This window comes from Aethalodelphis obliquidens, unplaced genomic scaffold (genome assembly GCF_003676395.1).
Source record: "Aethalodelphis obliquidens isolate GAN/ISIS:26980383/991018 unplaced genomic scaffold, ASM367639v1 scaffold65, whole genome shotgun sequence".
Taxonomy (NCBI): domain Eukaryota; kingdom Metazoa; phylum Chordata; class Mammalia; order Artiodactyla; family Delphinidae; genus Aethalodelphis; species Aethalodelphis obliquidens.
The window spans coordinates 8,020,224-8,308,581 of NW_020838009.1; the positions used below are offsets into that span (position 1 = coordinate 8,020,224).

The window sequence follows — 288,358 nt, forward strand, 5'->3', positions numbered from 1 at the left end:
GCCCTGCCCCACACCACCCAGTATAGTCATGTCTGCAAACCCACACAGAGAAGAGCAACCTTGGCAGAAAGAGGTCAGGCAAATGGTGACACACACTGTGTATATCAAGATGCGGTCTCCACAAGTGAGGCAGTGGAGACAAAAGGATCCGGGTAGCAGTGCATGCTGGGAATTGTAGTTTTTATGCTTTACAGTACTTCAGAGCCCAAGAACAGGGAAGTTATCATGAGCCCTAAAACCAACTAAAACGAGAAATTTCTAAATAAAGTAAGAGTGAATACAAATGTGAACATCTTTTTCTTGAAGAGAATTAACATTTTGAAAAATAATAATAATAATCTGGATCTAAAACCCCGACTGAGTTTATAAATGAAAGAAACAGAAGAGAGGAAGACGGAAATACCAGTTAACTATTGACTCTAACAATGAAAGAAGCATAAGTAAAACTTTAGGAAGACTTGAACAACTTACAAAAATTAAAAACTGAGTACGTGTTCCAAAACACTAGACTTCCGCCAGCGGAATTAATATACCTAGAAAAACCAAGAAAATGTTAAAGAAGAGTAATAAGGTATAGCAGTGATTCTCAAACAAGTATGCATCAGAATCACCTGGAAAGCTTGCTAAAACATGGAGGGCTAAACCCCACCTCAGGGGTTGTAATTCAGTAGATCTGGGTGAGAGCTGAAAATTGGCATTCCGAACAAGTTCCCAGGTGACACTGAAGGTTGACCACACTTTAAGAACCACTGAAAATGTATCATAAAATTACAACAATTCATGAATGGATAAACAAAATGTATATCCATACAATGGAAACTATAAAAAGGATCAAAATATTGATTTGTCCTACAACACTGATGAACCTTGAAAAAATTATGCTAAGTGAAAGAAGCCAGACACAAAAGGCCATGTAGTGTATGATTTCATTTATATGAAACATCTAGAACATGCAAATCCATAGAGACAGAAAGCAGATTAGTGGTTTTCAGGGACTGGAATAAGGGGGGAAATGAGGAGTGATGCTAATGGGTATGGGATTTCTTTGGGGGGGTGATGAAATTGTTTAGGAATTAGATAGTGGTGATAGTTGTACAACCTTAAGAATATACTGAAAACTACTGCATTTTACATTTTAAAATGGTGAATTCTTGCCATCTGTGATGTGAATGGACCTAGAGGGTATTATGCTAAGAGAAACAAGTCAGAGAAAGATAAATGCCACTGATTTCACTTATATATCGAATCTAAAAAACAAAAGAACAAACATACAAAACAGAAACGGACTTACAGATACAGGAGACAAACTAGTAGTTACTAGAGGGGAGGGGGGAGGGGGATAGGCAAAATAGGTGAAGGGGATTAAGAGGTACTAACTTCCAGTTATAAAATTAAAAAGTTGTGAAGATGTAATGTACAGCACAGGAAATATAATCAATAATATTGTAATAACTCTTTACAGTGACGATGGTAACTAAATTCAAAGTGGTGATCATTTTGTAAGATATAAAAATATCAGATCACTATGTTGTACACCTGAAACTAATATAATACTGTAAGTAAACTATACTTTATATATGTGCGTGTGTGTGTGTTAAACTAAGATATATTTTGCCTGCTAAACTGGCAAAGAATAAAAAAATAATTTTTCATAGGTTAGAGTCCAGACTTCTGGGAGGGGGGACGATCTGACAATGTACATCTCAGCCCTTTAAAGTTTGAGACTCTGCAATATCACTTACATGAATTTATACTAAAGAAATAGTTAAGAGTGTGTCCAAACAACTATCCACCAGGTGGTTGATCGGCAACCTTGTTTAAGATTTTGGAAATCAGAAAGGAGCTATGTGTTAAATAATAAAGGTTATGTTGAAATATGGTCCATCTAGCAAATGAAATACTATTCAGCCATTAAAAATGATGTTGTAGGGAATTCCCTGGTGGCGCAGTGGTTAAGAATCCACCTGCCAATGCAGGGGACACAGGTTTGAGCCCTGTGGTCCGGGAAGATCCCACATGCCGTGGAGCAACTAAGCCCATGCGCCACAATTACTGAGCCTGTGATCTAGAGCCCACGAGCCACAGCTACTGAAGCCCTCGCGCCCAGAGCCTGTGCTCCACAACAAGAGAAGCCACCGCAATGAGAAGCCCACGCACCACAACGAAGAGTAGTCCCTGCTCGCTGCAACTAGAGAAAGCCCGCGCGCAGCAACGAAGACCAAACACAGCCCAAAAAATAAATAAATAAATTTATTTTTTTAAATATAATGTTGTAGAATTAATATTTATTGCCATGGAAAGATGTTCATAATAAACTGTCAAGTGGAAAATACATGTTACCAAATAGTATATACAGCAAAAACCAACTTTTGTTTTAAAAGCTGTGCATGTGATATAAAAGATCCAGAAAGCTGTATACCCAGCGTTACAGAGGGTGTCTCTGGGTGAGGAGAATACCATGGATTCTTCTTCTTTTAAGCTATTTTTCCTGCAAGTACTATATAGTGCTTTTGTAATAAGGAAACAATTACTTTTCACTTTTTAAAGGAATGTAATGTAAAACCGAGGGGGACACTCCGTTGTCTGAGATGACACTCTCAGATGCATAGGAAATGGAAACCAGGAGCAATGCGTAAACTGCAGAGTAAAATATGGATGGCCTTGGAGGCCTGACTCTTTCAGCTGTATTCCCACCATAGTATTCTTTGCATTGTATTTCTACAATATTCTTTCCCCTGTATTCCTACAATAATATTCTTTATGCTGTTTTCCTACCATAACAGCACATGATTCTGCTAACCAAAGGGGTCTGCTCTTGGGGACTTCCCTGGTGGTCCAGTGGTAAAGAATCCACCTTCCAATGCAGGGGACACAGGTTCGATCCCTGGTCGGGAAACTATGATCCCACTTTCCATAGGGCAACTAAGCCCGTGCACCACGACTCCTCAGCCCACTGCCACAACTAGAGAGCCAGCATGCCACAAGGAAGATCCCATGTGCTGCAACTAAGACCCAACGCAGCCAAAAATAAAATAAAATAAGTAATAAAAAGGGCTCTGCTCTTGAAAAAATTTGGCAACTTCAAGGAAAAGATGCTTCTTGAAGAGTATCGTGTGTTCTTAGAGGAATTTTTATTTCCCTAAATATCTTATCTTGGAATTCAGAGACCCCCCAAATCACTGAGCAAAGGAGGATGTAATGACATCAAATTAGAGCAGCTTAATGGACTCGTCTCCACTAACGATAATAACTAACATTTATTCAACACTTACTACTTGCCAGGCTCCATTCCAAGCATTTCCCACGCACTAACTCATTTAATTCTCACCGCAACGCTATACACTAGGTACTACTATTAACCCCACCTTAGAATGGGAAACCGAGGCACGGAGAGGTTAGGTAACTCGCCTAAGCTCACAAGATTCAAATCTAAGCATTCTGGCTGTAGTCTTGTCAGACTTTTTAGGGTCTCTTTAACAACAAATCTATACTTCTGGGTCCAAAAAACATCTTGCCATCGTCATTTGGGAAAGCTTTCTTACCCTGTCACTGGGCTAGCATTACTCTTTCTGAGAGAGTCAGGGTGGTCCTAGAGAAATGTCCTGTATCATCTATATCCATTTGCTCCTTCCTGATTCTAAAGATGTGGGGTTCCTTGGATCCCCTGGATCTCCTTTCCTGTTCCCCAACCCCACTGTCCCATGGGTTCACATCCGGAGAGCAAGACAGGGGTGAGCCACCACTGGGGCTTTTGGCATGATGGAGCCTCATGGCACTGTATCCTCGGGGGATTCAGAGTTTGCAGATCAAGTCCCAGTCTCTCCCACCAGATGCTACGCACTGGGCACATCCAGAGCCAGAACCTGTTGGAAACCCCAAGGTGTGGGCAAGAGTCTGAATTTTCAGGAAATTATTTTATTGAGTGACAAATGGGGCAGGGAGCACAGGAGGAGTCCACCTTCGGTGCAGGGATAAGGGGTGCCTTGTCCATAGAGAATTTAAAAACAATAACAGAACTAATTAAAAGTCGATCTGCTTTCTATTATCTCCATTGCCAACAATTCTAAACCATGTCAGTGATAAAAGACTCCAACCTGGTGGATGGGACCACTCCCCCTGACCCCACCCACAAGCCCTGGTACACCATGGCTTTGGTTCCTAGCTTTTCTGATGTTCTACCATTTTATTTGTGAGGCTGACCATCAACCTCCCATATCCTCTCTCTTCACTGGGGTTCTTGGTACCCCAAGTAATGGGTGAGGAGGATGAGAGGCTTTATGTGGGAGGGAGGGAACAAGATGGCCTTTAAAGGCTGTGTCTGTCCGCTTCTTCTCCCCATGAAGGTGTCTGGGAAAGAGGAGTTGCGAAACCAGGCATGGGACCCAACTCTGGCTTTTCCCCTGAGGGCAGACGTTGTCCCCAAACTTAGAGTCAGGCTCATGCTGGGAAAGGGAGTGTCTTTGAGACCCAGCCCTGATGTCCCAGCTTCTCTTAGACGTTCCCTGTGCCCCAAGGCAGAGTTAGTCACTTCCTTCTTGTGCTCCCACAGCACGTCGTACACCCCTTTGTTGGAGCGCTGGGGCACACTGGAGCACTCATAGATCACTCCACTCTCCAGGCAGCTCCCTGAGGGCAGGAACTTACTTGTTCATCTTTGTTCCCCAGTTCTGACGTAGCGACTGACACAGAGCAGATGCTCAAAAATGTCCAGTGGAACTGAAAATGGAATCACACCCTGTCCTCATTTTGCCCCATGAAACTTGTGTGCTATGGGTCCATGAGAAATATGGTCTGGGGTGAGGCATCATTCATTCATTCATTCATTCATTCCACATACACTTGTGTATTCTTTTTTTTTTGCTTGTTTATTCTTATGTCATCATCATTATGCTTAGGTGTTGTTTGTTTTTCTTTACTGTCATTGATCTGAGTAATTTCATTTGTTAAAGACATTAATTTCCTAAGCTGATAGAGGAACAGCAATTCAATACAAAGCGGGGACGTTTCTGGAACGAAATTCGAACATTGCAGATGGGAAGCTGATGCTGTTCATTCACCCTGTGGTGACAATGGGGACCTGTAGAAGGCGTGGAAGAGGGAGTGGAGGTTGGGTTATCCTCCCCGGGGGGCAAATCTGATGAGAATTGCAGTGCCCTAGCCATCCCACCCAAGGCCTACCTGGGGAGAAGGACTGTGAGGCCTCAGTGCAGTAAGGGAATTACTTACTAATAACGGGTGGGGATGAGCTGGGAGGAAAACGTGACAGGACTCGTTCAGTCTTGTATAGGCCACACCCAGTTTAGTCACAACTTCTGAACCCGAAGAATGTTAAAGGGACACAGCGGAGGTTGTACCTGGGGTTTAAAATTTTTTAATGTCCACCTGCTCAATCCTCTACCAGCAAACGCCCCACACTGCAAGGATGGTCTTGAGAGAAGGATCTGTCCTGAAGAACATCCAATCTTTTGACTGAAAAAAATGAGTGGCTGATCTGATCTACTTCCTCCCCTTTAAGCAGAAGAATGAGAGCCATGTCAGCAGCAATCACTGTGAAAAAAACCTTCTGCCAAGATGAAATTCAACCTTCGTGGGCATATGCTGAGGTGGCACTTTTAAAATATATTTTCTAAGCACCTGAAATGTAAAAGCATGTAAAATAAATAAAAGCCAATTAACACTAGCATCTGGGGAGATGCTGCTTGGGGAAAAGAGAATGGAATGTAGGGGAAATCCTTGGGAAGCACGCAGCTGATAGCTTCAGCAGCACTTCCTGAGGCCTGGCTTTGACCTATTCTGAGAACCTTCCGTGGCCTCGCAGGCAATATTAGCACAGGCAGGGTTTGCAAACCAAAGTCCCATGGGTCAAATCCAGCTCACAGATGTGTTTCATTTGGCTTGAACAGTGTATGCATTTTTTAAAAGTTGAAATCTGTAAATAGGACGTGTGCTTTCTAGTTTACCACAGTCCTCACCACTCCCAATTGTCTTACATTGTCTTGTCCATAGCCAAGCCTCTGCGGGCACCTAGATCTGTGACCCCTATGCCCTAGACTCTGGTTCTCAAACTTGGCTACCCACTGGAATAATCCAAGGGAGCTTTATAAAATACCCATGTCTGGGTCCTACCCTCAAAGATTCTGATTTAATTCACTTGGGGTACAGCCTGGGCAGTAGCTTTAAAAGCTCCCCAGGTGATTCTAATGTGCAGCAAAATTTGAGAACAAATGCCCTTAAGAAAGCAAACTGGCTGGAGAGCTCTCACCCCAGGATGTTTCCCACCAGGCACTGCTTGTCTCCCAATTAACTGGTTCCTTTTACCTAAGGCTGGGCCACCTGGTCAGTAGAAGCACTGCCTCACCTAGGCCCTTGCATTTAACCTTCTCTGAAGGGGCTCCAGGCCAAACTCCTCAAAAGATCCCTGATGATCTGGGAGATAATGATCCCTGTTGGAGTCAGGAGTTAGGGCCATTTTTCTAGAGCTTTTAATAGCTGGTGATTTAGCCACAGGCACACTCAGAATCAGCCAACTTCTGTTTTTATTTTTTTTATTTTGGCCGCTCCAGGCAGCTTGTGGAATCTCAGTTTCCTGACCAGGGACTGAACCTGGGCCACGGCAGTATAGAATCAGCCAGCTTCTATTAGGCATGAGGGACTTTCTCACTTGATTCCTCATCTTAGATTTATAACAACATCGCAAAGAAGGTATTACTCTCCCATTTTATAGGTGGGCAAACTGTGATACCTAGCTCTAGGGCCATAAAAGCCCCATTCTGTAATTCAGGCCACAGTTGAATTTATGTCCACAAACATTCAGTGCCTGTTATGCCGCCTGCAGAGGGCTATCTTCCAGAACAGCCCTAAGGACTGTTAACAGCCAGCATTTGCTCTGATTGGGCAGTGTCTGTGCCACATTGGTTGGTAAACATTTGAACTTAGAGTCAATGGACTTGTATTAGGCACCAAGCACTTTGTCAAAGCACACCTGTTGCTGGATCCACAACAAAGATGATTAAAATATGGTCCCAGTGCTTAAAGGCTCAAGCCTCAAGGGAGAAGTAGACACTGTGAAATACTTATAATAGGATCTACTGCACGATAGAAGAAGGTGTAAACTGAGTGCTGTGAAAGCACCAAGAGGGAAGCAACTATCTCTATTTGGAAACACCAAGGAAGGCTCCACGGAGCAAAAGATAGTTAGACCTGCATGTTGAAGGATGAGTAGGAGTTTCCCAGGCAGAGAGGGGATTAAGGGTGGAGGTACTTGCCGAGCAAAGGCATGGAGGTGCCCCACGCACACCATGTTTGGAAAACTTGGCTTTGAATCAGGAAAAGAATTTCAGGTTCCCCTGCAAGTTAGTTTATCCTGCTTATCTATAAACCTAATGGTTCTGGATGTCCTTAATTATTTTTTCAGTATTTTGGCCCATCAGGGTGAGTTGCAGATGAGTTTCCCAGCTGCAAAGACAGAGCTCACTGGTGTAACATCCTTCATCTGTTACCTAGCACCTTTCCCTTTTCAAATAGCATTCCAGAAATCTGAACGTGACCCTTAGCTCCAGCAGAAAATAATCTCTTTTTCTCTCTTACAGTCACGGGCACACAAGCATTGCTAAGTACCTTATGTTAGCTAATTCCAACAGCAGCGTTATTTTAAAAATCACAGGAAAAGAGAGAAATCAGAGAAAAGGAGCACACAATGTAAACACATACTTTGGAATATTTGCTTAAAATCATCTTGGGACAGTTAGAACCTAAATCATCCCACTAATTACTACACATTAGTGTCTATAATTCCTCTTAGCCATGTCTTTTATTTTTTTTTTATTTTTTAATTTTTTTTAATTTTTGGCTGCGTTGGGTCCTCGTTGCTGCGTGCGGGCCTTTCTCCCGCCGCGGCGAGCGGGAGCCCCTCCTCACCGCGGCGCGCGGGCCTCCCGTTGCGGAGCACGGGCTCCAGGCGCACGGGCATCAGTAGCCGCGGCGCACAGGCTCAGCAGTTGTGGCACACGGGCCCAGTCGCTCCGCGGCATGTGGGATCCCCCCAGAGCAGGGCTTGAACCCGTGTCCCCTGCATTGGCAGACGGACTCGCAACCACTGCACCACCAGGGAAGCCCTAGCCATGTCTTTTAAAATCCACACTTCGTCCCTTAACTCTGGATGACTCTCGATGCTGTTCAATTCAGAAATTATGGATTTTTAATATTCAAACGTGAGTTATCTAGAGGTTTATTTGATCTAATTATGGTTCCACCTTCCAAAGTGAACGTATCATCAGGAGTACTGTCCAAGACCAGCCAAAATGTCTGTGCATGAGCCGCAATTCTCCTTTTCATGTGCATGTGTTTTAGCCCAGAGCAACGTACAGGACTTTGATATCTTCAATATTTTCAAGCTGGAAGATCTGTGCAAGATTAATTACAAACTTAGGGGCCTAATGCAGCTCAGCCCTTCATTATCATTAATGAAGCTTTTTCGTCTGTACCAAGAAGAGAGCTCTAATTGGGTTTATTTCTTACAGGAGAAATACAAGTATCCCTCAGAAGTTTACTTTGCCAACCTATTTTGTCAAGTAAACCTGCTAATTCATGCAAACTGGAGGATCCACTGAGAATAAATAAATTTCATGACAGTAGCTGGTTGGGGGAAGCCCCAATGAAAATCCACTACATCACAACATGCATTTCGTTCATTAATCTGTAAGTAGAACCTGGCCTTAATTATTCATGATAATAGCCCTTAATATGCTAGTTCGCTGCAGTGTATTTGGTATCAGTAATGGAGGTCTCTATCCTTTAAGAACTTATTACAACTCTCTGCTATTAAATCTTCACTGAGAGGTAGGGTAAGAGCCTGACCAGGGTTTTCATGGGAATGTCATGTTCGAAGCATAATAATCAGGCTTTGCTGTTCTGAAAAGTCTTTCATCCTAAGGATCTCAAAGTGCTTTATGAGCCTTCATTAGTGCCAGGAATACCCCGAAGGCACCAGGGTTTTACTATCTTTGTTTTTTATAGGTGAAGAAACAAGACGCAGGCTGGTGAAGTGACTTGCCCAAGGTCACAAAACAAATCAGCAGGACATCTTGGAGGGCACAGGCAGGTTTAGGCAGTGACTGTTTTTCTTCAGCCTTGCAAGAAACCAGTTGTGCGACTTTTGAGCTAGAGGGTCATGGCCATGACTTTAAATGTTTGGGTGGCCCCCATCCACTCCAGCACATACAAGGCACAGAAGAGGACCTCAGTGCCTGCTGAAGGGAGGAATGAATGATAGTCTTACTGGTGCTTTCAATTCAAAAATTCCTTATTAGCTACTCAAACTCTTTTATATACAATTTCTCTCCCACTTTGTACAGCATGTGGAAGAGTCCTGTGAAGTATGCTAAATTATGCTGCTATCTCCTTTACAGTTGCGCTATGAAAAATTAAGTGTTTGTAGGTTTTTGTTCTTAGGAAGAGAGATTTCCATCTCCCATATTACAGGATTTTAATAAAGGTCTTTTGCTCAAGTTAGCTTCTGCTGTTATATTGGAGAGTTCTAGATAATTAAGTGGTAGGTTCTCCTCATAAATCCAGCTATTTTTTTCTAAACCCTCAAGCTTCAAGAAAACCAAGAGAGAGCTTTTAAAAAATTATTTTTTATTGCAAGTGACATCTATAATATGGGTCCCACTTTGAGGTTGGTGGGGGAGATCTTTTTTGTTTGTTTTGCTTTAAATGTGTGTATTTGATCCCAGCTCAGATTTACATTTAAAACATTTTAAAAGTGTACGCACTCCCAATTGTGTGGAATGTCAGGAAACGAGTTCATTCAGCGAGGAATGAGCTTTCAGCTCTGTCCTTTGTGACAGATTCCAGAGCGTCTCTACCTTAAGGCAGGCGGGTCACCAGGCCGCTTCTGTGACCCCCCCTAACCTGTACCAGGCTGCCGGCAAGCACTCCTGTCAGCTCTGTTTACTCTGGCAAGACTGATGGCATCCAGGTGGATTTCCCAACCCCCACGCCTCCTCACTCTATGCCCCCACTTCCCCCGCTCAGGCCCACGAAGATGGTTGCATTTGCCAGTTGAATAGCTAGGCAGTGAGTTGCTGTGCAAAACTACAGTCTGTGAAAGCGGCTTTTCTCCTGAGTTAAACCAGGGCCTCCACCTGATTCCTCCGCCCTCCCCACCACCAGCCCCGGCCCCAAACTCTGTCCTCTGGGTTTTAGGAAAATGTGCCTTTTGCTTGTTACTGCCCCTGCCTCTCCCTGGATAAAGTCACTTGCCTGGGAGGGCTGCACTGTTAGGTAGATAATCCTGTTAAGCATCTGGAGGGCCTGGTCAGGGGATGTTCAGCTCAAGAATGTCAGGAGTAGATGGAATGGTGCTGGAGGTGGGCTCCCGGCTCAGGGCTGAGCGTAAACAGGCTGCTTCCCTGCTGGACATCAGCCTCCAGTCTGCCAGCTCCCACTGGCTGGTGATAAGCCGCTGACCCTAAGGACTAACTGCTATGATGGCTATTACGTACCAACAAGTGTTGTTTGGGCCCCTTGGATGTGGCGCTAAACACTAGGGACTTACTGCGAGTAAGACTCCATTCCCAGGTACTGTGTGCAGAGGTGGGGGAGAGGAGGGGTGAAGTTAAAGGACAAGAAAGCAAACGCTAAATAACATGTTACAGAATCCAGAAAGAGAATGATCCCTGGGGAGTGGAAGGATTCGAGATGGTGCTTGAAGGAACAAAATGCACCAGGACATGGAGGAGAAAAGGGAGGGTGTTCCTGACAGGAGAAATGTCCTAAGCAAAGGTGCTCAGGCAGGAACTAATAAGCTGCATTCGGGGAACAATAACAGAGGAACATGGCTGGTGCCAGAGTTCACACTGGAAAGTAATGGAAAAGCAAGGCTGCAGAGCCAGGGTGAGGCCGCGTGAAGAGGGCCTTGAGTGCCAGGCAAAAGGGTTATTCAGCAGGCAAAAAGGAAAAAGTTCTGGAAGGATTACCCAGGAAGGTAGGAGGTGACATGATCCAGGTGGTGTTCTAGAAAAATTAATCTGGCATCAGTGTGCAGGTGGAAAGAGACTGAAAGCAGGGAGCCAGTTGACTGTAGTAACCCACACCCCATTTGATAAGGGCTGGGAGGTGGCTGCTTAACCTATTCACAGTCTAGAGCCTTCTTCAACCCCCACCCTCCACACCTTTCCACGGTTAACTTCATTCATCCCTTAGGTCTTGGCTTAAAGGCCACTTCCTCCAGGGAGACTTCCCTGACCAACTTCCGATTAGGCAGAGTACCCCTGCTATATGTTCCCATAGAAGCCCGCTTGCTTTGTTATAATTACCTCACTGTGTTGTGTGTGTGTGTTAGAAAAAATATATATAACATAAAATTTGCCATCTTAACCATTTCTAAGTATACAGTACAGTAGTGTTAAGTATGTTCACATTTTCATGCAACTATCACCACCATTCATCTCCAGAACTCTTTTATCTTGCAAAACTGGAACTCTGTACCCATGAAACAACGCCCCATTTCCTTCTCCCCTATCCCCTAGCAACCATCATCCTACTTTCTGTCTCTATGAATTGAACCCTCTTAGGTACCTCATATAACAAGTGGAATCATACAGTATTTGTCTTTTTGTGACTGGCTATTTCACTTAGCATAACGTCCTCAAGGTTCATGCACGTGGTAGCACATGACAGAATTTCCATCCTTTTTAAGGTGAAATATATTCCATGGTATACATATCATATTTTGTTTACCTATTCATCTGTTGATGTACATCTGCAGACTTTTTAAAAAATACAATGAACTCTGAACAGAACAGAACAGAATAAAAATAGCAGAGTGTACTCTGGTAACAGGGGTAAGTATTGAGAAGGAGAGTCGTTTATCAGAACTCCAATATAATGAGATGAGCAATACAGGAAATAAAATTTATATAATGTGCCCAGAATTTAGTAATATGAAACAAATCCCTTCTTTTTTTTTTTTTTTTTTTTTTTGTGGTATGTGGGCCTCTCACTGTTGTGGCCTCTCCCGCTGCGGAGCACAGGCTCTGGACGTGCAGGCCCAGAGGCCACGGCTCACGGGCCCAGCCGCTCCGCGGCATGTGGGATCCTCCCGGACCGGGTCACGAACCCGTGTCCCCTGCATCAGTAGGTGGATTCTCAACCACTGCGCCACCAGGGAAGCCCCCCCTTCTTGATCTTGTGCATAGTACAAGTGTTAAGGTGGGTGTTGCTGACTTTACGTACTGACTCTTCTCACCTTAAACCACCACCGTGAGTGAATGAGGAGTGATAAACTGCTAGTTCTCCAGGCCACATTTCCCCAGGCATTCTTCACTCTGTGGCAGTATCTGTCTCAGAATACACACAGGCTGGCTGAGTAGGACCAGTCCTCTTGGCTGCATGATCCTAGAGGCTCTCATACAACCAGACTGTAATCCTCTGTCCACTGGCCACCGGAGTCTGGATTTATCTCCTAGTATGAGCCTTAGAGCCCTTTCCCTCCCAATACCCTTCAGTTCTTTGCTCCCAGAAACTCATGTTAAACCCTAGACAGTTATTCCTTTAGAGCAGGTCAATAGGGGTTTAAGGCAGCTGTCTGAAAAGTTTATATCTTGTAGCTACAGGTACACAAGTGTGGGGGAGGACACATGTCGCACACACACACACTCACCCTGGGGCCGAGAAAGCAGAAAAGAGAGGCTGCAAGTATTCCTTGGTGACTATGGGATAGAAAGAAGACAATATGGGTAAGCAACACCTCAAATCCTTTCCCCAGTCATTGGCAGGGACACCACCCCCTGCCCTCCATGTTATCACTTCGTTCTGGCCATTACACAGACGTTTGGTGGACACAGCATGATGTAAGTCTGCACTGCAGTGCAGAGCCTCTGTGGGGAGGGCCTCTGCTGACCTATGTCTAGTGCATTTGATTGCCCCCAGGCCCCGGGACTGCACTGGGCCAGGAGTAAAGTCATCAATAAACATCTCTGCCTGAGAGAACCAACCAAATCTGTATAAACAAGAACTGTGAGCTGGAGATAACTTTGTGCATACCGCCTGATTTTCAATACAGGTAATTTTCAATACAGGTAATAAAATAGAAATTCAAAATTAAAGAATCATATCTAACGCTTGCTTGCTGTAAGTGAACTATAAAATTGTTCTTGGAAATCAGAACACCTATTGAAATGTAGAGACACTGAAGACATGAAACCGATACTGAACTTCTAATATAGATTATACATTTGGAAGCAGGACAGTCAAAATTGAGTTAAGTTTACACTTTAAGCCCCTCTCCAACTCTAACCACATGACAATGATAGATAAAATGTAAAAACAGAATACTAAAAATGTATAATCATGCTCAAAAAGAAAATAAGCACTTCCACGGATTATATACTTATCAGAAATACAAGCTTACAAGTAGTAAGCGGTGGTACTTTTGATGGGTTCACGAGTACCCCGTAAGAGATGGGCAACCAAAGCCAGGATCACTGCAGAACCACACAGATCCAAACACTGAGCAATGACATGGCTTTTCTCAGGTCCTGGATGCTAAGTGGAGCTTCTCTCACCTCCATAAGTATGTGGCTTTTTTAAGAGGTAGCAAGCAGTCTTAGTCTACTTTTTTTTTCAGTCTTCTTTAATGGGTAAGGGAGTCCCACCTTAATCTCAGTTTTATACAGTGATAACTGTATCTGGTCCCCACTCTTTTTAAATGAACAGTGAGTAGATGAATTCAATCCAGATGAAATGACAATAAAATAGCTACCTGAAAATGATTTTAAGATGACTGTTTCAGGGTCTTCATAGAGCTAAATGAATGAGTAACAACCATAAAAGAATAAAAGAAAAGAACAAAAAAGTTATGAAACAAAATAGGCAGAAATGAAACACGAACAGGGGAATATGATAAAGAACTTATAATAAATCTTAGAATTGAAAAATATATTTATTAATGTAAAATATATTCTTCTATATTGAACACAAAAAGAAAAGTAGAATGTTGAGAGATAATACCAGGAAATTTACCCAAATTGAGCATAGAAAGATAAAGATAAATAACAAAGAGCAGTTCAGAAGAGAGGTTCCAGCATACGTTTAACAGGAGTCTGGAGTAAGAGAATAGAAAAAATGAGGAGAGCAATAGTTGAAGAAATGCTGGCTGAGAATTTTTCCTTAAATTGAAATGCACATCAAATTGAGCAGGATAACTTAAAATAAATCATTCCTAGGCACATCTTTATGAAACTGAAAAAAAATCAGGGATAAAAAGAAAAAAATTATAGCTGTGTAAGAGGCAAGACAGATTTCCTGCAACAGAATTATGTTAGATCAACAGTGAACCACTCATCAACAGTATCAGAAGCCAGAAGACTTCTAATGGAATAAACAACCATCCGTTCAGAATTCTTCGCACAGCTAAACTACCATTTATGAGTCAGAGCAAAATAAAGGCTTTTTCAGATTTACAAAGTCTAAGGGCATGTGCCATTCACAATCCTCACTGGAAAGACTACCAAAGGGCTTACTTCAGCAAGAAGAAGAGTGAACCCAAAGGGAGGCAAGGCGGTATGAACAAAGAAACAGAGCCCAAAATAGGGGAAAATGTATTGGTAGATTAACTGTTGACTGTAAGTTTGGGCCAGAAGTTACCTGAAGATGCATAAGATAAAGAGGAAGTGTTGAAACATGAGCCAAAACAAAGAAATAATTCACCAGCATTAATAAGAAAGCAATTGGTCTGCCCTAGATTCTCTTTGTTCAGCCATTCAGCAGAGGAGGAATGAGTAACCTGCATCTATTGATTGCCTTATACTCCAGTCTTATTCCAAGAAAGGTTTAGGTTAGCTAACCTTCAGCTATTCCTGGTCTATCCTTCATTTTCAGATCCAGGAACTTCCTAAGGGAGTCATTGGCAGCCTTTTGATTGAACCTTTGGCACTAGTCCCAGGGAGGGCTCTCCATGTTAAAATGAATCATGGGATGTGGGTTTTTAAGCAATCCAGTCCCTCAAGTCTTCCAAACATAGTAAAGACTTTAAGAAAAACTCAAACTCAAAGGAAGAAGAAACATGGGACCTATGAAAAAATTCTGCAGCACTAAAGAATATGTAAGACCCCAAGGGAAACCCTTCCTCCTCAAGTAGGTAAACTTGAAGATAAAGCTGCTTTATATTTCCAATGATGTAAAAGAATTCATTACATCAGTCAATGAACAGGTCAGCATAAAAAGAATGCAACAAAATTATACCCATAACAGCTGAAATTCGGTCTTCATTAAAAGTAATAAAAGCAGAATGAAAACTAGAGAGAATCTATTCATTCAAATAGATGATAATGTCAAGAATGATATACCAAATACAGAATAAATCAATATAAAATATTTTAAATGAAACAAAAGAAGACAAGAGATATTAAAAACAGAACACAGATCTGATAGCCAAACTATGAAAAAAACGTTCCTGATAAAGAATGAACAGCTGGTTAAGAATTGATTATCAAAGCTCAATTTGGATATATCAAAGCAGAATCTGGAGGGAAAAAAACCTGACATTGGAAATCAAGAGGACTCCCTGGATTATCCCAGATAAGATCAATAAAAAGGAAACAATATTAACACACATCCTCATGTATTCTTAAACCTCAAAGGAAAGAATACACTATTATCTGATAATCAGTAATCAGGTCTTTGTGAAATCTCCTACCCTGCAATGTGAGCTGGACCTAGGGACACTCTTCTAACAAAGCAGAGAGGAAGTAACGGGATGTCACTTCCATGATTAGGTTACAAAAAGATTCTGCCTTCCACCTTGCTCACCATTTCTTGTTCTCTCTTGCTTGCTCTACCATGTTGTTGTAAGCGGCCCTATAGAAAGACCCATGTAGCGAGAAACTGATAACTCTGGCAAACAGCCAGCCAGGATCTGGCGCCTGCCAAAAGTCACATGAGTGAGCTTGGAAGTTGATCTTTTGAGGCCTGCCAACAGCCACATGGGTGAGTGAGAAGCAAATGCTCTCCCAGCTAAGCCTTGGGATGACTGCAGCCGCAGCCAACACCTTGACTGCAGTCTTATTAGAGACCTTGTGCCAGAGGTCCTAGCTAAGCCGTGTCCTATGTCCTATGAGACAATAAATGTCTGTTATTTTAAGCCACTAAATTTTAGGATAATTTGTTACACGGCAATATATAACTATCATACCTATTGTCTGATTATATTTTATTATTTTTTTAATTTATTTATTTATTTTTGGCTACGCTGGGTCTTTGTTGCTGCACGTGAACTTTCTCTAGTTGCGGCGAGCAGGGGATATTCTTCATTGCGGTGCGCGGGCTTCTCATTGCGGCAGCTTCTCTTGTTGTGGAGCACGGACTCTAAGCACGTGGGCTTCAGTAGTTGTAGCACACGGGCTCAGTAGTTGTGGCACACGGGCTTAGTTGCTCCACGGCATGTGGGATCTTCCCAGACCAGGGATCGAACCTGTGTCCCCTGTATTGGCAGGCAGATTCTTAACCACTGCGCCACCAGGGAAGTCCTGTATTGTCTGATTATATTTTAGATTTTAGAAGAATGGGAAGAGGAAGAGAAAGAAGAGGGAAGTCCAGGAGGGCATAATATTTCTTTTTTCCATCAAAGGGAGTCAAAAGATACCAGCTTTGATTAAGTACAGAACAAAAAATTTATAAAATGTTTCAAGAAAATTATTACTAGGATTAACAATATGGTGATTGGCTTCCAAATAGCCAAAAGTAAACAGAACATATTTTGTGTGTTGAAATAGCATGAAAATAGCAAAGAAACACTGAGAAAGCGTGAAATGAAATCTCTTAAGTCAGAGCAAGTATAGCAATTAGACCAGGTACCATTTTGGAGAACAAGGAATCTCAGGCTGGTTTAAAAAAGAGAATCTAACAATATTTACTTATTTGGTAAACAAATATATCTATTGAGCCCCTACTGGGATACCTGATGAACAAGCCTGATTCAATCTGACATTAAATACAAACAAGCAATTATAACACAGGATAGTAAATGCAACAATGAGGGAAGTACAGGACATAAGAAAAGTTGACTGATGTAACCTTTTCTACCTTAGTATTTTTAACCCCTTTTATTTTAGACAATCCACGTGTCAGCACCACTCTCCAAACAGCCTTTCAAGATTCCCAAGCCCTAACCCTAAAGCACACACAGACAAATAGAAATTACATTAGCTATAATCTCTGATCATAGTGTAGTAAAGTGATAAAGCGTAAAGTTTAAGACCAAAAAAGAAGGCATTAATAAACTGGAAAGCCTTACCTAACATCTGGCTCAAAGAAAAATACGAATAGTACAATAAGAGATGATCCCGAAAAAAATAATTATGGATATATTACATAAGAAAATACAGCAAATGTGGTTAATGATATATTCAGAGTTGAATTTGTAGCATGAAATTTTTTTTTTAAAGAATTTAGCATTCAACTTAAAGTTCTAGATATAGAACACTAAAGGAATCCTAAGAAAAATTAGATCAAGAAAATAATAAAAATAAAACAAGGTGACTTGTTGAAGGAACTAATAAAATAGACAATATAGTGACAAGTCTGATTAAGAGAGAAAAGGAAACAAAATTAGAATTGAGAAAATTGACATAACAATAGCTATATTTTTAATTATTATATCATTGCACACAATTATGTTATTTAATTTTAAAATAGCAACTAGATGGATAGTTCTCCCTAAAAATAAATAAAATAATTGAAAGCAGAAGAAACAGAAAACTTGAAAAGAGTAATAAAAGAAAATAAATATTAAAAAAAAACTATTAAAAATACCTCTCTACCCCTACCAGCAGATTTCAGGAATAAGGGAATACACAGGTGAATGCTGTCAAATCTTAGAGGAACATAATTTCCATGTTATGTAGCACTGGGAAAAATGGGAAGCTACCAACTGATGTTACAAAATAAACATGTCCATGGACTCCAAACTTCTTTGACTTACATACACACAATTACAGGCCAATTTCCCTTACAAATAGAGATATGAAAACCTAAAATGGAATGGAACTCCAAAGGACATTAACTCTACCATTCAGTCCCTCTACAATCATTCACTGAACACCTATTACTGGGCAAAGATGATACACCAAGCATTATGCTAAACCCTGGGAGATACTAAATCAGTAAGATATGGTCCTTGTCATCGAGGAGCAAAGAGTCTAATTGTGTGTGTGGTGGGGGGGGATATAAAAACAATTAAAATGTGTTAAATGCAAAGGAAATCTATTCTCAGAGTAGAGTACAGCATGGAATAGGGACATCTAGCCCAGCATGGAAAAGGAAAACAGAGGGCTCTCAGTAAAGACTTCTTGGAGGACAGTGAGCTTAAACCAAGCCTAAAGGAAGAGTAGGAATTAGCCAACAGGGAGGTGGGGGGAGCAGTGTTCCACCTCAGCCGGTGGGGTTATTCCAGGCAAAAGAGATAGGAGTGGAGGCAATGGAGACAAGCTTGCTTATGAAAAACGACCATGCACCACAATGGTCTACAGGCCTAAGACAGTGCAGATGGTTTTTCATACTGTATGTGTAGGGTCTAAACCAAAGGAGGCAGAGTGTGAAGTATAAACAACAGGAGGCTGAGGACAGAGACTGAGGAACATGAAAAATGCAGGTGGAGAAAAAGGAGCCCATGAAGGACACAGAAAATATCTGGTGAGAGAGGAATGAGGAGAACCAGGAGCATGAGATGCCATGGAACTCAGGGAAACTGTGGTCCACAGAGACTAATACAGCAGAGAGTGGTGTGGACAGCTGAAGAATGCCCATCAGATGAGAAATCGAGGAAGCGAGCAGCAAGTGTAGCCTACTTTGAAAAGCTTGGACAAGAAGAAGAGAAAGAGTGGAGAAGGTGTGAGATCAAGGGAATGTTCTTTTTTTTTGTTTCTCAGGGTTGTTTCAGATATCTACTGCTGCACACCAAACCACTCTAAAGGTTATGACTTAAAACAAGGATTTGTTATTTCTCAGGATTCTATCAATTGATGCAGTAGCTCTTCTGCTGGTCTCTCCTTCGGTCACTCTTGGGCTATATTCAATGGGTGGGTCATGTGCTTGGGCTAGTTGGGACACTAGGCTTCTCTCTCCACATGGTCTCAGATCCTCTCTCCCAAACTGGTCAGTCACTCTACAGGGCCTCTTCCATGTGGCCATTCTCTCCAGCAAGACAGTCTGGACTTCCTTACAACATGGTGGCTGGGCTCCAAAAGGGAATACAGTAAGTCCCCTACATACAAGCCTCTAAGTTGTGAACTTTCAAAGATGGGAACGTGCGTTCGCAGGTCCAATCACGTAAGTTAGTTCACGTGTCTGTCATACATTGTCACGTGCATGCATCCTCTACAAGTGGTGGCGCATTTGTGTACTTTACAGTACTCTATAGAATGCAGTAGTACAGTATCTTTGTTTCAAGCCCAGGATGTCTGGAAGCAAGCGTAAAAGCAGCGGTGATGGAGCTGGTACTGCTAAGAAGGGCCATCTGTTGTACTGTACTTTTCAACGTGCTGTACTGTAAGATTAAAAATGTTTTCGTTATTTTTTGTTTGTTTTTTATGTATTATTTGTGTGAAAGGTATTCTAAACCTATGACAGTACAGTACTACATAGCCGATTGTGTTAGTTGGGTACCTAGGCTAACTTTGTTGGACTTAATGAACAAATTGGGCTTACAAACGCGCTCTCAGAACAGAACTCGATCGTATGTAGGGAACTTATTGTAATCTAAGAGAGATAAGCTCAGTGTTGCCAAACCTCTACTTGCATCACACCTGCTAATGACCTTTTAGCCAAAGCAAACTACATGGTCAAGCCTAGAGTCCACGTGGGAGGGGACTACAAGAGGGTGTGAATAGTGGGAGACTTGGAAGGACGAATCTATCGATATAACAGTTCACTGTAATCGTGTTTCTTTTCCCCTTAAAGTGGGAGAGAGTTTAAAATGTTTATAGGCTAGGCCCAAAAGAACTAACTGAAAGGGAGACATTGAAGATACAATAGAGAGAGATTATCACTAATAGAACCCCAGAGGGTGCACTTGGTGGGGGAAGGAAGAGGAACAGCATCCTCTGAGACTGGAGGAGGTGAGATTTAAAACAGGTGTTTAGGACTTCCCTGGCAGTCCAGTGGTTAGGATGCCACACTTCCACTGCAGGGAGCATGGGTTCCATCCCTGGTTGGAGAACTAAGATCTCGCATGCTGCATGGTGCAGCCAAAAAAAGAGAGAGAAAGAGAAGAAAGAATTAAAAATTAAAAAGTAAAATAAAACAGGTGTTTAAATATATTTTGGTTAAATCACTGAGGGGGAAAAAAGGGGAGTTGTCCATGGAAATGGGGCACTGGGGTAGAGACTTGGTATCGATGGTAACACCAACCCCACCATCATTTTGCTTCTCCATCAATGCTCAGTCTGCATGTTGAAGCTGAGGAGGCTGATTATAGTATTGATCCGGGGGGGGGTAGGTTTTAAAGAGGAATTTTATTTTATTTTATTTTTTGGCCGCGCCGTGCGGCATGTGGGATCTTAGTTCCCTGACCAGGGATGGAACCCATGCACCCTGCAGTGGAAGCTCCGAGTCTTAACCACTGGACCACCAGAGAAGTCCCCTGACCCAGGTTTAGAATTTGGTTGTTGGATGCTGCAAAAGGATAGTGGTGCCGTGGAGTTATGGATTACCGGAGACGGTAATTTGAATAATAGAAATGGGGTTTTTACTCCACAGGTAAGAGACAGAGGCCAGGAAGAGACTGATAGAGGAAATAGAAGAGTCAGGAAACTAGAGGTCTTTATAAGTTCAAAATACACTGAAGTGTGAACAAAGTTGTGAGAAAGGGAAGAGAAGTTGAAGGCCGAGGAGGTCCAAGAATCGTAGGGTCAGATTACTGGGTAGGCAGACCACATGAACACTGAAATCCAGGAATGAATGAAGGTCCAGTTGGGGTGGAAAGTTCTAAGCCAATCCCCAGGGTCAGCGGTGAACGATGGGAAGTGACCAGGAGGTGACAGTTCTGCTGAGGGGCTGCTCACAAGGACAGAGACTGGGTCTGTTGTGTCCTCAGGCACCAGTACAGTGTCTGACACATAGAAGGCACTCAGTATCAATAATTACTGTGCAATAAACAAACGACTTTAATCTACGTTCTTCACTTAACAGCTGAGAAAACTGAGGCTCCCAAAGCTATACAGCTAGTGTTCAGCTAGCCAATGCTTCCCACCTCCTTACAAAACCACACTGAATATGGATTTCCTTCTCAACCTTCCCAGAGGCAGCTCATGATTTTATTACTTTATTATCCCAAAACTACTGAAGTGGCATTTGTCATCCCTTGGGTGCTGGGATGGAATATCTTAAAGTTGAATGACTAAAGGGAGTGGCTAAAAACCTTCCCTGAGGCCTAGAGGGACTCACTTGTTAGAAATACAACACATGCATTTTCAAGGCACATTCCAGGAAGCTGGTCCTGTAACCATATCCTCGCCAGTTTGCCAACATTTCATTGTTCTCTCTTCTTCAGGTGCTGTGGTCCCATCTTCTTTGCTAAGATTCAGAAAATCAGGAAGTGACACACACGCACCATAGCTGTCCACCCACAGTCACCATAGATTTTTCCATAGACTCTACAGGCTTAAAGAAATTAATTAGCCTTCAGCTGAGTAGGTCTGGGCTGTTAAAGCCTTCCCAACTCTTATCTTTAAAGAAAAATGAAAACATCTCCCCCAAAGGCTATTGTCCATTATGGAATCCAACTGAAGAAGAAGGAGGGTGGTGACATGCTTCTCTTTCCCACTGGACCAAAATTTCAAAGCTTCAAATGTGTGGTAAATCTAACCAAAGATAAAGATTTGCAGGTGTTTTTTGCATAAAAGCAAGAAGGGCAGATGTATCTGAAACGTGTTTCTAACCAAATGGGACATCTGCAATCCATTAGGGGTGTCCTGAAGAGAGAAAGTGAGAGGGGAGGTTCAGGCAGAAAGCCTGCTTTGCAGAAACACAAGCATGAGGACGTGTGTGGACCCTTCTGTCAGGATCTGAGGACGCCGAGGTTCTAAAACAGGTTACCTTTACAGGGGTAAATTTACACCTCTACCCAGTAAACCAGTTCCTCTTTTTCCTTTCCTTCCATCACGTTATCTCTGAAATGTCCGTGCCTTCTCTTTACTCAAGTACACCTACATGTTTTAGTATTTAAGATTTGGCAGCCACCTCAGATAAAGAGAACATTCCCCTCTTGGAGCGTGTGGACCTTCCTTTCCCAGCACTCACGAGGGCAATCGGTGTCTTGACTCGGCTTCTTACACTCCCACAGAACAAAGCAAAATTGTCACCACGGCATTACTTGCAGGTTACTCACTGGCTGTTGTGTCCTCTGTTTCAGACTTCCAAGAAAACCACTAACTTTTATTAGAAGGTGTGTAACAAAGGCTGTTGCAAAATACCCACAGCTGTGAAAATGATTCTGAGGTGTGTGAATCCCAGAATGGACGTTATGAAGGTCAGTAGATTTTAATATATAGGATCTATGCCCAGAGCTTGATTTTGGTCTCCCTTTGAAGTCTTAGATTGAGCTTCAGTGACTGGGTCCAAATTGAGCATAACATGTAACTGGCATGCTCCTTACACGAGTTCCTTCATAAGCATACAGGTCTATTTTCCTGTATAATGTCTCTTACTTACTGACTCACCTTTTGATAAACCATTAGTACCGGGGCATTTTGTTAATTACTAAACTCCTGGTAACAGACAAAACTGGCCTGTTAAAACTTGTGTTGTAACTTGAGGATTTAAAACCACACCTCTGGGAAACGTCGGTATCAAAACTGATTTGGTGTCAGACACAAGGTGTTAGAAGCCACAGTTTGACAAAGTGGATTCCCAAGTGCAGTTGGCAATTACATTTTTAGAAGACTTCAATTATGCCATTTACAAGAAGGTACTTTTAAGAAGCTACAAGTCAGGAGTACGTTTTTAAATCTCTTCATATATACTTTTATAGGTAAGCCCATATTTAAGAAGCACCGACTGCATACAGAAGAGCACTGTTCTAGAACAGTAAAAGTCAACAGTCCCTACCCTCTGAATCTCAAAAGCCAAGAAGAAAAGTCTCTTCAAAAATTAAAGTATGTGGGGACTTCCCTGGTGGTCCAGTGGCTAAGACTCTGTGCTCCCAATGCAGGGGGCCGGGGTTCGATCCCTGGTCAGGGAACTAGATCCCACATGCATGTCTCAACTAACAGTTCGCATGTCACAACTAAAGATTCTTCATGCTGTAACAAAGATCCTGCGTGCCACAACTAAGACCTGGCACAGCCAAAATAAATAAATAAATAAATAAAATTTTAAATTAAAAAACTAACTAAAGTATGTGGTCAGTGCATTTCTGGAAAATATTTTACTTAAGATCAAGGAGATAATCATGACTACAGCATCAATGTGCTTTAATTAGAAGGATCTCCTCACTTGCCCAGGGTCTGTGGATTGAGGGCCTGTGTTCAGAAATTCTCTCCTAATCGTCTATCACCAAGGTCATCTAAGAGTGAAAGAATGAACAAAGACTGTTATCCACATAGGGCACTTGGTATTTCATTTATCCTTTATCCCAGAATAATCTTCCAGTAAAACTGAATGTAACACCACAGAGCAACTGGGTCCGTGTGCCACAACTACTGAAGCCCACGTGCCTAGAGCCTGTCCTCCGCAACAAGAGAAGCCACTGCAATGAGAAGCCCTCGCACCGCCACGAAGAGTAGCCCCCGTTCGCCACAACTAGAGAAAGTCCGCGCACAGCAACAAAGACCCAACACAGCCAAAAATAAATAAATTAAATAAATTTATAAAAAAAATCTATATCAGCTGAGAAGCTTTCCATTGAAAATAAGGGGGGAAAAATCTCAAATTGGCTTAAATTATAAAAGTGATTTAATTGTTCACAAATCTAAGAAGGCTGAAGCCTTCACGCATGGTTTGATCAAAGCTTCAGCTGAATTTCCCTACAATTCTCTCAACTCTACTCAAGCTGCAGGTAACATCGGGGATTACATGTCTCCTTCTTCATGCCTATGGGGAAAGAAGAACTTGGCCTCCCATGACCATCAAACAAAAGTCCTGAGCTTTGAGCTCATTGGACTACCCTGGAACCAATCCCTGGGACCAGGAAAAACTCTGTGATTGGGTCACCTGAACCAATTACCTGTGGGATTGGGGCTGGGTACCCACCCAGAAGAAATGGCTGCGACATGCTTTAGAAGGAATGAAATGGAGGTTGAGGAGGCAATCACAGCATAGTATCTGCTGCAATCCTTTTTCATGCCTAGATTCTGGATTACTAATTAATTTTTATTCAGTATCAGAAATGAGGGCTGCAAAGAGGAATCTATTTCCTCTAAATTTAATAAATCAAATTTAAAGATGGTTTTACTTTTTCAAAATCATAAAATGCATAACTCTAAGTTTGTTTTTTCATAGCTCTCTTTTCCCTTAAGAATACACTGAAACTCCCAAAGAAATATTTTAGAAGTTTGCTATCAGTTAGTAATTGAGAATGATTTAAAGTCCATCCTATAGTCCATCTTCCCTAACCCTTTCTTCCCAATTTCCAAAAGCAATATGACCTAGCTTGGAATTCTCAGTTATAGTAACCCAAATATTTTCTCCTTCAACTTGAATAATAGGTTGTTAAATTTGCAGAAGATGCCATGTTCCAAGGTATAATGAACCTTAAAAGTTTTCTTCTGACACATGTTCACCCGCCTCCCAAAACTGTCCTGTCCTGATAAAATCCACTCCAAATTCATCGACTCAATATGCAAAGTGCCAGTCTAAGGGATTTTCAACAACTAAGTATCTCTTCTACACTTTACATAGAAATAGAGCTCCTTGAGTTCAGACTTGCTATTGTAGTACTAAATAAAGTGTCCAGGGAGGAGTCCACCTGTGATATTTTCTTTCCACTGCCTTGGTGAAGAGAGGATGAGCTGTTTGGAAGGCAGGCCACAGCCTTCTTATGACTGTCATTGATTGTTTAAAGGCCATGGAGGACAGAATAAATGAGAAGCTAACTTCACGCATCCCAGACATATCAAAACAATGGTGGCCAAACTTGCAATGTTTTCTCCAAGCATTACACTTGAAAGAACCATCATAAGCCTTCAATCTGTCCGCGTCAGAAATGAATATTCTTTCCTGATTGCAGAGGGTGCCACGGATGCTCACAAACTGCATCACTGTCAGACGCACTCAGGGAAGCCGTTTAGAATCAGGCCTGGGTTTGTTTGCAGGTTGGAATTTACAACAGTATTTATCACTCTTCCTTACTGACATCCCCCTCCTTGAGATTTGGCAGTCTTGGCTACCAAAACCCCAAATGCAAGACACAGTGCATTCCCCTTGGTGTAGCAGGACCTTCAGGGCATTTTGGTCCCCTCAATCCCTGACCTTGTGTGAGAGGTGGAGAAACAGTAACAGTTTTCTGCCACCAAAACCCTGTGCCACCTCTGGAATGGCCTCATCTCCTTCCTCGCAATAGGGAGCAGCCCAGGGGCTAGAGGGAAGAAGTTGCGACACCTGGGCCAGGCCTGTGGCAAGCCAGCCTGTCCCCCAGCAGGCAGCTGGGGAAGGGGGGGGGCGCGCAGCTTGGCCTCAACGCGGCTTAGTCAGGCTCCAATGCTGAGCTGAGCAGCAGATGTGCCCAGACCTGCCAGGTGTCTGTGTCTGGGCTGGGAGGGGACGGAGCAAATGTGACTCTTGTCTTCCAGTGTTTCCCGGCACCGTCCTCAGAGGAATGTGGAAGACTCCAAGTGAGGCCACCTCAGAAGACTTTCGACAGAGCCACAGCTCTCTGCCCACGCTGCCATGTCAAAAGTCTTTCCCTGTCCTGCCCCTTTGGCCCTCAACATAGTCCTCCTGCCAACTGCCCCAGGGCTAGCTCCTCCTCCAGGCCACTGGTAAGCTCAGGAGGGAGACAGCTACCCACCTGCCCTGCTGTAATACGCTGTTCCCATCAGTGGTGCCCAAACCTCCATAGGTAAAGGTGGGGGTTTTTTTTCCCTTTTTAACACGATGATCCCATGATTAAAAATACCCTTTTTTAATTAAAAAAAAATTTTTTTCAAGTTCATTTGTCCCCACTGGGGAAATTTTTTCTTGTGAGAATTAGTTTCCCAACGAGAGGCTATTCTGAATTTCACAGAACTATTAACAACTAGATGGACACTTATCAGGGTATAAATATTATAGATGTTTACCAGCCCATTAGTGGGCTCTGAATCCAACACACAAAGGTTGTTACTTGTCTCTGTGTGGCTTCTGAGAATTCCATTTAACGGTTAGGCGGGCTGTGAGCCATTCGCCACCAGGAGTCATATTCACTCTACAAATGTTTACTGCACACCTACTATATACTACAAGCCCAGGCCTCAAGAAGACATCCCTGTATACAGCAGAGGGTGCAAATGAACAGCACATAGGCCAGATTCAGCCCCAAAACATATTTTGTTTGACTCACACCATATTTATCAAAAATTTGAATTAGTTGCCAACTTTTAAATATCAGAATATTTCCAGCTTCTCTTGCAAACTCGGGAAATCTGGCAAAAGTGAGCCCACATTCCCAGCTGATGACAAGCAGAACAACAACTGATCACCTCACACATGCACTGGCTCTCGGTTCACACAACCCCCACCTGCCCTGCTTCCCCTGACGCAACCTGTCCCACCCCTCAGTATACACCAGTGGTTCTCAGGATGGGCAATCTCAGCACACCCACCTCAGGAAAGGTCTCACTCAGGAAGACAGCAACCCAACCAAGTCTCTCATTTAAGAAGAGCTGCTTCATGCCTCCATAAGAACAGGTCACAGGGATTTTCTTATTTTGTGCCTTCTCGACTTTTACCCTTTTTAATAAAGGTCTTTTAAATCCCTGGTATCAGTGAAGACATTCCGTTTCTCGTGCTTGCTACAACAAAAAATTGGACACAAAAGAAAAATGGCAAGGTGGAAGCACAGAAGCACATAGAAGCAAAAAGGGAGGACTGTGAGAACAGGGTAGGTCCTCAGGATGCCCCACTTGCCAGGTGAAGAAGCTGAGGCCTAGAGACAGGAAAGTCATGCCCAGGTCCCATTACTGACCAGTTGGAGAACAGAAGCGTGATCTGGACGATCTTTACCCAGCCGGTGCCACATTCTTTTCTATATTCAAGGATGGTTTCTCCGTCCCAGGTTCTGCTTACATGTTTCCAAGGAGTGGCAGAGAAGCCCATCAAATCTGGGAATAAATATGAGGACTGATTTCAGGAGTCACATTTATCAGGTATAGGATTCTAAATGAACCTGCAGAAGATTAATTCGCAATTTTCATCTAGTCCTACTGATTCCATATATGGGGGTCCAAACTGTCATATTTGAAGAAATGTGTATGTGGATCCCAGTGGTGCATCTTGGGAGAGGTGGCCTATTTTCACCTTTTCAAATCGTGTATTGCCAAAAATCCTCCTTGTCCGTAACCAGAAAGAGTTAAACAGGTTGATCGTGATATTTGTTGCTAGTGAAAAGTTTTACTAAAATATAATTCAGTTGCCACACACACAAAGATACTGACAAAAGCCATCAATCAGACAGATTAAAGGTATTTAAGTGGGCCATTGTCTGGGTCTTAGACATTTCAGTGTATTTATAATAAGCATATACGGCCATTCAATAACACTGCAACCAAGGACTCCTCTGGTAACAAATTTAAATTAATTACAAAATCAGTTTTATGTGCAGGAGAAAGGAAGGAGAACAGCGTTTGCAGAACAGAAACTATCTATTTAGCTCTACCAATCCAGCCAGAAACAGGGCTTCATACCTACTTTTAAAGATGAGGACAGTATGAGGCCTAGAAAGCTGACTTTCTCAGTTTCCAGTTGCGCGAACCAGCTACACCCAAGCCATTCTAACTTCAAAACCTGAACTTTGTCTGCTGCAGCAACTCATAACACAGAAGCCACTAAGATGAGTAATGACCAAAGAAGTTAAGACAAGGACACATCACAACCAGGCTAGAGAATGTAATAAGCACAATTAGAGAGGCAGATACAAGTGCTTGGGGGTCAGAAGAGGACAAAAGCACACAGAGTGGAGGGTTGGTGGATCAGGGAGGGCTTCTGAGAAGCAGTGACATTTGAGAAACGTCTTGAAGGATGCACTGTGTTATAACAAGCAGAGAAGAGCAGCAAGGAGAAAGGTCGAAATGCTGGGCGTGGGAAGGAGGAGGACACAAACGGAAGGTAAGCAGTTTAGGTTTGGAATTCACAAAGCAAAGCTTCATAATAAAGTCAGCCATGTGAGAAAATGAATCTTGCCACCACCTGTAAGGCAGGGAGGGCAGAGTCCATCACATGAGGCCAGGCAACCTCATACCTGCAAGGAAGGGCACCACACTGCAGACCCAGGACATGGCCAGAACGCCAGCTATGTGTGTCCAGCCTGCAGGGCACAGGCAGCTCTCACAGGGGCTCTCTGGACCCCATGAAGCCCAGATACTTTCTTCCACAAGCACCACGGTCGCTCCTTTCCCTCCTCTTCTATTCAGAGGCCTGCGCCATTCAGAGCTAGGACCAGTACCCTCCGTCTGAATGAGTGCAACTCGCTTCTTTTCCCCTTTCATCTCACATCTTTTTCCACAATGTGCAAGGGTTTTGTTTCCCTCCAAGGACCTCCACTAGCAGCAAGGTAGGTGGGTTAACTTGGGGGAGAAGGAAGTAGGATTCCCCCAAATCCAGCCTTCAGAGAATCCTTTTAGGGACCTGAAAAGGGAGAGGCCTGACTCTCCTCAGGTTCTGTGTCTGCCCCAGGGCGGGGCAGAAGAAAAGCTGGGTCCTGCTTCAGCAGCTGTGGGCCATCTCTGTCAGCTCCTAGGGGTGAAGCATCCCCTGTCCCCAGGACAGGAAACCGGTTCTCCCGGCAGACCCCCTCCCCATCTGCTCATGGCGGCCAAGCTCCTGTTTGGTTTTCCAAGACATTTAATTTCATTTCGTCCTTACTACCCAGTAAGAGAGGTGAAAACTTAATCCCATTTTACAACGGAAGCAATTGAGGCTCAGGGAGCAAAGACTTGTCCCAGGAAAGTGGTAAAGCTGAGACTATAACTCCTTAGACCACAGAAGGGAAGCGGGGATGCCTGTTGGAGTTCGTAATAAAACTTCCTGGCGCCCCCCTTTCTCCACATCCTGGGACACGTCCCCAAACTTCCTCTGGAAATAAAGTTTCTGGTGACGAGGGTGGCACAGCCCTCTTCTTGGCCGCGGTGGGACCCGAGGGCGCCCCGGAGCAAGCAGGGCGGCAGAATCATCCCCCGACATGGGAGCCAGAGAACTTCAGAGCATTTCGCCCTTCCCCGGGACAGGCAAACACCGACACGTCTGTGTCTTTACCGACAAGTGCCTTCAAGCCCGGCGGGGGCAGACACCTCCTCTCCGGCCGCCGGCTAGGTCTCCGCTGTCTGCGGGGGCCACGGCCTCGCATCAGCTGCATCGATTTAGCGCGTTAGTGGGCCGCGGGAGCAGGAGGCGGCTTCCCGTGCTGCGCAGCAGCGCCCGAGCCTCGGGCGACTCGGCAGCCCAGGAGGAGGGGAAGGGGAGAGGAGGAGGGGCGCCCCCCCCGGGGCTCAGGGGGCGGGCGTGCGGGCACACGCGGTGCGCGGCGCTCCGGAGGGCGGGGGCGGCCACCGCGCCGCGCGGCCTGGGAGCACTGGGAGCCGCCCACTTCGCCGCGGCGGGCCCCGACGGCCGGAGCTTGGATGCGGCGGCGCCCGCCGAGCCGAGGCGGACGCGGGGCGGCCCGAGCCGGGGACACGCGCCGGTAGCCCCGGCACTGCAGCGGCCGCAGGATGGCCGAGGTAAGCGTGGCGCCCTCCTCGGGCGCGGGGCCCCCTCAGCGCCCAGGGCGGGGCGGCCGGGGACGCCGCTCGGACCCCGGGCAGGTCGGTACTCGGGGGTGCGCCAGGGGCCATCTCCCCGAGGGCCACCTGCGCGGCGGCGGCGCGGTCCTTACCCGAGGCAGGGTGTGAGGGAGCGTCTCTGCGGCGGGGAGGGCCCGTGGAGGCGCCCGGACCCGTCGCCGCCCGACGTCCCGGAGCCGCCCGACGCGCTCTGGGTGAGCGACCGGGGTTGGCGGGCGGGGGCGGGACCCCGGCGTCCCCGAGGCAGCCCCGGCGCGTCGAAAGTGCGGGGTCGGGAGAGACTGGGCTGCCGCCTTCCGCACTTCTTCCCGCCCCCTCAGCACCTCGGCTTTCGGTCCAAGGACATTGGGACTGTTTCAACCGCTTTTACCTCAGAATTAATTAAACAGCTGATTTTTAAAGTGGCCTTTTTTTTTTACCTGGATTTTGTTTCCGGAGAATTAAGCGTGCGGTAGCCTTCGGTCACTCGGAGAACTGCGGAGCCGGGTGAGGGACAGTGACGGGGCCTCCTGTCCGGGGCGGGGGGGAAGGGTTGTCTACAAATCTTTTGTACAAAACTGCAAATGAAGACGCAGACAGGTCGGCTCAGGAAGCTTCCGGGACAGGATAGATTCGAGGGTGCAAGGTCAGGTTTTTATAAAGGTTACAGCTGACCTGCCGGGTGCGCGGAACAGTTCAGCGCTAGGTGTTTCCCCCCTGGTTCAGGCAGCCCCAGAAATTGGGGTCAGGCTCGAGGGTTTCCACGTCCAAGCCAGACACAGTGGGCTCTGGCTACTTGGGGACGGGCAGCCTGCAGGTGACAGGGCTGGACCGGGCTTCGGAGCCGGCGGCGGTACCTCCGCCGCACTCAGCATCGCCTGCAAGCGCCGGGGCGGCCGGTCCCGCGTCGCGGGTGTTGAACCTCGGCCGCACTCGGCTTCCCGGCCCCGGGGGCGCCGCGCTCGCTCGCCACCCGAACGCCCAGGCGGGTCCCCGCTGCCGACCGGGCGGCGGGGCAGGGGACCGGGGGTGGGGGGTGCCCGAGGGCGGAGGAGGAGGCCGCGGCGTGGTCCCCGCTGCCCCTCGGGCGCTGCTGGCCAGACCCCGAGCCCCACTGGCCGCCTGGTTTTGCATAACCTCCTAAGGATTTGTCAGCCAGATGTGACAAGATTGTCGAGCAGAGAATGAAGGAGGAGATCTGATATTAATCAGTGCATAGCTTAGAGCCAAACTTTCTCAAATGCGGTGTAGAAACATGTTCTTCTCATTTAAGGCATCTCTGTGGCTGCGGGGCTGCCACCGGTCTGACTTTGACAGTTAAATGGAATGCCAACTAGCAGCCTTAATTGTATGAATAAAGTTGTGTGTATTGTTGGGGGGAGGATCAGACACTGTAAGGTTCAGTAATGTCCCCTAGTTTTATGGCCATGCTCACCGCAGTCCTCTGAAGACAGGGCATTTAAATCGGGCCAGACGCGCCTGGTCGCAGCCAGGCCTCTGCTGTTAACACTTAAGGGGCCTAAAAGAGGCCCCACTGGTGTCCTGGGAATCCCTGTCAGTGTGAGTGTGTGTGTGTGTGTGTGTGTGTGTGTGTGTGTGTGTGTGTGTGTGTCCCATAGAGCAGATCTAGCAAGAATTTTTTAAAAATATATTCTTCTCATCAAAGCAACAAAGATTTTGGTTGGACAGTAAGTGAATTGAAAAACAGCATTTAACAGATTTTTTTTTTTCTGGTGTCCTTTTATTCCTTGCTGTTTTAATTTGATATTGCATTTCATGGGATCTTTTCATAAGATTTCTTAGATTGCTTTTTGCAAATACGTGCTTACGTGTTAAAACTTTTGTTCAGTGATAAATATACTGGCTCCTCAGCTGTCCCCAAATCTGTTGATATATGTTACTAAAATTTCATTAAAATTGAATACGTCAAAATAAAAATTTTGTGCATGATGTAAAAGAGCATTACTCCAGATGTTACAGATTGTCCAGGATTTGATTTTTGCTTTACATAGATGTGAAAAGATAGCCACAACTTCTGCTAAAATAAATTTTGATAAATAGCTTTATCTTTTTTGTCATAGTTAAAAGAATAAGATGTGAGTCATTATTTGATTTCTCATCTAATAAGTTGGCTAACTTTAATTTCCCCAAGAAAGTGTTACTATTTCAACTCAACTGTTGGTTGAACATGTTCTGTTATAGAAGAGGTGGTGAGATCTTAGAACAAGTACTGCTCATACTGTGGGAACTCAAATATGTTCAGACATCTGCATAATTTAATTTGGAATATCACCTGTACCCAGAGTTCCTGTTCCCTTCAGAATAGTAAGGATTTAGCAATGTGACCCTTCTTCAGTCAGACAGAGAGAGTGGTTAGTTTGAAGTGGTTATTTGGCTGTTGACATCTACTGGGATGTGGAACGATGATCTGTTTGCTCTGGTTATAATTCACACTAGAAATGTTAACGAAAATGGACTAATTGCAGTGGAAGCATAAAGTTTACATAGAGGGTTATCTTTATTTTATTTTAATTTTTATGCCTCTCCCATGTATCAGTTAGGCCTGCGTCCCAAGCCCATGCCCATATTCTGTACCTCAGAAGCATCAGCTTGGAAAGAAGGACGAACCAACCCATTGGGTGAGAAAAGCCATATCGGTTTCCCTGTGGAACAAGTAATAATTGTCCTTTAAGCATACACTTATTATTTCTGAATGCCTGTGGACAAATATAAATGGGAAAACATTTTAAAAGTTTAGTTTGTCAGTAAAATTAAACCACAGCATATGGGGTGAGGGGCATAAGTGTCTTCTAGCTTTTGTGTATGGCTTTAGAAGTTGTTTTGACAGTAGCCATTAAAGAGTTGCCCTGAAGGTTCCACAAGGTAAATTACTTGCAGGAGGAGCATGCTTTACCCCAGGGTGAATTTTCACCTCTACAGACATCATTTAGAATGAGTTACTTTTGTCAGAAACAGTTTTGTTTAAAAAGAACTAGAAATATCTTAGCTAAGGTGAAATCTCAGTGCTAGAGTCAATAAATTTTCTAAATTACTTTATTCTGAGTATTCTGTAGATTTTTAAATTTTATTTATTTAGATATTTTATTTTTGATGACTTATCTGAGAGATATTAAAACTAACTGATTCTGCACAGAAGGGGCATCTGGAAAGGGTTGTTTTTTTGGTCTTTTTTCCCCTTTTAAATCGGTTTCCACCTGAAAACCTTATTTCCTCTTATCTTGTCATTCTTTGAAGCCCTTTTTCCTAATTCTGGAAATTCCACGATTCGGGTGCAGCCCCATTTCTCTACTCAGACACACGCCTATTTTATCCAAAAAGGGTGGGTCTAAACAGTGCAGACCTGCTTCACCAGGGTCCAACTTGGGGCCTTCTCAAACTTCGCACAAATAAGCAAACCAGCTATCGCTGTTCCCGTCCACACATGGACTCATTATTATAAACCAGCCTAACATATCACAGGAGGACGCTGCCTTGGGGGTTGATAATTTCACTTAGCTAATGTGAGAGAAAAGAAAGATGGACAAATAAAATGTTGTGAAGGCCAGGTCCAAACAACCTATGTGGAGGGAAATGGTTGTCTCAGGTAAAGTTAATTCAGGCTGCTAACTTCTTTCATAGAGTTATATTAGTTTGTCTCCTCTTACACATTATTTGTGTGAGCCTTCAGTACATGCTAGCAAACATCAAAATTATTTTCCAGGTCTACATCAGCTTCCAGAAGCATTGTCCTTGCTCTGTAGCCCTCTGATTATTTCTTTCGTTATTCATTATGAGGATAAAATTTTTATACAGACAGCTCTGTTTCACGATACACCATGCTGAATGTTAAGACAGTGATCAGGATGTCATAAGTAAGTCTGATCTTTTCTTTTCAAAAATTTCAATTGGAAAATCTAGGGGTTTTTTTACACTTCATTTTTAAAATCTAGTTCTCACTAAGTCCCTAAAAGAAATATTTGCAAAATTTTACTTAGCGATGTTCATAATGTCATCGTTATTTTACATCAGCAGCAACGGTGAAGTTACATTGTTTGTATAGTTGAAATTATCCTGAAGTGTAAATGTCTTTTTTTGTTTTGGTTTTTATTTTTTTCCTTAGGCTGACTGTTGTATCCAGAAGTTCCCTACATGTACAGTTAATGTGCTTTTGTTTTTCGTTGTCAAAGTTTTCTGAAGATTACAACTGAGGTCTCTGAAACTTAGCTTATAAAGGAAAAAAAATGTCTCCGTATCATTTATATACCTGTATAGTTTTTTGTTGTTGTTGTTAGTTTTTTTAAGAAGAAATATTTGGTTTGGTTTCTAAGGTAGGATTTGCAGATTTTTCTACTTTTTATATTTTCTGTTTTTAGAACTAATAATTTTAAGGAAAAAGGCACAGCTGTTAAATTATTTTGGCACAGAGTTTATACTTTGATTTATAGAGATCAAAAGAACAAGTATTTTCCCCATCTCCCTCTTTGAACTAAGCAGCAAGAGAAAACACTACAAGTGCCTCGTGCATACTTTCTACTAACAGGTAGACTTGGCCCAACATCTGTTCCCTGAGTTCTACCTCCCACCTGCCATTTCTCTGCCAGACCCTTCTCCACCCTCTCAGTCTTCTTTGACCGGCCTCTTTTCATCCCCATCCTTGCAGCGAGAAACCAGATTCTGTCAGTTCTCCTTTAGTGTCATTTCTATGTTGCAAATGCTACCTGCCTGGTTTCTGAGCCTTCCCAGGGTCCCCTCTTTCAACCATGCTCATGATAAATGGTGTCTTCCCATTGTTCAGAACGCTGATGGTTCCATGAACCCAAGAGAGAGACTCATGGCTGCCCATCTGGACAGCACCCCCCGCTTTTTGCCTTTCTCGGTCGGCTCTTGTTGCCCATGACAGAAATCTGTGCTCTGTGGCCCAGCCTCCTGGGCTTGACAGACATGTACAGGGTGAGCCTTCTTTACGCCTAGGACTGTGGCATTTACTGCATGCACTGCTGAGAGCATGCCTGCTGCCTCCTGCAGAAAGCCTCCTCTGGGCTCTCTGCATAACACTGCTCTCTCCCTCTACGCCGTCTTACTCAAAACTAAAATTTGGGGGAGAGGTGGAGTCCTGTTTTTTTTTTTGTTTTTTTTTTTTTGCGGTACGCGGGCCTCTCACTGTTGTGGCCTCTCCCATTGCGGAGCACAGGCTCCAGACGCGCAGGCTCAGCGGCCATGGCTCACGGGCCCAGCCGCTCCACGGCATGTGGGATCTTCCCGGACCGGGGCACAAATCCGTGTCCCACTGCGCCACCAGGGAAGCCCCTTTTTTTTCACTTTTTATTATAGAGTATTTCAAGCAAAATTGGACTAGTTTAATGAAGCTTGGTGATACATGCTTGGGCATTCAGCAGTGATCAACTTTGGGCCAATCCTGTTTCGTCTGTTTTCCCTACCCATTCTCCTCACCGTCACCAACACTAAATTCCTTTGAAGCAAATCCTGAGCATTCATTCATAAATACTTTAATATGTAGCTCTAAAATAAAAGGCTCCTTTGTTAAGAAAAGCAGTATACCATATAGCATCTAAAAATTAACAATAACTATGTAATGTCATTAAATTTCTAAAGTGTTCAAATTCCCTTGATAGTCTCTTTAAGTTTATATTATCATTGGTTTGTTCAAATCAGTATTCAAATAGGGTCCATAAATTGTGTCTATTAATCTATAGGTTTACATTTTACTTTTTTCCTTGCAATTTATCTGTTGAAAAATCTGGGTCATTTGTCTTGTGGAGTACTCCCCAGCCTGGATTTTGGTGATGGTTTCCTCGTGGTATCATTTAAGCATTCCTCTATCCCCTATACCAAAAGGCTTGATCTAATTCAGATTTGAACTTTTTGGGCAAGAACACCCCATATGTAGTAGTGTGTATCCTCCAATGCAGACGCAGGTGACCTAGTTGTTGTCTTTTTCATTAAGAGTTGCAGAATGCTGATATTCTAATTCTTCATTTATTTATTTACTGGAATACTATAAAGAGAATCTTTGCCTCATCAGTGATTTGGTTGCCCTGAACTACAATTTGTATGAAAAAGGATACATGCTTAATTCTTTCCCTTTGTTTAACATCTTTTGGTTCCATAGCATCCTCTAAAGGGGGCCAGTGAGTTTTGCATTTGTTTTTAACTGCCTTATGAATTGCTAGATTTTAATATAGTAAATGACTCGCACTGATTTTTAGCAAATCATATTTTCTGTTCAGCAATTCTTTTTTTAATGAAATTTTTAAAGTGTGTATTTTGTTGTGTGACTATGATACAATAAAGCAATTTTTTAAAATGTATTTATATATTTATTTTTGGCTGTGTTAGGTCTTCGTTGCAGTGCGTAGGCTTCTCATTGCAGTGGCTTCTCTTATTGCGGAGCACGGGCTCTAGGCGCGTGGGCTTCAGTAGTTGTGGCACGCAGGCTCAGTAATTGTGGCACATGGGCTTAGTTGCCCCGTGTCATGTGAGATCTTCCCAGACCAAGGCTGGAACCTGTGTCCCCTGCACTGGCAGGCAGATTCTTTTTTTCTTTATTTTTTTAATTTATTTTTTTATACAGCAGGTTCTTATTAGTCATCCATTTTATACACATCAGTGTATATATGTCAATCCCAAACTCTCAATTCACCCCACCACCACCACGACCCCCCGCCGCTGTCCCCCCTTGGTGTCCATACGTTTGTTCTCTACATCTGTGTCTCAACTTCTTCCCTGCAAACCAGTTCATCTGTACCATTTTTCTAGGTTCCACATATATGCGTTAATATACGATATTTGTTTTACTCTTTCTGACTTACTTCACTCTGTATGACAGACTCTAGATCCATCCATGTCTCTACAAATGACCCAATTTCATTCCTTTTTATGGCTGAGTAATATTCCATTGTGTGTGTGTGTGTGTATATATATATATATATATATAAATAATATGTATGTTATATAATATACATAATATATATTTTTTATATATATATATAATATATATATACCACATTTTCTTTATCCATTCATCTGTTGATGGGCATTTAGGTTGTTTCCATGACCTGCCTATTGTAAACAATGTTGCAATGAACATTGGGGTGCATGTGTCTTTTTGAATTATGGTTTTCTCTAGGTATATGCCCAGTAGTGGGATTGCTGGGTCATATGGTAATTCTATTTTTAGTTTTTTAAGGACCCTCCAAACTGTTCTCCATAGTGGCTGTATCAATTTACATTCCCACCAACAGTGCAAGAGGGTTCCCTTTTCTTCACACCCTCTCCAGCATTTGTTGTTTGTAGATTTTCTGATGATGCCCATTCTAACTGGTGTGAGGTGATACCTCATTGGAGTTTTGATTTGCATTTCTCTAATAATTAGTGATGTTGAGCAGATTTTCATGTGCTTCTTGGCCATCTGTATGTCTTCTTTGGAGAAATGTCTATTTAGGTCTTCTACCTATCTTTGGATTGGGTTGTTTGTTTTTTTAATATTGAGCTACATGAGCTGTTTATATATTATGGAGGTTAATCCTTTGTCCACTGATTCGTTTGCAAATATTTTCTCCCATTCTGAGGGTTGTCTTTTCATCTTGTTTATGGTTTCCTTTGCTGTGCAAAAGCTTTGAAGTTTCATTAGACCCCATTTGTTTATTTTGGTTTTTATTTCCATTACTCTAGGAGGTGGATCAAAAAAGATCTTGCTGTGATTTATGTCAAAGAGTGTTCTTCCTATGTTTTCCTCTAAGAGTTTTATAGTGTCCAGTATTACATTTAGATCTCTAATCCATTTTGAGCTTATTTTTGTGTATGGTGTTAGGGAGTGTTCTAATTTCATTCTTTTACATGTAGCTGTCCAGTTTTCCCAGCACCACTTATTGAAGAGACTGTCTTTTCTCCATTGTATATCTTTGCCTCCTTTGTCATAGATTAGTTGACCATAGGTGCGTGGGTTTATCTCTGGGCTTTCTATCTTGTTCCATTGATCTATGTTTCTGTTTTTGTGCCAGTACCATATTGTCTTGATTACTGTAGCTTTATAGTATAGTCTGAAGTCAGGGAGTCTGATTCCTCCAGCTCCATTTTTTTCCCTCAAGACTGCTTTGGCTATTCAGGGACTTTTGTGTCTCCATACAAATTTTAAGATTTTTTGTTCTAGTTCTGTAAAAAATGCCATTGGTAATTTGTTACGGATTGCATTGAATCTGTAGATTGCTTTGGGTAGTATAGTCGTTTTCACAATATTGATTATTCCAGTCCAAGAGCATGTTATATCTCTCCATCTGTTTTTGTGTCATCTTTGATTTCTTTCATCAGTGTCTTATGGTTTTCTGAGTACAGGTCTTTTACCTCCTTAGGTAGGTTTGTTCCTAGGTATTTTATTCTTTTTGTTGCAATGGTGAATCAGATTGTTTCCTTAATTTCTCTTTCTGATCTTTCATTGTTAGTGTATAAGAACACAAGAGATTTCTGTGCATTAATTTTGTATCCTGCAACTTTACCAAATTCATTGATTAGCTCTAGTAGTATTCTGGTGGCATCTTTAGGATTCTCTATGTATAGTATCATGTCAGCTGCAGACAGTGACAGTTTTCCTTCTTCTTTTCCAATTTGTATTCCTTTTATTTATTTTTCTTCTCTGATTACCGTGGGTAGGGCTTCCAAAACTATGTTGAATAATAGTGGCGAGAGTGGACATCCTTGTCTTGTTCCTGATCTTAGAGAAAATGCTTTCAGTTTTCCGCCATTGAGAATGATGTTTGCTGTGGGTTGGGCGTATATGGCCTTTATTATGTTGAGGTAGGTTCCCTCTATGCCCACTTTCTGGAGACTTTTTATCATAAATGGGTGTTGAATTTTGTCAGAAGCTTTTTCTGCATCGATTGAGATGATCATATGGTTTTTATTCTTCACTTTGTTAATATGGTGTATCACATTGATTGATTTGCGTATATTGAAGAATCCTTGCATCCCTGGGATAAATCCCACTTGGTCATGGTGTATGATCCTTTTAATATGTTGTTGGATTCTGTTTGCTAGTATTTTGTTGAGGATTTTTGCATCTATATTAATCAGTGATATTGGTCTGTAATTTTCTTTTTTTGTAGTATCTTTGTCTTGTTTTGTTGTCAGGGTGATGGTGTCCTCATAGAATGAGTTTGGGAGTGTTCCTCTGCAATTTTTTGGAAGAGTTTGAGAAGGATGGGTGTTAACTCTTCTCTAAATGTTTGATAGAGTTCACCTGTGAAGGCATCTGGTCCTGGACTTTGGTTTGTTGGAAGATTTTTAATCACAGTTTCAATTTCATTACTTGTGATTGGTCTGTTCATATTTTCTGTTTCTTCCTGGTTCAGTCTTGGAAGGTTATACCTTTCTAAGAATTTGTCTGTTTCTTCTGGGTTGTGCATTTTATTGGCATAGAGTTGCTTGTAGTAGTCTCTTAGGATGCTTTGTATTTCTGCGGTATCTGTTGTAACTTCTCCTTTTTCATTTCTAATTTTATTGATTTGAGTCCTCTCCCTCTTTTTCTTGATGAGTCTGGCTAATGGTTTATCAATTTTGTTTATCTTCTCAAAGAACCAGCTCTTAGTTTTATTGATCTTTGCTATTGTTTTCTTTATTTATGTTTCATTTATTTCTGTTCTCATCTTTATGATTTTTTTCTTTCTGCTAACTTTGGGTTTTGTTTCTTCTTTCTCTAGTTTCTTTAGGTGTAAGGTTAGATTGTTTATTTGAGATTTTTCTTGTTTCTTAAGGTAGGCTTGTATAGCTATAAACTTCCCTCTTAGAACTGTTTTTGCTGCATCGCATAAGTTTTGGATCATTGTATTTTCATTGTCCTTTGTCTCTAGGTATTTTTTGATTTCCTCTTTGATTTCTTCAGTGACCTTTTGGTTATTTAGTAACATATTGTTTAACTTCCATGTGTTTTGTGTTTTTTACATTTTTTTCCCTGTAATTGATTTCTAATCTCATAGCGTTGTGGTCAGAAATGATGCTTGATATGATTTCAATTTTCTTAAATTTACTGAGGCTTCATTTGTGACCCAAGATGTGATCTATCCTGGAGAATGTTCCATGCGTACTTGAGAAGAAAGCGTAATCTGCTGGTTTTGGATGGAATGTCCTATAAATATCAATTAAATCTATCTGATCTATTGTGTCATTTAAAGCTTCTGTTTCCTTATTTCTTTTCTTTTTGGATGATCTGTCCATTGGTGTAAGTGAGGTGTTAAAGTCCCCCACTATTATTGTGTTGCTGTCGATTTCCTCTTTTATAGCTGTTAGCAGTTGCCTTATGTATTGAGGTGCTCCTATGTTGGATGCATATATATTTATAATTGTTATATATTCTTCTTGGATTGATCCCTTGATCATTATGTAGTCTTCTTTGTCTCTTGTAACATTCTTTATTTTAAAGTCTGTTTTATCTGATATGAGTATTGCTACTCCAGCTTTCTTTTGATTTCCATTTGCACGGAATATCTTTTTCCTTCCCCTCACTTTCAGTCTGTATGTGTCCCTAGGTCTGAAGTAGGTCTCTTGTAGCATATATATGGGTCTTGTTTTTGTATCCATTCAGCAAGGGCAGGCAGATTCTTAACCACTGCGCCACCAGGGAAGTCCTTGTTCAGCAATTCTTGACGAATCAAGGTGTCTGACTTTTTTTCCCCAATGAAGCCATGCGCTCCCCTAGAGCGGACACTGGGAGTTCCTCATCTTTGTGTCTCCCTGAGGCTCCCCACTGTTACCTGTACATGGTAGATGCTTTAAAAAAAAAACAGCGACCTCCACAAAAAAACAATTTGTTAGGGCTTCCCTGGTGGCGCAGTGGTTGAGAGTCCGCCTGCCGATGCAGGGGACACGGGTTCGTGCCCCGGTCCGGGAAGATCCCACATGCCGTGGAGCAGCTGGGCCTGTGAGCCATGGCCGCTGAGCCTGTGCGTCCGGAGCCTGTGCTCCGCAGCGGGAGAGGCCACAACAGTGAGAGGCCCGCGTACCGCAAAAAAAAAAAAAAATTGGTTAAATATATTGGTTTCATTTTTGTCAAACTACTAATGGAAGGTGAAGGCATGATGAACATCTGGTCCATGTGTAATTCTCCAGGTGGGCATCAGTCCGGTGCTGCCAGCAGCAGATAAGCTACCTCACACAAAAGGACCTCATGGGTTTTCTTCTCCCTTCATCCCAGTTGTCCTGGGACACCTGGCAAATGATGTTACTATTTTCAGAATCCTAGTTGTACCTCTGTGGTTTTGCATACGTTAGAAAAACAATGAAAAACTTAATGAAAAGTGTAAGAAGAGCAAAATGAGAGGAGGGAAAGTAGGGAGCAAAAAACAAGAAAAAAAAGCCAGTTCTAGTAAGAGAAGTTAGAAGTATAAAATGTGTGTTAAGAGGCAGAGTAGCTCCAAAGAGCAATGGGGTAGAGACCTCCCATCCTTGAATCAAGCATTTTCCCAAACCAGGAAGTCTAACTCTGCAGCCACAGAGAGAATGGGAATACAATTTCACTGGAGATGAAAAGAAAGTAAGTTCTGTCCCCACAAGCTAAGGGTGGTCCAGCCGCTTTAGAAGATGTTTTGTATTATAGATGGGCAGTTTTTGATATGCACTGTAGATTTCCAGGACTGAAACATATGAAAAGCCATTGTCTATATTCAACATTTAAAAACGCAACTTGGAAAAACCCGAATCATTTTTATTCTAAAGCTTGGTGACTTTTAAAAAGTGATTTGTGATTTAGCTGACTGGGTCCCTTGATTTCAAGTTGGGAAATTATGATTCTCAGAACTGAGAATCTGACCCAGCCTTAGAATCTCACATTTAAGAGAGGACCATAGACTGTAAACTTGGCCTCAGTGATCTCTACTAGTTAGCAGTTTTTCACATGATTTTTATGTGTCACTCTCCACAGTCGATAGGAAGATCAGTGTGTAAATTAGGAATAGCATTTGGCTGCTAGTAAAAGAGCTCCTTAATAATGGTTGCCATCCTTTCTGCTCAGCCATCCTTAGGGCTTGACTTTGAGGTTGACCTCAAGTTTGCATCCATGAGGTCCAGCCATCATGTTCTTGTTCCAAGAAGGAGGAAGGAGGAAAGGCAAAGAATTCCCCCAGCTGAGTCAGCTCTCATTTATTTTTATTTTTTTTAACATCTTTATTGGAGTATAATTTCTTTACAAATGGTGTGTTAGTTTCTGCTTTATAACAAAGTGAATCAATTATACATATACATATATTCCCATATCTCCTCCCTCTTGCGTCTCCCTCCCACCCTCCCTATCCCACCCCTTTAGGTGGTCACAAAGCACCGAGCTGATCTCCCTGTGCTATGCGGCTGCTTCCCACTAGCTATCTCTTTTACATTTGGTTGTGTGTATATGTCCATGCCACTCTCTCACTTCGTCCCAGCTCACCCTTCCCCTTCCCCATGTCCTCAAGTCCATTCTCTACGTCTGCGTCTTTATTCCTGTCCTGCCCCTGGGTTCTTCATAACCTTTTTTTTTTTTTTTTTTAGATTCCATGTATATGTGTTAGCATGTGGTATTTGTTTTTCTCTTTCTGACTTACTTCAGTCTGTATGAGAGACTCCAGGTCCATCCACCTCACTACAAATAACTCAATTTCATTTCTTTTTATGACTGAGTAATATTCCATTGTATATATGTGCCACATCTTTATCCATTCATTTGTCGATGGACACTTAGGTTGCTTCCGTGTCCTGGCTATTGTAAATAGAGCTGCAATGAACATTGTGGTACATGACTGTTTTTGAATTATGGTTTTCTCAGAGTATATGCCCAGTAGTGGGATTGGTGGGTCATATGGTAGTTCTATTTTTAGTTTTTTAAGGAACCTCCATACTGTTCTCCATAGTGTCAGCTCCCATTTGTAAGGAGCATTCTGTAAAGCTCCACCCAGCCACTTCTGCTTGCACACATTGGTCAATCCTTAGTCACCTGGCCACCAAAGGAAACGTGGAAATTAAGGTTCGTTTACTAAGGCAGATCAGGCAAAGGATATTGGATGGGTGTCTGTAATTAGTAAGCATGGTGTGGCTTTCTCATTGATTCATTCATTATTCTCTTAATACCAGTGGAAAGCTTACCAAGTATCAGCCCCAGTGCTAGCCACTAGGTATTGGTTTGGAGTTTCACTTTTGTTGCCTCTTTAAGGGAATGATTCATTATAGAACAAGTTTTTGGAGGTTTTTATCATAGGTATTTTGGTAGCTCTGTCTGTGCAGAGTCAGATCACTAGAGCCCAGAGGACCTAAGATCTTGCTTGTTGTAGACCTGGTAGCAACAACCAGGTAGCTACCTGGTAGCACAGTTTCACTGTGCTAATTGGTCTTTTCAACTCTCTATCTGTATATCCTCATTAATATGACTGATAGGCCTCTGAGATAGGCAGGAACAGATATCCAGCCCATTTTATAGTCAAAGACTCCAAGGCATGGAGCTGAAGGTTATATGGCTTAACAAAAAAGACATAGACTGAGGACAATCATAGATTGTACTACCTCTCAGTGAAAGATGCTCAGTGTGATGAGGGGGAAGGAGTTTAGGCTCCCCAGCTCTGCCTCCAGAGGTGTCATTTTAACAGGCAAATCATATTAGTTTCATACTTTTTTCAAAGGCTCACTGTTAGACTTAGGACAAAACCATACTCCTTGGCCTGCCCCACAAGATCCTATGCACAGTGGTCTCTGTCACCTTTCTGACCCTCATTTTCTACCATTAACCTTACTAACTCCACTCCAGCTACCCTGGCCCCCTTTCTGTTCCCTGAGCACTTCCAACCTCTTTTATGCCTCAGAGCCTTTGCACTTGCTGTGCCCGAAACACTCCTTCAATCTCCAGTTCTTCACTGGCTCCTTGCCATGCCTTAGGACTCAGTTCAAGTGTCACCTCCTCAAAAGCCTTTGATGATGACCCTGTCTAAAAGGCACTTACCACTACTCCTGCCTCTCCATGCCACCCAGTAAAATTGCTAGCAAAGCTTTCTGCTTATTTCTTCAATAGCACTAAAGGTATTGTTTGTTTACTTGTTTATTCTGTCTCTCTCTTGTAGAATATAAGCTCCTTGAGGGCAGGGACCTCATCATTCTCATTCAACACTTTAGCCCCCAGAGTTTAGATCATAAACACTCAGTAAATATGTATTCAGGGAATGGGGTTTCTTCACCATGTGGAACTTTAATATCCTTATAGTTTCTGTCGAGATTAAATGAAACCATAAATATAAGTGCAGTTAGTACCAGGTACTGATAATTCAAGATGTAATCTATGCTCAATATCCAGATTTGAGACCACCCTCAAGTAGCCTATGAGTTCCTAGCTTCCTCATCTATACAATGGGGTGGTGGTAAGATATGAGATAACACATAGGTTACTGCTTACTGCAGGGCCTCACACGTAATAAATAAGCAATCAGTATCATAAACTATGTAACCTTGGGCAAATTAACAATCTTCCGTAAGTTTGTTTCCTGAGAATAATTCCCTCCTCACAGTGATGTAGTGAGGATTGAATGTGATCACCTATTACATACAAATGCCACCATGTGGAAGGGCAGATGCTGGAAGAATAGCTAGTCTCGCCTTTGGACTCAGAACTACCCCGTAGAATTTTGTGTGATGATGGAAATGTTCTCCTCTCTGCTGTCCTGTGCAATAGCCACTAGCCACACGTGGCTCCCAAGCACTTGAAATATGACTAAGTGACCAAAGAACTGAATTTTTTATTTTATTTTATTTTATTTTAATTAGGTAGCCACATGTGGCTAGTGGCTACTGTTGGACAAGGCGGACTAAGTAACTTAACCCTACCAAGTTGTCTGGCTGGCATGCAGTTCAGTTTTGTTCCTGAGCCAGATCGCAAATGACTCCCCTCAAAGGGTCAATACCATGAATCTGGAAATCCCAAAAGTCCTCTATGATTTTTCTCCTCCCCACTTCCATCTGGTCCCCCAAGAGTATCCCCCTGAATTTATCTTCAGTGATATGAAAATGTTTGCATGTACTAGAGATGAAAACAGCTTTGAAGTGGACAGTTTTTACTCTCAAGCTCAATAATTCAAATCCCATCAAAGGCCTGCACTGTCTAGCAGTGGATGTCTGTGCATCTACCCCCTGTGTGCCTGCACTGGCCACTGCTAGGAGTTCAAGTCAGCATCTACTGACAAAAGGCTCATGGCAGCATCTCCCCAAGCTGAAGGTAGAGGGTATCTGGGAGAGGAAGTGGGACCCTCAAATCTACCTAAAATCTAGGTCATAACTTTCCATCCCCAAACTGAAAATAACCAAATCATCCATCCTATACTAGGTGTGTTAGTAATTTTTGGGTGAATGAATGAGCAAATGATAGTTACAGAAAAGCAAACCAGAATTTTGAATGTTGATTTGTAGCACATCAAAGTGATTAATAACAACTCGGAAATAGTCTGATTAAAATGAGTGCGTGAAAAGCAATAATCACGTCTTGATGAGTTCGGAATGTTGTAAACATCTATCTGTCTTATGTTTCTGAAGAATGGAACAAGTATCAGGATCCTGAAAGAAAGGATGTAAGTTTTAAGAGTTTTCCATTGTTGATTTACATGAGTACTTTTTGTCCTGTAATTAGAATTTTTGATTTGATTTCATCTAAGAAGTTTTAATTTGTCTGTAGATAATGGTGCTATAATTTTACTACATCGTGGGATTCTGAGATGGGTGGAAAAAACCCAAGGGCTTTAATATTGGAAGTTTTCTTAGACACTGTAATTAGCATTTTTAGTTCATAAATAATTCTTCTGAGATTTATTTCCATAGATGTTTAATGAGCTTTATTAAGCCTTATTCAAACAGGTTCATATAGAACCACATGAATGTTTCTTATAAAGCAGCATTCATACATTGGAATTACAGATAAAACTGCTTAAAATTCAGTCCCCAAACTAGAAGCTGCTATAACTGTGAATAGTCGGGTTAGATCAGGGAGTGTCAACTGGGGGCAGTTTTGCCCCTAGGGGCATTTGACAATGTCTGGAAACATTTTGGCTTTCACAGCTGGGGAAGGGAGGTGTTACTGTGGCACCTGGTGGGTAGAAGCCAGGGATGCTGCTGGACATCCTACAACGCACAGGACAGCGCCCACCACAAATAATTATCCAGCTCAAAATGTCTATAATGCTGACGTTGAGAAACCCTGAGTTGGTGTCAAGAGATGCAGAAAAAAACGAGTTTCAACCTTAGGCTATGAAATGTGCTTGGAATTGTTCCCTCTGTAGTTTCACTGTGCTGGGCCTGAGATAGTGTCACTCAGAGTTTCCTGGGGGCTTCCCATGAGTCAGCCTTCTGAGCAGACTCTTTAGGGAGTGAAGGAAGTATGTGCTCAAGGACATCTTTCTCTGATTCAGGCAGGTCCTATTTTCCAAGTAAATAAAATGTGAATTCACTTTATATAGTTCCAATACCTTGTTTTTAAAGAATGAATAGCATCTTGAGGGACATAATCCAAAATAAGAACTTTTCTTCTTTTAAAAATTTCCATTAAAACAGTCATATTTGTAGAATGTAGGTGGTGAAATATTTCAGAGGTTTAGTACTAAGTGTGCTGGTAGCTATTGAGAGTATAGATGATTGGTTTGCCTGTGAGCTGACATTCAGGGAGTCGCAGGGAAGTTTAGAAGCTGGACAACATAGGAATGCTGCAAACTGAGGTAATGACACTCTTAAATTTTGACAGTGTGTAGTAGAAACTAAACCATTACTCATTTTTATCCTTCAACTTCCAGTCAAGATAACTATATAATTATGTGTGCAGGTATATAGATGTGTGTGTTTGTATATTTATCAATAATACATTTGTATATGTGTACACAAGTAGAAACTATATAACCAAAAAGTAAAATAATTTCTGTCATTAGAGCAATATTTCTTGATCTTATTTTTCATTATTCACCCCCCCACACGCATCTAAGGAGACTTTAGAAATTTTTTTCTAATTGTGCCTACCACAATGAAATTTTAGTTTCACACCATATACTATCTATCTGTTTATGTATGTATATGTGTGCTCTATACATAAAAAGAATGGAATAGTTTTCACCCTTTGGGGATGGTATACCCCAGATGAGAATGTATGCATTATTAGAGTGAGAGACTGTTCTGATCATCTGGAGTTCTTTATGTTATATTCTATGACTTTACAAAGAGCAAAACCCTTTTACCCATATTTCCTGTTTTTTGATAGCCTGTTGAAGGGATTAGGTAACACTGTTGCTGTCTGCTGTACACCTCAGTTATAAACAGCCCTATTCCTTCACCTGAAAATCTCTGTCTAGTTGTTCTGTTCAGGCCCATTGTAATCCAAAAGAAATTGTAGATAACGGTCAAATCATGTAAAGTTTAACCTGTATTTAAGGAAGGTCACTGGTTTTTTAAAAGACTTTATTTTTTTAGAATACTTATAGATCCATAGAAAAATTGAAAGGAAAGTACAAGGATTTCCCATATATCCCCTACCTCCACGTAGTCATAGCCTCCCCTATTTTCAACGTCCCTCACCGGAGGGTACATTTGTTATAATTGATGAACCAACATTTGACACATCATAATCACCCAAAATCCATGGTTTAACCTTAGAGTTCACTCTTGGTGTTGTACACCCTATGGGTTTGGAAAAATGTACAATGACAAGTATCTATCATTATAGTATCATACAGAGTATTTTCACTGCCCTAAAAATCCTCTGTGTTCTTCCTGTTCATTCCCCAACCCTTGCCAACCCCCTGGCAACCACTGATCTTTTTACTGTCTCCATAGTTTTCCCTTTTCCAGAATGTTTTAAAGTTGGAATCATGCAGTATGTAGCCTTTTCAGATTGGCTTCTTTCACTTAATAATATGCATTTACATTTCCTCCATGTCCTTTCATGGCTTTATAGCTCATGTCTTTTTTGTGCTGAATAATATTCTGTTGTTTGGGTGTACCACAGTTTATCTATTTGCCAACTAAAGGACATCTTGTTTACTTCCAAGTCTTAGAAATTATGAATAAAGCTGCTATAAACATCCATGTGCAGGTTTTGTGTGGGCATAAGTTTTCAGCTTCTTTGGGTAAATACCAAAGAGTGCAGTTACTGGATTGTACGGTAAGAGTGTGCTTAGTTTTATAAGAAACCACCAAACTGTCTTCCAAAGTAGCTTTATTACTATTTTGCGTTCTCATCAGCAATGAATGAGATTTCTGTTGCTCCACATCCTCACAATCATTTGATGCTGTCAGTGTTCTGGATTTTGGCCATTCTAATAGGAGTATAGTGGACTGATTTTTTAAAATAATATTTTTATCAAAATATAATTCACATACCATAAAATTCACCCTTATAAAGTATACAACTGAGTGGTTTCACTGTATTCATTGAGTTGTGCAACCATCACTACTACCTGATTTTAGAACATTTTCATCACCTCAGAAAGAAACTCTGGGGCTCCCCTGGTGGCGCAGTGGTTGAGAGTCCGCCTGCCAATGCAGGGGACACAGGTTCGTGCCCCGGTCCGGGAAGATCCCACATGCCGCGGAGCGGCTGGGCCCATGAGCCATGGCCACTGAGCCTGCGCGTCCAGAGCCTGTGCTCCGCAACAGGAGAGGCCACAACAGTGAGAGGCCCGCGTACCACCAAAAAAAAAAAAAAAAAAAAATACACGTGAAGCTTTGTTCTTAATACTAGAACTTTGTTGTCACGTACATCTCTAGTTTCAGTTTCAGTTGTGTGTTTGCACACTCCACACCCCCACACCACACCCGACACTTCGACCTGCGCCTGGGCATCGATGCAGGGCTTGTCCAGCCTGTGTGCGTCTGTTAGTCACACAGTCCAGTGAGCGGGGTCGGGGAATCATCGTCAGTGTGGTCAGCCATTGCGTGTCCTCAAATCTGTCTTGATATTCAGCCTCTGCCTCATTTTGGGGGGTAACGAATTACACACGTGTGTTACTCTCAGTTCTGATCGTTCTCCTATTTACTTGCATCAGGGTAGCTGGTGTATACCTTTCAGGGTTGCTATTCTGGTCAACTTAGAGATTCAGTGAGAATGTGACTCTTCTTCACCCTTTCTGTGTCCTTAATAACAAGCAAGATGTTTCCTTCCCACCTGTAATCCTTTCTTATAAAGAGTTCTGGGATTTTAGCCCATTCTCGCATGCAGAACATCTGTGTAGCATGTTCACCGTCTCCAGGTCTGGGGCCAGCTTCCCCGCTTTCCAGGATACACTCTACAGGTCTGGGCCTGGCACAGAGTGGGCACACATCACTCAAAGAACGTTGCTCAGTGGAGGAGTGTGTTTTGTTATGTAAATGTGATGTGTGTTCCACGCCTCACTAACATGCCAGGTATCCCTGTGTTCTCTTCTGCAGGCCATCGGCTGTACTCTGAACTGTAGTTGCCAAAGCTTCAAACCAGGGAAAATACACCACCGTCAGTGTGAGCAGTGCAGACATGGATGGGTGGCCCACGGTAACTTTATTTTGCCCCCTCTCTTGGTCTTTAGTGTTCCCTTTAAATAACTTAGTTATTCAGGAACAGATTTAATATCTAAGAATGACAGCTAACATTTGTAAGTTACTGCTATGTGCCAGGTAACAGCCTAAGAGCTTTATATATGTTATCTCTTTGAATCTTAACAACTCTATATGATAAGTGTTTATCAACCCCCTTCTAAAGATGTAGAAAATGGTGCTTCAGGGCTGTCATTCTGCAACAGTAGAAATGCTCTGTGCTGTCTAATATAGTAGCCTGTAACCCAGGGCTGCTAGATGGAAAAACAGAATGCTCAGTTGAATTTGAATTTCAGTTAAACTATACATAATTTTTTAGCCTAAGTATATCCCAAAGACTATTTTTGGTTTAAGTGTATACCACTTATTCATTTTTTATCTGAAATGTATATTCAAGTTTAATTTTTATTTGTTTTTTTATTTGCTGTACCTGACAGCCCTACACTAGCCACATGTGGCTACAAGTACTTGAAATGTGACTAGCACAACTGGTGAACTGAATTTTTAGTTTTATTTTATGTTAATTTAAATCTAAATTTGAATAGCCATCTGTGACTGATGACTGTTGCATTGGACAGCATGGAGTTCAGTGGCTTAACTTGCCCAGCCCAACAACTAGATAGTGGCAGACCAGGGCTCCAACCCAGATCTGTTGGATTTCCAAGTCCAGGTTCTTCCCCAGACCCCGTGCTTCCTGGTTTTCCATCCTCTTGATTATGCACCTGCCGCCTTCGTTTTTACCTGTTTTCCGTGCACGGTCCCTACTTGCGGCTGTTTTACTCCTTAGGCATGCCACAGGAAAGGGAGAAAAGAAGCCTCTCAGGCTAGTCCATTTCATTTTAGAATTTCCTGAGAATAACTTGGAGCCAGATAGCTATTAAGATTATTAATTGTTTGCGTATTTGTGGTTTTTCTACTGGAACAAATAACTGAGAGTTAGCGCTAACCTACTTCTGTGCACTGTTTCTCTTAAAAGTAGAATCTTGAAAAACGATATTTCTTCAATTCACTTTTTCAGCTCTAAGTAAGCTAAGGATTCCCCCCGTGTATCCAACAAGCCAGGTGGAGATTGTCCAGTCCAACGTGGTGTTTGATATTAGCAGCCTCATGCTGTATGGGACCCAGGCCATCCCTGTTCGCCTGAAAATCCTACTGGACCGGCTCTTCAGTGTGTTGAAGCAAGATGAGGTCCTCCAGATCCTCCATGCCTTGGACTGGACCCTCCAGGATTACATCCGTGGATACGTGCTGCAGGTATGGGGACCATGGGCACTGTTCTCCTAGAATGTCTTCCGAAGCTCGTGTCCTTGGAACTGATGTAACCCCGTTGCCTACAGTGCTACAGCCATTGGTAGTCATCCTTCCCTTTCATAGTTATTTCTAATGTCTTAAGCGCTACCTCATGTGCTGGGTGAAATCCAGTGCCTTTCCTCAAGGTATCTATCTGTAAGACTTGAGGATGCGGGAGCATTACATATTCTCTGCTTTAGGTTTCACTCAGCCAGCTCTTCCACAGTCAGCCAATTGCCCCATCCTTGGTGATGCCTCCGTTTCTTTTATTATCCTCAAACTATTTACTGACACAAGACATCATGTTTCAGATTTTACTGAGAGTTTGGGGTTGAGGAAGGGAACTTACATTGCAGAACCGCACAGCAAACAGTTAAAATTTCATGCCACACCTTCCTGTTCTTTAAAGCCCTCTGCCATCCATCCTACTGCCAATTTTCCTTCCCAGGCTCCATCACCTTGTGATATTTCTCTTTGCATGCTCTGGCTCATTCTCTCTCTGCCTCTCCAGTTCCTTTTGGCCTCCTCGCATTTTCTCTACGTCTCTCCATCATTCCATGCCTTTCGGCCCTTCTCTCATCTCTTTCCTTTGCAGAGTGTTGTACCTCTTTTTCTGTACCATACTGTGGGGGGTAGGCCTTATGCTTCCTATCCAGAGAGGCTATCAAGGTGTTTCAACAGCAAAGAACATATTCCCTGGTGTGAATTCTATCATTTCTCTGACATATGAAACAGCTACAACATTTTATTTCTTGTCACTACACTAGAAAATGTCAGCTAACTTTGATAAAAATTTCAACGAAATGGGTGGATGAATGTTATTTCCAAGACTAACATACACTTCAGTCTAACTCAGCTGGGCCATAACCCTGAAACAAACACTAATAACAGCCATTTATTGACTTAGACCCTCTTCCAGTAATCTCACAAGGTAGGTAGATTATCCCCATTTTCCAGTTGGAAAACCAGAGACTGAGTGCTTCTAAATCTTGCTGAAGTCACTCAGCTTGTATGCAGCAGACTGAGAATTTGAACCCACTTCTTTCGAACTCTGACAATGCCTCCAGTCTTCCTCTGGAAACATGTTTGCTCACCTCGAGTGCAGGACCCCCAGCAGGCTAGAAACCACCTTTTATGTAGAGCAGCATTATGATCTTACATTATGACATAGATCAATATTTAATGATCCTAATAATCTTGCTTTCTAGTGTTAGGATTAAAAATATGGAATCAATTACCTTGAACCTCTAGTGCATGAAAAATTTATGATGTTACATTCCTCATCATCTTCAGAACTCTTACATGCACTGTGAAAAATCTCAGTAGGCCATCAAATACATGTTCTGTGATAAAATATTTATTGTAGTTTTGGGAAAAGTTAGGCCTTGCTAGAGTTTGAAAGATCTCCAACACTCCAGTGTAATTACAGCTCTGCCTTGTGAACATAGGCAATAGATCAATACAGGTTCATTTGTTTTTCAATGTTAGTTGCTTAGGAAAGATTATTAAACTTGCAGCGAATAAATACTTGAACTATATCTAGGCCTGATTGCCTCATCTATACTCTTTAGATAAAGAAGCTACTATTGTTCAAATGATACATATTTTAATTTTAGTGGAGGAAAATTATGCCTGATGCAAGACAACCAATTGGTTTGAAATAAGATGGAAAATAATCACCAAACTTCCCTTAGGCTTGAGTGATATTTTATTTCTCTCTTCTGGACCACTGCTTACCTTTGTGCAGTTTATTTTCTGCACAGAGTTTCTGTCCTAGGACAGCGGGGTGAGCGAGGGCTGAACTCATCAAGCCTTGTGCTCACAGGGGTGTCTTTTTCTAATATGTACAAAAGTGCCGTGTGGTGCTGGTGGAGGCCCTGACCACACACGTGGTTCCTTTCTTAGAGAAAAGGGTAAGGAATAGTCAATTAATTGCCCTTCTTAATTCTGGTTTGGGTTTAGGATGCATCAGGAAAGGTGTTGGATCACTGGAGCATCATGACCAGTGAGGAAGAGCTGGCCACCTTGCAGCAGTTTCTTCGTTTTGGAGAGACCAAGTCTATCGTTGAGCTCATGGTAATTCAAGAGAAGGAAGAGCAGTCCATCATCATCCCGCCCTCCACGGCGAACGTAGATATCAGGGCTTTCATCGAGAGCTGCAGCCACCGGAGTGGCAGCCTCCCCCCTCCTGTAGACAAAGGAAACCCCGGCAGTATACACCCCTTTGAGAACCTCATAAACAACATGACCTTCATGCTGCCCTTCCAGTTCTTCAACCCCGTGCCTCCGGCACTGATAGGGTCAGTGCCCGAACCATATGTGCTGGAGCAGGGTCAGGACCAAAGTCAGGACCCCAAACAGGAAATCCACGGACCCTTCCCCAACAGCAGCTTCTTAACTTCCAGTTCCACCCCATTTCAGGTTGAAAAAGAGCAGTGTCTAAACTGTCCAGGTCCTGTTACTACAAAGGAAGACAGTGCCCATTTAAGTGACTCCAGCTCATACAACATCATCACAAAGCTCGAAAGGACACAGTTGTCCCCAGAAGGCAAAGTGAAGTCCGAGAGGAACAGCCTCGGCACAAAGAAGGGCCGGGTGTTCTGTACAGCGTGTGAGAAGACCTTCTACGACAAAGGCACCCTCAAGATCCACTACAATGCCGTCCACCTGAAGATCAAGCATAAGTGCACCATCGAAGGCTGTAACATGGTGTTCAGCTCCCTGAGGAGCCGGAACCGCCACAGCGCCAACCCCAACCCCCGGCTGCACATGCCAATGAACAGAAACAACAGGGACAAAGACCTGAGGAACAGCCTGAACCTGGCTGCCTCTGAGAGCTATAAGCGCCCCGGTTTCAGGGTGACTTCTCCAGACTGTCGACCTTTCCCTGGCTACACTGGTTCAGGGGAGGATTCCCGGAGCCAGCCAGCCTTCCCAAGCATTGGCCAAAACGGAGTGCTTTTTCCCAACCTGAAGACGGTCCAGCCGGTCCTTCCTTTCTACTGCAGTCCGGCCACCCCGGCTGAGCTAGCAAACACACCTGGGATGCTACCTTCCCTCCCTCTGCTGTCCTCTTCAATCCCGGAACAACTGGTTTCCAACGAAATGCCATTCGATGCCCTGCCCAAGAAGAAATCACGGAAGTCCAGTATGCCCATCAAAATAGAGAAGGAGGCTGTGGAGATAGCGGATGAGAAGAGGCACACTCTCAGCTCAGATGAAGACATGCCCCTGCAGGTGGTCAGTGAAGACGAGCTGGAGACCTGCAGCCCCCGGTCAGACAGAGCCCCACTGGGAAGCTTAGGGAAGCCTGGTCCTGAAGGAGAGAGGCCCTGCCATCTCAAACCGGCGATCGAGTCCAGCGGAGCCCTCCGCCAAACCCCCGAGCAGGCCACATACAACTCGGAGAGGGAGACTGAGCAGAAGTCAGTGCTGACCGTGGTGCCACGGGACGGGGAGGATGGTGGCCGTGAACCTCACCTCACCCCCGGGGTGGAGCCCTGTGTCCCTTTTCCTGACTACGTCAAGCTGCAGCAGCGCCTTCTGGCTGGGGGCCTCCTCAGTGCTTTGTCCAGCCGGGGGATGGCTTTTCCTTGTTTTGAAGATTCCAAAGAGCTGGAGCACTCAGGTCAGCACACATTAGCGAGGCCGAAGGAGGAAAATCGCTTCCAGTGTGACATCTGCAAGAAGACTTTTAAAAACGCTTGCGGTGTGAAGATGCATCACAAGAACATGCATGCCAAAGAAACGCACACGTGCACGCTGGAGGGCTGTAAGGCCACATTCCCCTCCCGCAGGAGCAGAGACAGGTAAGACGTCTGGTGGCAATCATTTCTTCCAAGGCAGTGGTTCTTAAACTTTAGCATGCCTCTGAGTCACCTGGAGGGTTGTTAAAACAGACTTCTGAGCCCTCCCCCTAGAATTTCTGCTTCACTTGGTCTGGGACGAGATGTGAGAGTTTGCATTGCTAAGTTCCCAGGGGACACTGATGCTATTCCAGGGACCACAGATTGAGAAACGGTGTTCTATAGATCCAGATTCCTGGATTTTCAATTCCAGAATTTAAACTCATTTAGCCACAAAACCTGACCTGAAATGATGTGAGGCTATTTTAATCTTTTTAAATCTCCCTTTGTGTGGATTTTTTTTACTATATATTCCATACAGAAATGTTAATGGATTTATTATGGGGGCATTGCCACGATATGACAGTATATGCATCATTCTGCCTTTTTAAAGCCTGAGAAATTCTGGATTCAGAAACATCTGGCCCCAAGGGTTTGGGATAAGGCGTCATGAACTAGTTCACACAATAAAGGGGGAGGAAGCGGGGGAGCTTTTAAAGTTAGGATTGTAGCTCCCGAAAACTTCTCTGATTTTCATTTCACACTATGAAGTCCACAGAATGAAACGTTTTCTCCGATTTCTATTTAACCACTGTTTTTGAAAGGAAGAATAGCTGCCTGATTGAAGATTTTTGAAATACTAAGATATCAAAGAGTAAAGGCAATTAACAGGTTATTTCAGTGTCTGTGATGTATGGTTCAAAGATGAGAAGTCTTTCAGTGCCGGGTTTTCATGACCCCACCACACAGAGTCAGACTGTTTGTACAGAGCGCCCGGGTATAGAGTATCTCTCATCGCTCTGGGGACACAGCACTGGCGTTACTATCTTACTTGTGCTTTTCTTAATGAACTTGAGTCGCATAACCACTCTTCAGGTCGCCTTCCTCCCCAGCCTGTAAAGGGAAGAGGAAGCTTACCAAAAGATGACCCCAGGAGGCTTTAAGGAGAGAACCAGCTCACTGATGAAATGCAGCATTGTGGATGCTAAATGGTTCACAGAATATCAAAATGTTACATTCGCTCAAACAAGCTTGACTTCGAGCAGCTCAACACCACCATTGCCTCAGTCCAAGTTGTAGCACCTAATTTATTAAGAGGGTGAAAATGTATAGACTCCCACACACATTCCTGGACAGGGGCCCTAAGAACACACACAGTGTCTTGAGCAGAGAGGATGCGGCAGGGGTGATATTAGTTAAAATTCCTGTTTCTGTTGCTGGATGTTGCACCAAACCACCAAGATACCCAAATTAGTGAGCCAGTGCCCCTCCTCCACCCTCCAAGAAGGGTGTTCGATCACGAATAAGCTGTCGTTATAAAGAAGAGATAGTCATATCGGTCAGGTTATCCTTGGTATTTATGATACTGTTCTGACCTACCTTGTCTACTAAATGAGAAGACATATTGAATTTCAGATACTATTTATATTTATTTTTCATATATTTAACATTTTCTTATTTTGGAACCTCTTTGTGATGCAAACCTCCTGCCCCACCACAGGAAAACATCTTGCGTTCTAAATGTAAACCACTAATTCTAGTAGTCTAGAACTTGGACTGCATTTTCCCTAGAATCTGTGATTAAAATGATACTATTTTAAACAGGACTTTGTGAGCAGTCCCGGGCCCACCACCATTTTTCTGAGTCAGAGATGAGAATTGCATGGCTGTAATGATAACTGATGTCCTCTCTTCAAGCCACTGCTACTGCCAACAGCAGTTCCTAGGACCCATCACAAAGGGACGAGGACAGCACTGTGGATACTTAGCCAACAAATAGTTAATAACCTTCTGTGTTAGGTGCTCTAGACACAGTTCCTGCCCACGAAGGCCAGTGGGGAAGACAGAGCAGTAAGCAGGTGATTACAGCTGAAGGTGGTGGCTGCTAGAAGCGGGGGTATTCTGTTACGGGCACATGGGAGGGCGCCTAACCAAACTCTCTGAGAAGTTAGGGATGGTTTCCCAGAGGAGTTCTGTCTAATCCAGCAGCTTGCAGAAGTTTTGGTCTCACAGCCCCTTTACAAATTCTTAAAACCTCAAGACCCTCAAGAACTTTTGTCTATTTGGGTTTATATCTATCAATATTTACTGTATTAGAAATTAAAATTGAAAAAATATGTATCACATCACTTAAAAAACCTATTATACGTTACCATTACATTTTTATGAAAAATAACTACATTTTCTGGATCAAAAACTTAGTGAGAAGTGGCTTTGTTTTACATTTTGCAAATATCTTTAATGTCTGGTCTGGTAGAAGACGACTGGGTTCTCACACCAGCTTCTGCATTCAATCTGTTGCAATATCACAGGTCACGTAGCCTCTGGAAAACTCCACTCTACACGAGTGAGAGAATGAGCCTGAAAAGGGAAAACAATGTCTTAGTATCATCATGAAAGGAGTCTGACTTGAGGGACATCCTGAAAGGATCTCAGGGACCACTAGGGGTACCCAGACCGCAATTTGAAAACCACTGGTCTCAGCTTATCTAAATAGTCACAAACGGGAGGGAAGAGTTGGAGGGGGAGGTGTAGAGGTTGAAGGGAAGAAATGCAGACCTGGGCAGTAGGCACAGCATTAGTCCTGGAAACAGAAAGCCTGGCACGTGGTCACAGGGTTTTTGAAGCTGTGGTACTAACTGGTCTCAGGGGACATGGCACCTTGGGAAGTGCATCTAACCCTCTGAGGATGGTTAAGGAGGAGAGAGGGCTTCCCACATGTTAGCTCTTGGTGTTCATGGGATCCTCAGGATTGAGCAAAGGGCCCAGAGGTTTGCTTTGTTGCATCAGGGACCTTTCTGTGCAAGGTGTTCCAGTAAATGTGTTTGTCAGACGTTTTTTTTTTGACCACTTGTGTATACTGGAACCTGTATGTCAATCTAATGTCTGGTTTTCTGCCGAGACATACCTGCCCCTTCAACCCAGGGTGCTGACATAATCACAGGGCAGAGTTGCAGTTGAGAAGAGCTGCTTGCAAAGTGGGTGATCTGGGAGTATAATTCTGATTATGTCCCAAGAAAAGAATGTATAAGAGGATTAAAAAGAAGTTCAGAAGTAAATTTGATACATTTTATGAGTAACACCCCTTCCATATGTCCTTGGAGATTTAGAAGAGAAAATTTGATTCCTTGTCATTTAGGTGAGGGTGTTTTTCCCAGTTTGACCCTGGCATGCGTTCTGATCTGCATTGGGGGAGGTATCTTCCCTGTTTGGAATAATCTCCAATCACCTTTAAGATTGTACCCTCTGGTAAGGGGTGTTTTTGCTCATCAGTAGTTAGGGGATCTCTGAGCAAGGCCGACATTGATTGACAAGTTACATCCAAATGATACCTTATGAGTAAAAGGCATGTGTCATAATGGATACTTATTATCTGCCCTTTAGGAGTAGTCATTGGGTAGATGATTGGCAGTGTGCTCACAGTGCTGCATTTGCAAGATTTCTGTCTGGTATATAGTGAAATGTTGCAGATATGAACTAAATTTAGCACACACACATGTGCACACCCCACACACACACTCATGCACACACATACAATTTCTAGCCAGTCAGATTATCACACCTGTAGAACTTGCGTGGGGGTATGTATGCAAATACTCTAGACCACCATGCAAGCCACATAGGAAATTTTAAATTTTCTGGTAGCCACATTAAAAAAGTAAAAAGAAACAAGTGAAGTAAGTGTTAGTAACATATTTTATTTCACTCAGCCTATCCAAAATATTATCATTTCAGTATATGTCATAGCCACCTTTCAGGAGCTCATACACTTATGAGTAGCTGTCATACTGGACAGTGCAGCTCTAGAAGATAATATTTCCTGGTTTCATTGAAATAAAGTCCTCTGCTTAGTTCCTTATTGTCTGTGACCAGTTTTCTTCTGGGATCTCCTGGTTCCAGTGTCCCAGTTGAACTGGCCTAACTGAAGTAGTCCAGCCATTCTCTAAAGATGAGGTACCAGAACTTACGTGTCAATCAGATCGTGGAAACTGAAGAGAACTACATATTCTGTTGACCTTTCTGGTCAAATGCTAACTTGTGACAGGTGGTGAACGGCAGTGGGCAGTGTCCACCACACACACACTGTATCACTTCTCTCATGCCACAAGCTTTCCTGGTATCTGCGTAGCGTCTCTACTCAGAATGAAGGCTGTCTTTAACACACCAGAAACAACAGCCCAACCCATTGCTAACCGTCTTTTCACTCTTGTAGACACAGTTCAAACCTAAACCTCCACCAAAAAGTGTTGACTCAAGAAGTGTTGGAGAGCGGTGAAGACCATTTCCGTGCAGCTTACTTGTTGAAAGATATGGCTAAGGAGGCCTGTCAGGGTGTGGCTTTCACACAGCAAACCTCCCCGACATCTGTCATCTTCAAGGGAACGAGTCGGATGGGCAGCCTGGTTTACCCAGTAGCCCAAGTCCACAGCGCCGGCCTGGAGAGCTACACCTCCGGTCCGCCAAGCGAGGGCACCATCCTGGATTTGAGTACTACCTCGAGCATGAAATCGGAGAGTAGCAGCCATTCCTCCTGGGACTCAGACGGGGCAAGCGAGGAAGGCACCGTGCTCATGGAGGACAGCGACGGCAACTGTGAAGGGGCGAGCCTGGTCCCCGGGGAGGATGACTATCCCATCTGCGTCCTGATGGAGAAGGCCGACCAGAGCCTTGCCAGCCTGCCGTCTGGGCTGCCCATAACATGTCACCTCTGCCAAAAGACGTACAGTAATAAGGGGACCTTCAGGGCTCACTACAAAACTGTGCACCTCCGCCAGCTCCACAAGTGCAAAGTCCCGGGCTGCAACACCATGTTCTCGTCTGTTCGAAGTCGAAACAGACACAGCCAGAATCCCAACCTGCACAAAAGCCTAGCCTCCTCTCCAAGTCACCTCCAGTAACGAGGTAGTGGGCCACGTTTGCTCAGATAAGCCTTTGTCGTAATTCAGGAATCAGGTAGTCCAAAGAAAAGCTTCTAACTCTGTTTAGTTACCATTTGGGGCAAGCGAGGCGAAGAATATTTGAGTTGACTTCGTAGTCTTCGACAGCAGGATGAGCAGAAGACGAGCCTCGTGAGAAGTTGCCATTGGGGTGGCGTTTCCTATTATTTTTCTTAGCCCAGGAGGTTTACCACTGACATAACAAAAACTTGCAGAAACGTGGTTTTCCCCAGATTTGTTTACACATTCCCTGGGAGAGCTCCAGGTCTGCAAGTTGACAGCAGGGTCCCAGGACCTGGGGGCAGCTTGAAGTGAGGCTTGTAGTATTAAGAGTCAGTCGAGTGTCCTGGGACACAGACTGTCACCACGGGTGACACCAGGAGCCACTCCCAAAGATCACATTTTTGAGTTCCTGCTTTAATGAGTCTGAAATCCAAACTGGAGTTTGGGAAAATGACTGTTTGAGACTATCCCTCCATTTAGATTGGAGAATTGCCTTTTGTCCCCCTGAAGATCTCATGTGTTACTCCAGGGAGTTCTCAAAGGAAGCACGTTGGCCTCTAATACGTAGGAACACAAATGTTACCCAGGATCTTAGTTCTCGCTCTGTAACACGCGTTAAGAAGCTAGGGGGAAATACTTCATGCACTTAAAAATAGCGGTCTTCAATTTAATTTAAAATGTTTGCTAATATTTAATTTGTGTTTATGTTCTGTGAGTGTTTGTGCTGAGTGCAGACATGTCACAGTGTGACCTCTGGGTCTCTGCTCAAAAGCAGAACAAGTGACAACCTAAACTGCAAAACCACTGCCCATTTTTGTTTGGTGACCTTCAGCGTCTGTTCATTGAGATCCCCTGTGGAACAAACGCAGGCATGATTCTGGCAGGATCATTTGTATATATTCAGCCAGAGTGTTTAGAGAATGTGGTCCTGATGGTGGTTGTGCATTTTCATTATCACTGGATCCCTCAGTCTTCACCCTTTTATAAATGTGTAAGATTAGGATGAACTTTTGAATTTACATGGTAGAAAGAAAAGTAGGACATTATTGCCATACTGTATGTCTTAATATTTAACTTATTCTGAAATATATTCTGTACCATTATACACATTTGCTGTTGTAGAAAAGAAGCATAATAGGTCCTGTGAAAGGAGACCCTGTCCTGAAATTCGGCATTTACAATACCCTAAAAGTCCATGGTTGGGAAAAAGAAATTGATTTTGTATTAAAACTTCAAGTTAATCACCTTTTTAAACTCATGGTTGGTTTGAGTAATGAAAAGCATCCTTAAAGAGAATTGGGGCTTTATAAGAGATACTATTCCTCTGACCCAAAGGTGAAAAAAGCCAATAACCTGTTACTGATTATTTCAACATTTTTTTTAAATAAATGTGATGACTTAAAATTTGTCTCTGCTTAAAGTGAGATGTATCTTTCAACTGTTTTGTTACCCAGCTGTTTAATATTCCATTGTCCCCAAAGTGGAAAAATTTGTATACAAATGAGTTTTCTATGATTTAATAAAAATATATGACACACTTTTTGTTTAAAAAGGCAAACCTTTGTCAAAGCAGTTTTGTCATACATACTGCGTGTTGTATGAGCGCATGTGATCATCATACACACACACACACACACACACACTTATGAATTTTACAGATCTAACCACTCAGGGAAGGTCTGGTGGACAGGAATCAGTAACTACTGCCCCATCCTAACAGGAACTGCAGCGGTTCATGAGTTGCAAAGAAATCAAGTGGTTACTTCACTGGGAGGAGGGGCTACATATCACTTATCAAGGAAAATACAGGGATTTTTAAAAATCTGTGCTATCAAAGATAAGTCTTATGGCCAATGCTCAAAATGGAATGTAATGAAAGATTTAAGCCTCTTCTTTCTTTCTTAAATACGCAGGGTTTTTTTATTTTTTTTAATTTTTATTGGAGTATTGTTGCTCTACAATGCTGTATTAGTTTCTGCTGTACAGCAAAGTGAGTCAGCTATACGTATGCATATATCCCCTCTTTTTTGGATTTCCTTCCCATTTAGGTCACCACAGAGCATTGAGTAGAGTTGCTTGTGCTAGACAGTAGGTACTCGTTAGTTACCTATTTTATACATTAAAGTAAGTTTTTATTACTTATCTTTTAACAACTTTGCCTCTTTCTTCTACCCTTCCAACATACAGATAAAAGCACAATCCCACCTACCCATCCAGCCCCCCTCTCAGGTGATGTCAGTGTCCCTGCTTCTTATTTCACTGGGAGAATAGGAGTCATCAGAGGGGAACTTTCTTAGCTACCGGCATCTGCACTGCTCCCGCCCGGCTCTGGGCCATGTCCTCTCTTGCCTGGACGACTGCTGTAACCTCCTCACTGGTCTGCTGCATCCATTCTCATCTCCTGCAGTATCCAGAATGTCCTTCTAAGTTACAGATCCGGTCCTGTAGGGCCCCAGCTCGAAACCCTCCAAGGTTTCCCTTTAGCAGTTAGTGTAAAATCCAGAGACCCTCCCAAGGCCTACAAGGCCCTAAAACCTTTTCCTGCCCCTGCCGCTTCTCCATTCTCTTTTCATTACAGTCTTTGTCAGCCATCTCTCCCTCCCTCTCACCATAGCAGCTGTTCCAAACCTCCAGTTTGCAAGGTCCCACCCCGTGGACTGGTCATACTCACAGAGCTGACCTCACTTCCTGCTCTCTGAGAATTAGGTGGGAACCCCTTCAGCTTCTCCCCCGGTACCCACCAGCCCCCATCCATTTGTCTGTATTCATACCCATCTTCATGTGGTCACATCTGCCTGGACCTCCTGAGAATCTATCTTGTGCCTGGCAGACAGTCAACAGTGAGCTGCAGGCCTCTGTGAGAAGGTGACCAGGATCCCCCCTGCACTCCCACCGCCCATTTTGCCCTCACACGCAGACCCGTCACAGCCTCCTTAGGTTCATCACCTCCCACTGAGGGATCCGAGTCTCCCTAACTCAACCTTTCTGATTTTATCCATGTGTGCCTGGGTGGCTGTGTTAGTCTGGGTCCTCTAAGAAGCAGATGCCAGTAGGACTAAATGTACAAGGATGGTATTAAGAGACACTCTTGAGAGAAAATGGGGAGCTGGGGAAAGCGGGAGGAGCCAGCAGATGCAATGCAGGGCTGACCCCAAGTGAAGAAAGGAAGGAGGGAAGATTGGGTGAAAGTATCTTGAGACCGCCATGTACCTGAGGAAGGTTCAGCACGGCCTTTGGGGAGTCCCTGTGTCCAGATGAACCATCTGAGCAGTCGGCCCCGCTCTCCCGGGAATGGGTTCCCTGGGAATCGTTTCCCTGCCATGCTCCGTCTTGGCTGCGAGCAACCCATGGGGAGTGTGGCCACTGTGCAAACGTGGCAGTGGACGTAGAGCATGATAGCTGTAGCACTTGGCCAACTCTTACCTTTCTAAAGCCCCTGGGTCCTGTTCAAGGTGCATTCAAACCTATATTTTTCTCTAGACTCAAAAGAAGTGTTCACTTTCTTTTTGAAGACTGATGCTCTCACCTCATCCCTCCAGCTGCCTCAAGGTTGTCGTTCCATCACTTTTCTCCTCTCCCATTCATTATCAAATTCGTCTTTCTAATGGTCCCATCTCTCTAGCCTATGACATTTGCAAATCTCTCTCATCTCAACGATTAAAAGAAAGAAAAAAGAGCTCTCTGTCCCCGCTCCCCCGATCCCTTCTGGTGACTCTTCTTTCCTTCCTGTGCATCCAATTTCCTTAGAATAGTAAGACTTTGCCTCTATCCTCTGGCTGCACTAATCTTGCTCCCGGACGGCCATATCCAAAGGACACATTTGGTTCTTTGGTGAACCCTGGTCCCTCCCTGGCCTTTTTCTCTCCTCATGCTCATGCTCTTGGTTGTCTTATTCATCCCCGTGACTTGCACCCCCAGCAGGATCCCTCCAGAGCTGCCCTCTGGACTGTTGGTTATCATGGAATAACCCACAGCATCTCCAGTTCAACTTGTCCTCAGCTCAGTTTGTCGTTTCCCCACCAATCAAACATTTTTCTCCTTCTGTTTCCTCGGATTGAGGGAGTGGTGCCATCACCTGGCCAACCCAAACTAAAACCTGCAGCCGGTACTGAGCGTGGCTAGGAGCGTAGCCGGTACCGAGCGTGGTTAGGAGCATAGCCGGTACTGAGCGTGGCTAAGAGCATAGCCGGCACTGAGCGTGGCTAGGAGCATAGCCGGTACTGAGCGTGGTTAAGAGCATAGCCGGTACTGAGCGTGGCTAAGCGCATAGCCGGTACTGAGCGTGGCTAGGAGCATAGCCGGTACTGAGCGTGGCTAAGCGCATAGCCAGTACTGAGCGTGGTTAGGAGCATAGCCGGTACTGAGCGTGGTTAGGAGCATAGCCAGTACTGAGCGTGGTTAAGAGCATAGCCGGTACTGAGTATGGTTAAGAGCATAGCCAGTACTGAGCGTGGTTAGGAGCGTAGCCGGTACTGAGCGTGGCTAGGAGCATAGCCGGTACTGAGAATGGTTAAGAGCATAGCTCTTTAGGTCTGACTGTCCTTGGCTGTTCCACATACTAACCTGGTGACCTTGGCCAAGTTACAGCTTCCCTGGGTCTCAGTTTCCTCATCTGTATCATGAGTATAAAAATATACTCATGAGCTTCGATAGTTCATGATGAGACTCAGATGACGTGGTGTATATGAAACACTCAGCACAGTGCCTGGCACGTACACCCTCAACAAACATTAGCCGTAAGCATCGTCTTTGTCACCATCATCATCCCTATCCCAGACTTCTCCTTTCATCTCACTCCCAACAGCAGCACTCAGTCACCAAATCCAAACGGCTCTACCTGCGAAAACGCTCTCACATCCTTCCCCTCTTTCCTGCTCATCATCGATGTCAGTTCATCAAGGCAACCCTCCGCTCCGTTCTCTGAGAGTATTTCAGCAGCATCCTATTTTTATTTCTCTCTCAAATCCAACCTCCAGACAGCAGCCCAAGGTCTGACGGTGCCACCCCCTCCAGGGACCTACCGTCCAGCCAGGCCTCAGCCAGGCTGACCCCCTGCAGTGGCCCCACAATCCTGGGGCTAGTCAGGCCCCGAAGGCCCTGCATATGCTGCTTGCTCTGCAGGAATCGCCTTTCCAGTCTCTGACCCACTAACCCTTGGTCCTCCTTTGAGACTCAGCTCAGGTGTCATCACTTCCTGAAAGCCCCTGGTGACCTCGCTGTCTCTCCCTCTCAGTGTTGAGTGAAGTGAGCCAGTTCTTGGCACCCATGTGCTGTCAGGTTTACCCACAGACTTGCCCTCCCCCACCCCAGCCCCTCCTTTGGCAGGTCTACTGTCAGCATTCACCCCTCACCAAGGGGCTTTACTTGTGACCTCTGGCTGTCAGTCAACAGAGAACCCTCTACCGCGTGCCAAGCATGCAGAGCACACAGTGGTAAATGTAATAGACATGGTCCCTGCTCTTGTGGAGTTTAAAGCCCAGCAAGGAAGACCGATAATAAACCAAAAGATTTTAAAATGACACAAGCTGAATTTCCAGAAGAGAGGTCTCTCTATCTTCAACCTCTCTCACTAGCATCCCTTCCTGCAAGGCCCACCCAACTGAGGGCATGGGGTCATGACCTCCCCGTGACCCCCCTCCTCAAGATTGGGCACTCTGTCTCCACGCCCAGGTGCGTGGCTGCTTAAATGTAACTTAACTGTCAATTGCCTGCAGGTCCCTAAACCTTCAGCCTTGTGGGTCATCCTTCTGTTTATATTCACATTAAATAACGCCCACACTTTAAGAAGACTCATCTCAGCAATCACTTTCTCCATCAGCCTTTGAACATTAAAAACACACAAGCCTCCCAGATTCTGGGAGCAGACTTTCAAATCAATACAACTTCAACTGACAGATGAAAACTAGCTTCTTTGCCCTTAATCCTAGGGATCTGATAATATTCACTCCTCCAATCAAGCTTTCAAAAACCCTTTTCTCCCTCCTCTAGCAGAGGGTCAAAGACCATGGGGGCATAAATATGGCCTCTCTTAAGGTTTATTCTGAATGAGCTAATCCACTCACATCCAGATTTTCCCTGATCTCTTAGACTCTACCTCTATTAGGAAATTGTATAGGTCACTGTTTTTTTTTCCTTTTTTAATTGAGATAAAATTCACATAACGTAAAATTTACCATTTTAACTATTTTAAAGTATACAATTCAGCAGCATTTAGTACATGTACAGTGTTGTGCAACCACGACCTCTATCTAGTTCCCAAACATTTTCATAACCCCAAAATACAACCCTGTACCCATTAACAATCACTCTCCATTCCCCCTTCACACCGGCCCCTGGAAACCACCAATCTCCTTTCTACCTCTATGGATTTGCTTATTCTGGGTATATCATATAAATGGAATCATAAAATATATAGTCTTTTGTATCTGGCTTCTTTCAGTTAATGTAGTGTTTTCAAAGTTCCTCCATGTTGTAACATATCATTCCTTCCTATGGCTAAATACTATTCCATTGTATGGCTATACCACAACTATTTTAATTTGTTTTTCCACTTAGTGGACATTTGGATTGTTTTCGCTTTCTGGCTATTTTGAATAATGCTGCTCTGAACATTCATATACAAATTTTTGTGTAGACATACGCTTTCAGTTCACTTGGGTATGTACCTAGGAGTGGAATTGTTGGGTCATATGGTAACTATATGTTTAACTTTCTGAGGAATTGTGAGACTGTTTTCTAAGGTCACTGATTCTTAAATGTAGTTGCACGTTGGCGTCACCTGGGCATCTTTTAAAAGTACCACTTCCTAGGTCCCATCCTCCGAGGTTCTGATGTAATCAACCTGCTTTGTGGCCTTTGCAGGGAGAGTTTCAAAGCTCCCCAGATGCTTCTCCTCAGCCCTGGTTGAGAACTTCCAGTATACAGACAAAGAGGACTCAGAGATGATGTCATTAATCAATAACTCCTGAATCTGCCGTCAGAAGTCAGTGTTTTCAGACCTGCTTGATTGTGAGAATTTTCTGAGGCACTTACTAAAAATACAGATTCATAGGCCCCTCCTCTGGAGATGGCTTAGGGAGTGGGCCTCGGGGGGATCCTGGGAATCTGAAGTTTTGACGCCCATTTCAGGTCTACCTTATGATCTGGCAGGTTTTGGAAACTATCATAGATCCTTGCTTCTCAAAGCGTAGGCCTCAGCCAGCCACATCACCATCACCTGGAGCTTGTAAGAAATGCAAATTCTCATACAGCTAAATCAGAATCTGTCTTTTAGCAATTCCACAGTGATTATAAGCACATTCGTATCTTTCTTTTTTTTTTAATATTTTTTGATGTGGACCATTTTTAAAGTCTTTATTGAATTTGTTACAATATTGCTTCTGTTTTATGCTTTGGTTTCTTTGGCCATGAGGCATGTGGGATCTTAGCTCCCCAACCAAGGATCAAACCCTCACCCCCTGCATTGGAAGGTGAAGTCTCAACCACTGGACCCCCAGGGAAGTCCCAAGCACATTCGTATCTTAAAAGCACACGTAGACTCCTAAATCTCAAGCTGTATCGTCCCTGGACAAGTGGTTCTCAAAGTGGATATGCATTACATCATCTTAAAGGCTCATTGAAGCACAGGTGGCTCTCGGAGCTTCTCATTTAGTAGGTCGAGGCATGGCCGGAGAATCTACACTTGTAACAGGTGATGCTGATGCACTCGGACTGGGGACCACACTTTGAGAATCCCCGGTCTAAAGTCCAGACCAGGGTTTCTCAATCTCGGCACTGTTGACATATAGGGCCAGATAATTCTTTATTATCTGTAGGGGGCTACCCTGTGCATTGTAGGATGTTCAGCTGCTTCTCTGGCTTCTACCCATGAGATGCCACTAGCACCCCCAAAATTGTGACAGCTAAAAATATCTCCAAGCATTGCCAAATATCCCCTAGTGGGGATGGGTAACAAAATAGCCCCCAGTTGAGAACCACTGGTCAAGACTGTTCCTAAAAGGGAGGGTCTGTCACTCATCCCGTTCCTGGGAGAGGAGAGTTGTCCCCTGGCTCAGGCAACCTCTCTCAGCCTCTTCTCCCACCCCCTCAGATCCTGGGGGGCATCTACAAAGGAGCCTGAGACGCCCTGGGGCAACATCTTTCACCCAGGATTTACTCACAGGGAAATGAGACCCTGGTCCCAGCTCCCTGGCAATTGTGGAGTACAAGAGAAACGTCTGAATCTCTGAACACCAGCTTTATAGTCCTGACAGGTAGCCCAGCCCCTGTCACCCTCCCTCCTCACCCATAACTCCTTCTGTGCAAGGTCTACTTTTGGCTACTCATTAAAACCATATTTTCCAATAAACTTTTTTTTTTCATTTTTTGGCCATGCCTTGCAGCACGCTGGATCTCAGTTCCCCGACCAGGGATCAAACCCGCGCCCCCTGCATTGGAAACGCAGAGTCTTAACCACTGGACCACCAGGGAAGTCCCCCAAGAAACTTTAGAAGTGGCTTCAGACAAATTGCATAAAGAACTAAATGCCAATTGGTCACCTGATGCTTTTAAAGCTACGTCCTAGAAATCTGTGATTGATTCTTAATTCATCTGTATTGCTATATTTTCTTTATGTTCTTTGCAGAGGGCTGGGAATACTAAGAAAAAACAAACGATTTTTTAAAGGAGGTGCTTGGCTTTCCAATCTTCTTTGATGCTTGGCCACCTTTCAGATTGTTGGTGAATAGTGCCCTCTGCTGGAATATCTTGGTTATTGCAATTGGCATTGTGAGCTGCTGGAGTCCTGTCTGTCCTGGGAAATAATGTGTTTGGAAATTCCCCTCATGTCCTCCAATGCCAAGGCCAGGTGAAAAGAAGACATGTTTCCTGAATGTTCTTAAGCCCACTTCGTGGAGTTGAGTGTCTCCACCTAGGGCACTGGTTCAGGGTAAGTTCACACAGGCTCCTTCTGTCACTCCCCAGTTTGGCACTTGCCTTCCTAGAACAGAAGGTGAAACCAGAGCCCTTCCAGCTCTCCAGCCTGCCTGCATGTGGAGGAGTGATGTGGTGGGAAGGACACGTTTAGGGCCCCCAGGCTCCTGGCTTCACCTTCCACCTCTGCACATCCCTAGCTGTGGGGCCTTAAACATCTCTAACGCTTGGAGACCTCATTTCTCCATCGACCAAATGGTGGTTTCAGATTGTATTTCATAGTGTTCTAGGAACCTCACAGGGACCTCACAGGCCAAAGGGGGTATGAGGAGTTGCCAAGAGGGCAATGACCAGCACCAGAGGAGTTCATTCCCCTTCCGTCTGGTCTCATATGTTAGGTTTTAATATTTTGTGTTCTGCTAAAATATATATATATATAAGTATATTATATATATATGCCACACCTTCTTTTTTTAATACTTATTTATTTATTTGGCTGTGCCAGGTCTTAGTTGTGGCACGTGGGATCTTCATTTGTGCATGTGGGACCTAGTTCCCTGACCAGTGATTGAACCCAGGCCCCCTGCATTGGGAGCACGAAGTCTTAGCCACTGGACCACCGAGGAAGTCCCAATATGCCACGTCTTCTTTATCCATTCATCTGTCAACACTTAGGTTGTTTCCATGTCTTGGCTACTGTGCATAATTCAACAACAAACATGGGAGTGCAGATATCTCTTCGAGATAGTGACTTCATTTCTTTTGGACATACACCCAGAACAGGGATTGCTAGATCATATGGTAGTTCTATTTTTTATTTTTTGAAAAACCTTCATACTGTTTTCCATAGTGGCTGTACTAAGTTACATTTGCACCAACAGTGCACAAGGGTTCCCCTTTCTCCACATCCTCACCAACATGTTATCTTTTGGCTTTTTTTTTTTAAACTTTTTTTGTTTTACACACACACACACCCTGTATTTTATTTTTACAAGAGATAAATCAACTGACACCAAGCATTGTAGATGGATGACCACAACAAAAGCAACAATGATTGCAATTACCAAACACGAAACACACTCATACTATGTCATAATATTGACATTCAGTCCAGGAATCCTCCACGGTAACAGCTCCTTTACTTGCAGTGAAAATTGATTTGTATATTTTTTGCCTCTGAGTCCTCGTGGGATTTATTTTATTTTATTTTTTATTATTTTTTTTATTCAAACAAAGTCACAAAAATTATAATCATCCTCATCAGTTCACTCAGTCCCATGTAATTAATTTTTTTTTCATCTTGATATTTTGGTAGCACTTTTATGAATTCATCAGTTTTCCATTAGAGTTCTGAAAATGCTTATTCAGTTCAGTAGTATGGTCAGTTACCAGAAACCTGTACTTGTTGGAGTCTTTTCCATTAATTCCTTGAAGATGAAACTCTTTTATAGGAACATTTTTGCAAAAGCAGCAGAGTACACTCAGAACTGTCTGTAAATGACAAAACACTTTAAAATGACCACAGTTAAAGATTTGATGAAAGTTCATAGTAATGCAATTGACAAGGAAATTTAGTTATTTCTGAGATATACATTTTAAAGTAATAACTAGAATTATGACTTATAACATTATACCAGAACATATAAGATTTTTAGAAATTTCATGTAATGTCTGAAACATTTATATTAACATATTTCCATACAAATAACCCAAAGAAAGTTTAGTATTAGTTGGGGTTTTTTTTGTTTTATTATACTGCAGGTTCTTATTAGTCATCAATTTTATACACATCAGTGTATACATGTCAATGCCAATCGCCCAATTCAGCACACCACCATCCCCACCCCACCGCGGTTTTCCTCCGCTTGGTGTCCATACGTTTGTTCTCTACATCTGTGTCTCAACTTCTGCCCTGCAAACCAGTTCACCTGTACCATTTTTCTAGGTTCCACATACATGCGTTAATATACGATATTTGTTTTTCTCTTTCTGACTTACTTCGCTCTGTATGACAGTCTCTAGGTCCATCCACGTCTCAACAAATGACTCAGTTTCGTTCCGTTTTATGGCTGAGTAATATTCCATTTTATATATGTACCACATCTTCTGTATCCATTCATCTGTCGATGGGCATTTAGGTTGCTTCCATGACCTGGCTATTATAAATAGTGCTGCAATGAACATTGGGGTGCATGTGTCTTTTTGAATTATGGTTTTCTCTGGGTATATGCCCAGTACTGGGATTGCTGGGTCATATGGTAATTCTATTTTTAGTTTTTTAAGGAACCTCCATGCTGTTCTCCATAGTGGCTGTATCAATTTACATTCCCACCAACAGTGCAAGAGGGTTCCCTTTTCTCCACACCCTCTCCAGCATTTGTTGTTTGTAGATTTTCTGATGATGCCCATTCTAACTGGTGTGAGGTGATACCTCATTGTAGTTTTGATTTGCATTTCTCTAATAATTAGTGATGTTGAGCAGCTTTTCATGTGCTTCTTGGCCATCTGTATGTCTTCTTTGGAGAAATGTCTATTTAGGTCTTCTGCCCATTTTTGGATTGGGTTGTTTCTCTCTTCTCCTTCTGGGACCCCTATAATGTGAATGTTGTTGCGGTTAATGTTGTCCCAGAGGTCTCTTAGGCTGTCTCCATTTCTTTTCAGTCTTTTTTTTTCTGTTCTGCAGCAATGAATTCCACCATTCTGTCTTCCTGGTCACTTATCTGTTCTCCTGCCTCAGTTATTCTGCTATTGATTCCTTCTCGTGTAGTTTTCATTTCAGTTATTGTATTGTTCATCTGTCTTTGTTTGTTGTTTAATTCTTCTAGGTCTTTGTTAAACATTTCTTGCATCTTCTCGATCTTTGCCTCCATTCTTTTTCCGAGGTCCTGGATCATCTTCACTGTCATTATTCTGAATTCTTTTTCTGGAAGGTTGCCTATCTCCACTTCATTTAGTTGTTTTTCTGGGGTTTTATCTTGTTCCTTCATCTAGTACATAGCCCTCTTCCTTTTCATCTTGTCTATCTTTCTGTGAATGTGGTTTTTGTTCCACAGGCTGCAGAATTGTAGTTCTTCTTGCTTCTGCTGTCTGCCCTCTGGTGGATGAAGCTATCTAAGAGGCTTGTGTAAGTTTCCTGATGGGAGGGACTGGTGGTGGGTAGAGCTGACTGTTGCTCTGGCGAGCAGAGCTCAGTAAAACTTTAATCACTTGACTGCTGATGGGTGAGGCTGGGTTCCCTCCCTATTGGTTGTTTAGCCTGAGGCAACCCAACACTGGAGCCTACCTGGGCTCTTTGTTGGGGCTAATGACAGACTCTGGGAGGGCTCACACCAAGGAATACTTCCCAGAACTTCTGCTGCCAGTGTCCTTGTCGCCAAGGTGAGCAACAGCCCCAACCCCACCCCACCCCCCGCCTCTGCAGGAAACCCTCCAACTCAAGCAGGTAAGTCTGGTTCAGTCTCCCCTGGGGTCACTGCTCCTTCCCCTGGGTCCCGATGTGCACACTACTTTGTGTGTGCCCTCCAAGAGTGGAGTCTCTGTTTCCCCCAGTCCTGTCGAAGTCCTGCAATCAATTCCCGTTAGGCTTCAAAGTCTGATTCTCTAGGAATTCCTCCTCCCGTTGCCTGACCCCCAGGTTGGGAAGCCTGACGTGGGGCTCAGAACCTTCACTCCAGTGGGTGGAGGTCTCTGGTATAAGTGTTCTCCAGTCTGTGAGTCACCCACCCAGCAGTTACGGGATTTGATTTTACTGTGATTGAGCCCCTCCTACATTCTCATTGTGACTTCTCCTTTGTCTTTGGATGTGGGGTATCTTTTTTGGTGAGTTCCAGTGTCTTCCTGTCGATGATTGTCCAGCAGCTAGTTGTGATGCTGGTGTTCTCGCAAGAGGGAGTGAGAGCATGTCCTTCTACTCTGCCATCTTGGTTCCTCCTCCTCTTTTGGCTTTTTGATAATAGTCATCCTAACATAATCAGAACAGCATGGCTTTTGTTAAAGAAGGGAGTCTCTCTGACCTAAAATCCAAGCCACCAGAGAAGAGACTTGAAGATATAGTAAAGTGGAATCTTTTCTTAAATATCGGGATTTTTCTGAATGCAAAAGTAATACAAACTCATGGGGGGCTGAGGGGAGATGGACGAAAATACAGAAGAAGACAAAAGTTTAAAAATCCCACCCTGCCATCATCCTTCCATCTTTTTCCTTTCTTTTGTTAAAAGAAAAGTCGTGTTTGTTTAATTATTTACTCTTCTTTTTATCTAAGTAATATTTATTTTGGCTATTATATTTATATTCTCTTAGATATTATATTTATATATTTCTAAGAGCTCCATATTCCAAAGGAGTAATTCTTCTTGGGATGTATGGTTTTCAACTGCCTACGTTCCTTTCCTCCTTTGCTTTTGCTGTTTCCATGCACAGAACCTATGCAAGGTTCTTTCTGATGATTTTTCACCTTTCGGTGGGGCTGGTTACTTGCTGAAGGATAGAGTGGGTATGAGTGAGGCTGAGCAGAGGGAGGGAGGAAATGGAGAGAAATGCTCTATCATTTTAGTCTATGAGGAGATGTCTTGTAGCACTTAGGAATGCTTTGAAGCATACAACAGAAAATTCAAAAAATTAGTGTCAGACAGAATTTATTTCAAATAACAAGAAATGTAGGCATAAGTAACTGCTGGGATTTGCATAGTGGCCCAGCCTGGCCAGGGCCACCATCTCTGCAATTCTCTTGATTTTTCCCTCATTGTCAAGGAACAATGAGGCCTCTCTGACTCCAGTCACCAACCTGAATTGAAGGTAGGAGGAAGGGGTAGAGGATTGGCACTACATAGGTTTTTCTGTATTATCAAGAAAAGCAGTTTTCCCAGAAGGCCCTAGCAGATTCTACTTCTGTATCATTGACCAGAACCATGTCACATGGCCATATTTAGCAGCCAGGGAAGCAGGGAAAGCAAAGATTTAGTTTTCCTTTCCTCTGTGGTGGAGGTGGCAACAATGAAAGAGTTTGGAACTATCTACTGAGTTAGCCAAGTAACAGAAACAGACTCACAGACATAGAAAACAAACTAATGAATACCAAAGGGAAAAGGGGTGGAGGAGGGATAAATTAGGAATTTGGGATTAACAGATACACACTACTATATATAAAATAGATAAGTGAGGACCTACTGTATAGCACAGGGAACTATATTCAATATCTTGTAATAACCTATAATGGAAAATAATCTGAAAAAGAATATATATCTTATAAATAAATAGAATATATATATTCAGTTGTACATATATAACTGAATCACTTTGCTGTACACCTGAAACTAACACAACATTGTAAATCAACTATACTTCAATATAAAGAAAGCCAGTGGGGACTTCCCTGGCAGTCCAGTGGTTAAGACTCCACGCTTCCACTGCAGGGGGTGCAGGTTCAATCCCTGGTCAGGGAACTAAGATCTCATATGCTGCGTGGCACAGACAAACAAACAAACAGTGGTTTCCACATCTTTCCTTTGTCCTGGGACTAAGTCTCCTTTCATATTCCATTTTTCAACTGGGTGGTTGGCTCAGAGGTTGAGTCACTACTCCCTGTGCTACAGTCTGGAGATTACTGCCTCTTCTCAGAAGCCATACAAACTAGGTCACCAGCAACAAATTTGGCCTTCCAGTGTCACTTCTCCTTCAGCTCCATTTCCCCTGCCTTTCCAGTGTCCACCTGGCCTGTACAGGAAGTGTCCTTCTTTCATGATTGACACCTGCTTCTGGATCTCACTGCTGCCATCTAGAGTCTCCCAGGTGGACGAGTCACTCCCAAGGGGGTGCAGAAGATGATCAAATGGGCTGAAGGAAGAAAACATGGAGCTTCAGTTGATCTTATTTTTATCTTGACAAAACAAAGAAGTTCATCTTTACTGACCTTGAATATACGGCCAAACAAGGGCACCCTTGTTTGGCTCGTGTGTCAGGTGGACATGTGGTACATATTTGGAAGACTGGAAGCTAAACACGTAGAGAAGTTGACAGTGGCTCTCACACTCCTTCTTTCCCTCTCAGTGTGTTGCAGAGTAATGCAGTTTATGGGTGCCCAGTTTAGAGGATTAGCAATTATACTATCTAATTTTAAAACCTAGCTAACACAAAGTGAACAAGAAGTTTACAGAAATTCCTGCCAAAACAAAAACAAAACAAACAAACAAACAAAAACTATGGTGTTAGGGAGTGGAAAACTGCACAACCTAAAAGTTGAGAATTATGTTTTATTCAGTGGATTTGCTGAGGACTCAAGCCCGGGAGGCAGCCTTTCAGATTGCTCTGAAGAGGTAAGAGAGGAGCCCAGGATATACAGGAATTTTTACAACCAAAACCAGGTAGTCGGAACATCAAAAGATTACTGTTAATTAAAGAAAAACCGAACATCTCAAGTTACTCAATTTAGCACTTTTCTATGTATGGGAAGATGCAAGAATCTGGGCTCATTGAAATCATTCCTTTGATATGCACCTCAGCTGTCTGGGGCCAGAATCCTGTTTTTCTCCAACCTGAATCCCCTCAGGGTGCACTGTTGGGGGTGGCTGCAGTGGCTGCATCCTTTGTTTACTAATATGGCAGGAGACACTCATTGTCCACAGCATGAAGACAATACTAGAGCAAGCACAAACAAAACACTAAGATCAAAATGGCAGACATAACACCTCTTTTACTATTAGAAGTGAACTTTTCATCAGCCACATTACAGAGTAAAAACTACAACAATCTAATCAGATCTACGGGAAAAAAGCCAAATTTTATCCAAAAAAAAGTATTTGAAGCATGGATTCTCATATGAGTAAAGATGTGCAGTTAATAAATAAAATTTAAATGATCTGGTTTTGGGCTTCCCTGGTGGCGCAGTGGTTGAGAGTCTGCCTGCCGATTTAGGGGACATGGGTTCGTGCCCCGGTCCGGGAGGATCCCAGATGCCGCGGAGCGGCTGGGCCCATGAGCCATGGCCGCTGGGACTGCGCGTCCGGAGCCTGTGCTCCGCAACGAGAGAGACCACAGCAGTGAGAGGCCCGCGTACCGCAAAAAAAAAAAAAAAAAAAAAAATGATTTGGCTTTAAATATTGTTTAGTCCATTAAAATCTCATCAGTTTAAATTTTCTCCTTCAATCTGTTTTATCATTTATATAATTCATGAACATACCAATATTTGTATATAAATTACAGGGTTATGTGTTGGGGTGCATCTATTTTATTCTGATAGTGGTTTACAATCAAAACTGTTTGGAGAAGACTGCCCCTAGCAATGAACTTTCAGGTCTCTGACCTTCCTCAGATCGGGAGGGTTCTTGGTCATTAACTACACAACTCACTCAAGCTATTGTAACCAGAAAAGGAATTTATCAAAGGGCATTAAGTGGCTCACAAAACCTTTAGGGGAGCCAGACAGCAAGTCAGGTTTGGAGGCTACACAGCCAGGAGCAATGCTGGTCTAGCCACACAGTGTGATTCACCCAGCAAAGACCTTTCTTTTTTTACAGTGAAGACCCTATGCCAGCTGGGACCTCCGTCACTGGGTCTGGATGCCCTGAAACTCCACCACACTGCACCCAAGGCCAGACCCCTCCCCAGCCAACCTTCTAGAAAATGGAATCCACAAAGTTCCTGCCTCCTCCTGGCTCTCTTTCACATCAAAGAAAGTCTTATGCCCATTTCAGAGCCTCAATCACATTCTTTTTTGATGGTTGTTTTTGATGAGGTTTGAGGTGGGGAGTAGGAGGAGGAGGAAAAAAAAAATGCCTTTACTTTGCCAATTTTAATAGTAATTTTCCAATTTGGGTAATTTAAACATGTAATTTAAAAGAAACATTTTCTTTCTCCTTTCTTGATCAATCTGTCCAGAAATCTGTGTTATTTTTTTCCTTCAATTTGTTTATCAGTAACACTAGTTCATTTTTCTACTTACTAATATACTACTTTTATCCTTATTAATTCCTTACTTCTGCTTTTCTTGTGTTTATTTTCTGTTTTCATAAGTTGAATGCTCAATTCATTTATTCTCACTCTAGTGTAAGAATTTGGTGCTAAGAATTTAACTCTTATGGAGGTTTTAAAATATAATGTTATTATTTTTAAGTAGTATAATTTTAACTTTTATTTCTTCTTTGATCCAAGATATAATAAAATTGTTTTGTTTTCATTTCCAAGTTTTACAAGATTATTTCTTTGTTTAATCTTAGGTTATTACTTTCTGATTTTATTGCATCATGGTAAGATGTAGTGTGACCTGTACATTTTCAGCTTTGAGGAATTAATTGAGGTTTTCTGTGTAGCCCAGTATACAATTAATTTTTGTAGGTGTTCCATAAACATTGGAAAAATTAGACCCAATAGGAGATTCTTTAATTTCTAGGTGGACCTTTAAAAATACTTTGTTATTAATTTCTAGTTTTATTCTGTTATCAGAAAGTATTATTAGTAATTTTCTACTTTATGGAATTTAATATTTCCTTTATGACTTTATACATGATCCATTTTTGCTAATGATCTGTGTGTGCTTGAGAAGGTGTATTTCCTATAATCAGGGTGTGAAAGTTTTATATATGCGTAAAATCTACCTTATTGATTACATAGTTCGTCTTCATTATTCCTGCTTATTTTGACCATTTGACCTGTCTTGTACTTGTAGTGGTATGTTAAAGCCTCCTACCATTAGTGTTTTCCTATCTGTGTCTCCTTGCAACTACAGTGTAGTTATAGGTGGTTGCTGCATTATTTGGTGCATACCTATCTATAATTGTTGTAGCTTAATTGTGAGTCATAGGTTCTAGCATCTTTATTTGTTATACTTAACGCTTTTTGACTTAAATACTGCTTTGACTGATATCAGGATTACAACTCCAGCTTTCTTTTCCTTTCCATTTACCTGGTATATTTTGCCTATTTCTTTATTTTTAACTGTTCTGAATGACTTTCCAGTGTCTCTTGTATACCTATCAGCTTTATGAGCCAACTTAAAAATCCTTTTCTTTTATTAGGTGAGTTCAGTCCACTCACTTTTATTGATATGACATATATGTTTGGCCTCAATTCTGCCTTATTATTTTATGTTATAATTACTACACATGTATATTTATTGTATTTCTTTCTCTATTGGATGTATTTTGTTTGTTCTAATTTTTAAATTTTCTTTTGATATTTAGAGAGGTTTGCCAAGTCACAGAATATTTGGTTAGTTGTTACCCTTATATTTAGACCTTTTACAGTAACCTTACTTTTTATTTTTAATATATATTTTTACATTTTTTATTTTATAATAAATATTTTTTATTTTATATATTTTTATATATTGGGTTTGTCAGTTATGAAAAGTATCCAGTAACTCCCACCTGTTGCCCACACAACAATCCATGAACTTATTCTATCATCCCCAAGACATATTATTCTTCCACTCTTGCCACCCCCCCCCCTTTTGTTTTAGTCTTAGAGCTAAAGTTACATGTATTAAATGAATTTGAAGTGTGTAGTGTTCTCTGTCTTCTAGTATGCCAAAGGCACAGGTTAGTGGTGGTTTCACTTGTTTTTCTTGTCAATCTGTACAGTTTTTGGAGGAAGCATGGAAAGATATAAATAGGTGACCACCGTCACCCAGGGATACCTTGAAGTTCTCTTGAATTTTGAGAACCCAAAATAAAATTCCTCCTGTGAACACGTGCTCTTCTGACTCACGAGAACTTGGCAAGCTTCCTTTCAAGTCACGGAATAGTGCTTCTTTATGTGCTCATGCATTTCATCAGATTTGAATGCTAAGAGTGTCATCCATGCCTTGTGTTTGCCCCCAACATTCTCCTTAGATCACTCCATGCATGACTCAGGTGCTGATGGCATTCTGCCTTTATCTTAAGGTAAAGAACTTGTTACAGTTCAGTGATCAAGCCTCTCAAAGAGAAAAGGGAGGAAGCCAGGGCTGTGGGCCAAGGTCTCTACATAGTTTTTTCTCTATGTCTGGTAAAGATTCTGTGCCATGAGCTAGGCCCTCAAATGCCACTGATATTTATAGACAAGAAGATACTGAGTTGAGTGTTGCCTATCTGTCCTATTGCCCACTCTCAGTGTTCCCTCCCATCGTAAAAAAAAACCCAAAAAACTAGGAATTCTTAGATTTAAAAATCCACAAGTTCAACTGCCTTCTTGGGAGGGGAATTATAAATTAATACTTGGCATTCTTCTTGACCATGTTCCAGCTCACTGTGACTTCCAGAAATTAATGTTCTGTCATGCGACTGTCCTCTTCTGTAGAAAAGAAATAGAACATTTTTTAGTTTTTTTATTCCCTTGTTCATTTCCATTGGGATTGAGAGAGAAGTAGGTTGCCTTTACTCAAGTCACCATTTAACCCTAAAATTTTATATAAAGATATTACACTTTTACAGTACCATGTAAATACAATGTTAAGAAAAAGTCCATAGTGTCATTCTTAATAGATGTTATCAGCTCGTTAACTGCCCACACTGTGTGCCGGACTCCAGAAATAAGACATGGGTCCTTGAGAAATTTGCAATCTTGTGCATCAGGAAAAGGATGGATATGTAAGATAAATAATAAATAAAATGCCTAGTACAGATACCAAATGCTATAGCCTTTGAGAAGCGTCTAAATCCTAGAGGGGAGTTTTGATGCAGGATATGAACAGAACTGGGCCCCAAAGGGAGGGAGCCCTTAACCAAAGGGAAGTTGGGAAAGGGGGGAAATGAACACAGGTAGTACCTGGGGCATATGGTGTGGTCTGTGTGAGAGATAGTGATGCTTTCTTTTCATCGTTAGCTGATGCAAATTACCTGCTTTCTTTGAGAGCCTGGAAGAAATTTTGGTCTTCCCAAAGCTGGGGGTACAGTTATTCATTCATCACCTCTAATTTTCTTTGCTTTCTCCTTGAATGAATGAAATACTGCACACTGGTTTAGCCTTTATTAAAGAGGAGAGCTGTTTACCTCAGAAACTTTGGGCTTCTCTAAAGTATGGTTGGCTGATGAAATCTGTTTTACATGTCTGAAGTTAATTTCTCCATTTCTGTTTGCCCGTTTGTTTTCTTGACACCACCCATTCAGAAAATATTGGTATAGTACTGTCATGGTTAATTTTGTGTCAGCTTGGCTGGGCCACAGTGTTCAAATATTTAGTCAGACATTATTCTGGATGTTTCCATGAAGGTGTATTTTGAATGAGATTAACATTTAAACTGGTGGACTTTGAGTAAAGCAGATTACCACTCATAATGTGGATGGACCTCATTCAATCAGTTGAAAGCCTTATAGAACAAGGACTGACCTCCCCTGAGAAAGAGGAAATTCTGCCAGCAGACTGCCTTTGGACTCAAATTGTAACTCTTCCCTGAGTCTCCAGCCTGCCAGCCTACCCCATCAGATACACACACACACACACACACACACACACACACTATTGGCTCTGTTTCTTTGGAGAACCCTAACTAAATACAAGTACCTAGGTAACTTCTTCATGAGAATGAATTTAAGAACAAGTATAATCACATCTAGGGCCTTTAGAAGGGCATTCACAAAGAATAGACTGCAATACTCTGTAATGACCTATGTGGGAATAGAATCTAAAAAAGTGGATATATGTATATGTATAACTGACTCACTTTGCTGTACAGCAGAAACTAACACAGCATTGTAAATCAACTATACTCCAATAAAAAATTAATTTTAAAATAAAATATTATAAAATAAAATAGATAACCAACAAGGACCTACTGTATAGCACAGGGAACACTGCTCAATATTCTGTAGTAACCTAAATGGGAAAAGAATTTGAAAAAGAATGGATATATGTATAACTGAATCATTTTGCTGTACACCTGAAACTAACACAACATTGTCAATCAACTATGCTCCAATATAAAATAAAATAAAAAAGAACAGACTGAAGCTACCAGCTAAATGATGGCAGATCTTTTAACCAGGGAAAAGCCCATTCTGTCAGTAGGTGCACCCTAGAAAAAAGAAGGAAATACCAAGCAATAAATATTTCATGCCCTTAAATTTAGAGAACATGAAATGTATGAAAGAAAAGATTAAAAGATAATACAATAGACTAAGAAGAATAGCAGGGAGATTTCAGAGAAAAGGAAAGAAATAGAGAACAAAAAGAAAAAATGTCTCTATATAACTAGCTCATATATGAGAATAAAAATCAAAGAAGATAATGAATTACACAAAAACATGTCTCACAGAAAGGGAAAAGGCAAAGACATAAAACAATTAGAGGTAAAATGATGGATATGGAAGACATAGACAGGTAAATGATACTCCTAAATAAAGAATAAACACATGTTTAAAAAAAAATTTCCAAAATTAGAACAGATGAAAACACCCTTGAAATGAAGAAATAACTATATCTTCAAATTTAGTCAATTGAAGACAACAAAGTTGTGGAGGAAAATATGATACAGTATCATCAAAACTGAGACATAGCCTGGAGAAGTTTCTCAACTCTAAAGATAAAGAATACTATTAGCACACAGGCAAGTCACCTATATTGGGGAATAAACCCAGGCAGGGTTCTGGTCATCTCTAGAAAGACAATGCCAGAAGACAGGAATGTTAGACAAGAATAAAAACTCCATGCTTCCACCTAACAGGATGCTACCATTTTTTGTACAATAAAGCTATCACACTCTTCCCAAAAAAGCAATACAGCCATCACTCTCTTCCCAAATAAGCAATATACAAAAACCTAACAGTTGCTATTTCCATCTCTGGGTGAGGCTAGTTTCTCTTCTAATTCAGTCAGAATCCCATGTGAACCATTTGGAACACAAAGACTAATATTAAGCCTTATATGAAATTGACCAGGGGAAAATGAACCCCATTTCTGTAACTGGTACTCAAGCTGTAGTTGTTGTATCCAGCTTCTTGTCTCACTATACATTTTAGTCCCCTTTATCCTCAGCCAGTCTCTTGGCAGATCCAGATTCTTTGGGGTAACCCAAACCTTCATTCCTGAACCATCCGACCCCCAGTGGTCTTCATTTAGTTTACTATTAACTTTCTTTCTACTGGACGTGGAAGCACTAAGAGATGCCTTAAGAGAATCCACTGAGTTCCACTGTGTCTTAGCAACTCAATTCCCTAATGTGATTGAGATCACCCCAGCCAATACAATGACCCCCTTCTTTGCCTGTTAATTGAATGGCACGTTAAAGTCCAAATTGGCCAATGGTAGTCTCAACTTATAACTCAAGGATGTTAATCAATTATGATCCCTAGTGGAAATATTCTTCTATTAGAAACTAAGACCTCTAAGCTAGCAAAAACCTATCATATTTGGAAGCAAAAATTTTGTGAGTGGGTTATTAGAAACACTCCCATTTCTATCCCTTGATTTCTAAACCTGAATATCCTGGCTATGGAAAAAATAGCACATATATTGATCACTGGTACAAGAAGAAAAGAAACACATTTCTTAGGATATACCCCAACCTTTCAGAGGTATTGTCTTCCAACTTACACTGTAGCTGTCTTCAGTAGGCCATTCTACTGTTCTCTCAGGCCAGCTGTTTCTGAGTGTGGGGGTCCATGGTAAAGCCAGTGAATTACATGAGCATGAGCTTGTTGTGATTCTCCTTTCACTGTGAAATGAGTTGTTTGGTCAGAAGTGATGTATGAAATACTTTCCTGGTGAATAAAGCATTCCATAAGTCCAGGGAGGGTGGTACTATCAGAAGCGTTGCAGATAGAAAGGGTAAATCCATATCCATAAATGATTATTCCAATGAGAACCAATTACTGCCTACTTCATATTATGGTATCATCATTGGCCTGTGCTGTTGGCAGGTTAGACATTCAGCTACGTCATCCTGGTGAGGTCTACGTGTTGGGCCCATTGCTGGTCTACGTGTTGGGCCCATTGCTGCCATCACGGCCACTTTGAATACGGAGCATTCAGCAAGCAGTAAGGTGGCTGGGAAAAGAGGCTTGCTGACCTCCTCAGATCATGTCTTCTTATCTACTTAATTATTTTATGGTAGATGCCCTTTGGTGAGCACCCACATGGGACATAAATATCCTTACACTCTGTGCCCGTTCAAGGAGGTCCATCTTCATATCTCTTCCCTAGATCTCCTTTTCACTCCAATATTGTTCTTTCCAAGACCCTGGCCAACTGGCCAACTCATAAACCTCTGCCAAGAGATAAATATAGATTCTCACCTCTAGTTATTTCATGTTGAATGAATTATCAGTGAAATGGACCACTTGAAGTTGTGGGAGGTGAGGGAATTTTTCTCCAATAATGTCTTTCAGGAATATTTCTAATTAAGGTTGGGGCTCGTTCCAATATGGTAACAATCAGTTGAAGCTTAGCATGACTTTCCCTTTTATAAGGGGCTCCCCAGTTTGCCACAGTCCTCACTACTGCTTATCTTGTACATAGTTTGTTTCAACCACTTCCATTTCTTGCCTAGCCCGTAGTCATTTGAGTATAGCCAGTCTATTGAGAAATCCAACTCTTATTTTTTTTAATTGAAGTATAGTTAATTTACAATGTTGTGTTAGTTTCAAGTGTACAGCAAATTGATTCGGTTATATATATATATATTCTTTTTCAGATTCTTTTCCATTATAGTTTATTACAAGATATTGAGTACAGTTCTCTCTGCTATACAGTAGGTCCTTGTTGTTTACCTATTTTATGTATAGTAGTGTGTATATGTTAATCCCAAACTCCGAGATTTATCTCCCCTGCCCCACTATCCCCTTTGGTAGTCATACATTTGTTTTCTGAATTTGTCTGTGAGTCTTTTTCTGTTTTATTTATTTGTATCATTTTTTTTTAGATTCCACATAGAAGTGATATATTTGTCCTTCTCTGACTTACTTCACTTAATATGATTATCTCTAGGTCCATCCATGCTGCTGCAAATGGCATTGTTTCATTCTTTTTTATAGCTGACTAGTATTCCATTGTGTGTGTGTGTGTGTGTGTGTGTGTGTGTACCACGTCTTCTTTAACCATTCATCTGTTGATGGACATTTAGGTTGCTTCTGTATCTTGGCTATTGTAAATAATACTGCTATGAAGGTTGGGGTACATGTATCTTTTTGTATTAAGAGTTTTCTCCAGATATATGCCCAGGAGTGGGATTGCAGGATCATATGGTAACTCTATTTTTAGTTTTTTAAGGAACCTCCATACTGTTCTCCATAGTGGCTGCACCAATTTACATTCCCACCAACAGTGTAGGAGGGTTCCTTTTTCTCCACACCCTCTCCAGCATTTATTATATGTAGAAGTTTTAATGGCCATTCTGACTGGTGTGAGGTGATATCTCACTATAGCTTTGATTTGCATTTCTTTAATAATTAGTGATATTGAGCATCTTTTCATGTGCCTGTTGGCTGCTGTATGTCTTCTTTGGAGACATGTTTATTTAGGTCTTCTGCCCATTTTTTGATTGGGTTGTTTGTTTTTTTAATATTAAGCTGTATGAGCTATTTGTATATTTTAGAAATTAATCCCTAGTCAGTAGCGTCATTTGCAAATATTTTCTCCCAGTCTGTAGGTCGTCTTTTCATTTTGTTTATGGTTTCCTTTGCTATGCAAAAGCTTTTAAGTTTAATTAGGCCCCATTTGTTTATTTTTGTGTTTATTTCCATTACTCTAAGAGATGGATCCAAAAAAATATTGCTGTGATTTATGGCAAAGAGTGTTCTGCCTATGTTTTCCTCTAGGAGTTTTATAGTAGCCAGTCTTACCTTTAGATCTTTAATCCATTTTGAGTTTATTTTTGTGTATGGTGTTAGAGAACGTTCTAATTTCATTCTTTTACACGTGGCTGTCCGGTTTTCCCAACATCACTTATTGAAGAGACTGTCTCTTCTCCATTGTATATTCTTGCCTCCTTTGTTGTAGATTAATTGATCATAAATGCGAGGGTTTATTTCTGGGCTTTCTATTCTGTTCCATTGATCTATATGTCAGTTTTTGTGCCAGTACTATACTGTTGTGATTACTGTCACTTTGTAGTATAGTCTGAAGTCAGAGAGCATGATTCCTCCAGCTCCATTCTTCTTTCTCAAGATTGTTGTGGCAATTCAGGGTCTTTCGTGTTTCCATACAAATTTTAAAATTTTTTGTTCTTGTTCTGTGAAAAATGCTATTGGTAACTTGATAGGGATTGCATTGAATCTGTGGATTGCCTTGGGTAGTATGGTCATTTTTAACAATATTGATTCTTCCAATCCAAGAACATGGTACATCTTTCCATCCATGTCTTCTTCAATTTCTTTCATCAGCATCTTATAGTTTTCAGAGTACAGGTCTTTTGCCTCCTTAGGTGGGTTTCTTCCTAGGTATTTAATTCTTTTTGATGTGATGGTAAATGGCGTTGTTTCCTTAATTTCTCTTTCTGATATTTCATTGTTAGTGTACAAGTGCAACAGATTCCTGTATATTAATTTTGTATCCAGCAACTTTACCGATGAGCTCTAGTAGTTGTCTGGTAGTGTCTTTAGGCTTTTTCTATGTATAGCATCGTGTCATCTGCAAACAGTGACAGTTTTACCTCTTTTCCAATTTGGATTCCTTTTATTTCTTTTTCTTCTCTTGTCGCTGTGGCTAGGACTTCCGAAACTATGTTGAATAAAAGTGGCAAGAGTGGGCATCCTTGTCTTGTTCCTAATCTTAGAGAAAATGCTTTCAGCCTTTCACCATTGAGTATGATGGAAATCCAACTTATTTATTCTTAACAACCATTTATAAAAAGTTTACTCTGTGCCATGTATGTTCCTAAGTGCTCTACAAATAGCAAGTTGTTTAATCCTCAGAATAACCTTGTGAAATACATACTCTCATCATCCCCATTTTACAGATGAGGTAACTGAGTCCCAGAGAAATTAAGTAACATGTCAAAGGTCACTCAGCATTACCTGAACCAACAAGTCAGTGCAGGTAGTAGTCTGGCTCCAAAACTTGTTTTTAACCACCACTATGAAATAGTTTTATTTATTATTTTCTTCTCTGGAGAAATCTTTTTCCTACTGCGGAGAGGGCTCTCTTAACCTCTCATACTAATTCCCTAAATTCAGTTACCTTTTCATTTTTTTTTTTAAGATTCAGTCCAGTTGACTTTAATGTATCAATTGCAAATGTGGTTTAAAGCTCCCTCTCCACTTCACCATCCTGACTAAAGTATAGAGTCATGTTGTAAAGTGTTGGTAGCAGGATAGACCTGTTCAACCCCCACCTCTTCCTGGTGACTTCTTCTCTCTCCAGGGCAGGAGAAGGATAGAAACCTGGGGTTCTCCACGTTACAAGCCTCTCTTAGCTCATTGTCTGTTGGTGTGGTGTGAACAATGATGAGGGGTTAGCACTGGTGCCATTAGGAGACTTGGCCACATCTTCGCCATGATTCCCCAGCTGGTGGTATGGTGTTGCATTCCTAGGATACCTGTACAATGTCATTCCCCCTTGTGGTGGCCCCTGAAAGACTAAGGATCCCTATATCATCTGCTCTCCATGGCAACCTGTGTGACTATAAACAAAGAATATCATCTGCCATATCAGAAAACAAAGAATGTTGTGGCCATCAAGCCAGCAGCCACTGCAGCCACCCACAACGGTGCACCCTGAGGGGATTCAAGATGGAGAAAAACAGGATCCTGGCCCTAGATAGTTAAGGTGCATATCAAAGGAATGATTTCATTAAGCCCAGTCTCTTGCATCTTCCTGTACATAGAAAAGTGTTAAATTCATTAACCTGAGGTATCTGGTTTTTCTTTAATTAGCAATCATCTTTTGATGCTCGATTACCTGATTTGTTTTGTTTTGTTTTGTTTCGTTTTTGCAAAACTTCCTATAGATCCTGGCTCCTCCCTTACCTCTTTGGAATAGTCCCTCAGAGCTGAGAGGCTGCATCCTGGTCTTAAATCCTCAGCAATGCCCCAAATAAAACATAATTCTCAACTTTTAGGTTGTGCTTTTTTTCAGTTGACAGGCCCTTGGAGTTCTGTGGGATCTCTCTTCCATATGTTTGGCTTCTGCGAAGTACAGGACGTGGTCCTGGCCCCTCGTCTGTCTTCTGCAGTGCTCTTTTCCCTTGCTCTGGTATCCCAGGGAAAGGTCAGCAAGTCAAGTGACTAAGCAAGAGCACAATCACAAATGGAAACCTCAGCCTCCCCATCTCACAGACTTTCCCAAATTCTACGAGTGATTCCCTTGGGGAATCCCTGACTTGGATTTGAAGAGGTAAGTGGAGGAAAGAGTCTCTTCTCAAACACTGCACTGCCCTGCGGGGTGTCTTCCTCCCCTTCCCACCACTTTGTGGAGAGGAAATCTTGTGCACTGAGGTACAACAGCATCTCCCAACCTCTGTTCCCTGGAGCACCCATCCTATAAGATGTTCCAAGAATAAAGGATCCTGAGGGTGAATTCATTTGACATGAGCTACATACTTTGTCCCATTTTGAAGATTAAAAATTTTGTTAGATTTCTCCCCATTTATTAGATTCTCTAACATATTAGAGGCTCTAAGAATCCCCACAGTAAAGATGGCTTAACTGTGCTTTAACTTAGCATTTGCCAAACTTAGGTGACTATGTAATTCTTTTTGCCCTACACTTATTACTGTACCAGTCACAGATCCAGACGAGAGGAATCCTTGCCCTGGGCCCTGCATATCACAAACGTTGTTCAGGACCCAGAGAAAGGCTTCTCTGCATCACTTTCCCTGCATCCTCAAAACCAAAGGTGACTGTGTCAAAACACAATGAAGGTTTGTGGGTGGCTCTGCTGCCAGTGTGAATGATCAACACCGGCTGGAGTCTGGAGAAGTTCTGAGTGGGAGAAGTGCTTAAGTAAGAGAAAGGAAAAATTAACATGTCAAATCCTTCTCTGATAGCTTGAATACATTTTTGCATAACAAAATATCTTCTCCAGTAGGACTGAGTTTACTTGTTTTCCTTTCTTTGTATTCCAATTCATCGTTCTGGTGTGAATTAGTAAGGTTTCAGCCAACAATTGCACAGGGTGGAGAAGAATATGTTGCAATACTAAACAATTAAAACTAATTTTAGGGGACTTCCCTGGTGGTCCAGTGGTTAACACTCCAAGCTTCCACTGTGGGTGGTGCAGGTTCAGTCCCTGGTTAGGGAACAAAGATCCCACATGCCACACAGCCAAAAAAAAGCTAATTTTAAATGTGTATACATATATATATTCATATAGGTATATCATATATATCATATACTATACAATACTGATTCTTTACCTTGGCATAAAATGGACATTTTATGCTCGAATGGTAAATGCTTTTATTTCCATGAAAATATTTTATGAAGTTTAATTGAAGTTAAAATTAAAACATTTTGGGGCTTCCCTGGTGGCGCAGTGGTTGAGAGTCCGCCTGCCGATGCAGGGGACACGGGTTCATGCCCCGGTTGGGGAGGATCCCACATGCTGCGGAGCGGCTAGGCCTGTGAGCCATGGCCGCTGAGCCTGCACGTCCGGAGCCTGTGCTCCGCAACGGGAGAGGTCACAACAGTGAGAGGCCCGCGTACCACCAAAAAAAAAAAAAAAAAAAATTAAAACATTTTGGTTTGGGGACTTCCCTGGTGGTACAGGGGTTAAGAATCCACCTGCCAATGCAGGGGACATGGGTTGGATCCCTGGTCTGGGAAGATCCCACATGCTGTGGAGCAGCTAAGCCCTTGAGCCACAACTACTGAGCCCACGTGCCACAACTACTGAAGGCCCAGTGTGCCTAGAGCCCATGCTCCACAACAAGAGAAGCCACCGCAATGAGAAGCCCGCGCACCACAATGAAGAGTAGCCCCCCACTCGCCACAGCTAGAGAAATCCTGTGCGCAGCAACAAAGACCCAACGCAACCAAAAATAAATAAATAAAATAAAATAACATTTTGGTTTTATATAAATTATGTAAGTAATGTCAAAAATTGTTGAGGGCTGTTTTTCCAAAGAAGATATACAAATGGCCAACAGGGAGAAGAAAAGGTGCTCAGTATCACTAATTATCAGGGAAATGTAAATCAAAATCACAGTGAGATATCACCTCACACCTGTGAGAATGGCTATTCTCAAAAAGACAAGAGACAACAAGTGTTGGCAAGAATGTGGGGAAAAGGGAAGCCTGTGCACTGTTGGTGGGAATGTAAAGTGGTGCAGCCACTATGAAGAACAGTATGGAGGTTCCTCAAAAAATTCAAAATAGAGTTACCATGTGATCAGCAGTCCCATTTCTGGGTATTATATCTAAAGGAAATAAAGTCACTCTCTCATATGTGAACTCATGTGTTCATTGCAGCATTATTCACTGTAGCCAAGATATGGAACAACCTAAGTTCCCATCCATCAATGGATGAATGGATAAAGAAAATGTGGGGTGTGTGTGTGTGTGCGTGTGGTATGTTGTCAACTGAAAGAAAAATGCACAATGCAAGAGTTGTGAGTTAAACTTGCTGAGGACTAACTACAGCCTGGGAGATCTGAAGAGGGTTCTGAGAAACTGCTCTGCAGAGGTGGTAGAAGCCTCGTTTATATATGACTCTTTTTTTTTGCCGGGGAATACACTCAGCCAAGCATACATCTTTGTAAAAGCTTGCCACTAGTCACAAAGAGAAGATATCACAAGGTAATGATTTTAGTGCTTTTCTATGTATGGGAAGATGCAAGAAGCTGGGTTCATTAAAATTCTTCCTGAGGTACATCTAACTATCTAAGGGGTCTGCTTGTCCAAAGCACAGAGCATCCTCTTATCGCCTTTAATTTCCTCTGTCTGAAGCACAGATTGCTTCATCCTGTCATCACCTTAATTTCTCTGTCTGAAGCACAGGGTGCACTGTCAGTCAGCGACTACAGTGGGTTAATCTTTGTAAAACTGGATGGTGGGCAAAACACTCAGCTCTTCTTTTTTGGGATCTTAGTTCCCCAACCAGGGATCAAACCCGTGGCCCCTGCAGTGGAAGCACAGTGTCCTAACCATTGGGCCGCCAGGGAATTCCCTGTTCTTCTTTTGTTTTATATATATATATATATATATATATATATATATATATATATATATATATATAAATGGAATATAATTCAGCCATAAAAAAGAAGGAAATTCTGCCATTTGTAACAACATGGATAAAACTTGAGGGTATTATGCTAAGTGAAATGTCAGACAGAGAAAAAAAAATACAGTTGACCCTTGAACAACGTGGGTTTGAACGGCATGGGTCCATTTATAATCAGATTTTTTCCAATAGTAAATACTATGGTACTACACAATCGGAGGTTGGTTGAATCTGCAGATTTGGAACTGTGAATATGGAGGAACCACATATGCAGAGGGCCAGCTATGAGTTATATGCAGGTTTTCAACTGTGAGGAGAGTCAGCACCCCTAACTCCTACACTGTTCAAGCGTCAATTGTGCTGTCTGATCTCATATATGGAAACTAGAAACACTAAACTTATGGAACAGAGAGTAGATTGGTGGTCGCCAGGGTACCAGGAATGGATGATGGTGGTCAACAGGTACAAACTTCCAGTTATAAGATGGGTAAGTTCTGGGGAATCTAATGCACAGCATGGCGACTATAATTAACAGTACTGAATTATATACTTGAAAGTTGCCAAGAGAGCAAATCTTTTTTTGTTGTTACATTGGAGTATAGTTGCTTTACAATGTTGTGTTAGTTTCTGCTGTACAGCAAAGTCAATCAGTTATACATATACATATATTCCCTCTTTTTTGGATTTCCTTCCCATTTAGGTCACTACAGAGCATTGAGTAGAGTCCCCTGTGCTATATAGTCGGTTCTCATTAGTTATCTATTTTATACATAGTAGTGTATATATGTCAGTCCCAATCTCCCAATCCATCCCTCCCCCCTTGGTAACCATTCGTTTGTTCTCTATATGTGTCTCTATTTCTGCTTTGCAAATAAGTTCATCTATACCGTTTTTCTAGATTCCACATATATGCGTTAATAGAAATGGTAACTACATGAGGTGACGGTTGTGTTAACCAACATTATTGTGGTAATCATTTCACTATACACATGTATATTAAACCATCACATTATGAACCTAAACGTATACAATGTTATATCTCAATAAAGCTGGCAAAAAACTGTCAAGGGTACTAACAGTTAAGAAAAGGGTGGATAAGCCAGAATTTTGGCCCTGGATATAGACGTATTTTTTGTGCCATATATGGCATATTTTTCGAATTTAATATTAAAAGATGGGGCCTCATCTGTTCTGGTAAGAGACATACTTGGAAACAGTTCAAAGGTTATGTATAATATTGTAGGAGATCAGAAGATGCCACCTCAAAATATGCCTCTTTGGCATAAGGATTATTTTGAGCTGAAGGCAATTAAGAAGGTGCAAATGAAAAAAGAAAAGCTTTTTCCCTAAAAGCAGGTCATAAGTTTCCCTTTGTGAAGGTGTTCCCCTTCCCCTCTCCTATACCAGGAGGAAAACGATTGTTATCACTGGAGACAGAAAGTCAGCACCAAGATGGGTGCTGACAAACAAATCTTACTGAAATCATCATTATCTTCCATTAGTTTCCTCCCTTCCCATAATTTACCACCCGTAGAAGCCCAAACCCCTTTTCCTTTGACTTGTCACTTCTCTGCATTGATTGTTCTTTGTTAACATGGTATACAAGCTCCTGGGTCTAACTGCTTGTTTGGGGTCCTAATTGCTTTTCTATGAAGGCCTCCATGCATGTAAAGATTAAGATGCTAACATCACACAAAATCTGTGTGCCTTTCCTTTCGTTAATCTGTCCTTGTCAGTTTAACTCTCAGGCCCCAGTCACAGAACTGAAAAAGACAGAGGAATAGTTTTTTTCCTCCCTTACAATTTTTCTAGGTCTGCCCAAAGATAGAACAATATTGATGAAAATGTATATAAACTGTGACCTTACAACCATTCTAGGACACTAATTATATCCAGCTGAATGTTGTTAAGTCTATTAGACTTAATTTAGACAAGATATGAAATGCCCAAAAAGAGTTCAGTGAAATCACAGAAAATCCTCAGATGAAAAACAAATCATGGTATTTGTTGGAAAATTAAAATAATTTTGAATTTGCATTATCCAGTTATCTGGTATAAACTGTTGCTTGCTACTAAAAGTATTAGCAGAAGTTTATTTTTTAAAACTATTTCACTTTTAAAAGGATTAATGCTTTTAATTTTTTGAGAACATATTTTTCTACATCAAAAGAAGCTACCTGTGAAATATGCAAAAAAAGTGATAGTCCAGGGGCTTCCCTGGTGGCGCAGTGGTTGAGAGTCCGCCTGCCGATGCAGGGGACGCGGGTTCGTGCCCCGGTCCGGGAAGATCCCACGTGCCGCGGAGCGGCTGGGCCCGTGAGCCATGTCCGCTGAGCCTGCGCGTCCGGAGCCTGTGCTCCGCGACGGGAGAGGCCACAGCAGTGAGAGGCCCGCGTACCGCAAAAAAAAAAAAAAAAAAGTGATAGTCCAATAAAATAGTAGGATATCAGAACATGGAAACAGACAATCTGCTTGATTCTGAAGGAGAGGATTTACTCACAAATGATTCTAAAACTAATTCTGTGGAGACCCCTTTCTGGTCAAATTAAATCAAGAAGTAGTCTTCTTTTAAAGAGAAATTTGCACCAATGAAGCAAGATACTGCTATTCTGGTTTTCTATAGAATATTTCAACATTGAAAAATATTTGAAAGTAACTGAATAAATACTGTATGTATACAGATAGTCCTTTAGAAGATGATAAAAATCATAATAAATATTAACAGTATATGATGAAATTAAAATATTTTTATAATATATTCTATAATAATCATTTTATATATGCAACCCCATTGTTGCATGATATACATGATATATAAAATATGTAAAATTCTTGGTTTCTTTCCAAATGTAGGTATTGCTTTGAGAATATTGGCAATTATAGTTGTTACTGCCCCAGCAGAGCAACATTTCTCCAAATTGAAATAATTAAAAAAAATTTTTAAATCATCCAAGAACTACAGTGTTATATTACAGACATTAGTAATGTCAAATTGACATCATTATCAATAAAATGCATGTTATGGAAATCTTGATTTTGCTGAAATGAAGGCAGGAAAATAAATGTTATGGAGTAAATATATAAACAATTGATTAACCATGTATACCTTTAATTTATTACTCACCCAAACATCACTGGACCATCAACAGAACAGGAAGACCTGCACGATAATAATTATATCCATCATCTTTGATTTTTGCCATGTTTCAATCACATAAAGATTATAGCTGCTTACACATTTTTCAGTTTTATCATTTTGAAAGTACGCTTGCCAAAGTTAAGTAGGCAGAACATATTTTATCTAACAGTATGTTAGCTTGACTTATAACTTCTAAATATTTTTGTATGATACCTGGCTTCAATTTACACTATCGGCCTGGGTCTCACAAATGTTAGGAAACCTGCTTGTGAATATCCTAAAAAAGCAGTATTTGTTTGGGAAAAGTTGATGTGTAGACACTGGAGGTCATAAGTACTATTTCTGATTCCCTTTCCATTTCACTTTGACTTACTGCCAACATCCTTTACTATTATTTTTCTTCCGATCAAAACTTAACTTCCTCCACAGTAATTATTTCTACAGATTGATTCACTGACTTTTCTCTAATATCATCCATTATTAGCTTAAAAGCCTTTGGTCCTATGGTGAGTTCCTGGGCAAACAATTCTCTTAATTGAGTGCTCTGCATCATCAACCAAGATCCCATGGTTGTGGCCTCTTTAAACCACAAATGACAGGTACGTGTTGTGTGTGCCATCATTTTTTATCTGGTACCTATGGCAGACGCTAACTGAACACAGAATCTTTCCCACTGATCCTGGATGCAGTTTCAATATACATTCTCCTACATGGTGTTCCAGGTAGCCATTATTAATAATTTGGAGTTGGCACAGTTAGTGAAATCTATTTGCCATCCCTGGCCTAAAGCTAGGTCAGACCTTGTGATAGATGCTGGGCATACAGAAGTAAATGAAATAGTCTCTCTTCTTGAGAAGTTCAAACTTTATTGGTAAGTGGTCCTTGATGATCTGGAAAGGATTCTGTATACTTTCTAAGAATTATCTCCCTTTCCTGAAGTCACTTTGGAAGTCAGAAATCCCCTTTATCCTTTAGGGATTTGTCAAGGAAAGCAAACATTAGACATAAAAGCATGTACATGGAGTTGATTTCAGAATTTTTAAGCCATAGTCCACCAATTTTTAATTTGAAGTAAACTTTATTCAAGTATAACAATTATAAAGATGTGAAAAAACATGCCTACCATGTGCACAGCGTGATTATCATAAAGTGAACACACCTGTGTAAACACCCCCCAGGTGGAAAAACAGAACATTACCAGCACCCAAAAGTCCCCTGTGCCCATTCCCAATTATTATCTCCATCTTCCTTCCTAAAGATAACCACTATCCTGACTTCTAATACCATGGATAACTTTTGAACTTTTTGTGAATGGAATCTCATAGTACTTATTCTTTCATGTGCCTGGCTACTTTTGTTCAACATTATGTTTATAAGATTAATCCATATTATTACATGTGGTAGTATTTATGGTATTTATGGGTATTGCATCCCATAAATTATTCTATTATGTGACTGTTCCATTATTTATCCATTCTAGTGTTGATGAACATCTGGACTTATTCCATGTTTTAACTATTATGAATAACACTTCTAAGAAAACCCTTGTACATGACTTTTGTTGTACTTATGTTCACATTTATAGGCCTACGGAGTGAATTGCTTTATATTAAACTTTAGTAAATATATTCAACTTCAGTAAAATAATGATAAATTATTTTCCAAATTGGTTATACCAACTTATACTTCTGCCAGCAGTGTTTGAGAGTTTCAATTACTCCACATTCTTGCCGACACATGGAACTGTTTGTGCTTTTAATTTTAGCCATTCTCTTAGGAAGATAGTGCTATTTCATTATTATTCTAATTTGCATTTCTCTGATACCTAATGATTTGAGAAGCTTTTCCTTTTTTTTCTTCCACAGGCCTAACATCTTTTGTGAAGTGCTTGTTCAAGATTTTTAACCATCTTTCTTTTGGATTGTTGCTTTTTCTTATTGATCTGTAGGAGTTTTTTGTATTTTCTGAATACAAGCCCCTCGTTGATTACATGTCTTGCAAATATTTTCTCACACTCTGTGTGGTTTGTCTTTTTACTCACTTCTATAGTGTTGTCTTGGCTATTGTTACCTCCTTGCATTTTATACAAGCTTTAGAAGCAGCTTGTCAATTTTCACCCCCCCTCAAAAAAATTGTTGGGATTTTAATTTGGTTTAATTAGATTCCATACATCACCTTGGGAAGGAATAACACATTTATGATATTGAGGCTTCCAATTTATGAAAATGGTATATCTCTTCATTTATTTAGTTCTTCTTTAATTTCTCTAAATAATATAGTTTCTGTGCAAAGTTCTAACAAATCTTTCATGAAATTTATTCCTAAGCAGTTGGTGTTTTTGATGCTATTGAAAATGATAGCATTTCTAAAATTTCATTTTCTAATTGTTTATTACTGGTGTATAGAAATGCAGTTGATCGTTTTTCTATATTGACCTTTTGTTGGTGACATTGTTGAATTCACTTATTAATTCTAATAGTTTATAGGTTCTTTCAGACTTAGTACATACATAATTATGTCATCTGCAAATAACAGTACATTTATTCTTTTCCAATCCTCATACTTCGTTTTTTTTCTTTTTTTATAAATTTATTTATTTTATTTATTTATTTTTGGCTGCGTTGGGTCTTCATTGCTGTGCACAGGCTTTCTATACCTGCGGTGAGCAGGTGCTACTCTTCATTGTGGCGTGCGGGCTTCTCATTGCAGTGGCTTCTCCTGTTGCAGAGCATGGGCTCTAGGCGCATGGGCTTCAGAAGTTGTGGCTTGCGGGCTCTCGAGCACAGGATCAGTAGTTGTGGCACATGGGTTTAGTTGCTCCGCAGCATGTGGGATCTTCCCGGACCAGGGCTGGAACCCTTGTCCCCTGCATTGGCAGGCGGATTCTTAGCCACTGTGTCACCAGGGAAGTCCCTGTTTTTTCTCTTTACCTTAATTCATAAGCTAAAGAATCTAGTACAATCGTGAACAGAAGGTGTTATAGCAGATATCCTTGCCTTGTTCACAGTCATAGGGAAAATTTTCAATGTTTCACCATTAAGTATGATGTTTGTTATAGATTTTTGTATATACCCTTTATTCTATTAAGAAAGTGCCTATCTATTCCTAGTTTGCTGTTGCTTTAAAAATATATGCTGAATTTTATCATTTTTCCTGAACTTCTTAAAAGGATCATGTGATTTTTCTCCTTTACTATATTAATGTTGTGAATGACATTAATTTTCAATGTTAAACAATCTGCACTCTGGATTAGATTCAAATTTGTCATGATATATTATTCTTTTTATGTATACCAGCATTTGGTTTGCTGACATTTTGGTTGAGATTTTTTTATCTGTGTTGTGAGAGTGATTGGTATGTAGTTTTCCTTTCTTGTATTATATACTTGTCAGATTTTGATATTAAGATTGTGCTGGCCTCATAAAACAACTTTCCAGTCTTCTCTCTTTTTCTATTCTCTGAAAGAGTTTCTGTGAATTGGCACTATTTCTTCCTAAAATGTTTGGTGTAATATATTAGTGAAGCCATCTGGGCCTGGAATTTTCTTTGGGGGCAGATTTCACTTACAGATGGAATTTCTTTCGGTAGTAGATTTAGGACTAGTCACAGTTCTCTTTCTTCTTGTTTGAATTCTGGTAAGAAGTGTTTTCCTAGTGTGTTGTCAGTTTCATCTAAATTTCCAAATGTAACAGCACAAAGTTGTCTGCAATGACTTTTTTATTATTTTAAATATCTGTAGAACTTGAAATGATGTCCCCCTTTTCATTTCTCATTTGTTATTTGTTCTTTCGCTATTTCTTTTGATCAGTCTTGACAGAGGCTTATCCATTTTATTAGCCCTTTAGAAAACAAGCTTTGTTTATCCTGTGATATATTTTTATGGTTTATTAATTTCTGCTTTTTGTTATTTCCTTCCTTCTCCTTTTTTGGGTTTACCTTTATGTTCTTTTCCTAAGTTGTTGAGATGAATGCTTGAGATCATTGCTTTTCATCCTTTTCCCCCTGGTATATGCATTTAAGACTCTCTACACAGCTTTAACTTCATCTCACAAGTTTAGATACATTGTGTTTCCAATATTATTCACTTCAAAATATATTTTGATCTCCATTGTAATTTCTTGACTCATGGGTTATTAAAATTAGACACTAAAAATGTTGTTTAATTTCCAAATATTTTGGAATTTCCAAGTTTTCTTTTTGTTACTGACTTCACAGCTTAATTCCACTGTGGGCAGAGAACACACCATGCCTAATTTTATCCTTTGGAAGTTGTCGGGATTAACTCTAAGAACCAGCATACGGTACGTTTTGGTAAATGTTCCATATATATTTGAAAATGTGTATTCTATAGATATTTGGTACTGTGTTCTAAATGTATCAATAAGATTGTGTTTATTACTTACGTTACTTAAATCACATACATTCTTTTTTTTAAAAAACATCTTTATTGGAGTATAATTGCTTTACAATGGTGTTTTAGTTTCTGCTTTATAACATAGTGAATCAGCTATACATATACATATATCCCCATATCTCCTCCCTCTTGCATCTCCCCCCCACCCTCCCTATCCCACCACTCTAGGTGGTCTCAAAGCACTGAGCTGATCTCTCTGTGCTATGCGACTGCTTCCCACTAGCCATCTATTTTACATTTTGTAGTATATATAAGTCCATGTCACTCTCTCACTTCATCCCAGCTTACCCTTCCCCCTCCCCATGTCCTCAAGTCCATTCTCTACGTCTGCATCTTTATTCCTGTCCCGCCCCTAGGTTCTTCAGAACTTTTTTTTTTTTTAGATTCCATATATATGTGTTAGCATACGGTATTTGTTTTTCTCTTTCTGACTTACTTCACTTTGTATGACAGACTCTAGGTCCATCCACCTCACTACAAATAACTCAATTTTGTTTCTTTTTATGGCTGAGTAATATTCCATTGTATATATGTGTCACATCTTTATCCATTCATCTGTCGATGGACACTTAGGTTGCTTCCATGTCCTGGCTATTGTAAATAGAGCTGCAATGAACATTGTGGTATATGACTCTTTTTGAATTATGGTTTTCTCAGGGTGTATGCCCAGTAGTGGGATTGCTGGGTCATAGTGTAGTTCTATTTTTAGCTTTTTAAGGAACCTCCAAACTGTTCTCCATAGTGGCTGTATCAATTTACATTCCCACCAACAGTGCAAGAGGGTTCTTTTCTCCACACCCTCTCCAGCATTTGTTGTTTGTAGATTTTTGATAAATCACATACATTCTTATTCTTTTTTTTGTCCACTTCTATCAGTTCCTAAGAGAACTTTGTTGAAATATCCCACCATAAATGTGGATTTGTCTCTTCTTGTAGTTCTGTAAACTTTTTGCTTTATATATTTTAGGGCAATGTTATTAGTGTATGCGTTAAGCTTTTGATTTTTTTCTGGTGAATTTACCCTTTTATTTTTATGTCATGTCCCTTTATAGCAGCATTTCTCAACTGTGGTGCTATTGACATATTGGGCAGGAGAATTCTTTGTTGAGTGGGTATGGTGGTGCTGTCCTGTGCACGGTAGGATGTTTAGCAGTATCCTTGTTGTCTACCCACTAGATACCAGTAGCATCCTGACCCTACCCATGACAATCAAAACTATATGAATAGGGACTTCCCTGGTGGTCCAGTGGTTAAGACTCCAAGCTCCCAATGCAGGGGGCCCAGGGGTTAATCCCTGGTCAGGGAACTAGATCCCACATGCTGCAAGGAAGATCCTGCTCACGGCAATGAAGATCCATCATGTGACAACTAAGACCCGGCACTGGGACTTCCCTGGTGGCTCAGTGGTTAAGAATCCACCTGCCAATGCAGGGGAAACAGGTTCAATCCCTGGTCCGGAAAGATCCCACATGCCACGGAGCAACTAAGCCCGTGTGCCACAACTACTGAGCCCACACGCCACAACCACTGAAGCCTGCATGCTCTAGGGCCCGTGTGCCGCAACTACTGAGCCCGCGCACCTAGAGCTTGTGTTCCACAACAAGAGAAGCCACCCCAATGAGAAGCCCATTCACCAAAATGAAAAGTAGTCCCCACTCACCACAACTAGAGAAAGCCCGCGGGCAGCAACAAAGACCCAGCGCAGCCGGGGGGAAAAAAAAAAAAAAAAAAAAGGGCACAGGCAAATAAATAAATGTTAAAAAAAAAAAAGTCTAGACATTCCCAAATGTCCACTGGAGGGCAAAATCGCTCCTACTTGAGAGCCACTCATCTATAGTAATGCTTTGGGTTGTAAAGTCTATTTTGTCTGATGTTAGTAAAGCCATTTCTATTGATATTTGCAAGGGTTTTGTTGTTGTTGTTAATCATTTTACTTTCAGTACTCTTACAGTACCTCTCTTGAAAGCATAACGCTGATGTCTTTTTAATCCAGTCTTACAATCTTTTAATTGTAATTGGAGTATTTGTTCCTTTTACCTTTAATGTGATCACTGATATATTTGGGTTAAAATAATTATGAATATTTATCTCATATTTAATCCGCTATTCTATGTCCTTTTTCTCTTCTTTCTTACCTTTTTGGGTTCTGTATTATTTTACTATTTTGTTATTGCACCCATTAGTTGAGAATTCTTTTATTATTCTTAGTTGTTATCCTACAGATCATAACATGAATCTTTAAATTATTAAAATGTAATATGTTTTTCCCACTTTCTGTACTATCTTAGGATCTAGGCCCTTTTTATTCCATGCACCTCATCTCACTTTTTGTGAATTTTTATTTCTCCATATATATAACCCAAGTAATTCATCATTCAAAATACGTTTTAATCCATGCCCTGATAGCTTTAATCAGTTTTAGAAAATTCTTGTCCATCATGGCTTCAAATACTGCTTCTATCCCATTTTCTCTCTCTCTCCTCAACATTTGAGACTTCATATTAGACTTTCTCACCATATCTCATAGATAGAAAATACCTTAGAAATACTAACCAATAGAAAGCTGGTGTGGCTATACTACATTCTTTTCTGTTTTTTCCTTCCTTTAATCTCTCTGGGCTTATGTCTGAATATCTTTCCTTTTGACCTATCTTCCAGATCACAAGCTCTCTTTAGCTGTATCTAATCTGCTAATTAAACCCTGTTTCAGTTATCTGTTGCTACATAACAACCATCCCCAAATTGTGTGGCTTAAAACAATCATCACCATTTACTTGCACATGATTCTGCAATTTGAGCCAGGCTCAGTAACGACTGCCTGTAGCTTACAGGGGTTGGAGGACCCAAGATGGCTACACTCACATGTCTGGCACCTCAATTAAGTAGGGAGATCAGAAGAGTTGGGGGCCGTCTAGGTGTCTCTCTCTCTCTCTCTCTGTAGTCTTTCATTCTCCAGGGCCTGTCTCTCTCCACGTGCCCCTTCCCCTTCCATACCAGCAGGGTATTTGTAATTACAGTAACTCCCCTTCAAGTTGTGAAATTTCAAAGACGCGAACGTGCACCTGGTTCCAGCAAGGAACCAGAACCTGTGCCAGCAACGTCAGGAGTAAGTGACATTGCAGCTCGCCCTCCGTCTCCTATTGCTGACGATCCTTCGGCTCTACCATCTCCCACCTCCTCCTCGCCCTCCTCCAGTCAGTAACTCTTCTTGCCTGCTCACTCGATGGCAGCCCCTGGACGCCAGCTCTTGTACTGTACTACTGTACTTTTCAAGGTACTGCACTGTAAGAGTCAAAATGTTTTCTTTATTTTTTGTGCTTGTTTGTTTTTTATGTATTTTTTGTGTAAAGTATGATAAACCTATTCCAGTACAGTACTATAGAGCCGATTGTATTAGCTGGGTACCTAAGCTAACGTTTTTGGACTTACGGACAGATTGGACTTCTGAATGCGCTCCAGGAACAGAACTCATTTGTATGTAGGGGACTTACTGTATTTACACGGTGGGCCAGGATTCCAAGAGGGTGAAAGTGGAAGTTACTACACCTCACAATGGCTAGGGCTAGAGCTAGCAACACATCATTTCTCCCACATCCTTCACTCCACACAGCAGCCCTTCAGATGGATACCATTAGATACACTGGCCTCTCGTAACTCCTGCAACACTACTTCATCTGACATGTTTTTGATTCCCTCACCATCCTCCTTGTTGTCCATGACTTCTAGTCCTAGAACAATGACTGACACATAGCAGTACTCGACAAATATTTGTTCAATAAATCAATGAAGAAATGAATGCTAACTGTTGATCCAAGGCTCTCTTCAGCAGCATTTACACAAATATTGGAACAATACTAGCCAAAGTGGTCGCTAAATTTGCAAATTCTTCGTCTTTAGTACTTCCTACATATTGAATCACCTCTTCTCCCAAATAGCTGATAACTCACTAAAATTCTCCAGTTTGTTTCTCAGCCTGAGACAGGACAGTGAAGGCAGAAGAATGAGAACAGTCTTAATAGAAACAGCCTTGGACTCTCAGTATCAGGGAGGAAGATTCCCAGGACCTAAACAATATCCCTTTCCTTCCCCAAATAAGATCCAGGTGACTCAAGTATGTCTTCAGAGAACATTAACATGCATCTAGGGTTATTATTGGGGGGCTCTCTGTTTCTATACATTGTGGCCTGAGTACAGTTGCTGCTGTTACCCACCCTCCCTCCAGCAATGCTGACCCCAACCTTTGACCCCTACCCTGCCCCATCGTGGCCCATGCTGAGTTTATGATGCCTTTTGCCAACCTAGAACTTCCTGGCGCTCACACTGAGGTGGGAGTTCCCTCTCTCACCACAAGTAGTATATTACAGTCCTTCTATTTGACTGTCACAAAGGTGTCAATACCTTATGATCCTTTCTCTTTCAAAGAATATGAGACCCGTTCTTCTGGGACTGGGTCAAAGGACATTTGAGAGATAACCCTAGTGGCAAAAGTAATAGAAATGAACTCTGATGCAAAGTCCAGGGAGTGCCCTTCTGACATACTGAGTGTGTAACACCAAATTTTCCCAACTCCCTTTCCATAATTCTTTTCACCACACCATGTTAACAACAAAGACAACAATATAAACTAACATTTAAGGAGTACTTAGTATGTGCCAGGCACTGTTCCGAGTGCTTTAGATATATAATCTCATATATAATTTGGGGTGGAGGAATAGATTGTAGGTAATTGAAGCATCGTGGAATGGTTGAATTGGGAGGCAAGATTTGAAGGAACTGTTAAAAGAGTTTTTTCAGTAAGCTGAGCCAAGATATGAAAGGGGAAGGTGAAAACAGGACAGGGTTGACAGCATGTGTGGATGTGTGAGTAAGGAGTGGCAAAAAATAGATCAGGTAGCCAAGGGCAGGGAGATGTAGTAGCCCATCGGCATTTGAGGATGCTGAAATCAGGTGATCAAAGGAAGTTGATATTATCCCCATTTGTGAATGGAGAGCCTTTCAATTTTCAGGTAAAATTAATGTATTCTATTTTGACATAGCAAATAGACCAGCTCTTGGGGCCACATTGATTAAAATAAAATACATCAGATTCTTTTAATGGTCTTAGTGATATCTCTAAAGGGTTACTTATTATCTGTTAAATATTTGACTAGAGCATTGTTCTGGAATAGCCATAGGAACAATCCTTTGCATAAAAGCGGAGGACCCAGTCTGAAAGCTCTGTCTGCAGTGAAAGCCACAAGCAATGCTTCATCCCTGGCAAAACTGTGTTGACAAGGTGGTCTGCATCCAACCTGGCTGCAAAACAGATGGGCTCTTAGCCAAGCACATTAGGAGATTCCCAATGACCAGTCAGAGGGAGCCTGTAAGGGGATCCCATGTGCGTGTGTCATTAAGTGTGACTTGGTACGGCAGGAGAGGCAGGCAGAAAATGTGTGCTGAGCAGTCAGGCCGAGGCTCAATTAAAAACCTGAAACCAAAGCCTAGACTGGGAGAAATCTCCACAGTATCGATATAACCAAACCCCCATCAAGTGTCCCTTCTTTGGACTCTGTCTTCAACCACTCTACTGGCTCCTTCTCCTAATAACAAACTCAAATTTCTCCAATCTTTAAAATCCAGCCAAATAATCACAACAGAACAACTCTCCCGGCATGCTTTTGGGCTATTCCTTCTCCACGGCTGGGAATGAGCTGTCTACACTTCCTGCTTCCACATGTTCACCTTTCATTCCCATCTCAAGCCACTGCTCTCTGGTTTCTTCTCATCACCATTTCAGTGACACAGTTCCCAACAAGGACACCAAATACTTCTCAATCACCAGATTAAATGGAGCCATCGCCTCCCTTATCTTAACTTGACCTCCCTGTGGCATGTATCTGGACATCTCCCTCCTTCTGGAAATTCTTTAATTCTTTGGTTCCTACAGGACCACACTCCTCGTCTTCTTCTGCCTGACCCTTAAATGTTGGTGTTACCTGGCTCCATCCTCACCACCGCTTTTTACATTCTACACGGTCTCCTAGGAACCTCCCTCATGGTTTCAGCCACCACTTATCTACTGAAGTCACTCAAGTCTCTATGTTCTACCTTGACCACTCTCCCTACGCTGTGTATTCAGCTCTCCACTAAAGCATCTCTCTCTGGACACCCCGGGAAATCTCAACACACAAAACCACTCATGATCTCATCTCCAAATTGCCCATTGTTCATGGATTTCCTCATCTCAGTGAAAGTCAAAACTAATCATCCCGGGCTTCCCTGGTGGCGCAGTGGTTGAGAGTCCGCCTGCCGATGCAGGGGACCCGGGTTCGTGCCTCGGTCCAGGAAGATCCCACATGCCGCGGAGCGGCTGGGCCTGTGAGCCATGGCCGCTGAGCCTGCGCGTCCAGAGCCTGTGCTCCGCAACGGGAGAGGTCACAGCAGTGAAAGGCCCACGTACCGCAAAAAACAAACAAACAAACAACAAAAAACTAATCATCCCATTGCTTAAGCCAGAGACCAGGGAAGAGTTTTTGACTCCGCCTTCTTCCTTGCTACATACGTAGCTCAGTGAGTCAGCAAGGCCTGTCTCAGCCCTTGTCTTCTCTCTTCTGGAGACAGCCCCCCACCCGCCAGCTGAGCTCCTGCCTCCAGACTCTCACCCTCAAATCCACCTCCACCCAGGCCCCCAGAGTAATCTGTCTAAACCCAAACTATGATCGTGCCCCTCCCCTATTTAAAGTCCTCCCATGGCTTCCAACTGACCACCTTTCCCCTCTCATTTCTCTCCTCTCCCCTGTCTCTAATTTGTGCCCAGAGGGAGGCGGGACCATGTGGGGAGAGCAGCCAACAGCTAGGGCTTTGGCAGCTGGTCAGAGGGATCTGGTTTTGGCATAAGAGGATATAGGAACCATTCACAGGTTCATGAGCAGGGCATGATGACATGATGACAGGTATACATGGCAGTCCTAGAGGTGGGAGACACATTAGCAGGCTGCTATAGACTGAATGTTTGTATCCTCCCAAAATTCATGTTAAATCCTAATGACCAATGTATTTGGAAGTGGGACCTTTGGGAGGTGATTAGATCATAAGGATGGAGCCCTCATCAATGGGATTAGTGCTCTTATAAAAGAGATCCCAGAGAGCTCCCTCACTCTCCTCCCCTTTACCCCTTACCCCATGTAAGGACACAGAGAAAAGACTATTTTCTGTGAACCAGGAAGCACACCCTCACCAGACAAATGAATTGTCTATGCCTTGATCTTGGACCTCCCAGTCTCCAGAACTGTGAGAAATAAATTTCTGTTGTTTATAAGTCACCCAGTCTACAGTATTTACAGTATTTTGTTATAGCAGCCCAAAGGCACTAAGACTTACACAGGCTCTTGCAACAGAGGCAAAAGGACCTAGACTAGTCTACAGTGAGAAAACAGGAAAAGGTGAACCTGTAGGACTGGTGAGGAAGGGTAAATATCTAAAAAGGAAAATCACCAGATGCAAGTAGTAAGGAGATGCATTAGTAGATAATGTTAAGCACTATTAAAGGAAACAATCCACAGGAAGCCTAGAGAATTTAAAGCGCCATTAGAGGAACACGAGCAGGGGTTAAAACACAACACACAATTCTACACAGCAAGTGAGGAAGGCAAATGCTGGGAGGAACTGTAGCTTCTATAAAAGGGGGAGAGGGCAAGAAAGCCTAGAAAAGGGGACAGACACAAACAAGGAGACAAGATGAGGACCACAGAAAGTCCGTTACGCTCAGGAGCTGCATCAGCTGATCTCTTAAAGATGAGCTTCAGAATGATGAGAGAGGCAGCATTCATTGGGGAGATTCAAAAAAACTTTGTCCAAAATGTTGCCAGGACTGGAAATGAGTGACCTGCCAGAATAAGTCCCTTTCACAAAACTACAGGCCTGTAAGGCCCACGCATGGAAAAGCATAACCGCTTCCGGACTTTGGAGTTACGGAGATCCGTGTTCGAATCCCGACTGTCCCCCTTGGCAAATGAGATAACCTCCGGTGACTCTGGTCAGCTTGCCCTGGGTGGGTCACACCGCATTGTGAAGGGCAGGCCTAGGGTGAGACCCCAACAAGGTCGCTGACTCCAGAGCGGTGCTCTTTCCAGCAGCCTGATGCTCTGGGCAGCGGGTCCCCTCGCGCGGCCGGCCCCCGGCCTGGAGCGCCTTTGTGCCCCACTCACCCGAGAGCACTCGCAGAAGCGGCCCGCGGCGGGGAGCCGGGAGGGAGACCAGTCAGCAGGAGGTGGCCGTGGGACTGGGGACGCCGGTGGGAGTGCCCCCGATGTGGCGCGGACTGGTGGGGAGGGGGGCGGCCAGGTGGTGATTGGCTGGGCTGCGGCTGGCAGCTCCGGGCCAAGAACAAAAGAGAGCGGGCGGCGGGCGGCCTCTGGAGTAGGCGCTCCCGCCCGCCCGGCGCGGGCTTCGGTGCTGGGGGAAGACGCACCCATCGCCCGCCCGCCGAGCAGCCGGGCTGGCGCGCTCGGTTTCTGCGCGAAAGCCGGCCGTGTACCTAGGAATTAACCGGCCGGCCCTGGAGGGGAGGGGTGGGGAGCGGGAAGTGGTGGTGGTGGGGGGGGAATGTTGAGCGCGCGCGAGAACAATAATAAGATCGTGTTTGCGGTCGCTGCCCGAGGAGGAATTCGGAGGAGGCGCGAGGCCCGGTGCTCGCGTCGCGCCCGGGAGCCCAGGAAAGAGGCCGCCGGCGGCGGCGGCGGCATGAGGCAGGCGACGCGGCGCCTGTGAGCAGCGCGCGGCGGCGGCGGCGGGGAACCTCAGCGCGGGGAGAGCCGAGCGGCCGGGGGCTCCCCTCCCCCGCTGCCGGGCGGTGATTTGCCGGGCCTGCTGCGCCCCCCGCCCACCCCTCGCCCCAGCTGCCGCCTCGCCGCTTCCCTTCGTCGGAGCGGCCGCTCGTCCGCCCGCCCGCCCGGCTCGAGGCCCGCGGGGAGCGCGGCGCAGTCTGTTGGCCCGCGGGGGGGCGGCCTCCCGGCATCTTCGCGGCGCCCAAGGACGACCAGGAAGGGGAGCGGCCGGGATGGCGCGTCCGCGGCCCCGCGAGTACAAGGCGGGCGACCTGGTCTTCGCCAAGATGAAGGGCTACCCGCACTGGCCGGCCCGGGTGAGTACGGCGGCCGCGCGCGGGCCCGCCCGCCCACCATTTTCCCCTTCATGATGGCGCACCCGCCCCCTTTCCCCATCGCCTCAGCCCGGAGCGCGGAGCCCGCCGCGAGTGGCCGACTGCGGCCGGGGCTGAGGGCGCGGGCGGCGCTGCGCAGGGAGGACGGGGCCGCGCCGGAGGCGAGGGTTCCGGGCCGCGCCCGCACCCCGCGAGGGCCGCCATCCTTCCGCCCACTTTCGAAGGCGGCTCCGGCCCCGGCAGGCCCGCCGCTGCCTTCCTCCCGGAAAGCCGGTGGTGACCGGGAGCCCGCGCCGCCGGGGAGCGGGCCTGGAGTGGAGCCATCGCTCCGGGCAGGGTCGTTGGTAGACACCGCGGTCCCGGGCGAACGTCGGGGTACGTAGGGGAGCGTAGTGCAAATGGCTGTCGGAGAGCCGGCGGGTGCCCGCGGCGCAAATCCTGGAAAGGGGTAGTGGTCATTCAGAGCCAGCAGGAGCCTCTTGGCAGTCATTCATCCGTCTCTCGTTGCATCCTTCGCCTTCCAGACTTGTTGAGTTTTCCCGGAGCGCGATTCCAGGTGCCCCGCCAGCCCTATCCTTGTCCTGGGGTACGTGCATCCTTGGTGCCCATGGTTCTTTTAAACCGACACCAAATAGCCGGGAGCTTGCAGCTTGGCACTGGCTGGTGTGTCCTGTAAGCTCCTCGTGCCTTTTCACCTCCATGTTTGTTTTAGGTCAGATCCCAGACCTTATCCTCGGCCTCCCACAACAGTCCACAATAGCGCTCTCTTTCTGTGTAGCAGGGTTTTCGCTGGGCTCTTTCTCTAGAAAGCATCTGCGTGTAATACATAACATTAAATTTTATTAGGTTCTTTGCTAACATGTGTGCTTTGTGTCTTAAAATAAATCCCTTTTACTTTTATAACAGTTGGCAGTTAATTGCTTGAAATAAGAAACAGTGAAAAGGAGGGTCAAAGCATGTTGAAGATTATGTTAGTAAACTTGAGGAATAGAAGTAGACATGGGAAATAGTGGCATAAATATGAGTGCAGGCTCTAAATATGTTGTATTATATGCAAGTGAAGGTACTGAGATTCTCCCCTCCCCCAAATACACCCATTCACAAAAGGAAGTGACATCATGGGTGGCCAGACTGAAATTTAGTGAAGTTGAAGTAATGGATGGACATAATCACTTTTTTTGTTTTTAGTTTGTCATGATTGTAAAATGGAAAGAACACTGGGTCAGGAATTGGGGGACCCTGGCATCTGGTCTGGGCTCTGTTATGGGCTAATCATCTCAACTGTCTGAATATCCATTTCTGCAGCTGTAAAATGATCATCTCTAGGATTCCTTCCAACACTAACAACCTCAGATTTCAAGGGGAAAAAACAGTCTTATTCAGATTTCGTGAGGCTGTGCAAATAACTTTTCTCCACATCTGAACTGTAGGTTTTCCTTAAGTAAGGCAAAGTTTTCATGGTGGAATAATGGGTTATTTTTCCTACTACAGTGCCATAATGTTTTGGGGCAAGATTTGTTACTTTAGGAGTCCTTTAGGGAACCCCTTGAGTATATTCATCAAGTAAGAAATAAACAGCTATAGGGCACATATGTTTATACATAGTTAAAAGTGAATTGAAAGTTAGCATCACCAGTTGGTCATTTTCTTGTAACACAATGGCTTTCTTTAATCTTACCTCTGAAAAATATCTCCTGAGGGTCAAAAAGAAAATAGACTTAAAATTTCATTAACATGTTGCTTGCATATGTTGGCCACCTGTAGTAATTTTGAAACAAAAAAGTGCTGCAGAAGTAGTCATAGTTGTGTATTTGATTGTACATAAAATTCCTAGGAGTTATAATTCCAAACCAAGGCAAAATGGAAAATAGAATGAGGAAATAAAATCAATTACATTGTTAGATAAGATACAGTAAATACAGGGGGAAAAATGTGTGTCTGTTCACATTTAATGCGAGCTTCTCAAGGGAAGGCCCTAAGTCTCTCTAATTTTTAAAAAATATTTTATAGTGAGTGGCATGTTGTAATTTCCAAAGAAAGGTAAAGGTTAGAAAAAGAAGAAAGATATTTGAGTCCCTACTCTTTGTTACAGTTGAATGTGTCAGTGTTCTCGTTTTATTTTCATCCCAATTCTGTGAGATAGTATCCCCACTTTACACCTAGCTATAGCTTTGTAGATGATGATATTATCAAGTATGGGGGGGGAATCCTACTTATTTAAATTTCAAATATTATCCCTTTATATGAAGGCCAGCCATGTTGGGATTCTATCAATATATGGCCATAAGGAATGAAACATAGGAGGGAGAACATGGAGGAAACATTTCTTCAGGCTATGGGGAGGAGCTTTCTGATGGTCAGAACTGGTCCACGTGGCATGGAGAAGTGACTTCTCTGCTGTAAAGAAGACATTTATTTTGGTCCTAGGAATCCCCTTGTGAGGAATGTGAGCCTAGAGGATTCAGACATCTAGTAAATTTGATCAGGTTGGTTTCAGCTTTTGGCTGAGCTGCACACTCTGTGCCCAGGGTGTGTTCTGTAATCTAAGTTTCAGTTTACTAGTCTGTAAAATAGGGATAATTCTCACCTCACAGATTTAGTGTATGTAAAAGCACTAAGCAGCAGTACTTGAATACTCCTATCTTTTTTGCTTTTTGAATTTCTAATTTTTCCCCTGTATCACTACACTATTTAAAATTTTCAGCTATTACATAGATTTGTTATTTGTCCAGCATTTTATCATGAAAAATTTCAAACATATAGAGAATTTTAAAAATTGTATAGTGAACAGCCATATATCTACCACCTAGATTCTGCACTTAACATTTTGTTATACTGTCTATATCACCTATTTGTTCACATATCCATCCCTCTATCCATACAGCAGTCCATCTTTTTTTAATGCATTTCAAAGTAAGTTGCAGATAATTTACTCCTAGACACTCCAGAATGTATTTCATTAACTAGAGATCAATATTTTTAATAGATTCTTTTTTTTCCTTTTGAGGTAAAATTTACATAGACTGAAACGCACTTACCTTAAATGTACCATTCAGTGAGTTGACAAATGTATACACTGGTGTAATGCTAGCCCCTACTGGGACAGAACAGTACCAGTACCCAAGAAAGTTCCCTTATGCCTCTTCCCAGTTGATTCTTGTCCTTCTCCCTTTTCAGATATATTATTTTAACATTAAATAGCAACTGGCTGTTTCTAATGGAGTATACTTGCTGTATATGACTTTAAAAATTAGAAGTTCATTTATGCCTAAGGATTAACTAGCTTAATACTAAAAAATACTTATGCTAAAACAAGAGTCTGCGAAGCTTTTTTTTTTTTAATTTTAAAAAAATATTTTATTTATTTTTTATTTTTGGCCGCATAGGGTCTTAGTTGCGGCATGCAGGATCTTTCACTGTGGCATGCGGGCTTCTCTCTAGTTCTTCTCTCCAGTTGTGGCGTGTGCGCAGGCCTAGTTGCCCCATGGCATGTGGGATCTTAGTTCCCTGACCAGGGATCGAACCCGAGTCCCCTACATTGGAAGGTGGATTCTTTACCACTGAACCACCAGGGAAGTCCCTCTGAAGGCTTTTGATTGTGTACCTTGTTGGTAAAGAAAAAAGAAAAATAGAGCATGCATCTCTAATATGTGTAAATTTACTTTAAAATTACATCTACATGTACTTTGTACTATTATATATATTATAAGATAAATACAAAAAAACTAATAGGGATGACAGATGATATAGATGATATTTTATGTTTTAAAATTCTTATTGGCAAAATGTCATTAATAGTACTAGATTAAGTTTATATTTTAAAAAGTACTAATTTTTGGAATTTTTTTGCCTCCTTGTGAGATCTGACTAGATTGTCACAGTTTTTATCTTTTAAAGAGATATTATAGAAGAGAACTGTCAGCTTGGCCATTTCCTTGTTTGCTTGTGCTTACATTATTAGCGTCATCTTTGTAGGACTCCTTTAGCCACTTGTTCATTTAGCGAGAATTCTGTTAGAAGTAGATGTTCCATAATTCTACTCAACCAGGCACACACAAATGGCAATAAGTCACAGTATGCCTAAAGTGAATAAATATAATTATGTAAATAAGCACACTAGTGTTAATTGATGTATTGGATATTAGTAAAATTTACTTTTTAGGCGAAAGAATAAGAATCTAAGATAGAAGTTGTACTATTTTCTTCACAGACCCCCTAAAATCATCTTGTGTATCCCCCGAGGTGTGAACACTCTGCTTATGTTACCCCTACTCTAAAAAATGGAAAAACAAAAAACAATACAAAAACCAAAGTCTTAAAGCCCTTGTGTTTCAGTTAAAGAGCTTTTTAAAATACAACTTTATATGAGAACTCTCAAGCATCGTTAATAGGAGAGTAAATCGATATAACCACTTTAGAAAACTGGCCTGATCTACTGTAGGTAAATACACGCCTGCCTTGTGACTTGGCAGTCTGTTCTAGGCATATACCCAAGAGAATGGGTGTTTATGTCCACCAAAAGACTTGTACAGTAATGCTCATATATGGCGGCTTTATCCATAATAGCAGAAGACTGAAACAACCCAGATGTCCATCAATGCTAGAATGGATAAGCAAATTTGTAGTATGTTTGTATAGTGGAGTACTACCCAGCAATAAAAAGGGGCAGACTACTGATGCCCACAAAAATATGGATAAATCTCAAAAATACAAGGTTGAGTGAAAAAAAAGCCAGACACAAGACAGTACATTCTGTATGATCCCATGATGTTCAAAAACAGGCAAAGCTGATCAATGGTGACCAGTTTGTGGTAGGTGGAGGTGGTGGTGGGGTTACTGACTGGTAGGAGGCACTGGAAATGTTCTGTATCTTGATGTGGGTTTGTACGTATGTAAAAATTTATCAGGCTTGCACTTGGGGATTTATGCACTATTATGTATATAATGCCTCAATTTGCGTATATAATGCCTCAATTTTAAAAACACACACTTTGTATGAGGTGGGGAAAAAGAAGAATCTAATACTCCAAGTTTCTTCATGGATTCAATTTCACCATTCTTAGCTTTCAGTGAGAAATTTTTTCCTTTAAGGCTTCAGTCCTACAAAGTTGCATCTTCCTTTGACTATTTTAGAAGCTTCATTTACTACTTCACAGCTTTCTCTTGAGGCTTCTTTGTAGTTCTGGATTCTGCCTCTGTCTTTTGCTTAACTCTACTAGAGTCTTTCTATTCCTTTCATGCTAAATCATTCATTGCTCATCATATTTTTGATCTAGCTCTCCACCTCTCACTTGTTAAAACTTAAGAATAAAGCATTTGACTTACCCCTCTATGACAGTTCAAAGATCTGAACTCTTATTGAACTTTTATTGAGTACCTACCGTATGTAAGGCACTGTACTAGGTGTATTTTTTCGTTTTTCTACCAACAGATTAAATTTGCAGCAATTTAAAAACATTGTAATTGAATAAAGTGTTTCCCTATCCTCTATTAATGTAAATACTGGTTGGGAATCCTCAGTTTCTGACCCATAGCACTTTCCTTTTTTTTTTTTTGCCTTTGACAGTAAACTGCTAGACTGTGAACCTTTATTTCTGCAGACCAGGCTACATATTTTCAGAGAATCAGTTGACACTTAAATTCTTTTTAATCTCGACATAAAGTAAGATGTTTATAATCTTTATTACTTTGTCCCGAGTCCACAGAAATGCATCATTGGTTCATTCCTCAGGTAGAGTGGCACAGGCTCACTCAACCTTTCTCCAAGAGACTATATTCACATTGCCAGTTTGAGACTGGCAAACTGTCTCATTTTCTTCAGCTTAACCCTGGGAGCAAACAGGCAACTTAAACTCAATACCAACATTTACATTTTCCGTCAGCCAGGTGCATCTGTGTATGTGGCATATCCCCTTTGAAATGCCCTAATGACTACTTGTTGCCCCATGATTTGAAGAATATTAATTCTCTTAATTCCACTATATGAGGTTGTGTTTGATTCTTTTGGAAAATGATGGTTTAAAATGATATATGACTGTTGAAAATGTCTATTAGCATTAGAAAAACGTTATAGACTAATAAGTATAGTAGAGCAAGAGCCCAAATATTCCTGTTTATTAGAGAAATATCTTCTATTGCAGAAGAGCCTCCAGATGTCTGATCAAAATATAGTCCACTTAATAGGGTTGTTAGTCCACTGCAAAAAGATTTCTTAATCATTTCAAGCAGTACTGAAAGCATGGTCTGTGGACTGTTACCTGTCAGTGACAAGATAGATATAGAAATTGAGAACAAGAGTTTAGAAATTTTTTTAGCAACTTGATAGAGTAACTTTTTGTTTGTGAATCTGATTTAAAATTGAGGTTTGTATGCCTTTTAATTTTAATTTTCTAATAATTCATCTTTAATCTATTTTATTAAAATGTCTGTAACTAATTAGATTTTTTTTAGTTGCTCCTTCACCACAGAATAGAAGTACTGACTATATAGGATCCTAAACAGTCAATAGTGTTCCTTGCACCGAAAACAATTTGCTCATACTGTAAACTGTTTAAACTATGCTTATTTAAAAGAGAGAATGGACTGACCTTCATGTTATATATTAATTTCAGCTGTGTAACAGAGTTACAGTTATTACACAAGTAATAATGTCACTGTAGAAAGATTAACATCCTAGACATAATTACAAGCATCATGAATATCCACCTATATGTTTAGGTACATAATTTTTGTAGTATATATACATTTTGCAACCTTTTTTCCCCACTAAACACTGTATCTTTAGAAGACTTTCAATGGCAATGCATATGTTTTTATAACATTATTTGTAATAGCCATCTGGTAATTTATGGCGTGGACTTATTTTTATAAATTATAACTACTTGCTATTATAAGACATTTATTTTATTTCCAGTTTTATACTATAAAAGAATACTCTGAGAAACATTCTTTTGGCTTAATTGTTATTTCCTTAGGACAAGTCTCTGGAAATTATATTTCTGAGTCAAGGGGCAGGTGCATGTTTTAAAGCTTTGTATTACAAAGATTTAACTATCTTATCTTACCCACTACCAGAATAAGAGAATACTTGTTTTCTCACATATTCATTAAAAGTGGATGATTCAAACTTTTAAAAATCTTTCTCAATTTAATAAGCACAAATATTTAATAGAATTAATTTCTTTGGTTACAAGTTAGGCAGAATATATGTATCATATATGACATTCTATCAATAATGTATATGTGTCTTGAATATCAAGTTAGAATGAGTATATATAATAACACTACTATGAGGTAGATATCCCCATAAGAGAACCAAGACTTAGCTTAAGAAATTCACCTAAAGACAACTTAATTGTCTTAATCCCCGACTATTAAGAATGCCACAAGAACATAAGAAATGTGATATCAGATTAGGTAAAGGACTAAAGAAGCATTTGGCAGTATGTAAAAAGAACATACATGTATGTGTGTTTGTAGGGCTACAAGTTTCTGTGAAGCTGGAAATCTTCAGTCAGAGAACATTTACTATTGTAACATTTATTATATTATCTTTAGTCTATATCTCTTTGAAAGTCCTTTGACACAGGGCAATATAAAAATAAGTATTAGCTGTGCATTTAAAGAAAGCAGAGACCCGTTAAAATCAATTCTGAATGAGTAGCATGATGTTGACTTAGTGTAAGTTCTAAAACCTTTATGTGTGAGAGAACACATCTACTTTGAACCTCAAGTAGGGTAGTTATGAGAGTTACTGGTTCAGTAGAGCCTAGAAGCTAAATCATAAGAACTACTACTACTAGCCTGTGTAACTTCTTGCCAGTTTACTGCATTCCCAATCTCTGTAACAGCATTTTTCTATGTACAGTATATCACTGCCATTTGTATATGTAATCTCCTTTCAGCTGATTAAAATGGAGGTAGTAATTGAATTTTTCTACTATATCTTCTTACTTGATAAGAATTTGCTGTAGTCAGTCAGGTAAGTACCATCTGTAGGGTCACAGAGAGCCACCTAGAGGTTAAAAAGAGTGAAATAATCCAATGATTGGTGAGCTCAGACATTTAGAGTGACATCCTCCAGATTTCTGAGCAAGACTTCCTGCCATGTCCGGAAAGACAACTAGACCAGGAGTTAAAAGATAAGCACCTCATTCTACCACTCTCTTGGTTTGTTAGGTTTGGGCATCTTTTTTTTATTACAATCTCTTTGTAAAACAGGGAGAGTGATAATTCTTAGTCTCACCCTTTTTCCTAGTAATCAAATGTGAAAATATACATGAAGAAAGTGTTTGCTAATTAAGTACCTAATAATTAACCTCCTAGAAACACCGGACCTAGTAAAGTCTCAGTAAATGTTTTTGTGGTTTGGCAAGTGTGTCTTTCAGCAGTTTCCTTGTGACTTTATAATAGTGAGTTGGCTTTAGGCTCTGGGAGTTGTAGGGACTTCCCATTAATATTACCCCTCCAGATTTATGAGTGTGATGAGCCATCTCTAGAGGGTCCACATAGCTTCAGGATTTGGGGGCAAACTAAGCTGGACTTCGTTGGCAGTTAAATGGTGCCTATGAATCAACTACTCCTCCCACTTGATCACTGAAACTCAAGCTCTGAGTGGATTCCCTAAGCCTGATTATAGAGTCTCGAAGGCTCTCCAAAAGTGGACTGGGTAGTTCTTACTAACATATTAGTAACTTCTTAGTTTCTATCAAAATATGTTTAAGACGAGAGTTGTTGTAAGTGATGGGTTCATTTAGGTTCAGTACTGGTTAGCAAATATAAAAATGAGTTTCACAGAGATTGAAAAACTTTTATGTAGGGAAAAATGTCAAAAAATAAACCCATGCCTTTAGAGCTTTTCTTCCTTTTTGTCACTGAAGTAGACTTTTGTACTAATGGCATCTTTAATTTTGGAGGAAATGCATATTTAGAGAGAGCAGTGTTATGAATTCTCAGTTCATTTTTTTTTTGGAGTTAGCATATGTTAAATGGATTGAAAATTAATTCCCTCAAGACTTCTGTTTGACTTTCAAAATGAGACCAGCTATTTTCAAACAAGGCATAACTGTTCTTATCTCCTTCACTAGACTGCTACATGAGGATTAAGTCAATAATTTTGAAAAAGTATTTAGACCTTGGAAATGAGTCATGGTTGCTGATTGATTCTGTTGCAGTCTAGTCTAGTGGCTTTCAGACTTTTTTTGGCTGTAACTGACAATAGGAAATAAATATTAATTTCATACACACACACTAGAAAAAGATTTCACCACATCATACTATATGTGATGCATCCTGATGTTTTTATATTTCATTTTATATAAAATCAGGTTGTAACCCACAAAATCAATTTCACTACCTGTAGTTTGAAAAGTACTGGTCTGGTCTGTTAGGCCAAAGGGAAATTAATCTATGTGAGTTATATATGTTTATATAGAACAGTAGTTGGATTTTTGAGCTGAGTTAATAGTCCTGAGCTTTTTATTCTGCTGTAGCCATAGTCCTACATGGAGGTCACATGAACATAAGAAATGAAAGTTATGTTAGGACACTTAACCACCCTGGCCATTGTTTTACTTGATCTCCAAAGGTATACAGATCAACTATTTCTACTCTCATTTTCCTTCTATTCTTTGAACTGCAAATATACCTACTACTTTCTTAGCTTTCTCTATGAAGCTAATTATAGTTTCATACATATGGCTTGTTGAGGGTAATAAGCTTCATACATTTGCTAACTAGTTAGTGATAAACACTGACTATCTAGTGTTCCCTGGCTGATAATATTGAGGTTCTGGGGTTTTCTTGGGTTTTTGAGACTAGACTGTGGAGGTATCAGGCTATCTATGACTGGTATTGATATGGGCTTTTGTTAAGTCCAGAAAACCTATAGGTGGGGTAGGTTTGTGGTACCCTCTGAGGTGGATGTAAAGTCATGGGACTACCACATTTCTAATGGTTCTGTATTTTCTTTACAATCACTTTTGTCCAATCAAAAAGATTTCCTTGCTACTATTTAGATAACAGCAATCTTAGAAGAGACAATCTAATATTGATGATAGTAAGACACTTCAATTTCTGAAAAAGATATATTTCTGAAAAGTTATAGTAAGCACAGTTTTATATCTCACATCTGGCTGACTGACTCACACAAAATAAGTACACTTCTATTGGAAAATAGCCCCACTATACTAAGTGGAAGTATCTGGAAACAAAAGGGTTAGGTTAATCTTTGTGTTAAGTCAGGTATTCAAGAACTCTCGTGGTTTTCCGCTCAGCTTTTTGTCACTGCTGTTGTTCACTGGCCCTGTCTAGTGCTAGGTGGGGTGGCGGGTGAAGGACAGAGCCTTTGATAGAGTTATGAAATTTGATGGTCTCCATTGTTCATTTTTAATAAGCTCCTTGTCTGGGGCAAATATTTATTTAACTACAAGGGATCAGGTAACCCAGAACAAATGTGTCCCTTGTTTTTAATATTGTCATAAAAGCAAATTACAGAAGTAGGGCAGCTCAGCAAGAGCGGGTGGTTAGAGAAGTTTGTTGAAGTGAAATAGAGATGATGGTGATTGAAGACCCCTCCTTTGCGCCACTAAAATTGCTTCTCATTCAGTATTGTAAAATCCAACTACTGTGACCTCTCCGTTTCCTCTGGGTATCCCAGCTACCTCCTGGCTTCACTCCTTCCTTATCCAAATTAGACCTACATGATTACTTGAACTGCTCTCACCCCATGCACACTTTCATGCATTCACCCTACAAACTCCTGCTGAGACCAACTAGACATAATCACAAAGGCATGCAGACTGGGGCTGCTCCAGGATTAATTTCGTTAGGTCCTCAACACTGCTCATCACTCCTTTTACTTGACCTGGGTCAGTTACTTGTCTATCCTCCTCAGGTGTTAGTAGATATTTTTACTACCCTCTTCCAACTCAACCTCTTTCCCCTTATTTTCAGCAAATTATTTTACTTTCATATTTTATATGTTCATTTTCAAGGTGCAATGGAAGAGCAGGAGCTTTATGTGCAGATAAAGCCGTGTCTGCTGTCTCTATCCCTCAACAGATGAATGACCTTGGGTACCTAATCTCTTGGCTTTGATGGACTGTAAAATGGAGACAATAATGCCTTCTTTTCAGGGTTATTTCAAGGATTTTAAACATAAAGAATCTGAAGTTTTGTGGGGTTTTTTGTTTTTTTTTTTTTTTAAGAATCTGAAGTTTAACGGATGATCAAAAAATGTTTTTTTCCCTCTCCATCGCCTCTTCCCCATCCTCCTTACTAAGACCCTCCCCTTCTTGCTTGACCCCACCCTTTTCCTTTCTTCATTCAACATTCAGCAAATATTGATATTTTTGAGTGTTTGCTATGTCCCAAACACTAACACCCTCATAGATGCTGGGGGTAGAGAGGTAACCTAAACAAAGTTTTGTTCTCATAGACTTGAAGTCATCAGCCTCTTCCCCTCCACTGACTTTCTCTCTACAGACTAGAAAGAATAATCTCTCCTATCTTCCAGGCACTGCTCTCTCTGCTTTCCTTGGTAGCCATGCTTCTTTAAATAACTGACCTTACTGTCTCTTTCTCACCCCTCTCCCAGAAGTCACCATCACCTGCCAATTAATAGAATTCATTTCAATCCTAATTGTTGCCTCTGTGGAAATTAACACTGCTATTAAAAAATTCTCTTCTCTTGACTTCCCTCCTGTGTTTCTTTTGAAAGATTCTTCTGCTTCTCTAACTATACCTGTACAGGTTCTTCTTTGGCTTCAAGCCACCATTCTTCTAAATTTCTGTTTCAGGCCCAGACTTAACTATTGTGAGCTTCAAATCCATACATCCGTTTACCTACTAGACAGCTCCATCTAGCTGTCCCTCAGGTACCACAAATTCATCATCAAAAGTAATCTAGCCACCCCTCCCAACCCAAGTATTCCTGTTTTACTTAAAGATTACTATTTAGCCAGTCACCCCCAAAAACAAAGACCTCAAATTATCCTACATGCTCCTTATTCTTTGCCTCTAACATCTTATTGATCACCTAATGATGTCAAGATGGGCTGTGCAAATGGAGGCCTGGTGGTAGTTCTGATAGAGAAAAATACTGTGAAATTTGATTCATTATACAGCCCGGGGCAGCGTAAGAGTGCTAAACACAAAAGAACCTGAGGCGTATTCATGTTGTAAACAGGATGTAATTCCAACAAAACAGTATGACATTAAATTATTAATTTAGATTTTTTGGTGTCATTTTATTTCTACTTAATAATATATAAATTTATCTTGGTTTTATAATGTATTGTTATAATAGTACTGTTATATTTGTGCACATTTCAGAACATGATAAAATTTTATGACAGCTGGGGTCCACATCATGTTGATATATTCCTTTTTTTAAAATTCATTTTATTGAAGTATAGTTGATTTATAATGTGTTAATTACTATACAGCAAAGTGATTCAGTTATACCTATATATACATACTTTTTCATATTCTTTTCCATTATGGTTTATCACAGGATATTGAATATAGTTCCCTGTGTAGGACCTTGTTGTTTATCCATTCTATGTACAATAATTTGCATCTGCTAACCTCAAACTCCCAATCCATCCCTCCCTAGCCCCCCTCCCCCTTGGCAACCACAAGTCTGTTCTCTAGGACTGTGAGTCTGTTTCTGTGTTGTAGGTAAGTTCATGTGTCATATTTTAAATTACACATATAAGTGATATCATATGGTATTTTATCTGACTTGCTTAGCATGATGACTTACTGAGCATGATAATCTCTAGGTCCATCCATGTTGCTGCAAATGGCATTATTTCATTCCATTTTATGGCTGAGTAATGCTTCATTCTATATATATACCACATCTTCTTTATCCATTCATCTGTCAATGGGCATTTAGGTTGTTTCTATGTTTTGGCTATTGTAAATAGTGCTGCAGTGAACATTGGGGTGCATGTATCTTTTTTTTTTTTTCTTTTTCCCGGTACGCGGGCCTCTCACTGTTGTGGCCTCTCCCGTTGCGGAGCACAGGCTCCGGACGCGCAGGCTCAGCTGCCATGGCTTACGGGCCCAGCCGCTCCGCGGCATGTGGGATCTTCCCAGACCGGGGCACGAACCCGTGTCCCCTGCATCGGCAGGCGGACTCTCAACCACTGCGCCACCAGGGAAGCCCGTATGTATCTTTTTGAATTACAGTTTTCTCTAGATATATGCCCAGGAATGGGATTGCAGGATCATGTGGCAACTCTATTTTTAGTTTTTTAAGGAACCCCCATACTGTTTTCCATTGATGTATTCTTTTATTCTTATTTTTCTAAGAATTATCAAGAATGGAAGTTAAATTTTGTCAAAGTTAAATTTTGTCAAATTGTAATAGTTTTGTAAGTTTTCTCTTTTGGCCTTGTTATTAATTATATATTTTAAATATTAAATTGTACTTGTATACCTGGAATACACCTTACTTTGTTTCAGTACAGTAACCCCCCCTTATCCATGGGGATACATTACAGTACCCCCAGTGGATGCCTGAAATTGCAGATAATACTGAGCCCTGTGTATACGTTTTTTTCCTATACCTATGTACCCATGATAGAGTTTAATTTATAAATTAGGCGTGGTAAAATATTAAATAAATAATAAAATAAAACAGTTATATCAATACACTGTAATAAAAGTTACGTGAATGTGGTCTCTCTCAAAATACCTTATTGTATAAATTTAATGCCTTTTCCATCTTAACTAAACACTTATAATGCACTATGGCCATAACTTTTGCAGTTTGGAGTGCAACAGCAAAACTAGCATGAATTTCTTTTTCCTTCACAATTTCATGGATAGAATATTCTTTCATACAGTAGATCTTAGCAACTTCAACAAATGGTATTTTTTCTCTCCTTATTAAGTCGAGAACTTTCACCTTTTCACTTAATGAAAGCACTTCACAGCTTCTCTTTGGCATATGCAAATTGCCAGCATCACTACTCTTACGCTTTGCAGCCCTCATTAAGTAAAATCAAGGCTACTTGAACACAAGCACTGCAATACTGCAACAGTTGATCTGATAACTGAGATAGCTACTAAGTTATTAACAGGTAGGATATGCTGGACAAAGGGATAATTCATGTCCCACTCCAGGATGGCTTGAGATTTCCTAACACTACTGAGAATGGCGTGCAATTTAAAACTTATGAATTGTTTATTTCTGGAATTTTCCATTAAATATTTTTGGACCATGGTTGATCACAGGTAACTGAAACCACAGAAAATGAAACTGCAGATAATGGGGGACTATCGTACATACATTTCTCTTTTTGTTGAGATATAATTTCGGTAACATAAAATTCACCTGTTTAAGTTACACAGTTCAGTAGTTTTTATTATATTCACAATGCCGTAAAACGATTGCTAATTCTAGAACATTTTTATCACCCCAAAAGGAAATGCATACCCATTAAGCAGTCTGTCATCATCCATCCTTACCCCCAATCCATGACAATCACTAATTTACTTTGTTTCTAAGAATTTGCTTATTCTGGATATTTCATTTGGAGGTATCATAGAATATATGGCCAATTGGACTTCCCTGGTGGTGGACTTCCCTGGTGGTGCACTGGCAGGTGGATTCTTAACCACACAGGTTCGAGCCCTGGTCCGGGAAGATCCCACATGCCATGGAGCAACTAAGCCCATGCACCACAACTACTGAGCCTGCGCTCTAGAGCCCGCATGCCACAACTACTGAGCCCACGTGCCACAGTTACTGAAGCCCACGCACCTAGAACCCATGCTCCACAGCAAGAGAAGCCACCGCAGTGAGAAGCCTGCGCACTGCAATGAAGAGTAGCCCCTGCTCGCCACAACTAGAGAAAGCCTGCGCACAGCAATGAAGACCAAACATAGCCATCCATAAATAAATAAATAAATAAATTTTATTATTTTTTTTGCAGTACACGGGCCTCTCACTGCTGTGGCCTCTCCCGTTGCGGAGTACAGGCTCCGGACATGCAGGCTCAGCGGCCATGGCTCACTGGCCCAGCCACTCCACGGCACGAACCCGTGTCCCCTGCATCGGCAGGCGGACCCTCAACCACTGTGCCACCAGGGAAGCCCAAATAAATTTATTTTTAAAAAAAGAATATATGGCCAATTATGTCTGGCTTCTTTAATTTAACATAATATTTTCAAAGTTTATCCATGTTGTAGCATGTATCAGTAGTTTATCCCTTTTATTTATTGTTTATTTAATATTCATTTATTTATTTGGTTGTGCCAGGTCTTAGTTGCAGCAGGTGTGCCCCTTAGTTGCGGCTCGCTAGCTCCTTAGTTGTGGCATGCGAATTCTTAGTTGCAGCATGCGTGTAGGATCCAGTTCCCCGATGAGAGATCAAACCCAGGCCTCCTGCATTGGGAGCACGGATCCCCAACCACTGTGCCACCAGGGAAGTCCCAGTAGTTTATTCCTTTTAATGTCTGAATAACATTCCATAGGTACTCCACATTTTGTTTATCTGTTCATCAGTTGATGGGTATTTGGGTCATTTCCACTTTGGGCTGTTATAGATAATGCTGCGATGAACATATGTGTACAATTTTTTATGTGGATTTAATGTTTTCAGTCTCTTGGGTATGTACTTAGGAATGGAATTGCTGGGTCACATGGTAACTCTTTGTTTAACCCTTTGAGAAATTCCCAGCCTCTTTTCCAAAACTGTTATACCATTTTACATTTCATATAGCCTAATGACCTTGACTAGAACCTCCAGTACAATGTTGAATAGAAGTGGTCAAAGTGGACATCCTTGTCTTGTTCCTTATCTTATGCAGGAAATTTTAGTCTTCCACAATTAAGTATGACGTTAGCTGTGGGTTTTTCATAGATGCCCTTTATCAGGTTGAGGGTGTTTCCTTGTATTCCTAGTTTGTTGAATGTTTTTATCATGGAAGGATGTTGGATTTTGTCAGATGCTTTTCCCACATCTATTGAGATAACCATGTGATGTTTTGTCTTTTGTTCTATTAATATGGTGTATTATATTGATTGATTTTTGTGTGTTAAACCAATCTCACATTCTTGGAATAAAACTTCTTGGTCATGGTGCATAATTCTTTTTATACATTGCTGGATTCTGTTTGCTAATAAGAAATAGAATCCCTGACACATGACGGTTGAACTTATAATTTTTCGACTTCATGATGGTACAAAAGTGATACACATTCAGTAGAAACCACACTTCAAGTTTTGAATTTTGATCTTTTCTCAGGCTAGCGATATGCAGTAAGATAACTTTCTCCTGATGCTGGGCAGTGGCAGTGAGCCGTAGCTCCCAGTCAGCCACACTGTCACTAGGGTAAACAGCCAGTACACTTAGAACCATTCTGTATCCATACAACCATTCTGTATTTCACTTTCAGAATGGTATTCCATAAATTACATGAGATGCTCAACATTTATTATAAAATAGGCTTTGTGTTAGATCGTTTTGCCCAACTGTATGTTAAGTGTTCTGAGCACATTTAAAGTAGGCTAGGCTAAGCTATGATACTCTGTATGTTAGGTGTATTAAATGCATTTCTGTCTTAATGATAATTTCAGTTTATGATGGGTTTATTGGGATGTAACTCCATCATAAGTTGAGGAAGATCTATATTTTTGTTGTAGATTTTTGCATCTGTAGTCATAAGTGATACTGATCTATAGTTCTGTTTTCTTGTGATGTCTGTTTCTGGGATCCTGGTATCAGAGTAATACAGTCCTCAAAAAATGAGTTGGGGAGTGTTCCCTCCTCTTCTGTTTTTTGAAAGAGTTTGTGAAGGATTGGTATTAATTCTTTAAATGTTTGGTATGATTCACCAGTGAAGCTATCTGGACCTGAGCTTTTCTTTGTGGGTGTTTTTTTTTTATTTTAAACAGCTTTATTGAGATTTAACTGACTTGAAATATTGTGTAAATTTAAGGTGTACAATGTGTTGATTTGATACACTTACACATAATAAAGTGATTACGCTAGTAGGGTTAGTTAGCACTTCAGTCACCTCACATAATTACCATTTCTTTTGTAGTGAGAACTTTTAAGATTTACTCTCAGCAACTTTCAAGTCTATACAGTATTGTTAATTATAATCACCATGCTGTATGTTAGATCCCCAAAACTTATTCATCTTATATAACTGGAAGTTTGTATCCTTTGACCAACATCTCCCAATTTCCCTTACCCTCCAGTCCCTAGCAACCATCATTCTACTCTTGTTTCTATGAGTTGCGCTTTTTTAGATTCTTTGTGGTAGTTTTTTTTAAATTATTTATGGTATTTTTTTATAATTCAATCTCCTATTATAGCTCTACTCACATTTTCTATTTCTTCTTCAGTGGGTTTCAATAGTTTGTGCCTTCCTAGGAATTTGTTCATTTTATCTAGGTTATCTAATTTGTTGGCATACAGTTACCCATACTATTCCCTGATAGTCTTTTTTATTTCTGTAAGGTCAGTAGTAATGTTCTCTTTTCATTCCTGATTTTAGTAATTTGAATCTTCTCTCTTTTTTCTTAGTCATTCTAGCCTAAGATTTGTCAATTTTATTGATCTTGTCAAAGAACTAACTTTTGGTGTCATTGATTTCCTGTATTTTTCTATTGTCTATTTTACTTATTTCCACTCTAATCTGTATTTTTTTCTTCCTTTTATTTGCTTTAAGTTGGTGCTATTCTTTTTCCAGTTTCTGAAGGTAGAAGGTTAGGTTATTGATTTGTGATCTTCCTTTTTTTTTTCTTTAAATTACATGAATGAATCAACAGTTTAAACTTTATTTATTAATTTATTTATTTTTGGCTGTGTTGGGTCTTCGTTTCTGTGTGAGGGCTTTCTCTAGTTGCGGCGAGCGGGGGCCACTCCTCATCGCGGTGCGCTGGCCTCTCACTATCGCGGCCTCTCTTGTTGCGGAGCACAGGCTCCGGACGCACAGGCTCAGTAGTTGTGGTTCACGGGCCCAGTTGCTCCGCGGCATGTGGGATCTTCCCAGACCATGGCTCGAACCCATGTCCCCTGCATTGGCAGACAGATTCTCAACCACTGCGCCACCAGGGAAGCCCCATGATCTTCCTTTTTAATATAGGTGTACATAGCTATAAATTTCTCTCTAAACATTGCTTTCACTGCATCCCATAAGTGTTGGTATATTATGTTTGTTTTCATTCATCTACAAGTAATTTTAATTTTCCTTGTGATTTCTCCTTTGCCAATTGTGTATTTAGTAGTGTGCTAATTTCTATATATTTGTGAATTTCCCAAATTTCCTTTTATTAGTAATGTCTAATTTCATTACCTTGTGGTCAGAGGACATACTTTGTATGACTTCAGTCCTTTTAAATTCATTGAAGCATGTTTTATGACCTAATGTATGTTCTATTCTGGAGAACACTCCATGTACACTTGAGAAGAATGCGTATTCTGCTGCTATTCAGTGAAGTGTTCTATAGATGTCTGTTAGGTCTAGTTAGTTTATAGTGTGTTCTGTTTCCTTTTTGATCTTCTGTCTAGTTTAGTTGTTCTATCCGTTATTTAGAGGGAGGTATTGAAGTCTCCATCTATTATTGTTGAATTGCCTATTCTCCTTTCAGTTCTGTCTGTTGTAGTAAGTCTTTTGTCTGATTTCTTTCGCAGCTTTGCTGATTTGGTAAAATGTGTGGTAAGCTTTCCAAGTTTTAGGTGCCCTAAAATAATTTCTATTTTTAAAAAAATTATTTTTGTTTATTTATTTTTGGCTGCATTGGGTCCTCACTGCTGCATGTGCGCTTTCTCTAGTTGTGGCGAGCGGGGGCTACTCTTTGTCGCAGTGTGCGGGCTTCTCATTGCGGTGGGTTCTCTTGTTGCAGAGCACGGGCTCTAGGCACACGGGCTTCAGTAGTTGCAGCATGCGGGCTCAGTAATTGTGGCACATGGGCTTAGCTGCTCTGCAGCATGTGGGACCTTTCCGGACCAGGGTTCAAACCCGTGTCCCCTGTGTTGGCAGGCGGATTCTTAACCACTGCGCCACCAGGGAAGTCCCTAAAATAATTTCTGTTAAGCAAGCAAGTCTATTTCCAAGACTTGAAAGACCTTAAAGCCACTTCAGGCCTGGAAACTTTTTGAGGGTTTTTTCGGGCATCTTTTAAATCAATTTCATGGTTATTGGTTTATTCACATATTACACTCTTCTTGAGTCAATTCTACCATTTTTATTTTCCTAGAAAAGTGTCTATTTCATAGATATAGTAAACCTTCTAGTGTAGATTTTATATATATATATATATATCTCATTCTACTATAATTTTTAGTCTCAGTCACTATAGTTACATCTCATTACTAATTTTATATATTTTAAAAAAAATTTTGTATTTAGATTTGCCAAAGGTGTGTCAGCTTTATTGTCATTTTTTCACCAAAACTCTAGCTCTTGGTTTTTATTTCTCCCTTTTTTTTTTTTTTTTTTTTTTGGTTAATCAGTTCTCCTATTTTTTTTCCCCTACATCATGAATTTCTGATTTCATCTTCACTACTTTTCTTTGCTTCTATTTCAAAAGTCATGAAATTTCTTTGAAATTTTTTTTGAAAATGAAAATTTTTAAAGCTAGTTTTCCTAAGGTCAGATTTGGCTTCAACATGTAGATTTGGGTAATTGGTGTTTTATAATCATTTTCAACATAGATTTTAATTGTGATTTTCTTTTCTTTTTTGGCCTAAGAGATGTTTAGGAGATAATTTTAGAAATTATCATTGGTTAAAAATTTTTATACAGGGCTTCCCTGGTGGCACAGTGGTTGAGAGTCTGCCTGCCGATGCAGGGGACACGGGTTCGTGCCCCGGTCTGGGAAGATCCCACATGCCACGGAGCAGATGGACCCGTGAGCCATGGCCGCTGAGCCTGCGTATCCAGAGCCTGTGCTCCGCAACGGGAGAGACCACAACAGTGAGAGGCCTGCGTACCGCAAAAAAAAAAAAAAAAAATTTTATACAATGTTTAAATTTGTTTTTTTAGCATGATTACCTTGTTATCAGAGTATGTAGTCTTTTAAACTATTTTTTAATTTGAGTTTTCTTTTAATATGTGATCAACTTTTTAAAAAATATTTATTTGTTTACTTATTTGGCTGCACTGGGTCTTAGTTGCAGCATGCAGGATTTAGCTCCCTGACCAGGGATTGAACCCAGGCCCCCTGCATTGGGAATGCAGAGTCTTAACCGCTGGACCACGAGGGAAGTCCCCGTGATCAACTTTTTAAAAGTGCTCTTTGTATTCCTATAAAGAAGGCTTCTGTAGCAGTCAATATTTAGAGATGCAGAAGTATAGCTACCATATCTATTATATTTCTACATATCTCTCACAATATTTTTGACCATTCAGGAAATTTCAGGGCTTCACTTGCCACATAAATGTTTAGGACTTATAACTCCAGGGTAGTTACCTTTTGTCAGAATATAATGATCCAAGTGGGCGCCTCTCTGTGCACGGGAAGATGGCCATACAGGTGACCAAGTCAGTGCTGTTCGTGTGTCTGGGTAACATCTGTCGATCACCCATTGCAGAAACAGTTTTCAGGAAACTTGTAACTGATCAAAACATTTCAGATACTTGGAGGATAAACAGTGCAGCAGTGTCCACGTATGAACTAGGAAACCCTCCTGATTATCGGGGGCAGGCTTGCATGAAGAAGCATGGTTATCCCCATGAGTCACGTTGCCTGGCAGGTTACCAAAGAAGTCTTTGCCACTTTTGATTATATACTATGTATGGATGAAAGCAACCTGAGAGATGTGAATAGGAAAAGTAATCAAGTTAAAAACTGCAGAGCGAGAATTGAACACTTGGGAGCTAGGAGCCACAGGAACAACTCATTATTGAAGATCCTTATTATGGTAAGGACACTGACTTTGAGACCGTCTACCACCAGTGTGTGCGGTGCTGCAGAGCCTTGCTGGAGAGGGTTCACTGACCCAGGTCCAGTCCTGCTGTGGCCCAGGCTTGTCCCCATAGGCCCGCATTCTCAGTGGAGCGACAAGTGTCACCATTCCCTCGCCAAGGCCGCAGCCCTTTCTTCAGTTGACTCACTGTTTCCTACCTTAAAAAATAATTGTAGATGGAAATCAGTTGTTGTCTTTGGTGGAAGAATAAATAAAAATTTTGATTCAGGCAGTTTATGGGGTAAATGTTCTTAGACTAGATGAACCTCCCACTTCACCCCAGTTACAAAAATAGTGGAACAAACAAAATAGTAGAGCAACAAAATAGAACATAATGAAGTAAAACATCACTGTAAGGCCCATTAGCATCTGAGCCCATCGACACTTCCAAGAATCTGCACTACATCTTCCCTCTGTGTGGACGGGGCCCCCTGCCCTGCACTACCTCTTGATGCCAGGGCCTGGTGTCCAGTGATATTGGTGAGAAGTGTTCATACACGCTCACAGTGCACACTTGTGCATTGACAAGACAGGAATGAGGAAGGTTTGTGGGATTTATCTTTAGCACCTTCACTCCTTAGTTTGTGTCTGTCTAGTTTATTTCATAAGGAAGTTAGCTTATTTGTTCCCATTTGAACCACTTTGCCTCTGGAAATGTAATTATGTCTGGGAAGAAGGACACTTGTGTGCTGGTTTACCTTAGGTTAGTTTGAGGACCGCACCTGCTTTTACATGCAGATAATTAACCTGAATGTCAAATATAGATCAGCTTAGGTGGGAAAAAAATAATAAGTTGGAAAAAGTCCTTTTATATTGGAATGCTTAAATATTGATATGTTAAGTATTCTTTTATCAGTGGTTAGTTTATAGTCAAATATAGGTAATTTCTGTACACTTGGAGATGACTGATCTAAAATTTGTATGAATATATGTCAGAAAAGATGGTTTTCAAATAAACTGGGGAAATTACAAAAAATATATGTATAATGATCCACTCTACCACTTCATACTTTTTTAGCTTGTAAGTTATGGTACTTGTAACTTGTAACATGCTTTTATTTTTGTATAGATTTGGCTGTTGTGTCTTTATCCAGCCTTTTACTCATAACTTTTCTTTCCTGTTTTAAGATGTAAATTGTATAAACAGTATATATGTAGCTTAATGTTTTTTGACCACCCCTGAGAGATTTTCCCCTATTCCACTCTTTGTTAACAGACTTCCTCAAGATTTTATCTAATTTTTTTGGTTAGCAGAAATGCTTCCTGGTTTTAAACAGTTTGTTGTGTAACATTCTTAATTTCTGTCATTGAAACTTTCATCTTTTTAATTTCCAGTTATTTCCTTGTGAAGGCGGGGCTGTGTGAATTGGGTAACACTAGTGTTCCATCATCATATTCCCATTAAGTGTTCATTGAGTATATACTCTGGGTTAGTCTCCATGATAGACTTGATAGACTTAACATTACAAAAATGAATGAGACATGACCTTACCTTGAAAAAGCTTGAGATAGGTTAAGAAAGAGAACCATAGATGCATAAAGGAAAAGAATAAAAGTGAGATGTGTGCAGAAAGTGATGAGAAGGTTTTCCTATCAACAAGGCAGCTAGACTAAATGAACAAGTAATAAAACTGACCAACCCAGAGGAACATGAAAACGAGAATAGAGACATTTTTTATTGGCATTTCCTTACAAAAAGGCTGGGTTTCAGCCCTTTTTTGGTTATAGGACATTGAAATGTAGTTTTTAGAACTATTTATTGTCCTATTATTTGTAATAGGACTTAACACAATTTAACTGTTATAGAGAGAGAACACTGCATCTTGAATGGACCTTCCTTTACATTTTGTGCTATTGCTTCCTGCCTCCCTGCAGTCAGTTTTGAAGTCGTTAATGGAAAGTTTAGTGATAGTACCTTCTGAGAAATAAGATTTAAGATAACTTCCAGTGTTGTTACTTTGAGGGGAGGGATGAGAAAACTAAAATGCATTAAACTTCTTGACCAAGTGACTTTCTCAGAGTTACAGAGCAAGTTAGTAGGAAGAACTGCAGTACAATCCATTGCCCTCTTTACTCACCTGCGTAGGATGAGAGGGAGAAGTGAAAGAAAATACGGAATTCACTCTAACCATTTTGACAGTTAGACAGAAACCCTTATTTAATTTAGAAAATTTAAGGCTCAGCTAAGAAAAGGGTTTAAAACCAGTCTTAGGATGAGCTATTTATGTGCTAATTGTAATTTTTTCTTTTTAATTGTGTTAAAATATACATAACATAAAATTTACTATTTTTAAGTGGACAATTCATTGGTATTAAGTACATTCACATTGTTGTGTAACCATCACCATCATCCATCTTCAGAAATTTTTCGTATTGCAAAACTGAAACTCTGTACCCATTAAACAATAACTCCCCATTCTCCTCTACTCCCAAACCTTGTCAGCCACCATTTTACTTTCTGTCTCTATGAATTTGACTTCTCTGTGTACCTCATATAAGTGGAATCATACAGTACATGTCTTTTTTGTGACTGGAATATTTCACTTAGCATAATGTCCTCAAAGTTCATCCACGTGGTAGCATGTATTAGAATTTCTTCCGTCTTGAGGCTGAATAATATTTTACTGCATGTATATCCCACATTTTCTTTCTTCATTCATTCGTTGATGAAAACCCGGAATGCTTCCACCTTTTAGCTGTTGTGAATAATGCTGCTATAAACATGTGGGTACACATATCTCTTCTATACCCTGCCTCTAATTCTTTTGGGTATATACTCAGAAGTAGAATTGCTGGGTCATATGATAATCCTATTTTTAATTTTTTTTAGGGAATACCGTAATGTTTTCCATAGGGACTGCACCATTTTACATTCCCACCAACAGTGCACAAGGGTTCCAGTTTCTCCGTATCTTTGCCAACACTTTATATTTTCTGGGGTTTTTGTTTTTTGGGTTTTTGTTTATTTGAAAGTAACCATTTTAATGGGTATGAAGTGATATCTCATGGTTTTGATTTGTGTTTCCTTAATGATTATCCATGTTGAGAATGTTTTCACGTGCTTTATTGGCCATTTGTATATCTTTGGAGAAGTATATCTTCAAGTCCTTTGCCCTTTTTTTTTTTTTTTTTTTTTTTTGCGGTACGCGGGCCTCTCACTGTTGTGGCCTCTCCCGTTGCGGAGCACAGGCTCCAGACACGCAGGCTCAGCGGCCATGGCTCACGAGGTCCATCTGCTCCGTGGCATGTGGGATCTTCCCAAACCGGGGCACAAACCCGTGTCCCCTGCATCAGCAGGCAGACTCTCAACCACTGCGCCACCAGGGAAGCCCCTGCCCGTTTTTTAATTGGGTTATTTGGAGGGTTTTGTTATTGAGTTGTAAGAGTTCTTTATATATTCTAAATATTATTAACTCCTTATCAGATATATGATTTGCAAATATTTTTCCCACTATGTGGACTCCCTTTTCACTCTGTTGATCATTGTGCTTGTTGTTATTTGTTTATTTATTTTTAAGTCTTTATTGAATTTGTTGCAGTATTGCTTCTGTTTTATGTTTTGGTTTTTTAGCCATGAGGCATGTGGGATCTTAGCTCCCAGACCAGGGATTGAACCCACATCCCCTGCATTGGAAGGCAAAGTCTTAATAAATGGACCGCCAGGGAAGTCCCTGTAATTTATTTTAAAATAAGCAAAGAACAGGACTCTGAACAAATATTCCTGGGACAGTGAGTTTTTATGGACATCCATATGCAGCATATGTGGGGAAAGCAAGAGCAGTGAAATATGAGGTCCTGGGGTCATTGTGATCTTATCAGAAAGATGAAAAGGTAAGAATGAAGACAAAGCACAAGTTTGCCCAGGCCTAGCCTTATATGAGGCAGTTGGGTATAATTGAGAACAAGGAAAATGAGATACAGTGTTCAGAAAATGCCTGTGAGTGATTATTTAAATGTTTAAATGAGCTTTTGCATAGATGAGGCAGTCAAGATGGTTTGGCTAAGCTACCACCTTTATTTGTCAAAAACAGGCACAGTTTAAGACTATCATATGCTTTAATTTTGTTTTATGTGTAGAATTATTCAAATTTACAAGTGATGAATTTCATCCCTGAGACATAAACTGAAGGAAAGAATCTCTGAGAAAATCATCCTGTGGAATTTTTGGTGTTTCTTCCTACTGTCTACTTCCTATTATCAAATATTTGTTTAGCAACCCTGTCAGGAACACAGTCATTACATTTTTGGGGGGTTTGTTTTTTTCTTTTTTTTTTTTTGGTCGATTGGTGCTTTTGGCAGAAAGACAAAACTAATTTCACATCTTTATCCTTAAAAAGAGATAAATTACAATTGGATACATTTAGCAGATGGTTCTAAATCCTTAGAATATTATTAATGCTGCTATAGGTTAAATTTCTGAGGCACTTCATGGATTATCATACCTGTACTTTGCTTCTGTGATTTTGCCTTTTGTTTGATATCAGCAGTCTAGGGCATAGGTCCCTGTTTTCAGAGCCATTCAGGATAATTGCTTCTATACTAAATTAGAAAGTATGCAAAGAGTATTTGCTTTTTCCAAGCTTTATGCTGTTTCTTCCCTTTCTCGCTGGCTTTTTTAAAGTCCTTTTATGCTATGCCTTATGATTGTCCAAAGCCTTTCTTTATGGTACTGTAACAAGTCTGTGTTCTTTAAATTTTTTTTTTTTTCGGTAAAGAACATTAGGATGTGAACAATGACTATTAAATAAGAATAGCCAGAGTAGAGTATGTAAACACCTCAGGTAGCAAGCAGAATCAATAAATTAGTCAAATAGAAGACAGACTTTGAAGAACATATCTAGAAAGCAAAAGAAGTGTTTGGAGACAAATATAAGGGAAGAGATGATAAACAACAAGTATATTTCAGAGAGAGTCAGCTTGCTAACAACATGAACTCTAGAAGACAGTACAGATATTTCAAAATTAATTATCTGAAGTATAATAAAGGAAAATTTCTAGACTTTGATTAAGGAAGACCTATCATCAGAAATAGATAAGGCTGATCACATTTTAGATTCTAATACATATTTTGGTTAAAGTTTTATATCTTATACTAAATTTATAATTCTGTATGCTTCCAATCAAGCAGTGAGGGTTAAACAGTATATTAGCTTGTCAAGATTCACAATAAACTATGTTGGGATTTTGATTGAATTTGAATTATATTTATGGATTAATATGGAAAAATTTGACATCTTATTAAGGTTTCTAATACATGAATGTGGTCTATTCTTCATTTATGTGGGCTTTCTTAACTGTTTTATAAATCTCTACATTCTTAGGTATCTTATACTTTTTGTTGCTGTTGTAAGTGAGTATTTGTTTTTAAATTATGTTTTTGTTTTGTTGTCCTTTAAAATATATATGGAAGGGTAGATAACGAAGACAAGACATTTCTGAACAGTAAGAACAAGATGGTGGGACTTGTCCTATCAGATATCAAAATGTAGAATTGTTCAAGTAGTAGTTAATAGTAAATTAAGACAGTGTTTGGCTCAGGGAGAGTTGTACTGACCAGTAGAACAGAATGGTTACCCAGAAACTGGTCCACAGATATATGGACAAGGGTGGCATTGCAGGTAGGGGAGGGGGGATATGGAGAGAGTATTTTTAAACAATGCTAGCATGATTAGTTATCCATATAGTATCCATATGGATCCCTATTTCATACTATATACAAAGATCATTTCTACATAGATGAAAGCGTAAAAAGCTTTTAAAGCATATGGGGAGAATATATTGTATCCCTGGAGTAGGGAAGAATTTTCCATGACAACACAGAAAAAAACTAGCCATGGAAGGAAAAATTGATAAATTTTAGTATGTTAAAATCAAGTGCTTCTGTTCAGTTAAAAAATCCTTTAATGAACTTGAAAATATAAGCCACAACCTGAAGGAAGTTGCTACATACAGAACCAGCAAAGCTTTAGTATACAGAATGAATCAATAAGAAAAAGACAAATAGCTGGATAGTAAAATAGGCAAAAAGACATGAACAGCCATTTCATAGAAGAATTACATAAGGCCTATAAATATAGTTAAAGATGCTCAACCTTATTAGTAGGGAAATGCAAATTAAGATCATAATGAGATTGCCAAAAATTAAGAGATTTTCCAGTATCATATGTTGGAGAGGATGTGGATCAATAGGAATTGTTTTTTGGCCATTATCTGTGTTTTATTAGACTCTGTGATTTTTTATTTTGAGTGTTTTTTTTCTTTTTTTTTATTGAAGTATAGTTTACAATGCTGTGCCAATCTCTGCTGTGCAGCAGAGTGACTCAGTTATACACATACAGACATTCTTCTTTAAAATTCTTTTCCATTATTGTTTATCCCAGGAGATTGGATATAGTTCCCTGTGCTATACAGTAGGACCTTGTTGTTTATCCTAATAGGAATTCTTTTATTAATTGTTTTTAAATTTTTTTATTTATTTTTGGCTGCGTCGGGTCTTCGTTGCTGACCGCAGGCTTTCTCTAGTTGTGGTGGTTTCTCTTGTTGTGGAGCACGGGCTCTAGGCACGCAGGCTTCAGTAGCTGTGGCTCGCGGGCTTAGTTGCTCTGCAGCATGTGGGATCTTCCCGGACCAGGGCTCGAACCCGTGTCCCCTGCATTGGTAGGCGGATTCTTAACCACTGCACCACCAGGGAAGTCCAGCAATAGGAATTCTTATACACCACTGAAGGAGTATAAATTGGTCAACCACTTTGGAAAACAAATTAGCTTTATGTTGTGAAGTTGAATTTTGCATACTTTCTGACTCAACATCTGTAATCCTAGAGAAGCTCACATGTGTGTACTAGAAGATGTGTACAAGAATATTCACATCAACATGATTCATAATAGCAAAAAAACTTGGAAGTAACCCAAATGTCCTTGACAGAGAATGGAAAATTAAATGGTGGTATATTGATGTAAAAATATTAAACATTAAAAACGAATGAACTACAACTATATATTGGTTCCTTTCAATGTAATTAGGCTAGCTTTGCAATGATCAGTGTCAAAAAATAATAAAGCAACACTTAGTCATTCTTGAAAAAAAAAATTACACTGAATTCCTGCTATGTGCCAGGCACTGTTTTGGGTGCTAGGGATTTAGTAGTGAATGAGAATGGACGTGTTTTCTGTCCTCATAAAGCTTATGTTTTAGTTTAGAGTGGGACAGATGACTAAGCAAGCAAGCAAAGCAATCTGTAATTTAATGTAACCATAAGAGATATGGAAAAAGATGAAGCAAGCAAAGAGGATAGCATATGATGTGATGCTGTGTGGGTGGGTGTTTCTGCACAATCAGGGAAGGGTTTTCTGAAAATGTGACATTTGAGCAGAGTCAAATGTTCGAGAGGAAGGAGTCATACAGCTCTGGGGTAAAAGTTGGAATGAGCTTGGCATATTCAAGGAAGAGCAAGAAGGCAAATGAGGCTAATACAGAATGAGCTAGGGCTAGGGGCAGAAGGGCGGGAGATGAGTTCAAGGAGGTAGACAAAATTCCTATCATGGGTCTTACAGCTTTAGCAATGAGTTTAGAATTTTTTAAAATATGGAAGGTCATGGAAGTGTTTCGAGCAGAATGACATGATCTGACTTACGTTTAGGATCTGAAGAATTGATTGTTGGGGGCAGAGGTAGGGGCTAGGGAGGTGGATGCGAAGGGCCCAGTTAGGAGCCTTTTGTAGAAGTTTAGGCATTAGATGATGGTAGAGTAGACCAGAGCAGACAGAATTGGATGTAGAAAGAAATGGTTAGTTTGTTGATATATTTGAGGGGGTATAATTGAAAGAAATTAGTGTTATTGAGACATATCTGTATGGGAGAGAAGTAAATCAATAATGACTTCCAGTTTTCGAATAGGAGCAGCTGGTTGGACAGTGATGTCATTTACTCACATTAGAGAATACTGAAAGATAAACGGATTAGGCCATAAGATTAAGAGTTGAAATGCCTATGAGACACTGAAGTAGGTGAGTGTGACGCTCAAAAGGGAGGTCTGGATTTTGGGGGTAGAAATATGAGACTCATCAGTGTATAGATGGCATTCAGAACCATGAAACTGGATGAAATCACCAGGGGAGTAAGTCTGTGTAGAGAAGAGGAGCTGTGAAAAGAAGACTGAAAAGAAGTGGATGGTGAGAAAGGAAAAAAAATATATCAGGAGAGTGTAGTATCCTGGAACTCAAGAGAAGAAAATGTTTCAATGGGCATATTATATAATAGAGAAATACATTTACAATGGAGAGTATAGATATCAGGTTAATATATTACAAATGAATAGTAAAAACACAGAAGCCTATAGAGAAATGCAAAAGTGATATGAATAGGCAATTCACTGAAGGGTAAATCCTAATAGCCGATACACCTATGAAAAGATGCTTAACCTCACCATTAATCAGGGAAATGCAAATTTAAAAGAGCAGAAATGCCTAATGCTGTCAAAGATTGGAAGGGAGGTCATTTTCATATCTTGGTGGAAAAGTGAATTATTATAACCTTTTTTGAAAGCAGTCTGGCAATATCTATTAAAATGAAAAATACCTCTAATATATGATCCAACAGTCTCACTGCTGGAAATCGTATCTCATGGAAATAGAAGCATCAGTGCATAAAAATCTAAGTATGTTTGCTGTAGCCTTTTTTAAGGGCAAAAACACTAAAAATAAGGTAAATTCCTTATTTAACATTCCTCAGGAAAAAGTTGGGTAAATTATAGGTTATCTAATTACTGGATTATTATGCAGTCATTAAAAATAAATGAGTTAAATCTATGCCAGTTGACTTCAAGGACTTTTAATAATGCAGAGAATTTGATAAAATGTGATTCATTTTGTGTACATGTGTGTGTGAGAGAGAAACACCATAGTCACCCCCCCAAAAAAAAAACACTTCTGCCTGTGTATAAAATATTTGTATATTGGGCTTCCCTGGTGGCACAGCGGTTGAGAGTCTGCCTGCCGATGCAGGGGACACGGGTTCGTGCCCCGGTCCGGGAGGATCCCACATGCCATGGAGTGGCTGGGCCCGTGAGCCATGGCCGCTGAGCCTGCGTGTCCAGAGCCTGTGCTCCGCAATGGGAGAGGCCGCAGCAGTGAGAGGCCCGCATACTGCAAAAAAAAAAAAAAAAAAAAATTGTATATGAACATGGAGAAAAGCATACTTTGCTATGAATAGCTATGTCTCGATATTCTCAGGGGGATTGGTTCCAGTACCTCTGCATATACCAAAATCTGCAGACACCCAAGTCCTTTATATGTAACCTACACACATCCTCCCATATACTTTACATCATCTCTAGCTTACTTATAATACCTAATACAATGTAAATGCTGTATAGTTACCAGCACTTGGCGAATTCAAGTTCTGCTTTTTTGGAATTTTCTGGAATTTTTTTTCTCAAATAATTTTCATTCCACGGTTGGTCGAATCAGCAGATGAGGAACCATGACTACAAAGGTTCCAACTGTAATCATTACCTTGGGATAAGTAGGTCTGAGAGAGGTTGTAGAGGTAAACCTCCACTCACCTACCACTCAATATGTGTACACACACACACACACACACACACACACACATCTCTATTTAAAAGAAAAAGGATCTCCATGATAAAACAGCTTCTGTGACATATCCCATTTATGTAAAATATATGTGCATGTATATAAAAGACATGAAAAGATAGTCACCAAAATGATAATCTAAAGTATAATTCATTTTTTTAAATAAAATGCTAAATTGGGATATACTTGTCATCATTTTTTTCTCCTTTCAATACTGGTTCAGATGGAGAATCTTGATATTGATCAGATAAATTCAATTTTCAGATAGAATAAAGATAATTTTGAAAAAAAATTTACAAGATTATTATCATTTTGTGCTCTTTACTAACTTCTGTTTCAACATCCATATTTCTTTTGCAGTCTTAACAAACGGTTTGTTTTGGATATAAGCTAAATAATATTGAGACAAAGAATAAAAATTAGAACAGATTAATGGTCAAATCCAGAAGCAGCTAGCTGTGTTCAGTTGAGTGATAAACCTAACTGAATATTTCAATCGTGAACACACTTACCTACTATTGCTACACATATTTGCTCAGTAGATACGAAGAGGCTCTCATACTTTTTAGAAAGAAAGTATTTAAATTATTGTATTTATTGATTTTTAAATTGAAATTGAAACAGATACCATGACTGTCAATAATGCAAACTTCTCAGAGCACTGTGAAGACCTGTGGGTTTGGAAACTACCATTTACAAAATGTTGGATTCTAGCCTAGCTGATTTTCTCTTGCCTTGTCTTCATGCATTACTCAGTATTCATCTTGACCTACCCCCACCTTTGCTGTTTCTCTCTATGATTTAGCTGCTCTGACTTCTTTCTTTCCTCATTTTGCTTTTTTGAAGCTTTGTTTTGCCTCTACTCTGTTCATACCCATTTTGTGATGCTAACATTGCTCCAGTCCCTTTGGATGAAGTCCTATAACTTTTCTGATCACTCTCTGCTAATGAGAAGTCCTCAAAGCAGTTCTAGTACAAAAGCAGACTAAGTTCAATAATTAATATGGTCAATTCTGTTTATTTAAAACTTCAAACTTTATTTAAAGCCAAAATTTCTCCCTACCAAAGGTTGGCCTACTGTATTAAGAGGGGGGGTCAACTAATTTTTTTGACCTTACTTAATGTATTGACTGCTCATCCAACATTCTTCAGCCCTCTAGGGTTGAAACGGGTAGAAGGTAGCAGGAAAGTTCTTATTAGACTAATAGCTGTTGTGAGCTGGTGTTGATGCTGTCTGGACTGGGCAGCTGTTTAGGGCTGATTCTTTTGCTAATGAATTCTTTTTTTTTTTTTTTTTTTGCGGTACGCAGGCCTCTCACTGCTGTGGCCTCTCCCGCCGCGGAGCACAGGCTCCGGACACACAGGCCCAGCAGCCGTGGCCCACGGGCCCAGCCGGTCCGCAGCATGTGGGATCCTCCCGGACCAGGGCACGAACCCATGTCCCCTGCATTGGCAGGCGGACTCTCAACCACTGCACCACCAGGGAAGCCCCATGAATTCTTTTGTACTTTGTTTAGAGCTGCCCTGTTTTACCTTTTGCTACATAACAGATTACTCCAAAATTCACTGGCTTAAAACAATAAACATATTATTTCACAATTTCTGTGGATCAGGAATCTAGGCATGGCTTACCTGGACCTTCTGCCTCTGTCTGTCACAGTCATCTTACGGCTTGACTAGGGAATGGATTTGCTTCCAAGCTCACTCCAGGAGTTGTTGGCAGGATTCACTTCCTCATGAGTTATTGACTTTAAAGGCCTTATTTCTTCATGAGCTGTTGGCCAGAGCCATCCCTGTGTTCCTTGCCACATGGGCTTCTCCACAGAGCAACTCATGATATGGCAGCCAGTTTCCTCAGAGCAAGCAATCAAGAGGGCAAGAGTCTGCAAGCTGGAAGTGACATCCCATCACTTTTACCATATTCCATTCATTAGAAGTAGATAACTAGATCTAGCCCACACTCAAGAAGAGGGGATTACACAAGGCCATGAATACCAGGAAATGAGGATTATTGGGAACCATTTTAGAAGCACCCTACCATCCCACCACCAGTAATCCTGGGATTATCTCATCTTCACTTCTTTTGATACAGGCAAATGTATCTCCTGTGAATAGTCACTTAGTCCAGTCCCTCCTCCCTAGACATGTCACGGTACATTTCTGCCTTCTTTCTGCCGTGGTCCCCTCACCTCCACATGGCCCTCTTGGATAGGATTTAAGACAACTTTCATGCTACAGTAAGTACCCTACATACGTATAACAAGTTCTGTTCCAAGAGCGCATTCATAAGTCTAGTTTGTTCATTAAGTCCAACAAAGTTAGCCTATGTCCCTAACTAACACAATCGGCTATATAGTACTGTACTGGAACAGGTTTATAATACTTTTCACACAAATAATACATAAAAAACAAACACAAGAAAAACATTTTGACTCTTACAGTACAGTACCTTGATTGATTTTATTATTTTTTTTAAATATTTATTTATTTGGCTGTACTAGGTCTTAGTTGCAGCATGTGGAATCTAGTTCCCTGACCAGGGATAGAACCCGGGCCCCATGCTTTGGGAGTGTGGAGTCTTAATCACTGGTCCACCAGGGAAGCCCCTCAGTACCTTGAAAAGTACAGTAGTACAGTACAAGAGCTGGCATCCAGGGGCTGGCATCAAGTGAACAGGCAAGAAGAATTACTGACTGGAGGAAGGAGAGGAGGTGGGAGATGCTAGAGCTGAAGGATCGTCAGCAATAGGAGACGGAGGGCGAGCTGCAATTTCACTCACACCTGACGTCGATGGCACAGGTTCTGGTTCCTTGCTGGATTCAGTTCTATCTACCCTCTTGAAAAGAACCCAGTGATGTCTGGGTACTAGCTCTTTTTCTCATCATAGATGACACGGTAGCACTGGATTGCATTCTGAATGGCTGCTGCAAGCTTTGTGTAGCATTCTGCGTTCGGGTCCTGTGCCTCAAATACTAACAGTGCCTCCTCAAAAAAAAGAAAATCCCCTTGCCATTTCCTGCGTCGTGAATCTCTTTGGTTCTTCAGTTAATTCTTCCTCTTGTCTCTCTTCGTCCTTTCTCTGGGCCTCCAGTTCCATCAGGTCCTCATTAGTAAGCTCCTCATGTTGCACAGCAAGGAGTTCAGTGAAGTCATCCTCTTGGAGATCAAGCTCCAGCTTCTCGCTGAGGGTCACTAAGTTGCTGAAGACTTCTTTGGACTCCTCATCCACCTTCTAAAATCCATAAAAATCGTGAACAAACTGCGTGAACAAAGGTTCTTCCAAACCCCATTCATGGTGACGGCTGTAACCTCACGCCAAACAAAGTCAGTGTTTTTTCTGGCCTTGTAGATGTTACAGTCCTTCCAAAATTGTCTCAAGGTTGTTCCTAATCTGTCACTCGTCTTTACTGCCTGATGAAAAGTGTGATGCAAATAATATTTTGAAAGTCGCTGTAACTCCCTTGTCCATAGGTTGGATAAGTGACGTAGTATTTGGTGGCAGGTGCACTACTTTGACGTTGGGATGAAAGGGATCCATGAATGGGGGATGGCCTGGAGCACTGTCAAGCAGCAATAGAATGTTGAATGGGACGTCCTTCTCCATGCAATATTTCTCTACCTCTGGGATAAAGTAGTGGAAAAACCAGTCCTGGAAAATGGCCTGTGTAACCCAGGCTTTGGGGTTACTCTTCCACACAACAGGAAGAGCCCTTGGCTATATTTTTAAGGGCTCTTGGGTTCTCTGAATGATAAACTAAGAGAGGCTTCAGCTTCATATCACTGGAAGCAATGCCACCAAACAACAAGTGTTAGCCTGTCCTTTGCTGCTTTATAGCCTGGCATCAACTTTTCCTCCTTACTGATGTAACTTCGGTCTGGCATCTTGCAGTACAGTCCTGTCTGATCCACATTAAAAACCTGCTTGGGTAAATATGCACCTTCATCAATAATTTCTTGAAGCATTTCAGGAAATTCCTGGGCAGCTACCATATCTGCACTCACTGCCTCAACACTTAACTTTTACATTGTGAAGGTTGGCTGTAACCTTGAACCAATGAAGCCAGCCATGGCTGGCATTAAAAGATGTGCCCTCTGATTCTTCGCCGTGTTTCTTCTTCAAGTCTTCATGAAGGCTTTTAGATTTCTCTTGAATCAGCATTAAGCTGAGCAGGACTCAGCGCTGATGCTGATCCTGCATCCACACACTGAGAAGTTTCTCCATGTCCTCCATCACTTTTCCACGCTTCTTCAATATTATTGTCAACATCATCAGCACGGCAGACTTCACATTTTTCATGATCGTCCTTGTTCTTTAGAATCATGCTGATGGTTGAACGAGTCGTAAGAACGAGCAACGCCTACCATCTTTTCTCCTCGTTCCACTCTCAATTATTTTCACTTCTGTTTACATCATTACCGCTTGGCGTTTCTTAGCGGTACCAGCTACATCACTGCTGCTTTTATGCTTGCTTCCAGACATCCTGACTTGAAATAAAGATACTGTACTACCGTACTCTCTACAGTGCTGTACAGTAGAGTACACAAAAGCACAACCACTTGTAGAGGATGCATGCATGTGACAGTGTATACCAGACACGTGAACTACCTTACGTGGTTGGACGTGCGGATGCATGTTTGCATCTTTAAAAGTTCACAACTTGAAGGTTTGTATGTAGAGGACTTACTGTATCTCTAGCTAATGGTCCATGGAAGACTTGCATTCTTACCACAAGAAACTCTTGAAGTGCAAGCCAACCTCAGTGCATTCATCACCCATTTCACTCTGCCATCAGAGGAACTAACCAGGAAGTCCTGTACTCTTTCTCAGGATTTCTCTGACTTGAGTCAAACACCAGTCTCCTGTGACTCCCAAGCTCTAGAAGATATATCTTAAGCTCTCCAAGTAGTCTTCTTGAAACTTATTTCCCTAGGTCAAGGTACTTGGGGAAAAGAAGCTTTTTCCAAAAATCCTCTCCAAATCTCTATCTCTTTTCTTGCCTTCTCCAACCTTTCTTTGTTTTGTTTTGTTTTCTTATTGTGCTAGAGCTAAAGTTTACAAGGTTTTTTGCCCACATTCTTTGCAAGTTTGGCATGGTGGTTACTCACCTCATTTTGGAATGTATTATCTGTTGTCTTAGATCTTCAGCTGAAACTGACACTCAGGTAGTTCCATATCAACATCCTGTTTTATATGCTTTTGCCTTCTTCCTGCTCCTTCTTTGAATGCGTCTCCCTTGGATAGTTGCCTACAGTCACTATAACAAGAAAAGTGATTAGTAACTAATTTATTAAACCAAACAGTAAAACATAATAGAGAAAAGATGGAGGGAAGATTAATAAAGATTGGGGAAGGGAAGAAGTGAGGGGAAAGCACTAAATATTTTGTTTCAGATTAGAATAAATAGGTAAATATTATCTTAATATTATTTGTAAATATTATTTTAATAGTGTTCTTGAAATATAGGAAGTACTTAGTGAATTAAAAATGAGGTATTTGAGTTACAATTCATGTAATAAAAATAAACATGAAGAGAAAAAACAGAGGCATAAAAAGCCAGACATTGTTACAAACATAAATGGTTCTCCATTTGGATTGATAAATAAAACCCAGCAATGCAGTGTTTAAAAGAGACCGATCTAATAACACAGAATAGTAGAAGACAAAAATTTGCCCCAGTTGGAAAGATCTATTTATCAGATTTGAATAAAACAAGTAATGGCAGTAATTTATATCATATAAAGTAGAATTTAAGGGGAAAAAAACAGATATTGTATATCATTTCTTGTTGACAACATAAAGCTTGATGAGTTGACACCAAAAATAAAAGATGTTCCCAAATTGGTACAAATACTGTGAATTAGATTCACAAGTGTCTGAATTTAGTTTAACATGATTGTTTTTCTTTACATTTTTTTGATGGGGGAGGCAGGGTTTGGAGGATATGAGTAAAGCAGTGAATTCTCTCCCCATTAAAATGTGCTATATAAAATCTTGCATATAATTAAGGAAATTTTGCTGGAGGAAGACCAGCTAAGACTCCTTACTAGGGAAATAGAAAAGGGAAGGCTAAATTCTGCAAATATAGTGTCCTTAGAAATTCAAACCAAGTATATAACTGGAGACTCATTCCAAACCCCCCTTGTAGTGGGAAAAGGTGCCTGTATATCTGATCAGATGAGGTTCTCCTTGGTTCAGAGGGGCTGAACCATAGAGGGGCTGACGTTTAAAGGAAAAGTTTAAAGGAAAAGTCATCCAGCACACGTAGACAGTAGAGTCTGGAAGCTTAATTGTCCATTTGTTCTTTACCTAATAAAAATTCCATTCTGCTATTATTTTTTTAATCAGACTTGCCAGGGAAAGCCCTAAGCATCAATATTTTTATTGGGTTACTCTGACAATATTTTTGTTTATTTTTAATTTCAAAAGAAATGTTTTATAGTGCTACCGTTCCTACCCTATTGAGATAACTAGCATTGATAGTTTGGCGTGTACCCTTCCTAATGTTTTCTTCCACTTACATAAGCATTCACATGCACGTATGGTTTTATGTAGTTAACATTTTTTATCCTGCAGCTTGCTCTTTTCACTTGTCCTTGCTATATTGCTAACTTTCCAAGTCAGTGCACATAGATCTTGGCTATGAATGTGCCATACTATGACTGCACCATAATTTAGTTAACCATTCCTACCATGAAGGCCCGTTAGTTGTTTCTTCTTTGGCAGGAGAGCCTCAGTGAACATATTGGTTTGTTTATGTTTACATACTCACTCATGTTCTTATTTCTGTAGGATAGATTGGTTCCTAGAAGTGGAATTGTTAGGCCATGTGGTATGTATGTTTTAATTTTATAATATATGCAATCATATCAATTTCTTAAACGTTTGTAGCAGTTGATAGTCCTTGTAATTATTTATGTGGGTGCTCATTTCCCTACACTTACTATTAGGCACATTTATAGCTTAAGAAAATAATTCATAGAATTATTTTGTGACTTGTGAAATCACAAAAGTAATACAAGAGAAAATATGGGATAATTTTTGGGTAATCTTAAAGTAGGAAAGGCCTTTTAAGCAAGATACAAACCCATAAGGCACAAAGGAAATGATTAATAGCTGTTACTATATAAAAATTAAGAAATTTCTGCTAGCAAAAAAAATTTTGCAGATGAAGTCAAGACAAACGGTAAATGGGTAAAAAACGTAACAAATGGTAGGAAAAGGGCTGACATAGATAGGTAGACAGACAGACAGGCATACAAACAAAATGAGCTTCTACTGATCAGTAACAAAACTAGACAACAACCCAGTAGAAAAATGGGCACGGGATATGAAAAAGCAGTTTATAGAAAACATAATACAAATAACTTTTTAACATATGAAAAGATGTTCAACATCATCTATAATTAAGAAAGTACAAATTAAAACAAAACAGCATTTTTCACATAGCAAATTTAGATAAGATAAAAAGATAATAAATTATTCATTATTAGTGAAGATGTAGGGATTTAGGGACTCACATGATTGGTGGAAGTGCAATCACTAATTGACAATTTGGTGGTTTTAAAAACTTAAAAAAAATTTTAAAATTGAAGTATAGTTGATTTACAATGTTGCGTTAGTTTCAGGTGTACAGCAAAGTGATTCAGTTTTATATATATATTCTTTTTCAGATTCTTTTCCATTATAGGGTATTATAAGATATTGCATATAGTTCCCTGTGCTATACAGGAGGTCCTCCTTGTTTATCCATTTTATATATAGTAATGTGTATCTGTTAATCCTAAACTCCTAATTTATCCCTCCCCTGCCTTTCCCCTTTGGTAACCATAAATTTGTTTTCAATGTCTGTGAGTCTGTTTCTGTTTTGTAAACAAGCTCATTTTGTATCTTTTTTTTTTAAGATTCCATATATAGTGATATCATGAGATATTTGTCTTTGTCTGACTTCACTTAGTATGATAATCTCCAGGTCCATCCATGTTGCTGCAAATGGCATTGCTTCATTAAAAATTCTTTTTTGAATTCAGTTGTTTTTAGCTTAAGTATTGTATGTACACAGTTTTAAAAACCAACTTGGCTTATAAGAAAGCACAACAGTTTCCTGTCTCTCTCTCTTTTTTTTTTTTTTTTTTTTTTGGCTGCACTGGGTCTTCGTTGCTGCACATGGGCTTTCTCTAGTTGCAGCGAGTGAGGACTGCTGTTTGTTGCGGTGCGTGGCCTTCTCGTTGTGGTGGCTTCTCTTATTGTGGAGCCTGGGGTCTAGGCAGGAGGGCTTCTGTAGTTGTGGCACACAGGCTCAGTAGTTGTGGCGCACAGGCTTAGTTGCTCCGCAGCATGTGGGATCTTCTGGACCAGGGCTCGAACCCATGTCCCCTGCATTGGCAGGCGGATTCTTAACCACTGCACCACCAGGGAAGCCCCTCCTGTCTCACACTGATTTATTGACTAAACAATATCAGTTGACTCCATTTTAAGAGCAAGGTTATAACCAACTTGTTATACTACCCTCATCCTCTCTCCCCTCTTCTCCTATTTTTACCAAAATATTATTATGAAATTTTTGAAACGTATCAGAAGTTGATATAAAAAGTGAACACCATAACCCACCACACCTAGAGTCTACAATTAGCATTTTGCTAGGTTTGTTTTATGACATTTGTATCCATCTAACAATTTCTATCCATCCATCAATTTATTTTTATGTATTTTAAGTTAATTTACATACATTATTGTATTTCATTCCTAAACACTTTAGCATGCATGTAATTAACTAGAATTTAATGTTTATTTACATTTTTGAGGTGAAAGTTACATACAGTGAATATTCCATTTGATGAGTTATGACAGATTTATACACCCATATAATGCAAACCCCTATCAAGATATGAAATATACCATCACCCCAGAAAATTCTCTTATGCCTCTTCCCACAGTCAGTTACCACTCCCACCTTCCCCCAGAGGTAATCACTGTTTAGAGTTTTTTTCCATCACAAATTAGCTTTTTCTTTTCTGGAACTTCATATAAATGGAATCATGCAATATTCCATTTATGCAATATTCCAGTATTACTCTTTTATGCAGACTTCTTTCATTTACCATAATGCTTTTGAGATTCATCCATGTTATTGTATGATTAGTACTTTGTTCTTTTTATTACAGAATAGTATTCCCTTGTGTGAATACACCACAGTTTGTTTAACCATTCTCATGTTGATGGACATCTAGACTGTTTCCAGATTTTCACTATTATGAGTAAAGCTGCCATATACATCCTTGTACAGATCTTTGTATGGACATAAGCTTTCATTTCTCTTGGGTAAATGTGTAGAGCACTATGACAGTTTGGTATGTTAAAAGATATCCACGGTAGATACCACTTCACACCTGTTAGAATGGCTAAAGTTAAAAAGACTGGCCGCACCAAGTGTTGGTTAGGATGTAGAGCAACTGGAACTCATGTATTGTTCAAGGGGGTTTAAAATGGTATAACCGGGCTTACCTAGTGGTGCAGTGGTTAAGAATCCACCTACCAATGCAGGGGATACGGGTTCAAGCCCTGGTCCGGGAAGATTCCACATGCTGCGGAGCAGCTAAGCCCGTGTGCCAAAACTACTGAGCCTGCGCTCTTGAGTCCGCGTGCCACAACTACTGAGCCCGCGTGCCACAACTACTGGAGCCTGCGTGCCTAGAGCCCGTGCTCTGCAACAAGACAAGCCACCGCAATGAGAAGCCCGCGCACCACAACAAAGAGTAGCCCCCGCTAGTCGCAACTAGAGAAAGCACGCATGCAGCAACGAAGACCCAACACAGCCAAAAATAAATAAGTAAAATAAATTTTTTTTAAAATGGCATAACCACTTCAGAACACAGTGTGGAAGTTTCTTACAAAGTTAAACATATCCCTACACTATTACTCACTAATCCTTTTCCTGGGTATTTATCCAAGTAAGATGAAAGCATATATTCCCCCCAAGAAAGGTACAAGAATAATTTTAGCAGATTCATTCACAATAGTCAAAACTGGAAACAGTAACAAATGTCCATCATCACATAAAGAGAATGGATGCAGTAGAATACTACTTGGCAATATAAAAGAATGATATTAGAATTATATTACTAATATAATATGAATTCATCTCAAAAAGACATGGAGCAAAAGAAGCCAATGACCAAAAACTTGTTGCTTTTTTTTTTTTTTTTTAAGTTCAGGAACAGGCAAAACCGATCTGTGATGATGGAAATCAGGAAGGTGGTTGCCTGTAGTGGATGAGAGCCAGTAGGGAGTAGGAGGAAATGTTCTGAGATAACTTAAAGTTCTGTACTTGATTAGGGGTTGGTTAAATGGGTATATGCATATATCAAATTCTCGTTAAATATATTCAATACATTTAAGATCAGTATATTTCATTATAAATTTTACTTCAAAAAAATGCAGATAGAGTGCTTCCCTGGTGGCACAGTGGTTAAGAATCCGCCTGCCAGTGCAGGAGACATGGGTTCGAGCCCTGGTCTGGGAAGATCCCACATGCCGTGGAGCAACTAAGCCTGTGCGCTCAACTACTGAGTCTGTGCTCTAGAGCCTGCGAGCTACAACTACTGAGCCCACGTGCTGCAGCTACTGAAGCCCGCATGCCTAGAACCCGTGCTCCACAACAAGAGAAGCCACTGCAATGAGAAACCCGCACACCGCGATGAAGAGTAGCGCCCACTTGCCGCAACTAGAGAAAGCTCGCGCAGCAACGAAGACCCAACGCAGCCAAAAATAAATAAATTAAATAAGTAAAATTTTTTAAAAATGCAGCTAAACCCTAAAAATGAGTTTATTTATACCTGTTCAAGATTGAACCTGTGTGGACAATTGCTTAAGACTGAGGGAAAGTTGGGGGAATAGGCCAGATTTTTTATACATTTCAATTTAAAATGTGCCTGCTATAATTTAAAAAAAAAAAAGAGGGATCTGGCAATATAAATGAAGATCTTATATGAAGATCACACCAAATCCCTCACTTTTTACTATTCAGCCTGAGTTTTTCCATTTGTCAGATTGGCTCTCCCCAGGTATACTGTGAGGATGTGTTAATGCCCCATATATGCTCCTCCTCCAGAATCAGCAATGTAACATATGAATGAGGGACCTCAGTCAGTCATCTCGCCTATCCCCTACATAAAGCCTACAATAAGTTAAAAGCACTGTGTTCTAAGTGTAAGTGTATTGTGACCTCTCAAAATTATTTATAATCTTCTAAAAATGAAAATGGCGAGGTTTTTGAAAGTTTAATTGAGTGAAAAACAAAATGTCTTTCAATGTGAAATTGCTCTGTCAACTAACAAGTGATGATTTTTATATTCTTGAAGATAATTACGGACTGGTTTTCAACAGATTTTTTGAACTCTTATTTTGGAAGTTATCTCCTTATGTTTGGAGTCCTAACAAAGTGTTATTTTCAGATATTAAGTTGATCAGTTACCTGTTTGTTAATCCAGATATACTCAGATTTTAAAAATTCTTTCCCCTTCCTCTTGTATACATTTCCTTTTTCCATAGTGTGCTTTCCCTTTCTTCCCCTACAGTAAATTTGTTGACTCATTTATAGACTTCTCTTTATCTAAAGCCATTTTATAATATCACAAGCGTTTTTCCCCTCTGTAATTTAACCTCACCTCATAAACTTTAATAGGTAAAATGGTCTTTTTTTCCTCCGCATTCTTAGTCAGCTAGCCCCCAAAGTTCTTCTTATTGGCATATTCAAAGAGACAAGTTTGTTCTTCTTATTTCCTTTTCTTAAGCATAGAGACTCCTTTATACTATAACCCCATAATAGTTTTTCTTAGTAATCTGTGATTGAAAGTGGTCTGTGGTGTACCTTTCTCTTCTTCACAGCCAGGGTCACTGATTCTCATCATGTAAGTATAGGCTTCTTCAGGTCCTGAGTCAGTAAGGAAACTTTGGTCCTCGAGGAATATTTATTATGCACCAGTCATGTATCAGGTGCTGCTTTAGGCAGTAGAGCTATTGTGGAGAACAAAGCAAGTTTCCCTCTCACAAAGATTATATTCTAATGTGAAGAAACAAACAAATACTCAAGGGCAGGGAAATTCTTACAATAAAAATAAAGCAGAATAAAAGAATAGAGAATGACAGGGTAAGAGGTATTATTTTAAGTTGGGTTGTAGGGGAAAAGCCCTCTGATGCAGTGCTATTTGAGCAGAGATTTGAACAGAGTACGGGAATGAATGGGCCATGAGCATTTCTGAGAGAAGAGACACTGCCAAGGGAGGGACCTTGGTATCTCTGCCTAGCCCTCTGGCCCTCAGGACTTCCCTTCCTCCACTCAACCCCACCCCCAACTACCATCTGGACTCGGTACCTCTAAGCTACCACACATAATAAATTTGAGCCACTGTGTGGAACCTCTTACCCCAGCATTCTGATAAGATTCCCCTGGTGTTGGTGCCTATCTGTATTTTAATCACTTCCTATTCACCCTATTGGTGAGAGAGAGGATTCCCACCATATGTTTTTGGGAATGGCTCAACACACAACACTGGGCAGATAAGATAGGCAACAATGTATTAGTTACATAAACTCACATCCCAGAGGAGGAGGACACTGCCTGCCTTACAGGGCGACCTGGAGGTTGCACTCAGAGACAGTGAACAACTCAGGCAATGGGAAGAAGACTTTGTAGTATCAAGAGAGTGGGGTTCCCACAGGAGGATGTGATTGGCTTGTCTGAATAATTCCGAGGCTAGCAGGGAACCAAAACCGGGGATAAAGGCTAGCAGGGATTAAAAAGAAACTTTGCTTGGTGCCTTTAATGAAGAGGATTTTTTGACTAGGGGACCTTATCCACAGGAGCAGAGCGAGGAAGAGAACTTGCAGATAGACCATTCAAGACCATCCCAATTTTACAAAATGTTGAGGCAGCACGTAATACTGCACTTTGGGTCTTACACCACAATCTGAACCAAATCATTTGTTACACAGTGAGTTCTCTGAACTCAGCAGCATCACAAGAATTATCAGACTTCATTGCTTGATTAAGATAGGAGCTTAGATATCTGAAGATAATGAATAATGACTTAGTCAAAGTAACAATATAATGTTTTAAATTAACATAGAAAGTGGTGACCCAGTTTTTTTAAAGAACTTTAACTCTTTAGCAAGGAACTTTTGTTGTTTGTTTTAAAACAAATTTAAAGATATGACAGAGTCAGCACAAAGTCCAAGAAGTTATTCTAGTGAGATATGGCTATCTATGCAGATTACAGGAGGTAAAGAATAACCTTTTACCATATTTTGTTAAGAACAGAATACTCCAAGACCAATTTCTTATTTTAACAGAGAAAACCAAATTCTGGTTTTATATTAATAAATATTTGACATTAATGGATTTAGAAGCTTTCCCTTTTTAACCTTATGAATAAATCCATCAAAACTGAGCCAGCTTTGGAAAAATTTTAATATTTCATTGCATATTTTAGACTGTTATTTGCAGTTATTATAGTCCAAGGCAAATAAATTTCCCTTTCCACAAATCTACAGCTTTCAATATCCAGGTTTGTCCTTCATTATCCTCTTTCACATTTTGGAACAACCTAGATACTTCACTTCAAGTACAAGACTAATCTTTTCCCATTAATAAACAAGAACACATGCCATTCATTACCTTTGCATACATGGTTGTATTTCTGTGTCACTGTTGTTCTTAGTATAGTCTCAATCTGCATATCAATTATAACTTAACCAAGGTAACTAACTTCTGTTTCACAGAGAAACTGGGAAATTTCTGTTATATACAAGTGTTTTAACAAACCAACAGAGCTCATGGATATACCTAATACACATATCCTTTCCACTACATAACATATAAAAATTAAAATCATATATATGTTAAAACTACACTTGCTGACCAGTGTTTCAGTATTCTGTCTTACTTAGGAATTATTCAGAGATGCAAAGATGATCCTTTAACTCAATTTAATATTAGTCCAAGGTCTTAAAGTTAACTGTTGGAAATTATGTTTAATCTTAACATACCACAGAACATAATTACTGTTGATATAGAAAAGTTTGTCAGAATTATAATTTAAGTTTACGTTTTCCTTCATCTTAAACATTATATGGAAGTAATATTAGCTTATCAGTAGACCCTTTTTTCCTTTTTTTAATGTCCATTTTATTCTTTTTTTAATTATTTTCTTATTTGTTTTTATCTATATGATGATGCCTTTTTTTTATTATTATTTATTTTTGGCTGCATTGGGTCTTCGTTGCTGTGTGCGGGCTTTCTCTAGTTGCGGTGAGCAGGGGCTACTCTTCCTTGAGGTGCGCGGGCTACTCTTCCTTGAGGTGCGCAGGCTTCTCATTGCAGTGGTTCTCTTGTTGCGGAGCTCGGGCTCTAGGTGTGTGGGCTTCAGTAGTTTGTGGCATGAGACCTCAGTAGTTGTGGCTCGTGGGCTCTAGAACGCAGGCTCAGTAGTTGTGGTGCACGAGCTTCATTGCTCTGCAGCATGTGGGATCTTCCTGGACCAGGGATCGAACCTGTGTCCCCTGCATTGGCAGGCGGATTCTTAACAACTGCACCACCAGGGAAGTCTACCAAGGGAGGTTAGGTAAGAACTTCAGAACTTAAGGAATTCAGATGTAAATTAGTATCTTCATGAGAAACCCCAATTTTATTTTCTTAAATTTACTTATATTACACTCTACAATGATTAAATCCAGATAAAGAGAAATAGTTATTTTTAAACCAAAATTGTAAACCAGTCTGATTTGTTCAAAGATTCACTTTGATTACTTTAATTTGGATTCTTGTATAAGAATACTTACGAGCTAACAGTTCCTGTGAGAAGGGTTTTTCCTTAAAAAGCCACCACATTTAATATAGTGTAGCACTCCTTTAATTAAAAAATAGAAAATTGGACATTTTTTAAAATATTAGGAAAATAAACATGCACTGATGCAATTTTGCAGTCTCAGGGCAAAAATCCCACAGATTTAAGCAGACTTAATGTTTTGTTGTTGTTGTTGTTGTTTTTATAACATCTTTATTGGAGTATAATTGCTTTACAATGGTGTGTTAGTTCCTGCTTTATAACAAAGTGAATCAGCTATCCATATACATATATCCCCATCTCTCTTCCCTAAGCAGACTTAATGTTAATCAGAAGAAACAAAGGCAACTCATCCACAGGAACCACAGCAGGAGGATGGAATGCTTTATAATGTATATCAAAAACAGCTGGAGGCTTCTTAAAACCCTGATTCTTGGGCCTAACCCTCATTAGGGTTCTGGACTGAGAACTAGCATTTCTAATGAGTCCGCAGGTGACACTGATGGTGAAGGCCCAGGGATGAGCTCTGAGAACAAGTTTTCTAGGAAATGTGAGGCTGCCTGCCTCCAGGCCCCAAGTCCAGCCTCAGTTCTAACTGACATTGCCTGTGTCTCTGCAGTGAACAAAGCAGACAGATAAACAATGAACGATAACAAAAAGGCCACCGTATTTGAAGTATTCTACATTCACTTTTTAATTTCTTGAGGATTCTTAACGTTCCTTTATATTAGATTTTTGTAATCTTATTAGTGTCTGTAAATCAGTAAAAACAGAGCTCTTTCATTTTAAGAAATTTATATCTAATTTGTTAATACCCTTCCCAGAAACAGGAAAATGTTTCAAACTCACACAGGGAAGGGTAAAGACTCTCAAGTATGATAGGCACACAGAGAGCCTACGGCTTCAGGTCTACTTCAGTTACAGGTTAAAGGAAACACAAAATACATGTACTCACTGATCTAGATCTCAAAGGGCTTTTCTTCTTTCCAGTAAAAGCAAGACTTATTCTTCTACAAACCAAAAGACTGTTGTACCAGATTATTTGCCCTGTCATACCCAAAAGAGAATAGGTCCCCATCCTCCTATTAACGGGGAATAACACACTGGCTGTGTGCAAACCAGAATCAGAACCAAACATAGCCAAGAACCAGAAATAAAAGTGAAAATAAAAGTCAGGAAAATAGAAACAGTAGAAAAACAGAAACTCTGAAGTTAAAGTTCTGTTGCCACTTGGTATTCACTCTAGAAGCCAAAACAAACAAACAAAAACCAGTGCCCCAGGAGGTACACTCTTTAATTGGTTCAAGAAGGCATATATATCCACTTGAACAACTTCGTATAATTCCAAAACTGTCAAAGTGTAATTTTCAAAACAAGACTCAGTAAGATATAGTGAGTGCATGTCAACATTTAACACCTTTATGAGGGAACCAGCGTGATGGTAAAGCCACTAATTTGGCATTATTTATTACAGGGGTGTGAACTCAGATATTCAGAGGGGCCAGGCAAGCAATTGTAAGTAAGGGAAGCAGGCATTAACAACGTTGCCTAGAGAGTGGTGGGGAATGTAGCAAACTTGAGAGAACATACCTTGTCTGAAGGCAGCTGTTGATCATCTTCAGCTAATTGTTGCCTCCTGGGAATGCAAGCTTAGTGTTGCTTATTCCTATCTTCCATATTTTTTCACGGAGGCTATTGTTCTGGGTTTAAGATGAATCTTCCAGTTTTAAAGTGTTGATACCTAATTCAGTTTTTTAAAAACACTGTATGAGCCAAACAAAACATTTCTTCAGGCCAGACATGGCCTAAGGGCTGTCAGTTTGCAACTTCTACAGTAGATGTTAGTTATATAACACAGTGAAGGAAAAGTTTAGCCAAAAGTTGTGTTTTATTTGAAAGAAAAGTTTTTTTAAAAAGATACACTTTCAGTTTTCTCACAAGAGTGAAAAAAAAACATGATGGGATAGTGTTTTGTCGGCTAGCAATTCAGTGCCTCCCACATACATAAACATACATTTCCATATTAAGTTCTATTTTTTGTCCATTTAAAATATAGTTATTCATTTTCTGGAGATCTATATCATAGCGTGAATATTCTTAACACTACTGAACTGTAAATTTTAAAATGGGTAAGATAGAAAATTTTATGTTATGTATTTTTTACCACAATAATATATGTATGAGAGAGAGAGTGTGTGTGTGTGTATAATTGAATTTTATTCAAAATGAAATTACTCATTTTAAATTGTCTTTGTAGGGTAGTGTATTGAATGTAAAACATACAGGGTTTACCCAGAAGTTGTACAGTCGGTAACGGGAAAGCCCAGAGGCAAGGAGATACTTTGACAGGCTGCTGTGGCCTTGTCAAAAGATCTTGAGAACTTTTTTAGGGAACTAAATTTAGTAGTGGGAATGGTGTTCAATTTGGAGACATTTCAGGAGCCAAATTGGGGAATTTGGTGAAAAACTGAATGTGGAGCTTGAGGAAATAATAAAAAGATTAAGGTTTCTTTCTTGGTACTGAGTGTACCAGTACTTAAGATAGGAAACAAAAACAGATTCAGAGAAAATTAGTTCAGTTTTAGGCAAGGCATGGAATTTCAGGACTTGAAGGAAACCTAGAGGTTACCTAGTGCAACCGTCTCATTTTACAGATGTGAAAGTCATTAAGTGATATCTTCGATATCACAATTGAAGTCAGAAGCAGGACTAAAGTTTCTAGACTGAAAGTCCATCTTTTCTCAGTACACCAGGGCATCTGTTCTGTGACACATGGTTCTTTCAGTTCAGAGATGAATGTTGTGATGCTGTAGTAATCCTCAGGCTGTCGCCATATGTTAGTTCAGAAGGCCTGCAGATATCTTCAGGACACAGGATACCAGACCCTTTTCCTTGCTCTATAAACTCCAAGTATGCCTCTTCTGAAGAACTCCAGGCCTTTTCTTCATTTTAAGTTGCTTGTAGGACATGTAAATGGAAATGGTTTGTAGATGTTTGTAATTTCATTCCTGGAGTTCAAAGGAAAGGTTGGAACTACAGATGGAGATTTAGGAGTCAAGGACCATTTCTTGAAACATTCTAGGGAATGATGTTTATATAACTATGTAGCATTCTAAAGAACTTAGACTTTATCCTATGAGAAGTTTTCAACCTCAGCTGTACATAAAAATTGCTGGGTCTGGGGAAGGATTGATGATCTTTAGTTTTTAAAAGCCCCAGAGGTTTCAGATGCACAGCTATGACAAGCTGTTGAAGGATTTGACACAATCAAATATGCATTTAAAAAGGTAATGTGAGCTTCAGTGGATGGGGAGAGACTTGCACTAGTCCAGGCAAGAGATGATATCTTTCAATGACTACATAATATTTTGAGTTAATGTTCTATAATTCTCCTATCTTGTAAGGGTGGGATATAAAAATTTGTTACTATCCCCCAAAAGTGCATCTTCTGTTTCTTTTTTGTTATTCTTTTGAATTATTTCACTAGGACACATTCCCAAGAGTAATTCTATTGAGTTGAAGGAAATGAGTAGTTTTGGCTCCTGATTATGTATTACCATAATAGTTATAATCAATTTACAGTGTTACTCTCCATATGGTGTGCCAAATACGACCTTTAGAATCATTTTATAAGGTTCAAGGAAAGGAAAACTGTTGGGATTTTTATTAGAGTGATTTTATTTTGAAATTAACAATAAATTATTGGAACAATGTTTATATCATGTTTATGCTATTTTACATGGTTTTATCTTTAATAGATTGATGAACTCCCAGAGGGAGCTGTGAAGCCTCCAGCAAATAAGTATCCTATCTTCTTTTTTGGCACCCATGAAACGTAAGTCAACAAAACAACTTAAATTTTCAACAATTCTAATTTGATTCTGCTAGACTACATTATATGTTGTTAAAATCACTTTATATTATTTTATATGTTGTTAAAATCATTATAATCAATTATATAAAATTGCAAAGATAATATATTTTTTTCTTAATGTAAAGATTTTTCATTTATTTGGCTTTTGAATATCATTTCTGTTTCTGCTTAAATGTTGGGCATGACCCAGAAGTTTCCTTTAGGACACTTTTAAGACCTAGAGAGATGTCTTCCATTCATATTTCACAGAACAAAGTTATGTTCTCTCAGTCTCCTTCAATTTGTCAGACCCTGAAGGAAACATACTACCTTTCTAAGTTTTTGTAATTGTGTTGGTCAGAATACAGATTAAGCTATTGAATAAAGGAAACTGAAAATACAGTGTCTCAAATAATATAGGAATTTACTTCTTTTTTTGGAAACAGTCCAGGGATGGGGGATCTAGATAGATAGATAGATAGATAGATAGATAGATAGATCTGTCTATCAAGGTAGATAGATCAAGGTGGATGTTCCTTCCGCTCTGCTCTAGGGACCCAGGTTTCTTCTGTTGTATTGTCCTACCATTCCTAGGGCATTGCCCTTGTCTGCTTATTTAAAAAAAAAGCAAAACCTGGCTCAGCAGTACCTGTGCATCTTCCAGGTAGAGGGAAGGGGGAGAGAGAAGAGGTAAGGAAATGACACAGCAGTTGAATATGTGGCTTACAGTTGCATTTATACCAGTGGCAAGAACTTGGACATATGGTCACATCTAGCTGTAAGGAAGCTGGAAGCATAGTCTCTAGCTAGGCAACTTTGTTGGGGAAGCAAATTGGGAGGAGTATCCATTAAAAGAAAGACAATGATAATGGATGCTAGGGAACCATAGGCAGTCTTGACACACAGAACCTGACACACTGAGAACGTATATGGTTATTTACAACAAGGACACAAATGGAATAGAAACTGCAAATGGGAGGGAAAGCTAAAAACTAAGATGAAATCTTATATTCAGGGTCACCCCCTATGTTCGTGTGAATGTTAGTAGAGCCAGGCATGAACTTCTTTTCTTTTTTGCGTTACGCGGGCCTCTCATCGCTGTGGCCTCTCCCGTCGCGGAGCACAGGCTCCGGACGCGCAGGCTCAGCGGCCATGGCTCACGGGCCCAGCCGCTCCGGGGCATGTGGGATCCTCCCAGACCGGGGCACGAACCCGTGTCCCCTGCATCGTCAGGCGGACTCTCAACCACTAAGCCACCAGGGAAGCCCTAGGCATGAACTTTTTTTCTTTGCTTGCTGTCTCTACCACTCTGACATCTTCCTCATTCTCGTATTGAAAGAGAGCTAGCTGGGAGAGGGCCGTTTAAGGCATATTTCTTTCTTGTCTTCATGTGAGAAATTTATGTTTTTTTCAAGAGGTTAGTTTTATTTTCTTTGTTTTATTTTTATCTAATAGACACTTGTGGACTATGCAACTTAACATGTTTTTCTCCTTGAAGAGGTTGCTCGAAGCTTAGAAATAAATGTTTTACCTATAGTAATAAGTGCGTAGGGCTTTGTGATACCCATTTTTGTATTTCCCTCATTCCTGCTTCCCTTTTATGTCTGTACCATTATTTTGCTTTTCCTTTAGAACCTAAGTCCAAGTGATCTGATTGTACATCTAGAAAAAGGCAGGATTTGATAAACAAGATTATCACGTTTCCATTGCATACACCAAAATCAACCATTTACTAATATTATATGGTAACTTTCATTCACTTAGTAAACATTTTCTAGATATTCTTTAAGGCACCGAAAATAAAAGTTGCCCTTAAAGAATTTGCCACCTAGTATATTGCTAGTACAAGTAACAGAATCATTCCAGTAAACAGTGTGACGGATTTTATGGAGTTATTTCTTATAGCATCCTTAATATAAGTCAGTGGCATAATTCCAAGTCTCAATTCAGTAAAAGCAATTCTACCAAGGAACAGTGTGATACAGTCCATATGTGAGTTTTTTTGCTGGATTAGAAAACCTGTTATAACATTGTTTCAGCTGATCATTTACTAAGTATTGGGTGTCCTTAAACCTGAGATTATATGCCCTGGCAAGTACCTAATACCTGAGATTATATGCCCTGGCAAGTACCCTGTGAAGGCAGAGATTCTGTGGATGTTGCTAAGCCCTATATACACAGTGCTTTACACAGTGCCTGGCCCATGGTAGGTGTTTTTTTGTTTCTTGTTTTTTGAATTTTATGTTATTTATTTTTTTATACAGCAGGTTCTTATTAGTCATCAATTTTATACACATCAGTGTATACATGTCAATCCCAATTGCCCAATTCATCCCATCCCCACCCCCCGCCGCTTTCCCCACCTTGGTGTCCATAAGTTGGTTCTCTAAATCTGTGTCTCAATTTCTGCCCTGCAAACCGGTTCATGTGTACCATTTTTCTAGGTTCCACATATATGCGTTAGTATACGATATTTGTTTTTCTCTTTCTGAGTTACTTCATTCTGCATGACAGTCTCTAGATCCATCCACGTCTCAACAAATGACCCAATTTCGTTCATTTTTATGGCTGAGTAATATTCCATTGTATATATGTACCACATCTTCTTTATCCATTCGTCTGTCAATGGGCATTTATGTTGCTTCCATGACCTGGCTATTGTAAATAGTGCTGCAGTGAAAATTGGGGTGCATGTGTCTTTTTGAATTATGGTTTTCTCTGGGTATATGCCCCGTAGTGGGATTGCTGGATCATAAGGTAATTCTATTTTTGGCTTTTTAAGGAACCTCCATACTGTTCTCCATAGTGGCTGTATCAATTTACATTCCCACCAACAGTGCAAGAGGGTTCCCTTTTCTCCACACCCTCTCCAGCATTTGTTGTCTGTAGACTTTCCGGTGATGCCCATTCTAACTGGTGTGAGGTGATACCTCATTGCAGTTTTGATTTGCATTTCTCTAATAATTAGTGATGTTGAGCAGCTTTTCATGTGCTTCTTGGCCATCTGTATGTCTTCTTTGGAGAACTGTCTATTTAGGTCTTCTGCCCATTTTTGGATTGGGTTGTTTGTTTTTTTAGTATTGAGCTGCATGAGCTGTTTATATATTTTGGAGATTAATCGTTTGTCCATTGATTTGTTTGCAAATATTTTCTCCTATTCTGAGGGTTGCCTTTTCATCTTGTTTATGATTTCCTTTGCTGTGCAAAAGCTTTGAAGTTTCATTAGGTCCCATTTATTTATTTTTGTTTTTATTTCCATTACTCTAGGAGGTGGATCAAAAAAGATCTTGCTGTGATTTATGTCAAAGAGTGTTCTTCCTATGTATTCCTCTAAGAGTTTTACAGTGTCCGGTCTTACATTTAGGTCTCTTATCCATTTTGAGTGTATTTTTTTGTATGGTGTTAGGGAGTGTTCTAATTTCATTCTTTTACATGTAGCTGTCCAGTTTTCCCAGCACCACTTATTGAAGAGACTGTCTTTTCTCCATTGTATATCCTTGCCTCCTTTGTCATAGATTAGTTGACCATAGATGCGTGAGTTTATCTCTGGGCGTTCTGTCTTGTTCCATTGATCTGTGTTTCTGTTTTTGTGCCAGTACCATATTGTCTTGATTACTGTAGCTTTGTAGTTTAGGCTGAAGTCAGGGAGTCTGATTCCTCCAGCTCTTTATTTTTTTTCCTCAGGACTGCTTTGGCTATTTGGGGTCTTTTGTGTCTCCATACAAATTTTAAGATGATTTGTTCTAGTTCCGTAAAAAATGTCATTGGTAGGGCTTCCCTGCTGGCGCAGTGGTTGAGAGTCCGCCTGCCGATGCAGGAGACGTGGGTTCGCGCTCCGGTCCAGGAAGATCCCACATGCCGCGGAGCGGCTGGGCCCGTGAGCCATGGCCACTGAGCCTGCGCATCCGGAGCCTGTGCTCCGCAGCGGGAAAGGCCACAACAGTGAGAGGCCCGCGTACCGCAAAAAAAAAAAAAAAGAAGAAGAAATGCCATTGGTAATTTGATAGGGGTTGCATTGAATCTGTAGATTGTTTTGGGTAGTATAGTCATTTTCACAATATTGATTTCTCCAATCCAAGGACATGGTATATCTCTCCATCTGTTGGTATCATCTTTAATTTCTTTCATCAGTGCCTTATAGTTTTCTGCATACAGGTCTTTTGTCTCCTTAGGTAGGTTTATTCCTAGGTATTTTATTCTTTTTGTTGCAGTGGTAAATGGGAGTGTTTCCTTAATTTCTCTTTCAGATTTTTCATCATTAGTGTATGGGAATGCCAGAGATTTCTGTGCATTAATTTTGTATCCTGCAACTTTACCCAATTCATTGATTAGCTCTAGTAGTCTTCTGGTGGCATCTTTAGGATTCTCTATGTATCTATGTATGTATCATGTCATCTGCAAACAGTGACAGTTTTACTTCTTCTTTTCCAATTTGTATTCCTTTTATTTCTTTTTCTTCTGTGATTGCCGTGGCTAGGACTTCCAAAGCTAGGTGGAATAATAGTGGCAAGAGTGGACATCCTTGTCTCGTTCCTGATCTTAGAGGAAATGCTTTCAGTTTTTCACCATTGAAAATGATGTTTGCTGTGGGTTTGTCATATATGGCCTTTATTATGTTGAGGTATGTTCCCTCTGTGCCCACTTTCTGGAGAGTTTTTATCATAAATGGGTGTTGAATTTTGTCACAAGCTTTTTCTGCATCTATTGAGATGTTCATATGTTTTTTATTCTTCAATTTGTTAATATGGTGTATCACATTGATTGATTTGCGTATATTGAAGAATCCTTGCATTCCTGGGATAAACGCCACTTGATCATGGTGTATTATCCTTTTAGTGTTTTGCTGGATTCTGTTTGCTAGTATTTTGTTGAGGATTTTTGCATCTATATTCATCAGTGATATTGGTCTGTAATTTTCTTTTTTTGTAGTATCTTTGTCTGGTTTTGGTATCAGGGTGACGGTGGTCTCGTAGAATGACTTCAGGAGTGTCTAAAACTAGCTGTTGAATGAATTAAAATTGATTAAATGAAATAAATGAAAGGGGGGGAAGGTATGTGGAAGGTGAGGAACTTAACAAAAAAACTGTCAGCAGGAGCACCCTCAGGCAGGACCAGAATTTTCCTCAGAACATGGCTTTGAATCTGTTGCTCAGACAGATAGGTGATTGGAGCCCCAATTTCTTCTGCTCCATATAACTTTACCCCAGTAGTTTTAGTCCGGACAATTTTCAAGGCAGCCTTTGTCAGGAAAAAAAATAACATCCTTAGAGCTTGTAACTTTGAACTATTTTCTGGCCTACCCTTTAAAATTTATAAAACATACAGCAAAGTTAACCAGTTGAGAGGGGATTTGATTTGTGGAATTATCTATAATCCAGGAAAAACCAAGATTGTCTGTCAAAAACAAGAACTTGTTTTAGAATAGCTCATTCAGTGTCCCTCTTTCTGGCAGCAGCTAACATGGCCAGTTGAATCATTAACCTTGACTCCTGAGGCATAATTAAAGTACAGACAAGCTCTGGTTAGCATCTATAGCTGACGTGAACCTCAGGCAGCTTAGCCCACAATTCCTATACATAGAGTCAAGGACTGGAGAAAGGTCACAAGCCACAGTCTAATAATTCATGTCAAATTGCTCTAAAAGTGAAATCACCATACCCAAAGCCACATTTCCTTCTCATGCTCAGTTTGTCAGGCATTTGGTTAGAATGTCCAGTATCCTAATAAACTATCTCTGGATTCAGTGAAATGCAGTCATGCTGAACAGTTAAAGGTGAACAGTCAAGGAAAGTTTGGTGATTGGGGTCAGAAAGCTTCCTCAGGTGATTTTATCAACTTGAATTCTTGACCAGCTGGGCAGTGTAAGGAAGGGATCAGTACTAAGATCCAGCCAGAAAATGGAATTTATAAAAATCAGCAGTAAACTGTTAACCTATCGTCTCAAAGCTTTCAACATCATCTCTGCAATAAGTTCCAAATATTCATCTCCAGCACAGACCTTTCCCCTGAATTCCAGAATCACCTGCCCAGTTGCCTACTTGACATCTTCACTAGGATATCTAACCAAGTTTTCAAATTCAACATCCAAAACTAAGCTTTTCACCTTCAAATCTTGTTCTCTCAAAAATCTTTCCATTTCAGTAAATACCAACTGCATTCTTCTAATTGCTCAATCTAAAACCTTGGAGATAGCCTCAGTTCCACCCTCTCTCTCACGTGCTGTATCTAGCCCATTAACAAATACCTTGGCTCTTTCTTGAGAGTGAATTCAGAATCCAGCCACCTCTCACCAACTGCACTGCTTACAACTGGTCCAAGTCACCACTGTTACTTCAATAGCCTAATTAGTCTCTCTGCTTCTACCCTAGTACCCAGCTCTTCAGTGTGTTTTCAACACAGCAGCCAAAGTGGCGCTGTTAAAACACAAATTGTCACTTCTCAAAACCTTTAATGGCTTCCCATATGACTCAAAGCCTTTGTAGTGGCCTCCAAGGCCTGACATAATCTGTGCTCCCACCCTGTTACCTCTCTGACCTCATCTCACACAGCTCTCTCTTCAGTCGTTTCAGTCTAGCCACACTGGCCTCTTAATTTTTCAGACACACTAGGCATTCTCCCACCTCAGGGTCTGTTGTACTTGCTCTTCCTTCAGTCTGCTCTACTCTTCCCCAGATAACTGCATGGGTTCTTCCTTCACCCCCTTCAGTTCTTAGCTGTTCCCTTTTCAGTGAGGCCTTCCTTCTTGATCTGTATTTCTAAAACTGTAAAATCCACCCCAGTCCTTAACCATCCTCCTCCTCTGCTTCATCTATATATTTATTGATTTATTTTCAGCACACAGTACTATGTATTTTATTTATTTATCTTCTTTATTGTCTGGTCCCCTACCCTTGCTAATAGAATGTATGCTCCATGAAGGCAGAGACATTCATCTCTTTGTTCCCTGAAGAATCCCCAGCACCTCTGGAATAGTGCTTTACACATTAGAGATGTTCGATAAAATTTGTTGAGTAAATGAATCTTAGTTTGAAATGAGTCTCAGCCAGCATGTGGGCCTCCACCATCTCATTCACCAGGTTAATATCATAGATAGTAATGCTGAAGACTCTAGTTTAAATGCTCAGATCTGTTAGCCAGCCCCAGGATTTATTCTAACTCATTTTCTTTTCATAATTATGACTAATTTAGGATAAGGTTTAAATTGGATAATATTCTATCTACTTTGCCACTTCTGATTTTTTTCTTGTGTGCCTCATTAAACACTAATGCTTTTTTAATTTATAGAAATAATAGTGAATAAATACACTAATGTGGCATAAAGAGTTAAAATCATTTTTTAATCCAGTGTTTATGTTTTTACTGTGAGTCTTACAAAACCCTTACCTGTGAAAGATTAGCTTAGGTAAGTCTTAGTTTAAGATGATGATTTAAGTGGTCAAAGTAGACATCTTTAAAACTACTTTTAAAGTAGTTTAGCTAAAAATCAATTTCAAAACAAAAAAGAAATTAGTAATTTAAAAGTAAAATCAAAGTAGCACCGTTCAGTGTTGCTGGTTTGCATACCTAGCTGTCTATTTTTTCTACCTTGAAATATATGTGCAAAACATCTTGTGATATGTGTCTAACTGAGAGGGTTTATATATACTTTTAATGTATTTACTAAAATATGCTCTGACACTTGAGTTGATATTAAAAATATCTTATATTTGAAGGTCAGAATATCAAATCTCTTTCTAATATATCTCTGCAGTGCATTTCTAGGTCCCAAAGACCTTTTCCCTTATAAGGAATACAAAGACAAGTTTGGAAAGTCAAACAAACGGAAAGGATTTAATGAAGGATTGTGGGAAATAGAAAATAACCCAGGAGTAAAGTTTACTGGATACCAGGTGATGGTTTACTTCATTATCACTTGCTGCATCTCATTTTTTATTTTAACTCTTTTTTGGATCTTTCTTATATGTCCTTTGTACTAATGATTACCCACCACCCATTTGAAGTCAGAATTCTTTCTGGTTCCAGTAGCACTTTGGATTAAATGTACAGGCATACCTTGCTCTGTTGCACTTCACAGATACTGCATTTTTTACAAATCAAAGGTTTGTGGCAACTCTGCATTGAGCAAGCCTGTTGGCCCCATTTTTCCAACAGCATTTGCTTACCTCATGTCTTGGCATCACATTTTGGTAATTCTCTCAATATTTCAAACTTTTTCATTATTCTTATATTTGTTATAGTGACCTGTGATCAGTGCTCTTTGATGTTACTATTACAATTGTTTTGGGGCACCACAAACCACACCCATATAAGACAGTAAACTTAATTGATAATGTTGTGTGTGTTCTGACTGCGCCACTGATCAGCTGTTCCCCTTTCTCCCCCTCCTTGAGCCTCCCTATCCCCTGAGACACAACAGTATTGAAGCTGGGCCAGTTAATAACCCTGCAATGGCATCTTAAGTATTCAGGTGAAAGGAAAAATCACACATCTCTTACTTTAAATCAAAAGCTAGAAATGATTAAGCTTAGTGAGAAAGGCATGTCGAGAACTGGAATAGGCTGAAAGCTAGGCCTCTTGGAGCCAAGCAGTTAGCCAAGTTGTGAATGCAAGGGAAAAGTTCTTGAAAGAATTTAAAAGCACTACTCTGGGGAACACATGAATAATAAGAAAGCAAAACAGCCTTATTGCTACGGTGGAGAAGGTTTGAGTAGTCTGGATAGAAGATCAAACCGGCCACAACATTCCCTTAAGCTAAAGCCTAATCTAGAGAAGGCCCTAACTCTCTTAGATTCTCTGAACACTAAGAGAGGTGAGGAAGTACAGAAGAAAAGTTTGAAGCTAACCGAGGTTGATGCCAGAGGTTTAAGGAAAGAAGCCATTTCTATAACATAAAAGTGCAAGGTGAAGCAGCAAGTGCTGATGTAGAAGCTGCCGCAAGTTATCCAGAAGATCTAGCTAAGATAATTAATGAAGGTGGCTACATTGAACAACAGATTTTCAATGTAGGTGAAATGGCCTTCTATTGGAAGTTGCCATCTAGGACTTTCATAGAGGAGAAGTCTATGCCTGACTTGAAAGCCTCAAAGGACAAGCTGACTCTTGTTAGGAGCTAATGCAACTGGTGACTTTCAGTTGAAGCCAGTGCTCATTGACCATTCTAGAAATCCTAGGGCCCTTAAGAATTATGCTGAATCTACTCTGCCTGTGTTTTATAAATGGAACACCAAAGCCTGAATGACAGCACAGTCTATTGACAACATGGTATACTAAATATTTTAAGCCCACCGTTGAGACCTACTGCTCAGAAAAAAGATTCCTTTGAAAATCTTGATATTACTGCTCGTTGACAATGCACCTGGTCACCCAGAAGCTCTAATGGAGATGTACGATGAGATCAGTGTTGTTTTCATGCCTTCTAACACAACATCCATTCTGCAGCCATGGATCAAAGAGTAATTTAGACTTTCAAGTTTATTATTTAAGAAATACATTTAGTAAGGCTATAGCTGCCATAGATGATGATTCCTCTGATGGATCTGGGCAAAAGTCAGTTGAAAACCTTCTGGAAAGTATTCAGCATTCTAGGTGCCATTAAGAACATTCATGATTCATAGGAAGAGGTCAGAATACCAACATTAACAGGAGTTTGGAAAAAGTGGATTCCAAACCTCATGGATGACTTGGAGGGTTTCAAGACTTCAGTGGAGGAAGGAACTGCAGATGTGGTGGAAATGGCAAGAGAATTAGAATTAGAAGCAGAGCCTGGAGATGTAACTAAATTGTTGCAAACTCCTGCTAAAACTTGAATGGATAAGGAATTGCTTCTTATGGATAAGCAGAGTGTAGTTTCTTGAGATGAAAGCTACTCCTGGTGAAGATGCTGTGAAGATTGTTGACATGACCACAAAGGATTCAGAATATTATATAAACTTAGTTGATAAAGTGGTGACAGGGTTTGAGAGGACTGACTCCAATTTTGAAAGAAATTCTATGGTGGGTAAAATGCTATCCAGCTGCATTGCCTGCTACAGAGAAATCATTTGTCAATTGATACTGCAGACTTCACTGTTGTCTTATTTTAAGAAGTTGCCACAGCCTCCCAGCCTTCAGCAGCCACCACCCTGACCAGTCAGCAACCATCAGCATGGCTGACCCTCCACCAGCAAAAAGATGAGGACTCACTGAAGGCTCAGATGATGGTTAGCATTTTTTAGCAATAAAGTATTTTTAAATTAAGGTATACACATTGTTTTTATAGATATAATGCTACTGCAAACTTAATAGACTACAGTTTAGTATAAACATAACTTTTATATGCACTGGGGAACCAAAAAATTCATGTGACTTGCTTTATTGTGATATTTACTTTATTGCTGTGGTCTGCAACTGAACCTGCAGTATCTCCGAGGTATGCCTGTAATTCTATTACCTTAAGAGGGTTCATGTCAATTGGTCACTGGAAAATTGAAGTTGACAGCCGTTTATTTTGAAAATCTTGAGTAAGCTGAACAACTTCTAATTAGAATGATTCTTTTCATAGTCTGTAGTCTTTGCTATTTTTCAAAAATGTAATTAGCTAATATTTTATTATCTCTTAGGCAATTCAGCAACAGAGCTCTTCAGAAACCGAGGGAGAAGGCGGGAATACTGCAGATGCAAGCAGTGAGGAAGAAGGTGATAGAGTAGAAGAAGATGGAAAAGGCAAAAGAAAGAATGAAAAAGCAGGCTCAAAACGGAAAAAGTCATACACTTCAAAGGTTACTAAGAAACCTTTCCCATTGTTGTTAATGCTGTATGCATATTCATTAAAGGTTTTTAGATTACTTTTAATTCATTCACTGGGCACATAGAAATATATTAGCTCTGTGGAGCCTCTGCCTTTAGAGACAGTAATATATCTGAGGGGGATAAGACAGGTGATCTTAGATGTGAGGTTAACTGGTATTGACTCATAAGGGCTGTTGACCCTGAAAATAGCACCTTCTCTGTTGGAGGAAGACTGTTCTTTAATCAAGGATATAAGAATAGGTATTCCTCTTATAACAACCCCCAGGTGAGCCCTGAAGAATTTAGGAATATAGGAGACTCAGTACAATTTAGGACTATGTCTAGTATTATAGATGTAAATATAAAGATAGACTCTTTCTTGTCTCTCTGCTTTAAAGAATGTGCTTTGGTTCTTTATTTGTTCAGTTCTCATATCTCAGGTCACCTATTCTATGTCAGACACTTGTACTAGGTAGATAGTGGTGAGCAAATCCAACGCCATTCCTACCCTCATGTAACTTACAATACAGTGGGTTGGAGGGGGTGGAAACACAGAGTTAAAAAACAAATAATAAATAACTGTAAATTCTGAAAGGGCTATGAAGGAAATGAATGGGAGCAGGGAACAACAGAGTAAGTGTATCTATTTAGATAGAGTGGCCGGGCCTTTCCGAAAAGATGAAATTTATGCCGAGACCTGAAAGAAGAGCATGGGACGAGGAGCGCGTGTGGCAGAGCAGCAAAGCTCTGAGGGAGGGAAGAGTTTGACATGGCCTGGATTGAAAGAAGGCAGGCATGATTGGAGAATCATGATCGGGAGGGAGAGACAGGCAAAGGCTAAATAATGGAGACTGGCACGCCATGTTAAGGAGTTTGAATTTTATTCCAGATGTAACAATCATTTATTGGAGGCGTGACATGATCCTTGACTTACAAATTGAAAGTTTAAGTTTTTCATACAGTAATTCAGAAATACAATTGAAAAAACTATGATATTGTGGAAATTCTTCACCTTTTAGAAACTTAAAGCAGGGTAGATGGATCTTTGAAGATAAAGATGGGTACAAGTTTTGCTGCAATTGGTCTGTCACACAGTTGAATACTTGGACAAATTACTTCCATTTAGACTCTGGTATTTATTGGCTGGATATACTTAGGAAATTCCTTAAAAACAAGTATCAAGGGTTTCTTAGACTATCAACATTTTATTTTACAGTCTATAAAATCCACCCAACTGGCATACGGGTAAAATTGTGTGAATGCATGTAACTTCCTGTACACCTAATGAAAAACATGGTATCTGCCTTAAATGGGGGTAAAGTTTGCAAATGGCAACAAAATAATTAGAATTTTCCCTAACAGACTGTATATTCCATAGGGGTTATTTTTTAAGCTGAATTTCTTTTAACATTTTGGACTTCATTTAAACACCCAATTGAATTTAATTTAGTTTATGATTGCCTGCTGAGCTTCTGTGTAATGTGTTGCACCACCCTAAATTATCTAAGCCCTCTAAGGTACCTGAGGTATTTAATAGTGTGGATATGTGGCTTTTAAATGTCATTATTTCATCACTCTTGTGAAAACCAGAAGTAATAGGGCTCATACCTGGGGTGGATTTATAATTTAAAGTAGTGAAGAGGTAAAGACATACTTTACTTACTAAGGCGTATCGATTTTAAATTAAAGAATCATTTCCTTTGCTTTCCTTCAAGATCACAACTTTCATGATCACTTAAGAACCATGATTTTCAATTTTCAATATCAACCGAGTAACCTAGCACAATAGTTCTCAAACTTTTGCATGCATCAGAATCACCTGGAGGGCTTATTAAAACACTTATTGCTGAGTGTCAGCACCCCCCACCATTTTCTATTTTAGTAGGTCTAGGGCAGGGTCCAGGGTGGGGAATTAAATATCCAGTGAGCTGATGTTGCTGATCTGGGAACCACGTTTAGAGAACCACTTACCTCGTATAACCTCACTGCTCTCTTTGGCTTCCCAGATGTTTCCTTTTTGTTGAATATGGTGATTTTTTTTACATCTGTTTCTTGAATAATCTTCCTTTTCCACTAAACTCTTGGTTCACAAACTTTTTTGACTGCATCCAAGTTAGGTTGAGGGAGAAGTCTCACTTTCCCTCTACCTCACCTAATTCTGTTTTTTCTGTGGAAAAAAATGTTCATAAGAGCCATAGTATAAGCACATTTGAGGGAGGTTATATATATATCATTTTAGCAGTAAGTGTATGTGTGATTCATATTTGAGCCATAACAGATACTAGAAAATTATAAGCAAAAAATATTTTGCATGCAAGTTATTTACTGTATAAAGTAGGGCTAATCAGAGAGCCTCACAACAAACTAAACTGATGATGATAGTAAACCGTTAGTAATCTTAGTTAAAAACCAAAGATAGCAACAGTTGGACACACAACCAATTCAAAACCATATTGATGAAACTGATGAAGGGTCCTTCCCCAAAATTACAGGAATTGCGACGATCTGCATAAGCACAGTAAGCACTTTCTAAGGTTACCAAATATAGCTTGGCAGCCAGATTTCTTAGTAGAATACCGAATGTGACTCATTAGCAAAACATAGAAATGCCCTAATTCTGGTCTATGTATATCAAATTATAAAGCTTAAAAACTCACTTGTAGAAAAAAAAAAAAAAACAACTCACTCGTAGGATTACTCGTAAGTATCCTTTGTAAGCACTATAAATTTTAGGGAGTTCTGCCTATTATCTGTAAGAACTGCAAGTCAAGGACTATTACTTGAGAATTATTATATAAAGCAACTATTGCATTTCAATAATTATACTGTATTTACTAGGAGAACAAAAGTATTTCACTTTTTACATCATCATACTTGATCTAAACTTTAACTCCAGGCACTCCATGTTTGGATTATTAAACCCCTGCTTTCCCTCCTTGTAAAAAGTAAAAATGAAGTCATTTTAAACTGACATTTTGGGCTTGGTTGGTAGTTTCATTTAAGTAAGATAGAAGCAGTGTAATTCCATATTCTGTCACATAGCTAGAAGATATTTTCTCTTTGAAAGTTGCATTTTAAAATATTGATTGTCTCAGGAAGCTCAGATTTGCTAATTCATTTCTGTAAGACCAAAAGTGACTTGCTTTAATGAGTTTTGCCTTAGCTGTTATTTACCATGTGCTTAAAGATTCATAAAATTTCTCAAAAAGGAAATGTAAGTGAAATGCTACATGTCATTTTCTTAAAGGTACACAGTGGGGCCAGCTTTTGATCATTTTAATGCTGTTCTGCAAAGCAGCTCTGGCTGCGAACTATAATTGTATTTTCATCTTCACTGTAGAGTTCATCTTGGTTTCAAATGCAAGTTGATAAGAAAAAAAGGGCTAGTTTTCCAGTGTGGCCTTGAGTTCTTAAATAACTATCCATAATTTAAAAGATTAAAGTTAATTCATATCATATGGTGATAGAAAAGTTTTGTCAAGATCATCCCATGTATACCATTAACCAAACAGCTTCCATAAGTGTTCCAACATGAATATCCATATAGTATCCTAGATAGTTTACCTTGCTTCTCTGGACCTCACATTCTACTGTGAAATGATGGGGAAGGACAAGGAGACCTTTAGGGTGCCTTCTAGCTCTGTAGCCTTCCTAGAATGGTGTCCATCACCTATATTTATTCATTGACAGTGTTCCAGGTATGTGAATCTCTATTTTCTGCTTTTAATATCACACTACTGGAAAGAACTAGAAGGTTATCTAGTCCACCTCTACTTCCTTTCCAGCTGGTTAAACTGAGGCCCCGTGAGGTGAAATCACTTGTCCAAGGTCACCTAGCTCAGTCGTGGCACACTGCCATGTTGTATTGGTATATCCTGTATCAAGCCACAAAGACTGGATATAGGTCAGCTGCTTCTACATTTCTTACTTACATTTGTGCATTTGGGTTTCTACTTTTGACTATACTTTTTAACTTGTCTAAATATTTAGAAATCCTCTAAACAGTCCCGGAAATCTCCAGGAGATGAAGATGACAAGGACTGCAAAGAAGAAGAAAATAAAAGCAGCTCTGAGGGTGGAGATGCCGGCAATGACACAAGAAACACAACTTCAGACTTGCAAAAAACCAGTGAAGGGGTAAGAATATACCTGTGATTTCTCTTATCTTCCTGTTAACTTAGAAGACATTTTGCCTCAGAACAGGTTTCATTATCTCAGCATTAGTAAACGTTGCCTTAGTAAATGGAGAAACATTCTCAGCTTGACATATACATTCACTCACAGCTCCTGAATAAGTGATCAGATGCTTAGAGTCTGAGAACAAAAGAGAGCTGGGTGGGAATTACACCTGTCTATCAGTTTGGAACTCTGACAGGTTTATTCTTTTTTAAACTAACTTCACCTTGAGAGTTTTTTAGAAGTCAGGCATGAAGTATTGAAATTATGAAATGCCACCTCAGAATTTGACAGTTGTATTTCTTATATTATAAAATGAATGGCATGTTCAAAATAGGGTATTTTATACTGCTCCTTCTTTCTTAGAAGCAGTATGTAATTTAATATACCCATGGGGATTTTAAACATTTAAATATTCAAGCTATATGTGAATATTAATGTTTAAAGGAACCAAGGGGAAAACTTGTACACTTTGAATCTTGTTAACTTTTGTTAACCTCTGTTAACTTCAAAGTCACAGGCAAGTCCACCTTCGTAAAAGTTTTAGTGAAGGCAGATTTTGCCCCTGGTCATTTTCCATGAGTCTTTATGAAGACTAATTGGACAGCAGCAAATCATTTTAAAACAATACTGATAAAATAAATTATTATTACTCTTTAGTTAAATTCTGGTTTCAGCTGAGTTCTTGCTTACTCTTGTCATTACTGTTTACCTCTCAACTGTCCTCCTGCTTCCAGTTACCCATGATTTTTCCCAAGTTATGATTCTGTTTATTCCCTTGTTTCTCTCACCCAGCTCAGTTTACCCCATCCTCTGCCTGTCTTCCTTCTCTTGACCTCTCTCCAATAAATTTCTAGCTGTACTTCCCATGACAGAGGAAGAGGTAGTTTACACCCGTACTACTCAGTGTGTGGTCTGCAGACAGGTAGCATCAACATCACCTGGGGGCTTGTTAGAAATGCAGAATCCAGGCTTAACCCCAGAGCTATCAAATCATAGTCTGCATTTTAACTAAACGCCCAAGTTAAAGAGAAGCACTAATCTGCACCTTCCTATCACCAGAGTCCAGAATATCATCTCCTGCTTTCTCCAAGGCTACACCCCATCAGTGGTCCCCTTTCTCTCCTATACCTTTACTTTCTTTTCTGCTGGCTCCTTACTCTCTGCCTATAAACAGTATCAGGTCTCCCTTAACCTTAAAGATACCTCCCTTCCACCATGTATCCTACTCTTTTCACCTTTCTCTTTATCTCTAATTTCTTAAAAGAGTTCTTTTTTCTCCCAGTGTCCATCTTCTCACCTACTCATGCCTTAACCCAGGGGTCCCCAACCCCCAGGCCATGGACCGCTACCTGTCCGTCAGAGGCCTGTTAGGAACTGGGCCACCCAGCAGGAGGTGAGCGGCGGGCGAGCAAGGAAGCTTCATCTGCTGCTCCCCATCGCTCGCGTTACCGCCGGAACCATCTCCCCCCCCGCACCCCACCCCTGCCCCTGCACCCCAGTCCGTGGAAAAATTGTCTTCCATGAAACACAGTCCCTGGTGCCAAATAGGTTGGGGACCACTACCTTAACGCATGGCACTCTTGTTTCTTCTTTGACCGGTTCATGGAAACTGCTCTTGTAAAGTTTCCTAGTGATCCTCTCATTGCCAAATCCAGTGTCTCCTTTAGTCTTTATTTTACTCTGCAGCATTTAATACCATTAGCCACTTTCTCCTCCTGACTTTGCCTCCAGGTCACCAGTCTCTTCTGCTTCCTCTCCCAGTGTCTCCTCAGTCTCCTTCTAGAGCACTTTTCTCTAGGCTGTCTTGGTACACTTCCAGTCTGAAAGCTTCCCCTGTTTCCATCTTATGCACTCATGTGGTTTCAGCTGTTAGGTGTTACTGATGACTTCTCACTCTAGCTCTTGCATTGTAGATTCATTTTTCTAATTTAATAAAACCATTTCTACTTTAATAACTTGAAAGCACCTCAGAAGATAGTTGCTACTAGAAGTAACAACAGCAGCAGAGTCAGAGTAGTAGTGGCTAACATTTTTACCATGTGCCACATACTGTGCTAAATGCTGTACATGCATTTGATCCTCATACAAATCCCAGGAGGTAGGTGCAGGTGTTATTTCACTTTGTAGCTGGGGAAACTGAAGCTGAAAGGATTGGGCCAGGGTCGCACAGCTAGTCAGAGCCTGAATTTGAAGCAAGAGCCTGAGATCTTTTTATTTTTAACCTGTTTCTAATAATATAATTTTATACACAAAAGGATATATATATAAAATATAAAAATAAAGTAGTAAGCATGGTAATTTAATGAATACCAGAGACCCTACCACTCAGCCAAAACTAGAACATAACAATAACTTGTATCTATATACATGTTCTTCCCCATCCTATCTTCTTCCTAACCAGAGATAACCACTAGCGTTGTATTTATTATTTCCTTTCATTTTCAAAATTTTAGCCCATACCTAACATATACGTATATACTTAAATAATAATATAATTTTGCTCATTTTTGAGCTAATGCACATAAAAGAGTTTCTTTAGGGTATGTAAACTCACACTGGACATGCTGAGTCATGAGTTTAAGGTTTTTAACTTTACAAGGTAATGCCAAAGTATTTTCCTAAGTTGTTGGATCCATGTATACTCCCACCATCAGTGTATGAGTTCCCTGTGACTAACTGGGCATTGTCAGACTTTAAAATTTTTGCCAATATAGTGGATGTAAATTATAGTCTAAATTTGTGATTCTTTGATCAATAATGAAGTTGAGCCTCTTTTCACATGTTTATTGACCACCTCTGTTTCCTCTTCTGTGCAGTGCTTGATTTTGGTTTTTTGCCCATTTTCCTGTTGGACTTCTTTTCTTACTGACTTGTAGGACTCCTTTACATATTCTGGATTCTCACTGCCATGGGTGGTCACATGCATTGCAGATATCTTCTCTAAGCTGTTAGTGAACAGACTTTCTTAATTTTATTGTAGTCAAATGTATCAAACTTTCCTTGTTATGGTTATCGTTTTTCTGTCTTGTTTAAGAAGTCTTTTCCTATCTCAAAGTCAGAAAGGTATTCTCCTATATTTCCTTTTAAAATTGTAAAGTTTTGTTCTTAACATTTCAGTGTTTAATCCATCTGGAATTGATTTTTGTGTATAGTATGAGATAGGCTCCTACTGCATTCTCCCCATAGCATAACCATTTAACCAGCACCATTTATTAAATAGTCTCTCCTTTCCTCTCTGATCTGCAGTGTCATCTGTCATATAGCCATGGGTCTCTCTCTGGGTTCTCTATTCTGTTCCTTTGGTCAGTACTAAACTTTCTTAAATTTTAGTAGCTTTATAATGTGTCCTGATATCTTATAGGGCAAGTAGCCTAATTTTTTTTTCAAATATTTAATAGACATGGTCCAGGATAGAAGGTCAGAGGGGCTTTTTTTTCTTGATGGGAGAATATACAGCACATATGCTGATGAGAATGATCCAAATATGGAATGATCACAAAATAATAATGTAAGAAAAAATTGCCACAGTAGTGCTCTTCAGAAGGCAAGAAGGCATAAAATCTAGTGCACATCCGGAAGGGTTACCTTACTCCATCCACTGAAGCAGGAGGAAATGCAGAGCGTTTGGGCACAGGGGCAGGTAAATGAGTACTTGGGGTGAGAGCATGCAAAAGTTCTCTTCTGATTGCTTTTATCTTCTTAGGAAGCAAGGTCAACATTTGAGAGTGAGAACAGGAAGAAGTGTTGAAAGTTTAAAGAGAGAGGAAAAGGGATAAAATAGTTACTTAGAAGAACAGAAGAGTGATTGGACTTGGGAAATGAAGTTGAATTGCCAGACAGCGGTAAGGGCCCACGTGAGGTTAGTGGTCATGAATTTAAAGTGAGAACAGTCAGATGGCTGTGTGTTTTTCTCCAGGCATATTCAATTGTGCAATCATGGAGTGGCAGAGAATTGCATTTAACTAGAATTGGTGCTTGCCCAGAGAATAAAGGAGGTTCAAGACAAGGGAGTTGAGGATGTATGCAAGGAAGGGATTAATTATAATGATGGACCCATGGAATCCAAAATATGTTCAGAGGGAAATAAGGATGTGAGGAAGGAGACAGGATCAACAGATTTTGCATATCCAAGAATTCTTGGAGTTGGAGTACTGGATAAAGGGAGCGAGCTGGAAAGATAGGTGGTTATAGAATAGGAAGATGTTTAGATCAAACTGCGGAAGGGTGGCAGTAGGTGCTGATGACAGTGCAGGTGAGTTTGGTATTTTGAGTGGGACAGTTTTTCATTGTGTGAGCACTGTTCACATCGCAGGACATTTAGTACCCTTGGCCCCTGCCTGTTAAATGCCACAGGACCTCCAAGTTCTTATAATAACCTAAAATGTTCCCATAATTGCCCCCAAAAGAACAGTGACTTAAAACAGTATTTGCAAATACTCTCAGTGGTTGAGAAACACTTGTCTACGAAATAGCCATGGAAATGAGTGACTGAGGTAAGGTGGAAGACGAGATCTTTGGAGAAGAGGAAGTCTAGGAACTTAAGAGGCCAGAGTGTTGGAAAGACGATCTCTCTGCATGTCGACATCCAGCAGTTATTATGCTATTGAATGACAGTGGGCCAGAGCTAAAGTCTTCAAGGAGAAAAGGGGAGTGACCTGGGGTGTCTGGAGGTGACTGCAGTAGAGAGGGGTGGTGGTTCACAATATTGAGACTAAAAGCTAGAAGGATTATTTTTCCTGGGGATGGAAGCACAGGGGAGAGGAAGAAGAGCTTAGAAATAGTCATTAAGATCAAGGACACCTTCCCCACCTCGGGGGCCTGTAGTATAAGAGCTGTGGCAAAGGAAATAGTTACCATCTGGGGGTTGCAGGAAAAGAAGCAGCACTATCTTCAGGGGAAACCAGGTTTCAGTTAGAACAAGTTGATGAGTAAAATATATCATGAATTTAGGAAATTTGCTGATGGCTATGATTTCCAAGGGGCCCAGTGGAAGAGATTAAGGAATCTGGGTTGGGGGCGGTGGGAGCATTTAAGAGATGAGGTTATAAACAAACATGTAAAAAGTGACTGAGGATGAGAGTCCAGGAAGTGATAGATGCTCTGGAGCCCATCTTGTGGCAACCGAAGTAAGCAAGAATAAAGGGCGTAAGGAAAAAGGATTATTGATGGCTCAAGGTAGATAGTGGTGTTGAAGTTATGAATATTGATAAAGAAAGGAAAGAAGAGGTTCTTACAAGGAACCCACAGACTTCTGAGACCCCCTTTATTTCCAGAGGCTCTCTGCCTTCATCCTCACCCCTGCTAGTGGAAGCATGAGGCAGAAAGGGTAGGCTCCAGAACACTTAGAGCTCCCCTTCCTGATTCATGTGGCTATAAAGTGGAGGGGACTAATCTTTGTGGCCAGGAAGCCATGCAGATAATATACCTGTTCTATTGTCTCTTGCCATGTAACAAATTATCCCAAAACTCAGTGGCCTAAAATAGCATTTTCTATGAGTCAGGAATCCAAATAGATGTAACTTGTTGATACCTCTATCTTGATCTCTCCAAAGCTGCAGTTAAAAGTATTAGCAGGGGCTCAAATCATTTTGAGGCTCATCTGGGGGGTGCGGAGGGGTGGTCCTCTTCCAAGTTCACTCAGAAAGTTGTTGGCAGGATTTGGTTACACACAGCTTACTGGGCTGAGGGCTTCAGTTCTTCATTGACTGTTGGCCAAAGGCCTCCCTTGGTTGCTTGCCACATGAGTCTCTCCATAAGGCAACTCAAACATGGCAGCTGGCTTCATTAGCAAGAGAGAGAATGCTAGCAACACAGAAGTCAGTCTTTTGTTATCCCATCACTTTTGCCTCATTCTGTTTATTAGAAGCAAGTCACAAGGTCCAGCCCACACTCAAAGGGAGGGTATTACCCAAGGGTATGAATACCAGGAGGCAGCCATCATTGAGATCCATGTCAGAAAGCTGCCCATCCCTGAACCAACCACTGATAACAAGGGGATTAGAACTGGCTCAGACCAGTCAGGTTCTCCCCATCCCTGGAGCTGGAGTCAAGTCCCCAAATCACAAGGCTATCACATAATTGTGGGGAGGAGCAGAGGATAGAATAAATGTTGGGAGGATAGCCAGAGAGTTCACTGTAACCACTAACCAATATTCATACCTTTATTCTTCTGACTCTGGAACTATTGTTCTTCCTGCCATATAGTGCTGCCTCCTTATGTCTTGCCATTGCCCGCTAGATCAAGCCCAGACTCCTTATTTCAGCATATAATGGCCTTCACACTCCAACCCCAATTTATCTTTTCAGCCTCATTTCTCACCGTTCACTCTCATTTATTCTAAGCCAGTGGTTCATCAAGCTGGCTCAGGACCCCTTTAATACTCTTAAAAGTTATTGAGGGCCCCAAAGAGTTTTTGATATAGCTATTGATATTTACTTAATTAGAAATAAAAACAAAATTTTAAGATACTAATTTCCTTTAAAATAATAATAAACCCATTACTTAGTATAAATAACACGTTTTTGTGAAAAGTGCATTTTCCCCAAAATTTTTTGAGAAAAATGGCACGGTTTTACATTTTTAAAAATCTCTTTAATGTCTGCTTTAATAGAAGACATCAGGCAGGATTCTCATATCTGCTTCTGGATTCAGTCTGTTGTGATGTTATTCTGGTTGAAGTATAGGAAGAAAATGTGGTCTTACATAAACATGTAGTTGAGAAGTGGAGTTATGCGTATTTTAATAGTCTTTTCATATCATTGTGTGTATTCTCTGATATTACACCAATTCTGTAAGTGGTAATTTCTCAGAGGTTAGTTGCAGTGTGGAACTGAACCCTTTGTATTCTGTTTGGTTAAAATCCATTGGACTGTCTGGCACTTTGAATAGCTTTCACACATTTGGAAAATCTTTGTTCCCTGAGTTATTCAAGTTTTCCAAATATTTCATTATGAAATCTTTTTAGTCACATTTTAAATATCACTGCCTGTCTTGTCAGAAGAATCTACGTTTTGGGAAGCTGTTGGTTGTGGAGGATTTAAGTTTCTAGAATTCTAATTTTCACTTAAAAGCTCAGATTTTATCATTGGTGACAAATACTGCCATTTTCCTTGAAATAATAGGCTTATTTCATTTATTTTTGACAAAGTGCCAAATGCCCAAGTCTGAATAACCGTAGTTCATCTGTCATCATTTTTTGCAGTAAAACTGGTGCTCCATAAAATGATCCTATGGAAAAAAAAAAAAAGATCCTATGACTTCACCTGCCTCATAACTTCTGCTTACTATGTTCTGGGTGTCCTTCAGCTTCACTGCCACCCTGCAGCCTTTCAATGTGCCTCATATTCAAATGCCTCAAGAGAGAATCTGATTGGATTAGCCAGCCATTATCCAGTATAGAAGTGGTGTGGCGCTGAGCATGGCAACCAGCGCGTTAAGGAACAAATTCTGGCTGCTTACGTGGAGGAGACTTCTAGTCTAGCAAATACTCAGAACAGTGTGTCCAGGACATTCACCATTATGAATTAACAAGATATATTTTCACACACAGGCGCACAGAGTGTGATTATGGTATGAGAAGTTAAAAAAATCAGATTTATAATTTGGTTTTATAAGTACTCATTTGATAGCACCTTGTTTAAAGACCCCGCCCCCCAAAAAGCACGTCCTTAAAGTTATAGTCACATTTTGCTACCACTTGCACTTTGTTTGGAGCACGAATAATATTCTGAGGCTGCCATCAGACCATCTGTTCCAAATATACTCTTCAACATGGATTGAGTAGTTGTTACTATGAATTTTCTACCAATGTAAACATAGAATGTATTGCCTTTCACATTAATATTAATAAAAAGACATTGTTACAAAGAATTTTCTTTGGTCGATTAACAATTTTTCATTGTTTTAATGGGTGTCTTCCTCCTTCACAAGGGAGGAAAATCCTCTAAAGTCTGTGAGTATAATCTTATTTCTAGTGTTTTTCTTTGTTAGGAGTCACGAGGCTCTGAATCTTGCAAGTTCACAGATTTTAAATGTAATTTTTATTTAAGATTAGCTTTCTCATTTTGGTAGGAACAAAGAAGGCTAAGAAATGTACTTCTGCCATCTTGAGTGGATGGTAGGTTTAGTAACTTTTCCTATTTGAAGGTTCTGGAATTATTTGTATATTGTATTCTGTACGGTACAGGATAGATTTTGGCTGCATAAGTGAAAACATACCCATGAGTGAGCACATGTATGCTTACAAACAAGTTCATTCACTCAGTGAAGTAAAGAGCTGAAGCAGGCTGTTTTTAGAAAAAATATTGGGGGCCCGAGTTCCCTTTTTCATTCATCTCATGAGAACATTACTAAGGGGTTTAATGTATTTGGGATAATGATGAAGAAAACAAAAATAGCATCCCTGTGGGGAAATGTAACCTGATACAATTTAAAGTGGGACCAAAATTGAAACATAATTCTTTTAGGAAACGGAAATATTTTATCTTTGTCACATGGATGTAATCTAAATTTTAACAGAAATCTAGGCTTCCGTTCTTTTTGTACATCTTGATTTTATTAACTTTTGTATTTCTTTGAGCCATATGTCACAAGTAAGTTGTAAATATTATACAGAATAATCTGCATACTCTTCAAATACTTTTTTTTTTTTTTTTTTTTTGCGGTATGCGGGCCCCTCACTGTTGTGGCCTCTCCCATTGCGGAGCACAGGCTCCGGACGCGCAGGCTCAGCAGCCATGGCTCACGGGCCCAGCCATTCCGCGGCATGTGGGATCCTCCTGGACCGGGGCACGAACCCGTGTCCCCTGCATCGGCAGGCGGACTCTCAACCACTGCGCCACCAGGGAAGCCCCCCCTTTTTTTTTTTTCTTAATGGAACACTAAAAATGCCCTAGTCATTCCTTTAGCTTTTTGCACTAATAGGTATAAAGCAGAGCCTCAGGGGCTGTTCTTGCTAAGTATTGTTAATGCTGCAGTGTCGGTTGGAATCTCAGAAAACCCAGTTATATACTATAAAGGTGTGGCTAGCTTTTATTCTTAATATCCAAAATCATCTAAAGGCTTGTTTTCTTTCTTTTTTTTTCAGACCTAACTACCATAATGAATGCTGCATATTAAGAAAACCACAAGAAGGTTATACGTTTGGTTGTCTAATATTCTTGGATTTGATATGAACCAACACATAGTCCTTGTTGTCATTGACAGAACCCCAGTTTGTATGTACATTATTCACATTCCTCTCTGTTGTGTTTGGGGGAAAAAAGACATTTTAGCCTTTTTTAAGGTTATTGATTTAATTTCATGTTATTTGGTTGCATGAAGTTGCCCTTAACCACTAAGGATTATCCAGATTTTTGCACAAGCTTATACAAGTCTAGGATCCTTTATCAAGGCAGTTATGTTCATCAGTCTCCTGCCTTTACTCCACCATCACCAAACACTCAGTTAAATATAAATTAGCATTTTTTAAAATGACCACTCAACATAATGCTTAAGGGATTTCCTCTCTGTGACAGAACCCAGGAACCAATTCCTAGATACACAATGTTGGCATATTGAAGATAAACTTAAAATTGTTCTTCAGTTTTGAGGCCATGTGTAAAGTTTAATCATATTGTAAAATATCTATTCCGTATTAGAAATAGCTAGTTGACAGCTTATACTTCTCAAAACTCATGTTGTTAACGTACACAGACTCAGTTTCTATATGTGAAGTTAGTGAGTCTTTTGTGTTACTCCAAAATAAAGGCAATGATTTATTTTTTCCCAATCTCAATACAATTTGAGCTAATCACTCAAGCTGGATTCTTTACATTTTAAAGCTGGAATCAGCAGTAGCCCTATGGGAAGTAAGACAAAGCATTGACTTTTAAATATAGACTTTTAAAATGATCGGTTGTTTTCTTTTGGAACTAGAATTAGAATAGTTAATACTCATCCACAAACCATTATTATGTGTACATTATTGTTGCAATTGTGATAACAGAAAATTTTATTTATTTTTATGCCAGCTTATATTGTGAGAACACATTTAGTCAGTTTGGGTTTTATCAGTCCTGTTATGCTTGTCCTTGGAACATCTTTCGCGTATTCGAGGTTTGTAGTTGAAAAGTTTACTGTAAAAAAAAAAATCAAAAACAAAAAAATGTATTGTTTTTACAGAATAAATTTATTGGAATGTGTACTGGGAGTAAGGTTTGAGGTTGTAAACAACTAAGTTAGTGTAATTTGGCTTCATATATGTAATGTGAGGTATTAATGTAATTATATTAAAGCAAAAATTGTTAACAGCAAGTTGACAATAGAATCAAGTGCAGGTGAGGGTTTTCTTTTTTTTTTAAACACTCTATGGATTTTAGGGTTTTTTTTAAACACTGTGGGGAGGGAGAGGAACTGGCTACGTGATTGCTTGCACGTCTAAGATACTTACCAGTTCAGTGGACCCTAAATTCACACACTTGACATTATCCATGCAGTGATTTGGACCCCATTTTCTTTTGGTTTTCTTATTTTGGTGAAGAGCTTGTAAATAACATGAAGGAAAAACATCAGTGGCCCTAAAAGCTTAGGGCCATTGATGATGATGATGGTAGTGGTGGTGGTGGTGGTGATGATGGCAGCTGAGGGCATGAAAGCGCCACTTACCACTCCCGGGCTCTGAGGCGGCGGCTGGATTTTTGCTTTGTTTCTCTGACTTTTAGCAAATATTGATTTTCCTCTATTATACTCACTCACATTTCCAAATATGAAAAGTTCATTAAAAGATAGTAGGAATGCCAGTCCACTTCTTTTTCCTTAAAAGGTACTTTTTAATTTTGAATATTTTAATTTAAAAGTAATGAAATTTAATTAATTCATGAAAAGTCCTCTTCATTGCTCACACTAAAACATGAGAATGTAGATGACATTTTGAACTGGAAATATAGCTGACAGATTTTTAAAACAAAAGGCGTAAAGACTACAGAACTTTTTCTGAAAAAAAATATACAAAATGTTTCAAATTTAGTAAGATTTGTCTTCATAAAAGACCAAAAATAATTTATTAAAAATATACACAGAAATACAATAGAAACATTTCCAGTCATCAATAAAATAAGGGTAATGATAAAGTTATAGATCCCTCCTTAGCTACTTAGACTCACAGAAAAATTTCAGTAAAAGCAATTTTTGAAACAGCAGTAAATAATATACTTTCCTTGGGAAAACATTTTTCAAACAACATTTTTAAATATTCTGATAATTTGTCTTTTATATTGAGGTTGATAATGAAACATATAGATCTTATATGCAAAAATATTTCTCCATCTGTATTTGCTACTTTGAAATTTTTAATATGCATAGACCATTTTCACTTTTGAACAGTTTCCTTTTCATGCTCACTATTATAGGAGCTAAATTGTAATTTTTCACTTATATTTAAAGTGTGCAAACAGAATATTGAGATAGGTGGTCAAGTTTATTCACAAATAACTTGAAATATATTTCTTTAAACAAGCTTTCTGAATAACTTCAATTTTCCTTCAAAAAAAGAAAATTTATCCACATAATTCCTATGATAGCTCACATATACAGTACGGAGCAAGAATTTATGTATTCTTAAATGTTCCTGTATGGGAAGAGAGTGGAATGGGACCAAATATTGGTACCAAAATAACAAAAGTCAGTAATCTAGAGAGAAAGAACATTAAATAATGCTTTTATTCAACTTTTTCATCTGCCTTTGTTTTTATGAAGAACTCTGGTTTGTAGATACAGCGATAGGCCAAGAGCTGAGGAAGAACTCCATATGCTATGTTTAATGCTAAAAAAAGGATTTTCGCTTCTTCAGGGACTCTGTAGACATAAGCAGTTCTAGCATGAAGAGAAGCACCGATGTGAGAAAACTGAGCCTGTGGCATTAAAAAAAGGGGGGGGGTGGTAAGCATGAATTTTGTGTTTAGTTGGATGCACGATGAGTTCTGAATGGTTCATTCAGACCATGCTCCTGTGCCCTCAAAACCAGGACTTGCAAACAATCCATCGTCTTCAGTATTTCATTGAATTTAGGGCTATTCTTGACTTAACTTTTCAAATAAAGTAAACCTTTAGCACGTCTTTATCAGGCTAGCTGTTTTTTAACGCATCTAGTACCCCCATACCAAACAGTAGTGGCTCAATTTGACAAAAAATCTGAATAAAATCTGCTTTTTCCTGATTTACCTTCTGGAGATATCCTATATAGGAACTCAGTTGTGGCTCACAAAATGTGTTCCAATTAAAATGAAGCAAGTACAGAGTTTAGACAGCTTAAAATATTTTTAGCCTAACTATTTAAAGAGAAGCACTGAGAGAGGGCCTCAGCTTCATTTATCAGTTCTTTCACCTACTCCTTGGAGCAAGAGCTCAAAGCCTTCATTATGCATTTGTCTGTTTATTTATTCACATATTTGTTTTTTTATGCAACTTAAAAAATACTAAGGGTTGTTTTGTAAGATAAGGGTGGGCGTAGGGATTTGGTTGCTCTTTATAAAATGGCAAATATACATGCAGGCAACCTTTTCAAATCAAATTATTTAGAAGTATGGCTTGTCAGCATAATTTGAGTTTACAAAACAGAAAGGCAAGAGCTTCCCATTTGTACTTAGATTACTTGTTGAGAACATACATTCAGAATGTGCCAGTTGGCCTTTTTTGATACTTTTCGTAAGCACAGGGGAATCTATTAGAAAAGCCTTCTGTGAAAGTATTTCCTCAGGATCCTTGTATCATTACAGAATGCAGTCCTGGAGTCTGCATTTCATATCTTACTGAAATTCAAGATATACACAAAGGATTGGGAATCTAAATGTAGTAAGTGGTGACTTAGTTCATCAGGATCAAAGTGAAGAGACAGAAGATACTATAATCTAAAGAAGGCACAGAAGTAACAAGAATGAAAACTAAATAATTTGCTTTAAATACATATGAGTTATCTTACATTTCCTTCCATATGAAATCAGTTTATTCTGCTAAGTGGTTAACACAGATAAAAGTGTTACTTAGCACTTGACTTTACTATGATGAGCAAAAGACAAGTTTTCATAAGCAGTATGTATACAGATTGTATCAGTGACAGATTTTAACAGGTTACATTTTTGCAAGTTACTGATACATTCTGGGGGCCTCTGGTAGTTTTGCTGCTTTCTGGAGATAGAAATTAAATTAGTGTGGTGTGTTGCCAAGGACCCAGGGACCAACGCCAATGCCAACGCAGGAATCGTCTGTCTGCATTGTGATCTGTGAGGCACTGAGAGGGCTCTGCCCTCAAACACACCTCCCCCGGGGCACATGCCCAAACAGAACCCAGCAAACGTTAAATATTTCATCTCTGGGCTATGAAGACAAAACACCTTGAGAGTAAAGGGCATTTGAGAGGCTGCCCTGAGGAGCTGCTCTTGTGGACATTCTAGGAACACTGAACAGGAACTTGGCCCCTGTCACTATTTTCTTCTAGGGCCTATTTTGAATAACAGTATTTTTCTGAATATTGTAACTAAATTTTTTCTTCTGGACTAGAGGCCAGATTTGAACCATGGTTTTAAGAAATGTGCATTTGGTGTCTATCTTTATAGACACTTATACACATCTCAAAAATCACCAAATTTGGGGAAATGCGGACCATAGTTTGAGAGAATAATATGAGCAATCATGCCTACTTGCATAGGGAACCTGCTAAAGAGTCTGATTTCGTAGGCTTTTTTGCTGCACTAACCGGTGCAGTTAATACCTCATTTTCACAAACAGCAAACTCATGGCAACATTAAAAAATGATCGTGTCCTTAGATTAGATTGTAAGCCCACCGGGCAGGTACTGTGTCTGATGTTTTGTGTGGCACCTATCACATTTTTAGAGCTCAATAAACGTTCAACAGTAATGGTCTTGTGACTGTCAAAATACAAAAAAGCTTCTACAAAGCATTTCTCTATTTTTATACCTATTTTAGTAGGCCTTTTGCTTCAAAATTGTTTAACAAGGGGCAAAGATGATTGCATTTCTAATCAAAAGAGGTATGTAATTGAGAGAAAGAGCCTGAGGCCAATTTTCTGCAGTTCCAGTACTGCTCATGGTTCTAATGGGTGTATTTATAGTGGCCTCACCTCTAGCTGAGTGAGCAATCCAACCATAGCTTCCTCCCAAGACATATGGTGTCCAGTTTCCAGGGTGCTGAAGTTTCAGAAAACCCTCAGTCTCACTTGAGAAGGGTTTCCTTCCCAAGCACATAGCTGCTAAGGGGCTGCACCGTGTCTCCTGGGTGATTTTCCCACCAGCACGTGAGACCTCCTTATGACAGGGCTGAAGAGCTCAGCATGAGCACTGTGCTAGTAGGATCTGGTGGCTTGGTGACCTCAGTGCTGCTGAACTGACACATGGCCAAGATTACATGTTCAAGTTATGGGTCCCAGAAATTTCTCCAAAATTCAGTGATGTGAGGTCGAGCCCCTAATAATTTTTCTTCTACTTCATTCTAAATCATTTTTCACCTTAAATTTAGTTAAGAGATTTACTTTGGGTTTTTTTTTTTTTTAAGAATGGATGGTTGGGATGGAAAATGAGGCAATAAAGTCAAAGAAAAAGGTTAAATTTTAATAGCTGTGTTTTCCTATAGAGACAGCCTGGAAAGAATTTGACTAAAAATCACAATCTTGGTTCCAGAAAGGAGAATTGAAAGAGTTTTGTGTGTCCACATAAATATTATAGGCAAAAACTAATGTGAACATTGGGACAGTAGCCAGGTTATTTGGCTGATATGGTATAAATAGCTAATCTAGAACCGTGTTACCATTTCTTAGGGTTTTCTGAGCGCCATAGTCTTGTGGTTAAGAACACTGAATCTGGAACCAGATTGACAGCGTCAAATCCCAGCTTCACCGAAAACCAGCAATATGACCTTGTGTTAGGTATGTAACTACCTCTGGCTCCTCACCTGAAAAGCAGGAGTCCACCTCATAGGATTGTTACACAGGTTCAATGAGTTGATCTTTGTCAAGTGCTTAGGACAGTGCCAAGCACATGGAGCTCTTCCACAGACAGATACAAAACCCAAGTGAAATGCTTGCTCATGATCTGGTACTCTACTTGCTTGAAAACCGGGGCCCTTTGTTTTTAGATTCCCTTGCTGATCTTTTGACAATTTCAAGACTGTCTCCACCAAAGGATAACAAGCATGTAAAAAGACATTAAACCCAAGCTCTAGTTTTAATACTAAAAAAGATGTTTAGTGATGAATCACATCAGAAGCAAATGATTAAAATGAGATTTGCTTTAGTATCCCAATTATCCATGTTCTTCCTAAACCTTTACTTTCAGGTTTTCTTAAAGGCTTCCATAAAGGAAAAAACTTAATAAAACTTGTCCCCCAGTAGAGTCAACTCTTGACAACCAAATTATCCACAGATGAGCCTCCAGACCCTTTTGTGAGAAAGTATGTGGCACCTGCATAGCCAGGGGGTGGGAGAGTCTGAGGCAGCAGGTGGGAAGGGGCACTGGCATTGCCTGACTGAAGTGGAACTGCTCCTGCTTCCATGGCTGCGAGCTGTTAATTGGATGGCATGGCAGGCTCCCTGCCAAACCCACTGTGAATCTGTCCCAGAGCTTTCTTCCAGTTTCTCTGATTTTTAGGTAATTATACACAACACACAGCTACAGATTAATGTATCTTCTGAGCAACATAAGGCATTTCTCCTCCGAACTCTTACTGGGAAGCTTCTAACAACAACATTAACAAAAGCAACAAAGAGGCCCACAGCTTATAATGTGCCAGGCACTGCTCTACGCCCTTTACACATATTACCTCATAAAATCCTTAACAGCAGCTCTATGAGAAAGGTACTATTATTATTCTTACTTTATAGAAGAGGAAACGGGATCAAAGAGGTGAGTGACCAAGGTCACTGAAGTGATCAGTGAATGAGATTCGAACCAGTCTGCCTCCAGAGCTCATGGTCTTAACCATATTAACTATATCTTTTCTTTTAATTTTCAGTGATATTTTAGCAGAGAAAAATTCTTCAATTGATTAAAAAATGCTAACAAGTAGATCTAAATAGCCTGTAATACTTTTCAAATTAGACTTGAAACTTTAATTTTATATGAAAAGACCCTTGGGTTAAAGTCCCCAGTGGAACTCTTCGGTGTAAAATGTGTCCTGGTTTTATTGCATTTTAGTTTACCTTTTGATTTATCTTTTGATTTCTGAAGGCAGCAGGTTTGGCAGATTCCTAAATGGTCTGAAATGAGGGACCTAATAACTACTAACCATGTTTTCCATTGACTTGTACTGGTCAAGAAGTTTTTCAAGGATTTTTTTCTTATTATTAAGTCACAGGTTCTTGGGAGTTCACTAGATCTTACAATAAAAGCATTGATAAAGTTAGTGGGATCATGAATACATAAAGCTTCTAAATTAGGAATGGCAGTTTTAGAAAGCTTGGGGTGCTAATCAAGGTAATGGAGAGCTTCTATGATGAATGTGTCCGATATCCTCTCAAGATGAGAATTCATTTCGTGAGCAAGTATTCGCTTCATATGCACTGTTTTGTTGCAGTATGATCTGTAACTTTTCCTTAGGCTGAACACTCTGAATAGGTAGATATTAAAGCCCAGCTAAGAGTTATGGGAATGTCAGACACATAATTCTCAGATTACACCATTCTTCTGTTGGGTTGGGAGAAACATCCTTCTGACATTGATAGAATCTAGTTGACAGCCTCAGGCTACCTTTGCAAATTGGGCAGTGATGGATGAGACCAGAGATTTCTTCAAGGCCTGGTGTATGGCTGAAACTGCCACTACTGCTGCCAGCCGCTCTGCTATCCACACTGCCTTTCCCAGAACCTCCTGGCTGGAGTCACAGGTGCCTGTCTGCAAGCTTAGCCTCACCAGCAGGTACAGGGTAGGGTTCATCTTACTGTTACAGATTTAAGTACCCATTCGCCCCCAAGCTCTGACCATCCTAAGCCTCCTGACTCTGCTGACCCTGTGCACATGGCTAGGCCCTGGCCTAGGTCTTCTGCCTAGTTCTCAAGTTGTCTCCTGAGACTTGACCAGGTCCAACACTTGGCCTCACTCTTGCCAGCCTCCTAGCTGATGACACTCGGTGTTCCTGCATCAGGGCCTGGTGCGGGGCAGACCAAGGTACATGGCATGCAGAGGAAGCTGGATTGTGCAGGCAGAGCACACGGGTAATGAGTAGATGTTGAACCCTGAACAATCTAATCAAGGGGCTGGTAAGAGTGGGGCGAGTGGGAGGCCCTCTGTACCCTCTAACCAGGGCACACTCCAACATCTAAACGCTTCCGCAGTCTTTTGAAGTCTATTCAGCCAGTAAAGCCCACAGCTCAGGTGTCATTGCCTCCCACTCCCAGAAGGTCCTCTAACTCCTACATGCCACGTACAAAGTCTTACTCTGCTGTAGGATTCTGGAGCATAGTTAGTTGTTTGCATGAGGAGAGGGATAACACAACAGAGAAGAATATGGGCTTTGGAGTCAGGTGGGATTTTATATCCCTCTTCTAGTAACTTTGTGACCTTAGGCAAGTAACTACCCTGGGTCTCGGCCTGCTTATCTTTAAGTGAGGCTTTTGAAAAACTTGCAGAGATGATGCTATGTGTTCACACAGTTTCTTCTGAGGCAGACAGGAAGACCACATGTATCAGCCTCCTCTGCAGTTGGGTCGGTGCCAGGCCTGACTTTTGAAAATATCCCACATGATCTTTGCACAAGCAATAAATAAAACTTTATTTTTAACCACTGGGTATTTGCTACTCCAGCAGAGCACACAGCCTGTCTGTCTTTACACAAATAGGTAAGTAAAACACTTAGCATGGCTTGCCTTGCATGAAGTAAGGTAATGAGAGCTCAGACTATCGTAGTGGCAGTGGAGCTGTAAAAAAGTGGTGGATTTGCAAATTAGTCTGGTGAGAGAACTAACCCGACCTAGTGATGGGCTACATGTAGACGGTAAGGGAATGGGAAGCGTAAAGAACTACTCCATATTTTTGACTTGAGCTGCTGGATGCCAGGATTTTCAGAGATGGGGAGATGAAAGAGAAGTTGTGGGGCGGATCAGGAGTCCTATTTTAGACATTAAATCTGAGATGTCAGTAAGACACCCAAGTGAAAAGAAGGAGTTCGGAATTAAATATAAGAGTCTGGGAACAGTTTGAGCTAAAGATGGGAAATGAAAAGTCATCACCTTATAGTTGGTATTGAAAGATATGGAAATAAAGACCCACACCAAGGCCTGAGAAATAAGGTATTCAGAGGTCTGCAGAGGGTACATACTAATTCTCTTTCCTTATGTCCTTCAAGGAAAGGACAGGAACCACTACTTCTGAATACTGCATCAACTTTTTTTGATATTTATATTCTAATTCTATAGTTAAGAAGAAGTACCTCAGACTGCAAAGATTGAGCCCCGTGTATTAACCCATAAATGCTGTTACTGGTTTTAAACCCTGTAAATTCTAGTGTGTCTTTTTGCCATCATAATTATACCGTAAGTATAATTAACTGTATATGCCTAGAGTTCCTGGATGAACCTCATTTTTATGCCTGCTTAAAAAGAGCGGGACAAAGATAATGATTTTAAAAGATGAGTTCACTTGGGTTTTCTAATTTACAGTAAGAAAAGAACAAAATAATTTTCTTCCTTGTTCATAAGATCAATTTGTTTTGATAGGTTGTTATCTTATAAAAATGTGCTTTGAATGATAATTCCATAGATAATTTCATTCCCAGTTCAATGAAGTAAGCATTCACTGAACATCTACTGTAGGCCAGAGGCTTGGCTAAGTAGCAGAGGGGAGGAATGGGATGACAGGCCCAGCTTCCCAGGAGCAGAACTTTTTTAAAACCGGTTTCCCTGGTCCTGTGTAGCACAATACAGTGAACTTGTGAAATCTTAAATTCAGATAGACATCTTAATGATAACAGCTCTCAATTCTCTTTTAGTAGCTGTGGTGTTCAGAGACTGGGAAACAGCAGTGCCGCTTGCTGGGTATGTGACCTTGAACAAATCATTTAACCTTGCTGGGCCTCAGTTTCCTCATCTGTATAACTGAATGGCGCACCTACCAGATTATGAGATTTAAATAATGCAGAAATGTCTTCCAAAGAACTGTAAAGCAAAGGGCACAACATATCTAATAACTGTTCCCAACCCTAAAACACAGAGCAGAGATATTTTTTAGACACTCAACAATGACAGCCACATCCCCAATAAACTTTCTTAACAGCATATTCTTAGTACCTGAGCTAGACCTCCAGCATGTATCAGTGTTATGTCAGGCATCCAGGAGCATCCAGGAACCACCAAGCCATAGAGCGCCATCACAAAGTAAGGGACGGAATAGAACAGATACGCCAGCATCTACATTGAACAGGGAAATAACGTCATCAGTAAACTAATAGTCTGGCCTTACGAAAAGCACAACATTTTCATCAATTAACATTTTTGCCTTAGAAAACGTTAACTCCTATTTCCTACATGGTATCACATTTTCCCATTCTTAAAAAAAAAAAGAAAATTAATTTTAGAAAAATCTTAGGCTTCATAACTACTTGACCTGGATTTTAGCATAAGCAGCAGGATCCTTTAGGTAGGGCTCTTGAAATTGCGTATATAATCGGCAGAGCTCAGCTGGGCAATCCAAAGCAATCTACGAACAAAAATGAATGCATTATAAAGATACAGTCACATCTGGTTCTTATGTTTGCTGATAAGGCTAAACGTGCCAGGTTTAGTCACAAGCTGCTTTCTGTTTAACAAAAGCTATTTTAGAAGCTCATCAGTAAAAAGGGAAAGAAAATAAATATTCTACAGATTTACTCTGAAGAGATTAAGTAGAGGTTAATAGTGGAGAAGGAAATGGAAACTAATGCCCTGTTCTTGGGATCTTCCGAGTATTCAGTTTAAATGTCTAGGTTTGGCTAACCAAAGCACAGCTTGCTTTAGATCATCAGTTTCACTTTTCCTGGGAATAACTCACCAACTATTCCCGGCAGGAAGAAAAGTACATTTCTATACCAAATTCATCTTAACTGTGCTTTGCAAGATTCAGAAATAGCATCCTCCTATCTCCAGTGCCTCACAGAGTAAATGGCCTTTGGGGGCAGTAAAGGATAATGATTTGAAAGTGAGGTCCTCCCTGAAGCCACCTCCTATATCCACTTTGAAAGAGGGCAGAGCAGATTTAGTCACGGCAGAGTAGACTTTAGGCCACAGAACAGACAAAGTGTCTCTCTGGCACATTACTGGGTCCCCTCTGAGTCACCTCCCTCAGGTACCATTCCTTGTGTCCTTAACCATAAATGTTGTCCCGCCTAAATAACATGAACACGTCAGTGGCAGAGTTGGTAAAAATGGGCCCCAACCTAAAAGCCCCACCTACCAAAGGGTACACACTCGCCCATGCACACGTTTTTCTCATGTGCACAGGGGAGTGGAGATGGCTATGCAAGAAAACAGTTGGGGCTCATTTTTATTGTTGCTGTTTTTGTTCTTTTGACGTTAGGAATTACAGCAAACTAAACAAAGAATGGTTTCAGTGCTCTGTGGTCCGAGCACAGCCTATGGCCCTGCTTTCTCCTTTACTTCCCTTCCCCATGCCACTCCTATTAGCCAACTCTGCTCCAGGAAGTTTCTGATGATCCAAAGAGGGAGACAGCTCTTAAGGCTACTCACCCTGACCCAGCTAGCTGCCCCAAAACAATGAATCAGCTGCATCAGTTTACACTTGCCACTCTGCCCCCCAACTGCTGTGCAATGCCAGCAGCCTTAGAACAGTAATTGTCATTAAAGCTGAATATAATTACCCGTATAATTCTGGCTGCTCAAATTTATTGCTACTGAGAATAAACCATGCAACTGGGATATTGTGAAGGATCCTCGATCAATAAAAATAGTAAGAGCAATCACTTACTGAGCGCTTATTAGGTATAAGGCCCTCTCATTTAATCTTCAAACAGTACTGTAAGGTAGGTACTGTTATTTTACAGAGGAAGAAACTGAGGATCAAAGAGGGTAAGTGGTTTTTCCAAGGCCACACAGCTAGTAAATGGCCAGGAGTCTAACACTGTACTCTGGTACCCCTTCCTCAATCCCATCTCCCTACTCCTGAGAACACATGGATGCTCTGTGCCACAGTCTGACTAGTCTTAAGTTACCACCCTTACCAAAGATACTCAAATCAGAAACGTCAAAGGAACCAAGAGAATGAGACTCATGGCTAATTTTTCAGGTACAGAGCTTGATCCAAGGACCTGAAGGAGGTGGTATGGAGCAGCCCAGAAGGGACCTACCCCTCTGGGAGGAGAGGTCTGGGGTGAGGGTAGGAGAGTCAGGAAGCAGGTCCAGGCCTCCAGGCTCTAATGGGAGGTATGTTTTGTTAGTGCACTAGGAAATCTGATTAAAAATATACTTTATGTTATTATGATCTCTTATGCTTACCAAGCCTCTAAACAGGCAAAATCCAGTTGCCAGAAGGAGACACACAACCAACATTAAATCACATGGTCTTCTCAGCAGATCTTTCGCTTGGATTTCTTGAATGACCTAAAGTAGAGTTGGTAACTAATGAGCAGGCCCAAGGTGCCAAAGAATAATCTGAGATCTACTGAAACACAGATACAATGACGATGGGTGATAAGAGAACGTTGAGGATTCAAAACCACTAGCCATGCAACAGGAAAATAATTTCTCCCCTCAAGTCTCAGTTCCTCATCTGTGAAATGAGACTGGGCGAGGTGATCTCAAAGGGCCCTTCTGGCTCTATGAGGCCATATTTTTTTTGAAAAAGCATTTTTATGATTATAAATGTAAAATATATTCATTTTTAAAAAATAAACCATTAACCCATCATACTTCTATTAACAGTTGTTATATTTTCCAGTCACATATATATAGTTATATATATAGATACACACACACACTGTACTACATATGTATGTATGATGTATAATCTACATCTATTTTTTCACAAAATTAGGACATAATGTATAAACAATTTTGCATTTGTTCTCTTGCCTCTCACTATCTACCTATCAGTACTTTATCACATTATTAAAAATTCTTCTGAAACAACATCACATGGAAGTGCCACATCTCTGATTATTGGACATTTAGGCATTTTCACTGTTACACTTAATGTGATGATGAGCAACTTTGTACATAAATCTTTGACAGCATCTCTGATGATTTTCTTAGGATAGTGCCCTAGAAGTAGAATTACTAGATTAAAAAGTTAGATTTGTTAAGGTTGATAACACTGCCAGGTGGCTTTGCAGAGCGATTCTGAATTTATGTTCCTACCAGCACTGTATGACAATGCCTATTTCTCCCCGGCCATCACTGTGTTTTAACAGTTTTTTTAAATGAACAGTCTATGTGTCTTACAACATGAACGGAACGGTGTTGATACACTGACGTGGAGCCGAGTGAGGACCAAGGCTATGGTTACTATTCGCTTATTTTTTAACAACCACCTCATTCCTCAAGAGGGTGTAAGGGAGTACCAGTTGTCAATGTGCCAAGCTGAGTTTACATAGCATGTGTCTAAATGTTTACAAATGAAGTGTCTGTAAATTAAAATGTATTTTAATGAATTCTATTGTAAGTCTTTTTGTAAAATGAAGAATCGTGTTCTGATTATCTCTAGTAACTCATATTTTCATATATCAATTTTGCTTAAAGGATCTTGCTTAAGGATCTAATACCTATGAAAGGAAGAGAAACTTAGAAAAATGTCACTAGCTTAGAAATGAAGACCTTAACAGAGTACCTGCCCGGCCAGTATTGTTTCACCTTGACCACCTCGGCTGTGAATGGAAGGGAGGTGTCTCAGAAGACGTCCTGTAGCCAGTCTCCATGTGCCTGGATCTCTTGGTAATCGGACCCTATGTCTGTGTGTGCTACCTGGAACAGCAGTATATCTCCAGCCTCCCTTTGGGGCAGTAGTGCATAGATATCTCTGAAAGAGGTACCCAGGTGCTCAGACTCCAGGCTGTTAACAGCCCCAGACAAACCTCACGCTCCACACACTAATGCGGAATCTGATGGGAAGAGCCAGTGCAACCTCTGGCACAGGAAGTTCCAAAAAGCATGGCCTGGCCAATCAAAGCAGATCTATTCACGCAGAAACAGACCATTCTGGCCACCGTAACTAAGGTGTGAACCAATGCTGCAGAATCAGCACAGTCACACTGATCGAATGCTCCAAAGGCTCCATCCCTGGAGGCATGGTTCAGTCCAGTATCCAGTGGATATGAGTGAGCCCTGCGAGTCTGAGAACAGGTTACATTTAACTTAATAAAATCACCTTTGAGGGATAATTATAATTTTCTGAGGGCTGATTATAGATTCTGAAACCAGCCCAGACAGGAAGACAAGTATATGGTATGCTTAAGAAAAAAGCAGGGCAAATGCGTGTTCCATACTTCCCTATTTAAAAAAGAGAAAAAAAGAGAAAGTCAAAAGTATATCCAAACACAACATGTAGAACACCTCCCCGTCTCAAGTCATCTAAAATTTTGATATAGGCCAGACAGTATTTTTAATGAGACCAAAAACAGGTCAATTTAAAATTATTAGGTGTTTATTAACAGGCATGCCCTATCTACAGTACTTTAAAAATAGACAATATAATAGCCTGATTTCTTGCATGCATAAATAACTCTTCTACATTAGCTTTCAAGAATCTTAATTTTCAAGTACATTTATCAAGTTCCCATGGTGTGTCAAGAGTTATATATAATACAAAGAGTTGTAGGAAATATTTTCACACTGAATGTAGCCACAAACACAATACTTACCCCACTAGATCCTTCTAAAAGTCAGGAAACACTGATATTAGATAGTCTAATTGTTCAGTGTACACTTCTGAAAACTGCTCAAAAGCATTTCTTAGAAGGTGAGATGGAAGGGAAAAGGAGTAATTCTGCAAAACAGCTTTTTTGGTATACTTGGAATTTCTTGGTTCTATTACAACCAAAATAGCTTCCCTATTTAAAAACAATTCCTATTGTTTCAGAAAAGGAAAATGAACTTTAAGATAAAGTTTCTTACCTACAATGTTTCCTGGCACAAAAACAACAATGCTCATAATAATAGATCCGACCCAATATAGGCCAATGGTTCTATAACTTTCCCTGTAATGAAAAAAATCCTGACTTAACACATTTGTCTTAGAATACTATTAGTATAAGATGCTCCACAATATTATCTTTGTTCTAACTAGTAAAGTACATGAGCCAAAATGTACTGAATCAAGAGCAATAAATCAAATACAAGGAACCCTGGTGATCAAACTGCATTTCCATATGTGATGTGCTGTAGAACCTCTTTGTGTCCTTTTGAATAGGAAATTATGCTTGCTACACTGATCTATTAAACCATACCATGGTCATCACTATCAAAGGAGTCCTGCATTTCACTATTACTTATGAAACTCACAGCATGAAAGTAAAAAGAAGGTTCACAGAAAATTGGATCCATATTTTAAACCATTATTAGTAGGATGTTAAGTGGACTTTCCCTGGTGTCACAGGATTTTAGCTAAAGCCCCAGAGATAAGTATAATAAGTGATACCTACCCCATGTTCTGAAGGAGCTGCTAGACACATACCCCTAATCTTAATAGGCAATGTTGACAAAAAGTGTTTGCAACTGATAACTGACAGTCACCTCCATAAGGGGCCATGAGAAATTCAAAAAGAGATTCTCTGACGGGAAAGAGAAGTGGAGAATACTGTGTGCTTCCTGCCCTGCCCTACCCCCCAAGCCACATGCATCAGATCCCAAGAGGCCCGTTCACAGTGACTGGGATTGTCAGCAGGGGGACAGACCAGAATCTTCCTCCCCAACTGGATGCTAACCGAACCATAGAAACACTGGCCCACTCCTGGCAGCAAGCAGAGCCTGAGCATTCTCAGAAATACCTGATGTGTTCCCTGGAGCTTGGGAACATTCATGAAGAGATGGGCCGGGGCGGGGGGGCGGGGGGGGCCTAGAAAAGTCCAGAAATTAGTTGGAACTGTCCTTGAGTGGATGACTGAGGGCATGGGAGGGGCACAGGACAGTTGGTCAAGCTGAGTTTCAACCTGGTGTGGGGCAAAATGCACGGCTTTCTCTAACCTGGAGCCAAGGGGAGGCCTGGGAAGGTAGCTGGGCTTGAGCCATCTTTTAAGGATCCCCACCCCAAAGGGCGTGCCTTCTGGGTTGCAGAGGCCCCAGCAGAAAGAAGCTGTGGGTGTACCACCATGGGCAGGAGAGTCACACAAATTCAGTCTGAGAGAGCATTGCTCATTTCAGGGACCAGTGTAATGCAGAGGTTCCTTCCTATGGTAGGGGTCTCCAAGAACCCACACATGTGCCCCACAAGACAGAGCCAGCATGTCATAACGGAGGCTACCAATTCCCAGAAAACAGCAATTGTCGTGTTAGACTCTGCCCCTCTTCCTTTAACCCATGTACATACACACATGCTCCCAGAGAAGCCAGCCGCAGAGCAAGCTGAGAAGGAATCAAGGGACAGACCACGCACCCCAGCCTCAAAGCAGGCCGCTAGGCCGCTAAGCTTCAGGGGTAAGCCTGAACTGGAGGGAAAGAGCTCTGAACTGATAGGAGTTTGAAGTTTTGAATTACTATGTGCTGGGCTTTAATTTCTGAAAATGAGACTGCTCTTATAAGAGAACATAATCAGAAAGTTAGGGGGTCTGCCCGAGCTGTCCATCATGGCAGAGGAGAAATCCAAAGGCATATGTTCGAAAGGCAGTGACACAAGGAAAAATAAAGCCATGTCTAACTTGTCTCCATAGACCCTAGATTCATGTCCATGTGTACCTGCCTGTGTCTGTGCCTCTATACATCCATTTTCCTTACCTACCCGCCTATCGATTGCTAAGGTAACAAAGGCACACCCACCAGGCGAACTGACTTACTCCCAGGCTATGGCTGCCACCATCACCAGATACATCAGATAATGAGCAGAGCCATCCCAGTAGCAGATCATGTGCCCATAGGCCGTGTTCAGATACGGTTCACCCTAAGGAAAGCATTAAACAGAAGTCCACTTTAAATATGACTCAGACACTTCAACACAGAACACCAGACCTGTATTGAAAGTAAAATAAAGCAGCAGGACATCTTCGTCTGCTAAAATGAAACTATTCTTAATCCCATACAATTACACAATTGGTAGAAACATGAAAATATACATTTACCCTGGAGCCGCCAGAACTAGGGTCTGCCACACGGAGTGGAATTAAGAGAATGCCTAGCCTATGCTAGGTCAACACAGGTGTGCACAGTGATGCAAAACTGATGGCGTTACAGGCAGTCCTGGCCGCATGATGAACTCACTGAGGCCAAGTCTAATCTGTGACTAAAGGTGTTTGGCTCTGGGCAGAAGGGGTGGCCAGGGAAGATCCTGCTGACCAGAGCCACTGGCTGACCTTCAAAATTCATCCTGACCCAGAGGCTTGCTGGGATGAGTGTGAGGAAGGCACGCCTTTCCCCCGCCTCTGTCCCCAGTGCAGGCACAGACCGGCAGGCACTATACTCAGAGCTTCACACCCAACCCCTCGTTCAGCCTTCCCAACAACACTATGGGATAGACACGATTGACTCCATTTTACAGATGAGCAAACAGAGGTTGGAAGAGGTTACCTGACCTGCCTAAGGTCACACAGCTAATTCCTAGCAGAAACTATACTACCAAGAAGAGCTATACTTCCGAGAAATTTTTAATTTTATAAACACAGATTATATGATGAACGACATTTCCCTTTCCCAGGTGCTTATGTTTCTAGGTGGCTACTGTACAATCACTGTCAAACTTGCCTAGGTTTTTAGTGTTATTCTGGCTCCAACTCACTTTCCTTTCTTCTTTCTCCCACATTTGTGATCTCCTGCCTTGTTTCAGATGTTTTCCTAAGATGCCTTAAATCCTTTCTACAACAAGGAACAGAGCAGATCAACCAGCCCATCAGTCAACCAACCAAGCAGGGGATTCTCTGAAGCTCTGCACTCCCCTGGGGCAAAGACTGCTCTCTGTCATCTTGCCTCAAAAATCACATCAAGTGAAAATCACAGAGGTGGAGGAAACAACGTGAGTCATACTTCAGTACCCATGCCTGGCCCACATCTTTTCTCTCTGACATGATTTGATTGGATAATACTATCCAAGTTCATGGTTTTAACCATTGATGCGTACACACCTGGCTCTCACGGCCAGTGCTGACCTCTCCTGGTGGCTTGATGGGTATCTTCAACTGTCTGGTCCGTGGGCCCTTCAAACTCACCTTACCTCCTTTAACTCATTGGCTTCCCCCTTCAACCAAGCCCCACCTGGCCTCTCTATTTTCATGGCGACACCATTCAACTTACCCAGGTCAAAACCACAGGGTCGTTGTTCATTCCTTGTTCTCTTATGCAGTCTGTTGGCAAGTCCTATCAATTTTACCTCTATAATGTCACCCCAGGCAACCCTCCCTCTCGTCATGGCCTAGTTCAAGCCCTCAGTGCCCCTCACTGGACCTTTCCCACATGGTCTTCCTACCTCTCTCCTCTCCTTCCGATTCACCTCACCGCTGCCCTGGCTCTTGACATGTCACTCTTCTGCTCAAAAACCTGCCAAAGCTACTGGTGGCTGCAAGACCAAGCCCCACCTCCTCTTATATGGCAGCCGGGTCCCTGAGCCTGGCCCTGCAGACCCTCCCACAGTTACACCCCAGCCCCCCATCTCATACCCTGTCTCACCACCCTCACCAGCTCAACCTCCAGGCCCTCTAGGCGGCTGCCTCCTTCCTGAAACCTCCCCGCTCTGGACTCAGTGGCCCTGCACTCTCCAGGCTTTCCTTCTGCCTCTTCGCCTGTCCCCTCACAGTCCACTTCAGAGGCTCCTGATCTTCTGGCCACGGTCTCCAAAGTTCCACCCTCGGCCCTCTCCTCTCTACCCTCTCCTTTCCTCTCAGACCTTCAGGTACCAACTATACTCTGATGGTCCTTGTTCTCCTCCCCGAGCTCAACAGCTGCAAAGCCCTGCCAGCTGGGACACCTGCCAGGATGTTCCTTACCCACCTCAAACTCCACACGTCCCCAGATGAACTAAGCATCATCCCTGCACACGTGTGCCCCAGGCTGGCAGTGGGGAGACGTATGCTGTTTCTCCTCTCTAAGCCTCCTTTTTTTTTTTTCTTTTTTGGCTGTGCCGTGCAGCTTGTGGGATCTTAGCTCCCCGACCAGGGCTGGAACCCACGCCCCCTGCAGTGGAAGCGCGGTCCTAACCACTGGACCGCCAGGGAAGTCCCTTCTCTCTAAGGCTTTGCCCACACTGTCTCTTCTCCTTGGCATGCCCTCCACCCCCTAGTCTATCTGGAAAACGTTTATCATCCACGGCCACTGCCATTTTTAAAAAAGCCGAGGGCAGCGTCACCAACTCGCTGAGGCTCCCCCGAGTGCTCCCAGAGTCAGTTCTTCCTCAGTGCGCGCTGCGCCTGGCGTGAGCCTCCGTCTCTGCGCCTAGGACCATGCCATCTCACTGCCACATTAGCTCCTGGAGGGAGAAAGCAGGTCTTGTGACCCCCACAGTCTGCTCACCGAAGATCTGTGGAACTGCATTTCCCCTTTTGTCCCTCTCCAGTTGAATAACACCAGCGTTCTTCCAAAAGCAGGAATCAGGACGGCACCTCAGCCCTTACTCTCCCCATTGTCCCCAACTCATCCCCGAGACCTACTCATTCCAGCCGCCCAAGTTCTCTGAAGTCCGTCCGTCCTTCTCTACTGTCCATGCTTGGCCTCCGTCTGGGCCATCTTCATGCCCTCGCTGGCCCTGCAAAAGCCTCCTGACTGGTGTCCCAGCTTATGACATCGACCCTTTCCGTCAAGCCCATCCTTCTCAGAGCTGACTGCACTGTTCGCTGACTTAACATCTTCCCTCACATGCGGGACAAAATCCAAACTCCCTTAGCTTGCACACAAAGCTCCCCATTGTTTGAAACACAGATGAAGACTACACTTCCAGCTCTGCTCCTTATTTCCTGTGTGACCTTAAGTACGTTACTTAACCTCTCTGGGGCTGGATTCATCACACCATAAAATAAGGAAAAAGGACTAGCTCTGTCAGGTGCCAGGTAGGTCTATCATGCTGTGATGGGGGGAGGAGTGCATGTTCATCCTCACAATCAAATGGCTTTCTTAACTGCCTCAGTGTTTGGGGCTTTATACATTTAAGACTGACCTGAGCTTTCTTAGAGAGGAGTGTATTAATAACAGTAGATACACAGATACTGGATTCACTTAAAGTAACCTCATTTATATTAAATACAAGTAAAGGGAAAGGTGGTGGGTTGGGTGTGAGGAAGGAGCTGTAAGACCGAACGCCGAGGAGAACTGCCTCCCATGATCCAATCCTAACTTTCCGCTTCACCTTCCACGTGACTAAGTGTCCTGTGTCTATGGCAGCAAATGAAATACCGTGTGTCATCCCTGCTTACACTAAACGAAAGGATTTCCATCTCGAGCAATGCTGTTGGGGTCGCAGACCCTTTAGTTCAAGGCTGGTACTCGCTACCGACCCCGTACCTCTCTCAAGTAGTATGTCATGAAGCCGTCAATGATCCCGTCCTGTTCCAGTCCTATGATGAGGTTCACCACGCTGGTAAATCCAAAAACTGCATACACTAGAGCAAAGAAAGCAGGAGTTCAAAAAGCCGTAGCTCAGGGGACGTTGCCTAAGAGCCTGGCGTTCGCCAGTAATGATTTATTTTCATGTTTTCCAGAAGATACTGTGGACGTTGTCAATACGGACTAAAAGAACGTACCTCCTGTGCACGCAGCTGGATCTCTGCCCGTGTTGTGGAGCTGGGAGAGGACACCCCCCGACCCAGGGAGTAGCGAGTGACAAAGTCACCCACTGACTGTCCCAGAGGATTCTACCAGCCTGCCCCACCCATCCTCCACTTCCTACATGTGGCTGCCAGGGCCACATCTGCATCCCACCTGGGTAGCGGGAACAAAACCATTAACCAGTGGCCAAGGAAGCACAGAGGTGACGCCCAGGTTTAAAACATGGACTCAAAAGAGATCATTCATCTCAATGGTTACCAAGCAGTCTGCCTCACGGTGTGTCCAACGCACTTATCCCACACTGGAGATCCGAAAGACAGACAGTGGCTGACGTGCAAGTGACAGTGGCTTTAAGAAGAAAGGCCAGTGATTTTTTTAAAAAATGGATATGAGATGGAACCGGTGAATGTTAAAGAAGGAAAGCCGTAGCATCTTAGAGAATCTCACTAAGGTTGTGAGAATCTCCTCAACGGGCTGAAAACTACCAGCAACACACAGCTTAGGAATAACACTTTTTTAACAGTGAGTGATCAAATTTAGCGTGTGGCAGTTTGTCAATAAAGCTGCACGTTCAAGTTGTAACAAATCGGTGTCAAACTATGTGATGGGCATGGATGGTAGAAAAATCTGATGATGAATATCAAAACAGCTGTGAAAAAAGAAATGGAGAGGAGAGAGGGGAAGGTTAACTCACAGAGAAGGGAAGCTGCCCTTGCCCTGAGTCTGCGTTTACATCTTCCCCAGAAGGAGCAGAAGGCCCACGCGTGCCCGGCCCTGTAGACCCTGCCTCCCCGGGCCTCTGTGCAGGCCTCTGGTCCAGATCCCACTGACAGCGATGAGCCATCAGGTGATCAGCCACTGCGTGTCTCCCAGGAGAGGAAGCCTTCAGCACATGCTCATTCGGCTATTCTACCAACAATCGCCGATGCCAACAGGAGTGTCAGACGCTGGGTCAGAGATGGCAAGGATATTCTCTGCCCTCCAGTCTGGCCCTGTGGCTGCAGTGACAGACATGAGGACAGAGGGCTGAGGGGGTAGGAGCAAGGGTCCTCAACCCTGAGGAGTTGGGAGAGACATGAGCGCAGCTAAGCGTGGGCTCCACGGAGTGTGGAGGGAGTCGGGGGAAGACGGCAGCAGGAGACCAGTCTGCAGAGGGGGGCAGAGGCCAGATCAAAGGCAGGTGGAGTGGGGCCTTGAACTCAGACAGGCCCAGCTCATCTCCTGACCGGCTGTCAGGTCTTAGGTAAGTTACATCATTTCTCTAAGCTTCAGCATTTTTTACATGCAAGTTGGGAGAAAGTGTGCGGGTCAGTGCTGTCTCACTAACTGTGACCTTGACCATGTTTCTTAGCACCCTCTGAGCCAGATTCTTCATCTGTGCAGGGAGGACATTTGTTGTGAGGATTAAATAAAATGATACTGCTAATGCGGTCAGAGTCACACCAGGCACACCACAGGTGCTCAATCAGTGGTGTTTTTATTCCTTTAACATACAAGCGTACTTGCCAGGCAGTGGTCTAAGTACTTTACAACTAGTATCTAATGTTGGTACCAACCCTCCGTGGTAAGTATTGATACTATTATTTTCCTCATTACACAAATGTGCAAACTGAGGCTCCATATGGCTATGTTCCTACACGTGGCTGCCAGGGCCACATCTGCCAGGTGGAGGGCGCTGCAAACAGCAGGCTGAAGGCAGGAAGCCAGGAAGGAGCTGGTAAAAGAGCCGAGGTCAGAGGTCAGAGCATGGCTGGGCACAGGGGAGAGGAACGGAGGGGTGTCCTGCCTGGCCCTGGCAGCGACCTTCCCTCCACCAGGCTCCCAGCTGCGACAGGGTGGGGTCCACAGCCTGGGAGAGACTTTAGCTTACAGGAGAACAAAAATACTCCCACCCTTCCCGCCGCTTTACCAGGGGGCTCAGAGTATTCACAGCCACAGAGGGAAAGAGACTGAGGCCCCAGTGTTGTGCTCTTAAGTGGACACAAAGTGTTTCCCTCCCATGGAGACGTACCATAGAACAGTGGGTCCCGGGGTGGTTTCCTTTTGACCAGGACACGAGCCAACAGGGCTACCAGGAACAGGATGAGGGCAGCCACCCCTACAATTGTCCAGGAACTGCAACGACCAGAACAGGGAGGTGGTCACTTATCAAAATAAACACACTGGTGTATGGAATTCCCTGGCTATTGAATGCATTCTCTCGCAGCTCTGCCTCTGCCTATCCCTCAAGCACTGTGGAGTTCATGAAGTTTATCCGCAGCACTTGGGCCCCTCTGGGCTGCCCCTGTGACTTTCAGGGACCAGAGGTACGAGGTCCTCACTCTCCTGTCATCCTGCCCACCTGGGTGAACCATGTGTCCGAGCGCCCTCTGCTGCTGTCCCGCTGCCTCTGTCCACCTGCTCCTCCAAGCCCTGTTCCCAGTGTCTGACAGGTCTAACCACTGAATCTGCCTCCTCTCTCAGGACCAGCTGGAAACCCTCAGACCAAGCTCCAGGGAACACACAGGAGTCACAACTACATACACCTTCTCGGTGGACAAGCCACAGGCTGTGTGTATAATCAAAGGGGCCAGAGGACGAGGCCAATCCAAGGAGGGAAGAGCCTAGGCCGGGCCTAAGGCCAGAATGATGCCAGCGCCCCAACACCCAGGAAGCCAAGCCAGCATGCAACCCCATGCCCAGGAAGCCAGGGTGAGGCTACGTTGGGCACAGCCCCTGGTCTTTCTCCTGGGAAAGGGCATGGCACCAAGGAGACTGGGGACCAAAGGCCCTCCTCAGCAGGACAGCACTAGGGCACGAGGCTTGGTGGAGTCAGCAGTCAAGGGACCTGGAGTCCAGTACCTACTCTGCCACTCCCTGTGTGACCTTAGGAACATCATGTCATTTCATCATCTGTTTTTTAATTCATTAAAAAATATATTGAGGGAAAATGCCTTGCACACCCCTATGTGCCAGGCACTGTGGATGAAAAAGAGATCCCTGTCTACATGGGGGGAACCTATCTCAATAGGCTCTGAGCTTTCTCACCCAGAAGGCTACCTCCAGTCCTAAGAGATGTTCTCTCTCTCACTCCTCCACGCCAACAAGGCATCCAGTTCTAGACAAAGCACCACCTGGCCCACTCCCATGGCCTGCTACACTCCTCAGTAGCCCCTGAGAGAGGCTGCAAGCACCACTCCTTGGCCAAGAGCCCTCCACACCATCACAGAGGATTTCTGGATAACGTCTGCCACATGCCCCGGGACTTCTGGAAAGTATCCTTCACAGCCCACCAATACCTACTAATATCTGAGGGACGAACTTATGCTGAAGTTCGCTCCACACACCTACAGCTGGAATGGGTGCTAGGCACCAGTCAGACATCTGCCCCTAATGTCAGAGAGGTCAGTCAGGAAGTGATCCAACTCCTTGCAGGTAGAGGGACCCCAAGGAGACTGGCCCCAGGTCCAGGAAAGCTGTGTCCCCAGCACCTGGCCCCAGGACCCACTTAAAGAGTAAAGGAGTGGGCTCTGGGCATCAGCAGCGCCCAGATTTCCAAATGCCACCCTAGACCTACAGAATCAGAATACTTCAGGGGTGGGGTATGGGAACGTGCAACCTTTTCCAAGAAACCGGGATGAGTATGCACAGAAAGTCTGCCTCGGGACCTCTTTTAAGGTGTTCAGGAATTGATGGATGAATGAGGGAGGGAAGGAAAGGAAGAGGAAGAAAGGAAGGAGAAATGGGATGGATGGATGGGTGGATGGATGGTAGATGGATGGACAGATGGATGGTAGATGGATGGATAGCTGGATGGATGACAGACGATGGGTGGTGGGTGGAGGGATGGATGATGGATGGTGAATGGATGAATGGATGGATGGACGGATGGACGATGGACGATGGATGGATGGGTGGATGGACGGATGGTGAATGGATGACATAGTTCTATGACAAGAATGAGGATGACCATGTCAGTGACCAGGCAAGAGACTGAAATAGGAGGTTTCTAGCGGTACACATCAGTGGATGCTCCAGGCTCCTCCTGTAGGGATGAGACAAAGGAGGAGAGGATGGAAGAGGAAGCTAATGTGGGTCAGGAACATGATGCTGGGCTGAAGCATCCGGTGAAGAGGGAAGAGGATAGTGTGTGATGTAAGCTGACAGACATTTTAATCACAGCCTGAGACAGGTAGTGGCCAGGAGACAACTCCCATCCCTGCTCCTACCAAGGACCTAGGCTTGCAGCCAGCACCGTCACACAGCTGGTGCTCTTCTGGACTATGAGAGAGCAGTGTGAACTGGTTCACGGTGTCCTCTCACGCTCTCCACCTCTGGGGGAGGAGCAAAAAATGAAGAGAAACTGGGGCAACAGATCACCTGTGTCTCCCAGTGACAGCCAAGTGCAGGGCCTGCTCAGAACAGGGAGAAATGGATCCAGCAGGGACTCAGGGTGTGGGGGGAGGGGTAAGGGCTGCCACTAACCCAAGGGTGGAAATGTTGTTAGTCTTGGAATGTGTGTGTGTTTTGGGATGGGGAGCGGGGAGTTACTGATGCCCTTCCATGAACAGACAGCTACTGAGCGGGGTCATGTATGGGTGAGTATGAGCAGAGTGTTTGTGTGTGCGTGTGTGTTTGTGTGTGTGTGTGTATTTGTGTGTGACAGAGAGAGAGATCCCACCCTTTTCTGACTCCTCGACTTAATCTGATTTTTCTGTTTTTCAGGCTTTTGTAAAAGGTCTGGTGGGAAGGAAGCTTCAACTAAGTCAACTAATGCAAACTTAACGGGATAGCCCACTATGCACGAGGCCCCGTGCTGGGCAGGACAATACTAAGGGGAGCTATGGCCTGAGAAGGTAAGTTCTGACCACAGGAAAGTAACTCTTGTGGGAAGAGCACAACCCAGCCGGGCTCAGAGGAGGGAGAGATCACATCTGCTTGGAGGGACCTGGAAGAGGAAGAGGTGGCATTTTCCTCTGGGCCATAAAGCACAGGTGTGGCTTCAACAGTCAGCTACAGGGAGGAAGGCATCCCCGTCAGAGGGAACAGTGTGAGCAATGGCGAGGAAGTGGGAAAGTTAAGGAGTGTCCTAGGGGCACAGAACAGTCCCGTGTGGCTGAAGCACCAGCACAGTGGGCTGCGCTGGTGGGCTGAGGCAGAAATGCACAGGGCACTGGGGCAGGAAGGGGACCTCCCGTGGGAGGCTTTGCCATGGGCTGGGCCAGAGAGGGCCAGTGCCAGGGGAACAGGAAGGAGGAAACATGCTAGCCCAGCCCGGGGAATTAGAGAGAAGGAGACAGTGGGAGGGCTGGAGGGAAGGAGTGGAGAAAGAAGAGGGAGGAATCAAAAGCTACTGGGATTTTAACCTGCAGGAGGACAGGAAGAATGGTTGGAACCAATTATTCCAAACTCTGCAGGGCTTAGCAATGTGCTCAACAATACACAGCAATACATAATTCACCATGTGTTCAGTAAATGCCATCACCATCCTCCCAGTGGCTGAGGCCAAAATCTCAGTCATCCTCAGATCCTCTCCATGCCATGTGATCCTTCAACAAGCTGCACTGCCCCCCCTCCCAAATATCCCAGCACCCAGCCACATCCCTCTCCCTGCACTGCTCCCTGTTCCCCTACCTGGAAAGCTCTGTCCCCAGATCTTCCTGTGGCCACCTGCTGCAGCTCAAGTCACCTCCTCCAAGAAGCCTTCCCTGACCACCAGTCCCCTCCATCACTCTCATGTCGCCCCACTTTCTGTGCTGATGTCTATCTCAACACATGCCTCCCCAATCTCTTGTGGTTTGTTCATAGCTATTTCTCCAGCACCTGGAACAGTGCCAAGCATAGAATCTGTACTCAATAAATATTTGCTGAACTGCCCATAATGCCATTTTAGGAGGGCAGGGTCCTCCATGCACTATATTCACAGACATGTGACATTCACTGCCCAGAGATGCTTCTTCCAGGAGTTGTGCCCCAAGACTGGGTCAGACCGAGGGCTGTCACCGCCCATGCCTAGGGAGCACTCAGTATGGATGGGTGCCATCTGGATAAGGCTGTCAGCAAGTGGTGGCCCCAGGAACAAGAGAGGAGCAAGTCACCGCCCTGTGGGCAGACACTTCTCTACAGCCTGCAGGTCTGGAGGGGGTCTGCAGCATACAGACTGATGCAATCTCCTTAGCACCAACTGCTGTGGGACACATAACAGGTTTACTTCCTCCTCCCCGCAGAGAGCAAGAAACATCAGCAGGCCCCGGGGTCTGTCTGGCACCTTTCCCACTGCTGGAGCAGGCTGGCTGCTGACTGGTGCCCATTGCTTGACCAGGGAACCCTCACAGAGGAGAGGCAGGGCTTTGAACCAAATCCATATGCGGCCTCCTTCAGCCCCACCCATTTCCTTAGCATGGAACTGCCCTGCCTCTCTGCCTCGCTGCCCATCCTACACAACACTGCGCCCTTACGGCTTTTTGGATCCCGACAATAGGATGCAAATATAGGCCATTTGACAGGAGAACTGAGGTCGGGCCCCACGGTTAGTGCCAAAGCCAGGCCTAGAACCCAGGTCTTTGTCTGTTAGTTCTGGGCTATTTCTGCTAGTCATTCACAACAGTTTCTAAAATTAATACGAAATGACAAGTATGCGTGTGTGCATACATGGAAACGTTCCTGAGAAATGCGAAACGAACAAGGCACAGCCTGAGATAAGACCAAGCTCCCAAGTTGTCGGTGTGTGTACCGCCCCACCCCTGCCCCTGGGCACTTGAAGGTTAGGGGCATTGCCTTATTGACCTCTGTAACCCCGGATACCTGGCACGGGGCGGGCACAGAACGGACGCCCAGCACTTGCCCCCAGAATTGCGCCGAATGTCAGGGATGCCAGCCTAAGCGAGAACCCCGGCCCGCACGACTCCGGGCGCCTCCCTTCCTCCGGCTGCCCGCGGGGAGCCCTGGAGACCGGCGAACCGCTGCCCTGCAGTTTGCGGCTCGGCCCCCTCTGAAAAGTTGCTGGGGCTCCTGACGCGCCGACCCCCGTCGCGCGCACCCACTCACTCGTGCTGGGCCGCCAGGTGGTTGAAGACGTAGGTGACCGGGATGGCCGAGAGGGACAGCACGAAGACCCCTGTGGCCGCCGAGGCACTCATCGCCGCCGCCGCCGCGCAGCTTGCCCTTCACCGCATCCCGCGCGGGCGCCCCGCCCCAGCTTCCGGCTGCGCCCGCGCCCCTCGGCCGCGCCCTTCAAGGCGCCCCGCCCAGCGCGCCCCCAGCGCTGCGCCCTCAGCAGCGCCCTCAGCAGCGCGCCCACGGCTCGCCCGCCCGCAGCCTCCTGGTATGCAGGGCAGGTGCACAGGCCCGGGAGGTCCCCTGCTGTCCTCCCGCCCAGGGCTGCTGGGGCTCCACCGCGAGCGCCGGGCGGCGCCGAGGAGCGGCGACAGCCCCCTGACCGCGGACAGGTGTCCCCGGAGGCGCGCGCTCTGCGGGAAGGCGGCGGACCGGGAGGTGGGCGCGGGGCCCCGGCCCTGGGCGCAGCCGGGAGCTTGTCATCGACGAGAGAGGCTCTGAAGAGTGTCTGGGCCGAACTGCGGGCAGGCAGAGGGTGGAGCCAGACCCGGGGGTGTCAGAGCGGGAAGAGCCCGCGAGATCATCCACGTGGGGAACCCTCGGGCCGGGGATAGGAAGGGATAAATGATCCCGAAACCTTGGAACCTCTCCACCGGAGCAGCCAACAACCGGCAGCGAGCAGTGCTCCTACTCCGAGTCCGAATTCCGGTTTAAACCCCGTCTGCTCACTCACCAGATGTCGACCTTGGTCAAGTACTTAACCTCTCTGTGTCTTTTCCCTTCTCTACCAAATGGGAATAACCCACGTCAGTGTGATTTTGGGATTCACTGAGTTAATAGGCATGGAGTGCGTGCCCAGTACTAATCAGTACACTGCTATCACCTGCAATTCCCATTTTTACTTGGAGCTGACACTCCGAGGAATACGATGATTTAAGAGACTAGAACGCTATCCATTTCTCTTACAGGTAGCGCTCCTGGAAGCCAGCTTACCACCAGCCAGCCTGCCCTAGGCCATACAGAGTACAAGGAAGCCAAGGACTCTGCCCTCACACTGCTGTCAGACAGACAGACGCCCACTCGTTACAGAGAATAATGCGGGCCAAGTCTGTCCTGGCTGCTTGACCTTGCTGCGGGGCGGCCTCAGACAGCCCCTGGGACAGAGCCTGGAGTCCTCTACTGGCTGGGAAAGGGAAGGGAAGTGAGTTTCAGACAGAGGACAGCTCAAGCAACCAAGGAAAGCACATGTACTTAGTGACCTTACACCTGCTAACAAGCTGAAGACACCAGCAGCTCGTTTTAGAGGTGAGAGAAAAGAGTGGCAAAGAGGCTCTGAGCTGCCCCAGGGCCACTCAACTTTTCAAAAGCCAGCTTTCCCAATCCCCTATCCCAGCTATTCTTGGAGGCTTCTCAAACTCTGAGGACATAATGATAAAGCCTTGGCCCAAACTGTGACACATCCAAAGCTTTCCCAAGTGATGTCCTTACCTGTGACCTGGACATCATCCTCTTCCACAGCTACTCCTAACCTTTACCAGCTCCTTAAACTCTTTCCTCCTCCCCGAGGACAAATACCTCGTCGGAGACCCCTTCTCTCCTCCCAGCCAGTCTCCCAGAGCCCAACCCCTCCATCACCAGCCAAACCTTGCCGAATCAATCTTGCCTTCTCTCTTATACCGTGAACCCCTCTAGCCACCCTGGGTCCTTCCCCTCAACCTAGACACATGCTTGTGTATGATCCAGTTTAGAAAACTGCTCCCTGGACCTGTGTGTCCTTTCCATTTGCCATCTTCTCTCTTTCCTTTCCCATCCATGCTGGGTTGTTGTTGTTATTGTTGTTTTTATCCCTTTTAAAACTTTTTTTTAACATCTTTATTGGAGTATAATTGCTTTACAATGGTGTGTTAGTTTCTGCTTTATAACAAAGTGAATCAGCTATACATATACATATATCCCCACATCTCCCTCCCTCTTGCGTCTCCCTCTCTCCCTCCCTATCCCACCCCTCTAGGTGGTCACAAAGCACCGAGCTGATCTCCCTGTGCTATGCGGCTGCTTCCCACCAGCTATCCATTTTACATTTGGTAGTGTATATATGTCCATGCCACTCTCTCACTTCGTCCCATCCATGCTGGGTTTTAATGACCGTGTCTGTGCTAATAGATCCCATTTCATTATTCCTAGCACTGATGTCTCCCCTCAGCGCTGCTTCCTGGCATTCCACGGACAGCTCACCCTCAACATGGCCAAAATGGAATTCCTCGTCTGCCGCAAGACCACTCCAGCTTTATCTCATCCGGTGGCACCACCATTCACCTGGTGATCCAGAAAACTGGTAGTCCGCATCGGTTCTGGCCAATCCCGAACTCCTATGATTACCACAGTCCTCCTGTTACTTCCCAAATATCTCTCAAGTCTGTCTCCCTATCTGTACCATTGCTGTCTCAGTTCAGGTCTCTACTATCTTCCATGTGCCAGCCTCCTCCCTGCCTCTGACCTCACGTGCTCCAGAAGACCTTACCTGGCCGCCCTCCTGTGCCTCCTCCACCCTCTCTATCAAGTACCCTGCTTTGCTTTCTTCATAGTACTTTACTTATACTGTCCAAAATCATCTTGTTTACACATTTGCTTCCTGTTCTGTGTCCCTCTCTCCATTATGACATAAGCTCCCTGAGGTCAGGAACCTTATCTATCTTGTTTACCATTCTATTTCCATCACCTAGACTAACACCTGTGTGGAGCAGGTACTCGAGAAACATTTGTTCACAGAATGAACGCTCTAGATCATCATTGCCTGACGGAAATATAATGCAAGCCACAAATGTGAACCGCATGTGTAGTTTTAAATTTTCTAGTAACCACATTAGAAAAGTAAAAAGACAGAGGTGAAATTAATTTTAATAATATATTTTATTTAACATTATATGTCCAAAAGATGATCATTTCAATGGTCATCAATGTCAAAGGTGTTAATGGGAAACTTTACATTCTTTTTTTTTTTTTAAAACTAAGGCTTTGCAATTTTGTGTGTATTTTACAGTATAACTCATTTCAGGCTAGTCACATTTCAAGTGCTTAATAGCTACCTGTGGCCAGTGGCGTCTGTATTGGGCTTCACAGTTCTATATGTATTCCTCCTATCTTATCAAGCTGGCTTCGGTTATGCTCTCTGCTACTTTAGGAATGGGTGTGACAATTAAATCACTAACAAGAGGACTCAAACATCCTCAGAGAGTCTACCATATTTCCAGCATTGTTCTAAGAAGTGGTCACACAAAGATGAATCACAAACACATTTCGCCCCAAAAGACCACAGTCTAGTGTGGGAAAAACACATGTAAACAATTAGCATGCAAGGTGATAAAAGATTTATGTACAAATTGCTGTAGGAATCACCAATCTTGTCTGAAGGAGTCAAGAAAAGCTTCAGAGAGGAGTTGAGGCTTTAGACCAGCCTTGCAGAACAAGTAGAAGCTGGATAAGCAGGCAAGGACTAATGGGATTTTCCAGAAAATGGAAATAACACATGTGAAAGCCAGAAATGTAAGAGAGAGCATGTCAGTCAATGAACTTCAAGCTGTTTGCTCTGGTTGGAAACACTCGTGCATGAGGGGGGCTGGCGGGAAGTGGCAATGGAGAGGTGATCGGGGATTCAGTCTCAGAAAACCTTAAGGGCAGGGAGCATTTAAGATTTATGAGTAGGAGGAGAGGCTGACTTAATCAGAGTCACTTTTTTGGAGCGGGGGCGGGGGGGGGGGCCTGCCACGAGGCTTGTGGGATCTTTGTTCCCTGACCAGGGATTGAACCCTGGGCTGCAGCAGTGAAAGCACGGAGTCCGAACCACTGGCCTGCAGGGGAATTTCCCAGAGTAGCATCTTCAAAGATCTGCCTGGCAGCTGTTGCGGACCATGGTTTAGAAAGAGGAGAGGTAGGAGGCAGGAAGTCCAGGTGGGAGGCTTATCCTAGCAAGAGATGCTGAGGACCTGAACCAAAGTGATGGCAATGAGAGGGAAGAGGAGGGGGCAGATATGAAAGATCTGGATAGGACTTGTAAGAGGAGAGAGCCTGGAGAAGGGGGCTTGAGGATGAGTTTGGTTTTGGATACGTTGGGTTTCCAGTACCCATGGGGCTCCCAGGAGGAGCCGTCCCATAGGCAGTTGGGGATACGGGTCTTTGGCACCCAGAGAAGCGCAGGCTGCAGATACAGATTCGAGGGTCACCAGCCTAGAGGTGTGGCTTAAAAATCAAGGAAATGAATTCAATGTCCAGGAAGAGGGTCGAGTCGAAGAGAACGGTAACAGGGGCCACCTGAGAGGGGCTGGTGAGCATTTCCATCAGCAGAGCAGCCCAAGGGCATCTGAACTCAACGGCAGAAGCATCCAACATCCCACACCTGTGAGCTGCTCCCTAGGAGTCTGCCAGGGACCCAAGGGCCATGGCAAAGCTTTGGGGTACTTTGGTATGCATGTTGGAGATTATATTATTTTGTTGACAACAATTTGTCTTAATGCTGAAAATATGAGTGGTCAGAATGCTTGTAGTGGTGAAGAAACCCTCCGCAGGTTTCTGGGGAGGGCACAAACCCAGTGAATATAATCTCATTCTCCAGCACTGCAGTACTCTGTAAATTATAAAGGAATTCCATCAACATTATCCTATAATCTTCACAGCAGTTCTCTGAAGAGTATGGAGCCATTTATGGATGAAGACACTGGGGCTCAAAGAGGTGAGGCAACTTGCCCAAGGTCAAAGGGCTAAGAGAGGGTGCACTTAAATTCAGATTTGCTGACTTTAAGTCACTATACCCATGATGCCACAGCTGACCAGCAGCAAAGCACCACATCGGGCACCTTAGAAATGGTGGGTGGACACCCTACAAATTTGGCCAGTTGACTCATTGCTTTAGGAGGCTGAGTTCTGGAGTTCTGCTCTATGCAAATCAGTAATTATTAAGTTGCCCCTTCTCTTGAGAAAGGGTTGGGTATGACTTAGAATAAAAGGCATTCAGACAATAAATTTGTTTTTTGATTTTCGGTTTTTGTTTTTTTAGGACCATCCATCTTGCAAGCCGTGAAGGCTAATATTATAGCTGTGAAATTTGACTCCAAGCTTCCTGGAAGCAAAAATAGACACACAGAGGTCTGTACTCTGCCCATTCCCTGATGAGAAAGACAGTTTTGGGTGTATTGGTTCAAAAGAATTGAGGAATCTGGAATTACACGGAAGGGCCCCTGACCGTGTCTGCTTCTGCCATGGAGGGGAAGTGAAAGCAAAACATCAGAGAACCTGGTCACATAGGAAGTAGGAACTAAGGAAGAATACTGCTGGGCAGGAACTGAGGGAGCACAGTGAGGCTGTTCTGGAAGAGTGTAGAAGTCAGCCCTGTGTTCACTCGTTAGTACCCAGCCCCAGTGGCGTCTTCCCCTTTCACATGCTTCAGTTTTCCACTATTTTTCTTCCTTCCTTTTTTCTTTCTTTTTTTTCCTTATTGAAGTATAGTTGATTTACAACATTGTGTTACTTTCAGGTGTACAGCATAGTGATTCAGTAATTTTTGCAGATTCTTTTCCATTACAGGTTATTACAAGATACCGGGTACAGTTCCCTGTGCTATTCAGTAAGTGCTTGTTGCTTATCTATTTTATATATAGTAGTTTGTATCTGTTAATGCCATACCTCTAATTTGTCCCCTCCCCTCCTCCCTTTTTTTCCCATTTTTTATCCTTCTGATAAAAGTTGTGATCATGTTCTTTGGAAAGGCTGAACACTCTAGACAAACGTAAGTGGGGCAAACAGATTGCTCTGTGGGGTGTATAGAGACAGAAAAAAAATGACCTGAGAGTGACCAGGGCAAGGGTAGTGTATCTTAGTGGGTACATTACTAGGGTCTTGTCCCGAGAAGGGACCAGAGAGTGACCAGTCCACTCAAAGAAACATTAAGTTATCCTAAACACTAAGTCACATTAAACACTGGGTTTGTCTTTGGCCACAAGTGCCCTGACTGTCTTAATATGCTACAATGATTAACATGGATATTTTTGGGTAGTGCCAGGCATAGAGCAGGTGCTCAATAAATGCTAACTGAAGGGAGAGGTAAAGTTAGTATGTAAAATGTTTGTCAAAAAGTCTTGTGCAGTTGCTGGATGAGATCTGCACCATTGCCTTGGGTTTCCTAGCAATCAAAGCAAAGAGGGAAACATAATGTTATAACAGTCACAGTGTCCGTAAGATAAAAACAGATCATAGGCTCAGAAGATCTCTCTCATGGCTCCTCTTAAAGGGAACACCATGTCATATAGTATGTCCTCAGCAACATTCCTACAATAAATATAGAAATCTAATTCTGAACAGTTGTCTCTCAGTATGTCTTCAGTGCAGGTGGCTGGCATATTGCCAAGAGTCACTCAGTGCAAAGGAGCCAAAATAATTCCTCACAGATAAGCAGCTCTCAGAAGGTTTGGTTTGGTTCGATGATAGATTTTACGATATCTGGGGGCAGAGGCGGAAATACCTTCCCAGGAAGCACACCACCACTTCCAGTCCAAGCCCAGAGCATCAATGGGTTTCATTGATCATTCACCAGTGATCAATGAAACCTTCTCCCATGGAGATTGGACATCACCAATAGGCTTCTTCTCACTTGCCAACTTAAATCGATCTGCCAGCTCTGATCAAAGGGTATTCACGAATATCCTTCAGGCGATGTTCTGTGAATATTATTTCATATAGTAACATCTTAATACAAATGAAGCGACAGAGAGTTTGAAATTTCAGTGGCTGGCAAGAGAGAAGAAACATTCTGAGTGGATAAGTAAGGACAGAGCATTATGGTTTGACAGGCAAACAAATGGAGGGTAATTTGACACTCTTGCATGAAAAGGATGAGCATGGGACAAACAAACCCGAGGTTGCTGCATTGTTCAGACCCTCCTGAGGTATAACAAAAAAAGACTTCACATGTCAGGGTTTGGGTTAGACAGAACCCATTGGAGGGGAGGTTGAGAGACTTCCTTGACATTTACTTTTCCCCTCTAGATACCTTTTCAACCTCTGATTCAAGAGTTAAAGTAAAAGTAGTTCACATAAGAATAGTTAACATAATTAACTGGCCAATAAATACATTTTTTAAAAAGACTAAGCAATACAGTGCTTGAAATAGGAAAGAGTACTCCTAGTAGACCTGAAATCTGAAGGATACATAGAAGACTGTGGTAGCTGTTACTTTGCTGGTGTCCTGAACCACACTTCTCAGTATTTGTGCCCTTTGTAGTTCCCTACCACACTGACTCTGGACTTGGCAGGTGGCTAGCTTGCTCTGGCCAATGGGACATTAGGAAGCATAATTTAAACAAAAGTTTATAGGAGCTTGCCCATTAGAGTCTGTCCTCTTATGGTGCTCTTTCTTGGAACCAGCCACCATGCTGTAAGGAGGCCCAAGCAGCCATGTGGAAAGGACAACACGGAGAAGAACCAAGGCCCCTGGCTGACAGCCCAAGCTGAGGTCCCAGCCAGCAGCCAGCACCAAACATGGAAGAAGGTTAGTTTTGACCTCCCAGCCATCCCAACATCAACACCACATAAAGCAAAAGAGCTGCATGGTCAACCCACAGAAGCATGAAAAAGGAGACATTTTTGATGCTTTAAGCCATTAAAGTTTGAGGTGGTTTGTCATGCAGTCATGGATAACGGAAAAGTAGGAAGCAGTAGTGGAGAAAGAACAGAGGCAATTTAAACCTGAGACACCAAAATTCTTCCCAAGGGAGATAAGGAGCAGGTTCAAGTTCAGAGTCAATAAATGCAGAGTAGGGGGGGTTTGGACGAGCATTGAGGAACAGTATTGTGGACAGCTCAGATAGTCAGCCCTTCCTTCTCTCCTGGCACGAAAATGTAATAGATGAAAGCAATGGCATTCTCATCATTAATCAAAAAACCTGCTCTCTAAAGAAAGAGGAAAATCTGTTTAGAAGATGTCTGAGGGGGCCAGTAGGAGGGCCTGAGAATTCAGCAGAACCCAGTTAGAAATTCTAAAGGGCTCTGCCCCCAGAATAAAACCCACTTGGACAACTGTGAGGGTCTCTATCTTGACTACTTCCCTCTTATCCTGGTACCCTAAAAAGGTGTCTATCTTCTGAAACCCCACATGCATAGAACTCTCAGACAATTCTGTCAGCCAGGGGAGAGGCCTGACAGGGACCAACAAATCTGCCAAGATGTTCAGGAAGGCTACCCACACTGCTTAACATAGACCTTTATTCATAACTATAAGCAGAAAACCAAGGTTGCTAAATATATTAGGAAAATCAGCAGCATGAAAGAGAAGGCCCAGGTTGAACCAATAGAAAAACTGACCTTGGCGGAAACAGAGACAATTTAAGAAAGAAGAGAGAACTTTATAAAAATTGCAGTTAACATCCTCAGAGGCATTGCAGTTGAGAACTGGTCAGAAGTGGCTAACAGAAAGGAACAAAGAACAAGAAAAAGTTCTAGGAAATTAAAAATGGGATTGCAGCGGGGAAAATTCAATTCATGGGCTGAAATAATAATTTGGACACAGCTAAAGACCAAGCAGTTAATCTACAATCAAGGACTCTCACATAATGTAGAGCAAGAAAAATAAAGAGGCAGAAAATATAAGAGCGTGGAGCAGGGACCCAAGAGGTCCTGCACCTGTCTTATTAGCAAAGAATGGAGAAAATAGAGGAGAGAAAATAGCAAAGAAGTAACAGAACAATATCTTCTTAAGCTCAAGAAATACACAAGTCTTCAAGACTGAAAAAGCCCACTGAACAAAATTAAAGAAAAAAGACTAAGCTCTCCCCACCAGCATTCCCAGAACCCTTTACACTGATCTACTCGTTCCTTTTTCCCATAGCATATTTCACCTGTTGGCATACTATGTAATTTTCTTATCCATGCATAAGAAATATCCATGTTATTTTCAGCCTGTCTCCCTTGCTAAATTGTCAGCTCCAGGAGGGCGGGAATCTTTGCCTGATTTGTTCATTGTCCAGTGAACCTAGCACCTTGAACAGTGCCTGGCCTTTAGCGGGCATCAGAAAATATTTGTTGAATTGAATTAAAATCTAGATAGACACATCCTGGTAAAATTTTATAATTGTACATGTAAACAGGAAATCCTAAAATCTTTGGGATTTCCTACTAAAGAACAAGACACAGAACTGTCATCTAACATTAACAACATTGAATCCTGGAAAACAGAGTAGTATCTTCACAGTTAGCAAGGAAACCAGTCTCGGACCTAGAATTCTAAACCCTGCCACACTGCCAGTAATTTGTGAAGTCAGTAATAAGGCATTTTCAGATATGCAAGAACATTTACTATCCATGCATCCTAGATGACAGATTATGCCAGTATATTTTCCAGCAAAATTTTTTTAAAAGTTCAAGAAAAGACAGCATGGAATACAAGAAACTGAAACCCCAAGGAAGTGAAAAAAGCCAGCAAGAAATCAAAAGAATTGATCACGTTGGGATGATTGAATGGATCTCCCTGGACCAACAATGTTTAAATGACATGAGGATTTACATTTATTAATATTCTCTGGCTCCAATCACACGAACTGTTTCTTTAGTGACTAATATTTACATGTCACAAGACTATGCTATTTAAAAGTTTTCTAGGGACTTCCCTGGTGGGGCAGTAGTTGAGACTCCACACTTCCACTGCAGAGAGCATGGGTTCAATCCTTGGTCAGGGAACTGAGATCCGTGGTGCAGCCAAAAAAAAAAAGTTTTCTATTTTTGAAATAACTGGAAAACAGTTACAAAACAAAATGTAAATATTGTAAACCTTTACCCTATAAGAATCACAGCTACAAAAATTGAGAGGGGCTGACAGAGAAGAAGGTGTTTCAAAGCCTTTTTTTTTTTTAAATAAAATTGAAATTGAAATCCCCTTCCCAGTCCCAATTCCTCTCCCTCCATCTCTAGAAGTAATCACTACCCTGTAATGGGGGCATATCCAGTCTTTATTTATATATGTCTCTATACATGTAAACAATATATAGTTATTTTATAAAATTTACATAAATGATAATATTCTTACATTTTTTTTCACTTAACATTGAGTTTTTGAAATCCACTGATTTCTATACACTTGTTCATTCATTTTCACTGCTAGAGCATTCTACTGTATGACCATACCACGATTTATTTTTCATTCCTCCACTAATAGATCTCAGAATTGTTTTTAATTTTTCACTTCTATAAACAATGCTGTAATGAACATCCTGTGATTCTCTCCTGTGCACACATCAAGAGTTTCTCCAGGTGGCAATACTTAAACACAAAACAGCCAGGTCAAGGTGTGCATGTTGTTTGGAGCTTCTTTACACTTGTTCAGTCCAGGGTCAGTTTCCTGCAAGTTTCTTCATTGACCTGATGAGCTTTGAAAGCAAAGGTCCTTCCCAAGAGTCGGTGAGCTTGGCTCTAATCCAGAAGTTCTCAAAGTTGTCTCCAGTCTACCCTCTGAGAAACACTGCCCTAATCCATGGCTGGAGACAGATAGTATCTTCAAATCCAAATCAGATGTCAGGAAAAGATGCAATTGATCATAAGAAGAATCAGATGGGAAAGGTCAGTAATTTCCCCCAGAATATTCTGGTAGAAGAAATTCAGATCTCAAACAATGGTATAGAATGGCTACAGTTTTACAAGGGAGAGCTTCCCCCACTACTCTGAGCTCAGGACATGACCTATGATCTTTGTCTTTAGACCCTTTTGTGGTGGGACATTTTTTGCTACTTCACACTTTCATCACAGGTTATGTCTCCTTTAAAGGTCCCAGCTCTCTGCAGGATGTCAGTTTCAATGTTCTGCATCCAGTGAACTCAAAGCCCAGGTCACCTAGACTAGTGTAGACATAAAAACCAGGTTTCCAGGTTATTGAAATGACAACCTCCCTGGAGCTGTAGGCACTGCATTTCTCACTGACTCCAGGTCCCAGACTTTAGTTTTAGCCTCTGGGAATTTCACTTACTTTCTTGCAGTCTAGGCTACATGTTTAAGTGCTCCTGTTATATTGTATCCAGCATTTAGGTGTTTTTAATTTTATTTTTATTTATTTATTTGGCTGTGCTGGGTCTTTAGTTGTGGCATGCAGGATCTTCACTGCCATATGAGGGATCTTCAGTTGTGGCATGTGGGATCTAGTTCCTTGACCAGGGATCGAACTCTGGCCCCCTGCATTGGGAGCATAGTCTTAACTGCTGGACCACCAGGGAAGTCCTCCCATTTAGGTGTTTTTAAGTGGGAAAGTTTTCAGATTATCTAGTCCAGATAGCTCAGGACTTTAACTCAAAATAATTAAACTCTCAAGCAAGAGGTGAAAATAAAAAGGCATTTTCAGAAATGCAAGGTCTCAAAAAATCTACCTCCCTTGAGCCTTTTCTCAGAAAGCTACTGGAGAATGTGTTCCACTGATACAAGGGAGTATACAATGTAGAAGAGGATGTGGGATTCAGGAAACAGGAGCTCCAGCCCCTGAACGGGGCTGAGGGATCCCCCAGGAAGATGGGGTGACAACTGTGCAGGAGCAGGCCTGGAGAACAAGCAGTCCAGTTTAGGGCAGAAGGGAGGCAACTCCAGGAGAACTGTCTCTAGAACAAGATGTAACTATTAGGTTACCTAGTATGTTTGAAGGTATTAAGATATGAAAAACTCCAGAGACTTTGAAGTAGTGAGAGGAAATAGAAAACTAAGCAAACGGCCTCATCTTCTATAGTAGAAAGTCAATAGATAACATCCAAACCTGAAAAAAATCAAGAAATTCCAGTGTAAACATGTTATTTAGAAATATGGGGCAAAAGCAGGCATTAGAAGATGTTGCCTTCAGGGGCAGAATTCACGGATGGGGAAAAGAAGGGAAAGGGATTCTGGTTTTCATTTCAAGCCACATACATCTATTTTTATTAAACAGATGTATAACTTTGATAAAAATAAATCAGTAAATAAAATAAGTATGATGGCATAATGCACAACATTAATATCATTTTTGAGCTTTGCATCAAGATCCAAAACAGGTGTCTTTGCATAAGTATTCAAGAGATTAGTCAGTTTTCCAAAGGCAGTTCTTTTTTTTAAGGCCGCACTGCGAAGCATGTGGGATCTTAGTTCCCCGATCAGGGATTGAACCCTTGCCCCCTGCAGTGAAAGCGTGGAGTCCTAACCACTGGACTGCCAGGGAATTCCTCCAAAGGCAGTTCTTAGTCCTTTGATATTCAAATCACCTTCTTTGAAGAACTTAACACATTTTTATCCTTGTCTCTTATTTGCTTCATGTGTTAACTGGTTTTATAATCAAATTTTCATTTGTGAATAAGCCATTCTCCAACATCCCTTTAATCAACTTCATGAAATTCTGCAACCCCACAATCCTGGAAAGGATGACTGACTATTAAAAAAAGCCATTGACTCAATGGCAGAGGTAAACTCTGGCTAGTCCAGTGGGGACTGATTTCATTATTGTCTGGTTTGTTAGTGAATATGTTGGAAGGCTATTGACTTCGGCTACTTTACATAAACTCAAACGGTGGCGTCTTGACTAATGAGTACTCAGACAATAAGAATTCTGTTTACGGTAAAACTGACTGTCCCAACTGTCATATTCACTCCTCACTCATTGGTTCACCACCTGCTTGATGTCTAGTGTAGAAAGGAAATGACATATAGGCAGGAAGCAGAAAGGAGAAGTGGGAAGGAGTTACAGAATGAGGACTAAAGAAGCTGTATGTTGGGCTTCCCTGGTGGCGCAGTGGTTGAGGGTCCGCCTGCCGATGCGGGGGACACGGGTTCGTGCCCCGGTCCGGGAAGATCCCACATGCCGCGGGGCGGCTGGGCCCGTGAGCCATGGCCACTGAGCCTGCGCACCCAGAGCCTGTGCGCCCGGAGCCTGTGCTCCGCAACGGGAGAGGCCACAACAGTGAGAGGCCCGCGTACCGCAAAAAAAAGAGAAGCTGTATATTTTATAATCAGCCTCCAAGTACTGGAGAGCTCACTGAATTCCCTATCCAAACAATCACATTTAAAACATTCATTCAATACACATTTATTTATTGAATAAAGATGATGTACCACATATTCTACTAGGCACTGTGGTTATAAAAAAGGAAAATGTAAATAAGTGACCAACCCATTCACAGTCTACAGAGGACTCAGACCTATAAAAAAAATGATCACAGTCACAGCTGTATTTGAGAAGGACAATAATAATAAAGATGAAAGTTGCCCCAGGGAAGGAATCATTAATTCAACCAAGGTGTCTCAGAGGAAGTAATCCCTGGAGGACCAAGGCAGAGAGGGCATTTCAGAAGGAAGTTATCTACCACATATGGAATGGAACGGAGGCTAAAATACCATAGCACGATCTAGGAGGTGTCAGCCTCCTTGGGGTACCCCCGGGATAGACGAGTGAAATTTTTAAGATGGAGAGGGACATGTTCAGGTTGGCCATTTTAGAAGATTATTCTAGTAGGTGTGCAGGGTTTGAGGTGAAGGGGAACGAAACAGGAGGCAAAGGGATAAGAGGAGCAGTAATCCAAGCAAGAAAAACAAAGGCGTCGGGCTTCCCTGGTGGCGCAGTGGTTGAGAATCCGCCTGCCAATGCAGGGGCCATGGGTTCGAGCCCTGGTCCGGGAAGATTCCACATGCCATGGAGCAACAAAGCCTGTATGCCACAACTACTGAGCCTGTGCTCTAGAGCCCACGAGCCACAACTACTGAGCCCGTGTGCCACAACTACTGAAGCCCGCGTGCCTGGAGCCTGTGCTCCCCAGAAAGAGAAGCCACCGCAATGAGAAGCCTGTGCACCACAACAAAGAGTAGCCCCCTCTTGCCGCAACTAGAGAAAGCCTGCGTGCAGCAACGAAGAACCAACACAGCCCAAAACAAAAACAAACAAACAAATAAATAAGAAAACAAAGGTGTCTTGAACCAGGGCAGCTACAGTGAGAGTAGAGAGACTAGGAATAGAATCTAAAGAGCTTGTTGATTAACAGGATGTGAGAGGCACGAAGCAGAGAAGAATTTAGGAGTGGCAGCTAGCTGGGGAGAAGGAAAGGGACAGGGGAACTCAGGGGACGAAGGTACACTGAGATATATGGAAACCTATCATGGTTTTTCTCAGAGGCCTGGAGACAGGGTCCTCCTTCCTTGTGCTTGTTGCTGCCCAAATAAAATCAAATTTTATAAACTGAGAAAGAAAGAACACAACTGTGTTGCATTCTGTATGTTGTGATCTGTTGAAACAAGAGGCTAAAATCAGACAGCCAGACATTCTTTCCACTTGAGTGCCAGGATTTCAGCTGGATTTTTTAAGTTAGCAGCAATTTACTTCATAAGGATCTGAAGGAGCTTCCGGCAAAGGAGATGTCAGCTCAGTTTGATGCATTTGTGGGACTCCAGGAGGAGACTTCTAGTAGACGTTTGGATATCTAAAACAAGTATTATGCTTATAAGAATGATCAGAGATGAAAATATAGATTTGAGAATCACCGGCATTAGCTGAAATCATGGGAACAGAAGAGATCATGCAGAAAATGTGGGTGGAGGGAAAAAAAAGGGCGCCAAGCATGGCATCCTGAGTAAACCAATGGTTAAGGGTGGAGACAGAAGAGGAGCTCATCATGCAGGAAAATGAAAAGGAAAAGTTAGAGAGGTGAAAAATTATAAAAATATATCACAGACCCAGGCAAGGAGAGTGTCAAAGAGTTAGGAGTCAACCATCACACCCAGTGAAAATGGTCCAGTGGTTAGGACTTCACCTTCCAATGCAGAGGATGTGGGTTCGATCCCTGACCGGGGAGATAAGATCCCACATGCCTCGTGGCCAAAAAACCAAAACATAAAACAGAAGCAATATTGTAACAAATTCAATAAAGACTTTAAAAAATGGTCCATGTCAAAAAAGAAATCTTAAAAAAAAAATGAAATGACAAAGATTTAGCAGTTAGGAGATCCCCAGCAGCCTTAGAGGTGCTCAGAGGAGTGGTGGCCAAAGCCATCCTATTGTTGCTTGAGGAGTGGCCGGAAATAAGAAAGCAGAGTGAATACTGTGATAGGAAGGAAGAAGAAAGGGGGACACTTTGAGGCTGACACGGGGTTGAGGACCTCTTTCCTGTTAGGGGAAATATTTACATATTTGTGGGTACCGGGAAAAGGTGCTAGTGGAAGAGGAGAGTTTGAAGTCACCAGAAAGAAAAGCAAGAGACAGAACAGCAGGATAGTAAGGGAATGAACTGAAGAGCAAAGGTGGAAAACTTAGCCTTGGGAAGAACGGAAATGTCCGAGGCGGATGGGAAAAGAATAAGCAGACCTACTTATAACTGGGTTGATCCAGTTTCTGTTGAAACTGAATTGGGAAATCAATAGAGATGGGCAAAGTTAAATGAAATGTGTTCATATAATAAGCCTGGTCTATATTTACTTTGCTGTAACCAGAGAGGCAGCCTATTCTAATGATGTGGACTCTGAAAACCAGCCTGCTGCTTTGAATTTCACTTCTGGCCATGACATGCTTTTTCATGGAAGGTCATATTTATATCACTGCAGCAGAATCACAGCAACTGTGTTCAGTCTCCATGGCTTATTTCAAAGATTCAAAATATGTGGGCCAGATAATTCCAGCTCTTCAATGTCCTTGGAGCCCTAATATTATTTTTATGAACACGACAACAGCCTTGCTAACGTGGTGTAAACTGGACTGATTTTAGTTATTTATCTTATACTTGACTGCATCAAACTAATATGTGAGACGGCTAATAATAAAGTACAACTGGAGATTTAAAATAGATTAAAAAGGGGAAAATCACAACTGTGATAAAAATTTGAAAACTCTTCAGCCTCTACAGTAGTTACAGAAATGTAAATTTGAAAAATGAAGCACCATCTATTAAATAATCAAAAGCAAAGTCAAATTACTAAATCTATGTGGGGTAGACTTTAGCAGAATGGAAATTGCCAGGGAACATTTAAATTGGTTCAGTTCTTTGAATAATTGCCAATATGTATTGATCATTTACTCCACCTCAGGCACTGTTTTAGTGAGTAGTCATGTAATCCTCACTTACCACTCTGAGGTAGATCATGTCACTGTTATAAATAAATCTCCATTTTCCAAATAAGGAAACTGGAGCGCACCATTAAATAAATTGTCCAAGCAGGTCATGAAGCAAGTAAGCGGCCAAGCTGTGATTCAAATGACCTAGACTGATTACAAAGCTCTTGCTCTTAACTAGTATTCTGTACCAGCAGGACCCCTTTACAATCCTTTTTTTTTTTTTTTTTTTTTTTGCCATGCCCCGTGGCTTGCGAGATCCTAGTTCCCTGACCAGGGATTGAACCTGGGCCCTCGGCAGTGAAAGGCAGAGTCCTAGCCACTGGACCGCCAGGGAATTCCCAACATTCTTAAAAATTATTGGGCCCTTCATGATAAGAACACTCAACAAACCCACAGCTAACATACTCAATAATAAAAGACTAAAGACTTTCCCCTAATATCAGGAACAAGACAAGGATGTCTACTTTCACCACTGCTGGTCAACAACACTATACAGGAAGTCCTAGCCAGAGCCATTTGTCAAGAAAAAGAAATAAAGGAGTCCAAATTGGAAAGGAAGAAGTAAAATTAACAGATAATATGATCCTGTATATAGAATATCTCAAAAAATACACACACACAAAAACTGAGTTAATGAATTCAGCAAAGTTGGAGGATCTAAGGTCAACACTCAGAAACCAGCTGTATTTCTATATATTAGGAACAAGCAATCTGAAAATTAAATTTTTTTAAACAATTCCATTTGTAATAGCATCAAAAATAATAAAAACAGTTAGGAATAAATTTAGCCAAGTTGGTGCAAGACTTGTGCACTGAAAACTACAAAACATTGCTGAAAAAAAATAAAGATCTAAATAAATGGAAAGACGTTCTGGGATCATGGATTAAAAGACTTAATACCTTTAACATGGCAATACTACCCATTACAATCTACACAGTCAATGTAATCCCTACAAAGATTCAAATGACTTTTTTTTTGTTTTTGCAGAAATTGACACACTGATTATAAAATTGATAAGGAATTGCAAGGGGCTCTGAATAGCCAAAACAACCTTGAAAAAGAAAAAGTTGGAGGACTCACATTTCCCAATTTCAAAACTTACTATAAAGCTACAGGAATCAAGACAGTGTGGTACTGGCATAGGGATAGATATATAAATAATTAGAATAGAATAGAGAGTCCAGAAATAAGTCAAAAAATCTATGATTAATTGATTTTCAACAAAAGTGCCAAGACCATTCAATGGTGGAAAGAATAGTCATTTCAACAAATGGTGCTGGGACAACTGGATATCCACATGCAAAAGAATGAAGTTAGTACTCTACCTCATACCATATATAATAATTAATCAAAATGGATCATAGACCTAAATGTAAGAGCTAAAATTATAAAACTTTTTTTAATTGAAGAATATTTGATTTACAATGATACATAAAATTAAAAAACTCTTATAAAAAAACATAGGGGTAAATCTTCATGCTTTGGATTTGGCAAGAGATTCTTAGAAATGACACCAAAAACATAAACAACAACAACAAAAAAACTACGCAAATTGATTTAATCAAAATTAAAAGCTTTTCGCACAGATATAAAAAACAAACTAGTGGTTACCAGAGGAGAGAGGGAAAGGGGAAGGGCAAGTTAGGGGTAGGGGACTAAAAGATACAAACTACTGTGTATAAAGTAGATAAGCAAAAAACATATATTGTATAGTACAGGGAATTATAGCTATTATCTTGTAATAACATTTAATGAAGTATAATCTGTAAAAATACTGAATCACTATGCTGTATACCTGAAACTAACATAATATTGTAAATCAACTATACTTCAATAATAAATAAATAGGTAAACAAAATTTTAAACTTTTGTACATCAGAAGATACTACTAAGAAATCAACTATATTCCAATAAAAATTCACTTAAAACAATGCACTAACAAGAAAGTAAGAAGACAACTTACAAAATGGGAGAAAATATTTATAAAACATATATCTGATAAAGGTCTAGTATCCAGAATATATAAAGAACTCTTAGAACCCTACAACAAAAAGACAACCCAATTTAAAAACGAGCAAAGGGTTTGAATAGACATTTCTCCAAAGAAGATATACAAATGGCCAGTAAATATATGAAAAAATGCTCATCATTAATCATTATGGAAATGCAAATCAATACTACAAATGAGATACCACTTCACACCCACTAGGATAACTACAATTTAAAAAAAAAAAGGAAAATAACAAGTGTTGAGGATGTGGAGAAATTGGAACCCTCGTACATTGCCAATGGGAATGTAAAATGATGCAGCTGCTGTAAAAACACTGTGTCAAAAAAACAAACCAAAAAGTCACCACTTTGTCACTTCCTCAAAACAGTAAACATAAAATTATCATTTGACCCAGAAATTCTACTCTTAGGTATCATACCCCAAGAAATTAAAAACATGTATTCCAAGAAATACTTGTACATGAATGTTCACAGTAGCTAAAAGGTGGAAACAACCCAAATATCCATCAAATGATGAATGAATAAACAAAAAATGTCATATCATACAATGGAACATTATTCAATCATAAAAAGGAATGAAGTGCTGATACACGCTATCGTGTGGGTGAACCTCAAAAACATTATGATAAGTGAAAGGAAGGTCACAGATTGGATAATTCCGTTTATATGAAACGTCCAAAATAGGCAAATCCATAGAGACAGAAAGCAGACTAGCAGTTACCAGGGCCTGAGGGGAGGGGAGAATGGGGAGTGACTGTTTAATGAGTACAGAGTTTCCATTTGGGGTGATGAAAGAAAATGTCTTAGAACTAAATAGAGGTCATGGTCGCACAACACAGTGGACTAAATGCCACCAGATTATGCACTTTAAAATGGTTAATTTTGTGTCATGAATTTTACTTCAATTTTTAAAATGTATTCATTAAAGAAAGTATTGAGGACCCCAACAGCTTTTGTTTATGTGGGTCTATCTATCGATATTTGTTGTGTTGGAAATTTAAACTGGAAAATTTTAAATATCTTCATTCACTTAAAAATAACAACAAAAAGGACTATGTAGAAATAAATATTAAAAATTTAAAATGACAGGTAACATATTTTTATTTAAAATAACTATATTTTCTACAATAGAAATTAGTGAGAAGAATAGTATTGTTTTACATTTTTGAAAATCTCTTTAATGTCTGGCTTAATAGAAGACAGCTGAATTCTCTGCTTCTGAATTCAATGTTACAGGATCACACTGTCAGGCAGCCTTTGGAAAACCTCACTGTACACTCCTGAGAGAATGAGAGTGAAAAAGGCAAGTATTGTCCTCCTGTTGTTATGAAAATAGTTTTGACCTCACAGATCCCCCGAAAGGATCTCCAAGAACCCCAGGGGCCCCAGGCGTATTTATAAAATTGCTGCTGGAACAGGGAGGGACCACTTCATGGGCACAGGACCAGTGGAGGCACACAGAGCCCTGTGCTCTGAAGAGCCCCACGTTTGGGGTTTAATGCTCTGTAGTCGCCATCATGAAGTTCTTAAGAATTTAATCTTTGAATTTGTGTTTCATAAGTGAAATCCAGTGGGACGACGGGGCATGCACCAGAGGCTTGGAGCCTTGGCTCATGCACTGTCCCCCACTTCTGATGACTCCCTGCCTCCCAGGGACCAGCTTGAGCCACCCACTCCCCCCACCTTGGTGCGTTGGGCCTTACCTGGCCTGCCTTCCTGCCCAGCAACCACTGGCACCCTCGTTCCTGGTGGGAGCCTTGGCTAGGGCATGGGAAGGATCAGAGTTGGGCACAGTGCACTCGGTGGTGGCTCAGGCAGCTGACCTCACCCCAGAGTAGAAACACCCTGGCCTCGGGGCAAACCTCTCACCCCTCCCCAAATCTAGATACCTACCACGTCCTGGCACGAAGATCGCAATACCTTTGAGGTTCTCCCATTCCTGTGGGTGAGGGCAACTGGCCTATGGGAAGGGGACATTGCTGGTCTCGCCAGGGAAGGGAACCTGGCAGCTGCAGTGCCCCGTGCATGCCTGCTGCCAAGGGGACTGCCCCCTAGGGAGCCTGTGAGGTCTGCACTCAGCCTGCCAGTAGCCCTGGGCCCAGGGGAACCTGACATTAAATAGCAAATTAGAAACACCAGGACAGGTGGAGGGAGGATCGGGGAGGGAGAGACAGTGAACAAAAGAGAAAAGCTTTTTATTTTAGTACCTTTGTGGAACTTATTTACTGCTGTTTGAACCAGGGCCCCCATTTTCACTTTATATGGGATGGCAAATTACATAGCTGGTCCTGTATATAGACTCAGGAAATAATTAAGACACTTGAGTGTTCCTGCCCTCGGTCCTAATAAACCTACAAGAGTAAATTATCCTAAGTGAATGAATTCAAAGGGGAATTAAAAACTATAAATAAAGGTACTTAGAACAGATGTAATTATTTATAGTCAAAAATAATAATCTATGATTGATAACAGAAAAATGACTGAGAAAAATTAGTTTTCCTTTATCCTCTAAAATCTGTTCCTCCCCTAATATTCTTCATCTCATCTCTGTCCACTGAAAAGAACTAGAAATAATGACCAATCCTGAAGAAATGAGCTTCCTTAGAGGCCAGATTCTGGTTTCTAAATATATTTCCTATTAAAGGGAACCGAGGCTCCTTAGAGAAACGGCTGATTCCAGGTCTAGGGCAGCAGATGTACATCTTGACATACTACAAAGCAAGGAAGCTCTTAAAGATGATTGCCAACGGGTCATAAGACTCAGAAACCCAGTACTTTCAACAATTCCTGGCAATTAATATGCCTAAACACCAAAAGTGAAAACAAGCCTGTGTGGATGTGTGGAAAGGTGAAACTGGAACAGTGTTGGCTATCTGCTTACCCTCTGTATTCAAAACCTGATAGCAAAGGACTGTCATTCATCTTCTAGCTCAATACCTGGAACATGGCTCCAAAAAATGGTTACTGTTTGGGTGGGTAGATAGATGGTTGCATGATGAATAGAATGGAAAGGTAAGAGAAACTATAAAATTGTTTTACTAATAAATAAAGGGATGATTGTGGAGAGTAGCAATGCCAGGAGCTTTCTCTTCAAATTCTATTCGAGTAGCTAGAAAAATTCCTAAAATGAACTATTTCCAGCAACAAAAGTTTACAAGTTGGTAAAATCAAGAAAAAATAAAAGAGAGAAAGAGGGCTGCAAATTTCGTTGCACTATACTCAGAAGTGCCAAAGAAATGTAGCTCTTTTATTTATCTTTAAGCAATCCGACCTTACTGGGTCCCACTGATTAGGTGACACGGAAACATGGATTTTAGTCCGTTCTAGTACAATTAGTCCCAGTCAGAAATGGGACCAATCCCTTTTAGTAAGGCTGCTTCAGAGTCAAAACAACTCAATCTGTCAGATTCCACCCTTCTCCTCCAGCTTATCTCTAAGGTAGCACTTGGGTACAGGGAAGGGGCCCTGGTGACCTCAAGATATCGTGGCCTCATGCTGGCCCTTTGCTCTGTGGGGGCTGGTGACCACTGAGGCGCAGCTGGCCTTGGCCCTGGCTTCTGGTGTCCACAGCTGACCCCTGCAGTTGCTCTAACCTGTAACCTAGTTTTATTTATCTTGCTCAGAGCCTGAGGGCTGCTCTCCAGCTGGCTTGACCCCACCGTAGCTTTCACTGAGCCATGGGCTCCACTGAATCGCTACCACATTGTCCATCTGGCCCCTGACCAGGAGGTCCAGGCAGTGGGGTCACCTCACCACCACCACCACCCCGCAGCAGATCCATGGCAGGGCTGCTGGCTCTCAATTCTACATTCCGAGGGGGCTAAAAGAGGCTCAGGAATGAACACTGCATCTTTTCTCTGGCCACCCTAATTTTAGACCAATCACTTTGATAAGGAGGCCAAATAGTCACTCTTTCCTGCTCTGGGAAGATAAGCCTCCTGTCTTAGGGAAGGCTGCATGGGAACATTATTTAAGAGGGAAATAAAATACATCCATTTATTGTGTGCAAAAATATCGTCACCAATACGTAAACAAGCAAAAACGAATCTAAGGATGATGACAGTAAAAAGCAGTAAGAGCCTAAGGAAAACTTCTTGACTAAATCATCCAGAAGAAATGTAACAATTTGGAGAACAAACCTTCAACATTTTTCTGGCAACTCAAAGTCTAACACACACACCAAAAGGTGCACAAATCCTAAGAGTATAGTTCAGTGAATTTTCAAAAGTGGGTCTACACTTCTGCAATACCCAGATCTGGAAATAAAACATCAACAGCACCCAGAAGACTGCCTCACATCATTTTCATACCTTGACTTATAACACCACAGATTAGTTTCTTGTTTTTGAACTTTACATATGCAGGATTACACAGTATGTACTCTTTGGGGTTTGGCTCCTTTTATTCAATGCAGGATGTTTGCAGGATTCATCTCTGCTCTTGTATCAGTTCATTCTGTGTAGATTTCCATTGTGATAATATGTCACAATTTACATTTCTGTCCATTGAAGATGAACACTTGGGTGCTCTCTAGTTTTCATTTATTACAAATTGTACTCCTATGAACATTCTTGGGCATGTCTTTTTTTTTTTTTTTTTTTTTGCGGTACGCGGGCCTCTCACCGCCGTGGCCTCTGCCGTTGCGGAGCACAGGCTCCGGACGCGCAGGCCCAGCGGCCATGGCCCACGGGCCCAGCCGCTCCGCGGCACGCGGGATCCTCACGGACCGGGGCACGAACCCGTGTCCCCTGCATCGGCAGACGGACTCCCAACCACTGCGCCACCAGGGAAGCCCCTTGGGCATGTCTTTTGGTGAACATACGTACATATTTCTGTTGGGAATATCCCTAAGAGTGGAATCTCTGGGTCATAGATTATGTGTATATTCATCTTTAGGAGATAATGCCAAATAATGTTTCAAAATGGTTGTATCAAGTTACACTCCCATCAGGAGACTATGAACATTCTGATTGTTCTGCATCCTTATCAGCACTTGTTATTGTCAGCCATTTAATTTTTAGCCGTTGAGGTCCTGGTATAGCTGTATCTCGTTATGGTGTTAGTTTGCATTTCCTTGATGATGATGATGTTGAACAACCTTTTGTGTGCTTCCTGGCGTAACCTCATTAATGAAGTGCCTATTCAAGTCTCTTGCCCCTTTTTAAAACATTTTATTTATTTATTTATTTTTGGCTGCGTTGGGTCTTTGTTGCTGCATGCGAGCTTTCTCTAGTTGTGGCGAGCGGAGGCTACTCTTTGTTGTGGTGTGCGGGCTTCTCATTGCGGTGGCTTCTCTTGTTGCAGAGCACGGGCTCTAGGCACACGGGCTTCAGTAGTTGTGGCACGCAGGCTCAGTAGCTGTGGCTCCCGGGCTCTAGAGCTCAGGCTCAGTAGTTGTGGTGCACGGGCTTAGTTGCTCCGCGGCATGTGGGATCTTTCCTGACCAGGGCTCAAACCTGTGTCCCCTGCACTGGCAGGCGGATTCTTAACCACTGAGCCATCAGGGAAGCCCCTGTCTGCTTTTTAATTCCTGGGGCCATGCCTCTGGGAAAGCCTTCTCAGAAACTCTTGACCCTAAATGGGGGAGGAGATGGTGGTTTTTAGGGCTTAGGTCAACCACATCTTTCTGAAAAGTGTTAATGCTGAGTTGGAACCACAGGTGAAGTGTGGGGAGAAAATTACCCTATGGGCTCAGAGGTCTTAGAAATAAGTCTCTGCTGTTAATGTTATCATAGTGAAGTCTGGTGAAGTCTTGGACTGGTTTAAGGTTTATAAGAAGGGCGATCTTGGACCCTTCTGACTTTTACCCCTCCCCTCTTCCCTGGAGCTCAAACTCTGGTCACAGGCATAATTGCAGCCTTACGAGTAAAAGATTTTATTTCACATGCTTATCAGTCTCTGCTGAACACGTGAGTCTTTTTCTGCCTTTAGTTTCTTGACCTTAGCTTCTATTTATACGCACAATACTCATCCTTTCAAATACAGGGTAATCCAATAGCAGCTACTTTTTCACGCACTCCTGAAACATAAAAATCCTAAGGACATAATAATTGCCTTTTATATTTTTTAAAAGTCTTCTCTTTCTTTAGCGTTAAATTAATTTCCAAAATAGAACTCTTCCTGCTTCTTTCTCCTGATTGCCTTTTCTAGAGTTTTACTAAATGTTATTTAGCCAATAGCTCTTTTTCTTATAAAGCCTCACATTTGTTCTAATTATAAACTAGTACACATGGTGACATATGTTACTTTCCTAGGCTGAATTCCAGAAAGGGATGACAAGCAAAGAAAGAAGAACTCCATAAATAAGCTGAATTTAGTCTACGGGATGGCAAATTGCCCTTACTGTTGCTTTTTTTTTAATCCAAAAAGAAATTTTATTTCTAGCTGAAGCAGGTCCCAGTGGGTTTCCCCCTCCTAATAAATTATTAGCTTCTTTGAGGAAAGTAATATGTTCTAGTCATCTCCAGTGACTTTCACTAGGAGTATGCAATGAGTGTTGAACTGAATTCAATTGCATTTAGTCAAATGAGAGGTGATACCTAACAGCATTTCAGAGGAAGACAAAGAAATAAACTGCATCTTATGACATAGACATGCTGGTGTCCTTGCTATAACTTACCAGTTAACCAACTCAATAATTGTATGCAGTCAAACCTCACAATATTTTTACCTCTTTCTTAATCTCCAATAAGAAAAGTAATATAAAGTGTGTGGAACCACTCACAGTCCCATCACCCAGCAATATATCAGATTAACAACAGTGGTTATAAATTTTGTCTTTGTTATACATGTAATACAGATATTTAAAACAAAATGGTATACTCTGAGCCCATAGGACAAAATGGTATGCTCTACATCTTGTTCTGTAGCCTGCTCTTTCACTCAGCGTTATGGGTTGAGAAGACGTTCTCATACCAATAAACATTCCTTAATAGATATTTATTATTCTGTCATATGATTGTACCACAATTTGCCTAACCAATCATCTGTCTTGGGTGTTTCCATTTTAAAAATTTATTATAATGTTTTGATATCCTTGTTGTTGCTGTTGTTTTTAGTTCTATATTCTGCTCTTATTTCCTCAGGATAAATTACCATAGGTAGAATTGCTGGGACGAAAGATGCATAGATTTTAAAACTGGAACACACATTTCTGAGTCGCTGTTCAGAAAGGTTATACTTCTGTGCATTCCCTGTTCATGTCCTTTTTCCATTTAAAAAAGGGGATGAGGGACTTCCCTGGTGGCACAGTGGTTAAGAATCTGCCTGTCAATGCAGGGGACATGGGTTCGATCCCTGGTCCGGGAAGATCCCACATGCCGCGGAACAACTAAGCCCGTGCGCCACAACTACTGAGCCTGTGCTCTAGAGCCCACGAGCCACAACTACTGAAGCCTGTGCTCCACAACTACTGAAGCCTGTGCGCCTAGAGCCCGTGCTCCATGACAAGAGAAGCCACCGCAATGAGAAGCCCGCACACCGCAACGAAGTGTAGATCCCACGTGTTGCAACTAGAGAAAGCCTGTGCGCAACAATGAAGACCCAATGCAGCCAAAAATAAATAAATAAATAAATACATAAATAAAAAGGGGATGAGTGGGTAATTATCTTATTGATTTGTTAGGGCTCTTTATTTATTAAGCACACTGTCCTTTTGTCATAAATTACACAAACATTTTTTCCTCATTTGTCTCTTTACTTTTAATATTAATAGCTTTATTTTTTAGATGGACACAAGTTTAACATTTTTATGTAGTCAAATCTGCCAGTATTTTTATTTTATGGATTTAGTCTTGGTGTTATGTTTAGAAAGAAATTCCCGGGCTTCCCTGGTGGCACAGTGGTTAAGAATCCACCTGCCAATGCAGGAGATGCAGGTTAAAGCCCTGGTCCAGGAAGATCCCACATGCCGCAGAGCAACAAAGCCCGTGCACCACAACTACCGAGCCTCCGCTCTAGAGCCCGCAAGCCACAACTACTGAGCCCACGAGCCACAACTACTGAAGCCCGCGCGCCTAGAGCCCATGCTTCACAGCAAGAGAAGGCATCGCAATGAGAAGCCCGTGCACCACAGTGAAGAGTAGCCCCTGCTCACCGAAACTAGAGAAAGCCTGCGTGCAGCAATGAAGACCCAACACAGCCAAAAATAAAAATAAATAAAATAATTTTTTTTTAATTTCTAAAAAAAAAAAGAAATTCCCCACCTCAAAACCAGATCATTTCACTTGCACTTTATTGTGGTTCCTTTTGTCTTGTTGTTGTTGTTCTTCTTTTCTTCTCTGTTATCAGTCTTCTTTAATATATAGATTTATTCTTTCAGGTGTATATTTTGGAATAGTGAAATATAATCTACCTCCAATAAATGAATGTATATATGTAATCGAGTCTCTTTCTGGACTTGCTAGTCTGCTGTATTTATCTATTTCTATATCAGTAATGTATAATAAATAATATTTATTGAGCACTTACTTGGGCTGTTCTAAATGCTTTCCATATATTAATTCAGTTAGGCCTTATATCAACTCTATGCATAGGCAGATTTATCATGAAACTAATGAAGCTTAAGCTTCAGGGCCCTTCACTTGCACAAGCCTCATCCAAGCGTCTGGGAGGGGCCCTAACAATATATTCACACAATGTTATGTTTTGGTAAAATTTGCAAAATAAGATATGTTAATGACTGTTGGTTCTGGTGGTTCTGATAAATCTTCCATCGCAATTTCCCTATGTCACCGGGAGGCATTGGAATGGCCTCTGGCCTTAAGGAGAACCTGAGTCAGGGATAGATTTAGTTAGGTTTAGTAGGATATCCTTATGTGGTTATCAGTCACTTTTGCTAGATGCCCACTGTAGGAATAGCTTCCAGGAATACTTCTACTGCCTTTTGTGCCAACTTACCCAGCATCATGACACAAAGGTACAAGTCAGAACTCTTATTACAATTTAAATGGATCTTCTGGGACCCAGCCCCAGAGGTATGTGGGCAGTGGAAAAAAACAAGGATAAAAATAAATAACAACAGATTTCTGTGGGAAATTTTTCCAATCTATCAAAATGTAAAATTGCAAATGGAAGATTTGGTTTTTATTAATACCTGGTCAAGAAAGAAGTCCTCTCTTTTTGGGAATATTCTTGATTATTCGTTGGTTACAATGATAGCTAATCATAGCCTTTTGTGACAGGAATCACACAAAATATAATTTATCAGAATTCCTGGGTTTGTTGGACACAAACGTCTAGCAGTACTGTAAATGTCTGTTACAGCTCAGAGAGAGAAGAAACGACAGAGAGAGGTTCCCAAGTTTCACAATAATGCTTAGGATGTGCATATTATCAGTAACAGGTTCTGAACATGCAAAAACTTCTCTAAACAACAAATAATAAATTTTTTGATCCTGTTAGAGGAAAAGCATAATAATTTTTCTGTTCTCTCTCTAGAAAATGATGTTCCAAAATCATTTTCATGTCAAGAGATAAAGAGTCTGAAGACAAAACTACAGAGGGAAAGTATTATAGAAGTTTTTCAGGCAGTTACTTAATTTAAAAGATTATGTTATTTTCTGGATTTGTGCTGTTTGTGATATTGGTCAGCTTTTTAAAAATGTGTGATTTCTTATGATTTTTTTCTCATTATAAATACTTTTCTAACTAATTTTTCTAATAATTTCAAACATATAGAAAAGTTTGAAAGACTTGTGCAATTAAGACCCATATACCCCAGTTTTCTATCTGATTTTGCATTCTTTTTCTTAAAAAGTGCCCCCCCTCCCCCCCACCCCCCACACACTATTGTATTAGCTTCAGACCCCTAAAACCTGGGTCCACTCCTGACTCTGTGATATGACTTTTATTGATATTATAATAAATTTACAGATGAGGAAACCGAGGTAGAGCGAGGTCAAGGCCAACAGTTGGATTTTTGCTATACACTATAATGCCTACTAAATTTTGTATTATTTCAGCTGTATAACTCATTTTATTTTTGTAATCTTCCTTTTTCACTGGACAATATAACTTGAATTGCTGCCATATTAGTACATATAATACTGCCTCATTCTTTCTAATGACTTCCATTATATGAATATATCACAATTTAACCAGTTCTCTCTTGATGGAAATTCAAATCTTTTATTACACAAATAAAACTGTCATGATATCCAGGTACTTCTGTCATTTCACAAATAAATGAGTATATTTGAATCAGATAAATATCCAAGAGGAAAACTATTGTGTCAAAGGGTGTTTGAAGATGTCTTTTTGATACTTGGGTCAAGATATCCATACTTGAAGAGATAATTGCCAGTACCGTCCGTTTCTTTATATTGCACTATCGAATTACTACGTGAATAAATTTTACTTAGTTGTGGTTAATTATGCTTTTAATTTGTGCTAAATTTGATTTGCTCTTACTTTGAGATTTTCATATTATATTCATGTATGAGATTGGCTGATAGTTTTCTTTTCTGTTCTCTTGGTTAGGTTTTGGTATCAGAGTTAAGCTAACTTCACAATATGAATTTGGAAATCTATCATCTAAGCTCTCATTTATTTAGCATCTATTCTTTGAACATTTGAAGGCATTCCACTCCCAAACTGCCTGGCATGGAAGGATTTCCACAATGTACTAAGTGAAAAAAAGCAAATTTCAAAACAATATGTGCAATGGGATACCATTTTTATCTTTTAAAAAATTGTATTTAGGAGTATACGTGTCTATATAGATGGATGGATGGATGGATAGATAGATTTAGATAGATAGATGATGATGATGATAGATAGATAGGCAATGTTTTCAAGTGTACAGGGCAAAGTTTAAAAGTGTACATATAAAAAAAAGTGTACATGTCAAACAGATAATGGTGGTGACTCCCACAGAATGGTTGTACAGGAAAGAAGGGCAAAAATTGTCAATCTTTGTAAGTTTATATACTTTCACAAGTTTTTAACATTTTATTTGCTTTTCTATGGAGATATAACTTATAGATAGTGAAGGACACAAGTCTCAAGTATAAAGCTAACAAATGTTTACGTGTGTAAATTCCTATAGCCGATTGTATTTTCTAAAGGTGACTTAACAATGTCTATAATCCCATGTGGCTTTCCCACAGTGTGACTTGCCACTCCCCCATCAAGTGCAGAGTCTATGTCTCCTCCTTTTGCACCTGGGCAGGCCTTTGTGACCACCTCAGCAAACTAAGTGTGGAGGTAATATGCTGTGTGACTGTCAGGGCTAGGTCATAAAAGGAGATAGAGTCTTTTCCTGGCTCTCTCTCTCTCTTTCAGGCCACTTGCCCTTGGAACCACCATGCTACGAGGAGGCCCAGTCACATGGAGAGGCTCATGTGGAGAGAAACCAAGGTCCTGGGCCCTCAACTCCAACTGAGCTCCCAGCCAACAGCCTGCACCAACTTGCCAGCCACGTGAGTGAGGCTTCTTGGAAGTGGATCTTCTAGCCCTCAGTCAAGCCACCCTAGATGACTCTGGGCGGAGAGACAAGAGCCTTCCCTGCCAAGCCCTGCCCGCAATGCAGATTAACGAAAAAAAAAAATTGTTGTTTTAAGCCGCTAGGTTTTGGACAGGTTTGTTACACAGTAATAAATAACCAGAACAACAGCCCTATAACTACCACTAAATACAGAACATTTCTGTTACCCCAGAAATTCACTCATGTACCCTCCCAGTCAACAACCCCCCAAAAGCTAACTGCTGTTCTGACCTATAGCCCTGCACATTAGTTTTGCCTATGGTGAAGTCTGATACAAATGAAATCATAATATATTCTTTATGTCTGGCTTCTGCTCAACATGTCTTTGAAATTAATTCATATTATTTCAATATTAGGGTTTGCTCTTTTTCATGCATTGTATGAATATACCACCATTTATCCATTCTACTATTGGTAATTATTTAGTCATTTATTATGAATAAAGCTGCTATGCACATTCATGTACTTCTTTTGGTGGGCATAAGTACCCTGCTGCATATATACCCAGGAGTGGAATGACTGGGTCATAGGATATAGGTATGTGTAGTTTTAGTAGGGTGGTGGTTTTAAAGCATGTCCATGAATTCTTAGATATTACTCCATCAAAAGGTGGGGGGTCTGTGTCCCCCCTCTTTGAATCTGGACTGGTCTTAGTGACTCGTTTGTAACCAATAGAATGCAATGGATATGACCTTGCATCCTTGCATGACGTCTGAGGCTAGATCCAAAAAATTATGCAGCTCTACCTGGTTTTCTTGGGGCACTTGCTCTGGGAAATTTCCAGCCAGTATTTCTTCAAATACTGTTCTGCCTCATTCTCTGTTCTCCTTCTAGTACTCCATTTTTCATTCTGTCTCATATGATAAATAGACACATTCCTTTCTGTATTTTCTGTCCTTTGTTCTCTCTGTATTTCAATTTGGACATCTACTGACTTGTCTTCTAGTTATACTAGTCGCCTGTTCTGCTGTGTCTAATTTGCTATTAAACACAAAGTGTTTAGGTATTAATTTGTTATAGTGCTTTTCAGGTCAAGAATCTCCACCTGACTCTTTTTTCATGGATTCTAGCTCTCTGGTGAAATTCTCCATCTTTTGTCTATTTTCCTCATCATGTTAATCATAGTTATTTTACAGTCCTCGTCTGATAAATCCAATATCTGAATCATTCATAGAATTGATTCTGTTGTCTATTCTTTCTCCTTCTCTATCTCTCTCTGTCTCTCATTTTTTTAGCATGCCTCATAATTTTTATTTTTTTCCCAACAACACTGTAGAAGAAAAAAATGTTGAGTCTCCAGATGACATATCTTTCTTTGAACAGGATTAAATTTCCTTACAGCAGCTCTACAGATCACCTTGAACCTGTCAAAGACAGGTTTTAACCTAGTTAATTTTTCTCTTACTACTAGTGTGTAATCCTTACTTCTAAGGCATGTCCTTATGGGATCTCAGGCAAAGTCCCTTGTAATCACTAAGGCTCCTCCATCTTGGTGCACCTTGAACTACAACCTCTGTCTCCCCAGCACTGCAGCACATGTGAAGTCTCTCCTTGTCTCTGTTCTCTCAACTGCTATTGTTTCTCCTTGTCCATGCAGAACTTAGAAGTTATCCAATAGCATAAAGTTAATTTGTATGAAGATTTGGGGGTTCACTTCTTTGTAGTTCCCTCCTTTCCAGGACTTTGCCCCAACTTCTCTGGCAGTTTCATAGTCTGTCTCTTGAGTTCTTTCTGCTTGAGAAATAAGCAACAAATTAGACAATGCCCTCAGGGAAAAAGCAGGAGTAAATCTCACGTACTTCCTTTCTCTTAAAGACCCTAGTCCCTCAAATCTTATCTGCATTATTTATTCTTTAATTCTGACAAAGACTCTCCTTGACCAAACTTTAGTCAGGCTCCTCTGAGCCTTCTTCTCAGATGTGCCTCAACCTCGGCCCCAGGCCTGTCTTTGGCCTGCCTAACTCAGTCTTAGCAAAAATCCTCTAAGTTAGTTCAGTAAGAAGGCCCTCACCCTTTATCTGATTACCCTCAATACCTGATCAAGTTTCTCACTCCCTACCCTTGATATCTGATTACTCTGGCTTGCCTTCAGCAAAAATCCTAAATTAGTTTAGCAAGAATCTCCCTACCCTCGATGTTTCCTTTTAGTAATTTTCCATTATCGACCCCCTCATTTTGCTTATTGGCTATAAATCCTCAGCTGTCATTGCTGTATTTGGAGTTGAGCCTGATCACTCTCCCCTACTGCAATGCCCCCATTGCAATGGACTTGAATAAAGTCTTCCTTACCATTTAAAAAAGTGTTTTGAAAATGAACAAAGAAAACAAAGCTAAAGAATAGTAAGAAACAGACTTACAGATACCTGGAGCAAACTGGTGTTTGCCAGAGGAGAAGGAGGCAGGGGGTTGAGTGAAATAGGTGACGAGGATTAAAAGGTACAAACTTCAAGTTATAAAATGAGTAAGTTACAGGGGTGTAGAGTTAGAGTTAATACTGTAAGGTTCATTAAATTTTAATTAAGAGTTAATACTGTAATGATTTTGTATGGTGATGGATAGTTACTGAACTTGTAGTGATCATTTCATAATGTATTTAATTGTTGGATCACCATGTTGTACACCTGAAAGTAACACAATATTTTACAATCAACTATATTTCAATTTAAAAAAAAAGAAGAAAAAAAAGGAGGGCCTTAGATATTTTGGTTCTTTTTTCCTTCCCTGTTTCAAATTCATGTTATGGTTTTGGTTGGGTAATGGACAAGAAGTGTCATCAGTGGGCGTTTTGCCCAAGGTGGGCTGACTGGTGGGACTCTGTCCAAAGGTGACCAGGTTTAGATTCTGACACAGAATGATGAATAGGTCACAGTGGCTTTTTTTGTATTGTATTGTATTTGTTCATTTTCTTTTATTTATTTATTTTTTAAATAAATGTATTTATTATAAAGAAATAAATAAATGTGTTTTTTTTTTAAAGACATTTATTTAGGCTGTGCTGGGTCTTAGTTGTGGCACTCGGGATCTTTGTTGAGGCCTGGGAGATCTGTGTATTTTAGATTAGTTGCAGCATGTGGACTTAGTTGTGGCATGAAGGATCTAGTTCCTGACCAGGGATTGAACCCAGGCCCCCTGCATTGGGAGCACAGAGTCTTACCCACTGGACCACCAGGGAAGTCCCTTAAAAAAGTGTTTTAAAAGGTTTCTGTTGTTGTTTTGAGTTTTAGGAATTTGTCCATTTCATCTAGGATATCTAATTTTTTGGCAAACAATTGTTCACAGTACTCTCTTATAACCCTTTTTATTTCTGTAGCATGTAGTAGTGTCCCCACTTTCATTTCTGATCTTAGTAATTTGAATCTTCTCTCTTTTTTCCTTAGTCTACCTAGCCAAAGGTTTATCAATTTTGTTGACCTTTTCAAAGAATCAACTTTTGGTTTCATTGATTTCCTGTACTGTTTTTCTGTTCTCTATGTTATTTATCAGTGCTCTAATATTTTATTATTTCCTTCTTTCTGCTAGCTTTGAGTTTAGTTTGTTCTTCTTTTTCTAGTTCCTTAACTTGTAAAGTTAGGTTGTTGATTTGAGATATTGCATGTTTTTTAATGTAAGCATTTATAGCTGTAAATTTCCCCCTTAGCACTGTTTTTATTGCATCTTCTAAGTTTTGGTATATATATATATTTTAAATTGATGTATAGTTGATTTACAATGTTGTGTGGTATATTGTGTTTTGTTTTGTTTTTTTGCAGTATGAGGGCCTCTCACTGTTGTGGCCTCTCCCGTTGCGGAGCACAGGCTCTGGACCCACAGGCTCAGCTGCCATGGCTCACGGGCCTAGCTACTCCGCGGCATGTGGGATCTTCCCGGACCGGGGCACGAACCCGCATCCCCTGCATCGGCAGGCGGACTCTCAACCACTGCGCCACCAGGGAAGCCCGTATATTGTGGGGTTTTTTAAGATTTTTTTTTTTTTGATGTGGACCATTTTTAAAGTCTTTATTGAATTTGTTACAATATTGCTTCTGCTTTATGTTTTGGTTTTTTGGCCACGAGGCATGTGGGATCTTAGCCCCCTGACCAGGGATTGAACCCACATCCCCTGCATTAGAAGGCAAAGTCCTAACTACTGGACCGCCAGGAAGTCCCTGGTATTTTGCATTTTCATTTTCATTTGTCTCTAAGTATTTTCTAATTTCTCTTGTGATTTCTTCTTTGGTCTATTGGTTGTTTAAAAGTATATTGTTTAGTTTCCACAATTTTGTGAATTTCCCCATCTTCCCTTTGTTATTGATTTCTAACTTCATCTCTTTGTGGTCAGAGAAGACATGTCCCATGTTCACTTGGGAAGAATGTGCATGCTGCTGTTGTTGAGTGGAGTGTTCTGTATATGTCAGATCTAGTTGGCTTATCAGGTTGTTCAAGTCCTCTATTTCCTTACTCATCTTCTGTCTGGTTGTTCTATCCATTACTGTGAGTGGGATATTGATGTCTCCAACTATTACTGTAGAACCGTCTATTTCTCCCTTCAATTCTGTCAGTTTTTGCTTCATAAGTTTTCAGCCATTATTTCTTCAAGTGTTCTCTCTGCCCCTTTCACTCTCTCTTCTCCTTCTAGAACTCCCACAGTGTTGTCTCTTTTATGAGGGCCTGTAGTTCTCTTAGGCTCTGTTTGCTTTTCTTCAATCTTTTTTCTTTCTGTTCTCTGCCTTGACGACTTCTATTATCTTATGTTTAAGTTTGCTGATTCTTTTTTTCTGCTTGCTCAAGTGTGCCCTTGAATTCTTCTAGCAAATTTTTCATTTCAATTATTGTACTTTTCAGCTCTGGAATTTCTTTTCAGTTTCTTTTCAAGCTTCCTATCTCTTTATTGATACGTCTGTTTTGTTCACACATCATTTTCTCGATTTTCTCCACGTTTTCTTAAGTTAGCTGAGCATCTTTAAGAGAGTTGTTTTAAAGTCTGTCTAGTATATCTGCCATTAGGTCTTTTTCAGGAACAGTTTCTGCTGATTTATTTTTTTCCTTTGAATGGGTCAAACTTTCCTATTTCTTTGTATGCCTTGCGATTTTTTTTGTTGAACACTGGACATTTGAATCTAGTAATGTGGTAATTTTGCAAATCAGAGTCTCCCTTTTCCCCAGCATTTGCTATTTTTGTTGTTTTGATTACTGTAAAATCTGTCTCTTTGCCAAGGATCAGCCTGAGGTATAAACTTAAAGTCTTCTCAGGTCTTTTCTCAGCCTTTTGGGCATGTATGGTTACTTTCTAATTTTCCCCATGAATACGGTTGCTTTTTAATATACTAGTCTTTAATACCTGGCTCCCCAAAAGGTAAAAAGTGAAAATGAAGGACGGGGGTGGGGGGGTGGGGGGAGGGAAGGTGCTGGTCCTTTAAATCCTCGGGAAGTCACTTCAGCTAAAGCATCTTGCAACAATGGAGAGAGGTACTACAACAACAATAGCTGCCCCCTCTTTGTACATTTGTGTTCAGAAGCAGAAATCAGAGCACAGATCCCCAGTGTTTGGAGGATAGGTGCCTTTTTGCCCTCCCTGGCTCCTCCTACAAGCTGTTGACTGAAAAAAAAATGCACAACGTTAGAGTTGTGAGTTAAGTTTTATTTGGGGCAAAATGAGGACTATAGCCTGGGAGACAGCATTTCAGATAGCTCTGAGAAACTGCTCCAAAGAGTGGGGAGGTCAGTATATATGTGATTTTGGTGAAGGGGGAGTACATGCTATCAAGCACATATTTTTTGAAGTTTTCTGCTAGTCTTGTGAAGTTTACTGCTAGTCACAAGGAGCAGACATCACCGTAAAGGATTTTAGTGCTTTTCTAGATATGAGGAGATACAAGAATTGGACTCCTGAAAATATCTAACTATCCGAAGACCTGTTCCACCAGTTTTTCCCAGAGCACAGAGTGCCTCATTCCCGATCTCCACCCTGAACTCCTTTCAGGGGGTGTTGAAGGTCAGCAGCTGCAGCGGCTCATAATTTGATCCTTATAGAGGTAGATGGCAAGTGCCAATTTGTAGGTGACAAAGCTGTGTGCAAGCTGCTCCGGGAACACGGGTACGGCCATGCAGCTGGTGGTGACGGATGGGTAGCTGCTACTGTGCAAAGAGCTCAAGTTGACCAAAATTAACAGCGATTTACTGTCCAAGTCTTCCCCTAGAAGTTACCAGCCTTCAACAGAGTCCAGAGTTCCAAAATAAGTACATCAGACAGATTCAGCTAGTGGAATTGTTATTTAGGTGGGGAGTCAGATTCCTGGTGCTTCCTACTCTGCCATCCTCCCAGATCCTCTATTTCACTTACTTTCATTGTTTTCATTTTGGTAAACAACTGCTTTTGGCTATGCCCTAGCCTTGAGCTCAACTTTTGTGTTCCACAAGTTTTGATAACGCAGTGTCTTCATTTTTTTGGCTGTTAAATTATGACTTTATTGTCCCGTACCAGATAATGCAGCCTATACTACTTGTATTATTTTTGCTTTGGTACCTTTGAGGGTTTTTTTGAGATTTAAAATACGGTTAATTTTTGGTAATGGGTTAAAATACATTTTAAAAAATGCCTGAGTCCACACAGATACCAAAATTAGAGACAGAACAGGAAGAAGGAGGAAAGGGAAGGCTGTTAGATGCAGAGGGTCTCCAAGCTGTGCTCCAGGGGTACTACAGGAGCAGCGGCCCTCTGGAGCGGTGACTTGGACGACACTGGGGGAGGGGGCTACGTGGAATCAGGTCGTCCCCTCCCACATGCTTTGCCGGCTATGCCCTCGGGCCCCCTCCACTTCCAGGCCTACGACTCCTAGAAGGAGAGCCTAGGGACCTGTCCTAGATACAAGTGGGGTGCGCTGCAGCTGGTGACGAGGGGCCTGAAGGTAGGGAGGGGCGAGGGCTTCGGGGCCCGCAGGTCTGAGGAGGCGCCCGTGCCGGGCCGCATATAGCCCACCGAAGTCCCACCACCCGGAGCGCGGGGCTTGGGTAAGCTCGGTGCGCCCAGGGCGGCCCAGACGCCGCAGGGGTCACCGTCCCCTCCAGGTCCGGCCTGGGCGACCACGCGCGCCTCCGCCTCCCGGCCCAGCGGGGACGCGCGCAGGGCAGCTCAGAGGGGGGCCGGCGGAGGCGCGCGGCCTCCGGAAGCGCCTTTCCCGGAAGGCAGGGAGGCGGTGCCGGCCTCGGGGGGCGGCCTCGGCGATGGCGGCTGGGCGGCGGAAGCGCTGTCTCTAGCCCGCAGAGCCGCGCCGCTGGAGGATGGCCTCGCTCGGACCGGCAGCTACGGGCGAGCAGGTCCCGGGGGCTGAGGCGGAGCCGGGCGCCGCGGGGCCGCCGCCGCCGCCGCCACCGCCGCCGCCGTCCTCTCTGGGGCCCCTGCTACCCCTGCAGCGGGAGCCGCTGTACAACTGGCAGGCGACCAAGGCGTCGCTGAAGGAGCGCTTCGCGTTCCTCTTCAACTCGGAGCTGCTGAGCGATGTGCGCTTCGTGCTGGGCAAGGGCCGCGGCGCCGCCGCCGCTGGGGGCCCGCAGCGCATCCCCGCCCACCGCTTCGTGCTGGCAGCCGGCAGCGCAGTCTTCGACGCCATGTTCAACGGCGGCATGGCCACCACGTCGGCCGAGATCGAGCTGCCCGACGTGGAGCCCGCCGCCTTCCTGGCACTGCTGAGGTGAGCGGCGGGCACCGAGCCGGCCTCCCCAACCCCGCTCTCCTTACCCTCCTTACCCTCCCGGCCTCAGTTTCCTCCCGAGTCTGTGATGCTCGGGAAGGGCGAAACCGAAATTTGTCGGCCGGGACGGCTGCCCGCCGGCTGTGAGAGTAAATATTAGTGTCTAAGGCCAATTAGCGTGCGTTTTCACATTCCAGTAGCGGGTTGTTGCCCACGCTTGGGAATTAGAGAAGTGGTGAGGACAGAGTATGGGTCAGGTTGTCCTGATTGCCCATTTGCGACGTTTTAGGTTTTTGTTGGGGAAGAGGGATACTTGGGAAGTCTTGTAGACGAGATGACCTTTTAAATTTTTTTTAAATTTATTTTTACTTTTTTTTTTTTTTTTTTTGGTACGCGGGGCTCTCACTGTTGTGGCCTCTCCCGTTGCAGAGCACAGGCTCCGGATGTGCAGGCTCAGCGGCCATGGCTCAGGGGCCCAGCCGCTCCATGGCATGTGGGATCTTCCCGGACTGGGGCACGAACCCGTGTCCCCTGCATTGGCAGGCGGACTCTCAACCACTGCGCCACCAGGGTAGCCCCTATTTTTACTTTTATTTTATTTTTATCCTCTTACGCCTTTTTCATTCGTGTTAGTTGTCATGATCCAGGACAGTGAATATCAAACAAGTAAGTTTGGCTTTAGCTACCTTTTGTTCCTGCAGATAAGGTTATGTTTGCTTAAAAACGAATCTCCCTTTCGATGTTAAGAGTTTGCTTTTTGATTACTTGAGGATAGAAGATTGACTTCTGATTAATTTTATTTAATGGAAGGGAGCTAATAGTTTGGCATTATTAGCTGTTATTCATGAAAGGCCGTTTCGGAACGTATAGGTATTGTTTGCTACAATTTTACAAATGGGACTGCAGCCCAGAGAAGTCAAGTAACTTGAAGAGGTAACAGAGCCAAGTCATACCAGAGGCCATGTGTGTTTCATTATACCAAGATGGTTTTATCTGCCTGAGTAGAATGTATCATTAAAATAGCAGTCTTGGGTGGTACTGAGACAAAAACAGGTAGGTCAGTGGAAGAGATAAATACTCCACAAAGGCTCACAGCTCTCAGGAAGATCAAGGAAATTGAATACAAAGTTAACACAACACAGGTAGAAAAGAAATCTAAAATCCCATTAATAAGTGGATAAAGACAGGATAGATAACTTAGGGAAAGAAAAAATAATAATTAACAATGAATGTTTAACTTCGATAGTAATTAAAGAAGTGCAAATTAAAAAATGTACTTTTCCTCTTCCATTAAACCCTCCAGTTTTTTTTTTTTAAGATAACATCTGGGGAGCCCTCTCTGACAGAGGTGGTGGTAAAACAGTCTGGCACTGTAGATTGTTTTCCCCACAGGTAGGAGGTATTCAAGTACTGAAAATGTTCCCCACAAAAATATTTAAGGCAGGATTATTTATAGTAGTGAGGAAGTAGTCAAGCAGAGAGAATGCTTAGATAAACAGTGATAGGTGCATTTGATGGAATGTAGTGCAGCAACTAAGTATGATATTCAAGAAGACTAGGTAATAATATTAATGTGGAAAATGTATATAATTAGCATTTGAAACTGTGCTCACTATGATTAAAAACTGGGAAAAGAAACAGCAAATGTATACTTAGAGAAAAGGAGAGAAGGAAATATACCAAAATGCTAACCAAAGTTGTGTTGGAATGGTAAGATGATGTTGACTTTTTTTTCTCTTTGTTTCTCATATTTTTTGCAATTTAGTTCAATTACATTTATAAAGGGGGAAAAACAACTCAAAAGCTAGGATCTAGATCATTTTGGTTTTTGGTTTGAAGTCAACCGGGAGGATTGGTTATAGCTCATTTAGATTTTCTAAACTAGAAGTATTCTTTAATGAGCTGTTGGTCCACCTGCATTGTAATCACCTGGAGTACTTGTTAAATTTGTAGGTCTCTTCCCTCCTTACAATATTGTAATATTTGGAGGTGGGACCTTGAGAGCATATTTAATACTCTCCCTAAATACTGATACGTGAGAGCCACTGATCTAAAAATATTGTTGGGTAGCTTTTTCCTTTAAAAAACATTGAGATTGCTAGGATAAGAATGTAGAGGGAAAATGCTGATTTCATACTTTCACTGAAGCTGTTGATCAGTCAATACTTTCCCATCAATAGAAAATAAGTGAATTAATCTGAGTCCTTGAAATTTTCCTATTTTCAGCGTAGTCATGTTATTTGTCCTTCAGGTTCTAGTCATTGTTCTATTCTGAAAGTGATTTTTTTTTTTTTTTTGAAAGTGATTTTTAAACTTAGGTTATTTAACGGCTGGTTATGAAGCATAGGTGCTGTGCTTACCTATTATTGCGTGACAAAAAGATGTCTCACAGTACTTGCTGAGGTGGAAAAGCAGGTTAGCTTGGGCATACTTTTATGTTTACAATTTGAATTAGTTAATATTACTTAAAGGCTTTTGAACTTGAGTTTGAAGCACTTTAAGAAACTGCTCACTTTGATCTGCCAGACCTTTACGTGATGTTCTTTAGTTGCTCATTTGAGAAATACTGCCTCCCTTGTTATGGACTTCATCTTCTTTCTCTCTTAAATCCACATATCCAGTCCTGTTCATTCCATCTATTTAGCAATCTCTTGAATCTTCTCTTTATCCCAAGCACCTTTACTATAGCTGAGCCACCTGCTGTAAAAATCTCCTCTTTTATTTCCCCACATGTACCCCTAATCCCTTCCGATCATTCTTTATACAATAGCCGAAGTAACTTTATAATTATACAGACCTTATTATATTCTTTTCCTAGTTTAAACCCTCCCAATGCCTCCTGATTGTTCTTAAAATAAATCCGAATCCTTAATGTGGTCTCTAAGCCCCTATCTGATCTGAGACCTGTCTAAAAAAAAGAAAAAGAAAAAAGAAATACTGCCTCCCTGTGCCAGTCACTGTTTTAGATATTGGATACAGCAGTGAACAAGAGAAAGTCCCTGCCCTCGTGGAGCTTATTATCCAGTAGGGAGAAACAAAGATATAATGTCAAGTACTGGTAAGTATTTTAAGGAAAAATGATCAAGTCATGAGGGAAGGAGCATTCTAAGCAAGGAAAAACATGTTTAAAGCCCCAAATTTCTCCTGTTAGAGGAATTGCAAGAGTAAACCAGTGTGATTTGAGCAGATGGAATACAGGGGAAAGTGGTAGAAGATAAGGTCAAAAAGATAGGCTGGCCAGGGTCATGCAGGGCTGTGGAGCCTGTGGAAGGACTTGGATTCCCTCTGGTGTCTGGTGGGAAGCATTTGAACAGGGGAGCGATATGATCTGGTTTACATTTTTTAAAAACTCATTCTGGCAGTTGTTTGGAGATTAGACTGTGGAAGGAGTAAAATGAGTAGCAGGGAATTGAATAAAAGAGGCTCTTGCAGTAGTTCAGGCAAGAGCTGATGGTGGGTTATATATACCAGGGTGGTAGTGATGGACATGATGAGAAGTAGTCAAAATCTGGATATATTTTGAAGGTAGAACCAAGAAGATTTACCAGACATCCAAGGAGGGATATAAGATCAGCCAGTTAGAAATACGAACCTGGAGTTTAGGGAAGAGCTGCTTGCTGAATATAAATTTGAAAGTTAAGAGTAAATGGGCTGTGACAGGGCGAGAGAGAGTCATGGACATATACACACTAACAAACGTAGTAAGGTAGATAGCTAGTGGGAAGCAGCCGCATGGCACAGGGATATTGGCTCGGTGGTTTGTGACAGCCTGGAGGGGTGGGATAGGGAGGGTGGGAGGGAGGGAGACGCAAGAGGGAAGAGATATGGGAACATATGTATATGTATAACTGATTCACTTTGTTATAAAGCAGAAACTAACACACCATTGTAAAGCAATTATACCCCAATAAAGATGTTAAAAAAAAAAAAGAGTAAATGGTATTTAAACCATGAGGCCAGGTGAGATTACCTAGGGAAGGAATGTGTAATAGACTGTGAAGAGAAGGAGGTACAAGGATGAGCTCTGGGACCCTCCAGCATGTAGAGATGTAGCAGAGGAGGAGGAGCATGGGATGAGACTGAGCCACAGCTGTTAGTGGAATTAGAAGGGAAAACAAGGAGCCCACGTGGTGTCCTGAAAGTCCTGTTGAAGAAAGTGCACCAATAAAGAGGGAGTTGTTGACTATGTTAAATGCTGCTGAGAGTTGGGTAAAATGAGAACATTGAATTGATTATTGGTTTTGACAACATGGAGGCTTTTGATAGCCCTGGCAAGAGTGATTTCAACAAAAGGATTAGAGTAGACTGGGGAGAAAATATGAAGTGAGGAGCTGGAGACCACTAGTATAAATAATCCTCTCGGAGTTTTGTTGCAACGAGGAACAGAGAAATGGAGCGGTGGCTGGAAGGAGACATGGGTTCCTCAGGTGACAACTATTCCTCAGGTTCTGTCTTCAGCTGTCTTCTTCCTTTCTCCCATTAACCCATGGCACTACATACTCCCCCAGCTATATTGCCAAACTTGTACTCGGCCCGAACCCAATTTCCAACTGGACAATCACAAACGAATGTCTAGTACCCATACAGATGGACATGTTAACAGTAAAAATATCTAACACTTAATGAGTGCTTGCCACGTTCCGCTTACCGTTTATTCCTACGCACCTTGTGGGAACTCAAATTTCAGAACAGTCTTTGAGGCAGGCACGCTTATTAGGCCCTGTCTCAGTCAGCTTTTGCCACAATAATGCTATAAAGCACCCCAAAACTCAGGGGCTTAAAAAAGACAATCATTTATTCTTCCTTTGAATATTCTTGTTCTGTGGGTCGGATGGGGATTGACTCAGGTGGGCTTGGCTCCAAGCTGTAGTTTGGTTCCAGTCTGTTCCATGTGTTTCTTATCCTGTTTGGACCAGTCATGAAGGTTCAGCCCCTTTCTCTTAATTTTTTCCAGCATTGCTTCAGACAGACCACTGCCTTTAGACTTAGCTCTCTCCACTCTTCACACTGTTAACAAAGTTATTTCTCTCACATCCAGACATTATCACAATTCCCCTGAATCTCTTAATGTCTTCTTTTTGCATACAGGATGCAGTTTAAACATTTCAGCGGGTATACAAGACCTTTATGATTTGATATCTATTCCCCTTCCTCTCCATCTGCTCAGTGCCCCAACTCTACTGATGGCCTTTCCCTTATTTTAATACTTGCCTTCTAAAGCCTCCTTGCCTTTGTACTTAGTCTTTCTGCCTAGAAGATTTCCACACTTAATTACCACCCTTCAGATATTCTTCAGGCTTTATCTCCTCTATAAAACATCATTAATTTTGCACTCTGCCTCATCTAATCTCTTGTAGCAAGTTTTGTATCTATTGCTGTACAACAAACAGCTCCAACACTTAGCAGCTTAAACATGGTTTTATTATCTTTCAGGGTTGTGTGGGAGGTTCTTATAGCATATTCTTCAGGTCTCCCATGCAGTCATAGTCTGATAGCAGTTGGGGCTGGAGTCATCTGGAGGTTTGATTCAGGCTGAGTTGGCTGAACCTTTTTCTCTCTTTCTCCATGTCTTCTCCAGCTGATCTTTCCAGCAGGGTAGCTTGACTTCTTGGATAACAGCAGCCCATGGCTCCAGAAAGCACAAAAGTAGGAGCTGCCAGGCATCCTCAAAGTTTAGGTCCCAGACTGGCATTGTGTTAGCTTCTGCCACATTCTGTTAGTTAACGAGAGGCAAACAGGATTAGCCCAGATTCCTTATGGGACAGATCTGTATAAAGGTATGTATAGTAGGAGGCGTGGTTTATTGGTGCCATCTTTAGAGATTAGTTATCAAACCATGCCTAATGCATAATTCTGTTGTAATTATGACATTACTTTTTAATCATTTTATTACCATACCATAAGCTTTTTATGGGCGGAGCTATCGCTCTCGTATTTGTATTTCTAGGACCTGTCTCAGTGTCTTGTTATTATATAGTCCCTCAATAAATGTTTTTGAGTAAAATGAAAGAATCAGTAGTGATACAGAGTTTCTTGTACATGATCTTGTGATTTTTCTAATTTAAAATGAAATTTTTACCTTAGTCTTTTAATTTTTAAATTAGATTAAATGTAACCTAAGTTTTATCTTTTGGAAAGCCATTCATCTTCGGGGAGAAATCAGAAATAGTTTGATGACCTGTAATTATTTCTCTGTGCTCTTGTCCTTAGAGGTAGTGTATCAGAGCTGAAATGTTCACTTTAAAATACAAAGTATTGTGCTAATATATTTAATTTTTATATTTTGTAAACACTGGCTTACATAGTTTGTTTAATATAGCAGTTTTAGTAATTAAATAGAATGTAGAGAAAACATGGATGTATTGATAAAATATGAATCAAGGTGATTCTAGGATTTTCAAGTAGCCTTTTTTCTTATTAGAAATGAAAATGGTTTCCCTATCAATGATAGCTAGAAACCTGTACTGAATTGTCTAGTCGGCGCACATGTATTCATTAAGGCTTAGCCAGGTGCCCACACTGTGTCCGATGCTGTAGGAAAGATATAGGGAAAAATATAAGAAACACAGAGTTCCCTTTCTTATTGTTTATAGTCCAGTATTTATTTATAACTTGCATTGCTCCAAAAAGAATTTAAAATGTCATACAAGAAACACAAGGATAAGAAATAAAACAGAGCCAAGATGAAGCCAATACAAAAATGCATGCTATAGGTACTCTACAAACTTAATTTTGATAATTTTAGCAACTATTACAAAAAGAGAAACCTGGCTAGTCAGTTACCATTCATAGTGTTTGTAGATTAAAAACAAACCAACTGCTTAGGAGATGCACAACTCTGTCTGACAATAAGATCAGTTAAAAAAAAAATTCCTGATGCAGTCCCCTCATGAAGAAGGCATTACTGGGACTTACCTGGTGGTGCAGTGGTTAAGAATCCACCTGCCAATGCAGGGGACACGGGTTTGAGCCCTGGTACAGGAAGATGCCACATGCCGTGGAGCAACTAAGCCCGTGCGCCACAACTACTGAGCCTGCGCTCTGGAGCCTGCGAGCAACAACTACTGAGCCCGTGTGCCCTAGATCCCACGCTCTGCAATGAGATGCCACCGCACCACAACGAAGAGTAGCCCCCGCTCGATGCAACTAGAGAAAAGCCTGCGCACAGCAACGAAGACCCGACGCAGCCCAAAAAAATAAATAAATGAAGGCATTACTGACATCAGTAGTATCCTCAATCTATGTCTTTAGATATAAATGTAGATGTTTCTTAAATATATTCGAGCCAAAGGTATATTACTGAGGTATAATTTCATAAAAGCAATTTGAATGGGGTTTTGGACCATATAGAATAGTCTAAAAACACAATTCTTTGGTTCCTGGGATGTTCCTCCTGCCCTCTTTTCATCTTTTAGATCTCAGGTAGAAATTCTTGTAGGAAGCTTTTCCAGATCTCCCTGTCGGGGGGCCCCACTTATAGATTCTTAAAGAACCACGTACTTCAACTTTGTGGAGCTGGTTTCCTTAAGTTTGAATCTACTCAAACAAATGATAATAATGGCCCCACATTTCAGCTCTATATTTTATAACTCTAGTAATTTTTGCTTGAAAAAAGATTAAGGCAGATGTAAAGACTTCTTCCTATCTTGCCCTTAAAACAAAAACTTCCTAGGTTTCTAGTTTAGGAAGGGAACTGAGCATGATGTTAGCCTTCTCTCTGCCCCAGTTAAACCGACTGTAAAGAAATACAAAAGAAAATAAATCCATTACAGTGAAGACAAAAAAAAAGGAGAGAGATTGGAAGCCAATGTGGAAAAGGAACAAAGCAGTTGGAAGTGTGTTGATGAAATGGAGTGGCCAGGTCTGGAGCCCAGAATCCAGAGCATGAGGAACTACAGTGGTGGTGGGAGCTGCCTTTCCTGGCTGAGCCCCAGCACGGCTCTAGGTGGAGAGTTGGTAGTGAAGAGGGTGAAAATGAGAAGGTAGGGTTAAAACATGGGCATTAATTTAAAGCCTGTTTATAGGCCATCCCCTCAAACCCCCTCTTGTATGCTAACTCCTGGTGACATCTGACAGGCTCCTCTTTAAATAAACTAGACAAACCACCTGGGGAGAACTAGGGTGCTGATTTGGTTTAGGGACTCCAGGGTAATGGCATGGGTGGCGGCGGGGGGGGGGGGCGGTTGATCTCTAACCTAAAGGCTGCCTTCCCACTCCAATGCAAGGTGCCAGTCAGCAAGCCTCCCACATGCACAGCTCCCAGCCACCCTTTCCATTTGGGAGAAGGTTTTAGCTGGAAAGCAGTCCTATACTTACACAGCAGCAAAGAAAACTTACCAGCTACCAGGATATTCAACTGGAGATAATCATTAATCTTTTGACATATAAGGAAAATCAGAATATGAAAAAGACCAAGAACAGCTGATCCTCAAGGAAATAGGTAATTCGGGGAACAGAAAGGAACTTTTAAAACTTGGAGACTTGAGAACATTTTTGCATCCATAAAAAGGAGACATAGTGCTGTGGAGTTAAAAAAAAAGGAACACTCAAGAAAGAAGCAAGAATTCTTAGAAATTTAAACATGTGATTGCTGGGGAGAAAAATAGAAGGGCTAGAAGACTGGCAAGGAAACCTTCTGAAATGCAGAGGAAAATAGAAATGAAGCAATATAAAAATAAACAGCTAACATTTACTGAGGCTAAGTATTTGTCAGGCATTATTCAAAACACTTTGTGTATTTTAACTGATATTAATCCTCACCAGAGCATTATGAAGTAGCTACTGTTATCCACATCTCTTTTCAGAGAGGAACACAATGATAACTCGTTTAAAGTCACATAGCTGTCAGGTGATGGAATAGGCTCAAACCCAAGCCATCTCTCCCTGAGTCCAGGCAAATTAAAACAGCCCTCACCTGACGGGCCTGATAGTCTAGCACTGAGAGCAGCCAGAAGCCCAGAAATGGCGTGTTATGGTAGACAGCTCTTGCATTTCCCCAGCCTCTGTTTCCTCATCTTTAAAATGCAGGTAGCAGCACCTACCTTCCTTGTGGGAGGATTAAATGAATTGGCATCTGTCAGATGGTAGCGACGCAACAAATGTTCATTTTCTCTCTCTCCTTTTTATTCATTCCCCTACCCCTGACTATAAGGGACTAAGTGGTTTTTTCATTCCCTGTACTCATCACCAAGTAGCACCTGATGTTAAATGAGTATTATGAGGGTGATACAGATGGCTGACTTGAAAGGTTTTTGAAAAAATGTTTGAAAACCGTGTAATCTTGAAAAACAGCAGCCTTCACTTTTGAACCTGAGACATAGGGAAGTATGAGAATGCACAGCCTCCACTGGAGGTAGTTGTAAGGATAATGATATTATTAGAGGAATGCCAGCATTTGGTTAGGGTGGGATGTTAGGGGGATGCAACAGGCTAGAATTTCATCTTGGGTGGTGAGTCTGCCCACCAGAATAAAAGAAGAAATTGAAAAGCAGTGGATAGGGACATGAAATAGAACTGCCTTTCCTCACTCACTTTACTGTATAGAGTGTTCTGAAAGATGTTAATGGGTTTTCTTTTTTTTTTTAATAAATGTATTTATTTTTGGCTGCATTGGGTCTTCGTTGCTGCGTGCGGGCTTTTTGTAGTTGTGGCGAGCAGGGGCTACTCTTCGTTGCAGTGTACAGGCTTCTCATTGCAGTGGCTTCTCTTGCTGCAGAGCACAGGCTCTAGGCTCGTGGGCTTCAGTAGTTGTGGCTCGCGGGCTCTAGAGCACAGGCTCAGTAGTTGTGGCGCATGGGCTTAGTTGCTACGTGACATGTGGGAATCTCCTGGACCAGGGCTTGAACCTGTGTCCCCTGCACTGGCAGGTGGATTCTTAACCACTGCACCACCAGGGAAGCCCCCTAATGGATTCTCTTAAACTCTTATTTTACGACTTGGGCCCTGGGAATATAAGTGTAATAAGTGTTCTTTCTAAGTCTTTAGTATTGCTAAAATGAAATACTTGTTCTTAATGCCTTATTTCTCCAGCACCCTCAGCTATGCTGAGTGTAGCTGAGAACTGGGCAGTAAGCACAAAGGTCTCTGAGGAACCACAAAGGAGCCCTGAAGTGGATATGCAGAAGCTTCAGTATAGTTCAGCAAGAACTGCCCAGGCCTTCTCTGAGAATCTTATGCTTTATCTGCACTTCTAGGAATCTGATTTATCTAGTGACCTAACAGTTAGAAGCAGCCAACCGGGGTGGGGAAGGAGGTATTGGTTTGATAGTATTTTGAAAGAAAGTTGGATCAAATACTCAAAAGCACATAGCAATATGGGGTCATTTAATACACTATTAAACTGTTTTATTCCTCCAAAGCCCCAGTACTCTAGTCTTTGGTCATAATGCTAATTCTGGGATAACAAAGAAAGGTTAAAAAATGCCCAGAATAAGAAGACACCATTATCAGGAAATAAATGGATGTTTGACATTTAGAGATGTGAACTTAAGCCATCTGTAGATTTGCTTACATGAACATCCTTTGATGAAGGAAAGATAAATGAACCACTCATCCTAAGCTGCTGTAGGTGCTAAAAGACCTCTAAAAATTTGACTTGGAGACATGAAGGTCCCATGATCTTCACTTAACTTTAGTCTCCTCTATAAATGGACACTGCCTACCTCTCAGGATTGAGTCAGAATAAAATGAGGTGATGTGTGTGCACATGCCCTTGTAGCCCTGGAAAGTTTGATGTACTTTTCAAGTTATTTTTCACTTTGCTCATTATCTTTTAAAATATTCCTCAGAGGTTTAACACTGATGGATTGCTTATCTAAAACCCTACTGATCAGCTCTGCAATTTCCACTTGTTTCCCAGATTTCTGTATTCAGATGAAGTTCAAATTGGCCCAGAAACAGTTATGACCACTCTTTATACTGCTAAGAAATATGCAGTCCCAGCCTTGGAAGCACATTGTGTGGAATTTCTCACCAAACATCTGAGGGCAGATAATGCCTTTATGTTACTTACTCAGGTAAGTAAATGTAGCTAAGGTATGTATCATTTAGCTTTAAAAAGTGGGTACAACTATATATGAATATTTACTGTTTCCTGGAGAATTAGTCCTAGATTATTATTTTAAAGCATATGAAATCTTCTGGTATCATTCAGGAAAATACATCAGAGTCATATAATTTTAGAATAGAAAAGCAAATTAGAGTTAATATATCATATAATAGGTAAAGAAACTGAAGCCTTATATAAATAGGGCATTATGACTCCAAGTTATATAACTGTTTAGGATTGGAGTTGAGGTTAGTATCCAGCATTGTTCCTGCTATGATTGAGAGTATGATAGCATGAAGCTTTCTGGACATCTTTGTTCTTGATTTGCGTTGGGTCTGAAATTAAGATTGAATATTTCAAGTCCGGAAAAGTTGTAAGATTTACTGTCTTCTGTCTTTAAGCTTGCTGACCCACTTCTGGAGGAGTTAGAATTTAAGAATATCCTTACTTTGACATTTAAAAAAGTTTTCACTGAGTATACTATACATGCAGAAAAGTACACATATCATAAGTGTACAGTCTGATGAATGTTTACAAACTGAACACATCTATGGAACCATAAACCAGTCTTTAACTTATACTATTTAGCATCTGTTAAATGCCTGTAACCTGAGCTCCATACTTGAGATATAAATAAATTGTTGTTGTTCTTTTTAGACAATGTTATGATACCCTTTTACAAATTTGTTTTCAAAATCCTAAACTAGTCTATATAACCCTGTGCTAGGGGTTGAATTGTGTCCCCCAGAATTCATGTGTTGAAATTTTAATCCCCAGTACCTCAGAATAAGACCTTTTGGGGAAATAGGGTCTTCACAGAGTTAAGCAAGTTAAAATGAGGGGGGAAAAAGTCTAAGCTGATAATATATAATCCTACTGAATATTAGTAATGGAAATAATCATGGCTGTTCCTTAGCCTAACTGTCTCATTTTCCAAATGAAAAATCTAAAACCTGGCTAGTTAACTACCTGCCCAAAGTCTCACAACAGGCTAGGTGGGGCCAGAGCCCAGAGCTCAAGTTTCCCAGTTCTACATCCATTTTTGGTTTTTTTATTTTTTTGTTTGTTTGTTTTTTTGCTGTACGTGGGCCTCTCACTGTTGTGGCCTCTCCCGTTGCGGAGCACAGGCTCTGGACGCGCAGGCTTAGTGGCCGTGGCTCACAGGCCCAGCCGCTCCGCGGCATGTGGGATCTTCCCGGACCGGGGCTCGAACCCGTGTCCCCTGCATCGGCAGGCGGACTCTCAACCACTGCACCACCAGGGAAACCCTCTACATCCATTTTGTCATACCAGAAATGACTGATGGCATTTTTTTTTTTAATCTTTGGCCGTTAAGTATTTATAGTTATAGAAGAAAGAACATGCTGATGTCACCTCTTCTTAGACATAATCACAGAACTCCATGTCTGTATATATTGTATTCCAGACACTAAGCTAGTCCCTTTGTATATATTATCACATTTACTCCTCATTACAGCTGTGCTGTTGTTTATTATTATCCCCATTTCAAAGATGAAGAAATGGAAGCGTAAAGAGGTAAATATGTTATATAACATGAGACAGCAAGTGGTAAAAGTAAGGTCTCAACCTTAAACCAGTAAGGTACAGTGATATTGATGATAATAATAGCAAAATGTATTGAGTGAGTATTGTGTGCCAGGTACCATTCTGAATACTTGGTATGCGTTAATTCATTTAATCTTCACAATAACTTTAGGAGATGTAGCTATTCTAGGTGAAGATTTTCTTATCATCCCCATTTTATAGACAAGGAAATTGAAGCACAGGGAGGTGAAATAACTTGACCAAGATTATATAACTAATAAGTGATGTCTCCTTGCATTTTTTTCCTCTTTTGAATTTGTGATGAAAATCCAATAAAGAAGTTGATAGTCATAAGATTCTTTATTGTCTAAACAATTTTGTTGTATGTAGAGAGGGTCACTTAACTACTCTTCTTTTTTAAATTCAGTCATAAAATTTAGAAACCAATAGGACTTCCCTGGCGGTCCAGTGGTTAAGATTCTGCACTTCCACTCCAGGAGGCACGGGTTCATACCTGGTCGGGGAACTAAGATCCCGTATGCTGCACGGTATGGCCAAAAGAAAAAAAAAATTTAGAAACCAGTAAATTAAACTTTGATGATTAAAATACGCTTTCTAGGGCTTCCCTGGTGGCGCAGTGGTTGAGAGTCCGCTGCCGATGCAGGGGACATGGGTTTGTGCCCCGGTCCGGGAAGATCCCACATGCCGTGGAGCGGCTGGGCCCGTGAGCCATGGCTGCTGAGCCTGTCCTTCCGGAGCCTGTGCTCCGCAACAGGAGAGGCCACAGCAGTGAGAGGCCCGCATACTGCAAAAAAAAAAAAAAAAACGCTTTCTAGTTCAGGAGACCAAGGCGGGGCCTGAGAGTCTGCATTTCTAACAGACTTTCAGATGATGCTGGTGCTTCTGGACTACACTTTGAGTAGCAAGGGTTAACAGATGTCACTGAGAAAAAGAAACTTTTCAGTGTCTCATTGGTCTTAGAACTCAACATTACTCCAAAGTTTTCATGGTGGGGTCATGTGAATTAGCCCACAAATTGTCATGTGAACGTCTTGTTCCTGCCAAGTGAGTCATTTGAACTGAGCATGTTCATTTACTTGAGAGGACCTATGCTAGCTTCCCTCTAAAACAAAGAGCCAGTATACTGTACCAGCATAGATTACAGAGGGAAAAACACTCTCTGTGAAGTGATACAATCATTAAAAATAGTGCTATTTTATCAGGTAATGCCAGACTCAAACTAAATTTAGAGAAAATTTATTTTACTCTTAAGTAGCAGCAGTAGATTCTAAAGGAAACTTGATACTGTATCTGAGTGACTGAAATATTGCTACTCTGAATTAAATAATTTTTACCAAAAATTGTTTTTCCTAGAGTAAAATATCAATTTTTTTATGAACACTAACTCACCTATAAAAACTGAGTTGGCCAGTTAAAATATCTGCTGAAGTTAGAATTTTTAAAATGTACTATTTTTCATATTTTAAAAATACAAAAACTATGATCCTAGACTGGATCCCATGCTAGAAGGAACAGTGTTATAAAAAGCATTATTGGGCCAATTGAAAAAACTGAAATACAGACAGTAGACTTCTGTTTTGTCCATGCTATTAAATGTAAACAGAGCTGACCCTAGGTCAGAAGGAAAATTGGTCATTGGCACACCTATCATCGTATCTCCTTTTTCAGTGTTATGGTTTTTTAAGAATTTCATTTCTCTTATAAAGCAGAAACTAACACACCATTGTAAAGCAATTATACCCCAATAAAGATGTTAAAAAAAAAAAAAGAATTTCATTTCTCCTTTTTCAGTGTTACAGTTTTTAAAAAATTTCAATTGAGTTTGAACGCCCCCATTTTTAAACTTTTTTGAATTATAATATGCATCCTGATAAAGCACATATTGTAAGTTTGACTTCTGACTTCTTAAAGCCTAGATTAGCTTTGCTAAAATCATACAGTATACAGTTGATCCTTGAACAACACGGGTTTGAACTTTGTGGGTCCACTTATATGTGTAATTTTTTCAGTAGTAAATACTATAGCACTACATGATTAGTGGTTGATTGAATCCAAGGATACGGAGGAACCTCGGATACAAACGGCCAACTATAAGTTATATGTGGATTTTGACTGCACAGAGGGTCAGTGCCCCTAACCCCCAAGTTGTTCAAGGGTCAGCTGTATACTCTTTTGCTCAATATATACAGTACCTTCTTTTGCTTACCATTAAGTTTGTGGGATTCCTTCATATTGTTGTGTGTAGTTGTAGATCGTTCATTCTCATTATTGTGTAATATTCCATCACGTGAATTTACTTATTTGCTCCTCTGTTGTCAGGCCTAGTTTTTGCTTAGGTTCCCAGAACTTTCATGCTGTAAAATTCTTGTACTTTATTCTCTTCCCCCAATCAAAATAGGAAATGGAAAAAAAAACCTGATCTGTTGGTACTGGTATGCTTGACAATTGATATTACCATTTAGTGAAAAGATCTTAAGACTTGGACTTAAGTACTGGCTTTGGAGCATAACTAGCTAGATGTTACTAGGCAAGTCAGTATACCTCTCTGAGCCTCTGTTTCCTCATCTGGATAATGGGATAATGTCTGCCTTATCTAACCTAGAGTGTTTCATTAAGGATAACATAAGTGATGTATAAGAAACAAGGCAATGCATATATAGGCATATGAAAATAAAAATAACAGGGTTGTTAGTGGTAATATGAATTAATTGTTATGTCAGCAGGGCATTTTTGCTTTTAGCTTTTATTTCTGATTGTGGAATGAAAAGTTTTAAGCACATATATACATTATAATTGTATTTTAAGTATGTGTTTTTATATAATTAGCAATTATAATTGTTTACAGTATTAGCTTTGAATATGTACAGCCTGAAGGTAAAATAACTATGAAAATAACTAGCTTTTTATATGTTTAGGCTCGATTATTTGATGAACCTCAGCTTGCTAGTCTTTGTCTAGACACAATAGACAAAAGCACGATGGATGCAATAAGTGCAGAAGGGTTTACTGATATTGATATAGGTAAGTTCACTGTGAATTAAAATGTTACCTTTTAAGTACAGTAATGCCTTACTAGTCAGCCTTGTGGGCAGACAAGCTGTTTTTAAATTAGTGGGTTTTCCAAGTGATTTAAGTCTACCTCTTTAAGAGTTTTGCTTTCTTTATTTTGCTGAAATATTCCTAAAAGTCTTAACTACCTCATTGCCTTTTAAAAGATGTCAAATCAAACAAATATTCATTGAATGCTCACCATATGCACGGCATTGTACTAGGGTCCTATAAGAAATACAAAGAAGGGTAAGATGTGCATTTTCTTAAGGAAACTATCATCTAATTGGAGAATCAGGGAACAAATATGTGAAGATTAAGATTTAAGACATTAAATAGAAGAGATGACATACGGCAAAATGTGACTTACGCCTTTTCTGAACTAGATACATAGAAAATAATTACTATGCAAATCCAGAACATGAAGAGAGCACCTCACATAGGAGTGTTAGGAAAATCTTGACCCAGAAGATTCTGACATGGGCCTTAGAGAATGGATAACATTTGGTTAATGAAGAGGGGAGGGCATTAGAGGCAAGTGGAACTGCACGAAGAAGTGTGTGTAGAGGAAGGGCGGTGCAAGGCAGGTGAAAGCCAGTTTGTGGAGAACAGTGCAGTGACAGGCTGAGGAGTTTGAATTTTGTCGTGTAGGAGAGCAGAGAGAGCTGATCCAGGCTTATGACTTAAAATATCACCATCATGAACCCATAATATCTATCTTTAATCTTACCTTCTCTGGGCTCCAAATTTATATACCCAACTATTTACTTGACATCTTCATTTGGAGATTTTATAGGCATTTCCAACAACACAGCTAAAAGAGAGCCATTGATTTCCCCCAACTCCCTGTTAAATCTTTTTGTTCCTTTCCAGTTTTCTCCTCATTCTTCCCTAATGGCACCACCATGCACAACTAAAAACCTAGAAGTTATTCTTGATTACTCTCTTTCTTTCATACCCCACATGCAGTTTATCAGCACATGCTCTCTGCTCTCCACTCAAAATGTATCCTGGGGGAATTCCATGGCAGTCCAGTTAGGACTCGGTGCTTTCACTACCGGGGCCCAGATTCAATCCCTGGTCGGGGAACTAAGATCCTGCAAGCAGCGCAGCACAGCCAAAAAAAAAAAACACAAAGGTATCCTGAATCTGACCATTTCTTACCATATCCATTGCTCCCACCTAGTCGAAGCCACTGTTCTCTCACCTGGATAACCTCTGTGGTCTCCTATTGTCTCCCTGCTTCCACTCACCCTTGCTTTCATACTGTCCATTCTCTACACAGCAGCAGATTGTATCACATCCTTGCTTCCAGTGTCTTCCCACTGCAGTTAGAATAAAATTCTAACTGCTTGCAAAACTTACAAGATCCTATGTGATCAAGCCTTATATTAGTCAGGGTAGGCTAGGCTTGGCTGTGGTAACAAATAGACCCCAAAATGCAAGCTCAACACATTTGCACAAATAAACCCCCAAAATGCACACTGCTCCAACACAATAGAAATTTTTTTTACACTCACGCAGTCCAAGGAAGTGTTCCCGGCCAGGGAGTGGCTCTCTTCCATCTTGTGGCTCTGACATTTCCTACAGCCTGCTTATTATCTGTATCTTGCTAGCAATTGGGAAAACGCCTGGGCAAGGAAAATACCCACATCTTAAAAGCTTTGACCTTGAAATGGCACCCTCATTTTGCCTCTTATTTCATTGGACAGAATTCAGTCACCAGATGCCACCTAACTTAAGGGGAGGCTAGGAGATGCAGACTACTCACATCTCAGGAAGAAGAGAAAACAGAATTTTTGTAAAGAGCTGGCAGTAACTACCTGCCTCCTTCTGTATCTGACCTTGTCTCCTACCATTCTGCTTCTCATTCACTATGTTCCATATCCACTGGCCACAGTTATTTCAGTGTTTTTGAGCCTTTGTATTTTCTGTTCCTTCTGATTGGAATCCTTTTCCCCATGAATCTTTGTGTGGCTACCTCCTTTTAATCATTCAGATCTCAGGTTAAACAAGACCTGAGACAGGCCATCTCACGCCTACGTAAAGTACCATATTCCCCTAAACAATCCCTGTTCTGTTACTCTGATTTATTTTTCTCATAATATGTATCACTCTCTGAAAATCTTATCTTGGTCTTTGTCTGAATATGTATATATTGATTGTCTACCTCCTCCTAGATTGTACACTCCTTAAAGGCAGAGACTTTGTCTTGTTTACCACTGTATCTCCAGCACTGAAAGTAGTAGAACATAGTATGTGTTCAGTTAATATTTGTTGACCAACTGGGCTGACTGGCTATGTCTAGAATGTTGCCTTTCCTTCCCACCTTGGCTAGTTCTCACTCAGTCTTAATGTCTTGGCTCAAATTATAACTTTCTTAAGAACTGCTGCCCTCCCCTCTTCCATGAAATTTAATATATTCCTGTTTCAATAACATCCCTTTCTTAGTTTGCCTGTCTGCTGCACATTACCCTGGGAAGGATTTGTGCTCTTCTTGCATTATCCTGAAGGGCAGCGACTAGATTTGGTTCCCCCCCGGCACCTGCACGTTGTGTGCTATTGAATTTTTGTTGAGTTACTGGATGTTTGAGAGCCCTAAGCACTGCCCACGTTGGTAATGAAACATTGCTTAATCCTAGTGTCCTTCCCTTTAAGGAGCTATCAAGTGCTCCACTTCAGTCTACTGTCATTTGAAATAATACTGCCTGCATCTGGGTGACTCACTCCGAGAAGTTGTTTTGTAAATAGCTCCTCCATTAGGCATGCCATTGGATCCTGGGAATCTTTTTTTTTTTTTTTTTTTTTTTTGAGGGTATTAAATTATTTATTTATTACACATGATAATGGATGATACACAAGCTTCATTCCCATCTATATCTGGTACCATAATCCAATTTAGATATATTGCATAGGATGTGCCAACAATCATATATTAATAATCAGAAAACTCCATGACTTTGCTTGGGTGACCCTTTTCGCGGTGAACTCCAGGTCACAACGCAGTAACTGTCAGTTCAACTACACCAAGGTTTCGGAAGACAATCGCTTCTCCACCAGAGCAGGTTGTAAATAAATTTTGAATGGAACCTGGCATCACCCTGAAGGAGCTCTAACTTCGCACTGTCGGGGCGGTTTACCAAAATGGCTCCAGGGTAGACTAACTTCACAGCACATTAAAAAGACGCGTTTATTCAGCGTCACGATCAGACTGTTACGTTTAGCCATCAACAGCATGGGTGCAAAAAAAAAATCTACATTAAAACCCTTTGTTGGAATGCTTTACACTTTCTACAGAACAGAAACTAAAATAACCTGTTATACACTTAGTCACAAATACAGTCCTCGAGTTTTTTTGCCCATACACATGAGTATTGTCTAAAACATGTCTTCTTTGTAGCAGCGAGGCCCTGCCACCACTGTGCTTGGCTGAGTTCACATATCTCTTGTAACCTGTAGCTTCCCTGTCACTTCTCTGGCTCTCCTCTCCTGCTAAGCTTTGTTTCCTGGCAGTAATCAAAACCTTCTGCCACTGCCACAGCTACTGCTGCTGCTGGAACCACCATAGCCACCTTGGTTTCGGGGCTTGGCAAAGTATTGGCCTCCACCACCACAGGGGCCAGAACTTCTGCCTCCAAAGTTTCCTCCTTTCATGGGTCCAAAATTTGAAGATTGATTGTTGTAACTGCCAAAATCATTGTAGCTTCCACCACCTCCAAAATTGCTTTCATCATTACCAAATCCATTATAGCCATCCCACTGCCACCATAGCCACCACCACCACGGCTGCCACCAAAGCCAGCTCGACCACTGAAGTTTCCCCCACGACCAAAGCTGTCATTCCCACCAAAACCCCCTCCACAACCACCACCAAAGTTTCCAGAACCACTTCGACTTCTTTGGCTGGGTGAGGCACTAGCCATCTCTTGCTTAGATAGGGCTTTCCTTACTTCACAGTTGTGGCCATTCACATTTTTTATTTCTGAATGACAGTCTTGTCTACGGAGTCATGGTCGTCAAAGGTTACGAAAGCAAAGACTCTCTTTTTGCCACTCCCTTGATCAGTCATGATTTCAGTCACTTCAATTTTCCCATACTGTTCAAAGTAATCTCTTAGATGATGTTCTTCAGTGTCTTCTTTAATGCCACCAACAAAAATCTTTTTCACCTGGTTAAGTGGGCACCAGGTCTTTGAGAATCTTCTCTCGAGACAGCACTTTTTGGTTCCACAACTCTTCCATCCACCTTGTGTGGCCTTGCATTCATGGCCGCATCCACCTCCTCCACAGTGGCATATGTGACGAACCCAAAGCCCCTGGAGCGCTTGGTTCTTGGATCCCTCATTACCACACAGTCTGTGAGCGCTCCCCGCTGCTCACAATGGCTCCTCAGGCTCTCATCGGTTGTTTCAAAGCTCAAACCTCCGAAGAAGAGCTTCCGCAGCTGTTCGGGCTCTTTGGGTGACTCTGACTTAGACATGACAGCAGTGGAGGTGGGGGAGACGTCAACGATGCTTACTTAGCGGCATCCACGGGCAGAAAGTAATCTACTGAATGTATCTCCTTGGGAACCTTGAAGTAGGTACCTTGCACAGGATGAAAACCCTATAAATATTTGTTGATTTGATTTGATTTGCAGTGGTTTGTATTAAAACCCAGTATTGTATGATGTTTATAAATATAATCCTGTGTGTTTTTATGATCTTCATTAGGCTCTCAGCTGTCATTTCTTATTATAACACATCTATCTATAGAGGACCTATGTGTTTTCACCTCATAGTCTAGTTTGTCACAAATGTACTTGTTAAAAATTGGGAATGAAAGAGAATTCTAGGATCTGAAAGAAAGACCTGGCTTCAGGAGCTTTTTTCAAACAGCTATTTTAGATTCTAGGGATGGTTTTTCTCCTCCGGCATTTGAATATGTGCTCCAGAGGGATATGCTTACCTTTTTCCAAGTAGAGAGATACTGTTTCTTGTAGGTTTTTGCCAAAGGAAAAAGATAATATGTCACATTGATAGAACAGAATTAATTTACATTATGCCAGGGGCAGTATAACGTGCTTGTTTTTTAGCCTTTAAGTTTCTATGTTTACCTTTACTTAAGTTTTTAGCATACAAGGTAGAGAAATGGAAGTTCAAAGTTGTCTGTTTTTCTATTGAATGATTAAATATTATGATCATAGTATATTCCTAATCCTACAAGTATTGAGGTATGTTGACTTACATTCATTTATCTTTGAAAAGGTTTCCTGGGACCTTAGTTTATACTCATCTGCTCAGCTACAAGAGAAGGAAAAAGCTTGATTTTTAAAAAAATTATGTTTAACCTCTTCATTTTTAACATATTGTTGGGCCCCTTCTGTGTTCCAGGGACTGTGATATCTTTGCTGTAATGATACCTATGTTTGTTATTAAACTAATATTTGGTTCTGGTATGAATGTGTAGACCATTGCATAGTAGAATTTTGTTTTTAATAAATTTTTCTTAGGTGTGTGTTTCTGGGCAATTTAATTATATTTTAATGTTTTCATTGATTTCTGGTCTACTGTAGTTTAAAAATAACTCAGCCTATTTTAATTTTGCCTATGATAAGAGGGGAAAGGATTCTGAGTGAGGGCCTGAGTTATGGTCATGATATTTATACTTGGATGTCAGATAGGGCTTTCAAACTTAATATGTCCAAAATTAAGCTTCAGATCTCCCCTCTGACCACCCCCCACCCTGCTTCCACATAGTAGTCTTTCTCATCTCAGTTGATGCCACTGTCATCCCTCCATTGCTTAGACTATACACCTGGGAATTATCCTTTACTCATGCTCTCTATCACCCCCTATATCCAATCTGTTAGGAAATCTCCAGTCTCCTTTCAGAGTATACCCTGAATCTGATCATTTTTCACCACTTCCGCCTGGTCCAGGCCACCATCACCTCTGACCTGGATCAGCGCAAGAGCCTCCTAATTGATCTTGTTTCCACTCTTGCCTCCGTTACTGTCTCTTCTCATCACGGCTGCCAGGGTGGTTGTTTTAGAACATAAAATGTCACAGCTCAAAACCCTCCAGGGGTTCCCTTTTTCTCTCAGAGTAAAAGCCAAATGATCTACAGGGTGCTACATGATTGCACCCCGCTTCCCACCATGTTTCTGGCCTCGTCACCTACTAATTTTCCCTCTTGCTCACTCTCCTCCAGCCACACTGACCTCCTGGCTGTTCCTCAGATATGCCAGGCACACTCTCATAAGAGAGCCTTCGCACTGGCCAGTCCTGGGGTGCTCTTTCTCTCGAGGTGTGTTTGGCCTACTGACCCCACCCCCCTCGACCTCCTTCAGGTCTTAACTCAAGTGAGCCTATCCAAACTATCCTATTTTAAGCTGCATTTCTGATTCCCCTTACCCTGCTATCTTTTCCTACATTTATTATGTAACACAGTATAATTTACTTATGTTTATTGAATCTGTTTCCCCCATTAGAATGTAAGCTCCGTGAAGGCAAGGAATTTTTAACTTTTTGTTTAATGATATATCCTTGGTGTCTAGAATAGTGCCTGGCACATTGTGAGTGGTTAACAAGAAATATTTGCTGAATAAATGAATGAATTGTAATCTGTAGACTTTATGAATTTGTTCATTACTGATTGGGAGCCTTTTTCTCTGACTTACTTATTATTCTTGTTCTGAATATTTGAGTTTGCTTGCTGAATGGCATGAATATATAAGGAGATACTGTATCTAAGCTTCCATGTATGGTAAGTAATAAGTTAAATGTTAACCTTATAGTAATTTTTTAAAGAAAACTTTGCTGTTTAATTCCTTTAATTCTTTAATATTTTTAAGTGTAGACTCTATAGTTTTAAGTATCCTATTTTTATTGAGATTTGAAAATTTTATATAAGCATGTTTGTCAGTATTTTGTTAAAGAGCAAAATATTACTAATGTGATATATTTTTGTATTTTACCTGTAGACACACTCTGTGCAGTTCTAGAAAGAGACACTCTTAGTATTAGAGAAAGTCGACTTTTTGGAGCTGTTGTACGGTGGGCAGAAGCGGAATGTCAAAGACAACAATTGCCTGTGACTTTTGGAAACAAACAGAAAGTTCTAGGGAAAGCACTGTCCTTGATCCGGTTCCCGCTGATGACCATTGAGGAGTTTGCAGCAGGTAAGGCTGTAACTTGTCCAAAATCTACTTGAAACTATTTTAATGGGCAGTCAGTCTCCCTGTGCGAGAGAGGAAAAGAAGCTGTTTATGTATGTGCATTTGTGTGTATAATTTCGTTCAATTCTCCTAATAGCCCTTCAAGATAATACTGTAGGTTATATATTTATGTATTTTAAAATTATATGTATTTTATATCTTTTAAAATATTTTGTATATTATAAATATATAAAAATTATGTGGTATTTTATAGGTTTAAGAACTGAACCTGAGAGAGGTTAAGTGCCTTACCTAAAGTTACAATGACAGATCTTTCTGACTCTTAGGGTTGATGCTTCTTAGTTCTATGACCAGTTCTTGTTTCCCATATCAACACTGAGTATCATCTGCTTTTAAGTCATGGCCAGATTGATCTAAAAGAAAAAAAAAAAATCTCGTAATGGTTTAAAATTATATTTCCTTATGTTTATTGGCCATTTGTATTTTTTCTTTTTCCTTTTTTTTGAATTTTTAAATTTAATTTAATTTATTTTTTAATACAGCAGGTTCTTATTAGTCATCCATTTTATACACATCAGTGTATACATGTCAATCCCAATCGCCCAATTCACCACACCACCACCCCAACCCCCCCGCCACTTTCCCCGCTTGGTGTCCATACATTTGTTCTCTACATCTGTGTCTCTATTTCTGCCCTGCAAACCAGTTCATCTGTACCATTTTTCTGGGTTCCACATATATGTGTTAATACACGATATTTGTTTTTCTCTTTCTGACTTACTTCACTCTGTATGGCAGAGTCTAGATCCATCCACGTCTCAACAAATGACCCAATTTCATTCCTTTTTATGGCTGAGTAATATTCCATTGTATATATTCACCTGCACCACATCTTCTTTATCCATTCATCTGTCGAGGGGCACTTAGGTTGCTTCCATGACCTGGCTATTGTAAATAGTGCTGCAGTGAACATTGGGGTGCATGTATCTTTTTGAATTATGGTTTTCTCTGGGTATTTGTTCATGACTTTTATTCTTTTGAGGTATACAAATTTTTCTTTTTGATTTATTATATATATTCCAGTATTCTCACAAGTTGTTTTTGTTTTTGCTGATCAGAATCAATGTTTGTTTTTTCTTTTTGTAAACTTTTTAAATTAAAATATAACATGTACATAATAAAGTGAACAAATAGAGTGAACGCACCTGTTTAACCACACATATCAATTTACAGTACATTACCATACCCCACCAGTCTCCATCATGCTCCTCCTAGTCCTTAATCTCCCTTCCAAAGGTGACTGCTTTCTGGCTTCTGTAAATGAGTTTTGTCTGTTTCTAAACTTAATATAAAGGAAGTCATACATTCAGCATGTGTTCTTTTGTGTGTGGCTTCTTTCTCTTAACATTATGTCTTAGATTCATCTGTGTGGTTGTGTGTGGCAGTAGCTCATTCTTTTTCATTGCTGTATAATCTGTTGAATGGATGTGCCATGATTTCTTTATCCATTTTACTGTTGTTGGACATTTGGGTTGTTTGTTTGGGGCCTTTAAGAACATTCTTATACCTCTCACTTGGTGTACATATGTGAACATTTCTGTTGAGCAGGTGGCAGTGCAATTGCAAAGTCATAGAGTATACATATGTTCAGCATTGGTAGATCCTACCAAATAGTTGCCTAGCGTAGTTGTAATAGTTCACACTCAGCTGCCAAACTAAGAGAGTTAAGAGTTCATTCCAGTTGCCTCACATCCTCTCCATTATATGTATATAATCTGACAAAAGACTTGTATCCAGAATATATTATAGATACATATAATGTATATACTTATAGCTAATATCCCAGTCTGTGGATTGTCTTTTCATTATCTTAATGCTGTCTTTTGATAAATAGAAGGTCTTAATTGTAATGAATTAACTTATCAGTCTTTTCCTTTAAGGTGAAGGCTTTTTATGTCTTAAGAAATTTTGCCTGCCTCAGGGTCATGAAGATATTCTCTTAGGTTTTCTTCTAGGAACTTTATTGTTTTACATTTAACTTTTTGGTCTGTAATCCAGTTGGGTTTTTATTTTTTTGTGGTGTTTTTTTCACACATGTGTATGGTGTGAGGTAGAGGTCAAGGTTCATTTTTTTTCCCCCACGTGACTATGTATTAAAAACTATCCTTGCCCCCATACACAGCAGTGCTAACTTCGTTGTAAATCAGGTGACTGTATATGAATGAATCTATTTCTGGAATGTTTAGTCTGCTCTACTGTATATTTGTGCATCCTTGAACCAATTCTGTGGAGTTTTCATTTCTGTAGTTTTAAACTGAATCTTGAAATCTGGTGGTGAAAATCCTCTAGCTTTGTTCTTCTGGATTACCTTGGCTATTCTTGGTCTTTTGTGTTGGTAGTTTCATATACCTAAATGTTTTAATCAGCTTGTCAGTTTCCACCAAAAAAAGTCATGGGATTCTGATTGGAATTGCGTTGAATCCATAGATTGGTATGGAGATAATTGACATTTTTATAATATTGAGTCTTCCAATCAATGAACATTGATTTAAGTCTTTTTAAAATTTCTCTTAGTAATACTTTGAGTTTTCTGGTAGAGGTCTTGCATATTTTTTGGTAGGTTTATTCCTTATGTATTTTACTTCTTAAATGTTATTGCAATGATTAGTTTTTTTAATTTCCATGTCCTAACTGATTGATTGCCAGTATATAGAAATACAGTTGACTTTTCCTGTATTGACCTTGTATCTAGTGATCTTGCTAAATTTATAAATTCTAATAATTATTTGTAGATGATTGTGCATAGTCTACATGTACAATCGTGATCTGCAAACAATAATAATTCTATTTCTTCCTTTCTGATCCTTAGACATTTCTTTTTCTTGCCTTATTGTATGACCTAGGACCTTGAGCATATTAAGAAGTATGGATAGTGAACATCCTTGCATTATTCTAGTCTTAGGCAGAAAGCTTTCAGTATTTCCCCACAGAGTATGCTTGCTGTCAATTTTTTGTAGATACTCTTTATTGGACTAAGGCAGTTTCCTTCTATTACTAGTCTTGTAAGAGTTTTATCATGAATTTTACCAAATGTTTCTCTTCTTTTGAGATAATGATATGGTTTTCCCCTTTGTTCTCTTAGTATAGCTTACTATAGCATTGATTGATTTTCCAAGTTAAAACTTTGGATTCCTTACATAAACCAGACTTGGTTGTCATGCATTATTCTTTTTATATATTACTAGATCCAATTTGCCAGATTTAAAAAATATTTTTAGGACTACTTCATGAGAGAAATTAGGCTATAATTTTTACTTTCTTGTAATGAAATTGTCAGATTTTGATTATCAAGGTTATGCTGGTCTCATACAAAAGTTAGGAATATATCTTTTTTCTGTATTCAAGAGCTTATGTAAAATTAGTGCTATTTTTCCTTAAATGCTTAGGGGAATTCACCAGTGAAGCTGTCTGGATCTAGTGTTTTCTTTGTGGAAGGTGTTTTTTTTTTTTTTTTGCGGTACGCGGGCCTCTCACTGTTGTGGCCTCTCCCGTTGCGGAGCACAGGCTCCGGACGCGCAGGCTCAGCGGCCATGGCTCACGGGCCCAGCCGCTCCACGGCATGTGGGATCTTCCCGGACCGGGGCACGAACCCATGTCCCCTGCATCGGCAGGCGGACTCTCAACCACTGTGGCACCAGGGAAGCCCATCCCCACAAGTTTTGATATGTTGTATTTTCATTGTCATTCAATAAAAAGTATTTTCTAATTTTCATGGTAATTTTTTTCTTGACCCATGGGCTATTAAGTATATAGCTTAATTTTCAAATATTTGGGAATTTTTCTCCTAGCTTTAAGACAGAAATTTCTGTTTAATTCTTTAGTCTCTTAGCAGCGTCTTTCTGCCTGGTGTTTTGGTCTCATAGTTTTCTCTTGCTTGTGCATAGCTTAGGAATTGACAAATACTTTTTTTTAATTTTATTTTTGGCCGTGTTGGGCCTTTGTTGGGTCTTTGTTGCTGTGCTCAGGCTTTTCTCTGATTGCAGCCAGCGGGGGCTACTCTTCATCACGGTGCGTGGGCTTCTCATTGTGGTGGCTTCTCTTGTTGTGGAGCACAGGCTCTAGGCACATGGGCTTCAGTAGTTGCAGCACAGGGGCTCAGTAGTTGTGGCACACGGGCTTAGTTGCTCCACGGCATGTGGGATCTTCCTGGACCAGGGCTCAAACCTGTGTCCCCTGCATTAGCAGGCAGATTCTTAGCCACTGCGCCACCAGGGAAGCCCAGGAGTTGACAAATACTTCAAGGAGAAATTATGCGCAAAATGTTGGTCTTGTTTGTCTATTAAGTATTCTCTTCCGGATTGTTGTCTGGCTGCCTTGGTAGCTTTGAATTACAGTTTTTGTCTCTTCAGTCAGTTGAGGACTACCACAATTTCTAGGTTGCCAGTTTCTACGTGGCATTTATGCCCTGTTAAGCAAATCAGCAAATATCCCAAGGGGAAAAGTGGTGACAGATATAGGGCTTCATTGCAATACATTTCCCTTCTCAAGCACTGACTGCCTCAATTGTTCTCTGTTAACATGAAATAGCTATTTTATGTACTGTTTCATGTAGAGTTGTTCCCTGACGTAGGCTCTTCCATCTTACAGACTTACTAATATTTTTATGTAGTGAAATAATGTTTCTGTTTTTGCTGTTATGTATGTTCTTTTCTGTTATGCTTATTATTTCTGTATTATATTTTTCAAAAATGTTTTAGGGAGAGCTCCCTTTATGTTCTCTATTTTGCTGTTGAGTGTGTGTGTGTGTGTGTGTGTTTTCTGTCTAGAGATTAGGAAATAATTCTGCATTTACTTTTTCCCCTCCAATTTTCTTAATTCATTTCATAATAAAATGATATTTATTGACCTTCCCTATTTAAGATAAGAATGTTAGCATGGTGTTCCATCCTTTCAACCTTTCTAGCACACTTTATGGTAACTGATTATACACTCAACGTACTACAAAGACACACTGTATTAGACTTAATTATAGGTGGTATTGGATTTAGTGTTTATCACCAGTTCTTTTATGATACACCTTCTTGAATTCTTTATTTTGATTCACTCATTTGATGAGTTTATTCTTGATTACTTTCTTTAAATAGGTATACAGTAGATATCTGAGAACGTTTTTCATGATCTGAAGACTTCTTTTTTCAACTAAGGAAATTTTATAATACAGGCATACCTTGGCAATATTGTGTGTTCCAGACCACAACAATAAATTGAATATCGCAATAAAGTGAGCCATACAAATTTTTTGGTTTCCCAATGCATATAAAAGTTATGTTTACACTATATTATAGTCTGTTAAGTGCAATAGCATTACGTCTAAAAAGAACAAAGTACATACCTTAATTTAAAAAGACTGTATTGCTAAAGAATGCTAACTAACATCTGAGCCTTCAGCGAGTCCTAATCTTTTTGCTGGTGGAGGGTCTTGCCTCGATGTTGACGGCTGCTGACTGGTCAGGGTGGTGGTTGCTGAAGGTTAATATGGCTGTGGCAACTTCTTTCTTTTTTTTTATTTTCATTTTTTAAAAATTTTTGGCTGCGTTGGGTCTTCACTGCTGTGCGCAGGCTTTCTCTAGTTGTGGTGAGCAGGGGCTACTCTTTGTTGCAGTGCACAGGCTTCTCATTGCGGTGGCTTCTCTTGTTGCGGAGCATGGGCTCTAGGTGTGCAGGCTTCAGTAGTTGTGGCACATGGGCTCAGTAGTTGCGGCACGCGGGCTTCAGTAGTTTTGGCGGATGGGCTTATTTGCTCTGCAGCATGTGGGATCTTCCCGGACCAGGACTCAAACCCATGTCCCCTGCATTGGTAGGCGGATTCTTAACCACTGCGCCACCAGGGAAGTCCTGTGGCAGTTTCTTAAAATAAGATAATAATGAAGTTCGCCACAGTGATTGACTCTTTCAGGAAACATTTCTCTGTAGCAGGCAATGCTGTTTGATAGCATTTTACCACAGTAAAACTTCTTTCAAAATTGGAGTTAGTCCTCTTTCACCCTGCCACTGCTTTATCAGTTAAGTTTATGTAATATTATAAATCCTTTGTTGTCATGTCAACAGTCTTCACAGCATCTTCAACAGGAGGAGATTCTGTCTCAAGAAACCACTTTCTTTGCTCATCTGTAGAAGCAACTCCTCATCTGTTCAAGTTTTATCATGAGGTTGCAGCAATTCAGTCATATCTTCAGGCTCCACTTCTAATTTTAGTTCTCTTGCTATTTCTACCACATCTGCAGTTACTTCCTCCACTGAAGTTTTTGAACCCCTCAAAGTCAAGCATGAAGGTTACAGTTTACTTCCTCCAAACTCTCTTTAAATATTGATATTTTGAACTCTTTCCATGAATCATGGATGTTCTTAATGGCATCTAGAATGGTGACTCCTTTCCAGGTTTTCAGTTTACTTTGCCCAGATGCATCAGAGGAATCACTACTGTCTATGGTAGCTATAGCCTTACAAAATGTTCTTCTTAAATAATAAGGCTTGAAAGTCTAAATTACTCTTTGATCCATGGGCTATGGAATGGATGTTCTGTTAGCAGTCATGAAAACAACTGTACATCTTCATGAGTGCTCTTGGATGACCAGGTACATTGTCAAGGAAAAATATTTTGAAAGGAATCTTTTTTTCTGAGCAGTTGGTCTCAACAGTGGGCTTAAAATATTCAGTATACCATGTTGTCAGCAAATGTGCTGTCATCCAGGCTTTTTTGTTCCATTTATAACACAGAGTAGATTTAGCATAATTCTAAAGGGCCCTAGGATTTTCAGAATGGTGAATGAGCATTGGCTTCAACTTAAAGTCACCAGCTACATTAGCCCCTAACAAGAGTGTCAGGCTGTCCTTTGAAGCTTTAAAGCCAGGCATTGACTTCTAACTGTCAGAGTCCTAGATGGCATCTTCTTCCACTAGAAGGCTATTTGTCTACACTTGTCTACATTGAATTATCTGTTGTTTTGTGTAGCCACCTTCATTAATTATCTTAGCCAGATCTTCTGGATAACCTGCTGCAGCTTCTGCATCAGCACTTGCTGCTTCCCCTTGCACTTTTACATCACAGAGGCAGCCTCTTTCCTTAAACCTCCTGGACCCCCTTCTGCTAGCTTCAGACTTTGCTTCTGTAGCCTCCTCATCTCTTTCAGCCTTCATAGAATTGAAGAGAGTTAGGGCCTTGCTCTGGATTAGTCTTTGTCTTAAGGGAATGTTGTGGCTGGTTTGATCTTCTATCCAAACCACTCAGACTTTCTCCATATCAGCATTAAGGCTGTTTTGCTTTCTTATTATTTGTGTGTTCACTGGAGTAGCACTTTTAATTTCCTTCAGGAACTCTTCCTTTGCATTCACAGCTTGGCTACTCTTTGGTGCAAGAGACCTAACTTTTGACAAGCCTTCTTACTCAGCATAACCATTTCTGCTTTTGATTTAAAGGGAGAGATGTTTGACTGTTCTTTCACTTGAACACTTAAGAGGCCACTATAGGGCTGTTGTTTTCATTTTTTTTTGTAAATTTATTTATTTTATTTTTGGCTGCATTGGGTCTTCGTTGCTGTGTGCGGGCTTTCTCTAGTTGCGGCGAGCAGGGGTTACTCTTCATTGCGCTGCACGGACTTCTCATTGTGGTGGCTTCTCTTGTTGAGAAGCACGGGCTCTAGGCGTGCGGGCTCAGTAGTTGTAGCTTGTGGGCTCTAGAGTGCAGGCTCAGTAGTTGTGGTGCAGGGCTTAGTTGCTCCGTGGTATGTGGTATGTGGTATGTGGTATCTTCCCGGACCAGGGCTCAAACCTCTGTCCCCTGCGTTGGCAGGCAGATTCTTAACCACTGTGCCAGCAGGTAAGCCCAACTATAGGGTTGTTAATTGGTCTAGTTTCAATACTGTTGTGTCTCAGGAGGAGACAGAGAGATGGGGAACGGCTGATCAGTGGAGCAGTCAGAACACACACAACATTTATGCAGATACCTGCATAACTTAATTGTTCGCTGTCTTATGGGTGTGGTTCATGGGGCTCAAAACTATTACAGTAGTGACATGAAAGGTCACTGATCACAGATCATCATAACAAGTATAGTAATAATGAAAAAGTTTAAACTATTGAGAGAATTACCAAAATGTGACACAGAGACACAAAGTGAGCAAATGCAGTTGAAAAATGACAGCAACAGACTTGTTGATGCAGGGTTGCCACAAATCTTCAATTTGTAAAAAAATGTATCTGCGAAGCATAATAAAGCGAGGTATACCTGTAGTCTTGAATTAGTGCATCATCCTATTTCTTACTGTTAGTTCTTCAGGAACACTAGTTACCTGTATGTTGGTCTCTGCTTTTTATCATCCATTTTAATCACCTTAACATTTTAATTCTTTTGTCTTATTTGTCATTCTGAGAAAGATACATGAGTTTTCACCCCCATCTGTCTTCTGATCTTATGCAGTTCCAGTTACATTCTTTTCTTTTTTTTTTCTCTAAAATACATGTTTTAAGTTTGTAATTGTATTTTTTCTTCTTTACAATCTTTACTTATCCAGAGATTGCAAATGAACCACGGGGCCAGGTCTGGCAGGTTGATATATTTTGTTTGTGATATTCTAAAAATTTATATTAAAAATTAGGGCATTTTACGTTAAAATCTGATTTATAGTTTCTTAAACCAAATTTCCAGTGTTTTGCAGTCTCTTATTTAGATTGTTTTTACCAGCCTTGGAAGGAATCTCCTGGCATCTTTTATGAGGAATAGCATTTATTCCTGGTTAAATTTAAGCTGTTTGGAATTTTCTCTTCCCAGAAACAGTGAATGAGAAAACTGCTTCCACAGCTCTTCCGATCTTAGCTCCTGACCTCTGCTGATTTCAAAATCCCACAATGAAAGCACTGTGCCATCTATTTCTACCTCTAAATATTCCATTGTTTGATTACAGCCTCAGACAGATGGGGAATGGAGAGGTAACGATAGCTCTGGCTGCCACTGTAAGCACTTCTCCAACTCTCCTCTTTCTGGGAAACGGAACACTCAGGGCAAATGGATAGAAAAATCCAGGGATCTTTCTGTGATTTCAGGGTTTCATCTAAGCTTTGATTTATTAATGATTTTAACACTTACATATTAGGTTAACCTCGGATGAATTTAGTAAAACTTTAAAATTAAATATATGCTAAAATTAGGGGCTTCCCTGGTGGCGCAGTGGTTGAGAGTCTGCCTGCCAATGCAGGGGACACGGGTTTGTGCCCCGGTCTGGGAAGATCCCACATGCCGCGGAGCGGCTGGGCCCGTGAGCCGTGGCCGCTGAGCCTGCGCGTCCAGAGCCTGTGCTCCGCAACGGGAGAGGCCACAACAGTGAGAGGCCCGCGTACCACAAAAAAAAAAAAAAAATTAAATAAATAAATATATATATATATATATATATATATATATATGCTAAAATTATATATACTGAGATTTTTCTACCTCATTGTTACTTTACATCTTTCAGATTTGAATTCACGTTATTATGGGGAGAATTACAAAGTTAGGAATTGCAGTGAAGTTACTTTTATTGAGGTTTATGTTTTTATTTCTACAGGTCCTGCTCAGTCTGGAATTCTGTCAGATCGTGAAGTGGTAAACCTCTTTCTTCACTTTACTGTCAATCCTAAGCCCCGAGTTGAATACATTGATCGACCAAGATGCTGCCTCAGAGGAAAGGAATGCTGCATCAATAGATTCCAGCAAGTAGAGAGCCGGTGGGGTTACAGTGGAACGAGTGATCGAATCAGGTATCTGCATATTGTAGATTTGGGGGTGGGGTGGGGCGGGGCAGCGGCTCTCATTTGGCTTTTATGTTCATATTGTGGGAGATAATTAACCACATTTTATTTTATACTTTGTTTAATACATTTCTAACTTGATACAACAGTCAAGAAGTCAGGCTTACTGGTCTCTCCACTGAATTATGAGTGAGGGAATCTCTTAGGAAACAAGTAGAGCAAGAAAGGATTGACTTGGGCCTTCTATTTTGTGAGTTTCGTTTGGATTGCCACTGCTGGTGAGCTGAAGTCTAGACCTTAATTGATCAAACATTATTTTTACAGCCTTAGGGCTATAATTTAATACATTTAATCTTACTTGGTTTAGTGTGAGATTTTTATTTGCATAGATGTTGCATGGAAAATATCTCAGTATACATTTGTAACAACTTTGGGAAAATTTTTTTTTAATTTTAAAAGATGCATGCATATAATCCTTTTGGAATTTATATTTGCTCTACCGTGTTTCCTTAGGTTAAATGTCAAAATAGAATATTTACCTGTTTTCATAAAACATGCCTTTTGAATTTTCATTTATTTAATATTAATAGCACTTTGGTGTAAAACTAGAAACTAACAAGAAGTTTGTTTAAAACTAGAACTCCAAGAGGGAGAGGACTCTTACAAATATTGGGTTAAAATGGAAATAAAAATGCATTTGTAGACTATTTAGTAATAATTCACAATGAGAATACTATATGTGAGAACTTAGGGGATGAGGCCAAAGTGTCACACAGAGAATTAGCGATAATTAACTACTTTTATTAAATAAATTAGAGTAGAAATAAATGATTTCAGCATTAACCCAAGAAGCTAGAAAATGAATAGCAAAAGAACCATATGAAAAGAGAAAGGAAATAGGTAAATGTAGAAATTAATGAATTAAAAATAGTAGAATTGTTAAATATAAGCTGGTTCCTGAAAAAGACCAATAAAATAAGCAAACCTTGGGCAAAGGTAATAAAACATACTTACATCTTCAAATAATGGAATATAATAATATACTGAGGAAATTTTTATTTTAATTCTGGGTTTACTCTGTGCTAATAAATTGAACATCTTGATGGAATGGATCATTTTATAGGCAAATATAAATTATCAAAATTGACTGAAGAAGAAAGCCTGAATAGACCAATTACCATGGAAGAAATTAAAAGTTATCAAAGAACTGTCCCTTCACAAGGTGGTTTTGACAGGTGAGTTTTATCAAACATTCAGGGAACAGGTTGTTTCGTTGAACATTAAAAGAAGAAAATACTTTTTGGTTAATTATTGAAAGAAGCATAATCCTTATACAGGAATCTGACAAGGCAAAAAATTTTCTAGGTCAATCTCACTTATATAGAAAAGAAATAAAATAGCGTATTGAATCTAGCAGTACCTTAAAAGAATAATACTATAACAGCAAATAGATGTAAATCAACTATAGTCCAATTTTTAAAAAACAGTGATAAATTAGGGTCGGAAAAATACATCCAGTAGAGATAAATATGCAAGATCCATGCTCTGACATCTTAAGTTTGGTTCTAAAGCTATAAAGTTACAGAAATTGAAGAGTTTATCACATGAAAAGGACACATATTGCTCAGGAGAAGCGTGGCTGTTTCAGATACAGAGACTTTAGAGAAGTTTCTCCTGTGGTTTCTTAGAAAGGGGACACTGAGCAGTGCAATGAACATCATTTAAAATAACATCCATCCAACTGAGTTTTGTAAGGCTATTCCTAATAACGTCCATCAGTGCAAAAGGAGTGCAAAAAAAAAAAGACAGATAAGAGTTTGGAGATTGAAAGAATGGCGCAAAACTAGGAAATATATTACTATAATTCACCATGGTAGCAGATCAAAGGAAAAAAATTTATTTTGATAGATGTCAAAAAGACTTTTGGGGCTTCCCTGGTGGTGCAGTGGTTGAGAGTCCGCCTGCCGATGCAGGGGACACGGGTTCATGCCCCAGTCCGGGAAGATCCCACATGCCGCGGAGCGGCTGGGCCTGTGAGCCATGGCTGCTGAGCCTGCGCATCTGGAGCCTATGCTCTGCAACGGGAGAGGCCACAACAGTGAGAGGCCTGCATACCACAAAGACTTTTGATAAAATTTTACCCTCGATCCAGATATAACCATTAATAGGCTAGGTCTAGAAGAATACTCCTTTAACATGATGGGCTATTGAAACCTCAAGATAGGGATGCCTGGTAACCTTGCTGTTTTTCAGTAGTGTTCTTAAAACTCTGATTGATGTAGGTATAAAGATAAAGAAATATACGTAATTAATACAACGTTGTAAATCAACTATACTTCAATATAAACAAACAGAAAAAGAAATATTGGAGAGGAAGAGGTGTTTTTCATTTTTTTCAGGTAACGTCTATGTTAGTAGTTCTTCACTCCATCAGACCTAGTTCTCCCTTTTTTTGTAATAAATATTTTGTATTCCCCCTTTATTAACCTGAAATGAAATTCATAGATAATGTGTTTCATTTTTTTAAAATGATATAATGGCCTAGTTGTAATGTAAAGGACAGTAAATGTAACTGATAGTAAAATCAAATGTGTACTTCAATATGTAGACACTTGGGCAGCACCAGAAGACAAACAAGCAATCAGAGATAGCACCTGTATGCACCAGCACACTGAGACAGCTGTAGGTGCAGGGAACAGGTGTATTATACTCATGTCCCAAATACCATGAGTAGCACTGCTGCCAATTTTGTCATTTTCTTTAAAAGTTTCAACTAAAGCAAACTATGGTCCATCCTGTTTATCTAGTTTCCGTATTTGAGAGCTCATCTACTCGCTAGAATTTATTTGTAACCCCCAAATCAATACCAGCAGCGCTTTCTTAGTCATTCACAGAAAAGATTTTAGTTGCCTGGGAGCATGCTCCTGTGTGAGCTCAAACAAGGAGGATGCTCTACCTTCTTATTTCAGCGCTCATACAGAGATGGAGATGGTAGGGGGCAGTGCAGTGCAGGACACTACAGCTCTGTGGCCATTGGACAGTTTGAATCCCATCTGTGGCATCTGTTAGTGGGGTGGCCTCAGGCAAGTCACTTAACACTCCTTAATTCCATTTCTCTTTTGTGAAACACAGAAAATGGGATATACTAGAATGAGTTGTTCTTAGGATTTAAGATTATAATCCACATGAGTGGTGTGTGAGTGTGTGTGTGTGTGTGTGTGTGTGTGTGTGTGTACACTCCCCCTAAGAGCAGTGGTTTAGTATTTGCTAATTCTGTGTTTGCGCCAACTATAAAATATAACTACCACAAATAATGAGAAATGACTGTATGATATTTCCTCGATTTGTATAGTAGTCACCTCTTGTAAAAGTCAGTGAATGTTAAAATTGCTGTAAAAATCTTGGTTTATTAATAAAAAGGGATTAAGTTCAAGTCTCATAGTTAAAAACAAGTTTTTCATCTACATGAATTCTGACAGGACACTTGAAAGTTGGTTGAGATTCTTTGTTTTGGGAGACTTTCCTAAGTATTGCAGTAAATCTGGTGTCCCTGGCTCCCTGTCAGTGGTGCATCATATCCTTTGTGAAAATAGAGCCTGCCTCCCTGGGCACAGAACTCCTTTTGAGAACAACTAGTCCACCCAGACAGCCTCAGGATCAGTAAAAATCTATTAGAACCAATGCATAGTAGTGGCAACTTATAAAACGTATGTGCAAAACCCAGTGATGTTCCTGTGTCATTAAAATTCATTTACAGAGATGGGTGGTGTTGATGGTTAACAACAGTGTGAATTACTTAATGTCACTGACTGGTGCACTTTAAAATGCTTAAGATGGTACATTTTGTTATATATTTTGCCACAATAAAAAAAATTTAGGGCATTCCCTAGTGGTCCAGTGGTTAGGACTTGGTGCTTTCAGGGTGGTTTCCCGGGTTCAATGCCTGGTCAGGGAACTAAGATTGCGCAGGCCATGCGATGCAGCAAAAAAATAAATAAATAAAATTAATGTTTGAATTTTCAGTTAAAATGGTGAGTAAAAACAGACCCCACTTGCAATAGTAACAAATAACATAAAGTAGCAGGGGTAAATCCTATAGGAAATGTACAGTATGGTATCTTTATAAAGAATTGGAAAACTTCGACTGGAATCAGACAGTGTCTTTCCAAACTAACCTTTCTGAGTTAGGCAGTTCCTTGTAGAAGTCACATGTTTTTGGTAGGGAGGAGTGGGTTGGCAAAATTATTCTAAAATTAATTTGCAAAAGTAAAGGTTTCTTCTTTAAAAGAGTGGTATTAATCAAATATGAAAAATATTGTAAAGCCGTAAGAGAATGTTGTACGGAACATACTACAGAGTTCAGAAACCAACCTAATATAAATGAACATTTAGAATGTGAGGAAGGATTAACCACTGGGAAAATAAAGTTAGATCTTTACTGATGCCATCTTCCAATATTTGTATAAATTAAACTTTTAACGTTAAAAAAAGGAAACCGTGAAGGTGCCGGAACAGAATGTTTATTTATTATGAGGATGAGATAGGCCTCTCTGAACTTGGCATAGATCATAATTTGACTACAAATAATTCAAAATGTTACATCCAAAACCACCATAAAGTTAAAAGATAAATGACAAATAGGAAAGTTTTTGTAATGGATGTTACTGACAAAGCATATAATAACTATATAACATGGTCTTTCAAATCCACATGAAAAAGACACTCATCAGCAGAGAAAAATGGGAAGAGAATGTGAGTGGGTTTTTCATTAAAGAGAAAATCCAGTAGATAGTAAGCATATGAGCAAATGTGTTAACTCAGTAATCAAATATAAATAGAATTTGTCAATCATCAGTTTCTCAACAGCAAAAAGAAATGAATACTTGTGGTTGTTGAGAGTGAGATAGAAATGACCTTCATTCCTTGTTGGGTGTAAAGTTTTATAATCTTCCCAGAAAGCAATTTGATAAAGTTCATCTAACGCCTTAAGAATATGCCTTTCATTTTCCCCAGAAAATCTACTTCCAGGAATTTATTCTAGGAAATAATGAAGGCACTGTGAAATGGCTGTTCATCATGGCATTGTTGTATAATAACAAAAACTGCAAATAACCTAGATTATTTAACAAGTAGGAATTGTTTAAATATAATGAATCAGTAGTAGTTTTTTACCTTTTTACATGAAGTTACAAAAATATATATATTCTGACATGGTTTTTAAAATAATACATATATGTTCATAGAAAAAAGTCTGTTTTTGTATTGTTTAAAAACAGAACTAAAAGTCTGAAAAGGAAGTGCACTGAATTGAAAATGAAGTTATCTCTAGATGGTAGATTTAGAGATGCTTTAAATTTTTCCTCTTGTTTGCTTAGCTGCATTTTCTGACTTTTTTTAAACAGAGAATATATTGCTTTTTTATAATAAAAAATTATAAATAATATATTTTAAAAATTTTAACGTGATCCTCATACTGGGAGTTTAGCATAGTGATTGAGTGTGACCTTTTGATCCATGCAGACCTGGGATTGTGTCCCAGCTCTGCTACACATTTTGATCCAGGCAAGTTAATTTCTCTAAATCTCAGTTTCTTCAGCTATAAAAACAGGATGATAAAAATCATACTGTGTTACTTAGTTTATAGAGCTGTTATGGTGACTAAAGGAAATAATTCATGTAAAGAACTGAAGCTCGGTGCCTGGCACAGGAAGTGCTCATAAAGTGGCAATGGTATGGTAGTAATAATAATAAAACTTGTTACTTCAGTTCTTAAAGTATGAAATGTTGAGGATAACTGCTTTATATTATAGATTATCTCTTATTATACAGTCATTTAGTGCCATTTGTGCTTGATGCTAGTTTTTATACATTTATAACATGGAGTAAGGTGGGTCTGTTTCTTAACTATGGTGACTAAACTGGATCTGCTAATTGTTCTAGTGTGAAATCTCATTCTGATCCACCTGTGTAACTTAGGTCCTGTCCCCAGACCTCCACCACCAATTCTGTTACAGCAGCCTGCTTCCTTCACAATTCTTATCACAACTTATAATTAACGATTTATCCCTTTGTTTACTTATTTATTATCAGTGTCCTCCATTAGGCCATAAGTGCAGTAGGGGCAGAGACTATCTTGTTGACCATTATTTCCCCAGTGCCAGGCCCAGTAAGTATTCATCAAGCTGAAGAATTGTCAGAGTTTGGGACGCTGCACATTAGGTCTGATGGCTGACACATCTCTGTTCATGAAGGAGATGTGCAGACAGATTTGGACTAAAATTATCATCACAACAAAAGTGGGTATTTAGGTTAAATAAATTGCTTGGCTCAAAAATGAAAACAGAGGGCTTCCCTGGTGGCGCAGTGGTTGCGAGTCCGCCTGCCGATGCAGGGGACACGGGTCCGTGCCCCGGTCTGGGAAGATCCCACATGCCGCAGAGTGGCTGGGCCCGTGAGCCATGGCTGCTGAGCCTGCGCGTCTGGAGCCTATGCTCCGCAACGAGAGAGGCCACAACAGTGAGAGGCCCGCGTACCGCAAAAAAAAAAAAAAAAAAATGAAAACAGATTCTACTTAAGTTTCCAATAAGTTACTCTAGCAAGAGTTTTTTGGTAAGCAGATGACATTTCCAAGGATGTTTAATTTTTGATAGTTTTCTTTATTATGAGCAAAATTAGATGTTCTGAGTAACACTTTAAAAATGTATAAGCCTTTGGAGTATGAATGCTTACTGAATTATGTATGTTATTTTATATTTGGCCTCGTTCTCTCAGGTTCACAGTTAATAGAAGAATCTCTATAGTCGGATTTGGTTTATATGGATCTATTCATGGTCCCACGGATTATCAAGTGAATATACAGGTACACTTTTTTTGCCCACTGTATACCATCTGAAATACATAACAAGTGTCATTTTACGATAAGATATTGTTTCGGCAAAATCCAAACTTCAGTATAAAAGCCTATTAGTATTTTAAGCCTAGAGGTTCCACTTTACAATTGATCTAAAAAGTGTAGTTTCAGAAAATTGAGGTCCTGGGGTCCTTAACAGAAGCATTAACATACAAGGAGCTCGCCTTTGTCCAGGAAACCCTTCTATTAGTTCATCCTGCTGTGCACTGACTGTCTCAAAACACCCACCTGCTTTTTTCATGATACTTTGAACTCTAGGGCTTGAGACTGTCTAATTTCCTATAACTACTGGTTACACCTCTGATTTCTGATTGTCTGACCATACCCTGCCCCATTCTTAGGTCTGCTCCACCTCAGTTCTTTCAGATATGACACGATTACTTAATCTCGAAGAAAGTGAAGCACCTCTCTCCTTCCCTTCCAGTCAACCAGTGTTCTCCACACTTTTGATTGCTCATCCCAGTTAGTGAAATTATTTTTGAAACACATCTACATTGTACTTTTATTTACTATACACATATACCTATGCAATACTATACTTATTTTATATTATACATAAATTAAAACACAAAAAATAGAAATGAAAAAAGGAAGTAAACAATGTTTCAGACTTCTTTCAGCTGAAAAAAGTACCCTTTCTAAAATGTTAATTAATATACTATTTTTAATAGTAAAAACATTGGTGAACTTTGTGATCAAAATGCATCATTGACTTTCAAGATACACAACAATTCAAAGATCTGGTCTGGTCCGGGGACTTACCTGGTGGCGCAGTGGTTAAGAATCTGCCTGCCAGTGCAGGGAACACGGGCTCGAGCCCTGGTCCAGGAAGATCCCACATGCCGCAGAGCAACTAAGCCCGTGCGCCACAACTACTCAGCCTACATGCCACAACTACTGAAGCCCTTGTGCTTAGAGCCCGTGTTCCGCAACAAAGACAAGCCACCGCAATGAGCAGCCCGCGTACTGCAACGAAGAGTAGCCCCCGCTTGCCACAACTAGAGAAAGCCCGTGTGTAGCAAGGAGGGCCCTACACAGACAAAAATAAAGGTCTGGTCTGATGACAGCCAAAAAAGATACTTTACTACCTCACAAAGACACCTTGTTCCAAATGGAAGAATTGCTTTATTGGCTGTGCTAATGAAATCATGCTCATTTTTAAATTCTATCCACTAACGTTTATAGTGAAATTCAGCTATAAATTAAATCATTCATGTCATTTCGTTGCTCTTACAAACCAAAGCCACTGAGATTGTTTATTTGAAAGATTTTAAAGGTTAGGAAATTTTTTTTCTATAATTTTTAATGCAAAAAAGCCACAGCAGACCTCTTAGGGGTATAAAAGATTTTCATGATCACTCCCCGTTTTACTTTTTTTTTTTTTTTTTTTGCGGTACGCGGGCCTCTCACTGCTGTGGCCTCTCCCGTTGCGGAGCACAGGCTCCGGACGCGCAGGCTCAGCGGCCATGGCTTACGGGCCCAGCCGCTCCGCGGCATGTGGGATCTTCCCAGACTGGGGCACGAACCCGTGTCCCCTGCATCGGCAGGTGGACTCTCAACCACTGCGCCACCAGGGAAGCCCCCGTTTTACTTTATATACTGTTAAGATCCTATCCATGGGATCCATAAGCCCCCTTAAGCAGGCTGTGTAATCTGCAGGCCTGGGAAGGAGTGAGGGCCCCACAGGCATTCTCTTAAATTGTGGAACCCCTGTCTTCCTTCAGTGCCCCTCCCATATTACATGAGACACCAGATTCCTTGTGTACAGTCTGAGGGAGGGCATCGGGGTTATAGGTATATTAAAATGATAAAATATAAAATGAATAGAAGTAGGACTTCTCTTTATTTTCTTCCGCCCGGTGGCTAGTCCCATGCACCCTCTAGATAACACTACCAGATAGACCTGCCTGGGTTTGAATCTCAGCGCTACCATCTCAAGGGTGTGTCTGTGGGCAAATTAGGTAACCTCTCTGAGCCCCAGTGTCCTTGTTTACTTTGACAGTAGTGGTACCTCCATTATGTTTTTGTGAGCAACGGTTGGGATGATGCATGTAAAGTGTTTGGAACATAGTCTGTTGCTGTCGTTGTTGCTGTAGTTTTATAATTTGAGTCTCACAATAGCCTTAGGAAGAAGGCAAACAAGTTTTTTTGCAAGATTAAAAGATAAAACTGAGGCTCGGAGAAGTGGTTTACTCTAGATTACACTACCACAACGAAATCCTGTCTTACTACTTTTCCAGGGCACTATCATGTCTTTTTTTTAAATTGAATTGTGATATACTGTAGTCCCTCAGTATCTTCAGGGGATTGGTTCTAGGACCCCCTGTGGATGCTCAAAGCCCCTTATATAAAATGACGTAATACAGTCAGTCCTCCACATCCACAGGTTCTGCATCCGTGTATACAGGGGGCCGACTGTACATACAGAAAAGTAGACATAAGTGGTACGTATGGCTCCCTTTTCATAAACTGCGAACACACTTGTGTAACCAGCAGCCTGATCAAGGAACAGGGTATTACAGCACCCCAGACATCCCCTTGTGATCTTTTCTGGTCACTATCCCGCCTGAGGTGGCCACTGTCCTGATCTCTCGCTGCATGTACTGGTTCAGCCTGTTTTACTATTACCGTTTTTACCTGATGTATGCAAAAAGATGGCTTTGTGAGCCTTGGCCTCCACACATACTGTTCCCTTGCATGAAGACTTTTCTCTTATAACCTGGTAACCTCTGAGTTGAGCTTTAAAAACTCTCTTTTGTGGAGCCTCCCCCCTTCCTGACAAAATCAGTTTTTCCTCTCCTCCTCCACTTCATCTTATGCATAGCTCTCTACTGCAGGTGCTGTACTGAATTGTCATTGTTTACTTGTCTTCTCTAATGACTAGAAGCTCCTTGAGGGTGTCCCTCAGTGCCTGGCACAGGTTATGGAACTAAATTGAAAAGACGGAATTTTCATATTTTGAAATATCCACATAGGAAATGCTACAGGAATTTCCCAGCAACAAGACATAGGCTAGCAAGGAGTAGAGGCTCATTTCCCTCAGGCGTCTAAAATCCACACAGCCTAAACACCAGTTCCCAAGCCATGTGTCTTTTTTAGAAGCTCCTCTCTCCTGCAGCCAAAGCCCAGTTATCTGACATCCTCCCCATCCTTACTGCAGTGAATGCATTTTCTGACAGCGTGTTTAAAGCCATCTTTAGTGGTTAGAGACAGTAGAGAAAAATTACAGCAGAGAGATGTAGTAGTCTATTTTGCTGTGCCTAAGGGCTTCATACTTTCTTCTACGAAACTTTGTTTTAACTTAAATTTAATTTTTCTTTTAAAAATTACAGATCATTGAATATGAAAAAAAACAAACCCTGGGACAAAATGATACTGGATTTAGTTGTGATGGGACTGCTAACACATTCAGGGTCATGTTCAAAGAACCCATAGAGATCCTACCCAACGTGTGCTACACAGCATGCGCAACACTCAAAGTAAGAGTCTTCCCGAATGTTCCAGGTGGTGAGCTGGCGGGGCCCACGGTTTCCTCTTGCATGTTATAGAGAGCGTGTTTCAATAGAAGCTGAGAGTCACTAACAGTACAGCCTTGTCGGAAGCAGAGAAGGTGGGAAGGTGGGAGCTAAAATATTCCACTGCTTTGAGAAGAGCAGTGCCTCTCAGCAGAACTCTGCTCTGAAAGAAATAGTTCTTCATAAGAAATAGCCTTTTGTTTGAGTAGGAGATTGTAAGTTTGACAGAAGATAAAATAAAACAATTATTTCCTTAAAACCATTTCACTGTCCTCTAATAGCTGAGCTCTACATTCATTATTTTTAGTCATTAATTAGCTTGTAGCAAAAACTACATTTTTCCTTAAATGACTTGGCATAAATTTTTATACAAGAGCTATAACGAAATACAGTAGATCGGTAATATAATTAAAATACCACATTAAATTGCTTATTAAATGAAAATTACTAATGAACCTTTTGTTCTCATTTAGGGTCCAGATTCCCACTATGGCACAAAAGGACTGAAGAAAGTAGTGCATGAAACACCTGCTGCTAGCAAGACTGTTTTTTTCTTTTTTAGCTCCCCTGGCAATAATAATGGCACTTCCATAGAAGATGGACAAATACCAGAAATAATATTTTATACATAATTCAGCATTATAATACATAATGGCTAAATAGTACCATACAGCCTAGTCTCAAAGGCATAAAAAACTGGCCACAGAATATAACTGTAAGATAAGAGACATTTTAATTTCTTAGAAAAGATAGATAAGTGTTGACTTAAATCT

General features: G+C 40.9%; 5 protein-coding genes, 2 long non-coding RNA genes and 2 pseudogenes across 16 annotated transcripts in view; 6 read left to right on the top strand and 3 right to left on the bottom strand.

Moving 5' to 3' along the window:
* The window catches only part of SH3GL3 (SH3 domain containing GRB2 like 3, endophilin A3), a 285,361-nt gene extending 254,603 nt beyond the window's left edge, over nucleotides 1-30,758 (bottom strand). The window contains exons 1-2 of one of the 3 annotated variants that reach the window (XM_027089203.1): nucleotides 30,392-30,758; nucleotides 27,161-27,296 (exon numbers count right to left, since the gene is read on the bottom strand). In XM_027089203.1, coding sequence (XP_026945004.1) covers nucleotides 27,161-27,214 — 54 coding nt within the window. In that variant the 5' untranslated portion in view covers nucleotides 27,215-27,296; nucleotides 30,392-30,758. Of the gene's footprint in view, nucleotides 1-27,160; nucleotides 27,297-29,445; nucleotides 29,561-30,391 lie in introns of those variants that run through there. The other 2 variants (XM_027089207.1, XM_027089206.1) reach the window with 2 other exon arrangements.
* Nucleotides 29,617-61,141, top strand: BNC1 (basonuclin zinc finger protein 1). 4 transcript variants are annotated; one of them, XM_027089198.1, is made up of 5 exons: nucleotides 29,617-29,909; nucleotides 49,344-49,467; nucleotides 50,527-50,762; nucleotides 52,761-54,607; nucleotides 58,857-61,141. In XM_027089198.1, exons 1-5 carry the CDS (start codon nucleotides 29,901-29,903, stop codon nucleotides 59,539-59,541), a joined length of 2,901 nt encoding a protein of 966 aa, XP_026944999.1. In that variant the 5' UTR covers nucleotides 29,617-29,900; the 3' UTR covers nucleotides 59,542-61,141. The 4 variants fall into 4 exon arrangements, with proteins under 4 accessions (XP_026944999.1, XP_026945000.1, XP_026945002.1 ...); XM_027089199.1 differs by having other exon boundaries at nucleotides 49,368-49,467; XM_027089200.1 differs by lacking the exon at nucleotides 29,617-29,909 and adding an exon at nucleotides 30,373-30,458 and having other exon boundaries at nucleotides 49,368-49,467.
* A 44,424-nt stretch (nucleotides 61,142-105,565) lies between these two features.
* HDGFL3 (HDGF like 3) lies at nucleotides 105,566-180,601 on the top strand. Of its 2 annotated transcripts, none has more exons than XM_027089357.1 (6): nucleotides 105,566-106,233; nucleotides 155,379-155,455; nucleotides 163,224-163,362; nucleotides 166,072-166,230; nucleotides 170,231-170,377; nucleotides 179,506-180,601. In XM_027089357.1, the coding sequence occupies exons 1-6, from the start codon at nucleotides 106,150-106,152 to the stop codon at nucleotides 179,509-179,511; spliced, it is 612 nt and encodes a 203-aa protein (XP_026945158.1). In that variant the 5' UTR covers nucleotides 105,566-106,149; the 3' UTR covers nucleotides 179,512-180,601. The 2 variants fall into 2 exon arrangements, with proteins under 2 accessions (XP_026945158.1, XP_026945156.1); XM_027089355.1 differs by lacking the exon at nucleotides 179,506-180,601 and adding an exon at nucleotides 174,123-174,287 and having other exon boundaries at nucleotides 105,729-106,233.
* Nucleotides 126,551-128,170, top strand: LOC113610870 (low molecular weight phosphotyrosine protein phosphatase pseudogene; annotated as a pseudogene).
* Nucleotides 180,602-181,211: 610 nt separating the features above from the next.
* Nucleotides 181,212-207,753, bottom strand: TM6SF1 (transmembrane 6 superfamily member 1). 2 transcript variants are annotated; one of them, XM_027089353.1, is made up of 10 exons: nucleotides 207,309-207,753; nucleotides 202,294-202,397; nucleotides 200,019-200,116; nucleotides 196,376-196,479; nucleotides 194,502-194,584; nucleotides 193,756-193,877; nucleotides 191,889-191,993; nucleotides 190,006-190,098; nucleotides 189,690-189,809; nucleotides 181,212-182,308 (listed from the first exon to the last, which is right to left on the bottom strand). In XM_027089353.1, the coding sequence occupies exons 1-10, from the start codon at nucleotides 207,398-207,400 to the stop codon at nucleotides 182,117-182,119; spliced, it is 1,113 nt and encodes a 370-aa protein (XP_026945154.1). In that variant the 5' UTR covers nucleotides 207,401-207,753; the 3' UTR covers nucleotides 181,212-182,116. The 2 variants fall into 2 exon arrangements, with proteins under 2 accessions (XP_026945154.1, XP_026945155.1); XM_027089354.1 differs by lacking the exons at nucleotides 181,212-182,308; nucleotides 190,006-190,098; nucleotides 191,889-191,993; nucleotides 193,756-193,877 and having other exon boundaries at nucleotides 189,724-189,809; nucleotides 207,309-207,425.
* On the top strand, nucleotides 185,343-212,820 carry LOC113610871 (uncharacterized). Of its 2 annotated transcripts, XR_003429257.1 has the most exons (9): nucleotides 185,343-189,437; nucleotides 193,131-193,322; nucleotides 197,359-197,544; nucleotides 200,216-201,525; nucleotides 202,746-202,973; nucleotides 204,987-205,117; nucleotides 208,286-208,622; nucleotides 209,502-212,043; nucleotides 212,368-212,820. It is a non-coding gene; the product is annotated as an uncharacterized LOC113610871 (long non-coding RNA). The 2 variants fall into 2 exon arrangements; XR_003429258.1 differs by lacking the exon at nucleotides 193,131-193,322.
* Nucleotides 212,821-212,896: 76 nt separating this feature from the next.
* On the top strand, nucleotides 212,897-229,972 carry LOC113610815 (uncharacterized). The gene is made up of 3 exons (XR_003429230.1): nucleotides 212,897-212,934; nucleotides 214,731-214,854; nucleotides 226,640-229,972. It is a non-coding gene; the product is annotated as an uncharacterized LOC113610815 (long non-coding RNA).
* Nucleotides 229,973-244,040: 14,068 nt separating this feature from the next.
* Nucleotides 244,041-288,358, top strand: part of BTBD1 (BTB domain containing 1) — a 45,521-nt gene continuing 1,203 nt past the window's right edge. Inside the window, exons 1-8 of one of the 2 annotated variants that reach the window (XM_027089225.1) lie at nucleotides 244,041-244,555; nucleotides 255,414-255,570; nucleotides 260,084-260,189; nucleotides 267,180-267,377; nucleotides 276,977-277,169; nucleotides 283,932-284,019; nucleotides 287,403-287,549; nucleotides 288,059-288,358. The exon at nucleotides 288,059-288,358 is cut by the window's right edge and continues 1,203 nt beyond it. In XM_027089225.1, the coding sequence (XP_026945026.1) occupies nucleotides 244,146-244,555; nucleotides 255,414-255,570; nucleotides 260,084-260,189; nucleotides 267,180-267,377; nucleotides 276,977-277,169; nucleotides 283,932-284,019; nucleotides 287,403-287,549; nucleotides 288,059-288,217 (1,458 nt within the window). In that variant the 5' untranslated portion in view covers nucleotides 244,041-244,145 and the 3' untranslated portion in view covers nucleotides 288,218-288,358. The remainder of the gene's footprint in view (nucleotides 244,556-255,413; nucleotides 255,571-260,083; nucleotides 260,190-267,179; nucleotides 267,378-276,976; nucleotides 277,170-283,931; nucleotides 284,020-287,402; nucleotides 287,550-288,058) is intronic. The other variant, XM_027089226.1, reaches the window with a different exon arrangement.
* LOC113610805 (heterogeneous nuclear ribonucleoprotein A1-like) lies at nucleotides 263,608-264,695 on the bottom strand (annotated as a pseudogene).

Bases quoted from the DNA above. Each gene is read 5' to 3' on its own strand.
- HDGFL3 (XM_027089355.1), top strand. From the start codon at position 106,150: ATGGCGCGTCCGCGGCCCCGCGAGTACAAGGCGGGCGACCTGGTCTTC. The intron at 106,234-155,378 runs GTGAGTACGGCG...TATCTTTAATAG, and splicing joins ACCCGCACTGGCCGGCCCGG to ATTGATGAACTCCCAGAGGG. The intron at 155,456-163,223 runs GTAAGTCAACAA...ATATCTCTGCAG, and splicing joins TTTTTTGGCACCCATGAAAC to TGCATTTCTAGGTCCCAAAG.
- BNC1 (XM_027089198.1), top strand. The intron at 49,468-50,526 runs GTAACTTTATTT...TCACTTTTTCAG, and splicing joins ACATGGATGGGTGGCCCACG to CTCTAAGTAAGCTAAGGATT. The intron at 50,763-52,760 runs GTATGGGGACCA...GTTTGGGTTTAG, and splicing joins TCCGTGGATACGTGCTGCAG to GATGCATCAGGAAAGGTGTT.
- TM6SF1 (XM_027089353.1), bottom strand. From the start codon at position 207,400: ATGAGTGCCTCGGCGGCCACAGGGGTCTTCGTGCTGTCCCTCTCGGCC. The intron at 194,585-196,375 runs GTAAGTCAGTTC...TTTTCATTACAG, and splicing joins GTGGCAGCCATAGCCTGGGA to GGAAAGTTATAGAACCATTG. The intron at 193,878-194,501 runs GTAAGAAACTTT...TTTTTTAAATAG, and splicing joins TGTGCCAGGAAACATTGTAG to GGAAGTATGGAACACGCATT.